Below are 211,854 nucleotides of genomic sequence, written 5' to 3'. Positions count from 1 at the left end.
CAAACTTTTGTGTTGCCCTTTCCGACTGCTTTAGTTCGGTGGAGTTTGTCCTGTTTAGGTGAAGCTCTAGGTGTCGCAGAGCAGGAGTGGGAGCGGCACGCAATACCCTTATATGGTGAACAAACCTGTCCACATTTTTAACTCAGCTGCAGCTGAGATGCACTTCAGTGGCCTTATAAGGTAAAAAGACGGATGAGGACACAGATATGTCAGAAGAATTAATCTCGCTACCTGTCGAGTGGAGGATGTTACGTCGTGGTGAAAGGTGAGACACAAACCTGGGATTGGTTTCAGTCCAGTTCTACACTAAGCGGGCCTAACACATATTTACTCATTTATACATATTTAATAGTTGAGAGGACCAATTTGGATGATATGAACCTTGAGTACATTTTCATTTGTCTGCTAAGTTGTTTTTTTTCATGTGTTTTTTTCCCCCAGTTGCTTTCTGCAAAACTGTTTGGTTGGTTCTGGTACTCCTAAAATTAGAGTTTAGACTAAGAGTAAGACCTTTTTTCTCTGTTTCAGAGGCCCAAAGTCACATAAATTGAGCATAATGATATGTACATGACATGCAGGTGCAAGGCAATTGGTAAACTGCCCTCAAAGAGTAAATAGACTAGAAAACACCAAAAGAAAGAAGAAATGAAAATGCATTTAAACAGGGTCTCTAGAATAATTCAACTAGAACTTCTTTGTCATGTCCAGAGGTGTAACTAGAAATTAGGGGCCGTGCTGACGGGAGGGGAACCTTGGCCCTCTGACACTCCCACACTATGCTTCTTCCTGTGGTGAAAAGTAAATAAGTACATTTATGTATTGTCTTTCGAGCACAATCTACAATGTACTTCACAGAGTCTTCTCTATTTCTGCTGCTTCACACTTCTACTATATTGCAATATAGACAAATATGCTTTTCATATATTTTTGTTACTTCAGTGTCTAGTTACTTGATGTTTAAATTAATGATGGGAAACATAATCAATAAATAAACTGAGATAAGCAGTCTAATTATAGGTTAAGATAAGTCTATTGATTCTTAGGGGAAATTCATAAGCTTCCCAGCCGAAATAAAGTAATTAAAAGCCTCGCCCTTACCACCTGACGACATTAAATTGATGCACACATTAATGCGCTATTGATTTAATCCAATAATATTCTATATATTATTCTCAAACGGGCCACTCTATCATAAGAAAAACTTTTACTTTTGGCATTAAAAATAATTCAGAGACTTTTATCTATTTTAAAATCTAACTGTTACCAAGTGAGTTTACTCCATACTTAAGCCTGATTAATCACAATCAAATTAATGTCTCTGTATTTGACTGAATACACAGACTTTAAATCTGGTGTTAGGTAAGACATTCCTGCACATTCAGGAGGAATGCGTACTATGGGCAGAGGAAGGGGACCAGAGCCTTACCCAGGACAAGCTTGCCAACTTCCAGTTTAGCTCAATGCCAACTTAAATGGAAATAAAAGGATTCAGTCTAGAAAAACTGATTGAATCATATTGTTATCGGATTGAGTGGATCAAATTCAGATTTTGTGAAATACAAGAGTGGAGCAATAAGTTCAGCGATGGCTCCTCAGCACCTGAGTTACACATGTTTTTGCTGGCAGTAGTCTGGGTGTGTCTGCGATTTTTTTTTTTTTTAACACTCATTAAAGTTTATGACAAATTATTGTGGGACAGAAAGAAGTAGCAGGGAGGCAACAACAGTGAAAAGGGGTGGTAGGGGAGTGACGATTGTGTTGTGGTGGGTGAGAAACTTGTGCATTTTCAGTGAGCTGAGGACGAATTGTGACGGAGAACTGAAGTGCCATCGCGCTGCAGTTCAGGCCCTTTACACTGAATGTTTGTCCTCAGATGCCTCACAAGTTTACAGCACAACTCTGTGTTGACAGTCTGACCCAGGGGGATGAATTCACAGCACACGGGCCCGTGGGTGTATACAAAAAAAACCCACACATGGTTGCACGCCTGACACAATGCGCCTTTTTTTTTTTCAATTTTGAACAGCGACGTTTAGCCCTGCAGATACGTGAAGGTCACTTAAAACACCTCTCCAGAGTCATTCCTTCATTGCAGTGAGCTTCCTGGAGCAATTTAAGGCTCTCCGTTCTTTAAAATATGATGTGCGCCCTTTGCTCATTTCCACAGAGAAATCACCATGACCAGTGCTCACAAAAACAAGTGCACCAGCAGAATGGGGAGAGAAAAGTTCTGCACCTACGATGGTTATGTTTCTGTACTTTGTCTTAAGTAAATCTTTGAAAACATGGCTTTTTACTTGTAACTAAATATGTTTTACATTGTAACCTTTTAAAATCTGTGAAAATCATTTCATCAAATAATTATAGGACAGAATCCAAAATTACAAGTAACATTCACTTGAGACAAGCCCTCTCCGATGCCTCACATTCCTTTTTCAAATCTGTCAGTGTAGGACAAGTTTGCACATGAAGGACCATACCAAAACTTTTCTTATGTGTTTTTATGTACTGCTCCTTTAGCGTTACATAAGACAAGTGTGAGAGGAAATGTGGTAGTGATTAGTAATTCATGCTTTAACTCATACTTTTCCTGGCTAAAAGCACCCTGAAGAGTTTGAAGTGATCTAGAGAGAAAAACATTCTTGTTTAAATGATGTTTAAACTTAGTCCAGGTCCTTTTTTCAGACCTGTCCCTTTGGATGAGAATTAAACCCTTCCACCTCAGAGACTATTTTTAAATAGTTACTCCACAATAGCATCACAGTGGCTTTACTTCCTCTGTGTGGATTCTTGGTTTGCACAGTCAGAGTTCCGCCCCACATCCGGAGAAACCAATGTTCCAAAAAGCTGTGTGTGCCTCTAATGTATGCACACGTCGCAGCTTACTTCCTGACAGGAATCTGTGCTGTTGCAAAGAAACACTCAAATATCCTTTATTTATATATATATCAAACCGTTAAAAGTCTGTTTAGCAAAAGTATCAGAGTTAGAAAGCTCTCCCAGTAACGTGCTCGAGGGTTGTTCTTTAGGTTTATCACCAAAACTCTGATTTGGCCTGCCTAGCAGACCAAACAGCAGTCAGCCATTACCTTTTAAAGCTGTAAAAGGGGAAATACAACCCAGAACCACATAGGCAGGAAATGGCTGCTGCATAGCTCTCTGTGAGCTGAAAACTTCATGCTGCTGCTGCAGGCACTTTGAGTTTGGCGACAACCCAGCTGGTGACATCAGTACAGCAAAAAAAAAACAAATCTATGAGAAGTCTGACATCTGCTGGGAAATTACAGGTACTGAACTGACTGTCTATGTTTGGGTCGTATTACGTGATGCCCAGAGTAAAATTTATTCATCAAAAGAAGACGATAAACATACACTCATAAGTCAAAGTATGATTTTTCTGAATTACGTCTTTTTCTGTGTTCATATCAGGACAGTTGAGAACTGTGTTTACACCTGTTGATATTATACCTCACAGATTCGGGTTGGTCTGTAAAAAGTAACTTTACACTTGAATGGACAAAAACCTTTTGTAGCTCAGACGGCAGTTCAGGTTTCAGGTGTCTTCTGTTATGGTATTTGGTGAGGTCACACCTTTTCTAAGTTGACTGCATTCTCTCCTACTACACAGAATAATAGTTTAAATTCATAGGCACTGTTTTTTCGAGGTTTACAAACCCTTGTTAATTCCTGCTTTTCAGTGTGAAAAGTAAATACAGGTATGAAAAGGGTCAGAGAAGGTGGGCATATGACATTTTTAAGCTTGAGAGGTAATGGTTGTAGATCGCTTTTCCTCCTGGTTTCAATTCAAAACCTTTAAAGCTAAGCTCAGCTAGTGAGCTGCGATGTCATATTTACAGGCTTGAGAGAGTTATCTACTTAACTCTCAACAAGTAAGCAAATAAGCATGTAACCCAAAATGTAAAAAAAAAAAGAAAAGAAAAGAAATGAAGTTAGTGCTTGAAAGAACAAAGAGTGCAAGGAGAAAGTATAAATACATAAAATGGATATTGTTTTATTTAAATGAAGACATTTTTATATGTGGAAGATTGTGGTTTTATTATGTTTGCAGATAATTAAACCATCAATAATTATTTTCCCTACAAATTATAATCCTTTGATTAAGTTAGACACAAGACACGATCTGCGGTTGACAAAATCAAACAAACAAAACGTTCAGATATGATGACTCGGCAACATCAGTCTGAATTCTGCAGCAGTCAGAGGTCCTTTACAGCATCGCCAGGCTCAGCCACTGTGGATGAAAACGCAGGCTAAAGTTACTCTGTGGTCTATCATCCATCCAGCCATCCACCCATCCATCCAGCCTTACCTCATTAAAACCCAGCTCTATTTGACCATTCCCATCCTTGTCCAGGGTCTTGAAGATGTCTGTTGTAAATTGAAACACACATTTGAACCTTACAAAATGTCTGCATGACGGTGGGATTAAAATGTAGGTCATGAGGACAAAAACTCACTGAAGAGTGACTCCAAGCGAATCAGGCTGCCCACAAAGTTGTCAAAGTCAATGGTGAGGCTTGGCTCACTGTAGCGGGCCACGATTATCTGATGCAGGGGGTTGTTGAGCAGGAAACCTGCCAAAATGTAACAAGAAGAACTGAGGAAAAAGAGCACACCACGTAGAAAAACACACAGGCCAAGAAATTCACACACCTGATTGCTTTAGCTAAATGTTTGTTTGCTCAAATCTCAGCGGTCTCCTCTCAGTGACAAGAGGGACAAGTGTATAATTCGTGAAATGAACTTCTCACCAGCAGCCTCAACAGCAGTCCGCATCTCAGAGGCACTCATGCAGCCACTTCGGTCAACGTCTCTTTCCTTGTACAGTTTCTACGGAGAGCCCAACAGGTTAACGTGCCATCACCAGTCCACCAATCAACTGTGTTTCATGTGCCATGTTCAGGCCAATAAAACAAATAAAGTACACACCAGGAACTTCTCAATCTTTGTCCACAGGATCTTAAATTCTACCAGTCCCAGCTTGCCACTTCCATCTTTCTTTTAAGAGAACGTCAAGGAAAATTGCATGCCAAACAGATGAAGCTGTATCCGTAAGAACTGTAACATACTAATAGAGAATATTGCTAGATAGTGAGGATTGAGAGGATTTCTTTAGCCTTAAAGAATAGTTTGACTTTTTGCCTTCCAAAATTAATACCACTATCATGTCGCTAAATATAAAGCTATATATATATCAAGCAAACAGTTAGCCTTGCTTAGTATGGATATTTAAGACAGCTCGCCTACCACTGTCCAAAAGTGAAAGACTTTGTCTCCCAGCCCTTCTGAAGCTCACTAACACATTACATTTTGTTTGTGGGGTCAATATGAAAACATAAAAAAAAAAGAAGGGTGAAAACAATTTGTTCAGGGTTTAAAAGGGTTCATAAGGTATTATATCAGATGCACTGAGTTTGTGGAGTGTCAACTGTGCTACCCCTTGTTTTTGTTACTTGTCTAACCAATGATTCTTTGTGTCTCTCTGTGCGTCTTTCTGTCTCTTTCTTTGTCCAGTCCCCGTCACCCTCTATTCTCATTTTGTCTCCATTTGTGTCCTTACCTGTGTCCACCCACCAGAGGTCCCCAGTCTGTTCCTCCTTCCTGCCACGCCCACCCCACCCCACCCCACCTCACCTCACCTGTTCCCTGTTTCCAATCTTCTCCAGCTGAAGCCTCTCCCTAGTCAGCCACACCACCTACTTCTACTCCTCCTTAGTCGCTGCTTCTTCGCTGGATGTGGAGTCTGAACACAGTCAGCATCATATCAAGCTTTGACCTGTCTTTTGTTTCTCGCATTTTGAACGCTGCATTTACCCCTCCTGTGTTTTCCTCAGAGACTGGATTTTGTTTGCACCCCCTCATATGCAAGGCAGATTTTTTTTTTTTGTCGCCTATATCCTCGAGTCTCTGTCGTGAATGTGTCCTGACGACTGCGAATTGGAACAGTCCTGTTCAGTCATTATTTTGTTCATATTAAATTAGTGAGCTTCAAGTGCTTTTCAGTGAGTTTTAAGCAGAGCCGAGTCAGCTGTTTCCTTCTTTTGAAACTTTAGGTTAAGCTGTAGCCAATATTTCAAGGACAGACATGAGAGCAACCTCTAACTTTCAACAAGAAATCAAATATACATAGCGTATGTCCCAGATGGGACACAATATTTCACTATTTGTCAGATAACCAGATGTTAAGATGGTTTGGTGGATGTTTCCCGACACGACTTCGCGCTCGGTAGAAGGATACATCCAGCAGATTGATCATGTTGCGGCAAGTTGTCAGACTAAATCCTCCGGTTTTGATGTCATCTCCTGAAAATAATAAAACGGGTAATTTACTGTGCCGGATTCACATACTGAACTTTCACTGAAAGAGAAGAAAGGAAAGAATTTCTCTTACGCTTCGCCACCACTCTGTTGAGGATTCGCTGAAGCTCAAAGGCAGAAATCTCCACATCCTAAGAAGCGTATGACACAGACACTTTGTAAGACCTAAGAACAATGATGGGAGACCATAACAAGTCATTAGCTTACTCACGTGTCCAGCAAGCTGTCCAAACAGTCTCTTGAATCTGTCCGAAATGTCCTCCTCATCAATATCGATCTAAAGGCGAAAAACATTACCATTTTGTAAAAAATAATAATATCGAGATCACAACAAGCACATCAAGGAATTTGATTTTACCTGCTCAACATGGCAGTCGATGGGATCATCAATTTCTCTGAAAAGCAGCGAGAAGTCATGTTCTTCAGTCATTTAAAATTCTATGGTGTAATAGTAAATGTGTCTTTATAAAATTGCATGTATTAATGATAGGAACATACTGGAAATCTGCTTGTTTCTCAGAGAACACCCTCACATAAAAGTCTCCGTTCTTGTTGGGCTCGAAGGTGGAGGGGATGATTAGATATTCTCCAGGAGGAAGACAGAAGTGGTTGCACACTTCTCGCAGGTTGATGAAGGTCTCGGATCGCGCAGCTGAACAGCTGTACTGGAAGAAGTTTTTCTTCAGGTGCACTTGCCTTTTGCCAGAGTACTGCAAAAGGACACACATGCAATATGGTCACATGAGGACGCCCTATACCTTCTCTCTGACATCTGAAGGTACTTATAGAGTTGTTGGACTTGAACATGTAACATCTGCTTTGATTACTCATTCAAAATGAATGCTCCCAGCAGCGTCTTTGTCTTACATACCTCCTCAGGCAGCTAAAAAAAAAAGACAAAAGCAAAGCAAATGTATGAATAGGATGAAAATGTTACATATCAAATGTCTTCTCTTTCAGTCTAGCTCCTTACCTCATAGATGGCAAAGCCGATGGTCTCCATGTCCTCCCCCATTTTCCTCATACGGCGCCTGTTCTTCTGCATTAAGCCCACAATGAAGGTGCAGCCCTCCTCACCATCATCGGGGTCATCATCCACCTCGTCCAGCTTTATAACAAACTGAGGATTCATCCAGAAGGTATCTTGGAAAGGACGCAAGGGTTAACATTATTATAGCAGCCAGGCCTAAATATCTGTTTACAACACAAAGAATAGGTGCTGCCTTCAAATTTGCAGGTAAAACTGGTCTTACTTGGATAGTTTCGGCAACCTCCAGCTGACACGCCCCTTCTCCAGGTGTCCTCAAACTCAGACTCGGCCCACTTCTTAAACTCGTCTCCTGTGAGAGCATCTGGGGTGAGGTTGCAGATCTCAAGGCGGGAATACTGGCGCAGGAAGTCTGAAAATGACATCCTGTTGGAAAAGAAGTGGAGGTAAAGGGAAAAACAATGACATCTTTACCTTTTCTAAACTCTCACTCGAGTCTGTAGAACTCCTTATTGTAATGGTGGTGAGTTTGCTCTTTATAACATGATTTTAAAAAGGCTATAGTTTGATAATTTTCCAGTTTTCCTGCTGCATTGTTGCAAGGTCTAGATAATGCACCAGGGTTCTTCAAAAATTATACAAACGCATTAATAGTATACTCAAAAGCAATAATTGGTGGGCATTCACAAGGCTTTATTTGATTAGACTACATTGCACATGTGCTGTTTTTTTTATGTGTTTGGTAAATAAAAGTGGTTTTAGTAAGATTTACCAGAACTCCCCATCCTCAGAGCGGTTGGTCAACCTCTTCCGGTCATCACCACTCACATATCTCCATTCAGAAGAACTAGAAAAATGAAACGTGGAGAGGATGACCTACAGGAGTACACTTAGCTCAGTCAGGAATGGTTATTAGAGCCACAGGGAAATGTCATTTGTGCCTCCACACGCTGCAACCACAAAAATTCACTTTAGGGTTAGGGTTAGCCAGAGTCTGTGTAATAACTTTTTAACAACAGGATTTACCAGCCTTTCAACAAGGTGTGTATGTCTTTGTGTGTGTGTGTGTTACATGCATGACAGAAACACATACGCCTATACTTAATAACCTTGTCCAGCCAGAGGACACAGTTGTTTCAGTGTGTTGTTTCCTATGAACAACACAAGAGGTATAATGGGAGGTAACTACGAAAACCGGTTTATAAGAAGCAGGTGGAAGCAGTTAAGATAGAAATGAATTTAAAACTATGTTGGTAATAAGATCATACTATTTAACAGTCAGAGGTCATTTTGTTATTACTGAGTCTTTACAGTCTGCAGACTGGTTTTTAAAAACCTCTTCTTTATAAATTTAGCCACAAGATGACTTGCCAAAAGAACAGGGTCTTCTGCACAGGTCCTTTTAGCTGAATGCTAATGTCCCGCTGCTCATGTGCTCATAAAGTCGATGTTAAAACCATAGAGCAAAACTTTTTATTATATAAATCCAACGTCCGTTACATTCAACCCCTTACCAAATGAGTTCACACAATACTGGATTAAACCCATCACCGCCAGATAAATCTCTCTATTTCACAGTAAACAACGTTTTTTATTCCGGTGTCTTTCCAGCCAACCTGCAGCTGGTGCTAGAGCAAAATTCAGGACATCACCAAAGTTGCTACGATACATCATCTGGGGACCGTGAATTGGAGCTCAGGGGAATCCATTCAACGGCCATTTCATTCTGGACCAAAGTGATGGACCAACCAATTGACAAACACAGGACTAGCTGCCAGTGATGACTAATTAAAGTTGAGGTTGGCTGCCCTTACAACTCACTTGTCACTCCAGGCTCCATTCCACTCCACCTGACCCCATGGATTTCTAATCCTGATCAGCTTCACCATGTCTCCTCTGTGCTCCACCTGACACAGAATAAGATCAGAAATTGACATCTGAATTACAGTGTACAACATGTTTATGTCCCTGGATGGCCTGTGTGGTATGTAGGCCTCGTATGTATAGTAGACATATACACCACATCCTTACCTGCTCCGCTCCAGTCAAAGAGTAAGCATGGCCCTTCACCAGCTTGCGATATGTGACTGCTTCTGAGTCGGCTGAACTGGTGATCTGGGATTTGGGGGGGGGGGGGAATTTTGTGAGATAAAGCTATCACATACCACAAGAACAACAACCATGCTACATTACAGAGAAACAAGAAGCTCAAACAAACATCAATGGAGCATCCCAGAAGGGAGCCTCTGCTCAAGGCCTTCCTGATGATTTTGAAGAGATGAGGGTCCGGCTTGTTAAGGTCATGCCTCTCAGCAATGCCTCCAGTGAAGTCCTCAAAACCCTCAGTGGTGCTGCCCCCAGAAAGAGCCTCGTAGCATCCATTTAGCCTGAAGGGAATTAATGAAGGATGAGACCAAAAAACAAGATACTTGTTCAAAGGTATCCAGATGTTTCAGCCATCCATACTTAGCGTAGGCTTTCTCCAGCAAGGCGCTCCAAAACTCTGAGCCCTCCGCTGAGTGAACAAACAGCAGCTTTCCATCTCTGGTGGGTAAACGGTCATCAACCACCACATCCACCCACTCACCAAACTGCCAGAACTGAGAACCAGAAAGATGAAACAAGTAAAGTCAAACCGGTTTGTGAAATTATAGCTCTAAATGAGCCAAAGACATAAACAGGCTTTAAGTGAGGCAGTGTGTCAGTGTTGTACCTCAAAGTGAAAGATGCCTGTATAGTTCTTCTCAAAGCTTTGGTCGTGGGGCACAACGCGAGTCAAAACCTGTTTGTTGAGAGTCAAGGAGGCGATCGCTGCCAGGAGCCAGCAGTCACCTGAGCACAAGTCACCAGTGTAAAATAAAGGGGACGCCTGTGTAAAATCTCATTTAACACCCAGAAAATTTCAGGTTGTCACACGTTAGTTTCATTTTGTCATGACACATCTCCAAAACATATAAGTTATGTAGTTTGTTTGCACATAAAACTTGTTGCTGCAAAAACATCTGAGTCTGAATTTGAATTCCTTCAGTGTACTTGCTGTAGATGGAGGAGGCTAAAGGAGTTGTTGTGAGATGTTTTGTGACAGCTAATGTCAGTACACAGGAATTAACTTGCAGTTATGAAGATAAGGTGTTATTTCAATGGAGTAAAGATACCAAAACACAAGCATAAGAGTTTTCAGAGGTTAAACACAAAGTGTAGAGCGACATCAGTGTGTGTGTGTGTGTGTGTATGTGTGTGCGTGTGTGTGCGTGTGTGTGAGCGTGTGCGTGTGAGCGCGTGTGCGCGTGTGTGCGTGTGTATGTGTGTGCGTGTGTGTGTGTGTGCGTGTGTGTGCGTGTGTGCGTGTGTGTGTGTGTGTGACTCACCAAGTGCTCCCTGACAAATATCGGTCCTGCTAGCATTTTCAACTATGAATTGTGGATTGGAGCACAATTCCTGAAAAAATAAAAGATAACATTTTAAAAGATTAGGACTTCAGTCAAATTGTAATCCATCTTCTCATGAGCACTTTTTAAAAAAAAAATTTGCCACAAAATATATTCTCACTTAGATGATTTTGCATTGCTGGATATAAAAAGTGTTCATATATACAGAATAAAATACTGCATAAAATGTTGCTGCAGTTCAAAATTTGTTTCTGTTTCTCTCAGAAGAGAAGATTTTGGTTGATGAAACCTGAAGAATTTGGTATGTGGATAAACTGCATTGCCAAACAGCAGCAGCAACTATAATTTAAAAGTGTGCAGCCTTCTGAGTTACTTGTAACATGGAAATGTACAACAAAATAAAACAAACAGTGCTTCCACAAACTTTACCTCAAAAGAATGCACATATGCACTCCTTTTTATCTGTGATTGCCAGTTTAAAAATAGCTTTAAATTTCAGAGTTGTACTTTTCCAGCATATAGACTAACTGCAACCAACTTGTACTTTCAGCTGCTGTTCCTGTCTCCCTGCTGCACTCACCGTAGGTCTCCTCCAGGTGATGCCACGGACTTTGTGGGAGTTTGGCCCCAGTTCATCAAAGCCTAAGGATGAGGGCAGAGCTTCAAAGTAGTCGTCCTCAAACAGCTGTCCTCTCTCCAGACAGCTTCTCCTCAGTGCCTCGAAGTCCTGGTTCAGGTATTTCACTGCGTGCGAGTTGGTTCCAATCCCTTTTGCTTTCTCTCGGTTGTGCTGAAGCCTAGCTGCAATGCCTGACATTTTGGTAAATCGTAAGATACTCTCTCTGTCTACGTGTGTCTCCCACTATGGATGTGGGGTTAAACAGTGTCTGTGTTTTCTGTGCAGCTCAGCTATCGCCACACCCTTATTAATTGTTCATGGTTGACAGCTTGTTCCGGCTTTACCTGTTTCATCCAGCTCAGCACCACAGACACTGGAACTGCATTAATAATTTCTTACCAACAACCATAAACAAAAAATAAGGCACAGACTACCTCACTGATATATCCCACTGACTGTTTAAACCATTTGATTTTTGAGATCTGTGCAAGATTTTTCAAAGACAAAAGTCTAGAGGCCATAGTTTCTTAATTTCTTTATTTTTTTCTTTCATTTGACAGAAGTTGCAAAAGCTAAAGAGCAAAAACACCAACTAAGAAGATGAATACGCTAAATTTTCCCTGCAGCACAAAATGTGTATGTCCAAAAAATAGGAAACATATATATTATTACATATACAATATATTTTTTCCATTTATATGTTCAGACATCTTTAAGCATTTGGAATATTTGCTTGTGTTGTCGTCAGAGCTAATGGATCGCCAGGCACAGCCACTGTAAGAGGAAACAAAGTTATAGAACTAGCTGTCGAAATTAGGAGGGGCAGACAAACCAGCAGTTTTTATTTTCTCACGCACCTGCTGCAAGTCCAGCTCAATCTTCCCTGAGCCACTTCTCTCCAGGGCCTTAAACATTTCTGGTTGAGAAAGGAAAGACACTGGAAATGTAAACATGCCACAGCTCTTTAAAAAGAGAGATACGATATATATTAGAGTGATTTTGTTGCATTTGCTGACACTTACTGAAGAGCATTTCCAGTTTGATGAGACAGCCTACAAAACTGTCAAAGTCAATGGCACACTGAGCATCAGCGTAGCGAATGACAATGGCCTGCAGCACAGGACTGTTGATATGGAAACCTGTGGGCAAAAAAATAACCGTCTCTTGTCGACATTTCTTGTTAGCTTGTGTGGGTTAGTTTTATGGTTGAGGGTTGTTACTGATCCTGGGAGAGTATAGTTTTTAAAAAAGGGTGTCAGATAGAATTATTTTACATTGCCTCGCCCATGCACGTTTTGTTCTCGTGGCAAAAGATACATGCATGCAGGGCGGGAGTCCTCTAACTGGCTTATCTACTCTGTCAGTGACATCCCTCTCATGTCACACACACACACTGGCACACATACACACCATCAACTGTGCCAATATGCCGTTACTTGGTCCTGTGGGTTTCACTAATCAGACATAAATCCAAAGAAATGAGCAGCATATAAGTAAAGTAAAAGTACTATGTTAACTTTCTAATTGCCTATTTCTTATATGTCTCTCAAAGCTTAATACAAAGTTACTACAACTGTAGCGGCAAAATCAGTTCAAATATCACTAATCTAAATAGTTAATATATTTATTCTTATATCATGCCAAACGTATTCCATTTGAAGCAGTCCTGTTTAATAAAGTCAGAACATTTTGCTAATGGACAAAAGCAGGAGAGGTTTGTTTTACAGTGAAACACATCAGAAGGTTTTAAACATGTAAAAGATGAACCTGCCACAGTTCAAAACCGTTTCTTTCCGTGTTAAAGAATTTAATGTGGATATTTGGTTGATTTAAGTGTATAAGACTGCTCACGTGCTCATATTTGTTACCTGCTTTGGTGGCGGCACCTCTCATTTCATGGGAGCTCATAGTGCCAGAGTTGTCTGTGTCATGAGTCATGAAGATCTCCTATATGACCCACACAAGCACGTGCTGCGTTAACATTGACAGCCAGGTATTCCAGTAGGACCAACATTTATTTGAAACCACATAAAAAACATCTTACGCGATATTTCTGGATTTTGCTCCACAGCAAGTGAAATTCCATCAATCCCAGCTTGGCACTTTCATCTTTCTGTTGAATGTTAAGGTTTATAAAAGAGCTCACCAGGTGAATTATGACATCAGCAGATTTGAGGCACTAGTGACCGCTGTAGTAAAAAGCTGTGTTTTACATTTGTTTATATTTAAAAGAGGATACGTCTAGCAGACTGATTATGAGGCGACCTGTCTCAATGCTGAATCCATCCGTCTTGATGTCAGACTCTGCAAGAAAATGACAATTCATGGCCAACTCTTATGTCAATGAAAACAAAGATGCTATGCGTAAATAATCAAACTTTTTTTTGTACTTACGGTGAGAAACAACGTTGTTCAAAATTCGAACCAGTTCAAAGACCGATACCTCACTGTCCTGTTTGAAAAGTGTTTGTTATTACCTGAACTTTTTAGTTCTGAATTCAGTTCAGATGTAATCAAATGGGTTTTTACTGACTGTTTTCATATTCCTTAACCTACATTTCCAGCGATCTGCTTGAAGAGCTGCTTGAAATGAGGATCCACATCACTCTCAGATACCTTCTCCTGTAAGAGAAAGACGCATAGAAGTCAAAATGTAATCAAATAAAAACACTGGCATTTGAAATATCGGAGAATGTTGAATTCAACATATAATATGGAAGTGTCTCAGGACTAAGGTGGAAAGAAAAAAAAAGGCTGTTTCGCAATAATGCCTGCACACAAATAAGCTCATTATTCTGGTGACTTTCTTACCTCCTCTATCTGAGCATCAATGTCCTCCTTCAGTTGACTAAAAACATAGAAATGCACAGAATGAGCACACTCTGTAGTCTTGCATGAGAATAACATGTGTAGTAAATTACATTCTGTATATATTCCATATATATTCCAAATAAGGAGCTGTCTCTAGAGCGTTGTCCACTAGATGGCTGTATGAACTAAAGCTGTGTGTGCCATTTATTAAAGTGTTGCAGATACCTGGTTGCAGCCTGTTTCTCTGAGAACACCCTGAGAACGAAGCTGCCGTTTTTGTGAGGCTGAAAGGTTGAGGGAACTATGGCATATTCTCCTGGAGGAAGCTTGAAGCGGTCACACACCTCACGTGTGTTAATGAAAGTGTTGCTCATGGCCACAGGACTCTGACGCAGCAGCACATCAGGACCGAGGTGAATGTTGCTGCGCCCTTTGTACTGAAGGTTAAAAGGAGAGAAGAGTTTTGTTACTGGAGTGTCGGCCAAAAGTAATGTGATATGTATTTCAAATTTCAGTTTTAAGTAACAAAAATGGCAAAAACAGGACTTACCTCATCTGGGACCTATAAAAAGAAAACAAATTTGGTTTTAGTAATTATTTATATTAATTATTGTTCTTCTTTTTTTTTTTTTAAGACAGTTTTTTTCATATGAAACACCAAATGATTCTGAGACACCTTATAAATGGCGAAGCCAATGGTCTCAAGGTTGCGTTGAAGTCTCATCTGACGTCGACCATCCTTTTGCATCAGCCCCACCAGGAAGGTGCATCCATCCTCTCCATCCAGAGGATCATCATCCACATCCTCCAGACGCACCACAAACTGAGGGTTGGATGAGAACGTAGCTGGAACATGCAATAAGTGTAATCTTTTATTTTAGGTACCGCAACGGGACTCCTTGCTCAGACCTACAGGACTGTTGTAGTCTTTTTCTTACCGGAGTGATTGCGGCAGCCGCCCGCAGTGGAGCCGACCCTCCACATCCCTTCAAACTGGTAGTTGTTCCAGTGGCCCACGTCATCGGTCATGAGCGTGTCTGGGGTCAAGTTGCAGATCTCCAGCTTGGAGAACTGCTTGATGAAGTCTGTATAGGACATCCTGAGGAGAAGAACAAATTTCTCACTAAGGAAAATATTCAGTTAATTTTTTTCAGCACGTCTTTGTCTTATCAGTTGCGGTGATGTAGGAGCTTAGAAGGAACAATTTACATCATAACTTCAACGAAATATGTAGCATTTTATAACTAAAAGGACCCTTAGAGATGGAGAGCTCCACCCAGGCCAATGGTCTACAGTAGTCCGAAGGCCTATGATATGCAAATCTATAACCAAAACCATTTCAATATGTCTGGATATATTTACATTTGTGGAGATGTAATCGTTCCAGCTGTTCCGTATAAAACCTTGCAATTTTAGTAAGCCAGAGGATTACTGTTTCCTGTAAATGTGGACTAATATGAAGTCATCATATTTCTCAAATATTTTGTCACTATTGAGCTTTCCTGCCATCTACTGGTTTTTAACATGTATGGCACTTAGTAGGCCAAATGTCCTATCGCACAAGGATAATGAAAGATAATTCATGGATCCAACCCATTATTCGGATCTGCTCCAATATTTAACGTGTTCTTCCTTGGCCCATGCTACACTGTTCCCCTTGTTTCATAAAAATAAGGCCAGTAGTATTTCTGTAATCCTTCTGAAGGACAGACAGACAAACCCCACCAAAAAGATAATCCCCTTGGCAGAGACCAATATAAAAGTACAGTACATATAAAATATACAGTAAATGAAAAGTAATAAACTGTAGATTTACCAGAACTCTCCATCTTCAGCCACATGGTTCAGCTTTGATTTCTCATCTTCACTGACGTAGTTCCATTCACTGGATCTGTTTTGGACAAACAGTCAGGTTTTTTGAAAAGTCCTGAATATTATTACCTGACAGGGGATGATGGCTTATGGAGACAGAATATGAAATTTACCCATCGCTCCAAGACCCCGTCCACTCCACCTGACCCCATGGGTTCCTGATACGGACCAGCTGAACTAGCATGCCATGGAAATTAACCTAGAAGAGAAAGCAAGAGTTTGCAATATAATGTAATTTGCATGCATTATGTTAAAAAAAAAAAAAAAAAAAACATTAATACGTGTTGACAGTTTAGATGAATCTTTCACCTCTCCTGCACCAGTAACTGAGTATGCGTGTCCTTTCACAAGTTTTAGAGCTGTAACTGCCTCTGACTCATAGGAACTCGTGATCTGAAAGCACCAAGAATTAACATTTCAATCAGATCCCGTCATTATATTATAATAGATGAGTTTGTTTGCAAATTTAGAAGAAAATCAGTATAAAAATAAGACTTGCATCAATAGAGCAACCCAGCAGTGAACCCAGGCCGAGGGCTCTCTGAATGATTTGAAAGAGCTTCGGTGGAGCCTTGTTCAAGGTGTATATTTCTGCGATTCCTCCAGTGAAGTCCTCAAAACCCTCAATCGTGTTTCCTCCGGAAAGGGCCTCATAGCAGCCAGTCACCCTGCCAGACACAGAGGGATGTAAATATATACACTATTGCACATTTGCATTTCTTTTTAATGAAGAAAAAGACGTGAGAGGAAAAATCCATACTTAGCATAGGCCTTCTCCAGCAAGGCGCTCCAAAACTCTGAGCCCTCCGCTGAGTGGACAAACAGCAGCTTTCCATCTCTGGTGGGTAAACGGTCATCAACCACCACATCCACCCACTCACCAAACTGCCAGAACTGAGTAGAAAACACCATCATCAGTAAACACAGCATTTAATACTCCATGAACTGCAATAATTCAGCTGTCCTTCAATGTGATTCACCAGCTGCGGTGAAATTAGCTGCAGCTTGCTGGATTTGTCTTTTTTGTATGAAACTAATAGTGATGGAGGGTCTGGTGAAAGCTGCTAATACTTGCCATTTCACATGGAAAGCACTGATCAGGTTTGTAGGAGAACAAGTATGTTTTAGCTGTGTTGAATGAAGTGACTGAAATGGACTAGAACATACAAATAAAACTTGTCTGGAAATTGTTGAATGAGGTTTAACAGTTACAGATATAAAGTTGATATTTTGACTGATTGTGCTGCTACAGGGATCATTTTATAGGCTCCCAAATATGCACTTGAGTATTTTGGAGTACCAGCATGCAATCACAGAAAGAAAAAATGCTCAGTAAGTCAGTGTTGGTGGTCTGATGAGAAAGGCCTTGGCCTGACCTGAAAGTGAAATATCCCGGCATAACGTTCGGTGAAACTCTGTCCATGGGGCACCACACGAGACAGGATCCGCTGGTCTAGAGTCAGAGAGGCTATGGCAGCCATAAGCCAGCAGTCACCTGCACAGTGAGGGCAGCCACATGACTACATGACTAAGATTGGGTAAGTATGTGGTTTTCACCACATTGCAACAGCGATGTACCAACAAATCTTTTCCTTTTTAGTTTCCTGCTAAGAATTGAATTATCCCCATCATTCATACATCCTCTTAACCCACACTTACCCAGAGCTCCTTGACAAATGTCCGTCCTTGTGGCTCCATCATCGACAAACTTTGGGTTGGAACACAGCTCCTATAAGGAATGCAAAAAGTTGAACACAGTTTTGAGAATTTTTCATTGATCGTAGCTATAATTTGTTCCCTGGAAGAAATCCTGTGGGTGTTAAACAAACTTTATTCTGTTTCTTTTTGCTTCTGCTTCTTACCGTTGGCCTCATCCAAACAATGTCCCTGGTCTTGGGTGAGTATGGTCCCAGCTCATTGTAGCCCAATGATTTGCGCTCAGCTGGAAAGCAGTTGTCCTCAAACAGGCGTCTGCTCTCCAGACACTGCTGCTGCAGTTCCTCATAATCCTGCTTGGAGAACTTTACTGCCTGTTTGTTGGTTCCAATGCCTTGTTCCTTTTGCTGCTGGTGGGCCAGTCGATCTGCCGTGGATGTCATCCTCACTGCTAAGTTGTACAGTATGTAGAGTGCCTGGATGGTGGGACTGGATTTCTCTCTTTGTATGCTGGGTTAACTTGTGAAGCTGATCTTCCTACCGCAATGCAGGTGTGCCTTTGTCTCAGTCTCCTTTATAGCTGCTACTGGTGATGGGAAGACTGGGTCGGATGACAGACAGGGAGCGGCCTCCCTGGCCTCCATTGGGCAGGTGAGGCGAGCATAGCAACAACCCTATGCAAATCTGCAATGAGATGGCTGCGACCACAACTGAAATACAAACAGGTGTGCCCCTGTTTAAAGGCAAACACAACACGCCACTCTCATCGCCTTATTTAGATGTTATTTGTGAGCGTGGTGGAGGTGGGGAATGTTTTGCAATTAATGTCTCCCACTTCAAATGATTTGCTTGATTTAAGTTTGTAACTTTTACACAATCTAACGAACTATAAAAGTACCACAACATAAAAAAGATAGAGGTGTTTCTCTACATGTAGGATTACGTGTAGCACAAACAGCTGAGAGTTGTGAAAGGAACTCTTGAATGTATGTAATGAAGCAACAGTTGAATCCAGTGAGCGTGTATCTTATATCCGTATTCTGTTCTTACATCCTTTAGTCTGAATACAACAAAGTAAAGTCTTAATCAAACAGTTTTCAAAGTCAGTTTGATCAGGAGTTGCACTGTTGATACAAGGCCAACACCAGCTCTAACCTGCAATTTAGTGATGTGAGCTGCAGCTGTGAAAGCAGTGAGACATCATAACCATCATCCTAACCAGCAGAGAAATCCACTGGTCACAGCAGACTGTTACAACCTTTTCCTTATTTAAGAGCTGATTTTCATTTGAGGAATACGTTCCACACGCAGACAAAGGGCGTCCTCTTATACAACAGCCCTGAGGCTATCCACACTGCAACAGAAGCTCGCTGTCTTAACTATTGCTGGCGGTTCAAAGATGGGTGTGACTTAAACCACTGAATGCTGTGTGTACACAGTTTTGTTTGTGAACATGACATAATAAATGAGCAGAGAAAATAACAATAGACCTAGACTTTATATTGATTTCCACAGGGTGCATCTGCTCTGAGCTCATTGTATGGTAAGTTAACAGGTGCTGCTAGTAATTGTGAGCTAAGCAGTTTGCATGCCTGCCTAATAGCTAGTTAATTTGCAGATCACGGAGAGAAAAATATCCCTCTTTCTGCTGATTTTTTATTATTATTATTTATATTACTAAGTTATTAAGTTGTTGTCTACTGTGTTGAAAGTACGCAAATTAATATAAGCCATAAACAGTCCTCTGACTTATATTATTATAATGTATTCATTATGGCTGTAAAGTAATATCATTATTGGCAGAATTAATTATTACTAGAGTTTCATGGCATTACAAATTATAAAGTATACATGTAATGCTGTCTTTACCAAACAGCTAATAGCTAACAGGCTATAATATCTCTGGCATAAGAGGGTGTGGTTTGATCATTGACACTAACCAAACAACCCTCTAAATGTTGCTTAATCCTGTACTGATAATTTAACCCATTTCAGAATAGAGTGTAAGTGAAGCGACACAAAGGATAGTCACATAACTACAGTAGCTATGTTTGTTTATCATCAGCTTTCAGTCAAATAGATGCAGTGTTTGGTGACCTTTGGGAACATTTATGGCACATTATCTCTCTGGTGTTGCACAACTGAAGGGTTTATAAAGAGGATTGGCATAGATGAGTGTAGAATTTCACCTGCCTGATCATTATATGTGAGCGAATGATTCATGTTTATAGTGATGATATGTTGTATTTAACCATCAACAGTGTAGTTTCCACTTCAATCATTTGTAGAGTTTTCTAATGTGTGAACTGAAGACAGAGTAGTTTATATGGACTTTAACATTCAGTTGCTTCGGAGAGAAGATTTTTGTTTTAATGTTTATTAACTATGTTTTTATGTGACACAATAGCATCTTGTATGTTGTTAAATGAGCATATAAAATGCTTTTGTGGATATATATGTATATATATTGTAGCTATAGCGTGTATTATGATATCTGTTCATTTAACATGTTCATTGATTTAGCTATTTATTTATTGCCAACCCCAAATGTATTTGTTGAAGCTTATATTGGTTGCTTTAGCCCGGCAATTTGTAATCTTAAAATGAATGATAATATGTTAAGGACACGGCAACAAAATAATGTTGTACTTATTTGAACTGTCAACCTTACATTACCTCATCGTATCATCTTTGTTTACTGAGGTTTTGGTGTGATCAGGGTGTGATCAGGCTGTCTTTAGCGCCTCTAGCGGCGGTGTGTGGTGCTCCGTTTGAGCAGCGGCCCATCCTCCTGCAGGGGCGAGTCGTTCCTGCAGTGTGCGTGCGTGTGCGTGCGCTCGCGCAGTGAGAGGGTTAGATCTGCGCCTGTCCAAACCACTGCCCACTTTAGATTCAGTCACTTACCGGATTATCACTTTGGGATTTGTACAAAAGGAGCTCTAAATTGCCTTCAGAGTGCTGGTGAGTGAAGTTCTCTTGTTTATTTGTTGGGAATTATTGCGCGTGAGCTTAACGGTGCCGGATGGTTTTATTGTAGTGCAGCCGAGGCCACCGTGCTGTTTAACTCGAAATAATACATGTAGTAAATGTAACTCTAATAATAGTCAACACTTATGTCATATTTAGGCACAGAGATTAAATTCAGTTTTTACATCCAGAGAGTGTGATTGTGATTTATTCTTGTGAGAAATCTTTGAAGCAACGGACTACAGGCCGGTGCGCGTAAAGACAGGCCCACTTTGTACTTTAGAACAGGTGCAGCAAACAATCTGAGCTTCACTACATGCCTGCCAAACTGAGACTTCTGATAGTAGTAGGCCTATGAATTTACTGAGTAGTCAACATATGTGCAGCAGATCTCAGTATTTTCAGACTACTGGACCAGTAGTTTTGACAAGAGAGGCTGTTGGTGATATTAGGGTATTGTTGAGGTTGAAACCCTATGGATGACATCATCATCACTGTACTGCACGGATCAGCTTTTCTGTCCATTGGGGGAAGGTAGAGATGTCCTTTTGGTCAGTAGCACTACAGAGGTACATTCCTGCAGACTTTACAGGCATGTGGGGCCTCAGGGTTAGTGGGGGGAGGGGGGAGAACTGGCCCTATATAAACAATGTCCTTGTTTGCAGAATTGTTTCTATCCAAAGCATAGCCTATTTAGCACACCAACACATTCTCCAACCATTATTTTTTTTCTCATGTATCTCCTGCTCCCTCACCACTAGAGCCCCAGACAAGTTTCCCCCTCTTACTGTCAGTGCCTGCACTGTTTACCAAACTCAGCTCATTTAGGATTCCTTTTGAGTTGAGTAGAGCGGCATAATTGATCGTGCCATGTCCCCAGTTTTTTCCCCAGCACTGCTTCAGAAAGGGATATCCAAGTATCAACTTTAAATATAACAGATCTTTTTTGGACATATTGGGTTCTTTTAGCTCCTGGTTTCCTCACAGAGCTCTTATGTCCTCCCTGAAGACTTTGGCATAGAGAAACAAGTGCATTCAGAAAAAAAAAAAAAAAGAAAAGATCCCGACTGAGTCCTAATCAATGAAGTTCCTTCATTAACGCCCACTTTTCCTAACATGGCTGCTGAATAAGTTTCTGTAGCTGATGATCAACGTTTTAGTAAGACAAAAGCATCTCGTCTTTATGATGAATGACCTTTCACTCTCTCTTTTTGTCTCATTCTCCCTCTCAGCCTACAGACAAGGTATCATATTTATTTTGTTATTACCTGGTTTGTTGTGTTTAAGGTGGTTCTTGTCTCACATTCACCCATATTCACTTCTTTTCTTTACATACTTTCTGTATGTCAGTTATTTATCTGCTGAGCTGTGCTTTTATTTTCTAACTGAAGTTTCCACAGCAGCACATTTACTTTGCCCTTATATGCCACAATTCACTATTCGGTCTTGAAGATAAACTCAAAAAATTGTTACTTGGTTGTTAAAAGTGTTGGTATGAAAAGGCCTGCATTATTTCTATTTGCAGGATTTGACATTTAAATTATGAAATGTACAGGTTTTAAGGTTTCTGGGTCTCTTAACCTAAAAATATAATAGATGATTAAACAGTATCGAACTGTTTAAAAATCTATTAAACAGCCACGGGTCAGTTTGCCACGAAGCAAACTGACCTCAGTTTGCTTCGTGGCAAACTGAGGTCAGTTTGCTTCGTGGCTACAGCCTTGGCTTTGTGCTACTTGCAGGCTGGCAGCATAATGCAGAATCTGTGTCTTGAGTGGGAGCAATTAGTTTAAGGCTGATGCTCTCTTTTTTTGTTTCTTTTTTTTTTTCTTAACACACTCCCTCTCCCGATTGCTGTGCTGTAACTCTTGGACTAGAATGTGCGCCTGATTAGCCTACTGCTATTTATAGATGGCAGCATGCATACTCAGCTCCATATTTTTATCTTTCTACCAGGATGTATCCAGCTGGAGGGATATCTGCCAGCATACAAGCCAACAGGCTGCGGGCAGAAGGCATGGGCTCCAAGGACCAGGCTGTTCACTTCGCCAACCAGGACTACGAGGCACTGAAGCAGGAATGTGTGGAGTCGGGCTGCCTATTCGAAGACCACTATTTCCCTGCCGAGCCTCCATCCCTGGGCTTCAAGGAACTCGCGCCCCATTCCTCTAAAACTCAAGATGTGGAGTGGATTAGGCCCACGGTAAGAAACCTAACAAGAAAAAAAAAGTAATACTGTTTAATATTAGAACATAAAAATACAACAAAAAAAAACCCTCTACACACCTAATGCTAAAAATACATTGATTATTTTTCTGAATCCTTCTTGTGTATTTCACAAATGGCTTGTTGTTTTGACTGCTGCCTGTCATGATTGGAACTTATCATATAAACAAACGTATCGGTGACACTGTCTAATTGCATGTCTGCAAACTCAGACAGAATAGGACGAGTAGGGACAGGAACTTGTCAGACATCTGCAGCTGTTGGCATCGCATGGCATTTTCTGACCACTCCTTCACTGTGACATGTGGTTACAGTGCCTCATATAAACACAGTTGGCCCATACATGAAAGAAAAGCAATGCTTTGTAACGTGTGATGCCCCGCAGTAGAAATTAGTGTGATTTCTGAGGAGGTGGTTGATTTGATTTGATTGTCTTCACCCACTCATCCCCACAGGAACTGACAGATGACCCTCAGTTCATCGTGGGTGGTGCGACCAGAACAGACATCTGCCAGGGAGCGCTGGGTGAGTCCTTCATGTTGGATCTGCTCTGAAAAACAAAAGGAAGACACAGTTGGTTGGAGGTTCCTAAACACTTCCCCTCTCTTTGTTCCAGGTGACTGCTGGCTCCTTGCAGCCATCGGCTCCCTCACCCTGAACGAGAGGCTTCTTCATCGGGTCGTTCCGCACGGTCAGTCCTTCCAGGACGATTATGCTGGAATCTTCCACTTTCAGGTATTTTAAGATCGTCTTCTACTCTTTTACCTTCCATTCAATTTAGACAGATGGGGGTTCTTGATTATTGCTCTGTGTTGCAGTTCTGGCAGTTCGGCGAATGGGTAGATGTCGTCATTGATGACAGATTGCCTGTCAAAGACAGGGAGCTCATGTTTGTCCATTCAGCTGAGGGCAATGAATTCTGGAGTGCACTTCTGGAGAAAGCTTACGCCAAGTTGGTATTCAAATTGCCTGTGCAGTTGTTAACATTATTTAGTATTTAGCAGGAAGTCATAATCTGAAGCACTGCAATCAATCTGATGTTTGCTTCACATGTGCTGTCAGGCTAAGTGGCTCCTATGAGGCTCTGTCAGGAGGAAGCACCACTGAAGGGTTTGAGGACTTCACGGGTGGTGTGTCCGAGATGTATGAGCTCCGCAGCGCTCCCAGAGATCTGCACAGGATAATCGGCAAAGCCCTGGAGAGAGGCTCCCTGTTGGGCTGCTCTATCGATGTAAGTGCTGCACACACTGGCACACCACCAAGACATGCAGATCAATTGTGTAAGATTTTGAGAGGGCCAGTTACATTAAAAGCTGCCCTGTTTATTACTGTGTTATAAAATTCCTACCTACAGATCACCAGTGCCTTCGACATGGAGGCTGTTACATTCAAGAAGCTTGTGAAGGGCCACGCCTACTCCGTCACTGGGCTGAAGGAGGTCTGTGTCTAAGACCCAGTTGTTTTTAATCATTTATCATTACGCATGATATCTATGGTTTTAAAGTCCCTCTCTCTCCGGTTTTATGTAGGTTGATTTCCGCGGCAGCATGGTGCGCCTCATCCGAGTACGTAACCCCTGGGGCCAGGTGGAGTGGACTGGTGCCTGGAGTGACAAGTGAGTGTGAAAAGGCATAAATAGCCCGGTGTACTAAAAGCTTTCCATCCATAGTTTCTTTTAGTTGAAATCTTCCTTTATAATATTTCATCTTCAGCATTTATCCCTGTCTCTCTGTCTTGTCATTCATAGTTCCTCTGAGTGGGATGAGATTGACCCTCCTGAAAGAGAGGACTTGCATCTTCAGATGGAAGATGGGGAGTTTTGGTAAGATGGTCCACTATAAGAATTGAGGAAATTTACTTCTTTGCCTATAGTTGAATAAGATGATTGATATCACTCATGCGGTGTGTTAAATATTAAGCCAAAGCCGGGAGACTGTTTGCTTATCTTTGCACAAAGAAATGAGAAAACATGCTGCCCGACTCTGCTACCTGACACAGGTAGCAAAATTTCCCCCTGAGCACCTGTAAAGCTCACTTAAATACAAATTATATTTTGTCTGTTAAATCCATACAAATACAGGTAACACAGGACAGAAGCAGTGACTTCATTGAGTCTTGTTGCCACTGTAACACCATGACATATTGGTTTCACTGATTTTTTTTAAATTTTTTATTAAGCAACAAGATTAAATGTGTTGTTAGCTTTTTCTTCCTCATTTCACTCCTTGTGCTCAACTAAGCTAACTGTCTCCTGGCTCCAGCTGTCAAATACTGCCATTTGGTCAAAGCTGTTGTTTCAGAGATACACACAGAGTGCCCTGACTGTTCAGTTTGAAGAAAGAAGTCAGGTGATGTACCATAAAAAGTGAGACGGTCAGGGGATCGTGGGTGGATGGACAAATTAAGCATAGGACCTTCACCCAGGAAACTGGTGTTTGTGTCTGTTTAAAAGCAAAATTCAACATTGATTTATTTTAAAGTCCATCTCTTGGCAATGATTGAACCACTGAAAACTCATCTCTGGTCATCAAAATCACAGCTTTAGAACCCCCACCCCAAAAAAAACAACCCTGAATGACTTAAAGTGGGTTAGATATAACCCACACATTTACACATTTGGCTTCTTTCAGTAAACCTAAACCTAAAGCACCTTGTGCATATCTCAGAGACATCAGTGGACTTTGAGAAAATAGATGTCTGATGTATTTGACGCTTTGGCAATGACTACGAGTTAAACAGAAATGAGAGTTGTATCAAACGTCTCCTCTAACTTTTATCACGGAAATTAATGAGCGTAGTGTAAAACTAATCATTTAAATATGTTTCACTCACGCCTTCCAGGATGTCCTTCAGTGATTTCACGAGGCAGTTTTCCCGATTAGAGATCTGTAACTTGACTCCTGACGTTCTGAGCGATGACGATCTCAGCCACTGGAACACCATGAAGTTCTACGGCACGTGGAGGAGAGGCAGCACCGCTGGAGGCTGCAGGAACCATCCCAGTGAGTCCCAGCTGTTCGACACAAGAAAAATGCCTTTCGTGTTCAATATTAATTGTGAAGTCAAACTGTAAACGGGTCTTCTAATGTACCGCGAGACAATGAAAGAGGCTAACAGTATTGCACCATGTCTGCAGACACGTTTTGGATCAACCCTCAGTATAAGATCACGCTGCTGGAGGAGGACGACGACCCAGAGGACAACGAGGTGGCGTGCAGCTTTTTAGTCGCCCTCATGCAGAAGGACCGCCGCAGATATCGACGCCACGGTCAGGACATGCACACCATTGGCTTTGCTGTCTATGAGGTAAGAACAAAGTTGGAAGATATATTTACGGCCTCGCATGTCTACGTTACATTATTTTTTCAATATTGTGCGGGCTCATTTACTTAACTTTTTCTCTTTATCTTCTTTTGCAGATTCCAGAAGAGGTAGGCAGAGCATCACTTTCTACTGCTGTCCATTTAACCAAAGAAATTAGATTATAAACATGACCCATAGCACTGTGCTGAAGACTTTTCATGTTTTATCCCATTTACTTTATATGATATAGAGTTTACGAGACTGCTGATCATGTCAGAGCTTTTAAAAGCTTTTCTTCTCTCTTCCAGCCAGCCGGTGGTTTCCGTTTAACAAATTCATTGTATAAAAGTCTGCTTTACACTTATTATAATTGGTAGACTATGATAGTCACACACTACAACTAATCTTCTTTTTATAAAAGAAAAAAGCAAATATGTACTTTTTTTTTTTTCTTCCCTTCCATATGAAAGTTACTTTTCATTCAGATGCTTTGTAAAATGATTGATTGACATTTGTATAAAGTATGTGATTTACTTTAAATGGATATAAAAACATTCCAATACATCTAAACCTTGTTTATTGTTCCCTGCTGCCTTCAGTTCAGAGGCTGCCAGAATGTCCATTTGAAGAAGGACTTCTTCTTGAAGCATTCATCGTGCGCTCGCTCAGAGACCTTCATCAACCTGCGGGAGGTGAGCACACGGCTGCGGCTTCCTCCCGGAGAGTACCTCATCGTCCCCTCCACCTTTGAGCCCAGTAAAGAGGCCGACTTTGTCCTCAGAGTCTTCACTGAAAAGCAGTCAGAAACAGAGTATGTGCCTTTTCCATGTGATTTTAAATCACTAATTATAATGTATTAAAAAGGAGATCTCTTATTAATGTGTTTTTGTCTGTTGCAGAGAACTGGATGATGAAATCTCTGCTGATTTTGGCGATGACGTATGTATCAGTGACAATTGACTGTAGCACATTTTAATATTCAACATGAAATCTCGGTTTCTGATTTCACACACGTGCCTTTCATATTTTTGCTTTCCTACAGGAGGAAATAACTGAGGATGATATTGATGACTCTTTTAAGTCCATGTTTGCCCAACTAGCAGGAGAGGTAGGTTCTGAAAAGTAATAATTGTATGTTCAGACTGTCCAAATCCAATTTTTTGCTCATCTAATAAGAATCTGACCTCTTGATTGACTATCTGCGTTCTTTATTGCAAGGAGGGTTGTCCATATCATGAAATTTTAGTTGACGATAAATTGTCATACACACAGTTACAATTTAACAATTACTGTGTCTTATTACTATTATTATTTTTATAGCACTATTATACTATAAGCCTAATCACAGTTTAATAATATACATTCAACTTATAAAGAGGGTCCATTTATTATTTATCATTGGCTGTAGTAGCAAATAAATCCAATCATGTTTATGCTAATACCTGCTCATTGAAATGTGTTGGGTTGAATTTTAGAATTTAAGCACCTCGAGATAAACAGTTGATGGCGCTAATTCTCTACTCGTATGCCATTAAACCATCGCAGAGGAACATGGCGAGATGAGATGACATCATGATAAGAGTGGCAGTAAATCCTCAAAGGGTGGAAAATAACATGGAAATCATGATAAAAATATGACATCTGTTGGTTTCATCCAGTTTATAGACATTAATGAAAATGATGGTGTTGTTAATATCTAAAGCTTAAAATATCTCAGCACCCTTGTTGTAGAAGAAAATAGAGTCAATGAAGTTTTTCATACTTGAATAAAAACTTGGAAATGTTCTTGTCCTCTGTGTTTTCCAGGACATGGAGATTTCTGTTCATGAGCTGAGGACCATTCTAAACAGAGTCGTCTCCCGGCGTGAGTTTTCTGGTTATTTTTAGTACAATTCATAGCTGCTGGGAGGTTTTCATATTAGTAATACATCTCCCGTTACTGTATTAGATTCCACACCATCTCCATCCTGACCGGCCTTAACAGCTTCACTGTAACTGTGACTTTATGAGTCAAACTGTTTCAGATGAGTGTTTTTACTATTTCAGACAAAGATCTGAAGACTGACGGCTTCAGTTTGGAATCATGTAGGACCATGGTCAACCTGATGGATGTATCTTGTCTACTTATTGGTGATGAATGGGTCAAAAACCATGTAATTGATTGTTTAAAATCATGAATTTATCATAACAGTGATTGCGTGTAGTTTCATGCCTTGACACAATGTTTACCAGAAAGACGGCAGTGCCCGTTTAGGACTGGTTGAGTTTCAGATCCTCTGGAACAAGATCCGAAAGTGGCTGGTAAGAACGTGTGGAATAATAACAACGTCAAGTGAACGTTACACACACACACACACACACACACACACACACACACACACACACACCTACACTCCTGTATATACATTTCTGTCTTCATCTCTCAGGTCACTTTCAGACAATTTGACCTTGACAAGTCCGGGGCCATGAGCTCATACGAGATGCGGCTTGCTGTGGAGGAAGCAGGTAGAATGAGGAGTATTGTGTTGACGTCGTTATATAGTATTCAAACTCTCACGAATGAGAATTGCAGCCCTTTTTTTTTAAACTGTGTTTCTGTCGCTGTATAGGTTTTAAACTGAATAACCGACTGCACCAGATTCTGGTCGCCCGGTACGCAGAGAATGAGATGATTGACTTTGACAACTTCATCTGCTGCTTGGTCAAGCTTGAATCCATGTTTAGTGAGTAATATTGCTATACATGTTCTTACAAACGTACACTATATGTTTAAATTATATTAAGTGGGAATTACAACACAATTACTGAGCCGTATAAACTGAATTTAACAGGGTCTTTCCGGGAGTTTGACAAGGAGGGATCTGGAGAGGCTGAGATGAATATCACAGAGGTGAGTTCTGTTGTAAAAGTAAAAACTCTGTACATTTTTGTCGCTCTCTTCTGTTTGTCTAACTTTATTCCTCACATTGCCAGTGGCTTTACATGACAATGTGTGGTTGAAGAGGACCATCGTTATTGGAGGAGGGTACAGAGGACAGGTCTAGTGCCATGAACCTGGAGCTCTGAAAACCCCTCAGCCTCAGTCACTTGCTAATCCTTTGACACATCCCACCTCAGCGTAAAGAAAACTAGCAAAAATACCTGTGTGACAATAACCAAAGTCCAACAACGTCTCCTGGCTGCATTTTAGAAACTATGCAAATCGACAGTATGAAGAAGTCTCTGTGCCACATAAATCTGTCATCTGTGTTAAAAAAAAAAAAACCCGGCATGTGCATGACAAAACTCACTCCCTGTAACATGCATTGCAAGTTGATTTTATATTTCCATATTTTAGTTTTGCTGTCTGTATGAATGTTGGCTGATTCACTAACAATGAAATCTCACTAAAAGCTGTTGAAAGTGTTGAATCCATTACTGTAGTACATTTAAGTCTTATATTTTTTTTTAATCATTCTACACTCATGTTTCCTTTTTTAAAACCGATTTTGGAAATCAGGAAATATCACGTGTTGTTGGTAGTATCATATTTACACCTGTAGGTGGCAGTACAGACCCAATCTAATGTCAATGAAGACCTTTTTTGCATTTTATACTAAAGTTTAACTTGTATAATATCATATTGATATACTTCTATCTATCTATACTATCTATATAGTTGAAGTGAAGCAGCTGACCCTTGTTCATTTTTATTTTGCACTGGGATTTTAGTTGAAAGAAGCTGCTTGTGAAGTTGCCTCACATTAATAACAAATACAATCAGTTCACTCAAGTGACATCTACAGATATCACAATACTGAATGCCTTATACCTGCTACCATGATGTTAGAAGCAGCTATTAAAAAAGTGCCAGTCATGTGTTTTGTGCTGTGAATGTATATTGTGCCTTCATTAAATATTTCCCTCAAGGTTCCTGCTTTCTGTTTGTTTATAACAATATAAGGTCGACCCACATTTAGCTGCTCAAAATGCAGTAGAAAACCCCTAAGTGTTCAAGGTAAGGGTTGTATTTACTGTAAACATAAAGAGGCCTCCGTAAAATGCCAGACATGTTGACAAAGACTTGAATGTCCTGTTTGTATATTAATAAACAACAACAAATGATATAGAGTCAATAACTGGAACAAGGAAAGTTTATTGAAATTAACAAACAAGCATAAATGCTCATAACTCCCAGCATATGTGAAATATGCAGTGTGAACATCTTAAAAAGAACAGTTGAGTGATGCAGTTAAACAAATGAACTCGCAATTGCCAGCACCTTCGAGTAATCTCCCTCCATTTTACGTAGATGTGTGGGTAAAGGGACCTTAATCCTCGTTCCAGTGGGGTTACCATTGTCCTCAATCAGAACAACATTGTTTGAGTCAAAGCGTGGATTCATGCGTTCTCCGGGCATTTTCTGTCCAATGATTAGTGCTTTCTTTTTCTGTCCTTTGATGGCAAGTAAGACTCTGTCGCCAACTTTTCCCACGCCGTTCTTGGTGTAGACGTGGATCACTCTCGGTGGACGGTGATGCGGTGTATTTCCGAGAGAGCTGTTGTCCACGACACGGACCCTGGTCATTTTTTGAATGGCCGCTGCAACAGCAGATACACTACGAAGACAAAAAGTAAATTGGTTATCTTTAACTTACTGGAAACCTACAGGGACACTGATTATTACTGAATATCAAAGATCATGAAAATGATTACAGTTCTTCTCCAGAGACACCTCAGTCAGCCGGCAGGCAAATATTTCACTGTTTTTTTTTTTTAATAGGCAAAATTTTAAGAAAATTTCACAACTTGCACAAGTTGCTTAAGCTGAGTATATATATTTATTATATAATCTACTGAAAAAGGCTGCAGATGCATCATAAACAGTGAAAACAGAACTGATTCAGGGTTGACTCCATAGTGTCATTTACAACAAGGAGCCTGAAACCATATTATATGACTAAATCAACAAATTAAAATGATTTGACATTGGTGCCAAGAGAGACACCACACTACTCTTGTAGCTGTAAATGAGGCGATATGGCTTCAATACAATTTAAAATCTAACCTGTACCTATTTAAACAGCCCTGCCCTGAGATCAGAGCTGCTATTATTCAGGAAATCAATAATGGAGAACTGGGAACTTTACTGAGAAAGGTCAAATATATTCATGTGCATTGAACAATTCAGAAAAAAAATATCACAGATGTCTATTACATGTTTATTTGGTGATGCTTCCATATTTTATTGTATCGTGAGACTAGATATAGTCTTAGAGTTTGGATACTGTAATACAGCATTATTGTTGTCTTTCCCTGGTTTTAAAAGGCTGCGTTACAATAAAGTGACGTCATTTCCTGAAGGTACCAGGCTGTTCAGTCCTGTTATTTCCCTTTACTCATTGAGCAATTAGAACCCACGTGACTAATAATTTGCCATCAAAAATGTCATTGTGTAAATATTTTTGCTAAAGTCCCCATACAGACTATGAAAACGGTATTTTTCAAACTCACGTAGGTGTTATTTTTATTTTTACACAGAAAATACGTCAGACATTTATTTAAACATGAACCAAACGGAAGAAAACTTGTTTTTGTTTGTTTGTTTGTTTGTTTGTTTGTCTCGAAACTTTTGGCACTGAAAACTCTCACCTGAAGCTCCTCTGACGAAGGAGGGACGACGTGTCGGCGAGAAGCCCGCGGAGGGACGACGAAAGCCGGAGGAGAGCCATGACTGAAGCAGATCCTCCGCAGACAGAAACGATAGTTGGCGGCTGATCGTAGCGTTAAACCGACAACCACAGGGTGGGCGGACAAATCCAATATATACCAATATATTAGAAAGCGTTACGGTTTTAAAATATCAACCTTGCCGATGTTTCCCTTCTACCACGCTCTGTGACAATGTCAAAACGTTGTGGCGTCATCAGCAAAGCGACTGCGTGCCTTTGGGTAAGCGAGCTTGTAAAGCCCGGCTACGCGTTACCGCATGCGATAAACACATATTCCTAACTTTACTTTGATATGTGTATGTACGTATCTCGAGTTGGGTTCGTACACACCAGAAAATCCGAATAATCCACCGTAAAGTGGTCCAGCCTTAATTAGCTTGTTTTTGTTACTTTTTTTTTTTTGTCGTACGTCATTACAGGCGCGCCCGGGAGGAGGAGGAGGGAGGGGGAGGTGGGGGGGGAAGAGAAAGAGAACATAGAATTAGAAACATAGAACCTAGACACGTGACCGCTCCGCGTACGTACGGACGACGCCACATCCACACTCCTCTCTGTGTGGTCTGGTTCTGTCTACGTCACGCCGTCGGACTGGTCAGGTTTAGTTGTCCGACCGGCTGACGAGACACGAGCTCAGCGGCTCACAGTACGAACAGCTGGCTGGACAGTTGGGACCAGCTTCGCTCCGTCCGGTTCTCTTCGGTGTCGTCAGCCGACATCGGTCGGATTTAAAAAACAAAACAAAACAAAAAAAACCTCCGACAGCTGCTAGAAAAACCAAAAACCTCCACCTGTTATTCGCTACGGCGCGCGCGCGCGGAGAGGGGGGGGGGGCTAAGTTAGCTAACAGTTCACTGCTAGCTCACATTTAACAGTTTGTGACAGTTTCTGCCTCTGCTGCGTATCAATTCAAGGTAAGTTGGTTTTACTCTCTTTTTTATTTTTAAAAATCTTTTTTTTTTTTTTTTAACTCGGTTAGTATTTCACGACAAAAACACGTTACGTCAGTGGCAACACGCTCGTCGTCAGACACTTCGTTGGTAAACTTAATGGATGCTGTCAACAATAAACATCCCGTTTACTCACGACCAGCTCACCTGTAATGTCAGCCGGCTTAATAGTACCATGAATAATATATTACACAAGTTATTGGTCGCACTCTCCTGTTCGTGATCGTGTAGATCAAACAGGATATTTCTCAAGTCATCCCGACAACTGTTTGAGCCTCTTTATTGCAGATTTACTGAGATTGCTTGTGCAAAAGACGTCAAGGACACGAGAAGAGATGTGGGACAATGCAGCTATAGTTTTAAGTCTGCCTGATGGGCTGTGGTTTTTTTTTTTAGATGCCTTAAGATAACCAGAGGAAGATCACCAATCCCTGACATCCCCCTGTTATCTACCGGGTGTGTGACCATTGTTGTGTTGTGTTGGGGGGGAGGTTCATTTCAGTAACAGGTTAAGCTGTCGTGGATTTACTGACGTGTGTTCATCACGGGCTGATGACCAGATAGATAATGCCCTCTAAGTGTTTGCTTGTGCGCAGCCTATAAAGGGATAAACACAGTCTCTATGTTTTGTTTAGGAGCCACACAGTGGAACAATTACATTGCCTTTACTAACTATTTTTTATTTTTTCCATATGAATCATGTTCTCACATTTTACTGTGCTGAAAGCCAGTGGACCATTTTTTATTCTTTTTCTTTTCTTTTTTTTGTCATTTGTTGCTTCTAAAAATGAGAAACGACAACGATAGAAGCACATCTCAGTCCGAATGTAAAGTGATCCCTTGATATTGCATGCAGCTGCCCGGTCTTGCATTAATAATGACGGGGAAAGAACCTAACACTAAACCCAGCATTCACGAGACTACCACCCCACAACCATATCTGGTGTTACTACGCATCGCGACAACAATTCATCAATTAGTATGTTATTACTGGACTACCGTAATGCACTTTTTTTTTTACTGGCTTATCAAAGAAAACAACAGAGAAACTTCAGCTCATCCAAAACTGTGCAGCTCGAGTATTAACCAGAACCAAGAGGAGAGATCACATCAGTCCAGTTCTGGCTGCTCTGCACCGGCTGCCTGTGAGACACGGGACTGACTTGAAGGTCCTCCTCCTCACATACAAAGCTCTTAATGGGCTCGGACCGAGTTGCATCTCTAACTCTGGTTACTTATGAGCCTTCAAGAACACTGGGATGATCTGCTGCTGGTTTATTGGAGGTTAATAGCAACAGCCGAAAGAAAATTGGGGATTCAGCTTTTGTCAGCTACGCTGCAAAGCTGCGGAACAAACTACCTGTTAGATATCAGCTCAGTTAATACTTTCAAAAGAAAGCTCAAAACACATCTCTTTACATCAGCCTTTAATTAGCTACTCTTGAAGCTACCTTACACCTGCCATGCACTTGAACTACTGCGCCTTGAAATGCATATTGCTCAATTTTATATTTTCCTATTGGGAAAGGGAGGCTGTGGCTCAGACGGTAGAGTGGGTTGAACACTAATCAGAAGGTTGGTGGTTCGATCCCCAGCTTCTCCTGTCCACATGCTCAAGTGTCCTTGAGCAAGACACTGGACCCTAAGTTTCTCCCGACGGTGAACCATCAGTGTGTGAATGTGCTCCTGATGGCAGCACCTTGCATGGTGATCTGTCTCATTAGTGTGTGAATGGGAAAACCATGTTAAAGCGCTTTGAGACCAAAAGGTGATAAAACTATACAAGTACAGACCATTTACTTGTATTCCTTTTTATCTGTTTATGTATTTTATCAGTTTTATCTAATTTCTTTCTCTGAGCTTTCTCTGAGCTACATTTCTTGTGTGAAAGGTGCTCTACAAATATAGTTTATTATTATTATTATTATTATTATAATTATTATTATTATTATTATTATTATTATTATTATTATAAACTTTACTCAGGTTAGGCTTCCCTTTGTAATCAAAAGATACACACACACACAGAAAACTAAATTAGAGTAGTTTGATTACTTTTACAGAGATAATATAGTTCATTGGACTCATCAACAGTAAGACTCTACAGTACGTTGTACTGTGCAGTAGTCTTTATCGCGTCCTGTCAACATGAAGGGGTTCTCCATCTAATGCTATTGTCACGGTATTGTATGCACAGATGTCTTTCACCAGGGGAGGAGATTTTATTTGAACTTCAACACTTAACACTTTCCTCTCAACCTTTTTATATATATATATATGTATATATATATATATATATATATATATATATATATATATATATATACTGTGCGGTCTTAGTTTTACACAATTCTCTGACGTGATTATGAAACCATACTCTGACCTCATCAAAATCGGAGCTAATCAAAGCTCAGGCGCTGAGCAGCTGCGAATGATTTACAGGCCAATACCTACGAGGCTAATATGTGCACGTCTGCATTGTCACCCGTCAGCATTGTTGGAGGAGTCGTGCCAAGTTTGATATGGTTTTGAAACAGAATGCATACGCTTTGAAATATATAGCAGGTTTTTTTTACTTCACAAGTTGAACACGGATCTTATAGTGGATTCAAAACAGTCTTTAAATACAGTATTAATACTTTGAACAGTTGTATGTGGGAATGTGTTGTCTGTAGGCCAGGTGCTTTTGGCACCTTTCTTATCAGGCGTGTAATAATTCTTTGTTCCTTGTATTCGCGTTGCTGATGAGCGTATCACCGACCCTTCAAAGGGTGATGATCAAAAACGTGATCAGGGTGACGCACACTTTTAACTATTTATCTCCTAGTTGTTTTTGTTTTTGGTGACACATTCGAACACTAAGTGGCTGGTGAAGTGGGACTTTTTTTTCCTTTGCTTTATGTTTCCTGCATTGGTCGTTTTCTACTACACTTACCTGACCAACAATCATAAAGTAATGCATGAACGAGTTGAAGAAACCAGTTTGGTTTTAGTGGGAATGCAGGTGAGTGTTCCTGGACAGCTGCTAACCGAGTTCCTTATCCACCGTTTTTAAATGTTGAACGAAACCTGTTCAAGTACTTAACTCACGATGACTAAAGGAGTAATGACTCGCACAGACGGAAAACAATGTGGCTGTAAATGAAGAAGGGCATGAATGTATGTGATAACGATAAATACAAGCTTTGCATCAGTACTATTAGCACCTAGTGAGCATGCAGCTGCATTCAAGCCACTGTATTGTATGACTTTATGTATTTATAATTTGTCCTGGTAGATGTTTTGCTCAGATATAGTTTATCTGAATATATTATCCCTGACAATTAGCCCAACAACATTGTTTTGCTTGCAGCAAACAGCAGACTCTCTCTGTAGTGGTTCAAATGGACAAAGCATAGGATTTTCTTTCCTACTACCTTCATCCCCTTCATGTTTATTTGTATTTTGAGAAAGTGTGCTAGACTATTGGTACCATGGCAACTAGCATCAGGTGGAAAGGTGGCACAGTATTTATGTGCCACTGAGTCATGCTGTAACCACACAATGACACAGCTGTTAACATTTTTCAAGACAGTCAAATGATGATGAATTAAAATCAACATTAGTATTTGTCTGCAACGTTTGCTTCTACTCTGATGTCATACAAAAATGTATGCCTTTGGAGAATAATTATAGAATTTAAATTGATAGAAGATTTTTTTTTTTTTAAGATGCATAAAGCACTTGCCGTTTTCATCACAAACATTTGATTAATATGTCATGTCATGCTGCCTTAGTTTTATATTTATGTTGTACTTATTCAGAATTTAAGAAATATTACATTTCTAGCCAGCAGATGCTCATTAGAAATCTCAACAGAAAAATAAACAGCAGCAACTTGGGGTTCAATGTGAGGATATATTTTGTCCTAAGTACAGTTTGTTGATGTCATTCGCTATTTAAATTGAGAACTTTTGCCCAAACTGTACCTTGATTGCTGTCACGAGTTTTGGTCCAACATCACATATTCCATCATGTTCCTGTTTTCTTTCAATCATGTGCATGTGGACATGTTGTTAGGTGTACTTCCCTTTGTGTGCCAAATCCCAGAGCATGATTTTCAAACTCTTTAAGCCTTATAGTAACAGTCAACAACTGTTAATCAACTGACCGAGCATCGGGTAGTTGCTGCCTACAAAGCAGGGGAAAGCTACAAAATGATGTCAAAGCCCTTTCAGCCCGTAATTCCCATTGTATGAAACTCCTTACATAAATGATGGCTCAGGGAAACTGTGGATGTCAGGACAAGATAAGGATGACAACAAAAAAAACATTCACATAACACTGCAGCACATCTGCCTCCTATATCTGTAGCTGACATCAGGGCTGTAGACAGAATAAGTACAACTTGAGCCCTTTTTTTCCCTCCATGTTTGAAGACAAAAGGGAGCATCAAGTGATAGAAAAGACGTTGAGCATGTGGATGGAAATATTCTGCTCTGGTGTTGTGTGGCACGGACAGAGGGAAGAATGGATTCCACTAAATGTTTATGTATATAAAGGGCGACGTGACAGCCACCTGAAACTAAAGCCAAAGTATCTTGACAGCTGCCTGCTGGATGGGCACAGTATAAATAATAAACCGCGCCCCCTTTCACGTCAGCGGATGGAACATTGGCCAAACAAATCTCAAAGTACATCTCAAATATAAATATTTTATTACTATTTTAGTACTTCTTATCACATTGATTTTTCTGTTACATTTTAAGTAGTTATATGATGCTATAAAAAGGGGGTGTGATTGACAGCTGCTCTGAGTCAAGTAGTCATGGAGGCATAGGTTTATGGGCGGGACTTCAATACTACTCTTTCAATTCCCCTCGATCACTAGTGTGGAGGCTCTGCTTCCCAATGACATAACTAGCGCAAAATGGCAGCATATCAGAGATATTTTGGCTTCACTTTTGTACAGTGGGAGGAAGTGGAGACGCGTCGTCCTTCATCATATACCGTCCATGCCGTAAACATGGATGTAAATAAAACATGATTTTAAATACTCTTTAAAAATCTGCTTTGCAAATGTGCTACGATGAAGGAAATGCACTCAAAATTGTGACTCTTCAGTGATGCCTATAACGCATTTTAGTGAGAAGTACTGAACGAAAACATAACTTTATTCGCTGGCCAGAAAACCCCACAAAACACTTTCAAACACAGACGTGGCCAAGAAAACAAATTCACAGCAACGTTTAAGACACAACTCGTGAATACGATGTCAAGAACAATTTCATGCAGTTCTGGAAGAAAAACCACCTTAAAAAACTTGGGAGTGTTCACGTTTTGTGTCATAGAGCTGTCGGCTCTACGATAAGTCAATACAGGCCTCGAAAAGATGGTACACTTTTATTGCATTACAACTGCATTGTCAAATAATCTTTATTTTTAAAGCCGTGTACAAACGTATTTGTCGTCATATGCCCGTTGACTTTTATGTTTGAATTTCTAACGTTAGATGTTTGAATTTAACATCCGACTCAACTCATGGCCGGTCATGTCCAGTCTTACAGACTGTTTTAATTGTATTCAAACAAATTCAAATTATACAACAACAAAATAATAAAGTTCCCTTTATTGACTCGGCCGCAGTATTTGGCTGTGTAACAAGCTTGTGGTAAATTGTGTGATGCTATATACCTCAAATACTGTCTGCCTAACCAAATATTTTGCTTGAACATTAAATTCTGTGATTCCTGAATCCTAAAATTCATAAAAAGATGCTCCATTCAATTTAAAAATTGACTGCATCACTCGACGCACAGTACTAGTTTTGGCATTTCCAGGACACTGATGCAAACCATGCATCAAAAATGTGAGCTTACTGTACCCCGAGTAACATCTTAGGTCTTAGGTGTTTTTGAGGTCCTTTCAAGATGGTGTTGGCGTTGAATGTTAAACAGTCTCGACTGTTGCAACGGGTTGGAGATGTGCAGCCGTCTTGTTGAAGGCACAGGGGGGTATGTTGTGTCCTCCTTGGGTTGAGACCGGCCCATTTGAACCCTGTGGTCTCTATCGGCTTATTGTTCAGCTCTGGCTGCGTCCCTCTCCAGTGATGTCACAGCATTCCAGGGAGCGGATAAATGAGTTAGTGTTAGGGCAGATGAGCAGCATTGTGGATGCTGCTGATAATAGTGGGTAGAAGGGCACAAATGTAGCAGTGCAACTGTGAAAACGCACTCGCCGGCTCTCACTACAACACCTACGTGCCTTCTCCAAGGCCTTCGGACCGTCTGTGTGAAATATTCAACCTCGTAAATGTTATAAATGTGGATCAGCAAAGGGGCATTTGTTTGGGATGGAGGAGGTACTTTTGTTTCAAGATCGCGAACATGTAAAATTGGATCCTTTCTGTCTGTAGTTTAGTCAGTAATGACGCTCTTGTGTTTTGGACCTGCAGGGATACTGTATAAGATGTTGGGTCTTTCCAAAGCTTATGTTGATGCGTCATCAGATGACTTCAGGTATTGTTTGGATGACTAATGTTTTATCTAGACAATCCTTTTGCACTGCCCCTCATATTTGCTACCAAGTTTATGTAGTCATTTACGTGTAGTCTCTTACCAAGAGCATTCCTGTCAGGACGTGTTAGTGTTGTGAAGTCTGGAATAAGTTTTGGAGATAACAGTATGCATCACATTTTATTTTTGCGCCAGCTCGGGGGAAAAGTTGTTTTTCTGGGATTATTTTACAACCAGTCTGAATCCTAAAGGTTGGAGTGAAATGCTGAGATCATGAGGGGTCTTGTTCTTTTGTTTGGATCAGGAAGTTAAGAGGATCCATTTTTCATATGACTTCTCACATTTTATCTCTGTTGTCCGTCATAAGCCTTTAAGCAGCTTGTTTTGTAAACTCCTTGTTCTTCTGAAATGTATCAAAGAGTGTAAAGTAACAGAATATAAAGTTAGCCCGCGGGAGGCTTAGACCAGCAGGCCACATCTGTTAAAGAGCGACTAAATGCCCTTGGTGGGCCTGTATATATGTATATATCTGGGCCGAGCACCTGTGATTGGTTAGTACTGCGTGGGAAGGTTAAGGTTATGGTTAGGCACCAGTTGGTTGAAAGTAAAACAACCAAACACAGCAGCGTAGAGTTTGGAGTGAATAGAGGCCCAGCAAGGGCATTTAGTTTCTCCCACATCTGTAAAGCCTGACTTCTAAAGTCAGCTGTTCCTAAACCTGCATTAAGACTCAGTGAATCAAGAATTTACTTTTAAGTTGGCTGCAAACAAGTCTCCAGTGTGCTTTCTGTCCTGTTGTGTCTACTGAAATAAGAAGTTTGTACAGATCATCTGTACTTTAACCCCCAAATGTTCAGAGTATAAATTTTCCGCAACCTCTGCTGTTTTCCGAAAATTTAGTACAAAGTTGACTTTGTGTCATTGACAGACTTGTAATGACCATAAACAAGGAACAGAAAGTGTACAGTTTTAAAAAAGCTTGTTTCAATTGTCAAGCATGTGGTCAGAAGTAGCAGACGGACATGTGACTAATGATAAGACAGAAATGAGAGCCTCGGTATAAAGGAAGCGACAATTCATTCTGCATTGGGTTTTATGAAACAACCTCTCGAGGTCGTCTTCTTTTCCATATCTGTGAACGTACCGAGTACATGGACACGTAGGTGCTCTTCACAGGTGGTCTGCGATGCACAAAGACACCCAGTGGGACCAGTATAGCTAGAATGCACTGGTACTAATCCAGTTAACGTAGTGTTGTAAAAAATGTGTGTCTTCTTCACAGGTTGTCAACATGCTGCAGTGAGTGATGCACCGAGTGTTGATATTTATGATGGCCGTCTGGTGGGCGCAAGGATGCTCCGATTCAGACAGCTGCCCGACGCCGGTGCCCAACTCCACCTCCAGGGACTACTGTTACTCGGCCCGAATTCGCACCACAGTGCTCCAGGGTTTGCCTTTCGGTGGCGTGCCAACCGTCCTGGCCCTGGACTTCATGTGCTTCTTGGTGAGTCCTTCCGTCAGTCTTATGACCACGTTTTACATTTGCTAATCAGGAAGTGCAAGCCCTTCAGCGTTGTGTTGTCTGTGCAACTCTGAGGTCAAATACTTCCAGGAAGGTGTTTTTTTAAATGATGAATAACTTGAAGCAGTTATGCAACTTTTGCTCAGTTGGTCTTTATAATGTCAATAAGGGCCTTGGAGGTCTTGACAAACTGTGTTTATTTTGTACCTTTTAGGGGCTGCTGGTCGTGTTCTCCTTCTTGAGAAAAGTGGCGTGGGACTACGGGCGTCTCGCTCTGGTGACTGACGCCGACAGGTAATTAGAACACGCTGCCCTTCCAGACGGGACCAATCCGCCGACACGGCTTTCTGACTAAATCACAGCAAGCAATAATACTACAACCAACGTGCACTGAATGATGATAGTGGTGAATGGTTAATGTTTGATCGATACCCTTCACCAGAGTTAACTGTTTGACACGAATCCCGAGGGGTCCGAACCTAAATTACCTTCCAATACTATTATATTAATGTTTTACACAGCGTTATCATAAATGTCACTCCGTTTTTGGTAGTTTGTGTTAACTTCAACTTTACTCCCTCTGGTATAGTTTGCAATCTGTTGTGAAATGAAAAAGAATTCATCTTGCAAAAAAAAAACCGATTTGACATCTTGATTATCGTTCTTCGTATGACTTTAGGCCTCGTTAAATACAGTTACAGAAGATATAAGCATGCAATCTTTTCCAGGGTTTAGACAGTATTCTTATAGAGGCAGTTTAGGCAACAAGTCAGAAACCTGCTGGATGTAATTGTTGAAATCATTTCCATTCATCTGGATGAAACTAACAGAAAGGTCAGATTTTCTGTTGAAACACGTTCAACAGTGCTTTGGTTGATAACATAACTTGTTTGTTTACAAAAGAGCACCATGGGCTACATGCTCATTTGAAGTTGAAGAGGTATATTCACTTTAGTCCTAAATAAATCAGATAAAGGTTAGTTATGCTTCTAAACTGTCATTTATTTATGAATAATTAACTTGATACTTATTGTGTAACATTTACACTGCCATGTTATGCTCCACATATATCAACACGGATACTGGCAGTTGTATGTACCTCAATGTGCTACGTTATGATAACAAATACAAATATATAAATAAGACAAATGTGACTTTAAATGATAAACAGTCACAGACGAGAGTCGGTACGGAGTCAGTAAAAGCAGACGGATGAACTGCTGCTGAGGTTTGAACTCGCGTTGTCACAACAGGCTTGTTTGTTAGCGTGGCTGCTCGTGCTAGCAGCTTGGGACTTTGCCAGACTTTGACTTTCTGAATATACGAAGAGATGGTAACGCTACCTTTCAAAATGGTGGAAAAGGTATGTTATATGTTCCATTCGTGGCCACCAGTTCAGAAACCTCCAACACACTGATGCTGTTTGACCTTTCTTTGACACAATATTCTCCTCTTGTGGGGACGTCAGAGTCAACCCAAATAGATTATTTGTCTATTTCCAACTTGTGTGTATTTTTTTTTCTTCCTTTTTTTTTAGTAGCCTAATAGGGTGATTGTCGCTGACATAAATGCTGATTGAAAATGATTGACCTGTTTATCGCCCAGCCGTATTGCTAACCTGCGTTACTGACGGGGAATTTAGCATTCTTTTTTTTTTTTCTTTTCCTGACAGAAGCAGGCATCAGAAGGATGGTACTCCAGACAGGAAGTCAGCGTTAGCAGTTTTCTTTTTAACGGCAACAATGCAGTCTGACATTGTCATGCTTTGCCACTTAATATGTGGTTCGTTCACGTTGAAATAGTGAGGCCGGTTCGCTGCCTGAGATAGAGGAAGAATAAACAAATAAAAGGAATTGTGACAATTTAAGTACGTCCTTCAAACCATTTTTACACCTCTTTAAAGCCACTAAATGAATGTAAGCCTTATGGACTGTAGTTTCCTACTACTATACGATATGCTGCCAGATGTATTGGGATGATTTGAGACCGATTGAATAATGAGAATAGTCGTGAAAGCAGCCAAAGAGACGCCTCTCAACAAGCACTGTTCCTTTTAAACTGCTTCGCCAGGAGGTGAAAAAAAAAGACTCTGACTGTGAACCCTGGAAACTACATGAGACAGTGCTCCATTACTTACATCCTCCTGCTGTGTTTGTGGGATGTTGCAGCTCCAGTATTTTTGCAGCTGCATGTGAGAAGAGAACTGGGTTGCAGCATGGTGGGTGGATGGGAGGGGGTGGCAGCATGGGACACTTTTGTAACAGACAGGATATGGAGTTTGTTGTGTCATGACACTGTGCTGACTTGAGATCACCGTCTTAGGAATTCTTTTAACTTTTGAAAGGTGGATGTAACTGTACAATGAAACTTAGATGATCAAAAATGGGTTTAACATTTACTGTTTCTATTTTTACAGCCACATCAGCCATGAAACTCAGCTAAAGTAAATCAAGTGATTACGCTCCTGCAGACTATAAATGTATTTATTTGGCTGGATAATATATATATACCAGGATGAACAGAGCCCTTCATTGGTATGCTTGTGGTGTAATATGCTTCCCCAGATTTTCTCTGAACCGGCAGCCTTTTTGGCCAACAGGGCCATTTCCTTTTAACTAAGCTCAATGGCTTTGTTTTGCTTCTTTCTTTTTTTTTTTTTTTTTTTTTTTTCCCTTCTCATCAGAAGAATGGATCAACGGTACAGTCGTCTGGATGATCGGGAATAGTATGTTATCTCTCCATATCATCGACTCACCGCCTTTTTTCTTCTCTCCTGTCCGTTTCCTGTAGTTAACCTAACTCATAACTCTTGTCCTCTCTGCCAAGGCCGCCGTGGGTTTCAGCCTGTTTTTCCCTCTCGACGGTTTAGTGTTTGGTTTTTTTTCCTCTTCCAGGCATTTCCCAGTGCCAGGCTCCTCCTAATTCTTCTCCTTCTCCTTGTCATTCTTGTACTTCTGCTGTTGGGTGTCCCTGTCCTCTCTCACCGACCTAATCAGATCTGTGTGTGCTAATCTGTGTATTGACCTCTTTATGAAGCCTGGACTTCTCCTGTGTGAGCGAGTCGCATGAGCCACACAGGCAGGATGTGTACAGTGAGAGGTAATTCTTCCCTGATCTGTGGTTGTTCGTAGACAGACACCTAACATGGTGCACCTCCAGTATATCCTGTCAACTAGAGCCGAGATGAGTCATTACTTTTGGTTGCAGGAATGTGGGAGAGCCAGCCCGACAATTACAACCTCAGGCTCTCTCCTCATTCCATTAGAGATCTCTTAGAGCCCTGGATAACGTCATCCTTTCATGTAGTATTGAACCAATGTGGAAATCCAGCAGAGTCCGGGTCCTCTTCATATTTCCCAGTTATGTATACATTTTCCCCGCCAGGGGAGTGAAATCAAATTTGAATGCAGTAAATAGTACAGTCTGTTCTGTCCAAGAGAAGCTGAGGCTCTGCTGGACAAAGCTCCTGATCATCACTGTGTTTCTGTTGTCTCCTCTGTGAATGCTCCTTTTCTGTAGCTTCGCTTTCTATTGTGTTATTGCAACTTTTCCTCGGACAGTGACGGTGTACTCAACATGTTTAAAGTAGGCTCTTAACTCCTAACGCTGTTTGAAATGTGGCTGCAGAGATTGTTCCTGTGGTTTACTGGTTTACCAGCCTAAATCCTGTGTGTACGGTCCACACAGTGTAAACAGCAGTGAATCTCTTCAGCTCATTTCAGGGCAGGTGTTTGTGTGTTTCGTGTTGTTACCTTTTCCATACTGAAGGTAAACCCACTGTCCTGAGACATAGAGAACTAACATCCTCTCATTGTGTGGTGATGTTGGCGAGTTATATAACATCATGCAAATGCTCCGTGTTGTGTTTGTTCTGCTCGCAGTGTGGCCTCTGCCATGACATCAGAGACACCTGATCGCTACGAGCGCCTCACCTCAGTTTCCAGCTCTGTGGACATTGAATCGAGAGACACAGTAAGTAGGAACATTTTTGCTGTAGGATGAAATATTAGGACATTTTGTATTTGCATGTAAAGACTAGTTACCACACCTTCAGTCCTGTGCTCTCTTCTTTTATAGGGATTCTGCTCCTGGCTAACTGCGATCTTCCGCATCAAGTGAGTCAGCCTCCTCTGTGGTGTAACGCTAGCTGAGTTCACATCAACCCTAATATTCTGGTTGAAACTTGTTTCACAAAAATAATACGAACATCAGGATCAGAGCCTATCAGAGGCAGAATGTGGGTGTGAAAAAAAATTAGGTGAATGCAACATGCAAACATGTAAAACGTGTAACGTTTGATCACCACCTCACATAGCTGTTCCGACCAATGCGATGCTGCACGTCAAGAGCAGATGTTATTAGATCCCATCCCATGTAAACGGTTGACTTGCAATCTTCAGTCAGAATAAAAAAAAGCATGCATGTGACTGCAACTCCTGATCAAACTGGACATGTCATTTTTCTCTGTTGTGAATGAGTCTCCAGTGTTTGACTTAGTTGCTGTGTTTTTTCTGAAGGGATGAGGAGATAAGGGATAAGTGTGGTGAGGATGCAGTGCATTACTTGTCCTTTCAACGCCACATCATTGGCCTGCTGGTAGTGGTGGGAGTTCTCTCCGTCGGCATCATCCTTCCCGTTAACTTCTCCGGAAACCTACTCGGTGAGCTGATTGGAATTTACCATGAGATGATCCTATTAAATGTATTTGTCAGCCAGTGTTTGATCTGGTGATGCTCCCTGTTCAGTATTATGTTTACAGGTTTATTTTTTATTTTTGTCCTTCCATTATCTGTCTTTTTTAAAAATTATTATTATTTCTTTGACTAAACTTGCCCTCCTGTGAACTGTACATAAACCTTTGAAATATTCTTGTGCATGTAGACCCCCAAAAACTTTAATTTTTTTTTTACAGGACTCTATAAACTTTATAAACCACAGTGCCATGCTTTTCTTCTCTAAAATAATAGCATACAGTGTTAATATGTTGTCAGACTTGTCGTCTGATAGTACATATACAGAAATTCCAATCCAGGTTTTTTTACTTCCACGTTGCTGCAGACTAACGCTGTGAGCTACCAGTCACAAACCATGTTACTTCTTTCATGTTAAGGATATGTATTGCCTACATTGTTTTGACTCATTTCTATTTTTACGCTGTGTGAGCTGCAAGTTAGCAGGACTACTGAGCAATGATCGAGTCAGAGAAGTTTTGAGGATGTCCTGAGCAATGAATTAGATACCATTAACTAGCATTGCGCTTATATTTAGTTTTGTTAAAATGATTAGTGGAGAAACAGCCGTTGCCTTCATGACAGTAATAATATAATATAATATAATATAATATAATATAAATTACCTGTCTGCAAAATGTTTTCTTCCTCTCTTTGTGACATTGATTTGCTCTCAGCTTTATGGAAGCATACTGTGCATTTTGTGTTGTTAATTGGAAAGTACTCTTTTACTGTTCTACCAATTTAAACCATGGTCCATGTTCCCAGCTGTATTTGGTGCATTGTAAGTTCGTGGCAGCCTTTCAAACAAGTGATTGTCTTGCTTCTTTCTTTTTTTTTTTTTATACAGAAAACAATGCTTATAGTTTTGGGAGAACCACTATAGCAAATCTGGATGCGGCGTGAGTAATTCTTCTACTCTCCCTTTATGTATCCTAAACTGTACTTTAAAGACTTTGAATACTTCAGTCCTCACTTTCTAATGCTACAACGGAGTCCTTCTTGCCCTTTATTTCTCCAGTAATACACTACTGTGGCTGCACACTACCTTTGCATTTCTCTACCTGTTACTGACGGTTTACAGCATGAGACGGCACACGTCCAAGATGCACTACAAGGAGGATGACCTGGTGGGTAGTATGGTTCAGAAAATGGCTGTTTAACACATTTTCCACTCGTTTAAGTCTGTTTGTTGTTGTAATTATTTTTGTCTTTTCATTTCCATGTAGGTGAAACGCACTTTATTTGTTAATGGAATCTCCAAATACGCAGAGGAGACTGAGATAAAGCAACACTTTGAGTAGGTGTCCCTCTGGGTCTTTTTCACTGATGTCCCAGCTCTCGCAATGATTGTAATCTGTCTGCTTGTATAAGTGGTCCCCTGCTCTGTCGAGGTAGCAGTAAACTGTGCAGTAACTGTATTACGGCGTGCCTGTTCCTGTTAAAACAGCTGTCTTGTCCTGGTACTTATGGCTGGGATCAGACAATGGCAGGCCTATATGTGTAATTGTCCATAATAGAAGCCAGATGAGCAGAATTAAGAAAGTCATGTGTGTAGATGGTTTAAGATTTAAGGAGTGGAGGTCTGGCTCAACTCCAACTTGGCCAAAGAGTATGAACCAAAATCTTATATTTGCCCCTGCACTGCTAAATGGTCTCCACACTGGAGTACAATCCACAGAAAATAGTAATGATAAATGACAAAAGGATTTTGTCTTTCAATTGTTATTGCAGTCTGTGCCTGTAAGAATGATATTGTCAGGAGTAATTTGTGTCTTCTTTTTTTTTTTTTTACCTTCTCCGGTCATTTACTGTCTCCCTCTCTGCACTTCTCTCACAGGCACGCATATGAAAACTGTGTTGTGCTGGAAGCTCGTATCTGTTACAATGTGGCAAGGCTGATGCATCTCGACTCTGAAAGGTAACAACCATGAGAGGGTTTGTGTTTGCCCTTTTTGTAGCATTTCTCCATGAGCTGTTTTTTTTTTTTTTTACCGTGAAATAGTCCTTTTTTTACCCGTCTGACACAGCTGATGTTTTGTATGCAGGAAGAAGACTGAGCGCAGCAAGAAATTCTTTGTTGACCTGGCAACCAAGGAGCATATCACCACCATGATCAACCCAAAGCCTTGTGGACACCTTTGCTGTTGTGTCATTAAAGGCTGCGAACAGGTCAGTGACAGGTCGTAACTTTATCTGTAAACAATGTGCTGCTCATGCGTGTTTACAAGCTGACACTTGAAGCATTATGAGGCAAAGATAGAAAAGCAAAGCAGGAAAAACATTCATTTCAAACAAGGTAATGTGCCGTACTGCTTGAATAGCTGCCAAACGGACATAGTTTACATAAGGAGTAAATTACATTGATACGTAACATCCTCGTGCTGGTTGTGCTTATTGTTACTGTTATGGCCGTGACTCCATTCATGTTTTATGAGTCATAGCGGAATCTTGTGACATGGTAAGTAGTTGAATGAGGAAAACATATTAGTGTAAATATGATGGAAATTTTAGCATTCTTTTTGATAAAACCAATTTGACCATAACCTTCCTATTAGTTAAACAGGCCACCACAGTTTCATGTGTTGTATGCTTATAGTGTTGTACATTTTTGCCTTAACTTGATTCGATTTTATTTGGTTTATTAATGGAGTACCATTGTTCAAATATTTGAAAGAAAGACCAGAGCCGATCTTAAAGACGGGCGTCGGGGCAGATGAAGGCATTTTTTCACTGATCAGTATCGGCTATACTGAGCTACAGTATTCCTGATTTCCAATTTTTTTGCATGTCTGTCACACTTAAAAGTTTCAGATCATCAAACAAATTTAAATATTAGTCAAAGATAACACAAGTAAACACAAAATGCAGTTTTTAAATGAAGGTTTTTATTATTAAGAGAGAAAAAAAATCCAAACCCACCTGGCCCTGTGTGAAAAAGTGTTTTCCCCCTCCTATTAAAACATAACTTAACTGTGGTTTATCACCCGAGTTCAATTTCTCTAGCCACACCCAGGCCTGATTACTGCCATACCTGTTCTCAATCAAGAAATCACTTAAATAGGACCTGCCTGACAAAGTGAAGTCGACCAAAAGATCCTCAAAAGCTAGACATCATGCCGAGATCCAAAGAAATTCAGGAACAAATGAGAAAGAAAGTAATTGAAATCCATCAGTCTGGAAAAGGTCATAAAGCCATTTCTAAAGCTTTGAGACTCCAGAGAACCACAGTGAGAGCCATTATCCACAAATGGAGAAAACATGGAACAGTGGTGAACCTTCCCAGGAGTGGCCAGCCGACCAAAATTACCCCAAGAGAGCAGCGACGACTCATCCGAGAGGTCACAAAAGACCCCACAACAACATCCAAAGAACTGCAGGCCTCACTTGCCTCAGTTAAGGTCAGTGTTCATGACTCCACCATAAGAAAGAGACTCGGCAAAAATGGCTGCATGGCAGAGTTCCAAGACCAAAACCACCGCTGAGCAAAAAGAACATTAAGGCTCGTCTCATTTTTGCCAGAAAACATCTTGATGATCCCCAAGACTTTTGGGAAAATACTCTGTGGACTGACGAGACAAAAGTTGAACTTTTCAGAAGGTGTGTGTCCCGTTACATCTGGCGTAAAATTAACACCGCATTTCAGAAAAAGAACATCATACCAACAGTAAAATATGGTGGTGGTAGTGTGATGGTCTGGAGCTGTTTTGCTGCTTCAGGACCTGGAAGACTTGCTGTGATAAATGGAACCATGAATTCTACTGTCTACCAAAACATCCTGAAGGAGAATGTCCGGCCGTCTGTTCGTGACCTCAAGATGAAGCCAACTTGGGTTCTGCAGCAGGACAATGATCCAAAACACACCAGCAAGTCCACCTCTGAATGGCTGAAGAAAAACCAAATGAAGACTTTGGAGTGGCCTAGTCAAAGTCCTGACCTGAATCCTATTGAGATGCTGTGGCATGACCTTAAAAAGGCGGTTGGTGCTGGAAAACCCTCCAATGTGGCTGAATTACAACAACTCTGTAAAGATGAGTGGGACAAAATTCCTCCACAGCTGTAAAAGACTCATTGCAAGTTATCGCAAACGCTTGATTGCAGTTGTTGCTGCTAAGGGTGGCCCAACCGGTTATTAGGTTTAGGGGGCAAACACTTTTTCACACAGGGCCATGTGGGTTTGGATTGTTTTTTCTCCCTTAATAATAAAAACCTTCATTTAAAAACTGCATTTTGTGTTTACTTGTTGTCTTTGACTAATATTTAAATTTGTTTGATGATCTGAAACATTTAAGTGTGACAGACATGCAAAAAAATAAGAAATCAGGAAGGGGGCAAACACTTTTTCACACCACTGTATATTTAGCCCAATACTTTTGTTTTGCCTCAACTGTCTCATGGGTGTCATAAACGGAGAGTGCAAATTGTGACGGGGTGCAGAAGTGAACTCTGGCATGTGACACGTGTAAACACAATGTGTGCAGCATGGAAATAATTCAAAACCAAAAGTAAAAGCGGTACAACAGCCACTTGTAATGTCTGCAGCGGGAGCATTTTGTGAGACGACAGTAACAGAGCTGCGTTCAATACTTCTAATTTGATACAGCGCCAACAAAATAAACCCTCAGTGAAATACAGTGAGTTCACTCAGGTAACTGGGACAAAGTCTAATTGGGATTTTTATTGGTTGCGATTATGAGTGTTACATTTAAGTTATTACAGCAATTTGAAGTGGAGTTATGATTATAGTATTCATCTTGAGTATGTTACTACTACAGAGCTGCTCTAAGTGAAATTGATAAGAGCTGTTAGTAAATAATTTTTTTAGTTTGGCTGTTCTTGTGGAACAGCTTGAATGCAGGCTTTTCTTTATGCTTTACAGATCAGTTGCCAAGTACATACATTAGATTCATTTGAATAATTTTAATGAACTTGACGTGTGCAAGGGAAAATGCAAGTATCGGATCAGGACTAGATATTAAATGACTCGTATCAGAATCGGGTTGAAAAAAACTTGATAAGGATATCCCTACTTTCTACTTTACAGTTGGTATTTGGGTTTCACATCGTCTAACTTTTGATTACGCTTTGTTTTTAAAGATTGTAAGTTGTCTTTACAAGTACACATAATTGTAAAGCTGATAACTAAATGAAGTCAGTGCTTGACCGTTATTAATTAATCACAGAAAAAATAAAAGTTATAAAATAAAACCATCAGAAACGTCCTAGACTGTTTTATTATGTCCTTCATAGGAAGAAGCAGTGAGCTACTACACCAAACTGGAGTCCCAATTAAAAGATGACTACAGGAAGGAGAAAGAGAAGGTCAACAGGAAACCTTTGGGGATGGCTTTTGTCACCTTCCAGAACGAGTCCATAACTGCCATGTATGTACATTCACACACGGTACAATAAGTGAGCCTGTGCCTGTGAGATTTGGTGTTTTTGAACTGATTGTACTGCTCTTTCTCCAATGTAATATCTGCTCCCTGTTTGAATGGCTGTCCAGAATTTTAAAGGACTTTAATGCCTGCAAGTGTCAGGGCTGCCACTGTCGCCGCGAGCTCAAGAACTCCCAGTTCAGCTCCAAGCTGTGCACACACAACTGGACGGTCAGCTACGCCCCCGATCCACAAAACGTCTACTGGTAAGAACACATTCAAGTCACATATTGAAAACACTGGTTACATTTTGGCAGAATAAAAGTACTACGAACACAGAATTGCTCATTTGTAAAGTTGTTTTTAACGTCCATTTTGAAAAGACTCTCTCGCTCCAGATGCTGAAGTGGATTTTGAGCTGCAGTATCAGTTTACTGGCCAGCTGTGTCCAGAACTGCGGGTCATCGCACTGTGTCGGTCTAACCGCTGCATAACCTTTATCCCACAGGGAGCATCTGTCAGTGGGAGGATTCTCCTGGTGGCTCCGCTGCTTGATCATCAACTGTATCCTCTTCCTCCTCCTCTTCTTCCTCACCACCCCGGCCATCATCATATCCACCATGGACAAGTTTAATGTTACCAAACCAGTGGAGTACTTAAACGTGAGTCTGTTGTCATCAGTCTAATAGTATTTAGCAGTAAAAGTACAAATTGTAAGCACACCCAGTTCAAGCATCTTTATTATTCACCGTACTGAAACGGTTGGGAACATGGAAAGTTTTACACAAACATGCTCTTGTCTCTGATCTGTCCTCCAGAATCCAATCATCACCCAGTTCTTCCCCACCCTCCTTCTGTGGTCTTTCTCCGCCTTACTTCCTACCATTGTTTACTACTCTGCCTTCTTCGAAGCCCACTGGACCCGGTATGATTTACATTTTCTGCAGGTTCAGTCTATAGCCATGTTGTCTTCATTCCCATTTGAAGTTTCACAGATTTGAACTGTTGCAAAAGTTTTACAGTGTGTGTAAATATTTTGTTTTGTCCCACAGGTCAGGAGAGAACAGGACCACAATGCATAAATGCTACACTTTTTTGATTTTTATGGTCCTGTTGCTGCCCTCCCTAGGACTCAGCAGGTATTGCACGGTTTTTATTTCTGCCCGTCAATACAATCCATTCATTCATTTTTGTCAGCCTAAATATGTAAACTGATTTCTTTCTTTCCTTGCGTTTGTGCAGTTTGGATGTTTTCTTCCGGTGGGTTTTTGACAAAAGGTTCTTGGCAGATGCTAAAGTCAGATTTGAGTAAGTATCATCCTTTTATGGAAGTTTCGCTGTGACCCTGTGTCACTCCGAACAGAGCAGATCGGGGTGAAATCAGGGTTTTCCCTACCACTAGGTGCAGCCGCCAAGCTTTTTAGGGCAGAACCAAAGCTGAGTCATCTTGGAGAACATCCAATTAACTAAGGCACTTTTCCCAGATTGAATGGTTGTATTTGTTCCCCAGTGGACTTTACTAGTAAGTTTAGTCTTTAGGCTTTGTAGTTGCTGTTTTGTTTATGATCTGCTATAGATTTTCAAAATTTTTGGAAAACTTTAGACAAATATGGTGGTAATAATAATGGTCAAAAATTATGTGACGATGCATATTTATAACATAACAACACCCAAAAAAACCCAACAAATACCTAGTACCCAAGTCTTCCACCATCTTCAGGAAAACACTGGAAATATTTAGGTTTCAAATACACAATGTAAACAGTAAGCAACAAATTGTTGGTACTATAAATGCATTTTGAAAAATGGTTATTTAATACTTCTTTCAATCACGTAGCAAAACCCCAAACAAGGTCTCGCATGTTTAATTAGAATTAAAATGGCTTTTTCGCCTGGCAAAGTCCAGTGTGAGTCTGACTTCAGTCTTTAGTGATACCGGCCTGTTTCTTGGTAGGTGTGTGTTCCTCCCTGACAACGGAGCCTTCTTTGTGAACTACGTGATTGCGTCTGCATTCATTGGTAACGCCATGGACCTGCTGAGGATCCCCGGCTTACTGATGTACATGATCCGCCTCTGCCTGGCTCGCTCTGCAGCTGAGCGCAGGAACGTGAAAAGGGTTAGTGTGTGTGTGTGTGTGTGTGTGTGTGTGTGTGTGTGTGTGTGTGTGTGTGTGTGTGTGTGTGTGTGTGTGCTTGGGTCCAAATTAAATATATTGCTTGGTATGATTGATCCTATACTTGAACATCTTTTCCATAACATAGTGGGAAATGAATTGTTTCGGTGGCCACAGGAGAGCAGATACCGCACATTATGTGCTCATGCATGCATTACTGCTCTGATCTTAGGCTGGAAAAATCTGTTCATTTGGAGGAGTACTGAAATAAGATCATGAACAGATTTATAAATTGAAGGACAATTTGTTTAATACTACAATAATCATTCAAGTTGTTTATTAAATCTTAATATCAAGTAATTGCTGCCACATCTCATATTTGAGATTTGAATCGTTTATGTGGTTCGTCGTGGTAACTGTCCCTGCTACCGTGTAGTCACGACTCTCACACCTGCATGTGTCCTGGCAAAGTCAAATAATGGAAACTACTTAATGTGACCAGCATTTGTCCACCTATTAACATCTAACAACATCTCTTTGGGCTCTGGTAACTTGTTTTCAGTGTTAGACATTATTTATCAAATTTTATTGGTAAACGAATAATCCAAAAAATAATCTACTTTATATCAACGATTAAAACTTTTGCATTTTGTCTCCGTAGCACCAAGCCTATGAGTTCCAGTTTGGGGCAGCTTATGCCTGGATGATGTGCGTCTTCACTGTGGTTATGACCTACAGCATCACCTGTCCAATCATCGTCCCTTTTGGTGAGTCCCCCCCCCCCCCCCCCCCCCCCCCAGTGGGTGGCTGCTGTTTCACATTCAGATAGTGTGCTTGATTAAATTAGCACAGGAGATACATGTAGACAGCAGGCAGCAAACAGTGGTCCTGTTTGTGGTTCAGAGGCTTATCAGCAAGCCTAATTGGATTACTTCCACTGATTGTCTGTTCCCTGTGCAGGGCTGATGTACATGCTACTGAAACACCTCGCAGACAGGTACAACATGTACTACGCCTACCTGCCGTCCAAACTGGACAAGAAGATCCACTCTGGAGCCGTCAACCAAGTGGTGGCGGCTCCGATTCTCTGTCTCTTCTGGCTTCTGTTCTTCTCCACTGTTCGCTCTGGTAAGAAGAGGACTCCATCTGCTGGCCACTACTGTCATTACATATGCCCAAATGGATTTATAGTGTATCAACCACTTTGTTTCTAAAACATGACCAAGTCCAAGTGCCTGATAAACAAGTATTCCTCCACTTTCTCTCCCGCAGGGTTCTCAGCTGCAACATCCATGTTTACATTTGTGGTTTTGATCATCACAATCATCATTTGCCTCTCTCACGTCTGCTTCGGACATTTTAAATATCTCAGTGCTCACAACTACAAGGTTACAAGACCGTCATTTTTTTTCTCTATATTACTGATTTTTATTTACAAATTCTTCGTATCAGTATTTCAGACCAGCACTGTGTTCAGCTGCTTATGTCGAATACGTGTTTTCTGTTCCAGATCGACTCCCAGGAGGTGGACGGATTGGAGAACGGACGTCGTAGAGTGAGCACCTCTGCTGCCAACAAGGCAACGGTATGTATTCAGTCATTTTTAATATCAACAAATGCCTCATGGTCAAACAGAGTTGTTTTTTTTACATTCATGGACCCTTTGCTGAGGAGAAACTGGGTCACGCACTTCTAGTTTTTTACAAAATGACTTGTTTTATCCAAACCTGAAACCTGAGTTTTGTTAGTGTGTAAAGAGCAAAGTCCATCAGACTTTGTTTACAGGTTGAATATGGAAGATTAGGAAGGCCTTCCCCACAGCAGCCTGTAAAACTGACATCACAACTTCTTGACTAAGAAACTTCTAAATAGTTTAAATACATATCAAGACTGAAACGGAAATATATAATTAATACACATACAAGTGTTTTAACGATGATGCACAACACAACTTGGCTCTATAATAAAACAGTTAAACTTCGGACGAAACCTGGGAAGGAAAAATGTGCCTTCAAGAACACGAAACAAATTCTACTGAGAGCAAAATCAAGAAAGTATTAATCAGGCTAGAGGACGCTGAGGAAAGAGATAGAGGTGGTTTTATTTTTACCTTGAGATGGTACAACATCAGAAAATCTATTACATATTTTAAACGGTCATAGATTTATGCAAATAATTTAGCATATTGCAGCAATATCACGTTATGTATATTACATATAATACAATTGCATGATTTAGTTTGTCGTGGTAAAAAATGTGTACGCCTAGTTTGTCAACAGTGACAATAGAAGTGATAACCTTGGTCTTCTGTTTACTGCTAAAGTTAAAGTAAAATGAATGTGCTCATATTACTTATCTAAAAAAAACCTGTTATAAAGCAAACTGTTGTTTGCTGTTCATGGAAGGCTGCTGCTGTCTTTTGGCTTCACAAAGACATCAGTATGCTACGTGTTTCTTACGATCCTCGGGTTTAAGTGTTTTTGTTGTTACAGTTCAAATGTTAAAATCCAGAGTTCAAATATTGACTGAACTCTCATCTGTAGTTGCTCATCAATGTCTCCTTTGTACAAAAAGGTCTTTGGCATTCTTGTCGTGTAACAACAGGTTTCAGCAGAAAGTAAACTATCCAACGCGCAGGACACGTTAGAAACCTTTTGTTGGAAGAAAACCCTCTTCTGAAACATGCAGTGGGTATTCAACTTGAACTTCTTTTTTTATTTCATGTTCTCTCCCACAGCAAATGTACATTGCTCAGGTACTCCAAGACCCAAATTCAGAGGAGGGGGGTTCAGGCAGCGGCGAGGACGACGGCCAGGGGTCCTCGCAGGACGAGGAAATAATCAATGTTGAAAACGGCCTGAATGAGGACTTCCAGTCTGGTGAGGACAGCCTCATTGAAAATGAGGTGCGGCACTGATACTACCTGGAACAGGAAAAAAACAAAAAACTAAGTTTAACTTGAGGAGTGCACTGAATATGTGAATTAAACGAGGAACTGAACCAACAGTTCTCCAAAGCATCGCAACCTCCGTCGAGGGACTTTACACTAACACAAGCACACTGTCTACTAAGGACTAAACGGATTGTCAGACTCTTGCATTTCCTTCATTGGATCTCACCAAACTACATCTTCTGTGTACCTGCAGAGGGAATCTACTCTGACATTTAATGACAGCAGTATCCCTCCACCCCGACTAAGTTGCGGCACACCCCAAATAACTGCAAATGGACGAATGAAAGAAGACACTAATGCACAAATGAACAATTATTTTTGCCTTGTCTTGTAAGGGGTGAGACTCTGTCTGTATTTCTTTAACATTGTTGCACTTGAATCAGAGGACCTGAAAGCTCGAGCTTCACTAAGGTACTGCAGTACGGCATGCGAGTTCAAAGGGTTGAGGAATTTTCCCATAATCCTTTGCCAGTATCTCTAAAGTCTGCACTAGATGCTTCCCCTAAATACGCAGCTTATGAGAGACGAGAGGAGTTTCCATGCCGACAGATAGCCCGGTCTGTGCAGATGTGACGGTCTCAAATGGTTCCTCCGATTCCATAAAAGCCTTTACAAGAAAACAAAAACGGAACAAAATTTGCTACTAACACTCCGGGAAGCTTTGACACTGTACAGCTGCAAACCTCTGGATTTGTAAAATAGCCTCTTTTTTTTTTTTTTTTTGGACGTGGTATTTATTTGTAGGCATGTAATTTTAAATGCTATCCAGCTTAATGAACCCTGAAACTGTGGAAGAACATGATTCATATCATGGCACTACACTGATTATGATTAGCGTTCAGTCTCTGAGCCTTTGTTGGGACTGCTGCTACTGCTGCTGCCCCCTGTAGGGATAAATGAGGACTGCAGGCCACAAGCCTGAAGATCCTTTTGTGTTGCTCAGAAAGGCCTTCCTTGGTTTTCCTGCGTCACTTTCAGATGACACTCATACTGACTAGTTATGTTTCTGTCGTTCTCATGTAAATCTTTTTATTAATATGTTTACGTCTCTGTGTAGAGAATTTAAATTAGATTTCAGTTTAGTTTTTTTTTTTTTTTTAATGATGTAATTGATATTTTATCACTCAGCCCTCTATAAGGCCCTCTTCAATGTTGACATTTATGTAGACACTTCCTCACGTAGGTAGCATGATGTAAAGTCCAGAGGTCATTGAGCATTGTTTCAGTTTCCCATTTGCCAGTACACAAAATCGACTTGTGGATTGTTTAACCCGGATTAAGCATTTTTGGTGACGACAAATAAAATCATGTCTGCTCAAGAGAGTAGAGCAGTTACAGTGGATGAGGTCCAGATCTAGTAGTTCTGATGTAACTACGTTTAACCCCCGAGGCTGTACATTCCGTGTCAAGTACTAAAACCTCAGAAGTTGAGCATGAAACACGCAGATTGAATGTTGAAGGTATACCTGATATGCCTCAGCCGTGCGAAGCAGCGTCTTTTCGACTTGCACCACTGGAGGATACCGTGTCAGTGTGACGTTTTGCCTCGCCTAGGCGTGAAAGTTACACGCACGTCTGACCAGGGTTGAAGAAGGGGGTAGTGTGATGGAAATCCTGTGTCTAAGATCAGTTGACAAAGTACAGAAGCTTTAAGGTCAGAGTAGGGAGGCAAACACGGGACTTTTCCCCCAACAGACCACGGTTACAGTCCATGAGAAAGCAATGTGGATTCTTTAAAGAAATCTTTTCCAAACTCTAATCAAGTATTCGTACCTGAACCCAATCATGGGATTTTTGGTAGCTAAACCGGACATGCGTTACTTTTCACGTAGAGTACTGACACGGTATCCTGCAGTGGACTGATGGGTGTATTACACGCTTTGGTGTAATACTTCATTGAAAATACACACTTCAACAAAAGAATGACCAAGTAACAGATTATAATGAGGAATGTAGTGCCCACACAGAGGACCTCACTCAGGATTTATCTAGTTTCTTGTTTCTTTAACTCTATTTCTTCCTTTGTCAAGAAGACCACACTATGAGCTTGCCCCATTAAACAAAGATTATTTTTGGTACAGCGGGGCAAAGTCCTACTACTGTCTGTCACTGGACCAGTTATATTCATTGGATCACATTATGTGGTATGTACAGTATGATACAAAATGTATTATCCAGCTGCTTCGAGAACCGTTGTGGGAAATGTGCACTAATCTTGCTTTCACTTGTATGATTGACAGAGAAGGGCACGCCCCCCCGTTGGTGTGATGACGACAATGGTGAACTGTTTCCATATACTTCGTCCATCGGTATATCAGCTCCACATGTTTGTATGCCGTCGCGGTACTAACAAGAGAATTGTTTGACACCATTGAGTCTGGGAGCTCTTCTAGTCATGATAAGATATGATTTTATTTTTTATACCTCTTAATTTTTATACCTCTTGAGATATCTTGGAATCTCTGAATGTGTCCCGTCGAACAGACACACACACACACACACACACACACACACACACACACACACACACACACACACACACACACGTGCACGCACACACACACACACACACACACACACACACACTGTCCAGCCCTGAGGGAGATGAGTTTAAATCTCAGCTTGTCTAACAGCTCCTGTTTTTAAAGCGCTGAATGTAGATTAATTCCATGACTTTTGATGAGACAAAAGTGGCCTCAGTAAATAGTGTGATCGCTGTATTTAAACAGCTTCAAAAGGTTCACTTGCTAATTGAACATTATTTTATACTGTCACAAAATGTACTGGTGTCCAGTCCGTTGTCCCGATGTTATGGCTTTTCATTTGAGTAAAGATCTGTCAGTCTGACGGTTGCAATAATTTCTATTAGTCTTTTGCTAATTCCAAGTCTCTGTGATGATTTGTTTTATTTTAGATTATTTTCATAAGATCTGTATAGACGAGCAGACTCACCACAAAAACAATCCAATTATTTCCAAACAGCCCCGCTATAATAGAAGTTCTCAGCTTGTTGCTATCATGTACTCAGAACGGGCAGTAAAATGTCTCAAACCTCTACGCAACTACAATGTGTTTCTTTGTGTGCTTTTCCTTCTTTATAGGTTTAGATTTTTCTAGATAGGAAGAGTAACAATAGCAGCATTTGACTGTCTCATTTCATGACTGTTTCCAAAGGGCCGTCTGTACAACAGCGATATGCTGTTATGGATATATATATATATATATATATATCCGTGCTTCCCCCGAGCTCTTTCAACAATAAACCTGTCTTTAATCCAGTTTGTTGACAGCAAGAGTTTCTGTTTAACAATCTCCTTGAATGGGCATTCAGAGCAACGATTATGTTTTAAAGAAGAATTTACACACAAGTTCCACTCGCATGAAAAATTAAATTTAGAAACAGTAAAATGCACCGATGTTCATTTCAATGCACTCAGAGGTTTTACTAATACAGCCGTTTTTGGTCTAGTGCGACCAAATGTGGTTTCTACAGTGGCAATCTTTATTAGCTGTTTCTGCATCACCGAGTCAGTATGCTGACTTTATAACTCCTCGCCTCTCGTGCTTTAGTGACACAGTTGTTTTATCATTTACAAATGCAATGTAATTATGGCATAGCAACAACAAGAACTTGTAGAATAACATGGCCTGTCAGATGTCAAACTGTGACTCCCCAGAAAGGCTTCGGGCAGCTCTTCCATTTTGAGCTCTAAAAAGGCGTGCAGTCTGGTCTGAGTTGACTTTTTTTTTTGTGTGTGCCACTTTTCTATTGTGAACTCACTTAAAACCTGCTCCGACATATGAATTTCAATGAATGGATGAATTAGGCACAAAACTCATGACGCCTCATTAAAACCGTTTTGTGGTTGTCACAACCGCATTTTTTTTTTAAATTTATTTTTCAATTTTCGGAGGACCGGGAGGGGGGAGGAGCAGCGGGGCGGGGCGGGGGGGGGGGGGGTCGAGGGTCGGGGTGCAGTTCTCGGTGTCCGACACTGGGTGCTGCTTGGGAGCAGCAAGAAGTAGGCTGCTGCTGCGGAGCAGAAGAGGAGGGCGACGGAGGTGCGACGTGGAAAGGCAGAGTGGGACTCGTGTCTGTCTTCTTTGATACACAAATGAAATCCAGCGACACCACGAGAGCAGACTGCCATCTCTCCGGGGGACCGAACAACGAGATGTAGCACATCGGCAAACTGAGGAACCACTTGGTGTTGGGAAGGAGGTCGTCGCCATGGACGGGGGGTTGACTATTACTTTTATATCGGTGGCGATGTTTGTGGGTTCCTTTTTACTTGGATTCATCCCACTGCTGTTCAGACTCTCTGAGGTAAGGATTTTTTTTTAATTATTCCCCCCCTCCGTCATTTCAAACTCCCTCATGAAGGAAAGTTTGGCGGCTGATTTACTAAAGTCTTCATTATCATTCAGCCAGGACACCGCAATGACTGAATCATTTCAATCTGCAGCGTTAATCTTTATTTGGGCCTTTAATGCAGTGATGGACACCTGTAGATCATGTTTTTATCAATGAGCCTATACTGCCGTATTGCTTGCTTATTTTGTTTGGAATTTTACCTGTGTGTGTGTGTGTGTGTGTGTGTGTGTGTGTGTCCCTAGAAAAGCCTGCAGTTTGTCTCCATCCTGGGAGCTGGTCTGCTATGTGGGACAGCTCTTGCCATCACCATCCCAGAAGGTGTGGGCTTACTGGAAGAAACCAGACTGGAAGGTGAGCAGCAAGGTAATCATGATCTCACTGTCCTAGTTTGGACCGTTGACCCCCTCTCCTCGGTTGCCTTGACAACTGATGAGGCATAATCTACGCAGTCCTCACCCTCCGATTATCCAGGAGTGTTTGATCGTAACCCCTTGAGCTGATTGATGACGCACGTGGGGATGAAAGCGGGCTTCACAGTCCAAATGTAAGCCGCTCTCTGCCTTGTTGTCTTTTGTGTGGGTTTGATCAAAAGCTCTTCCTATGTCCTTCATCTTCCTCTCCAGCATCCTCCTCCTCTTCCTCTCATGTGCCATCCGGCCTGAACGCCAGCGCCGAAAACGCAACTTCCACAGAGGGAGGCCTTCCACCTCGGTTCTTTATTGGGGTGTCTTTAACATTCGGGTTCATCTTCATGTTTGTCGTGGATCAGATCGGAAGTTATCTTTCCATGCGTGGCAAGTTGGCAGAACTCTCCGCACTCGCTTCATTTTACAGCGTTAACTCCACATTAATCTTTTTATTCATCACTTTAACACGAGCACTTTCTAATTTCAGACCAAACAAGCCGTTTGCCGAACAGCGTCCACCTGACAGCCACACTGGGGCTGGTTATTCACGCTGCAGGTGCGTCATACGGAACAACATTGACAGTGCATGTTCCATTGGCTTGTGTTTGTTTGAGGTACACACAAGACGTTTGAAGGAAGTCCTGGACGAAAGCATTGAAAATCCCCAACAAAACCCTGCAGTTGTTCACGGCCTCATGTGACTCAGCATGTGATTGTTTCACCGATGTTTGAAATGGCTTCATTTCTGTGAGCCTGTAACTTGGCCTGGAGGCTTTCACTTCAAAGTTCAACTGAAGTTTGGCACAAAAAAAAAAATCACATGTGAAACTGAACTCAGTTCAATGTCATGTTGAAGACTGGTTGCCAAGTCATTTAACTGAAGTACAAACACATGTTGAGTAAGTAGATTGTTGTGACCATTAATAAGAGTCTTGTTTGCGTACAGCTGATGGATTTGCTCTGGGTGCTGCTGTGGCCACGGGTCAGGTGACCGTGCAAGTCGTAGTATTTTTTGCTGTGATTCTACACAAGGTGAGAAAACATTTCCGTCTCACACACACAGCTGTGCTGATCAAACACAAGTAGAGAGGACCAGATCCCAACACACGAAATGTAGGGCAAAGGAGAGGTGGTCTTAAATTTTGATGAATCTATCCAATTTAGAAAATGAACACAATAGCTGAAGCAGGTTACAGTTAGGCCTTGAGCATGTGAAGTATATTTTACAATATATTTGAATGCAACTTTCTCCCGCTGAGTAAATAGCGCTTTAAAGGTTGAAGTTTCACAGTTCTCATGGTCTTATGCGGTGCTCTCTTACCACCACAGTCTGCTGACCTGTATGATCAGGAGTGCTGAACAGTGGTAAACGGTCATTATTTCAGCTACCGTTTTCTTTATCTCTTACATGACATAAAGAGGGACACCTGGTCACCCCACAAACAAGATGTAACGGAGCTGATAAGGACACCTGCCCATCTTTCTTGTCTTCCAGGCGCCTGCGGCGTTTGGTCTGGTCTCCTTCCTGATGCATGCGGGCCTGGAGAAGAAGTACGTCCAGGGACATTTACTGGCCTTCTCAGCTGCAGCACCGATAGTCGCGATCACCACTTACTTCATATTACATGCAGTAAGAAAGCACGCGCCATCCATCCGGTGTCTGAAAGAAGAAGCGTGAGTGGTTATACAGTGCCAGCCGGTGCTCCTGTTTTTTGTTTGACCGGATGTGTGCTTTTGTTTGCAGTCTGGCAGCTCCTCTCGGAAGCAGATCAATGCGACCGGCGTGGGAATGCTCTTCTCGGCTGGGACTTTCCTGTACGTGGCCACGGTGCACGTTCTCCCCGAGATCAGCAGCAGGACAGGCCGACCGGCCTCCGACCTCCAGCAGCACACGGCAACCGAGACCCAGCAGCAGCAGCAGCAGCAGCAACGACACCTGGGACTCCTGGAGAGCCTCACGCTCATCCTCGGTGTGGGGCTTCCAATGGTGCTGGCTCTTGGGTTGCATGACTAAGAAGGGACCACCGTGGGCCGTGATTAAGTTTAGTGGCACCGGGTCTAAAAGAAAACGCCTGAGCACCTGTTACCGCACCGTGTAAACAACCCGCGTGGCACGATTAGAAAACAAAATGTCCCTCTGAAGAGAGGTCTGATTTCAGTGAAACTTGCCTTTCAGTCCAGCTATTGTTTGTGTATCAACAGAGCTTTCCAGCAGGTGTAAAGAATCAGATAACTAATATGTTGTCCCCGGCGGCCTGAGTTTCCAAAAGCACAAAAAGGCCGTGATCTGTTGTCAAGGCTTTCTGAGGACGCCGCGTTTTTTTAGAGGTGAAATCAAATAACTGGATAGATTTACAGGAACAACTAAATAATTTGATACTATTTCTTACCGGGACGATAAGGAAATTGAGGTCGTACAGCTTGAGTCATTTTGTTTGTTTAGTTCAAGAACAGGGTTTTCAGTTTATTCATGTGCAATAGCGTAAATGATCAAGGAACAGGAAGTGAAGTTATATATGTGCTGCTAGTTCTATCATTTGTTTTGGCGTTTTGAAGGCGTGTTTTATTTGTACATCTGACAAAGTGTCATCGGTTTTTAGTGGAACATCTTCAAGAACACACTGCAAAACAGGAGCAGTACATACCTGGAGTCGGACTTCAAATCACAGATATTTCACTGAGTTTGTGCCGGTGATACTTGAGGAACTTTCAATGACTCCTGCTGTTTCTTTTTCGGTCTCTTTTTTTTTTAGTGTCTGCAGAACATAAAATGTGACGTTCATTGGAATAAAAACACGTCTTCTTGTGTGATTATGGCCTGTTCAGTAGCTCGGTGTCCTGCTCTATTTATTTTAGAGCACAGCGGTAAGCTATCTGATGCTAATTCATTTTTAATGGTCGAAGTGTCACGTAGCGCCTTCCTTTCATCAACTCCCCCGGAGAGCTGGTCACTGTGGGGCCAAGGAGATGAATGCCCGTGTTAAATACAGATCCAGAAAACGTCAAAAAAAATGAAGACATTTTTCATTTTAAATTGTGATTTATTCATTAAGATGTAATAAAAACCTTAAAATACTGTAAAGTTATAATAATATAATTCAGCAAATTTACAAAACACAGTCCATATAACATCAATTAGAATATGCAACACATGATGAACACGGCACTAATGACGAGGTGGAACGTTTCTTTGTGGTCCGGAACTGAGACAAACTCGTACATGAGCAGCAAATCTGTGGTGTTTACAAGTGTCATGAAAAATACTTCTCTGTGAATTTTAAAATGTTGCTTATTTTGACCTACTTAAAAAACAAAAAGCGCCAAGTGGGACGTGCTACGTGCCGTGTTGAGACACAGACACCTGCCAGACTAGCAGAAACAACACAAAGGTCAGCTGAACAGGAAACATCATCCAGAGCCCTGCAGTCTGGTTCATCTTCAACCACTCTAAATTACCCCCCCCCCTCCACCCTCCTCCACCTCCTCCTCCTCCACCTCTTCAGCCTTCAAGGCCTGATGACAACAGACCACAGCTTAACCCTTCACTCTCTGAGCTGCAGCCCCCTGATTTCCAGTCTTCCTCATAACCAGTTGAATGGGGTGTAATGCTAAATTACATGTGTTGAAACAGGAAAAAAAATAACGTGTTTGTATATGAAAGCTTTGGTTACACCCATATCCAGTCTACAGCAATGGTTCCCCGTAAGATGATTGACAGGACAGTAGTTAAGAGGCAAAAATCCATCTGACTTATGAAATGAAAAATATAGGGCGCAATCTCCTGGGATCTGAGGCCTTACGTCAAATAAAACTTTGACTGTGTGAGTCATCACACTCCTACGATCACAGTTTACAGCTTGTACATCCCCGTTAAGATCGAGAGCCCGGTGAAAACAGCACTGACGTCATGGTCCGCGGCACATCGCAGGGCCCCCGGGTAGCTTCGGGTCTCAACATTTATTCAGATGCCCAACCTTCAGCAACACACCATTTTAATACTTTTGAATACTGCCTACATTTTTTTTAGAAAGTGTGAAAAAAAAAAATTTGTTTTTTGTTTTTACTACACTGTGGATTCACTGATTTTATTGCAGGTCCCACTGGAAGCGGCTCTGGATGAGTCGTCCAGTCAATAATGCCTGAATTGTACTCGGCCCTCTGCTGATGTGCAGCTCATCCTTTCTTTCATAGTTTCATGTGGCTTATGGAGGCGGTCAGCTGAGCCTCCAGAGCCATCTGATCAAAGGTTCTCCTGTGTGTCTGCTGCCTCACTCGCTCCCTCATGTGAAAGGAGGCCCTGGCCAGCCTCTGCGCCTCCTCCTGGATCTGCTCTCGCTGTCTTCGCAGCCTCTCCCTCCTCCACTCCTTCATGCAGACGTAGCTCTCTTTGGCCGCCCTCGTTGCCTCCTCCTCTCGCCGCAGCTTCTCTCGGAGCCTCTGGTGGCGGAGCTGCCTGTGTGCGTTGTGCCGATGTGTCTGCAGAGCTCTGGTCCTGTGCTGTGCCGAGGCGCGCAGCACGGCTCTCTCCACGCGGTGCCGGCTCAGTTGGACCAGGACCTGCTTGTTTGAGATCTGCTGGACGCTTCGCAGCTTGGCCCTCAGCTGCACTCTCTGAATCTGCTCCTCCTCCCGGGCAGCCTGCTCCTGCAGCTCCCTCAGCCGGGCCTCCGCAGCCTGGGCCCGTTTCTCGCAGGAGCGCTGCATCTTCTTCTCGAGAGTGCTCCTCATCTGTGCCTCCTCTTCCTCCGTCTGCTGCTCCGCCTGCGTTTTGAGCAGGATGTGTCGGAGCAGCTCTATCTGGTTTCCCTCCTGCAGCCTCCTCCGCTCTTTCTTCTCCCGCAACACTTTGCTCCTGCTGGCCTTCTCCTCCTTCCGCTCTGCTGCCTGCCTCGCCCTCTCCCGCTCCCTTTTCTCCACCTCCTCTTTCTCTCTCAGCAGCTTCTCATGGCACTGCCTGCGCACCTCCGCCTCTCTCTGTGCTTGCTCTGTCTTTTCTCTGCGGTGCGCCTCCCCCTGCTCTTTGAGCCTCCTCCAGCGGTCCTCTTGCAGCAGCAGCTCGTGCTCGCGCTGTTCTGCTTCCTCCTTCTCCTTCCCCTCCCTCAGCCTCTTGCGGGCCTCCAGCTCCTTGCGCCAGAGTTTCATACTCTGCTTCAGCTTCCTCCTCCTCCTTTTCTCCGCCTCAGCCTGCTCTGTCTCCTTCTGCCTGCGGGCCTCCTGCCGCTCCTGCTCCTCCTGCTGACAGACCCTCACGCGAGCCCGCTCCTCCTGATGCTTCACCAGCATCAGAGCTGCTATCTTGCGGTCTCTCTCCGACACCGTGACACACATCTCCCTTTTGATGTCCTTGGTGAGCCCCCGCACTTTCATCTCGGTAGCCGAGGAGTACCTGCGGTCTCCCAGGTTGAAGCTGCAGACTGTGTTCCTGTCTGGGTCTCTTTTACCAGAGACAGAGCAGGAGGACCTGCTGACACATTTCCCTTGAAAGCAGAGCTCTGCATAAGGAACAGGCCCCGCGGTGTGCGTGTCCGATGAGCGATCCTTCAGCCTGGCGGCGGGCAGCACCTCCGAGCCGCCCGACGACACTTTATTATTGCCCGGCCGCTTGTCCTCCGCAGCCCGGATAATCCTCTCCCGCTCCCTGCGGCACATTTGTAAAAGCTTCATTCTCTCCTTCCTGTAGGTTTCATGCACGACTCCCATCACCTCAAAGGGCGAGTCGTGCCGCTCGGCAATCAACTCGTTCAGCGATTTAATCAGAAGTTGAACCGGTCCGACACCGAGTCGAGCGCGGGCCTCCGGTGGGCACCGACTCCTCTCCGCTCCCGCTGACTCAAAGTCCTTCAGGTCCAAACAGCGTGTGGGAGAGCCGGACTTCAACTCCCCCATCGTGAAAACAGCGGCTCAAACGACTTTGGATGCGACGTCCAAATGTTTACAGGTGCTCCTGACTCACGCTTTCTCGCAGCAGCCTCCTCCCGGCACCGGGAGGTCAGAGGCGGATTACCTCCGTCTCTCCTCACGGTGTCTACCTCAGCTGTGACAAATGACACACAAGGACGGAGAGGCTTGACGTGTTTTCTCGAAGCATTTAAAGACACATTCATGAATAGAAATGCGGGAAAAAAAACCAAAACATATTTGTTTCATACTGGTTGAGCTCATTTCAGCTTCATATCCAAATATGAGCAGCAAACAGCCTGTAGTTCACTTCGGCCTACTAGAAGCACAGCAGCTACGTGTATTACAGTACATATGACAGGCTAAGTATTATAATATAGTTCATCTAGAAAAACAAAAATCAAGTCAGGAAAGACCCTCTGAAGCTCAGTGAGGTAAGGTTCACGTTTTAAGCCCGTAGATTCACTTTAATGCAATTATTGAACCCTTTAAGAGCCTCTCGAACCAGCGGAAGCCCGACCTTATAATTTACAGTAAAACACGATTTAACTTCTTTCAATAAAAAAAAATAAAAAAAGAAAAAGGACTTACCGGAGGGCTACTTTAAACTTTTGGAGACGGAACCTTGAAAACGAGCCCTTTTTGACAGGTGCTCGTGTTGTCGTACAGACGGGAGTGACGGAGGAAGACGCTTCCGGTTACTATGGCAACAGCACAGCGGATTTATAATAAAAGAGCGTCCGTCTCGGGTCGGGTGCTTCCAGACGTTCGTTAGTGCGCCACCTAGCGGCGAGGCGGCCTGCTCACGTAACGTGAAGTTAGATCCATATTCGACGCATGTTTACGAAACAGAGGTTTTGTAAACATGTAAACTGGCAGAACGAAAAACACAACAATAACAACAACAACAACAACAAACGGATAGGTTTGGGAACATGTTTGCTTATCTAACAGAAAATGTACGATCTCCGTTACGATTACAAATCATCTTTTATGTCAGATAGGCTGTATGTTTACGTTTAATAAAGTGGCTTTTGTGAGTATAACACAGGAATAATGTGCCCGTTACCTTAGGTTGTAAGTAATTGACCTACATTCATTGAATGAACTGCTGTAAATTTAATTTGGATGATGCGAAGCAGCCTTCATGTATGGACACCTTCAAAAGGAAATATTATATTAGTGTAAACTTCAAAAGGAAATGCACAATGTATTATTGCGTTTTCATGAGACTTTCTCAATTGCACGGAAAATGATATTGCAAAATTGCACCTTTTAAATGATCATTTGAATATAAGCCTCTGTCGGTTTCCATACACAACAAGCAACATTGTTAAAATGTCAACAAATACAATTCACATTTTAACTATTTATTAATCCGCCTATACGACTAACCACGTATTTATTTATCTCTTTATTTATATAGCTTTTGTGCTTTTATTGCAATAATGCCTTTAAACTGTATTTATATTATTAATATTATTGTTATTACCGCAGAATCACAACAAAACGAGAAGCGCCAGTTTCACTGCCTGTGCCAATACAAGTCTAACTTCGTCAGTCAAAGTTCGTACCATGGTCCCGGCTCGTCCTGTGTTTGTTTGTCTCGCAGGTACGTTGAAGAATTTGAAGGAAAAATATAAACATTTTATTTAAAAAAACAACAACCGGAGCACGTTGTGATGTTTTTTATGTATTTATTTTAAGCCGATCTTTGCAGGATAATCTAATTAATGTCCTCCCGTTCAGATAAGTTGCTGATGAACGTGGAGCTAACGTAAACAGCTAAAACCAGAGACTGAAGCTGGATGGTGAACTAGTTGTGAAGTGTTATCTGATTTGAGTAATATTATATATATATATTTATTTTTTTTACGCATATGCGTTTTACACTATCTACTTGTGGATGTTTTACTTCACGTCGCGGCTGTGCTCCGTTGAACGGGGGAGGCTAACGTTAGCGGTAGCAAGCAACAGTTTTCCGCTTTATATCTTCGTGTTTTTATAATTTATTTGGCTTAAAAAAAAAAATAAAAAGAAAGAAGTAAAACCGGCTGGTTTGAGTGAGACCGTCTCTGAGTCCTTTCCTCGGTGTGTTTTATGTTGACCCGTGTTGTTTTCACTCCCCCTCCCTCTCGAAACGAACAGCACCTCCACTGAGCGCCTGAAGATGAAGAGAGCCAGGAGCGGAGGTGACGAGGAAGCTCCGCGGCAAAACGGCGCTGCGGGCCGGCGGAGAGGAGACCAGAGTGACGGGGACGACGCCGACTGGGACGGAGGCCCGGCGGGCCAGCAGGACGGCAACAACGACCCGAGCCTCAGGAGGGAAATCCGGAGCAAGTACAGAGACCTCATCAGCTCGGTGCAACGTGAGTAGTTGCTGACAGGAAGGCTGAAGTGACAGCTCAAGTTGTTGTTGTTGTTGTTGTTGTTGTTGTTGTTTATTTCCCCAACAAATTTGTGATATGCATCCTTCTTATTTGTTTTGTTTTTTTCCCTCCAGAGAACAGGGACGATATACTGAACCCCTCCAACAACAAACTCACAGAGGTTTTAGAAGAGGCAAACAAACTTTTTAAAGATGGTAGGTTGTTTTGAATTTGGTGAATGGGCCTTTACAGAGACTGCAGGGTTGTGTAATCAATAAACCGCAAGCGTCAACACAAAAAAAAAAAAAAAGTGTTATTCCAAAAGTCTTGAGACATTCAAATTGGATTAATCTGTGATTCTAATTTGCCCATTGAAATTGGTTATTTAATGTCTTTAGTGTCCAGATTAACAACCCGTACCTGAATCACACGTCATCACCCTCGCTCATCCCCGCAGATTGATCAGTTTAACTTTTCTCTGTTCTTCGCCAGTTCGGCAGGCAAGAGAAGCAGCTCTGGATGCCCAGCTCCTTGTTGTGGCCACAGACCTGGGAAAGGAAAAAGCCAGCCAAATGTTCTCTGAGGGGACGGCTTTTGACCCCACCGTTTTCGCTGAGCATCTTGTGAGTATGTTTACTGCACATACACATTATGTCTATACACTGGAGCGCCTACTGGTTTGAGAATGTTGAGAAATGACAGTGAGAGTAAAACTGAGCTGAACGTGGTGGATTCACTTTCCTTTGGTGGCCCATAACTCAACTCCAAATGAATGTAAATTGTTCGATATGCACCTATGTGGTTATACATCAGCTGTGACGGCTTTGTAAGAGTCGTTTCCGCTTCATTTAAGTAAACAACAGCACGCGTAACTTCTTTGTAAAGGTTTAATATAAATGTAATGGAGCCTCGCGCGAAGGAAATCAGAATGCTTTTGTTTCCACCACAAGTACCGAGGCATCATACGCTCATGTGGAGATGTCTATGCTCCTCCAACAGCTCTCCTTCATGGGTCTCAACCGACTGGAAGACGAGGAGGATGAGCAGCAGAACGGAGGAGCCGTCGACGGCTACCTGCCTCATGACGCCTGGGACAGGATGGCCCGCGGAGTAGAGTGCTGTTTCAGGACAGCACCGTCTTTCCACTACATGTGAGTGCCTTCCATGCCGGTTTATTGACCTGCCAGTTCACAAAACATTCATGTGAAAAAGCATTCTGCATTTAAAAATCGCAGAGAGGGTTCACGTCAAGCCTCCACTTGAAGCTGTTATTTTGTAGTCTTGTGTTGAAAATGTTCTTGGAGTGACACAGATTTATTATTATTATTAATTCTAGACTCATTACTATCCTTCAGCAGTGTTGTGTTTGTCTTGAGTTTTTATTTCCCCGGTTCTCTGCATCAGGATGGGGTCATTCCACGCAGAGCCGCCTCCTCCAAAGCAAAGGATAGAGCGGCAAAGGAAGGCACCCAGCAAGGAAGGCAAAAGGATAATGCCCACTCAGGTAGCTAAACTCGCACATCTCTGGCTCCAGTTATCTACCCGCATGTGAGACCAACTTACAAATACTTACAAGTATGAGCATTAGTAATTCAAACTCTTAAGATGCTCGAATATAAATGCAGAAGCCTCCCATAGGCCCACACAAGGGACGACTTCAGTTCATTAGCTTTCAAAACATAAATTGTCAGACTGTGTTTTAAACTAAAAAATTGACATGTTATGAATGAAACCTACAGATTGTTTAATAGAGAGTAAAAAAAAAAAAAAAAAAAAAGGTCACATATTTTCTTAAAATGCTGTTGTTTGCTCATTATATAACTGAAGACTACAGTGCCTTGCAAAAGTATTGACCCCCCCTTGGCGTATTTCTTTTTTTGTTGCCTTACAACCTGGAATTAAAATTGATTTTTTTTTTTTTTTTTTTTTTTTTTTTGGGGGGGGGGGGGTTGTATCATTTGATTTACACAACATGCCTACCACTTTGAAGATGCAAAATATGTTTTATTGTGAAACAAACAAGAAATAAGACAAAAAAAACAGAAAACTTGAGCGTGCATAACTATTCACCCTTTGGGTCAATACTTTGTAGAGCCCCCTTTTGCAGCAATTACAGCTGCAAGTCTCTTGGGGTATATATCTATAGGCTTGGCACATCTAGCCACTGGGATTTTTGCCCATTCTTCAAGGCAAAACTGCTCCAGCTCCTTCAAGTTGGATGGGTTCCGCTGGTGTGCAGCAATCTTTAAGTCATACCACAGATTCTCAATTGGATTGAGGTCTGGGCTTTGACTAGGCCATTCCAAGACATTTAAATGTTTCCCCTTAAATCACTCGAGTGTTGCTTTAGCAGTATGCTTAGGGTCATTGTCCTGCTGGAAGGTGAACCTCCGTCCCAGTCTCAAATCTCTGGTAGACTGAAACAGGTTTCCCTCAAGAATTTCCCTGTATTTAGCGCCATCCATCATTCCTTCAATTCTGACCAGTTTCCCAGTCCCTGCCGATGAAAAACATCCCCACAGCATGATGCTGCCACCACCATGCTTCACTGTGGGGATGGTGTTCTCGGGGTGATGAGAGGTGTTGGGTTTGCGCCAGACATAGCGTTTTCCTTGATGGCCAAAAAGCTCAATTTTAGTCTCATCTGACCAGAGTACCTTCTTCCATATGTTTGGGGAGTCTCCCACATGCCTTTTGGCGAACACCAAACGTGTTTGCTTATTTTTTTCTTTAAGCAATGGCTTTTTTTCTGGCCACTCTTCCGTAAAGCCCAGCTCTGTGGAGTGTACGGCTTAAAGTGGTCCTATGGACAGAAACTCCAATCTCCGCTGTGGAGCTTTGCAGCTCCTTCAGGGTTATCTTTGGTCTCTTTGTTGCCTCTCTGATTAATGCCCTCCTTGCCTGGTCCGTGAGTTTTGGTGGGCGGCCCTCTCTTGCCAGGTTTGTTGTGGTGCCATATTCTTTCCATTTTTTTAAATAATGGCTTTAATGGTGCTCCGTGGGATGTTCAAAGTTTTGGATATTTTTTTATAACCCAACCCTGATCTGTACTTCTCCACAACTTTGTCCCTGACCTGTTTGGAGAGCTCCTTGGTCTTCATGGTGCTGCTTGCTTGGTGGTGCCCCTTGCTTGGTGGTGTTGTAGACTCTGGGGCCTTTCACAACAGGTGTATATATATACTGAGATCATGTGACACTTAGATTGCACACAGGTGGACTTTATTTAACTAATTACGTGACTTCTGAAGGTAATTGGTTGCATCAGATCTTATTTAGAGGCTTAATAGCAAAGGGGGTGAATACATATGCACGCACCACTTTTCCGTTATTTATTTTTTAGAATTTTTTTGAAACAAGTTATTTTTTTCATTTCACTTCACCAATTTGGACTATTTTGTGTATGTCCATTACATGAAATCCAAATAAAGATCAATTTTAATTCCAAGTTGTAAGGCAACAAAATAGGAAAACCACCAAGGGGGGTCAATACTTTTGCAAGGCACTGTATGTTCCACAGAGTCCCACACACTTGCGTCATCATGTTAATGTTGTCTTTCAGCTGAAAAAAATGGAAGAGTCCCATCAAGAGGCGACAGAGAAAGAGGTGGAGAGGATCCTGGGATACCTGGAGCGTTACCACCAAGATGATCGTGAGTTTAAAATCCACCGCCCGGATGTTACATCATTGTGTAAATCCTTCGTCGCTCACGTGTGTCTGTTTCTGTCACAGCAACGTCTCCGATTTTGTATTACGAGTTCGTCATAGACCCCAGCTCATTTTCTCGGACAGTGGAGAACATTTTCCACACATCTTTTCTAATCAGGGTGAGGCGTGCGCTGATGTTTTTATTTTTTTTATTTTCACTGATTTTGTGCCCTCTAGTGACTTTAAAGCAGGTGTGACAACAGTGTTTGTGTTTCAGGATGGTTTGGCGCGGATGTATCTGGATGATACCAAATTGCCTTGTATAGGTGAGAAGATGTAACATTTTGTGGCGTTATTCTGATTGGACAATAACAATGGAAATGTCTTTAGATAAATTATTTGACCGGTGTTGTGTGTTTTTTTGCACCTCAGCGCTTGTAGAAGATGAGAGAGTGGAAGCAGAAGATTCAAGCAGCCGCAAACAGTGCATCGTCTCCATCAGCCCAAAGATATGGAAGGTTAGTGGCCTGAATGCAGATAACTTAATCCAGTGACAATACAAGATCTCGTTTGGTCACAACTTGTATGACATAACTACGTTCTAACTGTTTCTTCTTTCCCAGGTGCTCATAGATGCCTTTGACATCACACACCCAATGATTCACCCTCCAAACACAGACAACGAGTGATGGATCCCGACACTTTTTGCAAGGCAAAAGCGATTATTGTTTTTAGATGTGTTACTGATCTTAAAATTCAACAAAAGCCAATTATACTGGTAGGTAAATATATGACCACCCCTTTCCACATTTTGTTTTTAATTTTTTTTTACTGTTTTTTAAAGTTTGAATAATAAAAGTAAAAAAAAAAGAAAAGGAAAAAAAAAGATTTTTGTTTGTAGCAGTTGTTGAAAATTATTAATATGCCCTTTTATTCTGTTAAAAGCCTCAGCATAATATGCGCCGTGATTGGAATAGTAGTTCATATATTAGTTGATCAAACGTGGATTAGCGGGTCAACCCAATGACGGAAAAAAGTAAATGCGTGTGTGCACATGAAGTCCATGAAGACTTGACCCCTCTGCAGTTGGAGAGAGTTGGATTTTTATGCCTAATTATAAACAAACGGGTTAGAAAGACTACACTGCAAATACAGATGCTTTTTTTTCTTCTCTAAAACCTCTTATGTGATTGTTGCAGTAGGTTTGGGATCATTGTTGGAGAATTCCTTCCAAGCTTCTTCAGTCTCGCAGTCATTCTTTCACTCAGTGTTTGGGGTATAAATTTGCATTGATAGTGCCATCTATAAATGTTATCTCCCCCACACCTTTTGCACTCATGTGCACTAATAACAGACTCCCACCTCCCTGTTTAATGAACGGCAATATGCGGCCACTGTTATGGTCTTTGCCTGGTTTACAGTAAATATACTGCACCCAATGTGAACCAAACAAATGTAATTTGATTTCCTCTGATGAAAGAATGCTGCTGATATTCTCCAGGCTTATTTTCTGTTCTTTGGCCAAATGTTTAATGCTGCTGTTTTGTGCTACTTAGTTAGCAAAGGTCTTCTTCTTGGACACCGTCCATGGAATTTTCCACGCTTTATGAGCCGTCACTGAAACACCAGTTTTCTCTGATAAGCCTTGTGCATAGTTAGAGGCAAAATGTGCTCTGACACACACTCTCTTTTTTTCATATTTGTGCATATTAATGTGATGTTAATTTGACCTATTCAGGTCTTTTAAAATGATTGAAATAGGTTGAGTTTGGTTGTGGTCAGGGGAGCGAAACAATCACTTTGGTTGACCCACCGACATGCAGCTGGTGACAACGGGATCCACTGCAGTACGGATTTGAAAATGAATGATCATAAAATAGCTTCGGCCTCGTCGGGATGTGTGTTTTATTCTGCTCAATTTTGCTTCTGTACCTTTAATTGAGCTACTGTATATGTTGCTTTTCCACCCAACATATTCACTCCACCTTTGGGCTTCCTGTTTGTGTAAGGTGCAGTGGTAATGTGCAGAAAATTTACTAACAGTTTCATCAGTGTTTTTTGCTTTTGATTGATGACAAATAGTGAGAGAATTTGAGTAAAAAAAAAAAAAAGATGCCATTTTTTCATACAGTCTTCTGCTACTAGCCACTCATCCATGTCCCAGTTCTCACTGTACAAATATGTCATGAATTTTGTTTTACCATAGTTTGTCCTCTTGCTCCATTTTGGCTGAGTGAATTTCACTATGATTAGATTCATTCGGTTGAACACTGGTATCATCGTGTGCTCTCATCATGATGATGTTTCACCATCTCTTGGGTCTTTTAAAGGGACAGGCGCACTTGATACTGCCTCCCATCTCTTCCTCTCTCCCTCTCTGAGCATTTTTTCCCTCCAAAGCAGTGCATCAGTCTGCTCTCCCGTGCAGTGATGTGAAGCTAAGCTGCATATAAGGCAAGAAACAGTGTCTCTCTTTTTCACACTAGGTTTCATTAGGTTGGATTCGACAAGTAATGCAGATTTTTATGTAACAATGGCTTGAGAATTTATGTCACAGGCGCACCACAGGCAATAGTGCAGGGCGTTTATCAGTCACTGAGGCTGAGGCACACGCTCATTCTGTAGCTCCTGCCGAGATCTGCCTGCTCAGGCAATGCTGACTGATAACGATGCAGTTCTGCAGAAAGGTGCTCTGCAAGCCGTGTAGTGCCAGAGTCACTTCACCAGAGGAGGACATGGAATACAAGATGGGGAGCTGCATTGGAATCGCACACAAGCAGGTAAACAGAGGAGAGGAGGCATGCTGAGGAAAAAAAAGGCTGTCTGCAGTGGAGCATCAGTGCTTGTACGACTGAGCAGACTGAGTGTGCGAGGAGGGAAGGAATACATTTTCCCGGTCAGGGACTGATTGTTTACTCAGGCAAAGTCAGGCAGAGAAGGTGTATCCTCGTGTTGGAGGAGGGGCGATGTCAGCAGTGAGAAGGAGCTGTGGATGCAGAGAGCAGATGGGCGAGGAAGGGAGGAGCTGAGGGGATGCTGATTGTAGTGGAGGAAGATGGAAGGCAGATTAACAAATCTCAGAGAGAGAGAGGATTGTAGATATGTGCTTATTTAGTTGTATATTTGAGACAGGAGAAAGCAGCAAGGCAAGATATGAGGTAATAAGTATATTTGGAATATGCTGTGATCTGTTGTCAGATAATGAGCTGATCAAATCACTGTTATTTTTAGGGAGTCGGCTGTCCCCACAGACTGGGCACTGGGCTGAAAACGGCCTGTGATGATGGCAGACAACAAGGCACCCAAAATACATTTCAAACCTTTTGTCTTGGCTCCTGTTTGTTACTCCTGCCATCTGTGGGTTTGTGGCTGTGTAAATGTGTTGATGTTGTCCTTAAATATCAATCACTGCCAAATCTAGTTGGGACAGGTGGATTTACTGGAGCCCCTGAGGAATACATTTAAAGGTTTGAATATTGAGGAAAGCTACAGGTGGTATAGAGTCTATAACATCATCTGCAGCCTTTTACATGATCAGTCAGGGAGGGAGCAAAGAGGTCTGACACCTCGTCCTCCTGTCCATCTGTTGTGCTTGTTTGTTTACAGTCCACGCACCCACCACCTTTCATAAGCAGACATGGCTTCCCCAGCTCCAGTTCGGTCTCCTCCCCTCATCTCCCCTCCCCTCCCCTCGACCCTGTCCCCACTTCTGTCCCTGTCCTGCGACCAATGCAAAAATAGCAGCAGTCAAACCGGGGCTCCTCAGAAGACAGGACACAAACAGTGGCCTCGAGTCTGACAGTAAACACATGTATATGGTGAAGTCTTTGGCTTGCAGTGGTGAGTAGTATGTTGCTGGTGAGTTGCAGCTGTGTTACAGATTTTGAATTCTTTGTTTTGTTTATGGCAGTTTTTCAGATGAAGGAGAGTCAATATATGAAAATGGAGACGGGAAAGGATAAATTGTGGGGGTTGTTATAGCTTGTATTGAAAATAGTGTGCCTGTTTTGCTTTCTTTAACCTCCTCTTAATACTAAGTGTGAAGATGTCAATGTATTTTCTATAGTTACCTTGACCAGGTTGATGAACATGGTGTTAGTCCCACTGCACAATATGTTCACCTACTTTCTTTGGTATCTTACATTGCTGAATTATAATAAGAGAAAGACTACATTATACTATTATAAATTATATAATAAGTGTTTAGTTTGTTTCCCTGCTGGGCTTTTGTCTCGCTGGAGGGGTCAGATTGGGGGCAGGAAATGGTAAACTCATACTGTAGGTGTCTAAACAGAGACATGTGGTGCTCATCTAAACCCAAGAGCTTCAAGGATGGCTCATGTTAAGTGATGGACAGGCCATGATGAGGTGAGAAGAGACCTGGCAACGGTCTAATCATATGATTTCCTCCCCCAGTGCTGCCTGCGCTGCCAAAAAGCCCTGAAACACTGCCGCCAGTTAAAGTGCACACAAGTCCGTATGAAATTACACCCCATTCACACAAATAGCAAGCAGGAAGGGATGACAAATGAGCTACCACACTACAGAATAACAGTGAGAATTAAGATGTGAAGGGAAGATTTTAAATTGTGATAATCAAAGGAGACATGTGGGTCAAAAGCTGAACTAATGATTCACTTACACTCTTCCATTTGTTTGGAAATGGAGTGTGTGTGACAAATCGTGCAGGAGACTGGAATAAAGTCTAAAGCAGTGAATAGGGCAGATTTCTATTTATAAAGTTGTGCATATTCAGGTCACTGTTTTCTGACTAAACAAAGCTACCATACAGTCCCTGCAGTCATACGAGGAATGCACAAACAACCTTTCCGTGGCACGCATTTACGGCTCAGCTGCAATACGTAACAACACAGACATGTTGTTGTGATGATTCTCAGGGAATAAACAGTAACTTCATAGGCTTAGGAAAGTTTCTCTTTCTGCATTTGATGTAAAATCAGCCAATGGTTACACTTGAGTCCTTAACCTTAAATAATGAAATACTTTATAATGTCTACAATGGATTAGAAATGCTCCTGAATCATTTTAATAGTCTTGACCCAACGTTGTGTGACAGGCTGAATACTGCTGGGAACCAAGAGACACCGCAATCTGTTATTTACCACATGAGGATTATCTTACAGGACTGCCCAGCCTCAGTCGCTGTGTCAGTTTGCCTCAGCCACATCATGCACGAGCACACAGTAACATAAATGTGTAGATGCTCTTCTTCTAGGAGTCAGTGCCATTTGTTTGAAGTAATTTAGACATGAATTTAACTGATGTGCCCTTAAAGTAGTCTCTAGAATCTGTTTTTATCATTACATGATAGTCATTCTATCAGTGATGCTGTTGTTTTCCTGCTTTTAAGCTCATACCAGCAGAGCAAAAGCATGCACTTTGTTCCTGGTGGTAGATTTTGCATCAGAAATCCCTAATCTCTAAAATCACACACATACTTCCCATTCTCCCTGCCTCCATATGAGATCAACCTCATACCAAACACCTCTAATCCCGAGAAGCATGAGTCTGTGGCTACTGGGGGACCACAGCTACCTCTGTTCACTCTGTTGATCTCTGTTAATCGCCGGAGAAGCCGGACGCTGATGGTCTCTCTGTTGCTAGTGTCTTGCAGCCGGCTGAGAGGCTGTTGGTGAGGGCAGTGTGGCCCTGCTGAGCCATGGGGAACGAGAGCAGCACAACTGAGGCGTTGGTAAGGCCGATCTCGCTGACACTGGATGGCTTGGATTGCTACCTGCTGCTCCTGTGCTGCTATACAAACCTTCAACTCCTTTAAGCACAGGGGACTAACAAAACTAGCACTTGCTCGCATGATTACTAACTGTTGGCTCCATGAAAACACGTGGGATGTCCAGGGAGCTGTAGACTTTGCTTTACTGAGGCTTGTCTAATGAGCTTTGGTTAACATGCCTTCTTCTTTTTTGTGGTTAACTAGATAAATATTAGATATGCTTTCCAGGTATCTCAAAATGTACCATGCTTTGTGTTTACTGCCACACACCCTCAAGCTTGTGTTCTGGCAGTTTATGAAATCCATCACTGTGATGGTTGGAAGGCCGTTATGTGTGCCACCAGTCTGCATGAGGTATTACTGCACTGTTGCTAGTTGCTATCGTCTTCTTCTTCTTTAAAAAAAAAAAAAACCAAAAAACACCTTTAGAAAAACAGTGATTTCAACATGTGACTTGAGGACCTCAGCAGTGGAATGTCGGATTATCTTAATAGGATTATAATAAACGTTTGTCTCATGAGCAATAGACTCTTCAAACTGTGCACACTAGACTGCATTTCACTGTGATTGCAGAGCAGGGTTAACATTGTTATGTTTTCCTTCCCCCAAAAAACCCTTTACTGATTTGTTTTCAGTGTGCTGGTGCGTACCACTGCTTCTATATGCTGCATAGTGAAGTTTTTGCCTTAAAAATTTATTGTTGAACTATTTAATTCCCCCATTACAGCCAGAAGAGGGCGCTCCTGAAAATGTTGTTCTGTTTCCACATCAGGAAAATGAAAATGACTCCATACAGGTACAACATTTGAGTGTGTGTCAAAGTCTTATGTAAGCCCGTGTGCACTGGCTGGTGTAAAGTAACCAACAATGCCTGTTCACTGAAACTTTCATTAGTATAAGTTCTAACTTTTAAAGTGGCATACATTCATGTCAGTTTCATTGGCAGCACTTTTGTTTGTCAATACAGGTGTGCTGCTGTGATATCATAGTTAAATGTGCATGACACTGGAAATTGCAACCTCCTGAAGCTTGTGATTCCTTCTGACTGCAACACTCTTCACTTCCCTTGCTTGGTTTTCTGACCTGGTTGTTGAATTTGTGTGATGTCTGTTGGTGTTTAAGGAAGAAATAACATAAGAATGGTCCCGGTGAAAATCAGCCACAAAAAACAATCAAACCTGATTAATATATTCAGTGAAATGAAGCAGACTACTGACATGTATACATGGTGAAGCTATTTAGAAATGGTGAAGGGTAATGGTGGAAGAACTCGATCCTTTACTTTAGTAAAAGTGCAATCTAGAAATACACAAGTTAAAGTCCTGCATAAAAAATCCTACTCAAGTAGAAGTACATAAACATTAGCAGCAAAATGTAGTTCATGTATTAGAGTAAAAGGACTTGTTTGGTCCCTCAAATCATATATTATCATGGGCTGTGTGACATATTTAGATGATCAATAGTGAAGCATCAGTGGGTAAGCAGCATGTTTCTGTTGTAGCTTCTGCTGGTGGCGCAAGATTGAACTACTTTATATCCAGTTTTATATCCAGGGAAAGCAGATAAATCTGAGGAGTCCTTAGATGCTTAATGGGAAGAGGAGAGAAGAAAAAAAAACAACCACAAATCTGTTTTTAGTTTTTGGGCTTGGTATCATCTTTGATTTTTGCTGAGATATTGGATTTGAACTTTTATGAAATGAAACCATGTGAGAAGTTTAGAGGGAAAATAAACTTTCTGGTTTTTTTTTAGACATCAAAGACAAAAATCTGTAACAATGTATCGTTACAATGTATTTTAAAAGCTTATTGTATTATCCGTTATGTTACATCCTCATCTGACAAGTAACTAAAGCTGTCAGATAAACGTAATGGAGTTGAAAGTACAATATTTCTCCACCACTGCACTTAAACCAGACGTAAATACATCTTGTATTGCTACGGGTATGCTGTGAAGCTGCTTTTAAAATGGTGCGGGAGAACTGTCATGTTGTGATGATGTCACACACCCCAGCATCACTGAGGGGGTCAAAGCTAAACGAGGAAGGAGCTTTTATAATGCAGGAGCATGTTGTTGTCTGTAACAAAAGCCTCTTTGGAGTGTAACCCGATCGTGTCTCAGTGGGGGGTGGGGGGGGGTGTCACTGCAGGCCCGACCCTTGGCCTAATTCCCAACATTCACCTGCAGAGGCACTGTCAGTCCAGCCAAGAAGGCGCAGCAGCAAGAGCAGGAGCAGGAGGAGGAGGAGGAGGAGCAGCAGAGGTGGACAGGGGAGGACGGAAGAAAGAAAGGAGGGAACAAGCAATAGCCGAGGAGGAGGGGATAGTAAAGCGAGCTGAGTGGAAAGAGTTTACAGTCAAAGGAGAGGAGAATGCTCGGCACTTCTGTGGCCAGCCCAGTCAAGTCAGTCAGCTCCAGCTGCTAGCTCGCAGCGGTGTGTTTGTTCGTGCATGGTAGTGTAGTGTTTCCACGCGCGCACGCGCACACGCACACACACACACACACACACGCACACACGCTGCAAGAAAAGAAGAGGTTCATGGAAATTTAACAGGGGGGCGGCAGCCACTGAAGAGAGGTCTGTGGAGAGCAGCAGGAGCAGGAGGAGGAGGAGGAAGTCAGCTGAGTCAGTGCAGGAGAGCAGAGAGGGAGCAGTCAGCAGCATGTGTTGCAGCATGTTTGTGTCGTCGCCGGCCCCCTTCAAAACACACAGCCCTGCAGAGGCTGCCTGTGCACCGAGCACGGTACAAGGGTAGCAGAGGAGCTGCAGTCACCTTCAGCACGGAGGAGCACGCTGCTGGGTGAGGAAGTGCATCACAGGAGATGGGATGGGACGGAACTTGTGGTAATCAACGGAGATGTGTGTTTGGACAGAGTGTTGAACCTGTTTCTTATTTCTGTGTAAAGGGCCTGCTTTTTTTTAGCACTGCCCTCCCTCTTGTTTACACCAGTCATGCGAAAAGCGTTTAAAAGTCGTGTTAGCACGTGGGCCTCTGACACATTGAATTAACTGTAAGTGTTGGCTTGTTGGACAGGCAGCAGTCTCCGGGCAACCTCTGGCTTGGCTTTCTGTTTTGTTGCTGTGGGTTAATTAATAACAGGCATGTGCTTTCTGTGTGATGTTCAAACTAACTGAAACAAGGGATTTTTTTTAATTTTTTTTCCCACCTCACTGAGGCTCCACATGGTCGCGCAACAACGTCACTAATGGCCCTTTTAAAGGGACAAGAAGGTGGGGGATGATTGGCTGTGAACTTGGTCGTTTCTGAGAGGTGTTGTTTGCTGTGTGCATCATCCATTCACGGTTTCTGGTCTAGATGTCAAGGTGAGAGATCTGAGGCAGGAAACAGGAAACCCCAAGACACGTCAGCATGTAGTCTCATGATGTGTTCATCTCTGCGTGTAAGACTGTTCAGGTGTGGGTGGAAGAGTTGTTTTTAAAATCAGATTAAGTAGCATTAGTACAGAAATAAGAGCAGTGAGGAGGTGACTGGCGTCCATTGACACTCGTACTTGAAGCAGTGCTTTTTGTTTTTTTCACGCTGTTCTTTAATGTTTTATGTTCTCTTATGTTTTTTTCTGCAACTAAATGCAACCTGGGTTCATTTGAAAAAAAAATAAAATCTAAATTTGGACATTTAAAAATAACCTACTGCTCAAAACCATCACAACAACTTTAAAGGCCTCCTCAATATGTTTGCTCTTTTTAGTTTTGTGTTCATGTGAGCAATATAAGTAAGTGGAGAGCTCCTCCATCTGTGCTGAACGTGTCACACAAAGGAGGCTCTTCGTAGTGGTGAGGCAGTGACTCCGAGCCTCACACACACACACACACACACACACACACACACACACACACACACACACAAACCACAAACCTTTACTTGTTAAAAAAAAAATTGGCTTGACATTGTTTTCTGCATTAATGTAAAAATATTCCAAACATCATCCTTATTTCTGCTAGTCGTATGCTTGTGTGCAGGCTTGCTGTCTACTACTGGTTAATGAATAATGAATGAAGTGCTTCAGTTGTGAATCTCAGAACCCTTAAAGGACACCGCAGCCTCTTTGTATCACGTTTTAAATCCACTCAAAGCCGAGTTCACTAAAAACATGACCTCTCTGTAAGAAGCAGCTCATGCACCTGTACTCCAGACACACGAGTGTTTAAAGATCTGCACATTTCTGTGTCTGTCCAAATGCGCCTTTATTTGCCTGCACCTGGACACCTCAGTTTATTGTATGTCTTCGAAAGGTGAAATAAATGTAAGCTTTCCACCTCCGTCAACTGAGCGGGCCATGCGGGAAAAATTCCATCACAAACGGGCTGACAGTTGTGTGCCGTGAAGGAAATGTTTCTGCAACATGATGCCCCCACCAAGTGTTGTGTGGCTGTGGTCGGACTCTGTCTGTCCGTCTAACAGCCTGACAGACATAAAAACATATTCAATTTTAGAATAAAAGAATACATTATTTACAGGTTGGCTGAGATTGAGTGACATCTTAATCATTTACCCAGAACAAAGCAAAGAATTAATGAGCTATAAAAATGCCATCTGAACTATTTTCTCTTGGCAGTAGTTGAACCACATGTCTGTTTGTCACCATCCTGCACAACTGGTTTGTCTTTAATGGTTATTCTTACTAGTTGCAGGTAAAACATTTTGACACCCTGGGAAAAAAAATAGTTTGACTTCCGTAAGAGGTGTGTTTTAAGATTATAATAATCACACACTTTGTTTCATTAACAGATGCTCAAGAGCAGAGTTTAAACAGAGCTGCATAGATGAGTGAGCCTGACATAATGCTGAATAATATTTTAATAGTAATAGTCAGTGTAAGAAAAGCATGTTGAAAAGCAAAGATAAGTGACTGAGTAGAAGGTCAGTATGACCTTTGCTGTACAAATAACAGTTTACTTAATAGTTTTATTAACACATGGGTGGAGTTATTTGTTGGTGTGATGCTCGGCTTTGCGCATTAATCGGTGGGTGTTCCTCCTGTGTTTCCTGTCACATGCTCGCACTTGTTTTAAGTACACACTCTGCAGTGTGTAGCACACAGCAGACACTCCAGCCAGTAGCTCACTTTGATCATGCCTCACTGTCCCACAGACCGGAGCCCACGCTGAGAGACTGACCCAGAGGGACGACAGAGCGCTGCTGTCTGACAGCCAGCAGAGCGTGTTGTCCCAACCGGTGCTCCCAGACGTCCCCGTCGTCACCGGAGTGGAGGAGAGCAGAGGTGCAGCCTCAGACCAGGAGGACAAGGAGGAGCTCGAGTTTCCTCACGACCTGCTGCCCAATTTGGATTTCAGCAGCGAGTTCAGCATCTGGGAGTCGACGCTGGGGTAAGTTAAGGGACTACACACTGACCACTGACACACACACACACACACACACACACACACACACACACACACACACACACACACACACACACAGCTGTGTTTCCACCTCCGAGGACTTTTACACCGACTTACATTAATTTCCTGCAGATGTAACCCAAACCATAATCACAATTTGCCTAACCTGAACACTTACCCTGATCTTAAACCAAGTCTTCACCCTAAAACTTAATAGTTTTCATAGTTGGAACTGTTTTTTGTCCCCAAACAGCACATTGTGTAACAGATTTATGTCTTCTCACATTCTGCTCTTGTATTACCACAGACATTTTCAGAGTTTGCCAATTTACTGAATGCCAATGAGTTGCAGTCAACCTATTATTTGAGCAATTTGTTTTTGGATTTATGATGCCTAATCAGAAGATGATGATCAGATAGACGGAAGGGTGGGACTATCTGGCTTTCTATAGCAAACACGGGGAATGATCCAGTCTGTGACCTCAGGTTAGAGATCATTTGGTCTATAAAGCAGCAAAATAGATGCAGCAGAATTGTCGGTTGCCACGTTGTTACAACACAGAAACAACATATGGCTTTATCGCAGTTTGTTGTAATCCGCCACTGAACATCACCGAAAGATGAGTTCCGAAGAAATATAGAGGAAGTGTATCATGTAAATTACTACAGTTGTTTGAATTCCCTGTCTATTGCCTGATAAAAGTAAGAGCGTACATTCTTTATCTCTTTGTTGGGACATTTCAAATCGGCCTCGCAAATTACAACACACATTTCTTTGTTAGCATTGTGTAGCACTAGTCATTCTAAAGGTCCTGAAGAGATATTTTCTCTATAACCTTCCTGTTACAAGTGATGGAGGTCTTACATGAACAGATACATCACAGGTCCGAAGTGGGCAGAACTGAACAAATTGATGTCACATATATCACTGGACGAATGAAAGTTCAACAACATTTAGGAACAAAAATCTAAATGTGATGACAGTGGGGAGGTTGTTTGCTCATGTTGTCAGCACTGTCAATCAAACAGCAGCCACAGAGTCCTGTAAAAGCTGACTTTTGCTCCTGATAAATACTAAGCAGACTTCTCGATACCTTGATTCATCTGCAGTTGTTTCAGTCCGCAAACAATCCATCTACTTTCTACTTTTGTACATTTTTGTTGAGGACCATGGCGGGACTGGAGCCTCTCCCAGCATGCACTGGGTGAGAGGAAAAGAAAGACAGTGATGTGCAGACGGTCTGACACACTTTAGTATTCTTCACAGGAAGCAGCCTGTCATACTTAATGCTTATATTACCAAGGTAAAAGGAAAGATTACTGTGATTCACTGGAAGATGTAGGCCCATGGTCATTAACACATCATATTATTATTATTATTATTGTATTTTGCTGTGTATTGCTGTATAATGATGTATTGGATGCTTTGCTTCATTCGTTCATAAACAAACACATTTATATTAGTTATTCGATTTCAGTCAAGGTGAAAGTTAATCCGATATTAATTTGCTGCGTGTGTGTGTGTGTGTGTGTGTGTGTGTGTGTGTGTGTGTGTGTGTGTGTGTGTGTGTGTGTGTACATGTATCTGTGTGTGGATCTATGTTAGCAGAACTCAGACTAGTTCAGGTGAGAGGAAATGTGAGCAGGTGAACCCCCTGCTGGCGGGCCTGCAGCATCACACGGAAGTCAGTGGGCCGCTGTTGGTTCTAGATACAAGGTACCACATACTGGAGGACTGCATGGCGTCTGCGGTGGGGGGTGTGATCAGTCATTGGTGGGATGATATAGAGTAAAATCAGGGAGCATGGAGTGGAACGAGAAGACGACAGGATGATCTAATGCTTGTAACTTCTCACTGGAGTGTGATGGATGTCACTGCTGTGGTGTTGCCTGTCGAAGCTGACTTTGCTTGACGTGTGGTAATTAGATTTTTCTTGCTTGGGTGAATTATTTGCAGACTGACTTTATGTTCCGTTCCAGTCTCCCTGCCGTTCTGCTTTTGTCGGAGTGCTGAAGTTAATTGCACTAATTTGTCTGAGGCTTTAGTGTGTTCTGACAAATTGAGTCACTGCAGTAGTTTAATTACTATTGCTTGATATGAATGTGTAAAACTTAGAATTTACTACGATTGCCGTGCAGAAAATACACGTAAAGTATTTAAATTGCAGAAAGGACGAAATTGAAAAGATTACATTCCTACTTTTTAAGTCACTGCAGAGTACCAGGACCTCGCAGTCTTAAAGCACATCATTGTGAGAAACACCTGGTCTTTTCCACTTCGGGTAGAGGCAGGCAGCAGCTTGTTGCACAATAAAACTTACCAGCTGTATGGGTGTGTCTTCTGCTGTTGCACCCTTCAGGAGGGAGTGCCAAGCGAACTGGTTCGATTGGCGGGTTGTTGAAGGAAGTAAAATGTTGTGTTATAAAGCAAACATGTGAGACTGTATTTGCCAATGATGCTTCATAATGTCGCATCTCGCTTTATTTATGTCTATGTCGACATATATGGTGATGTCATAGTGGTTGTTGTATGTACAAGAAAAATAGATCGACGTGTAGGGCGGATTTTAATTCACCAGCTGATGACATGAGAAGGAGTGCAGATTATTTTATGACTAAATAATGATGGTGGATCTATACACTTAGACAGTCTAAAATGGCTCCACAGCATATTCCTGTAATGCAAAGTAATGGCTTGGCAGTGACTCAGCAATTACAAATGTACTTTAGGGAGTGATTTGCAGGGAAGTCTCTCTTAAATTTTTTTTTTTGTAAGGCAGTATTGGTGTGAGCATCAGTTTATAGTTCTGACATAATTCAGAGCCATTCCTTAATTCTTAAGGGATTAATATTAGACAAGAGTTACTCATATAACATGGTCTGTGCATTTACATTTTCAGTTTAACAATCACTATCATTGTTATAAAAAACATTTTTATGATGAATCCAAATAGTATTTATCTAAAACAGCATTTAGGATGATGGAATACACATTATCTTTCAGCATATGAGGGGCACTCAAAAAAATTCAGACCCCTCCTATTGCGGGATAATGCAGCACAGCACCTTGACAGGCACAGAGCAGGGGGAAGCTAGAACCTTCGTGAGTATGTTTTGTCACTTAAGTTACACAAGTTTTTCTGACCACTGGTCGACGTCATGTTTGTGATTCAACCATGGACCTAAAACTTGAGCAGAGGGAACACATCAAATTTTTAGGGAACAGAATGAAGGTGCAAGGAGCCAAATCTGGTGTGCAGACATGGAGGAGAGTGACAATTGTGTTGTTGAGGGCGACAAACTTGCACGTCAATGCATGTTGTTGAAAAGTTCAGGTCTTTTGCACCAATTGTTTTCCCTCAGATGCGTCAGAACATCACAGTAGAAGTTGGTGTTGACAGTCTGACCCTGGAGTAAAGTCAAAACATCACAGTTCCAATTTATCAATAACATCAAATTATTTTAGTGAAATTACTATTTATTGTGGTGCTTTTGGTACAATTTGAAAATCAGGCAGTAAAATCCAAATATATATTATTTGAAGGCTTGTTGCAGTGGGGCTTGTACAAAATGTGAAAATGCTGCATAGTGCAGTGCCTGAATAAACAATGTGTTTTGGTGTGTATGAACAGCATGCATGTTCATTAACGCACATGCTTAGGAACGGCTGATAATATTTCTTGTAAGGGAATGCATGTCTCAGAATAGGCATCCTCAGTGCAGTTGTGTGTTGTGTGTGTGTGTGTGTGTGTGTGTGTGTGTGTGCACGTGCACACATCATAGTGTGAAGTGCCTGAGCATGAGCGTCTACTCTGTCGATCACAGCGCTCTGTGACATCGTGGAATGATGCAGCTGTCTGCCTGCCTCGTCCTAACTCTGTCACCCTGCCTTCGCCTCAGGCCTCATGGCTGTGACCCAGTTATCACAGATGCCCAGACTTCACCTCGGTCCGCTGCCGCACCTCACCCGGGCACCCGACCCCTGACCTCTTCCCCATCCTCGGACCTAGACCGGGAACTGCAAGAGGCCTTCCAGGAATGTGAAGAACAAATGGCGTCACTGGGCATACTCACTCCTACAGAGCCCCGCAGCACCACGCCTGAGACGGTTCATGACGTAGGGAAGACAACTGGAGAAGTGATGGTTAATGAGTCCAGTGAGTCATCAGCACTGGCTCCAATCGTAGTCCAGCCAGGATGTAGCAACGGGGGCCATGGAAACAAGAGTACACATGGAAACAGTGAGGCAGCAAACAGTCAGAAGGATACAGTTGTGTTTAGTTTTAGGAATTACATACTGGGCATTGAGAGTAACGCTGCGGCAGCAGAGACGGACAGTAAAATAAAACCAACGGAGAGCTGTTCAGAGATTAAGCCAGATAAAGAAACAGAAATACTCGAACAGAAGGAAACACCCCCGCATATACAAATAGAAATGGCTTCCTTTAAAGAGCCACCAAAACATGCTGTGTTCAGTGAGCAGAGAGACGATATGAGAGAGGAACACGTTGACACTAATGCAGCTACTGAGGGGAAAAGCTCTCTAGATTGTAATCAATTGATTAGGAAAGAAGGCACAAAGGCAATAACAGAGACTGTGAACATAAAGAAAGAAAAGCTAAGTGATGAGATGAGTATTAACATCTGTGTAGCTGAAACAAATGATTCAGCTAAAGAAACATCACAGTATAGCTCTCTTTTAAAGGATAAAGATACATCATCAGAATCACAGTTAGAAGCACAGACAGGAACAGACAAACACACTGAGGTGACTCAGTCCAAAACAGACAAACGGACGACTGACCGAGACACTGGACAGAACAAAGAGGCAAAGAAAAGGAAACAAAGGAAAAAGAAAAAGATGGAGAGGAACTCAGAGACTGAGCAGAAAGAAAAGACAGCAGTGCAGTTTGATAGTGAAGGGCAGGCTGTGTCACTCATAAACGCAGGAGATCACACAGATTCACCAGCGGATGTAGAATCAGACATTCAGACAGGCATTTGTGGGGAGCGGCTTGATAATAGGTTCGATTACAAGCAGCAGCTGAGTCCCGAGGAAGACCCCATCTCCAGGCAGGATCATCTTACTGCCTCGGCCTGCTCACTCATGTCCAACCAGGCTCCTTCACAGAGGCCTCATCAGTCAGATAACCACAACCAAGTGGATACCCCAATGAATCAGAGCATCAATGAGAGCCCACAGTGGGAGCAACGTCTAACCGGAGGTGAAACCACCAACCAAAATACACCCACGACACGTGTCCAAACTACGGTTATCAACCCAGCTGCTTCCACTGATAAGAGATCAGATGCCCAAACACAGGAGGCTATAGTTACCACAGAGGCAGTGATACTCACACAGGAGAATCAGAGCCCACTCTCCGGCAGCCCAACTTGTGTGGGAGAGAGTTGCGTGGAGAGTGCCCTTGAACAGGCTTTAGTGGTGGTTGCTGCGTTGCCACTGACAACACCCACATTGCCAGAAGTGATAGAAAGCACAGGAGAGGGAGAAAGCGTGAGGCGTGATTCACTGGAGAGAGTAGATAGTGTAGCTATTGCAGAGAGTGAGAAGGAAGAAAAAGGACTGGGAGGAAGAGAAAAGTGCCTGAGCTCTGCAGATGGAGAGAGAGACGAACTGCCGGACAGCCCTCCTCAGCTCCCGTTAATCTGTTCCCTGGGAAAATGCTCGCTTGCATTCTCAGCCAAAGAGGGACAGGCTGCATCTGAGGAAAGCTGCAGCGGCAGAATGCCACAAAACTCAGCTGAGACTGAAATCAAGGGACCGAGAGAGACGAGCGTTCGCAGCTCGGAGGCAGAAATCTCACCGGCCGAGGAGAGAGACGCAGAAAAGGAGCCACTCCGGTTAGAAGCCTGTATCAATGCTTCCTACCGGCTACTCACTGATCCTGATTGTCAGGATCACAGTGCTGCGGGATCAGAGAGCGCAGGAGGGAGAGGAGGGAGAGGAGGAGGAGGGGGAGGAGGAGGAGGAGGAGGAGAGAAGGTGGGAGAGAAAGCAGTGCTGGCGAGAGAGCACAGTTCATTCAGCCAGCCACAAGGCTCTGCTAGTGGGGTGTCATCAGGCGAGACTGAGACGTGTACGCCCACCGATGTTGCAGAGTCACAGCTGAAGTCACAGAGCTGGAGGGAGCCGATTGCTACCATCACCGAGAGCATCTGCGCTGAACAGGACCGTCTATTTCACCCCTTTCAGGAGCAGCGTAGGACAGCAATCTCACGTCTCCCCGCTCGCACCGAAGAGAGCTCCGGGAAGACAAATGGAGGGAAACAGAATTTGATTTCAGATAGAGCGCCGTCTTCGGGACACGCTTATGAGGAGTCACCCATCACAGAGACAAACTACAGCCAAGTCTTCCCGTCTTCCCTCTCACCTCAGCCTTTGACTACTTCTCAGGAAGTCACAGTCACGAGACGAGCCAGCAACGATCAACAGGTCCAACCGGGTAGCACAACAGAAGCCAGGACCGCTGAAAGTGCAGCCGAACCCCAAGTCGAAGCCCATAAACAGAGCAACAGTGTTAACCCCGCTATGTCTGGAGTGGGTGTGTCTGCATGTGACAGCAGGAGAGGTAACAACAGAGTTCACTTTGCGGACAGTGTAAAGCAAATAGGCAGCTCCTCCGTGGATTTCAGGAGCATGTCAGTGCTGGACTGCGCCTCTTTGCCTCCGCTGACTGTTCATGAGAGTCTGCGGCATCCTGTCGTCGAGGCCAGCTACAACTTCCCAGACTTTCTCAGCTTGAAGAAGCCAGAAGTCCCCCAAAATCCAGTGGCTACCGAGGAAGAAGCAGCAATACGGAGCTCGGCTGACTTTCCGAAGCCACAGGAGGATGTCCATTTGGGTAAAGGAGATACAGAGGCTAAAGGTACAGAGGACCACGCTGCCGTAGATCACTCAGGTAACGATGACCTGGACACAAACACTGTAGATTCACAGTCAGTTACTGAGGCCAGCAAAAAAACGCTTCCATGTCCTACTGAGAGGACCCACACTGGTAATGAAGAATGTTTTCTCTCTGAGGCCGATCATCCAGCAGTTATACAAGTGATGGAGCAAGAAGAGGCGGAAACAGAGAAAGGTGCTGTGTATCAATGTTTGTCAAAAGAGGAGGGGATTGACGGGTTACATGCTGAGACTAAAGGATCGGTTAAGGTTGACCAGCCTCAGGAGTCACCTTTAAAAAGTGATGTCACTGTCACGCTTGAAGAAAAAGAAGACAACCAACCTCCTCTCTCCTCAAGTTTTGTGCTTCCAGCTGACGATATTACCTGCAAGCCTTTAAGTGATGTCACCACCGAGTTCCCCGTCGGGCAGCTTTGTTCTGATCTTGACCCCAATTCAGAATCTGAAGCGGTGGCCTCAACCTGCTCAACCTTTCTTCAGACAAAACCTAGTGACCCTAGTTATCAGCCTCCCACCCAATTAAGTGAAACACCTCCTATTGGACTAGCTGACACAGATCTCATGAAGGCTAGCGAGGCGCCGAAGTCCACAACGGACTCAGCAGTGACTTCAGAAGTGACGGCCTCTGACAAATCAAGTCCTGTTATCGGTCAGTGTGCCAGTAATTCTACTTTAGTGCTGCGGCCTCCTGGCCCAATGATGAACCACCTAGAGTTAATTAGTGACTGTGATATTTCTCTTCCTGAGCAGACAGATAACTGCAGTGCTGATGGTGACAGCGTCAATGTCTCCGGAGAAGTGGACGGCAATACGAGCAGGGAAATGAAACAAATTTGTTTAGCCCAGGATGTGCAGTGCAGTGATGTCAATGTTAAAGCAGATGAGATTTGTCCACAACTGGAGGATAGAAACGATGTTATGGAGTCTGTAACTGATTTTGTTAATCTGCCTCCTCCAACTGAGCGTCCTGGTGCAACTGGTGCAACTGGTGCACCGGCAAAGGATGAATCTGATAATGTAATTTCTCTCTCTTCCGCTGAGTCAGACTCTATTGGCATTAAACCTGTTATTTGTGAAGCATCTATTAGGGATGACCTCATAAATGTCAGCTGCCCACTCAGCTCTGACCGGCCCGCCGATGAGGCTCATGAGACAGTTAAACAAGACAATATGAAAGAAAAACAGCAAATGGGAGATCAGACCTCTGAGGTGTTGGATGAGGAAAAGAAACAAGCTGAAGAGACAACAATAGCTAATCAGAAGGAAGCAGGAGACAGTGGCAAGTTGCAGACAGGAAAGACTGGCACAACACCACAACAGAGTAATGGACCAGATAAAGAGGCTATAGAGGAAATTGGAGGCCTTCAGCCACCACATAAACATAAAGGACAAAAGACTGAATCACCAATAAGGGATATAAAGAAGGAAGGAGGAAGGAAGATGGGTTCTGCATCTGAAAGCCAAACAGAAACTTCTCCCTCATCTCTCAACAAACCTTCAGGGTCATCTGAGGACACACTACATGCTGAAGTGGAGTCTGGTAGTGAACCTCAGACTGTTTACAACCAAAGTTTGCTGACAGCAACGCTGGAATGTAGCTCTGACACTGACACTGCACCAGATTTGAAGTCAGCTCTGGGCCAATCACAGCTCACACCAGATCCAAACTGTTTTGCTCAGCAACAGGAGCAACAGCAGCAGCGTCCAGGATCCAGACATCCCACGGAGGAATTGTTAGGTGGCCGTCCAGAGGAGGAAGCGAAAACAGACGGTCAGCTCGCACCAGTGGTTCCAGGACAGAAAGTGGCCCCAGAGGAGGGAGACACCTCGGTGGGGAGTTTATGTCAGTCAGGAAGCAAGGAGGAGTTGATGGGTGATGACAGCAGTGGTAATGAGGGAGTGACAGGTCCAGGGAAATGTGAGGGAGCACAATCATTACTCGAGGTTGATAGGGCCGATTTGCCGTCTCACCTTGAAGGCAGTTTGCAAGAGAGTAAAAGCACTGCTGTAGGAAATGCCTCAGCTGACATAGTGATAGTAACAACGTGCTCTCATGTAGGTGAGACTAGCCCTGAGTTAGGAATAGGTGGGTCAGATACAGATTTAATGCCAGACTCTGAGATTGTGAGTGATCTGGAGCATGAAGGTCAGGAAAGTAATCTATCAGCTGCCAATCAAGACCAACAGAGAAAACCCCAGACGTCCGAGAACACTGATCTATCTGTTGAGTCTCAGCACTATGAGACTTCACCTTTCCAAATTTCTGTTTCATCAAAGGTCAGCACAGATAGTCATGACACTCGTATAGATGTTATTCCAAGTACAAACCGGGCTGAAGAAATTCATAAAGAGACATTCAGTGCCCTGCCTGATTCTGCCAGGCAACCAGAAACTGTGTGGAAGGATGTCAGTGCTGCCATGGCTGTGAAAAGCAACAGTAGTGACAAAGGGGAGTGTGAAATTCAGGATACAGTGAGCAAGCCTTTTGAGCTACAAAGCTCCAATAAAACGTCAGCCACACAAAGCAGTGCGGTGGTACAAACACCCATAAAAGACCCCAACGTTGAGGAGATCACAAAAGAAGATGGGGCAGCTTTGGATGAGGAGAAAGTTAACAGCCAGGGGAAGGAGCAACGGGAGATAAAAGACAATGAAGCAACGCAAAAGCAGGAGGTCTTAACTTTAACTGAAAACAGTGAATCAGTGAAAGTTTCAGGCCAGTTTCCAAGTGAGGCTTCACACGGCAGCGCAGACACTGCTGTTTGTTACTCTGAGGGGAACTTTGGCTTCTCTCGGGCAGCAGAAAATGACAAAGATATAACCGATAAAATGACTGCTGATATTATCAAAGGCGCACCTGTTGTTTCGACAAAGTGCCCGGAAGATTTAGCATCAACCTCCCTTGTAGCTCAGTCAGAGAAACCAGATGATCAGGTGTCAAAGCCCGGCGATGATAACGTGGTAAACCCCGTTGTCGCTGCCTCCTCTCAGTGTGAAGGAAAACGTGACAAAGCTCCTGCCACCTCCTCTCCTGTTGAACAAGTGTTTGTGAACCCAGAGGCTGCTGATGTGTCAGAGAGTCCTGCTGCTGGACTAACAGCCCAGGAACCAGAGACAAGTTGGATAAAAGCACTTAAAGAAGCTGCATCCCATTCTCAGAGTGAACAAGTGAACACAGTGGATGCCTCAAGGTAAACGCAACAGCATGTGTGTGTTTGAAATGATCTTATCAGGTTTGAGGAGCACACACACGAGACCTTGGAGTGATAAAGATATGTTTAAGGTCATAGGAGGTCATCATAATGTAGCAGGAGCATGTTAGCGTACTGTTACATATCATCTGCTCAAGTACATCATAAAGAGAAAAGATATAAAGAAATAAAGGAAAGAATTATATCCGTGTTTAGATTCCTGTGATTTTATTCCTCCTAATCATTCCAGTCACACCATGTCCCGGGCCTGTTTAGAGTGACATTACGTAGAGCAGTGTGACGATGAATATGAATGAGGAGGTAAACACAGAGCTGCACTTTGTATTGACTCGAGCCGGGGGTCAGATGACTGTGTCTGTTCAAGTCTAATAGAAGTAATGCAGCCCTTTATATTCAAAGGATGACATCAGCTGTGACATCGTGCCTGTTCTCCAGGGCAAGAATAAGCCTTTTCTCACACAAAACACAACTGCTCCACACAATAACAACACGCATATTTGTGATTTGACAGTCATTCCTTTTGAGCATGTGCTGTAAACTAACCCAACAAATCCCCCAACCCCGTCTTGTATTGTTTTTTCCAGACCTCTCCCGTCTCTGGAGTCTCCTCAGCTAGAGTTTCTTACACCGCCTGAGGAGATAGTTGCTCCTCTGAGACACGAGGAGATCCCACCACCGGAGCAAGCAGCTGAGAAGACAGCAGAGATCCCATCTCTGAATGTTGTGAAGAAGCCAGTAGACCTTCCTGAGCCTTTAATAAAGACGTCAGATCTCCTAGAACCAAGACAGCAGGCAGCAGAGCTTTACAGAACAACACAGAGCACAAAAGTAGAGTTCCCACAAGAAACAGGAAAAGTCGAGCTCTCAGAACCAACCAAGAAAGAAGAGGCGCCTCCAGATGAGTTTCCAGAACTGAAAGAGACTCCAGTGACTTCTACAGAAGTAGCAGAGGAGCAGGTTGAGGTCTCAGAACCACCAAAAGAGACAGAAGAGATCCCAGAACCAACGGAAAATGAGGTAGAACCCATTGAGCCAACAAAGGATGAAGAACCAGAACCAGAACCAGAAAAGTTGACAGCAGAGTCTCTAGAACCAGAGAAGGAGCTGAAAGAGGAGGTGGTAGAAAAACCAGAAGAGATCCCACCGGTGGACACGTTTGAAGTCCCAGCTGAGAACGCTGCAGTGACAGAAACAGTCCAGGATCCTCCTGCAGAGCTGCACGACAGCGGGTGAGTGTCATTGACATTATCTGTTACAGTTTTCTGACAAACTTTAAATCTGAAACTTTTTAAAATGTTGTTTTCCTAAGCAGGATGCTTTTCTTCTATTGATTGTCGCTTCCTTTGTTGTTTAATATACATGACAGATCCAGTGAAAGCATAGTTCAGCAGTCGACTTTCAGAGCTCATTCAGGGCCTGGATTAAAGAAAACATGTCTAATCCCTAACTGACTGAAATCTCAGGATTTTGTTGCAATTAACTGATTCTCCAACAGGGAACCACATATCAGAATGATTTCTGTATCCCCTTTTAGACTTTTTCTAAAAGTTATCGTAACATTTCCTTCCCAGTACTGTATCAGAGACCTTTTATTGCAGCTAACTGATGTGTAAAAGGGGGAATCTCAGGGGGACATGTGCTTTACAGCTCAGCAGCTCCCACTCTGCCCTGCCTGTCACACATTTTAAAATGGATTTCCAGGCACTCGCAGAGTCTCTCGCTTGGCTTTGTTTGGCTTTCAGACACTTGGAGGGCGTCTGGTCGGTTGTTTCTGTCTGCAACGGTTTAACGGTGTCTCATTGGAAGAATGAGCCGAAGTGTCACAGATGTGCACCGGTTGATGTAATGGCAGTGCACCCTTTATGTTGTTAAAACTTCTGACTCATTTAAATACACCCAGTAAACCAGCGTGTTGTCCAGTTGATCTCCACGTGAGAATTTGGTATTTATTTTAACTGCTCTAGCTTGACTAACTTCTCATGTATTTCATTCATTTACTTCAAAGTTTCATATGTCTCTACTGTTTTTTTTTTTTTTATACATCTAAGGATGCACAGTGTTTTTTCAGTCGATTTACTGTGCAATAATCTCGTTAAGTATATTTTAATGAATTTAAATGATTGCAGATGATCCGTCTTCTCTGCTGTCTCCCAATATGTGCCACTCTCTCCTGCCGCATGCCGAGGAGCCATCCTAAATGCCAGAGTAGCACTTGCTGCCCGTCAGTCTCAACACTTGTCCCATCACTGCTGTTGGGAGACATTAAGCTTTGTTCAGAGCAGGAAAGAGGAAGGTTTCATCAAAAGATAAAGTTACGCTAGCATGCGTGTGGCAGAGACAGAAATGTGACTGTGCGGTCAATGATATGTGTGTGTACATGTGGGATTTTTTTCCCCCTCTCTCCGCCCCCAGAGGCCGTCCTAGCTGTCAGTCCTGCTCAGTCTGTGCGGCTTTGTGAACTGAAGCCTGTAGTGGGAGGAATTTGGGCAGGCACTCAGCCCTACTGAAGTCATTTGCACCGACCAGACAGAGTGGAACAAAAGCCAGGGTTCAGAGAAACACTTGAGCATGTGCTGTGGTGTGAGTGTGTATGACAGAGTCGGTGAGAGTCACGGACAGATCAGAGAGCGACCGGGACGTGCAGCCACGGGCTCCGTTGTTGTGGAGTATTGTAGGCGCTCAGCAGAACTCTTTTCCATCGCTGACTGCAGTTACCTCTGAAGTTGTGTGATGGATTCATCCCTGGCTAAAGTCTGGGTGAGTTGACAGAAAGTAGCTGCCCCATTTCTCTCCCTGCGTGTCTTCTTACAGTAAGTGCTTGCGTTTAAGTCCTTCCAGGTGGATGCAGCAGATGGTCTGTAGGTAACTGGTGCTAATTACGCTCTGCCTCCACTGACCTCCCCAGATGGGTGGAGGGGCGGGAGGGACAAACAGAAAGACGCAGAGACAAGAGTGATTTTGTGGAAAGTTGAGAAATGAACGGTCTACCTCCTTCCTGTTTATAAGAAATGTTACAGGTTAGAGCATGTCGCGCTCCCCTCCCCTACAGCTTACAGCCGGCGAGAAATCTTCTCGGTAAAGCTGACGATTAACTACTGTCTGTGAAGTCTCCAAAAATCCTGTTAGGCTTTAAAATTAGCTTGTGAGTTCATGTAGAAATATAAACTGACTGACTGTTTCGCTGTATTACATATGGCACAAATGTGCCATGAAAAATTACTTTCAAAAAATGTCGCAGCTAGTTTTAATATATAAAAAAAACAAGCCATTTTCCCTATGAAACATTATGGGAATGGCTGTGACTGTTTAGCTTTGGTATGTAGGATATTTCTCATCCATGTGTTTGGAGTAAGAGGGAAGTAGGATGTGCTGTGGCCCACATTGTACTGTAAATAGACTGGTTGCCATGGTGATTGTAGGTTCATCTGCCTTTGCCGGCACCAGGGAAGGGGATAAACTCATGTCTGTCATTTACTCAGATACACCAGACTGCCTTTAAATGATGACTTAATCTTTGTAATGGCAGAACAGAATTGTTTAATTTCTAAAGTATGCGTTTGCAATATATACAATGTGTACAATGTGTTCTTGAGTGTGTGTGTGTGTGTGTGTGTGTGTGTGTGTGTGTGTGTGAAGACAGTATGAGCTAGCTGTTGGCTGCAGGACTGAAATTGTCCTTCCGTCATTACAGCATTTAAAAAAAAACAACAACAACCTTGTACCTTCAGCTGGTTTTATTCACAGCTCTCGGTTTAGCATTAAACAGGCTGTCTTTCGAGTCCAGCTGTTTCCAGTAGATTACATTCTGTCACTGTTCTTGAATGTGTTTGTGTTTGTGTGTGTGTGTGTGTGTGGCTTGAATACAGTACAGTAGGTTAGAGAATCCAGCTAATTATCTGGACTCTGATATAAAATTACTGCTACGTATCTCTTGTTTAGTCTGAATTAGCTTTAAACTGCCAACAAGGCCTCTTTCAGTAAAGACTGCTGAATTACTAACAATAAACAGTGTGCTGGACGGCTTCCAGGTTGTAATGCCAACAGTAAAACTAAACTGATGTAAAGCTGTGTGCTGTAAAAGAGCACATGTGCTCTACATGATCCTGTTATGGTAAAAGAGCCTCTGTTACTTCATGCACATCATATCTAGAAGCAGTACCAAGTTGGAAAACTCCAGCTGTTAACTTGAGTGGGTCAGCTGACGTGATCGCTACATTAAAAATATCTGACACGTCCCCAGTGCCCAGCGTAAACTTATTTTCTGCCAGTTGTCTTTTCTCCCTTTGCTTGATTAATTTTTCTACCTGCACCAGAACTGTTTTTGTACTTCTGAGAAGTCAGCAGCGAGTCTTGTGAGAGTTTGCTCAAACTATGTTATGACTTGCTTGTTTCTATTTCCAGGCTGCATGTGCTGAGTTGGCCACAGATGCTGACACATGTATAGCTTTGGCCCGCTCGTGTAAGTTTCTGATTTCTGTGAATCTGCAAAGAGAGGAATTGAAGCAAATAAGAAGTCATACATGACATTTGGGGGTTTTCTTTTCCTTCTTAGGTGCAAGTATGTTGACTCAACTTGACAATTCTGTACTCTTAAAATGGAACAAATGAAGTATTAAGATGTAAAGTGTGACTTGCTACACCCTTAAGAAAAGCACACACCCTCATTAAATGTTATTAAATTACAACTTTACTGGAGAGCGATGGAGAATAACAGCTCTGTTGTAGTGTGAAGTGAGCTGGAAGAGGGAAGCTCAGCAGACTTCACTCTTCTGTGAATGTGCTTCGGCATTGTGAATCTCTATTTTGCACAAGGGGCTACTGGGATATTTTTAGAGATAAACAGGAGGCATGCCCCAAGTGGGGGAACAGCTGCATGGGCGTCCGTGGCGTTGCCTGTCAGATTAGAGGGCCTACCACTCCTGATAAGACTGGCCTGGATCGGGGCCAAATCCACTCCACCAGGTGACTAATAATGACAGAGCCAGACTCCCTTAAAATGGACTACTTCTCTGCAGAAGGCATGTAGAGCAAGCATGGACGGTCATGTAAGGGGATGTAAGGGGACTGATGAAAGGAGTGCCAGTTTCATGTAGTTTAAATGACTAAGCGTTCTTAGGATGGTTGGAGCGAGCCTTTTATGCTGACACTGCTAGGTTTAGATGATGTCATAGAGCACAATGTTTTCTCTGCTTTGAGGTAAGTTTACTTAATGGCTCATTTGTACAGCAGTATGGTGTAAAATGGAGTGTGTACTCCAAAATCGCCATACTCTTCCTTCTTGTTTTAGTCCGTCTGTTGATGTTTTGTGTTCCCTCCCATGCAGGCTCCCCCTCGCTGAGCAGGCAGAAAGAGGTCACCCTGCCCTTGCCTCTCCCCCACCTCCTACCTCTGAGCACCACTTCCTACCCGGTCTCCCTTCTCATCTACAAGACATCCCAGAGTTCCCCTCATGTTCTCCCACAGCCCCAGAGAGCCACACACTTGAAGCTCTACCAGCCCCACCTGTGTCCCCATGCCTTCCTCCTCCTCCTCCTCCTCCTCCAGCCACTGACTCCCCTACTGCACCTTCTACTTCCCATCGTGAGGACCCTGCTCCTGCACCCTGCCACGTCCCTTTAAGGTATGAACATGAGCACTGCCTTGGTGTCTCCATTCCCGTACCTGTGCATTATGTCATTATCATTTCACTTCATTAGTAGGCACTCACCATTTACTATGTCAAAAAAATGTGATGTGAACGTGTGCCTTCATTTAGACCACAAGGATTTATCCCGTACTAACACGGTAGTCCCTTTAGCCTGCTTCACAAAAAGTAGCTATGTCCTTATCCTTTCAGCCGTACAGTTCAGATCAAATGACAGCATTAAACTGACATCTGGCACACTGAATTACCTTATAAAGTTGACCCTGGTTCTCTGCCATGAGATAGTGCGCCATGAAATTCAATGTAAAATGGCAAAAGATTACACGTCGTCTTTTGTGCAGAGTAAACAAACAACATATAATGTGTGAATTATTGGGCTTTAGTGGTCCAGGTAGCTGGATTTTGGTACATTTAGGCAGAACTAAAGTCTTGTTTCCAGTCTTTGAGCTCAGTTCAGCTGCCACTGGCTCCTGGTTCATATTTACCATCACAGTGGCATCAATCCTCTCATCCAAGGCTATTAAGTTTATTTTCTTATATATAAAACTATTCCTTATGAGGAATTTTAAATTATAACTCATACTGACCATATCTAGATAAATCTTGTTTATATTTCCAGAGGTAAATTCAGAGAAAATCTTGTCTGCAATGTCAACAACCCGTCTTATTACCCCACTCATAAAATTACAGTATGGCATTGCAATGCACGCCTACCACATGAATTCAAAGGAAACAGGATTTGCTAATGTGAGTTTAGTGGTCATGGAAACTCAAAGGCATACTGTATAATTGTGGCTTCTTAATGATGAATGTAGCAAAAGCACAAATGTATGGATATTTTAAACACACTGCACTTTTTCACTGTTAGCCCAGTGTGCTTCATCATAACAGCTGGATGTATCATGGCTGATTTGTTGGCATCACTCAAAGCTGCCGTTTGAACCCACAACTCAATGATTTTTATCTGAGCTGTCACGCTGATTGCATTTAAATGACAGTCATTATTTCACTATCAGCTCAGTCTCCCCACTGATTAGACTAGACATTCTCTTGCAGTCAGTCTTGGCTTTGCAATATATTTCATAGATTTTATCTTCCTAACTGGAGGGAATGACTCAGCCACTTTCCCAGTGCAGTGTCATTTGCAACCAGCAGAGGGTGTTTTTGCCCTTTGCAGAGTGCAGCCCTCACGCTGTACTCTCAGCCCTTGTCTGCACTCTGCTGTCTGGATGCTGCAGTCACCTGATGCACACATGAATGAACTCAGGAACACACATCAGCTCTCATTTAGCTCGCTGTGCATCTGTGTCAAACTGAAAATGTGATAAAAAATATTTTCTGAGTGGTCCTACACATTTACTCCTCACTATTATTAACAGTTTTACTATTTAGCTCCATAAAGATGTGGCTTGCTCAGAGAAGATAAGAATTTTGAAAAAAAAAAAAAACAGGCAGGCATAGTGTTGTTATATTATTCATGATATCTGAAAAGCCTGTTCGGGTCAGACACTGGCGAGGAGTGGAGTACCAACACAGCAACATGCACTGAATACTCTGTTTGGGTGTCACAGATTGTCCTCTTTGTCCACAGACATACAACAACTATACCAACATGCAGTAAATGTAGATACAGTATATAGTACCACACTAATCCAGTACATTAGTTTGTATATGAAGGTCATGTGCAATACAAAGAACACTGAAATATAGAATTTTTAATGGTAAATAAATGGTGACGTGTTAATCGGCGCAGCAAATAAGCAGTTCCCTCAGAGCTGCTAGACATATGTTGTCATGCTCAAAAGCACCTCAGCTGGACAACCACATGAGAAAACGGTTTTAACTCGTATCAATTGAAAATTGGCCTCTTTCACAATAAATTATTGAAAAATATTAGTGACTGAAAAAACAAAAAAACATGTTTTTTGAAATGAATGATTCATTGAGCTGTATGAGTAATAATGTAATCCTCGTTTGATAAAAACAGGGCAGCCTGCCTTTTCTTAACTAAATAATTATTCCAAATAATGAATCTGTCAGTGACTCCTACACATTTTGAAGACAGTCCCTGAAAGCTTAAATAAGACAAATGCTTTGGCTCCTTTGTTTTTCTGGATTCCCCTGAAAACCCCCAAACCAATCAGCTCCTCCCAGGCTGTTACAATAATTTACAATTATTCCAATATAATAGCCCTGTCTTTCCTCTGTTTGAGATTGTATAGAAAGCCAAATATAAAGCACTTTATCTTCCAGTTGTACAATATGTGTGTGTTCTCATTATTATCTTGTGCGACCACACGTACTATATGTCTCTGATTGAGAAAATGGATGGATTGATCTTTAAGGCTTCATTTCACTGGATTACTCCCCTGCTATTGTCTCGACGATACACAGAGAGGGAAAGTCATTGAATCTCAATATTTGCTTTAAGAAGATATACTGTCCATGCAGGCTCAGCAGACTGATCCACCTGACTGACTGTTTATGAGAGCGATGCAGCTTTTTCTTGGCGTATCACAGGAGCAGATATGTAATCGGTGTTATCATCTAAAGTCAGGATTCTCTGAAACACATCTGCCTGAACTGTTCGTCACTTGCAGATCTCAATGTATTTGAGCCAGTTTAGACGCCAACAAAGATCTGCCCTCTAAATTTGGAGTCAGTGCCCCACTTTGACATAACTGTGTCACCAGTGAAGTTTCACTTAAACAATTCAACAGTCTTTTTTATGTTTTCTGGAAAGTATAGTTTCTATATATATACATTTTGACTTACAGAAAAGGGAAACCTATTTTTAATTGAGCCTCTGGACATACACTGTGTTGTAGTAACTACAGTAGTAGTGGTATGTTTTATTGTCTTTTCATAAATCAAAGTTTTGGTTCTGATCCTTGGGTATTTTGTTATCAGTCAGCTCCTATAATTTGCTGTACAAGGGGGTCCCCTGTTTTGTGATCACTTATGAAGTTAAAGTACTCTTGTTTCTTTATGGTGCAAATTTTTTGTTTCTATTGTGTACTTTGAGACTGTGACAGTCTTTGAGACAGTAAACCTGATTAAGGTACAATCATAACTTTTCATAAAAAAAAAATAAAAAAAAAAAAAAAAGACTCACAGATTGTTATTATGCTTTTGGTATAAGTTGCCAAGATTCCCAGATAGGATTTTGAAAATAGATCTGACTGAACTTTGTTATAGATTTTTTTTTAACACCACTAAAAGAGGCACAAAGCGCTCATTTTTTGTGCCACCGTGTTCTTTAGTAAATACAGCAGCCCATGCCCACGAAAACACAAATTGTTCTGCACCTTCATGGTCTGTTAGAAGCATACTGTATATTATTATTACCTTTAAACCCTCATGCAGGCTACATGTTTGAGAATCGTAACGACCCTGATTCTTCTCCAGTGCTGTTATAAATCTTTCAGAAAAACTGCCACAACCATGTCTTCTAGTGCCTGAGTCTGTTGAATTTTTTATTTCCTCCTTTTCTTCAGTCTGCAGCTGAAGTGCAAGGCCAGTTCTCTCGAAGCCGCAAAGCTTATATCACTCATTCAGTGGAGTAGGAACTCGTTCTTCACTCATATTGTACATGCGTTGCTGCCCTAGATACATGTTTGAGCTTTTATGGGGGTGGGGGTCTGTATGCCAGTAGCAATCAATATTTGGTCTTTAGCAGGGGTCTGTGTTGGGAGTTGTGAGTGGGCAGAGATTTTACTTGTCCCCTTGGGTCGGGATCATCGACCCACAAGCCCATCAGAGACTACAATTGCATCAATATTCTGAATATCAGTTAATGGACTTCATGCTTACATGCAAACACTCCTCTTTTCAGATGTGGTGTTAGGTTTGTACACGAAAACCGGGGTTTGTGTTCTCTCTGCTGCAGACGAACTGGGGATTGCCTGTTTCATTCAGTCTTGTCCTCATTGGCACAGATAAGACACCTGAAACCTCAACTCAGCAACTTTGTGCGAATACAAGTCCCGTAGGCACAAGTCATTGTAGTGAACCCTCAATTCCTCACTTTCCCATGAGTCTACAATAGATTCATCCGTCTCATATTTCCTGTGCTTCTCTTTCCCACTGCTCCTTGACAATCAATGGGAAATTTGTCGACCCTGTACCTGCTCTTATTTCCATCCCGCAGGACACATTCTTCTTGCATTTGTCGCACACAGATGAATCTAGAAATTAGAAGACGCTGCCTGACTCGTCCGGTCTTTGATGCAGTCTAAGCTTTGATGAGAGTGTCAGTAAATTAGATCAGCACCATGGCCTGGCTGCTGCCCTGGGATTCAAACAAATTTAGATGGTCATATGTCAGGAAGCATATGTCTTCATCTCGCAGGCTTTACAGTTTCCCCATTTCCTCACATATTTTTAGCATTTAGAATTTGAGAAAAATACCATGACATATTTTTATGGTTTGATTTAGTTTTTTTGTGTTTAATAATGCCTGTTTTGTAATCGCGTTCTGACACAGAGATGCTTGTGGACTGGCTTTAGAAGGAATATAATAGGGTCAGAGTTGAATAACACACATACTAGTTTCTCAGAGCCTATTGTTTACCTCAGGCATCTCTCTGGTTGGCTAAGCTGAGTGTTGGAAGCTTCCATTGTGTGAAAAGGAGGTGCAAAAAAAAATTACATTTTCCCTATGCAAAAAGAGAGAGGCGGGGGATCCTGGCAGGAGGAAGGCGAAATCGCAAGGTACAGAGGGAAGAAGAAGAGGAGGACTGATTAGAGTGAGGGAGAAACCGGCTGTTAATCAGAGTGGTCGTGGGGGTCTGCTATTGTTTGGATCTCCTGCATGGTCGCAGTGGCAGCCGGAAAAAAAAGCTGCTTGTCTTTTTAAAGGCACAGAGGGCTGGTGTAGGGGGAGAGAGTGGAGGAAAGAGGGGGGAGGAGGCAGTGAGAGCAGCAACACAGCTCAGCGATATCGGCAGACCAAACAGAGGAGAGGCACCTTCGACACACATGCAAGACTGCAAAGAAGAGGGATTATTATTTTACCCTTTTTGTTTTGGATTACCCTCCTTTACATTCCGCTGCTGGAGATTTGATTCCTCCCCGTGTTGCATCATTTCATCACCTGATAAGATGCAGGAATATTTCCCAGTCTGTTCAGGAGCAAGGGGATGCTCTGCATGAAGTGAGGAGCCTTTAAATCATCCAGTGTTTTGCTCCTGATGCGAGCAGAACTCGTTCATCCTCTGCACTGCAGCACAGTGAGCTCAGCCGGCGTTCACATCCTCCGACACAGACTCCCTGCCGACTCTACAAGGACCACAGTCAGAGAAGAGAGGGGAGCTTTGGAGGGTAGCAGGTGGATGTGGAGGGTGGCTGGAGAGCAGGACCAGGCAGGGGGGGCAGGGGTGGCAGAGCTAGCTGAGGATGGGAGCCAACGAGTCCATGGAGCAAGGACAGAGTCCCTGTCCCTCTCAAGAACACATGTGAGTTTGACTTAACCTGCATCGCTGCTCAGTGTTGTGTCTGAAAAGGTGTGATCAGGCAATTTAAAAATTGGAACAAAACCGAGGGACCTGTAATTTATTTAAAAGCTGGAGGGCTGTCATGTGATGCTTTTTATTTATTCATGGATTTTTATTGGTCCTCCATGCTACCTAATATTTAGTTTGGGTGCTGGGTGATTCAATATGCAGGTTACAGTCACCTGTGAGTAATACAAGACTCACAGGTCGGTGAATGTGAATCATTGTTTTGATTCCTTCCTCTGTTATTGTTTCTGAGTCATTTTAGCTTTTCTTTATTCTGTATTTTCATGCATACTGCCATAAAACCACCCCTGACTATACCTCTCCAACGCAGCCGACTGAGCATGTCAACATTGTTGTTGTTTTCTTTTGTGATGTGTAAATAAGAATGAGATAATCGGCGCACGTGCGCGGACACATGTGCGTCAGTGCGCTTGGACGACAGAACAGTATGTTTTGATGAAATGTAATAGTGCTCCAGGAGATCTTGTGGGACCCAGAGTACAGTACAGCGCAGGTGCCGTCGGGAGGCTGGTGGGGTGATGTTTTGTTCGGTGGGAAGGAGGGCACAACTGCCGCGCTGGGAGTAGGAGCTGGTGACCGTGTTGAAATAGAACACGCTGTGTGGGGGCGGAGGATAAGTCAAGAATATCATAGAGAAAGCATTAGAGAGGGACAGAGATGGAGCAAGAGTGCTCCACTTTTCCTTGTTTTATTTATATCTCAGACCCACTACTGTGAAATGGACTGTGTGGATGTGCTGCCTGTAATTTAGAAATGAATGATTTATAGCATATTACAGTTATTTTTCAGCTGAAAGCAGTGCTCAGGGCTCAAACTTCACACCTCAGGGGACTGAATACTTCTATAACAACATCCTCAGCACAGTGTGGGCTTCTACTGCAGGACAGAGGAGTTAGCAGCTGTTCTCCTACAGGTGTGCAGAACACATGAACCATTAATAATAAAGCTTTTTACGCTTGTGTAACACTTTCAAAAGCACTCGCACTATATAAAGCATTCACACATTGAGGCACTGTAGGGCTCTGCTCAGGGAGTGTTAAGTCTTAGAAAATGGACCAAATAGTGTTTACACTTATTAAAAAAAAAAATCTTTTTTCAGTCAGATTTTATTTTGAAAAATAAAATGAGATGCCAAGTTGTGTTGTTGTCAGCATTCAAAGGGGGGTTGGCGTATTCTCTCCTTCTTTCCGTGTCTTTCCTGCATTAATCTAAATGAACCAAGCGTCTGATCTCATCATCAAACTAAAGAGCCATTTGGAGCCCTCCACTTACTGATGCTGTTGGCCGCACTCTGGCCTGTTGTTGTTTAACGTGCCATCTGCTTGCAGTCAGTGTCTCAGATTAGACGAGATGAGGTATTACTCTTGGAGATTATTTTAGTCTGACACTCTTTAGTCTTCATGAGTGCCTTTGTTGTGAGACTGAGTGGAATCCGTGGACTAAAGGGATACCAGGCTCCAGGGGAGAGGTCTGTGACTGATCGACGTTGACGTCAGTCTGGATAGAGATGAGAGGCAGAAACTGCCAATCGCTTTTCCTTCAGGTTGTGTTTACATGACCTGCAGAGGGCGCAGAGTAATTCTCCGCAAAACTTAATTTCCTGAGATTGAAGAATCATTTGCTGTAGCTGCTTTGTGCTCTTGTTCCTTTATGAAGCCTCTACAAGCTGCTCCCTGCTGACAACATCACATCTGTGCAGAAACTGAACAGGCTCTTGTAAGATGAAAATAGGTTGTTGTGGGTTACAGTGGCAATGATGTAATGCTTTTCATCCAGATGCTCATTCATCAAGGGTACAACAGCACAGGGGCTCCCTCTGTTGGCCTCTTTACTTATTACTTATAGGATAGACCACACATAGTATACCATATATATATTGTTGTTGTACAATTTTATTTCCTCTTTCTGTTTATACAGAAATTATAACGAATTAACTTTATTTTTGCCTGATCAAATCTAATTGAGCTGATGCAGTTTCTTCATTCATGATTTTGTCTTGGACATTTGCTGATGCAAAACATGTGACAGATTTACAGTTTATTGAACCGCCACTTAATACTGACGAAAGCTTCCCGCCAACTGAGCTGCTGTTCTGTCCAACAGACAGGCAGCAGATTCTTTGATGCCCAAAATGCCAAACAGCAAATCAACCTGATACACAAAGATCTAAAACAGCTGAGAGGAAAGAAAGTGCTGGATGAGGAGAGAGCAACAAAGGGATGTAGAGAAAGAAATATTAATATCTCGCAGGAAGAATTAAAGGTAAAAGAATGAGTGGAGCGGATGGAGATAGATGACGGTCGGTGTCCAGACAGAGAGGGTTTAGAGCGCTGTGACAGCAGAGAGATGATGGAGGGAGCTAATCCATGGAGGCTAATCACACAGCTGCTCAGAGACCTGCAGCCTCCCTCCATCCATCCCTCCCGTCTGCTTCTTTTTCCGTCACCTTTCATGTAATCACACTTGCCTAATTCTATCAGTCTTAAAAGTGTGACGTAAAATTCGCCATTTTTGCAAAGAAGGTCTTAAAATGTCTTCTTTGAAAGACAATGAGATGTTTTTGTTTTACATGTCGATGCTTTCTCCCGGTAGCTGATGACGGCTCTCCCTCCAGCGCTGTGAAAGCTGTTTAGACAGACGAGGTTTGGATTTGGCTGGAAGCAGCGACACGTCTGGCTGTGTGGATTGCAGTTTTTCCCTGCCTCGCGCTGCAGAGTTCCTGTCTCCAGGCAGTCATCTCAGCCAGTGAGAGGCTGCTATTAACGGCTGCACTCTTTGTTTCTATTCGCCTCCAAACCCTGACTGCTCACCCACACGCCGCTCTGCCTCTTTCTGTTTTGTCTGATACGGGGAAAATATAAAGATGTTGCTGAAAATGTGACTGCATTTAAATAGAGGGCATTCCTCGATGATGTTTTACTAATTTGGTTCATATCCACATTTAATTCCACCATCCACCGATATTGAGCATTGTGGGAAAACTGCAGCAACAAAAATTATATTGTTTTTTTTCATGTAAACCAATTCGTGGGCTGTGAGCAGAATGATGCTGATGCAGCAGCTGTTTGCCTCAAATCTGCAAAGTGCCTTTACTTCTCTATTCTATAATACACTGTTTGTGTGTGTCGGACTGTGTGCATCCAGACACTCGTTGTTGTTTTGTTTTTTTCTTCTAGCGGAGTGGAACATATGGTGAGAAAGACCCCCAGTTACCATAGCAACACAGTGTTTGCAGTAGCATGAAAAATGTACATTAACAGAGCACTGAAATGAGTCCTCCTGCCTTATTTTGCTATTTGTTTTATTTCCACACAAAGCAGCAGCTTTTAGTTTAGATTTTGTTTTATCATTCAGAGGTATCTAAATATTTCCTCATAGGTTAATTTGCAGAGTACTTTTATTTCCATATATCTAAATTGGTGTAATATGGGTCCTGCTCTTGGAGCTGTCTGTGTCGCTGCCTGTCTGACCATCTGACAATATGATCCTGGTCCTCAGTGACTGATCCAGATGGATTTCTAGGCAGACCAGTCTGATCCTGCTGGGACACACCGGGTCCTCACAAAGATTACAGCTCTGGCTTCCATGTCCATGTGCTGTCTCATCTGGCATCACAGCACCTTAGCAGACCTAATATATATTTCAAAATAAGTATTAAACAGGGAGCAAGTGTAGCCTGATGAATTGTTTAGATTTGTCTATGGAGCACATTGCAGTGCAAGGAAAATATATCAGTTCTGCTGTATTGCAGGTTTAAAAAAAACAACAACAAAAAAAACAACCTCCATCTCTACTGTGATGTTACCCCAGAGACAGTTGTCATATTGTCCATGACAGCAAGACATTTACTGCTAGCCCTCTCTATAAACACCTGTTTAATTTGTTCCATACTGGCCATATTAATGGCTAAAGGATCTTTCAGCCCTGCTTGGTCTTTCATGGTAAAGGCTTTTATCTCATCCAAGCATGACAAAGGACCCCGACGAGATGCTGAATAGCTTCAGCCAAGCCTTGAGGTCCACCCCCGATGGCTTAGCTGGATCAATCAGGTTAAAAGAGCAAATTTGAGGTGTGTCTTCAGGTTAAGAGAAAAAAAGGTTCAGTTTTGTCATAATTTAGACAGATGGACACGATGAAAGGAAAAACCTAACGGGGTATTAGATATGTGAGAGATGCATTAATGAGAATGAGCGTCATCAGAAGGGGCCGATGGGTAGTGGGCCCTTTCGATGTGGATACAGCAACGTGGCTGAGGAGTGGGAGAGAGAGGGGTGGAGGGAGGGAGGAAAGTAGAGCGAGGAAGGCTGAGAGAGAGAGAGAGAGTGAGAGAATATACAGGATTGCAGGAGGTGGGCTTCTGCAGACGGTCTCATTTAGACTGGGAGGCATCATTTCCTACCTGGGGGGGGAGTGGAGACACTGATATGGCTACAGATTACAGAGAAGCAACGTGAATGGACCATAGATTGGAAACAAAGCGATCTGGGTATTAAACTGTAGATAAAAAAGAGAGAAGGCAGAGGAAAGATTGGATTCATCATCTCTGTGAGAGGCTGTGCGCGCCTACCTGTGTGTGAGGCAGTAGCATCGTGTTGCAGAGAGGTCTAGCCCACCGGCAGCCATGGCAGTGAGTGCGTGGCAGGCTCTGTCTCCACTGCAGTGGGCTCGCTGGGGCTGGGACACACTGCTGGGAGGGGCCGGAGACGGGAGCAGCCCAGACTCGGATCCAGCTCTGGGGCTCCTCCGGCGTCTCTCCTGGGGCTCGCGCCATGATGGCATGATCAGGGCTGTTGGGCAGCCAGTCAGACAGAGGTGAGACAGGATGGGAGGATGGGACCGCATACCGTCAGATAATGCATCGATCAACAGAGCACTGAGCTCGACAGGCGGGGTGTGTTGCGAGCTCTGATACCAAATACTGTTTGTAAGATGACGGGGAAGCCCAATCAATATTGCTTTTGCCTTTAGAGATAACATATATTGACTTTATTTGCATCCTGTTGTCATGCAGATATCAGTCATATGTCCGTTTTTTTCTTAGCGTGCCCCTCAGTCGCCAGTGTCTAAATTATCGGCGATATCTTCAGATCTTGAGGTTGTCTGGTGTGTATTATGAGTGTAAATGTGTGTTGTGATGGTTTAATGTTGTGTCTCAGCTGGGTCGTTATCTGTCACCTCACTGCAGATTCAGCAGTTTCATCTGTAGCCATTTAAGACCTCTAGAAATGAAAACAGAAACAGCCTGGAGCTTTTGTTTTCTTTACCAATACACATTACATGAAATAGCAATTGCAGCCTTTCCTACTTATGTACTGCACTTACATAGCAATACAATGCCTTCAATGAATTTGTATTAAAACATATTTACATTTATATTGCCACAAAGAATTATATCAGAGCTCCTTGCTGGAAAAATAGCTCACTTACTGTTAATTAATATTAATGATCCTGATAGGGTCGGCGTCATTAGAGTTCAAGTGATATCACTCTGATTCTTCTTCTTATCTTTTGCTATAGGAGCTCAGACTCTGATGGAGCTTTTGAGACCCCTGAATCTACAACTCCAGTGAAGACTGTTTCTCCCACTGAGCCCCACAGAGAGCTACTAACATCTGATGACAAAGGTACAGTCGAAGAATTATTCCATGACATGTGTTTAGCTCTGACACAGATTCCACCTCTGTTGTAAAAAGTACTGTTCTTGGAAGTATTGTTACACCATCTTGTGGATTAAAGTTGTATTTCACTTCAGGCTGAGGTTTTTTGGGATATCAAGGAAAGACAGACCAGTCGCTTCAGTCTCTCTCTAATGTGTTTTTTTTTCAGGACTTTTAGTCTTTTAGGCTCTTATTGAAATATTTATAGCACATTCATCTGTAGAATTAGATATGTAAAATATCAGCTGCAGCATCACCCACAGACCAGCCGAAATATATGAGAATATGTATCTTTTTGCTTCGATTTTGCCTTTTTGTTGAATTAAATCTTTGTGTTACGTCCAGTTCCTCTCCATCTCCCTCTCTTGCAGTTGCAGACAGTTCAGTCAGGGATTCTGCCTCTGACCTGACTATAGCTGACCGACCCTGCCGGTCTCCATCCATTGTTTTCGATGAGAACAAGCCCATTGCTGCCAGTGGTGCATATCAAATCGACTTTTCAGCCCCGGAGCCAACGAACCACACTCTGACCCGTTCCCTCAGCCTCCAGGGAGGAGAGCTTGATTGTCCCGGTCTGTTGGAAGAATCGGCACCGGGGGGTTTCCGTCCGCACTCCGAATCCTTCAGCGTTGGCACCGAGAGTGCTCCGGGGACACTCCGCAGACCCAAAAAAGTCCGTACTGGGTCTGTTAAGAAGAAGCCTCTCCTCAGACAGAACTCCAACCCAGAGAGCCCAAGGCCATCTTCATCCAGCAGCACCCCAGAAATCAAGAAGCGGGCAAAGCCTCTGACAGGCAGTCCTCTCCAGGCTCCGGAGGAACCAGAGGGAGGCTCTGCAACCCCGAGCCCTGGAGGAACTCTCCGAAGAACCAGGAAGACCCGTGTAGAGACCCCTCCTCCTCTCCCGGAGGAGACCAATCAGACCAGCCAAGAGGAAAGCCTTGTCGTCGCTGCCTTACCCTTGTGCCAGGAGGAGATCCCTATCCCTGGTAGTCTACCGGGAAAGGACGAGTCCCCCATCCCTCCTAGTGGCTCCTACAAATGGGATCCCGACAATTTTGACAACATCGACCCTTTCAAGACTGGAGGTAGTAAAATTGCCAATTCCCCTGTTTTGGGTCGTAAAGATCCTGTGTGTGCCCCCATATCCACCCCTCCAGAGACTCCCCCCGTCCCTGCTGCAGAGCCACATCCCCCCAGTCCCCCGGCTCCTCCTAAAGAGCCAATCACCAACCCCGAAGAGCAACCCATTCTACCCAACCGTCAGCCAGTAAGACTGGAGTTTGACTACTCTGAGGAGAGCAGTGAGGCGGCACATCAGGCCTCTCCTCCACCTAAGAAAGTGGGCAAGAAGACGAGCACCAAGATGCCTCTGAGGAAATCAAAGCTGGGGCTGAAAAAGGCGCCTGCAGCACACACAGAGCCGCTGGACAACAACCCCCCACAAACTCACAACGGCAATGAAGAGGAAATTCCTGTTCCTAAAGCGTCTTACAACTTTGAACTTGACAAGTGGGATGATCCCAATTTCAATCCATTTAATTCGAAGAAAGGTATCGGCAACTCCCCCAAACTATCCAGGCCGTCTTATAGCTATGACCCCAATAACTTTGATGACTCCATGGACCCTTTCCAGTCCTCCAACAAGATGGCAAATTCCCCTCCCAAGGCATCTGCCTCCTTTGAACTGTCATCCAGTGACTATGATAATGAAAATGACAACATTGGGGAACTCGAGGACCAAAACCAGAACAAACCTGCCAAGAAGAAGAAAACGCCTATCAAATCGTAAGTTCACATACTATTAGAGGATCATACGTTCACGGAAAGATCCACACTCCCTCACAGAACATGTGTGGGAATGTGTCTATCTGTGAGGACCCTTACAGGAAACGGTCAGGAATTTCACATGTGCAAATGATTGTGTACATGTGAAACGTGGTTTTAGAACATTTTCATCATGCAGTGTGAAGCCCATGTAGATCCCCGTGAAAACTTTTTCCACATATTTTCCCCATGTTATCATATGTTGCAACATGTGATCACGTGGAAAACATGTGAAAGTCATGTGTTTTTTTTCTGTAAAGGGATTTTAGGTTAGTCTGTGTTTGTATGTGGTTCACTAGTCTGTTTTGCCAGTGTCTTCTGTGTGTCTCTGTCACCTGTGTGTGTGTGTGTGTGTGTGTGTGTGTGTGTGTATTCTCATATGTCACAGGAAGTCCAGGGGTCTGTCCTCTCTATGTTGTCTGTTGTAAGTACAGGGACAAAAACATCCACCATTTTGGTTCCTTTTTGAAGCAGCATGTTGCCCTACTGTCCCTCTTCCTATTAACAGAAACATCACAATCACTTTACCCACTATTAAATAAACCCATTTAAACTCTTTGAATCCTGACAAGTCTAACTGGAGGATAAATGCTTTTAGTTTTGTTTTAAATGGTGTATTGTGTTTGGTACAATTGTATTTAGAGGCCATAGGTGTGATTGTACCAAACAGAATGTACATCATACCAAAGTTAATGTAGCCATCTTGGGATAGCATCTCAGTAATTGCTGAAATAAGCAGAATGTATTTTGAAATTGTGCAATGTTCCATCACGGTTGTGTGTAGTCAGCAACGAGTTTTAACCTCACCAACAGGTGTCAGTGGATTAGTGTACAGTGAGGTGACTTGAGATGATTTGTCATGGGAGAGTTTACGCACAGAAATGTAATACCGTGTTTGTTGTGTTTCTGTCTTTGGCAGTCACACTTTAAAATATTTTAAACAGGTTGTCATAGTTTTCTGTCAGCACTTTAGTAAAGCCAAAGCCTGACAAAAAAAAAAAAATCCTATTAGAAGGTAAATGTTCCATCATGTTTTCCCACTGAAGCAGAATAAATATCTGCGATCCAGCGCAACAAAGGAGGTGCTTGTGCTCCCTCTTCTGTTCATTGTTTGCCATTGTTGGAAAGACAACTACAACTATATGATAATGGTAATTTTATTTTCGAGATAATCTGTTTTGTTTTAGTCATTGCCTATTTATATCAGTTTGGATGAATCCAGGTATACTTTAAAACCATGAAACGCTGAAAATGTGTAACGGCTGCAACAATTACAGCAATTTCACAGACGTCAAAGTCCTAACAACTCAACTACATTATCAAAAGCAGGAGTTTTTCCAATATTTGTAAAAAAGGAAAGTATTCATTACATAATATTCATTTGCCATTACTCGTCACTTGTGCAGTTACTAACTACAGATTTAACCATTGTCACAAACGTTTTATTAATCCGTTCATTTCAGTCACACACAGTAACTAGGACTGTTGCACATATGGCAATGATGCTCTATGCATATTTTGTTATCATTTTATGCCATTTAACCAGATGTAATTATAACTTTTATGACTCCACGCATTTTAAACAGACAGATAGACAAATCGACATTTTGTGTTTGACTGAATGTTGTAGCTAATAAAGAATTGTGTACTGAGTGACTCTGGATCTTAATGATTGATCTTTTCTTTCCTCAGTAATACTTTCAGAGTGAAGAGGTCACCAAAGAAATCACCAGTGTCTGACCCATCCCAGGTGTGTATCTAACGCTCACTTTTCTCAATCAGTTTTATCTACCCGTATTTCTTCTTCCTGACTCTGACTCTCTGCCACCTTTTTGTGTGTGTGTGTGTGTGTGTGTTTCAGGATCCTACGCCTGCAGATGAAGCTCCCTCCCTTCACCCACAGGACGACCACGCCACAGACGAGGAGAAGCTGGCCTCCTCCACTGGTCACAAGTGGGCCGCGCTGCACGACATGGACGCAGACTCCGACCAACAAGACTTCCCTCAGCCATGCGACCTTACGTCATTTGTTAATGAGAACAGTCTTCCTCAGGAGACTCCAGGTGAGGCACTGCTGGCGGACTCTTTGTACCTGCAGCCACCTGTGTCCAAATTACAGCCAGGAGACATCAAAGCATACCGCAGGCGGGTGGGGTTTGAGGGACATGCACAGCTTTTGTTTGGATAAACCCTTGTGTGCAGCAATATGCCACTTTACTGTTTAGTCATTCAGCAATGTTATTGATTCTTCTTGTGACAGTGAAATAAGCTTGCTGGCCCAGTTCTCTACTGACCTCTGACCTTCAGAAGAGCCACCTCTTCCCAGAGGCAGTCTGGCTCAACCCATCTGGGTCAGAGATGAAACAGAGAACAGACTCAGCCGCCGATCCCATCACACCACAGCCCAACACCAGCGGATAATTCTCTGCATTTCATTTCCTGTAATCTAATACTTTGTTTTGTCTTTTTGTCTCGGTGCAAGACTATGAAATTGAGTACATGGAGAAGATTGGCTCCTCTTCCCCAGTGAGTATTTGATGTTTTTTCACAGATTTAGTTTGAGTTTGTTTCATGCCTGCTGTTTTATATACTGTACAAATACTTTTACTACATCTATGGGTCATAGCATACTGTGTATTTTATGTGATATGAACTTTTTGCCAACAAAAACAAAATTTCTGATTCAGACTATTTTAATTTCCTTTTTCTTGTTTGTTTTGTAGCCCCTGTCTGTGAAGAAGCCATCCCTGTACTTGAAGTTGGACTCAGTATCTGACAGCTTAACCAAAAATACATGTGCACATGGATCTGAGCCCAGCTCCCCCTGCACAGGGTAAAACATATTTTATGTGATTGTGAAGTTATACGCTGCAATATCCCGCCCCGTTCTTATTTTCCATTGTTCTGAATGTAAACCACACTTATTTAGATTGCAGAAGTTTTTTCATTAACAGTCTCATTCATCATGTCTCCCCTCCACCCGTCCTGCCCGCTGTTCCTCACTCTGTGCAGGAGCTTCGAGGAGATGGAGGCCCAGATAACAGCCGGTATGAAGACGCCGGTGCTGAGCTCCCGGCCTGGTCCCGAGGGCTCTGCTGGGGACAAAGGCAGGAAAAGAGAGAGCGAGGCACTCAGCCGAACACAGAGCATGGAGAGGGATGAGCAGGTGAGCTGCAGATGTTTAAACTTAACGTGTAGTTATTACATATGTTGTCAAAATGAATTTAATTTCTGTGTCTGCTCATCTTTATGTGAGGAGATCTGTCATTTTTTTGCTTTTGGTACATTTACACCATGTTATTGTTCAGTCACAAGGAGGAGACAGAGTGTCACGCTGCATGTGCTTATCACAGGCAGTGACTCAGCCCTCTGACACGAACACCATCAGTCATAGTGAGTCTCATTAAAGCTTTGTCGCTGATAACAAATAGCCAGTGCGCCACACTAGGTTCCCAGCTTGAAGTCAGTGAGTCAGTTCCAAATGCTGCCTCTCAAGACTCTCAGCGCTTGCTTTGCCATGCTGTCCTCATCCGCCCTCCTCCTCCCCGCCCCTCTGCCTACTCCTCCTGGTGCCCTTGTAGCCCCCTAGCCCGGGCACCGTGGAGGCCCCTGCTCCAGCCCTGGCTATGCCCCTGTTAGACAGGCTGTCTGAGTGTGATGACCCCCTGCAGTACCTGGAGCCCGACCTGGCTGAGACCAACCCCACTGCATTCGCCCAAAAGCTACAGGTGTGTTGACAGACCACACATGACCCTACTTGATGAACCTCATGGTCTTGGCTCTGGTGGCCCGTTGAAATGTCTCTGTGTGTTTTTGTGCGATCATTATTCCCATTGTGTCATCGTATTACATCCTGCATTTTTCATTTTCCCATTTTTTTGTCCTCCTCTTCCTTTTAGTTGCAGTTTTTAGCTCGCTGCGTGAAATAGATTAATGCTGTGTGCTGAAATGTAGAGAGCAGCAAAGTGTACTCTACTCAAGTTTCTATATGTTTTCCCTTTGATCTCTCACCCTTGGGCCGCATCCCTCCTCCCTCACCCCTGAAATTCGTCTCCCCCCCCCCATGTATGCGGCCTAGGAGGAGCTGGTGCTTGCTGCCCTGAGGATAGAGGCTCTGCAGGTAGCCAAAAACATCTCTCAGTGCCCCTCCCTCTCCACTGTAACCCCCCAGGTACTGCGCTGAGTCAGCCTGCACCTGCTGTATGCCAGTGTGTGTGTGTGTGTGTGTGTGTGTGTGTGTGTGTGTGTGTGTGTGTTTGTGTGTGTGTGTGTGGGTGAGTGTGTCAGTTTGGAAGAGAAAAGAAGCATCTTGAGTGAGTGAAGCACATGTTCGGGACTGTCGTGTGTGTGCATGAGTGTGTCTCAGCCTGCCTGCCCCTCCCCTTGAAACACACCATTTTGAGTGTGACTGTGAACCCATGGCCTTATCAACATGGTGGCTCTACCACTACATCCACAGTCCTGCCACCTCCTGCGTTCCCCACATGTGAAGTCTCTAACATGACTTCCAGCTCCCACCCCAACTAGCGTCCTCCAGGGTGACGTCTCAAGAACAGAGTGGTTGTTAATGCATGCTGGGCAACATGCATGTTGCCTGTTCATAAGAGGCTCACATCAGCATGAATGTGACTGGGAATATCTCATACTAGACGTGATATCAGCAGCTGAGGAGTTACTGCGTGTGAACGTAACGCGATAATCGCCTCCAAAACCCCAGTCGCATTCTTGCTTTGTGATTTGGTCCTTTTTCACGACTAACAGCACTAACAAACAGCTACATCAGGTAGGTGTCAGTGTTCAGTTTGGGTTGAATTAAAGATAGGAGCTGGGAATTAGCTGGTTTAAGGGGCAGGAGATCAAAAGTGGAAGTGGAGAACTGTTCGTACGCAGGGCAGGCGCTTCCTGGTCCTCCTTCCCTCCATGTCTCATGTTGTTGTCCCGCACGTTTTACAGTCTCGACTCAAGAAACCCAGCACTCGGCGGTGGAATATCAACGGTTCACCTTTACTCAAAGTAAGAGTGATATGAAACCCCTGTCCTCGTCCCAATCCACCTCTAGTGCAGTCCAAGTATTTGGTCATAAACTCATTCACTGGTTCAGTACCGCAGCACACTGGATGTTAATTAAGTGTGAGCTTAAGGTACTAACTTCGAGCTTATAAGGTGATTTAAGGTTTCACATTTACATGGGTGACGAATGTAGAATCAGCCCTTTAATACATGATACCACTACTGTCAAAATGATGGGGCTACTGTTCCTGCACTGTTTACCCAGTTTGGATGTAATTCCCTCCAATTAAAGATGAAATTCAGCTCCCACTGCTGGACTACAGAGCCACAACCAGTGTCCAAATACTTACTGTAATTCTAGCTTCAGTAGAGCCCAGAAGTCTTGAGATTCAGAGCGTCTGATATCTCTTTTAAGTTTCCCACTCATTTGCTCTACTTTGTCCCTGTGAGGAACTTTGTGCAAGTTGTGTTAGCTGCAGTTACATCTAGTATTTCCCTTGCAGCTTTTATACGTCTAATACTGGGTTATTTCTGTGTTTGACTTAGTGTTCGTGTTGTTGCTTAGACTTGTGTCTGTAGTTTTCCCCCTTTTTTTGTTCACATTAAATCTGTTCTGCAACTGGTGTTTTCTTGGAAGCAAACAAAAGTTATATTCACATTCAGGGCAACTCACCATGTGGGCTTTCTTAAGGTTGAACAAACCGTCCTTTCTTCTTAAAAAGTTTGAATCCTGCATCTTCTCTCGGTCTACACTTGGGTGAGACAAACATAATGGGGTCCACAGTAAGCCTGCTTCTTAGCTCTACAAAAGGTAAAACACTCCACAGGTTCCCTTTTACTACTTTATCTTCAAGTGTCTGATTATTGCCTGTAGTCCCCTTATAAGCAACCTTAAAATGTTTGTAAATTACTTGACATCTGATCCCAGATGCTTTTTGCACAAAGGATTCTCTCTGTAAAACAGCTTTGATGAGTCACAGCATAGCAGGACAGGTTTGGATTTCTCTTCAAGTTTCTGGTAGAACCTCTGAATTGGGAAGTTGGGCCCAATCAGTACCTGCATAAAAGCAGAAGCGGTCCACGGTTACCTAAAACCTGACCATCCTTTACATTCAGGCAGAAAAATAGAATCGGTGCTCTCCAGCCGGACCAAACACTTAACTCTCTTTTCCACATCTTATATTTGTACATCTCCGTCTCTTTGTCCCCTGTGAGCCCCAAACTATTTAATCAAATCCTCCTGTAATCCAGCTCTCCCAAGGATCATTAGATTCCTTTCAGAGCAGTGTTGTAGACCCCAGGATTTTTATATGTTTTAGTGGTTTGTCTTTTACCATCGTCCTCTGTCTGATGGCCACATGAACACATACAGAAGTGCTTTGGTTTGTAGTGTTTCTCAGTATATCTCAACACTACATTCAAACTCCTTCTAATGATGAATCCTCTGAAATTTCTGATTCAGTTCACATCATAGTCTTTGTAATTGTACAGGACTGGGTAAATGTTTCGACAGGTGACAGTAAACACTGATTTTAGCCACAACAGGTAAGGCCATGTTGTAACATGCTTTAACATGAGACTAACATATATTTCCCTTGCTGCCCAATCCGCTCCCCTGTCCTCCCTCCCCTGTATATGATCAGCTGCTGCCCTCCTTCCCCTCCGTCTTGCCTGGACCCAATCACATTCAAGCTACTGCAATTAGCAGGTGGTCATGAGTGCTCAGCTGGAGCCAGCATCAGCCAGTCACACGGCTAATACTGTGGCAATGAAGACTGTTTCATCCAATCATGTGGCAGGCCGACCAAGTCTTCAGGAGCATCCCTAGCTTTCCTCATTTACATGTTTATTTTGCTGTGTGGTACATTTTGATATAGTTCGATGCTGCCTTGCGGTTTGGTTCAGAAATCCTGTTGAGAATGTGCGTGTGAGCTCGAGGGCGACGGTGTCCCTTCTGTGGCTCAGTCTAACTTGTAACTGGTTATGTTTCCATTCCTTTCCCTCCTCTCCTTCGGTTCCCGGAAGCAGCACAGAGATGTGTCGTCTTCAGTAGAGAGCGCCGTGTCCAAGAACTCCCTCTACGCCTGGACCACCACGACCAGCACCAGCTACATCGAAGGGGAGAGTCCCCACCTGCCCAGAGAGCTGGACCACTCACTGGGAATCGCACGAGACGAGGTGCCACAAAAATATTTATTTTTATTCTATAAGTTCTAAATATTGTAGTTACTTCAAATTAACATTTCACACTTTGACAACTTGTTCACCCTCCTCAGATTGTGTCAAAGGAGAAAGAAGTGCTGGAGTGGCAGAGGAAGTATGAGAACAGTCGACAGGAAGTGGTGGAGATGAGGTAAGAAGGGCCGCCTCGGCTTGTTATCACGTTCATGGACGCACCTCAATACGACTGCATGGATTTAACACCCACATGTGTTTCTGTCAAATGTCAGTGTGCCGTGAGGCCTGTCAGGCTCCACCCATTGTCACCGTTTAACCCATCAATTGGTTTATCTCATTTAAACTGTCAAAGAAAGCCACAGTTAACTGCTGAGTGGAGAACCACTTAAAGAGGTCCATCTGAGTGTCAGTATCGGCACGAGTGTCAGTGGAGGAGATAGAGCAACTGTTAATATGTATATGTAGATTTTACAGTTATAAAGTTAGATATCAATGAGAAAATATGTTATGGTCTTTCAGCTGCAGTCATTTGGATTATATTCAATAACTAACTGCTCAACAGCTGCTCAAAACTGACATTAACTCCACTCATGATCAATATATGTTCATCAAATGGATCCTAATTGGGCTTCAGAGAAATAGAGCTATGCAGTGCTGAAACCTTCTTCTCTGTCAGCAGGTGGTCGTGTGAGTCCAGCTGGCCTCTGCTCAGTTAGTGTGGATAAAACAGAGCTTACTTCATTTGGCTGATTGGGCTCTGGAGAAGGAGGGGCTGAGAGGCTAAGGGGGAGGCGTTGCTAATCAATCCTCTTACCTCCAGCAACCTGCTTTTACCAAAGCAAATCTTTCTACTGCTCTCTTTTGCTTGGAGTGTGGAGTAACTTCTAACAACAAGAATAGATGTAGGAAAAAAACAAAATGAACCATAGTTTAAATCGCAACTCATCATCAAAATAAGTGGACAACCCTTTCTGTTTGTTTGTCATTTATTTAAATCTTTAAAAAAAAGCTCAAATATTTCTCTCAACTTGGACTTGCTGTTATTAGATGTTGTCAGCGTTGAGTTTGACCAAATACACAAATGTAAGAGATCCACAATTGTCTGACAAATAACCCCCCAATTCCAGCTAAATGTTTTTATCCGACCATCTTAATAACAAACAAACAGACAGGCAGACAGTGACCTTTATTTTCCCTCGCAGAGACAAATCATATCTATGAATTGCATGAAATGAGATTGTTTTATCAGCATGTACAGTTTGTGACTGATATAACCCCATCCATACCCTGAAGATTTACTATTTCTCATCCACAGGAGGATTGTTGCTGAGTATGAGAGGACGATTGCCCAGATGATTGGTGAGCTCAATGTTAAATACAGTTTTAAAGATGCTAACAAGAGGAAAGCGTTGGATCAGAGCACATTCATTTTTATTTGAAACCAACGACCTTAACGCTGCCATTATGTTCTGCACTTGTTTATTTATAAACTCAGTCAAATCTACTGAATCCATTGCCACTGATTTTGGATAGTAGATCTTTTTTTTTTGTTCTCTGCAACAAACTAGCTTTGCTGTGTGCTTGCTTACATAAGTGATTGATATGAACTGACTCCTGAAGTCATTGGAGGGGGAAGTACTCACCTTTGCCCACTCATGTCCAGCTCCTCTGGACTCATTAAATCTCACAGCAGGCTCTGCATTATCCCTGCTCTCACCTACATCCTTATTTGCCACCTGTGGACCTTCTTGAAGATTTAATTTTTTGCTGCAGTCCAATTTTCATTTCTTACACGCATTTAAGCACCGTCACAAAAACGGAACAATCAGTCTCTGCTCATGTCTAACGCTTGGCTCTCTCACGTGTCTTGCCCTCCCAGCTTGACTTAACACAGTCCCTTTTTTTTTTCTGTTCTGCTCCCATCTTTGCCCCTTACTGTTTGATAACACTGACAGGCATGCCAGGTGAGTAACGCAGACTCGTCCTTCACATGTTGGTGTCTGCTCGCGTCTCTCCATCTGTCCGTCAGAGAGGGGAGCAGATGTGCTCACTTTCTTCATCTCATCCAGTGGTGTTTGTTTGTGTTGCATTTCACCCTGTATGCTGAGATTCTTTTTATTTGTTAATGGGTAAAAAAAACAAAAAACGACAGAATCTTTTGGAATTTCTTTTCAGTCATTTTTCCCTTTTTTGAATCCTCCAGTTGCTTGTGTTAAGTATAATATTACACTGTAAACCTGCACGTGACCATCTGCGCTTTGCACATGACTGAAGATGGTTCAAAAAGTAATTCATGCAGCTTCAGTAAGTTAAGCAGGTCTCTTATCTGAGCTTGTGTCAGGACAAGGACGGGGGAGAGTTGGATTGAAAAACTGTGGGGTCTCGAAGCCACTTAAAGTTACCAGTTCTGTGTCTGTGGTAAACCGGTCTCATGTCGATTTTCCCATTGTTCAGTGTTTTTGTTTGCATGCCACACTGGTTTAACAGAAATCCTAATATAGAGTAGTATACGACATTGTCAAATCCTACTAACCCACAAGTCCATTCTTATATATTGTCGAAAATGTCCAACAAGTCTTTGCGTGTATGTATTAATGTTGTTTTTTTAAGCAGTCCATGTGCCCACTACAGCAGGCTCTTCCTCAGACAGACTCATGATCTACAGTTTATCTGTGTGTGTCCACCAGAGGATGACCAGAAAGAGAAATCTCTGTCCCACCACACCATCCAGCAGCTGATCATGGAGAAGGACCAGGCGTTGGCCGACCTCAACTCTGTGGAGAAGTCTCTGGCTGACCTTTTCCGTCGCTACGAGAAGATGAAAGATGTGCTGGACGGCTTCCGCAAGGTAACGAGGTTTTTTTTTTCCCAGCGTGATTGGCCGTGTACGTCATCTCAGAATTTGCTCGACACCCTTCAGGCGAGTAATTAAATCATCTCTCGCTCCATTCAGAATGAAGACGTATTGAAGAAATGCGCTCAGGAGTATCTGTCGAGGGTCCGCAAGGAGGAACAGCGATATTCAGCCCTGAAGATTCATGCTGAGGAGAAACTAGACAAGTGAGTCTATACATTACTCTCATTATGTCATGTTCACTGCGTAATGACTGTTTGAACACCACAACACACTAAGGGCCTGATTTACTAAACGTTTGTGTGTGTAAAATCACGTGCAAACTCCACATCATCCACCAAATAATGTCCCATCAGATTTAGCAACGACGTGCAGTGAGGACTGCGTCTTTCAAATGTGCAATTTAACACACGCTGTCCATTTTGTGTGTTTGTCTGCATGCATATGTAATATTGGGTGTTTCTACTTGAAGGTGCAAAATACTGGGAGGGAACATGCAAATAGAACAATTTAGCACCCGCAATGATATTTACTAAACCTGAAAGTAGAAATAGGAGAAGTGATTGTTGTGTATTTTAGTACGACTGAAGGAGCGTATTAATCAGATGCGCAAATCTAGAGAGACGGCTGCTCTTATTGTGGTGAGAAAGAGACGCAGGGAACTAAAGAATACGTAGAGATCGTGGTTTTACACCCGTGGAAAAATTTTTGAGATGACAGAGGGAAAAGTGATTCAGACATATCGTTTGTCAGCAATGACATTTCTGAGTTACTGAATGAACTGAATGATGATTGACAGCCAGCAACAAGGAGGAGCCATGAAATACCAGCAATTATAAAAACTTCTTACGACTCAGCATTTTCCTGCCTCTGCTTCATTCCAGCATATCGCTGCTTGTATATCCCACCCAGTCCTGTTATTCAGGTGAGCTGTCAGAGGTCCTGAATGTGTCCCGCAGAATTCACAGGTAGCTTCATGAACACGAGCACTCGCGAGGAACTGAATGAAAAGTCACCTGCTCATCACAGAAAGATCTGGACCTGCTGATCTGTGTTTGTTAGAAGATCTCATAAAACAGGAGGGACGGTGGATTTGCCGACGTTTTATTTTGAAGCCTTTTTGTTTTTCCCACAGTATTGACTTTCCTGCTGATAATCTCCTATATAGAGTTTTGTTCTTGTTATATTTAAATTTATAATTTCAATGGGATCAGATTTCCTTTTCCTTTTGCGGTCTCTGTTTTCTATTGCTGGAATCACTTTAACACAAGCAAACCCCTCATTTAAATACAGAGATTTGCACCTGATTTCAATGACGCAATTACTCTTCTCAATTACTCTTCTAAATTACTCGCAAAACGGGTGGCAAAAAAATGTGCAAACTTTTGGAAGGAACACGCAATTTAGTACACTTTATTTGAGATCTTAATAAATCAGGCCCTAACTACACAATAACCCATTGCCGAGCTAAAATATGCTTGGATACAGGCCAATGTTATTATGTGCCTCGATAGATTAGTTATATTCCATCTACTTGAAATTTCTAAAGATGAATTCTGTACTAGCGCTGCCAAAGCGCTTTCATAAAACTTAAGGCTCATGGGGATTATGCGGAGGTGACTTTGATTCTCTTTCTGCCACTTGTGTGTCTTCTAGGGCCAATTCAGAGATCGCTCAGGTGCGAATCAAGGCCATGCAGGAGCAGGCTGCCTACCAGGCCAGTCTGAGGAAGGAGCAGATGAAGGTGGACTCTCTGGAGCGCACTCTGGAGCAAAAGGTCTGCAGTGGGATGTAAAAAAAGGTATAAAGTCAGGAAAAAATATACATATCCAAGTATATAAGTTATTTTTCCTTTTTTTTTAACAGAACAAGGAGATCGAGGAGTTGACAAAGATCTGTGACGAGCTGATTGCCAAGATGGGGAGGAGTTAGCGGCCACACCACGACCAGGCCAAATCTCACAGGACAGTAGAGTAGTAAATGAAAGTGGATCACTCTTCTAAGAACTGATGGACATCGAAGGCCATGGTGGTCTTGAGGTTTTATTTCCTACTGACGTTGTGTCTACAGGATCCACAGCAATGGCTTCCTCTTAATTACTCTGTACATTTTTGATGTGTCAGTGTACCGTGCTGTATCGGGGGTCTGGTTTCAAGTTTTAGAAAAACTATCATATCACTAATCAGTGTGTGTGCGTGTGCGTGTGCGTGCGTGCGTGCGTGCGTGCGTGTGTGTGTGTGTGTGTGTGTGTGTGTGCGTGCGTGTGCGAGAGAGAGAGTGCAAGGAAGTGCAAGCTTGTTTGTGGGTTAAATTATCTATTATGATATTGCCATGACAGCCCCGGAGGGAGAAGACTGTTTACCCACTCCTGTTTTTGTGTCCTCTTAATACAAGAGAAAGGTTTGAAAAAGAGTTTTGAATGCTTTGAATTGTTCATAAAAATGTTTATACAACACTTAAGAGAACCCAAACTATCACAATAGCTACTTGCATGTGAGACAGAGAAAGAAAAACTTGTATTGGTAATGTTTGTATATAATGTAGGAAATTCCAATTATGAAAAAGACTCGCCTCCATTTTTGATAGTTATTCTGTCACCCTCGGCCCGCTCCCCTCATACCTTGTAGATATTTGTCATACTTGTCATAGCTTTTTTCGATGAAATTGTGAACTTTATTTTTTGGATTTTATTTTGATATAAAGCAAACTAATCGTGACTGTATTCAGTTGTGACTGGGAGTAATTTAATTTTGGATGGATATGTCCTAGTCCTGCAATGGTTGTTTGTCACACTGAGGAATAACTTCTCAGCACAGCTACTGTACAGCATCTGCTTACAAAGTGCAATAAAAGACGGCAATACAGCACGTTTGGTTCACTCTGGTACTTTCCCTCCACGTGGTCCTCCATGTGAGCTATTTCTGTCTTTCTTTCTCTCCTTTGCATTTGTGTTGTTGGGAGTTTTATAAAAAAAAAAAAAAGAAAAAAAGTTTAGACCTGGCATGAATAATGAATCAGGATTAGGATGTGACAATAATCTGCTTCCGGTCAGTCAATGTCTGAGGGAACAAGATACACAGATGATCTTGGTGGTGTGTAAATGATGTTTTTTTTTAGACTTTTTTTTTTATATCTATATTTTCTCCCTTCCCCCTTCTTAAGATGAGTTATTCCCCGTCAGGTGTGTGTGCACCACGGGATGGTGATTCTGCAGTAGTTATGTCTTATGTGGAAAAATGCTAATTAATTTCGTAAAATATACATATTCATCCATCTTTCTGGTTAGGAACAAAGTAAACGTGTAAAAAAACAAATTAATGTGAGGTTGATTCTCTGGATATTTATTGCCTTTCGGTGATTTTTTTTTTTTTTTTTTTAATACAATGTGATTTATCAATACACAGTTTAGCTATATTTCTGAGCCGCGGTCAGGGTCATAGACTTTAACTAGCACAGGCCAAACTCAGATAAAGCATCAGTGGCTCAGGCAAACGAACACTCTTTAACTAAACAACCCTTCTGCCCCTGAATTATCTCTGCTACCAGGGGATGCAGAAGGAGGGCTGGCAGGTTTACAAGGAGAATGCTTCTTGGTCATTTTTCGAACCCCATCTCTCAAATCCCTCACTCTTTGTAGCCACAATAAATGTTGCAATCGAGACGGCTTGTAAAGCAGTCTGAAAGGCAAGCTGTAATGTCGAAATAGGTCGATGAAAGTAAAAGATAAATGCTTTAAAATGAAGCTTCTGTCACTGAAAGTAGTTGCAGTACAAAAACAAACTTCCTGAACAAGTCTAATTATCAACAAAATTCAAATTGTCTTACTTGAAACAAATGTTTTTGTCTGGCGGTGTAGTTGAGTTGATGTGACAAACCTGTGGGAGTACATCCGACAAAAAGAGGCGAGGATATAGCGTTAAATGAGTTTTCTGGCAAAGGCAGAAATATTGTGCGCTGATATATTTAGAACAGCAGTGTCATTGAGACAGATGGCAGCCTACGAGAAATGATTTACTGCAGTTCTTGGAACTGAAGTGTACCAACTCTTCTTTCTAACGCCAGATACTTAGTTCATCTTTACAAATGTCTAACTGAAGTTGTAGCAACTTTCATATCAGGTCGATCCCTGTTGGCAACAATACGAGCTGAGGCTATGCCAATCTCAGAGAAGCTATTTAACCTGTCACTGAAGACACCTCCAGTCACAGCTCTATTCTTAGTGATCAGTCCTGGGGCAGCAGGGTGATGTCAGGGCTGGGCCAGGTAGGGACGTGAAAGGGCGGAGCCAGACTCAGGCTGGGTGTGGCCAGAGTAAAGTGTTAAGGTGTCATGTTCAGGATGAATCCTGTAGTGCCTTCTGTCCATGCATGCTGAAGAGGCAACTATTGACAGTCAACGCAGAGCGGTGGGCCCCAGTGGAGGGGCGACTAATCTTCCCGGTCAGTGCAGGAGGGGACATTAACTCATTTGATAGCCCAGATTAAGCTCACGGGGCTTTAGGAGCAAACAACCTGCTTTTCATTGTGTGATCAGGACGAGCGAGGGACCACCAGCACCATGAGAACTGTCCAGTATTGTCTGCTGCTCCTTCTCTCCCTGGTCCTGCTTTCAACCAACAGTAAGAACATGGCCTTACCTTTCTGTGCCCTTCTCTTTTTTTCTTTATCTTTTTTTTTTTTTTTATGTTCCCACTAGATCACTGTCAACCCTGTCCACCTGTCATTTGGACTTGGCTACCTTTAGTCTCCCTTCAGTCACTCTTCTCTCTTGAATTTCTCAGAAAAGTTTACACTCCTCGATGTTCTGTCTCTTCCCAAGAGGCAGAGGCCTGTCGAGTGAATAACTGTCCGAACTGCCTCTTCTGACTTATATCAGGAGTAAATGTTGGTCATGACAACATTTTTCTATATCGGGGAAAAAGCGTGACATGTTTTATAACCCTAAAAGAGTACTTTACATTCTGATCTTATAATTACTTTATTTATGTCATATCTGCTAAATGCTGATTAGCGTCTCCGGTGACTCTGATGAGTTTTGCTTCCCTGCAGTCTGTCATCCTCCACTGTAACTAGCATGCAATCCCATCAGATAATCTTTTAATAGGCCTGTAGGGTAATACTCATAGGCTGTGTGTAGAGCGGCTGTGCCGTGAGGATAGGTTGGGGTCAACCCTAAACCAGCGGGGGAGCCTTTATATGCAATGTCAACACACAGAGGAGGAACATAAGCAGAAAACCAACAGACTAATCACACAATTTCAAACAAGTGTTGTTTTTGAAGTTTTATTGTCAAAGTTGTGATTTTATCAGTAAAAGAGCTCAAAGTCTGTCAGTAATTTATCGCTCTGTCTCATTGAGTTGCTGTTTTTTTTTTTTGTAAAATGCCACCTCTCTTTTCTACAACCATGTGAGAACGACACGTGTGTCTTTTTTTTAAGCCGCCTGCATAAAAAACTGAAGGGTGACAGACATCTTTGGTTGATTGATGGAGGTTATTCTGATGGCCGATACAAGACATGGGCCGTTACATAGGTTGCTTGAAGCTTTTTAGTGACTATGATCCTCTTAGGAAGCGGCATTAAAGGCTGTACAGAATTTAAGGAGCTGAATGGAGGCTTTTTAAAAGAAGCGTTTATTAAATGATATTTGAAAGGTCAGTTAGTTCTCAAATGGCTGCTCCTTCCTCGGGAGAGCCTTGGAAAGACACTCAAGTGTTTTATGTGCCGAAGTGGGCTCCTGAGGCATTAGCTGAAGTTTTTAAAGATGTGTTTTCAAATATGAAGGCCCTGGTGTGACTCTTCAGTTGATTTGGGATGATTTGTGTGAACAAGGTGATTAATTAGGGGTCTCTCTTTACTTAAGTGCCTGTGGAACAAGGTCACACATTGGAAATGTAGGAGGCCTGCATGTACATGCTTGTTTAACACACAGATACTGTGTAAATAAAGTTGAGGCCCTTGTAGACACCTGCTCTCTCGCTCATCTGTTCAAGCTCCACTCGTTTCCTCCGGGCGGTGCAGGTTCTGGGCCAGGCCCTTGTAGATACCAAACGATCTTAACTAACAGTAGCACTGAATTTATGATAAAGAGATTAAGTATGCCACGATGTAGACTTGACAATGCCAGAACAAGTGGCTCCCTTATGAATCCCTTGTTCCAATGTCTAACTATGGGACAAACAGCAGCAGTAACATTCGCAGTATTTGCATTCCTTGAGCAATGAGTAACCTCGACATGGATGCATCTACAATACATCTGATATCATTTATGAGATAATTGGTAGAAACCCTACATTACCATCAAAAACTGTCCCCATCAACTCATTCAACATCTGCACAGTGTCAGAATAGTTTCTCCCTTTAAATGTGCTCCTGTAGCAACCTGGTCTGGTTCGTTTCTGGATTGCCTCTCTCAATCATTTTTGCATTTTATGTGACATGTTGTGATTGAAACTAGGGCACCGATTGCTTTTTATTAAAAGCATTTCAGTAAAAATCCTAAAGTATCCTCTTCCATCTTTGATGCTTCTGAACTACATCCTTCAAAGATAAAACTGTTTCCCTGCAACACTCTTTTGACTCAACCTGCTATAATTTGACTTGTTTTGACTGTAACTCTTTTAGTCAGTGCATTTTCTTTTCTGTTTTATTCAGGTGAGGCTCTGCAATGTTATACCTGTATGGGCTCCAATAACGATGACTGCAACCGGCAGGGCTCCAAATCATGTCCCAGTTACTCTGACGCCTGTGCTGTGGTGGTGGGCCATGACAGTGAGTCCAACCGTGACAGTGTAGTGGTCTTTCTTTTTACGAGTTCACTTTCTTTTTTTTTTAAACTACTTATAATACATAAAACTCCGTTTGTATCTGTGTGTACGTGTGTGTTGAATGGAGAACAGGCTGCTGTCTGGAGACACAGCTAAGTCAGCAGGGGGTCTGAGGCTTTTAAGGGAACGAAGAGCTTTGCTGCTTCTGAATATCCTTAATTAGGACGCCATGTGTTCCTGGCCCGAGGACAGATTTACCAAATCATAGCCGATCATCTTGTAGTTTGCCCGTAGCTTTTATATTTCTATTTAATTGATTTCACTTCAGACGAAATTCATGAAAGCTGGCGGGTTTCTTAACAAACCTACAGCTTCTAAGATTTCTAAGGGGAGTCATTCACTCAAGTACTGTGTTTAAACCTGCAGCAACTGGTTTTCAGTGCCAAACATGTTGTGACAACAACCACAAAAAACAAGACTAAGTCAGCGAGGACAGTTATATCATCACCTTATTGTAGTTTGTCCATCACAGATAGCTGCTAAATCAGTGTAACTGACTTCTATTTCTGTCTGTTTGTTAGGTGGTGTGATGAAGTCATGCTCCTACAAGTCTTTCTGCAGCCAGGCCAACAGTCAGGGCTACAGAGCACCGGGTGTCAGAGTTCACTGCTGCTACAGCGACGACTGCAACGCAACGAGCTTCGCCTCCCGGCTGCCTGGACCCGACTATTTGCTGCTGTTTCTTCCGTTGTTGTTCCACTGCTTTTTCAAACACGGCTCAACTTAATCATGCCAACAGGTATCCATCTGCATCACAAATGCCAACTACTCTGCCAAATAACCATGCCTACTTTCACACGACATGCCAACTACCACTTCACTTCACTTTGGTTTACCTTATTTAACTGAACACAAATGTATACCTCAGGGAAATACTCAAAATAGAAGAGGCTGAGGTTCTAGGTGGGACTGTGTGGATTATATGCACCATGTTGGACTGAATCCATTAAGAAGTACTCAAGTAGATGTGTCTTTCAATGGATTTCACTAAGCCAATAAGTAGAAGATCCTGAGGGAAGTGCTGAAATAACAGGTGGAGATAATTTATAATTTTCTTGCCGTATTAAAGAGGAAGAGATGCAGTTTGAATTCATCATCTTCCCCATCCTGGTTCAATGCTTACCACACAATTTGTGAAACTACAGGATAAAGGGAAATAGATGATCTCTTTGAGTTCTTAATAATCACCTTTCAAGATATGCTCTGCTGCATCTTTCCCACCCAAGTGTCTCAGCACAGCCTGAGTTGCTGCAGATGTTGCTGTGGCTAAATGTGCCACAAAGCGTTCACTCAGCTCGTGTGTTGTTGCATCATTAGCTGCCAACCTGTCAATCACATAGCTTAGAGTTGTGTGAGATATTTTGGAAGGCAGCGAGAAAACGTTTCTCAAACACTGCAAATCCACATAGTCCTTTTACAGGAGAACGCTGATAAAGTTAATCCACAGTGTTTGAAGTCACTTAAAGATTTACTGAGTTTATAGACAGAATCCAAGCGCACCCCACTGGTAGATATGACTCATAGGTACAGTAAAAGCTACTCTAGGAGAAAATATCTGTGCAAAGAGACTGCAAGACATGTCCAATGGGTGAGTGTCCATTGTTTTTTCTGTCATTATTGCAGTTATTTATTTTTAATTGATGATGTAATTTATAGGGTGTCTTAATGCATTTTTAGATCATTCATTTAAATATGAGTGAGAAGTTCCATTATACTGTATTATAAGTCCTAGCATGTAGCCTTATCTAAATTACACACTCAAATCTTACAGTGTGCTTTCTTTTACTTGGTTCATGTACATTTCTCATAATTGATATTTTTTTTAATTAAAAATTTTAATTAATCTAAAAAAAAAAAATTAATAAAAAAAAAATTACTACCAACAAAGGATTACCATCCTTTCTGAACTGTATATACTGTATTGCATGACTATACAAAATATTCTACTACCGGACGACACAAAGGAGCTAAAGCTGAATGTACAGACTAGTTCATCGTTACTCTTTGTAAATACAACCAATATAAAAATCTTTTTGTGAATGAAAAGTCTGTGTGAAATTGATTCTTTCAGTCCTAACGATAAAAAAAACCATGAAAACTGTCAATGATGAGAGATTGTCTGAACTTCTTTAAACAGCACTGATCAAATGGATTAACCTCATTCTGATGCCAGAATATATTCCTCAAAAAATCCTTGAAAATTCTTATTAAAGTTTAAGATGAAATAATTTGACCTGTATGCTTTTTGCTTTGTTATCAAGCTAAGTTGCTGAGTATAAGGCCGAATAAACAAACATCAATTGAACTAATTCCTTTGTTTATTGAGTTAAGCTTTTTAAAAAGGTGTTTTTATGCTGTAGCTAAATAGAAAGCTGAACAATAATATAATTCGCCACTTTTTATGTAGCTGTATAATCAGTGTTGATGGTAAATGGAGTCAAATGGAGAAATAAATACCATAACAACTCCTCCAGGAAGCTGCAGAAAAAGCTCTTCCTGCACCTTCGTCGTCATTTGGCGTGAACAGTGACGTTGTTGACGGCGAAACATTAACGACTGGCTAATTAGCGGTGGACGTCGGTCAGGTGACGTTCTCTAAATGTCGCGCCAAATCCAAACCAAACCGTCGCTTCCGCTACCGACGTTTATAATAGCAAAAACACCATTCAAAAATAGGAGTGAGAAGGATTTTATGGACAACAATATAGTTATACAGTGTGTTGGCTAACTCAGATATTTATTTGAGCTGAATAAATGCTGAGGAGAGAGGCCGATGCTGCAACTACATCACCTGTGCGGGAAGATCTTGGCGGTGGAGAAAAAGCCAGAAACTGAGCTGCTCAGAGCAAACAGGGCTGCTGGTGCCTTTGCTAAAGTTTCACTTGTGTGCCAACAGAGGCTGAATCATCCTTTTTAAGTGAGCATGGAGAGTTTTTGTTGGGTGTATGGCAGTCAGGAGAGTCGCGTGCGTCATACTATGCGTGAAAGTTTTTACTCCTATCATAGACCGAGGTGTGCTTGGAACTAAGCTCTCCCTTATTGCACCTGTGATTTTCCCAGCTGCAACAAGTTGAAACGTCTGCTGTGAAAAAGGTCTATTGAAGAATTTGGGGGCGAGACGTTAGAAGCTCGTGCAAAGCAGTCTGGTACATGTAGGCGGTGTCGGCAAGGATTCACTGGGAAAACTGAAAAACCAAACTGTCTCACTCGATTCAGAATTTTGTATGGGGTTTAATGCATTTACCCACCAGTGCTGAGGGACAGCATTTAAAAAGTGGTGTATGTTGTTCCTTTTAATGCGACAAACATTAGGAGGATACTGACAGTATTGTGCGATGTGGTTTCTCTGCACCTTCTCTGTCCTGGGAATGAGGCAGAGTATCAAGAGAGGACATATGATTTCCAACCTTACACAGCTAAAATATTGAACATGGACGACTCCAGTAAAACTCAGGCCACCTTTGAAGCCATGTACTTTGTCTGAATTCTTCCACAGAGTATGTTTATATGCATATTAACACAATATAAAGTCTGCCGAGGCCTAGCCACACTATTCATGTGCAGCAGTTGTTTTTGACTGGTTCTCTTTTTTTGAATTCACACCGCCTCTTGTCTGCCAATCAAATCAATGTGTTAAATCATTTAGGATCCATGTGTCCAAAATCTGAACAATACCCAGCCCTGTTGATAGTCCTGACTCCTGTCATCACTCAGCATGGAGTCGACCTGAATGTAGACCTGGTTTGAGATTATGGGACCTTTTTTTTTTATTATTATTTTTTTTTTTATTATTTTTTTTATTTATTTTACTGCAGTCAGCTGTGATCTACATACTTGTAGTTTCAGTCTTGAAGAAGTTTTAATAAAAGTTTGACAGTTATCAGTGTTGAGTTCTGTTGAGAGGTTTACTTGGTGTAGTTTACCATCTAAAAATAAAAAATGTTTAGGACCTTTCCGCTTTATTTCCCAATTTAAAACATGTATTTAAAAAGTAATGAAAAAGTATTCAAATGCAATAATGGTACATTACTTTATTGAAATGATTAAATTAGTTACATGACTCATTACCTTTTAAACAGGCTAACTAGTGATCTGTAACCTATTACATTTCAAAAGTAACCTACACCACATTGCTCATGCATTAATGTGCGAGTGTATACATACACAGTAACACTTCCCCCCAAACATGTCTGCTCTTGTAGTTCTCACTGCCTCCACTGTGGGGCAGTCCAGCCACACTTGTGAGTGACTTAAGCAGATGCTGTGAAACTCACAAGACTGTTGCTGTTCATATTGACCAACCACGCCTCATGAGTACTGCTGAGATTGACTTGAGTCAATAGTGATAGTAATTGCACAGTTTTATCGCCGTCTGCTGGGGTTTGTACTTTATTTACAAGCGTGAATCCGCTCTCCCTCTGCTTCTCGCCAGGAAAGACTCTCTCTTTCTGTTTTGTCTCTGCCTCTCGTGATGTCCTGCTGCTCTCTCCTTTGACAGGCAGGTGTGAGAGTGTGAACAGATTGCCCTGGAGGGGGACAGACTCTGACCCCAAACCGTGAGTCTCCAGTCCTGTTCAGCCGCAGCATGCTCTGGATACTCACGTCCACATACAGCAAAAAGAGCGGCCCCATGTCAGCCCTCATCAGCTTTATTTCAAAGGCTTCTTTCACTTTAATTAGGATAGGAGGTAAACTTGAAGGGCTGACGGAGGGTCGACGGGTTAAGGTGTAGCTGGGGGTGTCTAAAGTTTGTCTTTTGGGGCTCATAGTTCAATTCTGAGTGTTCAACAGTGTTACAGTCAGCATTCACTGTCAAGTGCTTGTGCACTGCGTAGTTTCCTGACTGTGCCTGAAATGTCACCCGCACTTTTCACCAAAAGACATATTGTAGGACAAGGTTTCTAATTTGATGGGAGATTTGAAAGTGCAATCATGGCCAAAGCCTCTGCTGAATTGATGCGGCTCTGGACAAGAACACCAGTCCCGAGTCCCCATACCATCCAAGTTAAAACTGAAGGTCATTGCCATGGCAACTTTTCTGTTTAAATTGGAGTATGTTTAATCCCAATCCTCTGGCACCTGAAGACATTATCACTGCAAATCCCACCGTCAGTCATCAAAAGGATGAGCCGGTTGCCCTTTAAGGGAGTCTGTGCGAAAGTAACAAGGCTCTAGGAAAGTCGTGTCTGTGTTGGTTTCCAAAGCAAACCAGACAGGTGTCACTCCTTGAGAATGCCACTGAATGTCCCACATACTGACATATCTGTGATTATTTTTTTTTGTGTTTTGCTGTTATCAGACAGGATTTATCAATATGGAGTATGTTTTGATTTGGCCATGCGCTGGAAAGATTGACGTCTTTCAGAGAAACTCATGTGCTGTCACAAACATTCATTTTTGCTATGAGCTATGTCTGTTATGGCCTTTATTGCTTTTTTTTTTTTTTTTTATAATATTTATTTGCCTGGTTTATTGATTGCCTGACCTGTTTGTAATGAAAGCTGGCTGCAGCAGAACTGATTAGATTAGTCAATACAAATGGTAAAAAAAAAAATTATATTAGAGAGGCAATTGTGTTTTTCAGTAATGAGCACTTATTTCTTGTGCTCAAATAGCTTCTGCATAAATTGGGTTGATGACATCAGGCAGATGGTGTGGAATGAGGCTCCTCCCAAACAATGAAATGAACTTGTGAACCATTGGTGCCGTCCAGCTCCTGCCCACAGAAGCGAAACCTGTTCATGTAGGACAGTTCCACCTCTGGAGAAAACGCAGTTTTCAGTTGTGCCATAACGGGTCAGACTGTCTTGGAAACAATGAGTTTTGGATACAGTCCAACTTCATGAGTTGTGTGTCCAGGCAGTCTACCTGCTTTCAGTCAAGTGACAGACAATATCACTGACATGGGAGACATGACGACCAGCGGTTGCAAAAACAAACAAACACATCGGAGCTAAAAGAACGCACACTGCTCAACATCAAATGGTTTGTGCTATTGTGGGGAGGGAACAAAAGCACTCGGGGGGAATGAGAGCGTGTGAGACGATGGTTGTGTTTACAAGTTCCCGGGTTCTGGCTGGTCAGCCTGGGTTCACCCAACGGTCACCGGTTCCGAGGTCTCCGGGTCTCGGGTCTTTTTTTTTTTTTTTTTAAAAAGACCCGTGAAGCAGAATTAAAGTGATCTACCTCCGGACTCCGGACAGGGGACCAAAAGGGCTTTTGGTCTTTGAAACAGGGAAAGATACAGAGATTGAAAGGGGGGGAGAGAGTGGGGCGGCTGAAGAGGCAGCCGGGTGAAAGAGGGGAAGAAGAATTCTGTGTAATGAGTGTGTTCCTCTGCCTGAGCTACTTTGAAATGTGACTAAATGGCCCACCTTCCGTGAGGCTGGTCTTTGGCTGCAGGGCAGCGAAGAGCCCACCGGGAGAAGCGGACAGGAAACAATGCAACATGTTTGGATATTTCGTCTGGTAAAGCTTTTCAAGAAATTGTACAACAAAGCAATTAGCATGAAAGTGCTTGTGCTTGTGATGAAAGAAAAGTAAGCCTTCCTATTAAAATGAATCCATGCTACCTCAATTTGTTCCAGTGAAACCGCTTCTCTGTTTTCACCTGAAAGTTCCTGCAGTAATTAACTCGCACGCTGAACCATTTACTTTTGTTGTGTGTAACATCGTGATAAGATGCGTATAATTGTTTGCACATTTAATACTTCCTTTTAAAGGAGTATTTTTTTAATTAAAACAAAGCAGTTTGTGATGAAAACACATTTCATGAGCAATCTAAGCAACACATTTCAAATGTCATACTGATCCGTGGATAAATTTTCCAAGTAAACATGTTCAGAGCCAATATACAGCATTTAGCATCTCTACCATATGTTCTGTGTAGTTTTCACCTCCTTCCCGTCTCCTCTCTTGTGAAGACTGCTTGCACCATTTCTGTTTTAGCTATGGCTGCTGTCTATTTTTGTTATCCCCCACAGGATGAACAAAGGAGCAGGATTTTATAGAGAAAAGGTTCTTCTGATGAGCTTTTTGTAGAATTGCCACACTTCTGCTAAATGTGTCTAACAGGAGGAACAAAATCTGCATCTTTCTGCAGAGGTTCTTAGGGTTTTTTTTTGGTGGGAAAATGGATAGTAAAAGTAAGTCATCATGAACAATTTGAAAAATACAAAGAAGATCAATTATATTATAGAGGACTGTGACGAAGGATTGTAACTGTGCTGAATGAGTGTAGCGGGAAAGGGTAACAAAAGACATGAGAGGAAAGCAGACCTTGGGGCCAAAACCAAATCACATCAGTAACCACTGCGCCCCGGGGTGAGGGCAGGCTCAGTCAGCCGTACCATGCAACCGGGATAATTAGTTTTGGAAAGGAATATCAACTGATATAATTGAGCATTCTCCACTAATGAAGATCCTCTGTGTTGTCACTATTGAGGCGCTAATTGATGGGAGAAGCATGGGCGGGGTGCGTGCAGCGAGCGGGGCTGAAGAGCGGTGCATGTTATGATGGTGGAAGTGTTGCCCACACTGGCAAGCAAAACTTTTTCAGGTTCGCTGATCTCTATTAGACGGGTTTTATTTAGTAGTCCGTGACTCGCTGTCTGTTTTCATTCACACAAAGGCCTGTTAGTGTGCGTATGACGGGCTAATTCACCATTATTTGCTGTGTTCCCTCTTAAGGCTTGCCAGGAGATGAAAGAGAACTTGCCGCAGCGTTTAGACAGATAAGAGTGGTAGAGAAGAGGGCGGTTTCTAAAGAAGAAGAAGAAAAAAAAAAATCACAGGAGTCCACCGGATGGGGGTGGTGGGAGTTTAGGGGTTGCACAGGTCGTGTTTGGAGTTTCGATCGAGGGAAGCAGAGGGTCGAGGATTTGTGGAGGGAGGGCTGTGAGGAGGGGTCATGGTGAAATCAGTTGAGGGAATAATAGGAAAGCAAATTGGTTTTGACAAGTTTGGGGAGGTGGAAGTAATGCGGTCCTTTTAAAGGGGAGATGAGGGAATATCCAGCAAAGCTATGAGATAATCAGGGGTACCATTCAGAAGTGGGGTGAGGGGACGGAACCGAGCCAGAACACGGGGCCTGCTGATGACCCTGGAGGGCTCATGGAGCAGGGACGGCCCTCGTGCGGCCTACAGGGGGCGACAGGTTGAAAGCAGAGTAGAACTTTTATGGAAAAATTATGGTAGCGTTGAAACTTTCACTGTTTTTTTTTGTTTCAATTGAAAGGTTTAGATAACCTTTCACATAATCTCCAGCTACAACAATCTTCAAAGCTTTTCAGGAAATACATTTTGTGTTGATTAAGTACATTTTCCATCATGAATATATCAAATAAAGAAAAGTTTGCTTTTATAAAGATGTTTAAGACGTTCTTGAAAACTATGAGACCAACGGGTGGGCAGGCAGGCAGACAGACCGAGCCTGAAAAGATGTGCACGGTTACAAACAAACAGATATGAAGAGAGACAGACACAAAGGCAGGCAGCAGGGCAGACGGACAATACCCATCCACCATCCACCATCCGCTATCCGCTGTCGCACATCTCTGAAATCAGGCTTCGTCCCCAACAGCAGGCTGCCTGCCAGATCAGCTCCACTGGCAGCCAACTAGACAGACTGCTCACAGCAGCCAGCATGGAGACGGACTGATGCAGAGCAACCAGCTAAGGTGTTTGAACACAAACAGAGGATTAACAGAGTTCTGGGCATTGAGGTGACAGTAAATAAAACACCAAACAAGCCCACTCCACAGGACAGCAGGTCCAAACAGACACATCATTTCACACTCATTTCAAATTAATGTTCGATGTTAATGGAGTCATGGTTTGTCTTTATTCTGTCATATTTGCTGGAGCTAGTTGAAAATGGAAAGCAGGAAGGAATGCGTCCAGTTATATATTTTACTTTCACCAGCTAGACAGCAGAGGCAAAGGATGATCTTTTGTTGAGCTGAAATTGAATTTCTGATGGTGTCAACACAGAAGTAAACGGTTGAGATAAAGTCAAATATTCTCGCTGTGCCTGCTGACACCTGCGTGGCTTGATCTCCCTCTTCAGATAATATCACGTACTGTATATAGTACGGCAAGAGAGAAAGAGACACACGGGTCTGACACAAGAATGCTGCTGCAACCCCTCCACCCCTAAGAGTCTGACTTGGAATGCAATTTGCTGTCGATGTCAGCCTTGACAAGTCTTGGACGCAAATAACATCCACACACATCTGTATGTATGCGCACACACCTCCTCAGATCTCTACCGAATATTTGGCAAAAGTGTCCTAATCGTAATCAGTTTTGTGCAGTGTACGGCGTCTGGACAGTTCTTACACTATATGACCCGTGCATGCAGTGTGTGAAGCAAGTAAGAACAAAAGTGAAGATATACCTAAAATCATTTACGCCACGTAAATATCTCAGTCTGCTAAAAACTGTGAAATATGTTTCTATATGATCAGTACCAAGATGTTTATATTTCTTTAAAAAGTAGGTGTGATTTTGCCAACAGTCAATTCTGAGAATTCAATTGTCTAAAAGAGGAGTTTCCAAGGCTTTACATTGAGAACAGGATACACGAAGGAGCCTTGAAACGTTTGCTCCTTGCTGCACCAGCCCACTTCTCCATGTTTTCCATGTGACTCCATATCGCTTCACATTAGTTCAGTCCACCACAAAGTAGCTGCAAGAATCAGCACGCGGTCAGGGAAAAAACAAGGGTAGAAAGAGAAAATATTTAAGGCCTTGCTCCCTCTGTCAGCTTTCACCTCCTTTCCCTCCTTGTTCTTGTTTTCACAACCCTTAATCCTGGCGGCTCCGACGCGGAGCGGTCACAGGTTTTGACAGCAGACTGTAATGACCTAAGCTGTTCTCTGTGGGGGGGCGAGGAGGGGAGTTTGGGGTAAGTAGTTGGGAGGGGTGTGGCAGTGATGGAGGAATGTTGAATGAGAGGTTTCTTGGGGTTTATTTTTAGGTGTGGTGCAGTTTCACAGCTTGACCACCAGAGGCTGAGTAGATGTAAAACTTGGGCTCTTCTGTTACAGCAAACAAAGGCCAACTTACACATTACAGACCATCAGAATCCACAGGGGTCAGGTTTTTGACCACTGATGAGTAGAAGTCCAATATCTGATTACCTTTCAGCTCTGGTTTGATCTATGTGTGGAAATTAAAAATAATTTTGCTGATTTGAATCACTTTGTTCAGTTCAAACAATCATAATAACGGATTACGTGGTTCTTTAATTTTTTTCCTCAACTTCATTACCTTTCAAATAACTTCTGTACGTAAAACAGGTTAAATGGTTCAGGGATCATTGTCTTTTGTTCAGTTGTACACTGAGAACATTTGTTGTTTTTTGTAGCTACAATTTTCCCATGTTCCCAAAAAACACCTTACATGTAAGCTACATGTTACAATTTATAAATGTCTATAAGTGCCTTGTGCTGTCAATAGACGCTGGCTGCTTGCTGGATATTGCCGGCCGTTAGTGTTGATGTATAGTATCGAAATTCGATTACGAATGATGCCACTTTTTTTATACTTGGTAGTACTGGAAAAATTCGATGAGTGCCATCTGAAGAGTGTCCACCCGTAGAGACAATGATAATTAAGTTTGTTCACAAAATTGCAGATAAACTTCTCTGTGCTGTTTCATATTGAGCAGGAGCAGCACAATCAACCGGCCTGAGCTTAATGTGTAAAAAAAAAAAAAAAAAAAAAAAAAAAAAAATTGGTGGTGGGTGAGAATATAATGTAAATGAGGGGGGAAAGTGGAGGCCTGAAGGTTAGAGAAGCTAGCATGTAAGCTGCTGCTTCAATTCCCTGACTGCCATGATAAGCACTGCTGTGATTCTGTGCTACAGCGTCTTGACGTGAAGCTGTGTGACTGTGATGAGGGCTTTCCTGTTAAAGAGAGAGAGTACCTCGAAGTGACATTACGCTGAATAAATTAAGGTTAATGAACATGAACTTTATGTAGAATAGAGAAATGGACCAAATGTAAGAACATTTACTTGTATCATCATCATATCGGATAAAACGTTGCTGGTGTGATGCTCTCTCAATGGTTTTGAAAAATGATGATATTATGGCCTTAATTAATATTTTAATTTGTAGTATTCCAGCAGAATTTCTTTTCTATCACTTATATCGTGTGTACGGCCAGGAGGAAAGCATGTTGAAAAATGTATATCTACAGAGAGTAGTGCCACAACCATTTCAGCCATACTTTAGTCCATGTTGGTTTAACCTTTACAGTTTAAATTACTCACCAAGAAAATGAGTCTCCCCCACAAGGTGCAGCTATATTTTTTGCTCCATGTGACACTGATGTAGTGATACTGTGATGCTCAAATTGGAGGTTGTAGTAAAGTGGCTAAGATGCATCAGTACAAAGTGCCTGTCAGATGAGTTGAGCTGCATGCTATGAAAAAAAAATCTCTCATGTCGTTGAGGCCTAATTTAGAAATATACTTTACAAATGGAGCTTTTAATTTTGAGGATTGGGTGTATTTTTAAAGCTTCTCAGTCAGTATTTTCAAATTAACAATGGGCCAAATGAATATACTGTACATGCAAAAAAAAAAAAAATCATCTGTCTCTTCATTTCCACCCTGGTGCAACTTAACAACTGTTTTGTTTCACTCATCGCCCCGTTTTTAACCACAGTAGGCAGCTGTTTTCTGCTAAATAGTTCTAATATAGCCACTGCACACCACATGTGAAACACAAAACAGCAAACAGACCCAGTAACTAATTGATGAGCACAGGGGAGCCAAAGGACCACATATACTGTATCTCTCAGGAGTTGGTGGAAACCAAAAGATAAATAAAGGGAGCACATATTAGACTGAAATGTGTCATGGTCACTGGAAATTTGTTAACGCAATTACCCATATCAACTTCAATAGGTACTAATATGTCAGTGTTGTGTTTACAGCTTCCCCCAAGAGGCCAAAAAGTAAATTGATGCAGTTTAATGGTGAATTCACTTTCAAAGATTAGGCCACTACAGACGCAGACAAAGTTTATTGCGATCGAATAAGGGAGTGAGATGGATGTTGTAGGATCCATGTGTTCAAGAGGGAAAAAGTTAAGAAAGCCATGTTGGTAGAAGGGAAGATAAAAGGATGCTGGGATGTATGTGCCAGGCTCTCGGATAAGAAAACTGACGAGTATGTCATACAGCTGGGACATGGAGGAAACAAGCATTAGTGATAATGCAACCTAGCCAGTGAGTGCGGTGAAAGCCTTGTGTGGCTCTGCTGCATTCTGCAGATGTGGCTTTGGGTAACGAACCTGGAGGCACAGGCGGACTGGAGTGTCTGGCTGATTGAGAGGTGAAAATAGATAGTTGAAAAGTTATTTTTGTCTCGGGGGGGAATGTAATACTTTTGTCTCCGAGAGCATGTTGTAGCCGAAGATTTGGGTACTGAGAGGCTGCATGTGTGGTGTCTGGTTACTGGCAACTGTGGCCTCTTTTTTTTGGCTTGGAGTAATGTTTCCTTGAAACTGCTGGATGGAGGAAAATGGACGATACTTTGCTGCGGTATGTGGATTATGTGGTGCAAAATGGGTGACTGAGTGGCTGACCGCAGGAGTCGGGAAGCGACTATGGATGGAGGAGACTGAAACCACAGATAGGTGGTCAAACAGTCAAACTGTTAGCTAACTGACTCACAGCCTATGATAGATTTTTATTTCTGAACACAATAAAAGTGAATTCAAAAGGTATTCTGACCCTGTGGTTTTTGTTTGAGTGTTCATATACATTTTTACTAATAAAATTTCCATTTTTCCCATCCATATAATCTCAATAAAACCATAATGACAAATTCAAAAACTCTTTAATGCACATAAGTACTCAGACCTTTAATGCAGTACTTGCTAGAAATCGTTTTGCAGCAAATTTCTGAATCCACTGTAGGCGTCGGCAATTGAACGATAGCGAGACATGGACTCTTTCTTGATCTCAAGGATACGCCCTTGTAGAATGTGTGCTGTCAAATCAGATAGGCAAGACTCCTCCCTAGCATTCAAGGAATATATGATATAACAGTCTGGTCTAGGCAGAGCACTTACGTGCACATGTGCTTGTTGCTTTAACAATACAATACAGAGGATACCCTCGATGCATCCTTGAAAAAACATCCTCGGTCGGATTCGAAGCAATTGGAACAGTCCTTTGGTGGGATTTGATGATGTAGCATCCTAGAAATGTGGCCTATGATAACTTAAATATTTTGATTTCAGTTTTGATTCCAGTACGGGACCTTAAATGTAGTATTGTTCATGTATGACAAGAATATTTGAGTACAGTATTACAGAACTTCAACCGAAAAGCAGATTTGCTGATTTTTATTTATACATTTTTTTGCTAAACATTTGTGCTGCTGACAGTTTATGTTTATGCATTGAGTTTGGCTGCCCACTGTACACAATTTTCATTCTCCTGTAAAGGTTGAGACAAGCTGTAACCCACAGCTGATGGTCAAACACACTGGTCAAGCTAAAATAAATGAGTGTGAAATTTGGCAAACTGGGGAGCTGCAATATTTGCAATCTTGTGAGAGTTTGCATAATTTTGTGAACCAGCCCATCAACAAATCTAGACAAGTGAGCCAATAAATGGTGACGTTTAATGCATATTTCATTGTAGTGCTAAAAGTCCGAAATAAAAATAAAAAAAGCCTCATCCCAGGTACCAAGTGCTGAACACGTATTCCAGTATTGAAATTCAGTGTTGTTCACCTTCAAAAGATTTGTTCTTCACTGCTGTTAGTGTAATTGCTTTCTGCCCCCAGCCACTGAAATAAAATGTCCAAGGTAATAAGGCTTGCTTTTCTTCCCGAGTATTCTAGTCTGACAGAACTGAGATTCAGCCCCAGACACATGCATTTTTTGCATTATTTCATCCAATAGGTAAAAATATGAGAGTCATTATCAGGTGTGAATTGCTCTTTTTTGTTTATTATTCTCATTCCACTTTCTGTTCTGCAGTTCTATCTTTATTTCTTCTTGTGTTTTACAAACCTCATCTCATTAGTTTTCATCCCTCTACAAGACAACTAGCTTTCTCACCTCCATATTATTAAGCGCCGACGCCTAAGCGAACTATAGCACCCAGTAGGCCTGATGTTCAGATTATAAAGACCTATTCCCTCGAGGTTGAGATGGCTCAACTTCCAATATGAGATAGAAAATCGCAGACTTAACCCCTTCCCTTCTTGTATAACAATCAAGTAGATAAACAAATGTTTAATTAAGAAATGCTCCTCCATGGGGGTTGGGGGTTGGTGACTGAATGGTGGAGGGGGATATTAGGGCACTTTGAGAATGAGAGGCAATACTTGAGCTCCACCTATGGAATAAAGCACAATAAAGGGATATTTATTAAATATCTGAGAGCCCACAGGCTATTGGACATCACAGACAACATAGGCCCTTGATAATGGAAAAAAACTCAATTAAAGAGAGAAAACCATTACAGCTTGGTCATTAAAAAATATAAATTAATCAATTCAATTATTTTGGGTTTTATCACCTCTCTCAAATAGCACAATGCATCTTATAGGTGAGGCATCAAGATTAATTGCTGTGGAAATTAATTTGGAGAGTAATTCTCATCATAAACAAAATTACATTTTGCTTTATCAGTATGAGTCAGAGCAGCAGTGTTTGTTGTGCGGACGTCCTCTCTCCACGGCTACTACTCTGTGGGCAGAATGACTCTCAGACAGAATTCAATTGCTTCATGAGCTCGCTATTAATTTGCAGGTTTTGAAATGCCTGGATGAAAAATTAATCTCACTCAGTCGTGTATGTTTAATGAAAATTGGAGAAAAGCAAACAAACTTAGGAAAAATTATTTCTTATGTTTACAAGAAGTAAAAACACAAGAATGGAGGAAACAAATCACACCACAGACAAGTTATAAATGCTTGATATCCAGCAGCTGGTTTAAGAAGTAAACCACGGTAGTGCAAATGAGTTAGAAATGTTGCTTTCTACAGGGACTCTACACACAATGAGAAAACCTCCAGACATCAGCTTCTGTAACTGATCACAGCAAAGTTTTTTTTTTTTAAATTCATGAACATTATTGACAAAAAGTAAAAAGTCTTTATTATTCTTGAACGCATCCTCACTTTTAGTGCCTAAAGAAAAGAAGCTATCAAAATGATTCAACACCTTAACCTACAAGACATCCCAGCAATGAGTTCAATTAAATAAAAGCATATCAACTTAGGTCTTGGTTTAACCACCAAACAATGTTTTAAAAAGTCTGTCCTATTGATTGTTGAGAACATACTGTTGAACTTAATAAAGTCCTAAAGATAAAATAATGATAATATTAATGAAATGTTTACCAAAGAGGCCCACAGGCTAAATTATTCAACCCCAAAGTCAATATTTGAACATCCTCTGACCTTTATGACCTCCAGAAAACACTTCTGTTGGTTTCTTACAAGTTTCTGACATCTCTCTTTTGGATTGTCCTCATGTACAAAAGCTTCCATCTCATATATATATAAATATATATATATATATATATATATATATATATATATATATATATATATATATATATATATATATATATATATTTATATATATAATAATCCCTGAACTAAGCTGGTTCAGCAACAGCATAATGCACCGCCACAACAGGACTGACCCATCTCCATGCTTGACTGTTGTGATGGTGTTCCTCTTGTCATATAGGCTTTTCCCTTCTTAATGCCATGCATACTGCTGATCCATGGATTCAAACAGTTCAGTTTAATCTCATCACTCTATTTAAAAAAGACTCCCAGAACTCTACACGCCTGTCCACATTCTTCTTCCACATTCAGTTTGATGTGGATTTTAGTCGAGAGTGGAGTGCAGCAAAGTTTCCTGGTACGAAGGCCTTGTTTGTTTGGTGTCCTCCTTACAGAATGGCAGGATGCACCGATACTTTTGTTCATGCCCTGATCAGGTCCTCCTACAAGTCTTTGGCAGTAATTTATCCCTGTTTCTCATCTTTTGTTTTCAAATGTGTGATTACAATGGAGAAATAGTCCTGCTCTGCCATGAGTTTGAAATTTGTTGGGATGTTACCAAGAGTGTCTCATGCCTCCTTGTAACCACTGCCTTTTTTGTGTGATGAAATAATTTGTTCTTAGTTTTTGCTATGTTTGCTACTCAGCTTGAACAACATTGGTGGGATTTATGTCTGTCACAGTTTAAAAAAAATCACTGTCACAATGGAGTTTGTTTTGCAGAAAATCTTGCATCTTTTTTAAATTATTCAAAGAGCAATATTGGATAGCAGTTTAATTAATTATTATCAAGTGGCAAAGTTCACCCATTGCTTTATGAGCTCCCCTTTTAGTACCTCCATTCTGGTGTTTTTGCTCTTGCCATCTTGTTATTTTGAGCCAGAAGTGACTTTATTTGAACGAGCTGGGGAGAAGCATGGGGTTCATACAGGACATCTGACTGCATATCAGGCATGTTAATCAAACCAGACATGTCCCCAAACATATCTCTCTTCTTTCTCCCAATCTCTTATTGAGTATGGAATTATTTTCAGAAGAATCACCAGAACACTGATCAGAAGGAGTGAATTTAGCTAATGTAGCTCTAAGCTGTAGAAAAAAATATTAAGTTTGTGTTTCATTGGAGAAGTAGACATGTTTTAGGAGTCCATTGTAGCCAGATTTTGTTTTTGGAGCCAGCCCCTGGTGGCCCTCAGTGGTATGGCACTTTAAAACGTTCCCAAATTGGCTTCTATTTTTCAGAGCTGGAGACTATGTCCTTTTTTATATACAGTCTAGGATTATAATTTAGCTTTATTGCAAAAACATGTCACATTTTTATTATCAGTTTGATTGTTAGTCAACTCATACATAAAAAGGTCATCCATAAAAGTCAGAGATCAGAAAACAATAAATGTGTAAACCCTTTTCATAGAACTGTGTATATATAACATCATTTAGATTAAAAAAAAAAACTTCTTTCTCCATAAAACTACATGCCGTTTTATTTATTTAATTTTTAGTCACCTCCATAAGGGTTAGCATGGCAACCATCTTATCAAAACTTAATGGTAGACTTCACCAACCTCTCTGTCATTATGCAGTGTTCTCCATAAGTGGAGACTTTCTGCTCTATTGTGTGCCCTGATTACCGTGCCTACGCAATTGGAAAGGTGTAGTCTATTGTCTACACCTATAAATTGCAACAGAAAAAAAAAAAAAAATCACTTTTCTAAGTGCTGTGTTTTTCTCTGGTAATACAGTCTTCTCACCTGAGATGAGGACATGTATGTCAGAAGTCTAATCTGTTATAGATGTATCTATGTATCCAAGGTGAGAAAAAAGTCCTCTTGCATGATCACACATCAGGCGTTCCAATCTGGTAGCGATGAGAAAACATACCCTGAGTGAACCCAGAGGTAACAACACAAGACAAGACAAGTGAAATGGTGTAGTCATGCTTGCAAATGCGCTCACACCTTATATGTCACCTGTCTTTCTCTTTTGTTTTCCTGCCCGCCATATCTCTGACACACACACACACGCATGCGCACACACACACACACACGCATGCGCACACACACACACACACACACACGCACACACGCACGCACGCACGCACGCACGCACGCACGCACACACACACACACACACACACACACACACACACGTGCGCACGCCACAATGCATTCAGTCACTTAAATGAGTATTGTGTGGTCAGATCCCGTTGCGGTGTGTCACGCAGTTTATGGGCCTGCTAGCTTTTAAGTGGCCTTTTAAGATGTTCAGCTGAGCCATTAGTAGCACTTCACCATAAAACTACATCATTTAGGGAGCCGATTCTCTGAGTTGTGTCTGTGCCCTTAAAGACTGAGCTTGCCCAGAAGGACTAGAAGTAGGTCTGTCCTTTTGTGAGTTTGTGCCGGTGCATGCCCCCTCTTTTCTGCATTTGCTTAGTCAGAAAATATGTAACAGAAACAACAAGATCAATTTTATTTATTTATTTATTTGAGAGTAGAGGAAGTGAACAAATGGCCTGGCCGGCCTTTGCCTGAGGTAACTATGGACCTCAATATGTAGCTAGCCCATCTCCCGACCCTAAGTCCCCGCATCATCTCCACCAGTGGGCCCTGGGGTCCGACTGACCCACCTCCGTGCTCCGTCCCTCCATCTCTTTCCACAGCCACGCTACGCATATCGCACTGCCGCCCGAGGCCACAGCTGACTTTCTCTGCAGTTTGCCATGATGTAGCACACAGTGTAGACAAGCCCTCTCCTCCGTCCCCTCAGAGAGGGGAGTGTGCTAAGGTTGACCGATTTAACAGCTGCTGGGTAATACACAGAAAGTCATTTGTTAAAATCTAATTGATCGCTCCATTTCCACCTCTACACTCGGTGGATGTTCTATCCACTGTGAGCGTGGCTGAACAACAGATGTCGTCTGTCCTAGGGAGGGCAGCAATAAAGAGCACAGAAGTGGTAGTAAAGCAGGTTGAGATGAGAAACTGTATGCCGTATCCAGTATGAGCTTATCTTTATGAATGCAGTGATATAGCTCATGTTAAACGACTCGCTACAAAAGAACCTACTTGATGTAAATTTTCAGTTTATCCCACATTGTTTCTTTTACTAAAAACTTTTATCTGTAATCTACAGTCTTTCTTTTACATTTAAGGGACATTTGCTTCATGGATTGAGGAAGTGCCCTTGCTAACCTATACTAGAGAGACCTTTTCACCCCGTTTAATTTTCCCCTCCTTGCCAGGACCAGGCCCTTTTTATCTGGAGACATTACCTTGATATGCAGCCAGCAGCTGCGTTCTCTCTCTTCACAACACGCGTTTGTACCAACAGCTACATCTGCCCCTGGCCCTTTGGACTCTTGGGGAGCTGGTGGGATTCAGAACCGACTAACCCGAGCCTGGCTGAACATGTGACAATGAAACCAGGGCCATGCCTGTGGTCCATGCACCTCAGAGCCACTTAAAACGCAATCATTTCTCATCAAAGCAATCAGCTACCAGCCCCAGGCACAATTCTCACCTGCTGAGCAGTGAGATGGCGAGCGCTATCCACACACATTCGCAACCTTTTCCTCCGCCCTGTCATACCTCGCTCCAGCGTGTCATTGACCTCAGTCAACATATATAACCACACACCTACATATTATCATCAGCAGTGGCTTGCACACGGTGAGTGCCTGCCAGCCGTACACACTCAGACGGAGGCTCTGGCTCCCTGTACATTAGTGGCAGAGAGCAAGCAGCTAATTATAAAACCACTCTGGGTGCCTGGTTGTTCCTTGGCATTGCTGCTGCGCTGCTTCATGCAGAGTGGGGAAAATGAGCCTGTCAGCCCAGTCCCAAGTTACTGTGATGAGTGCAAATGAGGTAAGGCCCTGGAATCCTCACGGGGAGCTCCACAAGGGAAGGTGGCGCTGGAGGGTGTGCAAATATGCATAGACACATGCATGCACACGCAGAGCACAGACTGATGGCTCTGATTTGGGAGCTCTCAGGCAAAGTTGGTCAATATGTGACAAACAAGAGGGACTTTCAGATCCTCATGCCAGCCAGAACAGTGTGACCGACCAGCAAGTCGGTGGCACACTGGGGCTCAGATCAGGCACGCAAATACCCAAAGAACCTCAAGTAGCTTGAGGCTGTAGGAAAATATTGTCCCCTCTTTTTGTACAACGTGTCATATTAACCTTCCTGCTGAAAATGAAAATTGAATAAATGTCTGACGGACCTGATCAAAACCAAATGCTGCACTTTGTCTGACTTCCTGTGTGAATAGTGCTGCGTAACGATGGTCAGGTCGACAAACCCAACCATTGGTTTGTAAGCTGCCATTTTGAAGCATCAAGTCTGGCATTTTGATCTGTGCCATCTTGGTTTTTTTTCAACCTAGAAATTACCATATTTGGGGGAACTGGGGAGGAGCAAGTGGTGGATCTGACTCGGGGACACCATGCCTGTACATGTCATGTCAATAATTCCATGAGAGAAGTTGACACTTTTTAAATGGGAGTCTATTGGAGCCAGTTTTTTTGCAGCCAGCCCCTAGCAGCCCTCAATGGTACTGCACTTATGGGCACTTCTGCATTGGTTTCACTTTTCCAACCTGGAGAACGTCCATTTTAGAAACAGTCTTTGAGTTTTTTATGATTGAAACAGACAGATAGTAGTGAGGAAACAAACGGATGTTAGAAGACAGCATCACGCCACTGTTGACGAGTTCCTGACACCCCAGCCCTCCCAGATATCCCATCAGTGTCTGAGTTAATTTCACACTGACTGCCTGAAAACCTGCCATGATCACAGCCCCACATCTGCATCGTCCAGCCGGCTTTGATTCCACACTGCTTTCTTTTATCCGCTGAATAATTTCCTTCTCCCTTTCTTCATCTACATTTCTCTACTCCCTCCCACTAGTGAGGTATTATTAGCGGCCATACAGCATTTTTGATTTCATTTTGGGTGATTGACAGCCAAGGTGATGCCTTCCTTTAATTTACATATTACACCATTTACTCCCCATACCTGCCACTAATGGTGGTGATTCACAGACTGCTGTTCCTGAATTAGTATGCTCCAGCCCTGGGAGTCAGGGCTGCTAATCAGGGGCTGTGGTGAGAGGAGAAGGATGGCTTCAAAATTCATCCTCCACAGTCAACAGGAGGTGCACATGAAAGTGTGGCATCCTGCCGTTTTTCTTCGAGCTGAGGAAGTTTGCAGAACGACAGTGACAGCACCCCGCTTACCGCTGAGACACCCACTAGAGCATCTCCAATTAAAAGCCTCCTATGATTTCTTCTATTAATAATAAATGCTTGAGCTCGGCGGAGCCGTGATTGGTACGTGTCTGTGAGGCTAAGTACAAGTACACAATTGTTTGAGCAGCATACTGTGGTTCCAAGTGTGCTTGTTTTTTTTGTGTTTTTTTTTAGCAGGATAGTGTCAGTGTGCGCCTTTTCATGTACATTCACTGGGGTGTTTAGTTTCCTGTGGTCTCCACCTCCTGTCTCTGGTGGTGGTTACCTCATAATCATAACTGAAAAGCCATAACGCGCCTCTCTGGAAACTGAAGATGCCACATTGAATTTCAACAGGAAATCCGAAGAGGTGCCTCGCTCTTCACTGCTGAGGTAGATGCCGGGAAGCCAGGGGCAGTTTTCCAGGAAAAATGTGTTGCTGCAAACACCGTCTGTCCCCGTGATTTTTGCACAAACATTGATCAGCTTCCAGAACACCTGGAGTGCTGCAGCTCTTTATGAAAGGCATTACTACCGTTTTGTTACCATGATTATAGATTATGGGCTTTCATAACCACCTAAGACTTAGATAGAAACAACATCATACAGTATTTTGAAGTGCGCCAATAGCTGCAGCACACCACTCCTCATCATAATAGCAATAATTGAAAAGACACTGACATCTAAGTGGAGGGCAAGCCCTTTTTTTTTCAGGGTAATTTGCAAAAATGAAGCAAGCCAATGTAGCGGATAAAAACTCGCCCGTAAATAAGTCTGGAAAATGTTTTCACAGAGGACAATGAGGCTGTCTGGCGAGGGCATGACTTCAAAATGACACATGCACCTGGTTGCACTGTTTCTCATTTAACAAACACGGTCCATCTCAGTGGTGTATCATAGCTGCTCAGGCTGAAGCTAATGCATCCTGATTGCTGGTTTATTTACATCTCCTATCACACCAGCACAGTCCTTTGTATTAAAACGTCTTTAAATGCCTTTCAGTCACTATTGCGACAGCGTTCCCTCCACCTCTCCATTCTGCAGATTCAACTGATTTTGCTAATGCCTCCAGGACTTGATCAATATGCATGACTTAAGGTGTCGGTTATCAACGCGCGAGTGGTTTTTCAGGAAACGTTATCCTTCCCCGGGTTTTGATTTGTACCTGAATAATGTCGTCCTGTGGATCGGTGGTGAGTGCATGTGGCGGGTAATCAACAGACCTTCACTGTTGCTGTCATGCTGACGAAGAAATTCGTCCCACAGCACAGGGCAAGATGCACTTTCATGACCATAGCACACTATAGGGCATGAGGACAATTGTGACAATCACACATGATGAATGGAGAGGGTGTGACCTTGGAGGAGGTATTTCTCTCTTGGTCCTTGTCGCCTCCTCTCATTTGATGACCCCTCCTTTTTTCTGTCTTTCTAAAATGTCACTTTTCACTGTAGAAATGAGAAAAACGTTGTGTTGCTGCCATTACTCTGCTTTTTCACACCCTGCAATTTACATTTCTTTTGATTTAAATTAAATTAAATGTTACTCACACACTGAAAGCTTGCGATGCACTGCAGTTAAAAGAAATGTGACTTCCCAGACCTCAATTAACAGGCAGATATTTAAAGTGAAGGTGCATATAAATAGAGAAGTGAATAAGTTGCAGATCAGGCGAGTGTTACTTCTGTTTAATACTGGATCACGCTTATATAGACAGACAGATTTAATCCAGAGTGTCACTGTTGGTCTGTGTTAACAGGAAAACCCTCTTAGCAATGTGATGCCCCAGTCAGCTGGGATCTTTGTTGGTGTTGGGTCAGACCGGGCTGGTCAAACTGCCATATGTGGACGTTAGGGCATTGTGGGTTTGAGGAGTGGATTGCACAAACAGGTTACTGAAGTGACTGCAGAAAAGCACCACGAGGGAAACCTATTAAGATGTTCTCTTGTACGTGATCAAAATTCTTTTAAACGCATTTCCATGATTATGCTTAACTTAACAGGACATACATTTCTGATTAAGGCAGCATTATTAATTAATGTCACTCCTCACAGCTCCTTCTCACTGATGACAAATGTCCTGCTGCAGCTGTCAGCGACTTACTAATCACACCCTGCTTGAAACATTAGCTGGGCAACTGAGCTTGAAGTCTCCGTGGTTCTGTCGTGGCAGGTATGGTGATGAAAACGCACACACCAGTTCTTATTCCCAGGGTGCCAAATACCACAATATTGTCAAAGCTGATGGCTTTATCGATATACGCACTTGGTGTCCTTTGGCACCGGGGTCACTCTGGTCGAAGAAGATGGTCATGGGAGTATCAAGAGTGACAACATCCATGTGGGTAGGAGGTCGGGGACAGTTGGATGGACCAAGTCAACGTAAAGGGTACTTAAGAAGCGTCGTAAAATGACTTGCACGTAACGTAGCATATGTGAAATAACTTATTTTAACATAAACCTTGGTCTTTCTCTAAACATAACTACGAGGTTTTTGGTACCGAAACCTATTGCACTGTGTGTGTATCTCTGAAACGCCACCGGCATATGACAAAACGGCAGCATTTGACGCCCTGGGATGAGAACTGGTTGCACACATATCTAGCACATGGTTTAACCAAGATTGTCTGACGTCCAGTGACCATGTTTAGATGTTTGTTTACTTTTGTGCTTAAATTTGCCTATCAAGGTTTCTCGGCTTGGTTTTTAATACATGCATACTGATTGGTCGGCCCTGCAGAGCGGCTGAGAACAGGGTTTCCAAACTGTAAACAGCGCAGATTGAAGCTGTGAGCAATAGATGGGCGGAGCCACGCTTTTACGTCGTAGCACGTTGTAGTGTATAGTGATGGACTGGTCCACACCTGTATTCTTAGTTTGAACAGGTAATCAGCACTGATTAGTTGACGAACTAGACTTATACCATCAGGTTTAGATGACTGTGCATGACAAAGCAACCTCAAGTTTTCAACAACCATACAGTAAGAAAAAAAATCTATTACAGCAGAGGGAGATAAGTTTTCGGAGCTGACAGTTTCAATAGACCAGTAACGGGATATGATCAGGTCACGGCTCTCACAGCTGTTCCTACAATGAAACACTTTTCTTTTCACCTACAGTGGTCGTGTTGAATGCATCAGGTTCACACATCCTTGTCAGTGGATTATTGAATTAAATTGGGGAAGACGAGAGGGTACTCCGAAGAACTAAATTAAAACACTCATCATAAACTATCTCATGGAGTGTATTGAATTTTAAAAAAAATGGTAATGAGGATAGTATGTGTGCTAGACTATGACTCTAATACTTTCCTAAAACTTTTGAGTTTGTATGACTCTTATTGGTAATAAAAGAGATTTAGCAATTAAAAATGACAGAGCTTTATCTTTTTTCCCCCCAAAGCATAAAGACAGAAAAACACTCCTTACAGAAGAGTTACAGAGGTCAGTGGCAGTGTTTTCAGTATTAGACCACACAAATATATCACCACATTCATAGGTTGTATTTGGTTGTCTGAGCCTTCACAATGCTTTGCCACAAGCCACAACAGATTAATTAAATCCATTTAATTTCTTAATTGGCTTCATTTTTCTCTCTGCCCTGATACAGCACAATGTAAATGTGACAAATTAAAGCGTTCACATTAATCTGATGCTGTTCTGCACCTCACACTAAAATGTTTTGGACAACTATGTTTTTCATTAATATTGTGTTGATTTGTCACCTTTACATACAAGCTGTAGGATAGACTCAACACATGATATAAAATAATGACAAAACCTCTTTCACACATTGGCAAATACGTACACACATAGACATACTGATTACAATACATTTTGGAAATTTGGGAATTAAAAGTCATGGCATGCTATTACATTCATTGTATATACACTAATAATATTATTATATAAATATTAACTATTTATCAATTATTACAAAAATGCACAGCAAACTAAATTTGCTTGCTCCATCAATTAAAACACCTGAAAAGATGGTTAAAGGATGTTGGCTTTCTTTTCTCAATTACAGCTTTGATTCATGTTTTCAAGTTTGAAGTGTTTTTGCCAAGCATAATGATAATTGTAGTTGGGATGTTCAAACGGAGTATGCCTTTCAGCTATGATTTTGTCATTACTTGTGAAAACTGTGGTGAAGACTTCCTTCTCTCTAACAAAGATTCGTCACCCACAAGCAATTGCAAGAGAAAAAAAATACAGCAACAGCAAATTAAGCAAAATCAGAAATAATTGCCACTGAGTGGTATGGAGACCGTCAGCTCTAAACGGGATATGCATGTTGTACTTGTTAGTGTGCGTTTAGGTGTTCAAAGACAAAAACAGCCTGAGTTGTTTTCATTATAGCTGATGTTACTTACTTTGAAAACGTATACTGGTAAGATTTAAAGGCACTGCTGCAGATTGTGATCATTAAGTGAAACACTACAGAGGAACTGAAGGAGACGTTAATCATTTCAGTGGCTGTAGGACAAACCTTTATACGTGCAGAAGTCAGTGTTGAGAGAGATCACTGTGAATTTGACACGACAGCATGTCGTATAATAGAAGTGTCTGCTCTTCTGGCCCTTGTTAGATGAAGAATGGTTCCCTCCACACTGAGCCCTTTGCCATCTTTTTGTCTGCGGGAGAGTAGTATGATGTGACCTTTAATGGCTGGCAGGCCAGAGGAGAGTGCAGGACTTATAAGAAATGGCAGATCTGCAGCTGACCTTTTTAAAAAACAAAAAAACAAAACTCATATCGCATTAAGACCCTTTGATCACTTGGATTATCCACTGCTGTCTGGGACCTCACCAGATCATTTTGACCAGCCAGTCCCTGTCAAGGTGCTAAGAAGAAAATTATACACATCATAAACGAGGCCCAAACTTTTGACAAAAACAAAACGTGTAGTATATTTTTGTATATGCATGTTCCTGAGACTACAAAAAACACCTCCTTTTACAATTTGACAATACATAATCACCAGGACAAACAATATCAGACACATTAGCAATATACGTATCGTTAAATAAACAGTTGTCTGGATTTATGGTATTTAGTCTATTTCGGGATGTGTTTTGTGCGTTCATATAAGTCAGTTGAAATTGTCACAGTCGACAGATGATCCAGTCTGATCACAGTGTACAAAAACAGCTGTATGAGCCTTGTCAGATCGGCTCAGAAGATAATACACTATTATGCAAAAGTAAAGTTAAAGATCACTCTCAATGACGTTTATGTCAACCGCTCAGCTATCCTGTAACTGAATCAATTAACTTGAAATGTGCCCAGTCTCTTTTCCTTAGCATATATGCAATAACTTTGTCATTTAGCTCCATTTGGCATACAGAAATTCATGTCAGATTTCATTTAAAGACTTACACAAAAAATATATATAAGAATCTTAGCACTGTGGAAGGAGGAATGCCTTTAAAAAGTAATATTACTCTTACTGGATTGTGTCTATTTACTATACGCTATTTAGTAAGTGTGTGTGTGATCGAATCATGGACTTTTTACTGCACCACCTGATTTCCCTCTTCAAATAGGGAAGTCACTGCGCCAACGCCAAGGGGGTGTATCTCTGATACGCTGGAGTGAACTACAACACTACAGTTTTGGCCTGGAAAAGCAAAACAATGAACTGAAAGAAACTAAAACGGTGCTCAAAGCAGAGAGGAATTACAGTCTGACGATAGTTCACTGTGGATTTGTCACTTTGAGTGACTGATTTTAAGTTACACATCAACTTGATCCATTGTTATTAAAAAAGGTATATTATATTATATTATATTATATTATATTATATTATATTATATTATATCATATTATATTATATTATATTATATTATATTATATTATATTATATTATATTATATTATAGCCACTTTAATTAAATGCATTATAATATGGCTAAAACAGACAGAAGTTATTTGCAGTTAATTTGCAATTCAGTTCAATTTGCTATAAATACATTGTCATATTCTGTCTTTTGATCTCCACAACCTTTTTCAGCAACTGATCTTTAATCCTTAAAATATACTCACATACTGCACACATAATCTCCAAATCTTTTTTTTATGTCATAGATTTTGTATCATTATGTTTTATCCTTTTTTATTTGACTGTATCTTTAAAGACACTACAACATCAGTCATGAGCATAATGTTTTTATGACACTGCAGCATAGGAAAATGCATACATACATACTGATACATTAAACATGGGTGTTATTGAGCTGCCAGACACAACTGTGTTTTCAGAGGTGCTATGATGTTAGTTTGACGCTAATTATGATAATCCCTGCAGATGTTAGCAGTTGCTCTTGAACCAGGTGCTCCATCTTCCATCTCATCTCAGCTTGTTATTGCTGCCAAAGCTATCACAATCAACACAGACCCGATTCAAACTCAGTCAGGTGTTCATAACTATAGCCTTAAGGGACACAAGATAGCTGGGGGAGACCCCTTTGATACAGCCCCCTCACTCTCCACTCCACCCATCTTTAATATCCAAATCACCGCTGTCCCATATGGACGAGGTAATTGACTTGCTGACTTAAAGGCAACCTGACCACCTCCATTCTCCGCATGTGTCTCGGAGATAAAACATAAAAGATTGTTGTGTTAATCTGTTCATAGACCTCTTCCATTGCACTGTAGAAATCCAGTGACCCGTCAATAATTCTAGATCACCGTAATGTGAAAATCTTTCCTTCTGCCATAATTACCACGTTACAAAGGGCTGTCCTGAGTTACACAGGAATAATGGTTTTGTGCAAGAAGAATAAGAGCTAGCCACCAGTCTGTGTGTCGATGTATGTGTTTCTGTGGTTACAGACATAAAGTATATGTACTGAGATGGATACAGTGATGAGATGAGTTTGAAATAAATGTTAAAGACGTTTGGATTGTTTCAGTGTTTTAAAAAAAGGAGCATGTTAGAGGGTTATTCATGGTTTATTGGATTCAATTAAAATGACTGAAATGTTCATTGAAAGAAAAGTAAAAATAAATTCATAGACACATTGAGCTAAAAATATGTTTAGTGTATACTCATTCTCAATGCAATTATGATATTGAAATGCAGAAACCAAGCAAACATCTCGACATCTTTAAAAATCTGATCAACAGCACATGTCAAAGCCAATAAGGGTTGTTTTTGAAAATACTAATTCTTAAAAAAAACTTGTCAGAGTCCAGTTAATGGCTTTCAGCCAGGTCATTGTTCATGATAGACAGATAGACGTGAAGATGGACAGATGATGGGCTGATTCACAGTTGTCCTTTTCATTATGAGAGTATAATAGCGTTTGTCAGTCATGATGTGCAGCAAGGCTTATTTCGTAAACACACAAAGTTAAGAAAACCTACGTCTTAATAATAACTATGCCTTTTAACTGGAAGAGAATGTCATCTGCCACTCACGTCTGTCTAATTTTAATAAAAATGTATTCTTCTCCAGCTGAATGGCTGCGATTAGAAAGTCGTTGCCTGTCGCTCACGTTCCTCCAAATGATTTATGGGCTCCCTGTTTAATTGCAGGTTTGGGAAATGCCCAGCGCTTGTGGCAATTGGCATATTCTGACCTGGACAGAAATTACAGCCATTCAAACGCAATGAATTTCAATCACTTTCCTTGTCTGCTCTCTAGATTGGCGCTGGGTCAAACTGTCATTAGACTCACCCAAATATTTCACAAAATGTAGGTGGCGACATCCTTCATGTGAACTCAATTAATCAATCATCTAATACAAGTTGAACTAGAACAGGGGCAAAGATACAAACGTGTACATGATCTTCTGCAGAGAAAAAAAAAACATAAATTAATTTGATATGCTGCATGTGTGGGAACTGTATGCTTTTATGTGCCTAAATGCCAGGAGGAAACTCTGCTCTGACTGTTAATGGCAGTGCTTAGATCAAACCCCTATAGGGTGCTGTATTTCTTTTCTTTTTCATTCTCTCACTCACCTCCTGCCTTGTGTTATTAAAAACACAACAGGCATGTGTTTCAGTTTCTTGAAGCTGGACTCGACATGGTGCAGTAAAGCTTTTGTAATGACAGCCTCTTTGTATAATAAATGCTAAGGCATGATGAATGATATCAAGCAGTGTCACCTTGGGTGTGTGGTGTCTCATTTTAAAGTTTAAAATTTAGGAAATTGATTATGTAGGTTTTAGGAAAATCTATAATATACTTCACACTTTTCTATATTTTTCCTTTGTCTAGTCAATTGGTAGTTTAATAATGTAACACCACATCTACACACCTACTTAAACAGAAAACAAATTCAGTTGTCTCAAGCAATCAAAATGAGCTTTTTGATAGACTCCCAATTATAAACCAACACTGAACAATCACAAAAGGAGAGAGGTGCTGTAAAAGAAATGGATTACAGCAGCAGCACTGATAGTATTAAATGATAACAGTGCCATGCAGCCACAAAACATGCTGTGCTTTGATTACTAAGTGTAGTTACTCACTGCTTTACCCATACTGTGCTAGCTTTATCACTCTTACACATGCAGTACAAACAGCTAAATCCTGCGTTGGAGTCTGAGAAAAAGATCCTGTTCACTTCGAAACTCCAGTTTGGAAAATCACTGTGTTTAACTGACCTGAAAGAAAACAGAAACAGAGTCTCAGGTTCCAGATACAAATAATATTATTTAATTGGAAATGGGATGCTGCACTGTCTGAATTTCCATGGCAACAAAGTGAAATGTCTAGTATCTTTGGGTAAGTTGTGTTGTATACTGTATTATTGCATATGCTGGAAAAAAGCTTGCATTCACAGCTTTAAATTTGTGTCCACAGCCAGCGGGGTGTCAAGCCCGAAGAGGAAAAGTACAGTCTAGCACAGTCTGACTTGTTGTTTATGCTGACCCCCAACCTGTAAGATTCGGCCAAACATGATAGAATAAAGCTGCCTCTAAGCTCTTAATATATGTCCCCCCTGCTCACAGATCTATCTGGAAAGAATGACCCTCAGTGCACAGTGGGCAGTAAAGCCAGGAGGAAACTGTGCTCCCACTGTTAATGGCAGTGCTTAGATCAAACCCCTATGGAGTGCTGTATTTTTTTTCTTTCTCATTCTCTCACTTACCTCCCGTCTTCCTTTCTGTCCCTTTCTCCAACCTCTCACCTGATCCTTTGTCTGTCTGCAGCACAATACAAAAATGTGTTACAGCTGAAAATGTCCAGTTGACACATGCTGTCCTTTTTGCTGTTTGAAGTCCCTTACAATTACACCAGGTCTGTCTCCAGACAAATCGAATGGGCCAGCGTGTCTCTTTGGCTGTGTGCAGTGCTGACCGATCGATGGGCATCACAGTTAATACCCTTTCTTGTTTTTGTTGAGTTGTGGAATGTTTTTTGCTGATGGACGGGCCCATCGGCTGCTTTCCTCTCCGTCAGATCAAGGCGCTGCTCTGCCGGGGGACGGCTTGTCGATCCCGAGCTGTTCAAAGTGATCAGAGTCACTGTCCACAAAATCAATCGGCTTCTCCTGTTCCCCCTCCTTCCTTACTGCCTCCTTACGAGACGGGACAAAGTTTTCCTGTACATCTGAGTGTAAAAGACATTGGTTTGATCAATAAATAAAATAATCAATGGGCTCAGGGGGAGATGCAAGTAGCAACCCGAGGGTCAGGTTCTGTGTCTGGAAAGGCCTCAGGATTGCAGGTCATTAGAGACAACTGGAGTTTTTTCAGAAGTAATTTAAGTCTGCTGGAAAAACATTTTGAAGTTGTCAGATTATTTAATGTCTTAAAAAATAAAACAAAGCAACAACAGTAAGTCTGTATGTGTTACTCATACTTCAAGTTGTCTAAAGTGCACATTAGGACTATCCAAGAAAAATATTGTAACCAATAGCGATTTATGCATACATTAAAAAAAATCTGACAGATTATGTTTCCTGGATTTTAATCCTTTGCTTGTGTTGATGCTGACAGTATCTGAGGCTTGCGTTATCTTGGAACAACCATCTAACACAAAAGCGCACACCTGCAGTTATCTGTGTCGGTAGGTAGGTAGGTAGGTAGGTAGTTACTTTATTAATCCCCAAGGGGAAATTTTTTTCGCTACAGCAGCATACAGGAAGCAATAATATAATAATATAATAATAAAAAGCAATAAAATAGCAGTAAAAAATATTAAATATAGAATGCACAGTATATACAGTATATACAGTACAGTATATATCTATATATATTATATGCAAACAACCAAGAAACACAGACAACAGTGTTATTGTTATGTGATGGATTTTGCCAGAGGTGAGTTATTGTACAGTCTAATTGCGGTCGGCAGGAATGATCTCCTGTATCAGGAATAATTTCCTGTATCAGGAATGATCTCCTGTATCAGGAACGATCTCCTGCATCTGTCCTTGTGACAGCGGAGCTGGAGGAATCTTTTGGAGAAAGTGCTCCGCTGTCCCTGCAGCAAGTGGTGGAGTGGGTGGTCAGGATTATCCAATATGGTTTGTTCAGCGTCCTCCTCTCCACCACCTTTTCCAGGCTGTCCAGTTTGTAGCCAATGATGGAGCCGGCCTTCTTAACCAGTTTGTTAAGTCTGTTGGTGTCGCCGGCTCCAATGCTGCTCCCCCAGCAGACCACAGCGAAGTACAAAGCACTGGCCACAATAGGCTGGTAGAACATCTCCAACATCTTGCTGCACACATTGAAGGATCGAAGTTTCCTCAAGAAAAAGAGTCGACTCATCCCCTTCTTGTAGACAGCGTTGATGTGATGTGTGCCAGAGAGGCTCACAGCCTGGGAGAAATGTAATGGCCTCTACGGAAGTGACTTCAAATAGGCCGATGTGGCGCGACATTTCCTCTTCCAAGTGGCCTGGTGGTGGGATATCTACTGCCAAACAATGGCCCTCGCTATGGAGGCAAGAGTGTGTTCAAACACTGCAGGCCAATTGTGCTGCACTCAGGCTTCTTTTGTTCAAATGCCTGGAACACCTGCAGAGTTGATTGTGTTGAATAGCCGTTTGGTATATAACCTGTTGCAAAGAGTATTTTATTTATTTTTCTAATTGACCTCAAATGGTCTGTAAAGTGCAACAGCAAAACATCAGTGTACAGCTAGCAGGCAGCAGACGAGGTGCATTGTGTTAAGTATATTGTGACGGCCCTCTTTCTCTTTGCCTCGCCCTCTGGCTGTGTGTCTCTCTCTCGCTCGACCTTTCTATCTCTCCTCGTTAAGTCAACTCTCCCCATGTGTGTTTTGTAGGAGTGGCAGTCTTAAGAGGTCCTTGCACCTGAGGAGGGAGTGGCCCAAGAGTATAAAAGGGCTGCCTTCGTGTGATTGCACTCTTTTCCTCTGCTGAGAAGCATGGATGCTGACCACATGGCTTGCATTTAGATGAATTTGCATTTGTTATTTCACTTTACACTTACATTCACTCTTCACTCCACACATGCTTACATTGTTGATAGCTTACATCCACACATTTCGTTCCGAGTTGCTTAGTTTAATTTAATAAAGTTGTTGGTCAGCCTTGAGCTGGGTTGTGACAATATACACTGCTAAACAAAAAGAGCAACACCTTGTGTAGCATTTCTTGTAAAATCTCAAGCCCCGTATTTGCAAATTAGTAAAGAACAGATTAAAGTGAATTAAGACATTGGAGGTAAGAAAGCATTGTATATTTGTTTTATTGGAAACCATAGGTCTAATTGAAATTAGCCTCGGGCAACTGTAGCGACCACTGTCTTTGTGTTTTTAACACCAAGGAAGAAGTAGGTGACCTTTCCTCCGTAGGTACCTCTAATAAAGCACGAGTAAAGAGTCCCATTAGGAACTGAAAGCTTCCTAATCAATAGGTCCGCACATTTAGGTCTTTGGAGAAGCACTTAGTTGTCATCACGGGGGGACAGTGACAGCTTGGCAGAGAAAAGAAAAGCTATTTTAACTCCCAGGAAAAAACTGTATTGTTTTACAGAGAAACTTCTAACAGACTTAAAGTATCTTTGAGCATTGAGGTGTAGACTGTTAAAAGCTGGAAACTGGGGCAAACTCTAATCAAAAAAAGGTCCTACAAACCTATGTTACCAAGAATGAAAGTCTAAAGCAACCACTAGAGGCTGCAGTGTTTTTATAGATCTTGGAAACATTTGGACAGTTAAAAAAAAAAAAAAATCAGATTCAATAGGTTGTTGAAGGGATCATAAGTGCTGTCAGTAATTTTTATAGCAATTTTCCCAGACGTTATTTCCAGTAGAAACTTGGGCCACATGATGATGCCAGAAAAAATGGTCCAGAAACATCAAGATTTAACATCTTGGTTTTCTGAATAGTCGCAGTAAAGTCCTCTTCAGGCCACTAGTGGGATAAAAAATATGTTACAAAAATACACAGAACAATTGTAAAGCAATTACCATGGATTCTGGCTGCTGAATGGGCATCATTGAAGTTATCAATATCTAGGCCATTTCCATATGCCATAAAATAGACGTTCTTTAGAATTTCTCAGTTCACTTATTGCGATGGTCCCTCTGTCTACGGGCTGCCTTGCTCTCAGTCTCTGGCTACTCTCCATCTGGCTGTGCTGGTGCTCTGCCTGCTACGGAGCAGCGAGGGTGATGAAACAGAGTTAAATGAAGTGCAGGTGGCAGCTGATTATCAAATTGCAGCAGGTGGTAGAAAAGCTTTAAACTGTAATTTCATCTCTTCAAAGCTTTTCAGTGTTTGGATGTATTCACATTAGTATCAGTTTGTGCCCTTCATGTTCCATGTGTCGTTTGGTGATATTTTCTATAACTTGAGAAAGTTCTATCACATTTATTTTTTCCCTCAAAAAGATGATAAAACTCTGACGCACATTATTATGTGCGAGTGGCTCTCTATAGCTGACAAAAATGAGCAAGGAAAGGTTTACTACCGGAGAAATATCTTTGTTTTTGTGTTCAAGACATTGTTCAGACAGCTAAATGTGTCTTTGAGCATTCTGGAAATGTCTTCAGAATAGGGATAAGTCTTGCCAAAGGACCTTATGGGTTTTTGAAAAATCACAAAGTGCTGAAAATTGGATGCTTAACTCTGTGACTCCAGTGTAAGATATTATCTGAGAGGTAAAAACTGTTTAGTCTATATTGTGTACAATGCTTGTGATGAACTGGTGACCTGTCCAGGCTGTATGTACCCTGCCTTTGACTGGTGTCAGCTGGGACCCTCAACAGCAGCTGTTTCTCAATAGGTCAGTCCCATTTTGAGAGGGTCGGGGATCTGTGCATGAAAAAAAAAAAAGTTCAGGGAAAGAATGTCAAAATCATATTTACAATTCGACAGAATTTCTGATGCTGTGCTTTTATTTTGAAGGGCATACGTTTTCCATGACGCAGCGCCCATGGTGTCCGTTTTCTATTCGCTGCCAGCATTTTCATGACAGCAACAACTTAAACTAGTGTTGTCAAATCAGTAGTTACCTCTCGGTTGAGATTTTTTAAACAGTACTTATGTATGTGATTTCTTTGTTTTTTTTATTTTTAATAGTTTTGCAAAAATTTCAAAAAAACTGTTTTCACATTATCATTCTGGGGTATTGTGTGTAGAATTTTGAGGGAAAAAAATGCATTTAATCCATTTTGGAATAAGGCTGTAACATAACAAAATGTGGAAAAAGTGAAGCGCTGTCAATACTTTCCGGATGCACTGTATGCCTGTCATTCAATATGAATCTATCTTTTCATTTCATTGGATCTTTAACCATATAGTTACACTTTTGTTGTTTATTCCTTGTTTATACCAGTTTTCTATGATATACACTTAAAATAAATGCTGAAAATGTAAAAAAAAAAAAAGATTGGGTCACTACTTTAATGACTGAGGCTGGACCAGTTGAGAATGAATTCTCTACAGGATCGAGTGTGTATAGATAATGGATGGACGTTTACATTGCTGTTGGTACATGTGGTATTTTGGCTGACACCCTGCTGCGACAAATTACATCTGCTCTCACCTTTGACACGAGAGTCTTTCAGCTAATGGTCTCGACAAGGAAACTGATACATCTGGTGATGTATGTGTTAATTATTTATCAGTACACATGTAACGCAGTGACAGGAAGCTGCATGTGGAGTACGTGCAACACTTATCAGCTTGTTTTGCACTATATATTGCAGATTACATAAAGAGAATTGCTGTGAGGCAAAGGGCTGGATTTAAAGTCTTATAAGTCTGAGAGGGTTGACAACAACAGAAGACCTCTGCATCCTTATTAGAGTGAAGTAAGGATCACTAATGCATCAGATTAAAGAAACCAATGGAGCCAGCAAATGCTCAGCGATTAAGGGCACACACTGAACTTCACTGAGCAAAAAAACATAACAAACCATCATACCTCTGCAAACAAACAGTGCAACAACATCCTCCACATCAGTCTTTCCCACAGGATTTTCTCTGGTAATTCTTTCATCTCTTTATTGGACTTTTACATCTGAGCAGCTTCATTCTTAGTGTAAAAAGGCAATCCATCTATGGTGTTTTGGATGCGAAAAGCAATATGGCTCATGCTCGCACAGCTTACCTTGCCACTACCTTTTCCACAATAAAACATTACTCATGCTAAAAGCAGCTTAGAGAAATTAAATCGCCATGTGTCCTGACAGCTCAATAGATTCGCGTCTCCACTTGGTTACACAAGAAGACACGATTAATCCTCCGGTGTTTGGGGCGCAGCGCAGAACTCTAAATCACAGTAATTACTATCATCTATGCCAATTTACACCACATGATAATAGAAATTTCAAAAACAAAACTAAACAAGTCAGGTAATTATACAACAGTCCCATCGTGCTCACTGGTCTTGTTGTGTTTTTATTTATAAGTGGTCTGGCCAGTGTTGGAGCCATGCTGCAGGCCCTGCCACTGTCTGTGATATGTTTAGGTTTATGGGTTTGTTTTTGTGTGTGTTTGTGTGTGTGGTGGTGGTGGTGGTGGGGGGTAAGTCACCCTCCCTTGATGCGTTCTCAGTGTCAGAGCTGTAGTCATTCTGGCTACAGGCATCCTGTCGCTGCGGTGGATTTACTGGCAACACGCCCCCCTCCTCCTTCCTCCGCTGCCAGCTCTTTAATTACCCTGGCCTATTGATCCTCCCTGGGACACGGCACTCTGGAGCTGAAGCCGGGCCGGCACCAGTTAATGACTGATTATTCCTCCGTGGGCCCTTGGGAGCAGGCAGACGGCATGGGGACAGAAGGAGCCCGAGAGCACCGGGCCCGCTCTGCTCCGCTCCGCAGCAGCATTCACACTTTTCACCGGCTCACCTAATTGCAGAAAGTGGCTCAAAATAGCACTTTGTACTTCTTGCTCTGCCAGCTCGAGGATTTTGCCAAGAGGACAGTGAGTTTAAGAAAGTTTAGACAATCATAACAATTTATTTGGTATTTTGAAAACTCATCATAACTGCACCAGGGTTGGAGACACATCTAAAAATACAAAAAAAACATAAACTCTTTAATGCATTTTAATTGATCTGCCTGTGCTGTTACACAACTCTTGTTGTATCATATATGGTTAATAGGATCCATCATATTTAGGGGCATCAAACTTATGCTAGAAAAGAAGATAAAATGGTACTAATCACTCAGCACATTTACTTTTTTACTTTTTAGCCTTTTCCTTTGCCCGATGGCATAGAAACACACTATATTTCTGTAGCTGTACGTAAACAAGTGAGATAGCATCTAATGATGACAGAAAAGAAGGAGAGGTGGTGAGACAGCGAGGTGTAAATGTATAGAGTCTTAAGAGGCCATGATGTTGATTAATTTTTTTCCCTCCTATAACCTCTCATGCTGTATTTACACCCAGGCACTGTTGTTATTTCTCGTCTCTCACCTCGACGTGCAGACTGAAAGGAGAGAGAGGATTAATCATTGGCGGCAACTTTAATGCTCAGCGCTGTTAAAGCCATTCACTTTAAGTTTCGCTAACTTTCCCATGTTCTGCTCTTGACTGATCGTATTAGCTTGATGTCTTCAGGAATGGGAATGAGTCGTAAAATGAAAGGATTGGAGAGTTCGCAGTCCTTTTTAATGAGAGCTGATAATGAGTAGTCGATGGGGCTCCATGTCACTTTGAAACCATGTCCTCAGAGGATGCAGTTATTGGATGAAGGTCTACCTTTGTAGAAAAACCAGTGACTGACGTGTAACTGACGAAATTAACAATTATTTCCTTCCTTTTTTGCTTCTCTCCCTCCGTCATCCCTCTCTTTTCTCCATCTGAGGCTAACTGCTATTTCTACTTAGCAACTTGGTCTTTATTCCCTGTGAGAGATCACCTGAGGGGAATAAGGTAGTGTTCATGAGGGGTGATCTTTACCCATCGCTCCTCTGGGATGACACATGAGTCAGAAAGATCAAGGGATGAGTGCTGAATATTTCAGAGGAGAAGACAGAGAAAGTGACACACACACATAAATGGGGAGGGTGGGATGAGACTGAGCTGACCCAATCCCATTCTCTGAAACTGAAGCCACTATTATAATATCCCCGCCTAGTATTCCTCAATGATCCTGGAGCTTACATTGAAAAAATATGATTTTTGGATGTGATTTTGAAATTTTTCTTAACGCCTTAGAGTCAACCTGAAATCAGTCATTTTTACCAAGAAATCTCATTAACCTTGGTGTTTGTTTTCAAACACACTTGTACTTATTTAGTCAAAAGTTTAATTACCAAAGAAAAAAAAGCTTAAAATGTGTATCTTTGTGCAGGGCTTGTTCTCTGTATCTGTGCTCTCCGAAGGTTGAGAACATTTGGCATAAAATGGCATTTTTAATACTGTTAGTTTGCCTGGCGTAATATCAAGTCGTTCATATGGTGTTGCCGAAGCTGGCAACATGAAGTTTGCAACAAGCTTTGACAAACTTTACAGTGACAGCTGTACAGGGAGAAGTGGCTCCTCTTTCCCCAGATTTTTGGCATATTAGCTGATAAAACTGTTGTTGGGCCCCTATGGGCCTCCACTTTGCATGTTAGTTTTATATTTTCCCTCAAACTACCACAAACCAATTAGTACTTTAGAGCTGAAATGAGTAGTCCGTTAATTTGTCAATCAACACAAATAATTTAACATAAATTAGAATTTTGTGGTATAAGTCTTTCTCTGTTAATTTCCTCATAAATATACCTACATTTGATGGCAAAGCAAGTCAAAACATGTATCGTTGTAGCCTGGAGGACTGAAGTGCAAAGTTGGATTTACATTCAGCATGACGAGATTCCTGCTGGGGTGTAGATTTTGAAATACAATTGGACATTGGATTTCACTCGTTGACACTGCAACACTACACATGTGTCCTGTCTTAAGTTACATACCTATACATTAACTGTGTTTGTAAACCCAGTTACTTTGTGAAGCAGAGTGATGGTGGGCTCCACATATAGGCCACCTTTAGAACTGGAGTTACTTCTAAATAACGTAATTTTGCCTCGTTTCATCGTTGAATAGAAGACTCACGCCATGCAATCTTTGTTTGTTTTCATTTGTACAGAGCAGTGATCAATGTATATAAAGTTTGTAATATCATTACTTTTCTCAATGTGTGCCTCCTGAAAAAGGTAACACTTGTGAGAGGTTTTCTTCAACTTTTTTGGTGTTGTCTTCAATCAGAACAATCTTCAATGGCATCAATGACATGTAGGAGAAAAACAAAAGCAGCCCATGCTGACCAATCACAGTTCTTCTATTTGCCATCACCTAAACTTGTTGTTTCATTGTTAAGGAGACAGGTGCATCCTTCGCAATCCGTGGTTGTAGAAGTACAGATGTATCTTAAACGTGCTGGGTAGATTTTTGTCTCTCCTTTATGCCTGTGAGAGTAATCAAAAAACTATGTAAATTATTATAGATAAATTATTTTGAGCAGCATAACCCCTCCAAGCAAACAACAATCAAATGGGTTGCTTTGCTATCAGAATTTGATCTATTCATTTCAATGGATATTTGAAAATTTTAGAGGAGGTAAATCTCTGTTTACAGTGAAATACAGATTTATCTGGTGGTGACTGGTTTAAACAGCACTGTGGAGGCGTGAATTCGTTTGGTAAGGCCTTAAGTGTTGGATGCTCATTTATATAGTAGAAGGCCAACAAATGGTTTATGATCGTCTTGTCCTCTTAAAAAAAAAAAAAAAAAAAAAAAAAAAAAAAAAGTTGACATTTGTCTTAAACAACCTTGTTGCAAATCCATCATAAGACCAAAAGAGCTACACAGTCAGATGTTTATATTTACATTTGGGCAATCTTGTCTCCAATCCACCTGCATGTCTTTGGAGGTTGAGAGGAAACCGGGGCACTGAAACCAGCAAGAAAGCATCACTGTATTGATCATGGGTCCTTCTTGCTGAGAGGCAACAGTACTGACATCAGAGACATCAGTTAAAAGCCGTAGCGATGGTCTCCTGGGGTTTAGATACCCTAAAGATGTCAAAGTTTACCAACGTCAGCCGCTACAAGGTGACAGTGAGCCAGATCACTGAAACGGTGCTCAGCATGGGTGCACTGCAAAAGAGGAAATTCAAGAAAGTCATAACATCTTATTTTAACGGAGCTATTTCTTACTTTTTCTCACCAAAGATAAATAATCTTGTTAAGCACTAAAGGCAATAGGTCATTTGAGTGTTTTATTATAACTTGTCTTGATTTTTTTTTTAAGGTTGTAAATTTGTTTTCAGTTAGCACCGACAATTCTGTGCTTATATTAAGCTACGTCAGCTAAATGATGCCCTTTGTTAACAGAAACCTTTGCATTGTTTTGAAGGGTCGATTTGTATTTTGACCAAGTCTGCCTTTCTGTATGGATTCAAGATATATGGATACATACAAAGGCAAGACTGTACCTTTGGGGGATTTCTGCTTTTATTTGGGTTTATTTTTTTCAGCTCATTTCATGCTTGGAAATAATGCAAATCATGTATGAATGTCAGTGTTAACATTTGAATGTTCATTTGACTAGAAAGGTGCTGACTGTGTTCGATGCTGCCCTTGTTTTGTTGTACCTCTGCTTGTGTGTGACTAAGAAGCAAAAGTAAAGCAGGCATAGCAGCCTGGTGGCACAAGAACATTTTGCAAACACATGCATATGATTAATGTTCCCACACATATCATCCATCCCTGCCTCTATGCAATATCACCAAAAAACGAAGGCCTCACAAGATGGAGCATTCTGTAGAGGAAATACATCTTGGAGTCACACACTGAGGGATTATTATTAGAGTAAAGAATTAACAAGCTTTAACAATTACTTAAACAACGATTCACATTTTTTTCATTTAGTTATAATGAACTAGGCAATAAAGTGCATGTTCTTTTCACCAGCGAGCACAGTTTGTTACCTGTGCACTGCGTAGGAATGTGAATTATGTGATAAGCAAACAGTGGTTTGCTGTGCTGTTAATTGTTGATTAGAAGATATATACTGCTGTGTTAATACAGTTTGTTTTCACCCATGTCTATGAATTTGTAATTATTGTACGCTATTCCTAATTATCATTAGTCACAAACAACAACAGAGATTAAACAATTGCCTGTCTAATCTTGCTTTTCTATTCCTGCTTCCAAAACCTCTCTTTTACACTCATCTGCTCTCTTTTCTTTGCTTCCTCATTGTATAAAATATTCATCAAAACTATTCATCCACTGTCAGTTCAAGCAACTAATTTAGATGTTTGTTCTTACAAATCCCTTAATATGGTAACTGCTTTATCTAGCTGCGAGAGCAAAGTGAATAAAAGAGTCGCTGAATTAAAAAGCTGCAAATCTATAACATGTTAGGCCAAAAAGACTAATGAAATAATTCACAAAGGCAATGTAATAAAGATGATGTTAAAAGACAGGTAATTATAAAAGATGAAAAGGTCCAGGGTGTAAGATGCAGATGTAGTTATGGATATTCTGTTTTGTTTCTGTGCAACGTCATCGCAGAGAAATTCGCGCAACTAGTGACCACAAAGCAAAGCAGCACTCTTCAAGGCATATCTAGCAGAGCCAAGCTCCAAAACAGAGATTACGAAGGAGTTGTCGTGCTGTAAACTGCACCAGCCGCAACAAAGATGGATGGGAAATGATAAAAAGAGAGAAGGAAGAATGTAAACTAAATCGGGTGGCTTGACAGACTGAGTGTTAGTATGTACTTGATGTCTTGGATTATCAACAGCTTTCTCGGGACATTTCTTCTTCATATCTTCAGAGAGCCCCTGGATACATTTCTACCTGAGCTGTGTTGTACACTTGTTTATGTCAGTATATTATCTCACCAGCCAACAAGCTTATAGGCGTTAGTTCATTTTTGACATGATTGTACACAAATGTAAACAGAATTATGAATATTATATTTAATTTCTGCCAATAGATCTCTTTAAATCCTACACCCTGAACCTTTAAAGTAAATGGAACCAAACATGTTTTTATATGCAAAAAAGGAACATGACAGCTTTATCCAAGTGTCACCTATTGTACCGCAAGTTATTTAAATTACACTGAAATCTTCCCTGGTTAGACTCAGGTGGGCCAAACAAACTCAGACAAAGTGTCATGCTGTTTCATTTATAGACCCGTATGCTTATGACACGTATATGAACAAAGCAAATAACACTTCCTTTTATGAGTGTGGATGAGACATACAGAAATTGGGTGAAATTGTCACATTTAAAATTCAATGTAAAAATAAATCCAGAAGTAGAATTAATTTATCATTGTCATTAGAATAATTAAAACGTGACATTTGAAGAATGAGAAACACAGACTTAATTTACAAAATAACAGATGGTTTGAGTAGGACAATTATTTAAAATGATGAGCATCACTGTATTATAAAATGTAAATTAAACTCAAAAGTAGTTTAACTGTCCAAATTTTATTTTGATCCCTCACAAAATCACCATACATTATCACGTTAGTATGGCGATTTTGTTTTTACAGTTTACCTCTGTGCCGTCCTGGCCTTCCTAAGTGATTCTCAATGACCAGTGGGAGAAGCAATAGACAGTCAGCACAGATGGATGGGCTTTTAACAGTGCAGTGTGTCTGCAGTCTGCAGAGTGATGTACAGCTGACAGTGTGTGGAGACGACCTCACTGAGGCTAACTGGACAGGCGTGAGACACAATGTCTCCGCCTCTTCTAGTGTAGAGTAAAGTAAAAATGCAGCGCTGCTTAATTACTTTGCTGCAGTTGATTTGCCTGAAATTGTGTTTTCATTTGTATCACTTTTCACTTTGTTATATTTCTTTGGTCATTTTTCAAAGTAAAGAAACTTTGTTCATTTTTTCTAATTTAAGAAAAGGCACGCTTTTCATTTACACTTTAAAACAGAGCATGAATTATAGTTCACTTTGTGCTGCTTGTGCACATTCAGTCCCTGGACGGTATGACAAACTCTGCACCTGTGCTGCTGTCATCAAAATGGCGACTTAAGGTCCAATGGATTCAAACTTTGCTTTACTGACCCTGTCGGAGCCACACAGTAGTTGTCCATCATAAACTCATAGACGGTGGTGGAATAGTACAGATCCTTTACTTCAGTTAGAGTACCAATAGAAGGAATCTAAAAATACACCCTCACCAGTTAAAGGTCTGAATTGAAAATTCTTAGTAAAAGTACATAAATATTAGCAGCAAAATGTAGTTAAAGTTTTAAAGTGAAAGTAGTGATTTGGTCCTCTCGCTGGTGCATTATTATTATGCATGATATACTAAAGCATCAGTGTGTAAGCAGAAGGTTATTTTTGTAGCTGCTGCAGCTGGAGCCAGTTTGAATTATTTTATATCCAGTTTTATAAACAGGAACATCAAATACATTTCAGGGGTCGTCTGGGAGGTGGAAAAACGAAAATGTAATTTTCAGTCTTTGGACTTTTTTTTTCTAATCTTAGATTTTTGGTGAGATGTTGGATCATTTTAACTTTTATAATAAAGGTTTACTTTGCAGGACCATATTAAACAGAGTTCATAGATTATTAGAAATGCAAGGACACATAGACTGGACATAATAATGGCAATACCTAATGAATAATTAATGATAATTTCAAAGAGTATGCGTGAGCTACCACTAGTCTTTTAAATGCAACTTAGTAATAAACGGTACGATCGATAACGAATGAGTTACTAATAGACGGAATAATCTGTTAATGAAAGGAGAGATTTAAAATGGCTTAATTCAAAAAAATTCAAAAAATGCCAATATTATGAAAAGATGATCAAAACGCACCTTTAAATTCACCACAAAAGTAGACAGAAAGTAGATGCAGACTCAGATACGACCACATTATTAGGTAAACACAGCTATCCCACAGAAGCTGGTATTTTTGGTAAGGTTGCTGTCAAAAGCACCCTGAATGCAAGGCCAAGAAATACATATATGTATATAACCTACTGTAAACCTTGAGCAGCAGTGAGAGGCAATATCATCTAATGACTCATCTTTCACCCTCTTTGGATTGAAAGCAGTTTTTCTTCTACCTCAGAATCTAGAGAGTCTGTTGTTGAGTGTTAAACATTGCAGCCGAGCTGTAATAGTTGGGCTAGCCATCAACTGGGCATTATTAGGTCTGATGATTGCTCTGCGTGATTGCATAACAGTCAAGGAATATGAAGCTATTTAACTCAACCAAGTGCACCCTGCTATGTAAATGCTGCTCCCTTGTGAGGTCTCCATATCTTGAGATGATGGCACTGTGATGCACGCTGCTAAACAGATTAAAAAGTGGTTTCCTAAACACCAGGAAAAAGTCACACATCTTTTCATTCGAAAGATCTGAGCATCACTGAAACTTTTGGAGTTTTGAAGAGCAGTTTGTTACGTACACTTTCACCTATTTCACTCATCAAAGATTATATCCTGTCGTTCTTGAAGAATGGTTTAATATTGCGCTATAGACGCAGTGTGACAGAATTTCAAAGCTGTTATGAAAGTTAGCTTTCCTCTTTAAAAGGTGCTTTTCTTTTAGGCATTGTTTTGTTTTTTCCTTTTTTCTTTCCTATACGTCAGTGGCATGATGTAGGTGTACGTTTGTTATTGAGTGACAGCAGCTTATTCCTCAAACACCCATCTTCATGTGCTCCTACCGTGTACATAAGTCTGCCCCCAGAGTCTAAATATGAGGAGGTACCTGTCTGCTGTAGGTGCATGATTTATGATGGTGAAGTCTCATTTTTGCTCTCTATGCAGAACAGGTGCATTTTGTTTGTAGCTCTGTACTTCCCTGGACTTGTCACTTGGCAGTTCTATTCTTTCCCCTTATTTTCCATTAAGCTGCCACTCTACCCATAGAAAGGTGCAAGCCACTGAGGCGATTCCTATTTCTGTCCCTGTCTCTCTGAAAGAAGGCTTGATTACCATAAGCAAGAACTGCTGGTTTAATCTTCAGCCTGTTAGAGATTCTGTAAACTGAACAGTTCTTTATTTCATTTCACTGACATTACTCATTCAAACCGGTATTGAGGAATCATTATAGATCGTTGATAGATAGTTACTTATAGATAGTGGCTCAGAGTTTCAGCGGTGTGGTAGAATTTACATCTTCTTGCTCTGCCATTAGTTAGTACTTGGATTTTTGTTTTCTCACTCCTGCATTTATCAACTTTTTTTCCCCAGTATTTTTACGTTTTTTGCTAATCTGACTGACCGAATGGCCTTCTTTGTGCAAACAAATTATTTTTTATATTTTCTCTTAGGTCAATCCACTTTTGTAGAAACCCTTAACTAACGCGTTTCAAAGTAATAAATATGAGCTGTATAAAGTCAACTACCCTTAAGGTCACATACGTAGCTGCCCCTATCAGAGTGACTACTGGTGTAGTTCATCACATTGACGATGCTCCACTAAGGTTGACAATCAGAACCTCATTTCAGCTCTGAACTGAAAACTGTTTCCATTTAGAGTGGTATACTTGTGTTTTATCAATTAACCACCAAATGTATTTATTTTAGTTCAAAAATATTGAGCGGTGCTGAATGTATTTTTCTATGGATCAAATGCCAGTTAATGTAACATTTTATGAAGTAGTTTTATGAACCCTGCAGTTTGCTCATACTTTGGGTGCCACTGAATGTTTATCTCTCACTACACAGACAATACTTGTCTGAGGCAAATTTTGTATTTGTGATAATTGTTTCTAAAGTGTAAATACCATCCCAGCACTGCCATCCAGACACCTGAGCCTGATCTGAAAAATGTGTAATTTTTTTGAGGTCTCTGCTGTTTCACATTGCATTGGGTGTGGGCCTCCAGCATGGCATTGCTGCCTCTGAGCAGGAACATATCATGTTCAGACAATGTGCTGCTGACAGGCAGTTCAAGGTTTAGCTGCAGCCTTGCTGTGCCAGGTCTCCCCTGGGGTATTTCATCAATGCCTCCCATAGCGACACCCAGCGACACATAGCCAATCCCGTACTCCAGTGAATCCACGCACTCTCTGATTGGCTGCAAGGAGGCTGAGGTGAGCTCGCCAAGGTTTAAGATAGAGCAGCGTGGGCGCGGTATGGGGGTTTGTATTGGGGGGGGGGGGTGATGATGCTGGGAGTGGGCATAATTAGACGGTTGGGAGCCATGGTGATAATGTCCACGCTCGGAGCAAGGGAGCTCAGGGAAAGCACTTTAATTGAGATATAAAAGACTTGGTTCCAAGGGTACTTCACGGGAAAAGAGATTGCCAGCTACAAACGCTTGCTCAGTGTAAACAGTAAACAATGACGCACGACCCTTTGGTCTAAACACTGTTTACAAGACACTGTGTAATTAAGTCCTAATTGATGCTAACAACAAATTCTAACTTACTTAATGGTTTAAGAGGTGGAGGAAACAAACAACACAATATTCATCAGAGATTGTTTATATGAATACATATACCATCCTTCCTAATCAAAATGATATTTGCCAATTGTGTGGAACCACACTCTCAAAATCCTGCTCTGGAGTTGACTGAGAAAGTCACAGATATGTGAATGAGCATGAACCAATGAAAGGGAATATCACTCCGTTCTCTGCCGTAGGGGTTGAGGTCCCAGATGGCCTGGGACAGCACTACAGTGGGCTGGGTGTGGCACAAAGACCGATGCATGGGCCTCCCATCCTTCTTATTTCTGACACACAGCTGCAGTTGATGACAATGAGCCGTGACATGTTGAAGACAAAAGCAACATTAGGCAGGTACATCTGCAAGTTCAGTTCCTCTGTAATTTAAAATGTATTCAAATCAAATGATTTTTGCAAATAGTAATGATAAATATTTGCTTGTTTAGTTGCAAACTTTTGCATTTGTCTTTAGGCTGAGTGAGAAGAATCATTATTATGTACCTATTTAGCATTTTCAACCAGTTTGTTTTTGTTTTTCAGCATTTGCATACAAATATTGTCTTGTCCTGCTTGTGCACAATTTTTGGTAATCAAAGCTTAATATTACTTAATTCCTGCAATGAGTGTGTGTGTGTGTGTGTGTGGTCTAATGTATTCCAGCTCACTTCATTTAAATATCAAAACACAGCAGACAAATACAGCTGAACATAGTGTTAGCTGACATAAATATACGTAGTTACACATGTTGCTTATAGTTACAAACATAGAGGGTAGGTACATCGCTAATATTAAAAGATTAAATCTCAAAAGGTTTTGTTTTTCTTTCAGCACTTGTATTTCTGTGTTCACACTCCTGGTAGACATGCCCTTTTATACATGCATTAACAAATGCAATCACAAGCTCTCTCTTTCTCACTGCCTGTCTCCCGCTTTCACACACACATGCACACACGCTTACCCTCACTTTTGTCAGAGTCACTTTGGTTCAGGACTTTGTTATTCCATTGATTGAACAAGGCCATCAATAGCTTTCAAATACAGCCACCTGTCTGAAGAGGAGCTATGGAGCATGAACAGTGGCACCTCAAAAGATTTCCTGCTAATACTCTCCTTCCCTGGGCACCTAAGGCGCTCAGCTATTATTTCCAGCCTTTTGCCTTCGGCGATTTCTCTCTGTTCTGAGGTGAAAGGGCTTTGTTGCCACACGAACGCAGAGCCACCGAGACACCTTGCAAAGTAAAGGTAGAAATGTTACCATGGTACCCAGCTCAAGGTCATCTGGACAACAATATAATATTAGCCCTCCTGGGACTGAACCTCCTCTGACACCTCCGCTTCCGAGTCCAATTTTGCCACCAGAGCTTCTTCACAACCTCCCCCCCCCCCCCCCCCGCCCACACACACACACACACACACACACACACACACACACACACGGGGTTCGGGGTTGACTGGATTTTTTTTCAGTGTCCTCCATGGGGATCCAGCTGAGCAGAAGAGCTGGCACCTGCAGGGGTAAGAGATGGGGGGGGCTGAGGTAGGCTGAGTAGTCTGACGCTTGAAGGAGAGTTGAGCAACTTGGCAGTGGTGGCTGCACAGGTCTCCCCAGGTTTGGTCTGATGGCCCCACATGGCCCAACCTACTGCTGGTGGTCAGATGGCCCGCTCTACTATGAGGCGACAAGGCCAGGGGCGCGCTTTCACATTCACTTCAGCCTGTCTTTGTCAAAGACTCTCAATGACTTTCCAAAAATAGGCCAGTGGGAATTTAACAGAGGGAGGGCAGAGTGTGCAATAGAGGGGAAAAAAGGGTGAAATAAAAGCCAGTCTTAAGTGCAGAGGTGCAAGGGAGTAACATATGTTGTTTTAATGCTCTCATTAAAGACCCTCTTTCTCTTCCCAATGTCCTAAGAAAGGTCCTTAAATTTACAACGGGCTTAAAAATGACAGAGAGGCCTGCTTTTGTGTGTGTGGCAAAAGGGAGCATTTACCTCCACTTTTAACAGCAGCATCGGTTACCGACGACGCGGCCAAGGATGCAGAATGAAACAAAAGCAGATAAGCAGCAGGGGATTCTTAAGCCAGTCACATGAAACAAAATAGCCAATGCCATGTCTCAAACTGCGCTTTTTAACTGCATTTGAGACATCTGATGTTTTGTAATACATTTGCCTGGCAGGCACTGTTTATCTCAATGTGGCAGACCAGTGTTCAAGATGGAGACATTATCCGTGCGACGACCAACGCCTGGCTGCCCCCTTCCCTGCTTCAAGACCCCCTGTCCCCAATCGGTCCCACATCCCCGCAGTACAAGGCTGATAATTGTTAGAATTCCCAGCAGTCAGTGGTGGTGGTTTAATCTGGTGTGGGTGTAATCCTTGTGCCCTATCTGGTACCAAAAGGCCCTCACGATACTTGCAGCACCCCAGAGCTTTTACAAAGAACCGCAGGAGGGAAAAGGATTTCAAGCAAGACCAGAGTGTGGATCCACTTTGTAACACGTGTTTCTGAGTGAGCGAATAAATTACTGAGGGGAAAATTTGGTGATAAGTAACTTAAAACAGAAAATGAGGCAGTAGTGATATGTGGAGTTGCTGAAAATGAGGATGCATGTTTTGCCTAAGGATATGGGAGATGGGATACGACCTGTGCTAACTCCATATTCCACAGAGCTCAGAGCCGAGGCCCCCCAGGCTCTGCCCTGAGGGCTGGATAAATGTTGGCTTTTGTGGGCTCAGTGGATTGAATTATTTCGGATATCAGCAGATAATGAATGACTTGTTAGAATGGCTGCACTTTTTCCTAATCTTTGCCAAATATTCTGTGCTTTCTGTGTGTCTGCTGCAACAAAGACCCCCCCCCGGTGTGTGGATAAATTGACTGCTGGCATAGAAATCGCACATGCTTCACTTGGATCCACATGCATACACAATCACCTCCATCAGCATGTCTGTTTCCTTCTGCAGTCAAATTCTGTTAGCGTTAACAAGCATGAGGGAACACATCTCCACTCCCCTTAATCTCGTTCTACAACAGCACTACTCTATTTAAATGGCTGGGTTTCCACTAGCCGTGGTTTTCTATCTTTTACAACCTGTTTTTCTCGTTGACCTTCAAATCTCCTGTGGAGACCCTGCACCCTGACAGTGTGGACGGGCTTTAGTTGGACTCTTTCCTGGATCCTGCTTTTCTAATGAGGGATATCAGCACTTTGGCATAGCTTACTGGCAGCATGCTTATAAATGGATGGGGATGGGGTGCAGCTCGTCAGAACTGTCCCACTGTCTTGGTCCAAGAAAATGGTGCCCAAAAGGATTGGATTGCATTATCAAATTTTAAAATATGCCCATTATTTCCTCAGTTATATTTAATCCAAAAGCACCATTGGGATTCTGGTTATTTGTAGATAATAGGGACCTCATTGTTTGCAGAGAGGTATTTTTTCCAATGTCACGGTATGCTGTAGGTATCATTTTCTGTTCCTTTTTCTCCCCCTGTGTTAGGTACAGCATATCCACAAATAGCCTCTCTTGGTTTTGGACATCATCACATCTAAAATAGAGGTGCCTTTGAATGGACTTCTGGTGTCACTGTTCATAGTGAATCTTGTGAAACAATACAGTAACACTCCTTCACAGAAAAAAATACACAATGATAATACACCCATGGGAGATATTTTCAGGGGTGCTATAGACTCATTATCTTGTCAGGTATCATAAAAAAGACAGCAAAGGCCGACATCAGGGGGCCTCTGTGAATGTGTGTCCGTACTCCCCTGGCGCTTCCTTCGCCAGCCTCAGCAGCAAGCCTCCCTCACAGCGCATAACGAGAGGGCTGCAGCCGCACACCTTGCTGAGCAGTATTGATTGTCTTCCTGGCACCTTCTGCTGAGAGGTCTCATTCTGTCTGTCACACTCCCCCACAGGCGAGGCGCGTACACACAAACACACACATATATGCAGAGGCGCACGCAGTCAAACACGCACAAAACTTAGACAACAGATGCCACCCTAGAGTGCCCTGCTGTTTGACATCTTGCTCACCGGGTGCTCAATTAAAGTGTGAAAGTGTGGCGTTAATGCCTTAAACCATTAATAACCATAAGATTCTGTCAGTGAAGAATCCACTCTGCGAACCCTCACTCTGTGTCCTCCGTGACTTTGTGACTTTCTAGCAGGCCTCTGGTGCCCGATCTTTGTCAACACTGAGCCGGGAGGCCGTAAAACACGTGGCTTTACTGGTCTCTGCCACTCAGAGCGAGAGCAAAATATCCCCTAGTTAAATAGCAAAGAATGGCGATGAAAGTTTACCACCCATTCTCTCTCACCCTCATTTCATTGGTCATGGGTTTGTGCATATGCGTAGGGAGTGCTCTCAACTGATGACAACTGAATCACTGGGAATATTTTTTATTTTTTTTATTAAATCTTCATTTCACCATTGAGCTTTCTTATAGCTTTCAGTCGGCAACAGTGTAATCTCTCAAATTAGGCTTTTACTGCCTTTGTGGGCTCATAATTCCAAAGTATGCCAAGCTGAAAAAAAAACCCAAACACACACTGCTCCCTCTGTCTGATGTATTGTTATTGTGGATGTGATTTGCATTTCTCTAATGTACACGAACTAAATCATGACAACGAAAGAAATTAACACCTTTCTGAACCACTATATAAAGGTACAACATAAACATGTGCATGCAGATCTGAACATGTGTGGGGAAAAAGTGTTAATTGACTAACCTGCAAGGCAATTATTGTCGGTTGACCTCATAACCAAAATGTGTTTCTGATTATCATGCTTCAGAAGGTCTGTTGTCAAGGAAGCTATGTTTTAAACTGTTTAGACAGCACCTTCCACAGTCCACAGGGGACTGTTCTCAATCAGGCGAAAATGTAATCTAAGCTGCAAACTAATGAAAAATGAAAATGAACTTTTTTTTTTTCTAATGCTTTTTTAGTATTTGAATTTGATTACCGAATTCTAATTACATAAAGCTCAGTGAATGAAAAGATGATTTGCATTTAACCAAATCATCTGCCTACTGGACCACGGAAATGTTCAGGACTCAAAGATATCACATCCAGATTTTTATGCAGAACATTTCCCCAACTGTGAACTGATTATTGAATATTTCACAAGTCTGTGTAAATGTCTAAACAACGGGGTGATAAAAGTGAATGAGATACGGTTCAATCAAGAAATAAAACTGATTTATCTTTGTTTCCTGAGGTAATTTGCTCCCATTGTAAAAGGGTTTCTGAGGCGGTGGTTCCACAGCATGGGTAGAATTGTCAGCGGCCAGACAGGCAGGGGCTGAGCTTTGTGAGATGAAGATAGCTCAGGCAGGGTAGAGGGGGTGAGGGTACACTGTGTTTGTCCAGGAGATTACTATCCACACACACACACACACACACACACACACACACCCCAGGGACAAACACAGCAGTGACAGCATTCTAATAATGTTTCACTTTTATCAGGAAGCACAAATGTGCACTTTGTGTCCATTTGCTTTGCGAAGCACAAATCATACCACAAATGAAGACAAACATCAAGTGGTGCAGCAAATTAGAAATTTTCTTTTTTTTTTCTTCTCGTATCTAAATCCTTTGAATTCTCCAGGTCCCCAAAGTAATTAGAGTCTCAGGCGAGTGGGGCTCACAGGGGCGACCACAGTCCCTCTGCTCAAATAGAGGGAATGCCCTATGCCTGGCCATAAGAAAATGATGTCGCAGCCCTTCTCCATCAATTACCCCCTCACAACTCGAATTTACATTAGGTGCTGCTCACTGCGGCAAAAATTCACACTCCTGCAATTGCCTTCAGGCGGTTTACCAACCCCACACAACACATCGTTGTATATTTTCAGATCAACATGAGTTTGCAGATATTTCCTCTCGGTGATATTGGATTGTCTTGTGTGTACATCCACTGGTAATAAGACAAACACATCTGTATGGTCAGTGTGACAGTAACCAAAACCAGGATGCCCACAGGGTGTGTGTTATCAGCTGGGCAGTAGGCGGGTGTTTAACAGGGCCCCCGATAGCCTGTCCTCACCTGGCCTCAGGCACGGTATCAAACTCCTTGTCAAAAAAAGATTAAGTCAACACAGGCAGTCTGCCTTGGGTTAATAGCTCTAAAAGTAAGGGCCAGGACTTCTATTATGGACCAGTGCCTTATCAAACTCTGACCAGTCACCTGTCAATCACCTGACTTACCTGCTATCCATCTGACTGAGTCTTCAATTAAGAATGACACGTATGTACAAAGGAGCACTATATCTGTGAAGTGCAGCTGTGCAGTCATTTTCAGTGTTTTTTTTTTTAATCATACAGATGCAGTGGTGCAGGGCAAAGCTGACAGATGTTTATAAGGGAGAGATGTTAGGCCATACAAAATGAAAAACAAAAGATGAGATAAAAGTAAAACTAAATACTTTGTCCCTTTCTTTTAGCACTATTTTAATTTTCTCTGGAGCCTCTGTTCTCCTTTCAGCCATCAGCCACTTCACCTCTCTCTTCAGCTTCTTGTTTCTCTGATCATCCTCTTATTAATTCATTGTTACTTGCTTTTGCTCCCTTACACCCTCATGCGCCTTATTATCCCCAGCTGCTTTTCTTTCCATGAGAAAAAGCTCAATGTACACTCGAGTGGACCATGAGCATATTTGCTTTTTTCTGCACCTTTCATCCATCCTCCAATCTCTAAACCCAGTCCTCACTCCTTTTCCTCTTTGTTCTTGTTTTCAATTCTTTCCTGGCCCCATCCCTCTTCCTATTTTTTCTGCCAATGGACTGATTTCTTTTTATCCAGGAGCGCAGCAGATTAACAGATATTGTATCATGGCCAAGACAGGCAAAGCCCCTCTCTGTCCCTGACATCTAATTAATGGTAATCCTTTAATCTGCTGCTTGTAGTGCAGACCCCTTGGTCGCTGTCCCATTTGCAGCAGCAGGAGTGAGTCTGAAGAACGGAAGAAGATAGAGTGGGGAGAGCGCAGGTTTGCTCACTCAGCAGGTCGAACTGGGCTGCTTTGGACAAAGACACGAGGCACAATAAGAGATAATGTCTTTTTCATTTCCAGGGATTACACATATTTCATTTGTACTGTATAACTCGGTACCTGGCTGTATCATATACCGTGCTAAGTGTATGCAAATTTTGGTAATGGTAATTTAACATGTGCTTGCGCATACACTCGCATACAAACATGCACACACAAAAACATGCTGAGCTTAATCTGTAACGTTGGCTGTGCAGAGATGACATCTGTATTTATGGCATCAGCTTTGTGCTGTAGACACAGATGTAATTAACAACAGAGAGGGAAGCAAATCCTGTCATCTTAATTAACTTAATTAATAGGTATAAATATTCACCTTCAGACTGCCTTCATTTGTTGAGCAATAAAACTGGGTATTAAAACCTCATCTTGGTTCTGTCATAAACAATATGCCGCCTTTCTCTCTGACGGTGACACCACAGATGGTGTTTGTCATCTAACGAATTTGTAGCGTAGCCTAAATGCGGCAGCACTCTCTTGGACGTCCAAAAAAAGAAGCCGGAGCTCCTAACAGCCAAGTTCATGTGACAAACTTATGTAGGACCAGACTGCAAGGACTAATCAGCAACAGAAAAGTCCTTTACCAAAACAAATATGTCACACTGGTACCAACTGCATTGTAGTCTTCATTTGCAGAGGAGACAGGACACACACAGGTTTCAGTTTTTAGTGTTGCCTCATTATCAGCCAGGTTTCGATTAATCAATGGACACCAAAATGTAACAATCTGTAGGAAAACAGTTTCTTGTATTTATGCCAAATTTGGACAGTGTCACAAAAGTCATGGAGCACATCCAGGGGTAAACAGACAGGACAAATACACACATGTCCACAGACTTAAAGACCGGTCTGTAAGTGTGTACGCACAAACACACACCCTGTTCATGCACAACAGGCATGTCCCCCCTCCCACCACCACCACCACCACCACACACACACACACACACACACACACACACACACACACACACACACACACACACACACACACACACACACACGCACGCACACACACGCGCACGCGCGCACACAGAGCAACAGAGAGGGTTCAGATACCCACAGACACTGGCTGTGATTAATGCATCAGGCTCGGGGCCCTGCTGTAGTAGGTGTCTGTGTCTTAATCACTCTCTCAGCGTGTTTCATTAGCCCCTGATGGTCTCTAGATGAATGGAGTGGCCCTGAGTGTCCCAGCAGCTCTGGCGGTGCTGTCACCCAACAGGCCCAGAATCTGAGGTGCTAATCGATTCCACCCCCCCACCCCCACCCCTCCTCTAACCCCCCCTCCTCCACCACCACCCCTATCCCCCATCCCCAGCAGAGAGCCCCCGCCACAGATTGACAGGTGTGTCTGTCAGGTTGTTAAAGATATGATGATCATGAGCACAATCTGCTCCTGAATTCATTAACCTACATTTGAAGGATAATTCAGGCACCGGTCGTTGGCCATATGTGCCTTGATTGCTGGATTCTTTCCCACTGTTGGGATTTTCCTGCCAAGCGATGGGCAGTTTAATAACACATGCAGATGGCCTCTGGTGTTTCTTCATTCTTACTATTAGTCTCTTATCCTCGTCTCCTCTGGGAATGCTAAACTCATGTTGCACTCTCAAGATGCTGCACTTCATCTGTAATATACTGTAAATCCCTACAAATATGGCTCCAGTTATTCTAATGAAGCTGCACTTCCAATTATACAGCATGCTTTAGATTCTTCCACAAATCCTGCCCATTCTGTTGTTATGTAATGGGAGTAAATCCGAATTGCTAATCTGCTTGATGTGCCTAACGTGTAAAGATAATCGTTTTATGGGGTGAAACACGCATATTTTGTCACATCTCATTCCACCTGAGAAGGCTGCGTCCTTGTATAAAATCTCCTTTCTTTCTCTGCTTGATTGTAAACATGGCACCTGAGGACATTGGAGGCTGCGTCAGCTAAAACACACATGGACCTGAGGGCAACACTCTTGCTGCAGAGATCCGCTGGATCTCTAGGACAGTGGTATTTTCAAATCTGGAAAAAGACATGTTGATCTCTTGCATTCAAATGTGCCTACATTATTGGAATAAATGCAGCGTCAGGGTATGTTAAGGGCTATTACCTCCTGTTCTAAATGCTGTTTCAGAGATTGTTGCTGAGGCAGGCATTGCAGTGTTGGAGCTTGGTGTTGGCACACGGGCTACAGAGTTTGCCAACTCTTTCTCTCTTAACACTCTCTCAGTGCATCATGGGGATGGCAGCAGCCAGAGCAGGGAGGAAAGGCAGGAGTGGGAGGGAGGGGGAGGGGGGGGGGGCTACAAGAGGCTGCCTGGACCCTGATGTGTCCAACATGTTTCAAATTAACCCCACGCTGCACCCAGCTCTGCCTTCACTCTCTCCAGTCAGAGCAGAGGATGGCTGTGCATGCCACCATCCTTCATTACTCTCTGATGGAATAAAATTATGACAAATAGTAAACGTACAGCTGTAGTATAATACAGTTGTTTAGGGTAAGATGAGTCCTTTTTTAATCAAGTTGACCTATAGCCAAAATAAAACTAATGCATGCAACATACTATAAGTTGAGGATATGTGCCATCACTTGAATCCTTAGCAGTCACTGCTGACTCACTAAGTAATGTGTTAACCAGATTGAAGTATAATTCTAAATATATAGTATGGATAAATTCAATATTTTTCTGATATTATTGGTGTTCCCGTTATAAATATTGTCACTAATGTGTCTGTAGTTGTGAAACCTAAAGAGAGTTTGCCAAGTCTCTAGGATTTTGAAATAGACATGGAAGGCTGACATACAATACAATTTTTAACCTTTTGGGTTAATCTCCAGAGATTATTGTTTTTCACTTTCAGTTTAGACTCTTTAATGTATTTTTGGCCTAATGGTAAACTTGTTAACTGGTAAAAAAAAGAAAAAAGAAACACCAACATGTCACATAATGTTTTGAATATCCGCATAACAGTAAACCTTGCAGCCAAACACGAATGTGTCACATAGTATGAAAAAACTGTTAAAAATGGTCAAATAAGAATGGTGCCTCATCCACAAAGAGCTAAATAAAAACAAGGGCTACAAGCACATCACTCACAAAATTGTAGGCAAGAACCTGAGTTGAGCAAAAATTTGGTCTACTTGGCTACAGCAGCAATCAGTCATCGAAAATTTTAGAAATCATTCGTATGAAGTGACGTTTTCAGAATAATCTTTTATCATGCACCTTAAATGCAAAGGTTGGTTTTTCATTGGTAATGGTATCTTGGATTTTTCTGAGGAATCTTGCTCCCACTTCATCACCCTCCACTGTTTCAATAAAACCAAGTGTAATGGTCGTTCTTGTACTTGTTCAAGAAGTTGACCACTACAAAGTCACCAACTGAGAGGGCTTCAGTCTCTGACTCACCTCTGTAATCTTCAGAGCTCTCAGAGTCTGAAGTGTTGTTCAGATAGGCTGGAACATCACTCTCCTCATAGCTGCTGTAAACAATGACTTTCCTTTTGGCTGGCTAGGACTTTTCTTGTTTGCATTTTTTGTACTGCTCTGCCTGCTTCCCTTCTTCATGACCTTGCATTTTTTGTTAGTATTGTGGTTTTTACAAACTTGTGTTTCTTTTGCACTTTGGGATGTTGACTTCTAAGCAGTGGAATGATGTTAGCCTTGACTAACCATTAGCATTTCTAGGTGAAGCACATCCAAAGTGCTTGATTATGGCAGTGTAGCTGGAGCTGGTGTATTTGCTTCAACAGCAGAACTTCTGTATTCAGCCTACATCTCTACATCAGAGAAAGTATCTATTTTAAGAGGAAGTTATGTGACTCTAAATCCGGAGATGACATTCCAAGGTGTCGTGGCTAATAAGAAGGCCTCATTTACACTTTCTGGTATCTCCGACGTGCTGATTGTTTTTCCAGGATTGGATTGGATCCATTGAAGCTGCATGATGAGTGAGGTGAGATATTAAGCATGCGGATACCATAACTCCCGTTTATTTCCACTTTCCTCAAAGAAACACGAGCTTCGTGATTGTCTAGAATGAACAACACGGGATGGTCAAAAGAACAATTGGTGTGCCGAACCATGTGCTCAAGGAAATCGACAAAGGTTTCTTCATTGATCCATCCAGATCTAGTCCTGACACCAGTCAATCCTGCAGGTGCTTCAACAATGTAGATCTCTCGGTATGTCATTCTTGGGAAAATCAGCATTGGTGATTTTTGACTCCCTGCAGAACTGAACACAAACACTGCAGTCCCGAGCTCTCCTCATTCAGCAGACGCAGCAGGAACCAATCTTCTTTTGCTCTGTGACTGTTTGCTTTGGTACTTGCACCATCGTCACATCTGATTCGTCAAGATTCTCAATTAATCAACAAAATATTGAAACATGAGAAAACACTCAAAATCATTTAATTGTTTATTAATTAATTGTCTCCAATTCATTCAACTCTAGTTTCTAATATTTATTCTACACAACTGGGTAGCTGAATCAAATTGTTTTACTGATATAATACTCAAGCTTGAATCTTTCAATGGGCCAATAATGTGATTTTTTTTCTTTTACTTGTATCCTTCACATTGGCAAGATTGCCAAAACCCCCTCCACTGTGGTCCTGCCTATGACCGTCCCAAAACATGTTTCCTCAGGCAAACAGCAGGCAAGTTGGCGTTGTGTCTTAAAGCATTCAAACCAATTTTGACCCACAGTAAGAGTTAAGAATCACTAACTTTAACTTTGTGGACAAGTTGCACTGTCGTCCCTTTTTTCCTTTTTAAATGCCGGTTCATGGCACCTCTTTGTAGTGAGGCCGTAGAACCGGTTAGAGAATTTGTATTTGGTGTTCAAGCTCCTTTTCACTGTCTTCCCTAAATATCCTCTTTGCCTCAGAGATTCCTTTGTATCCAGCTGTTCGTGCCTTCCCATCCGTTACCTTTTGTATCAATCTGCCAAGTGGTGACCTATCAATCTTTCTTTCTTTTGGCACTTTTCTGATGGATTTTCTTCCTATGACTTCAACGACCGCACTCTTTGACTCCTGAAGAGTTGTTGAGCCCATATCTGTTTTTCTTCTGTAATTACATGGCATGACAGCTAAAATATGAAATATGATGTCAGTTACTCATTGTTAGGATTTAGCACTGATTTACTCTCCAAATATTTGACTTAACTTCATGCAAACAAGCGGGGAGATGAACCACCAGTTGAATGTACTTCCCAGGCTCATGCTCAATTTGTTTCATAGCCACCATTTAGGGAAAAGAGCTTAGCCTCGCAACCCAGAGCTGCACTTTTTTAATTCACTGACATGTTTTTACACAATGCTAGTTCATCAAAGTATTTGATAGAACTGAGATAAATTTACTTTTAAGGTGAGCAGGATTATGCCTCCAATGCCCCAAAAAAAAAAAATTGGTAAAAGAAATATATGCTCATGACTTCATTCACATTCTTCCTTCCACATTAAAATTAAAGTGGAGAATGTAAACTGGATTTAGAGTGACATTATAAAACTTGTGATGGTACAGGTGGTAGGTCAACTTAACCACTGGCTCGTTTCATCCCACTCTCCCCTACGTATCTCAATGTTAAGCCCCCCTGGAAAGTAGTTTCATTCTTGGCATGAAGGATAGAATAGATAGATTAGTTCAGACTGTAAATATTGGTTGTGTGTCATGGATGCGTATTTAGTATGTTAGATTTTCATGCCGGATACTGCCTGTATATTGAAAACAAGTTACAACCAGAGTCAACTTCTTTGTATGTGTAAACATACCTGACCAATAAAGCTGATTGTGATTCTGAAAAGTTTGTCTGTCTAACCATAACTGTAATCTTCCCCGAACATTTACCAAGTATTTTAGTTGCCCTGCCTGGACCAGACCCTACCTGTAAAGCTGCATGTCTGTTGTCGGTGTTTGGATATTCTGAATGGATCAGATGAATGCTTTTATGTGAAAGGTATCAGTTGTACTGATGAGCTTACAGACAGAACAACACACAACATTACACAATTCTGCATTTCCCCTCAGCTCAACAGAGCTTTAAAGCATATTTCAGCGTGTTGTTTTTGGTCTCTGGCTTGTAACTTCGCTGTTTTGGTTCACTTTCATTGCTCTCATCAGGGTTGTTTCCAGCCTCAGTGGACAGTAAGGCTGCCTCCAAATAGTCAAATAAGCCTTAGTTGAAGAGAAAAGTCTTAGACGACCAAGTTTTCATTAGTTGTGTAGGTGCAGGTAGAAAAGAAAAAAAAAAAAAATCTCAAACTTCGCGCAGAGATGTTATAAATAATGTGCAGAAACATTTTGGCCGAGCCTTCCCTTTTAACTTAACTGTAATTTATCATAAAGTGTCCGATTGAGCCCAAGTGTTATCCAAGTGTTGTGCACTCTATTAGCTGCCCCAGAAAAGGAAATAAAGTCCCAGTTCATGCAAATATTACGATGGTGTCTGTTTGCCTCTCCTGATCACTGCAGAGTTGATCCGGATTGGAAAGGCTGGTCATCAAACACACACACCTGAGGCCACAGGTCCTCTTATGAACTGCCTGTCAATAATCTGTTTGCAGCCCAGACACAGATGTAATCAGGCCAAGATAAAAAAAAAAAAAAAATGCTGTGTTGAAATAAATGAACAAAATGTTCAATCTCCTTGCTGGTTGTTCCGACGCATTCAGCATCATTACTGCTCTTGCCGTTAGCATAGTCATTTCCAGGCAGCTCACTTCGTGCATGTACTTGTAAAAGCTATATTTTACCACTCAGTCCTGTGCCAGTGGTCACTCGCTTTATGTTTCAATGTTTAAAACCTCTCTGAAATGTATTAAAAATCTCTAGTAATTTTTTATTTAAAAACTGTGTCCACATTTTAGTATTTAGGAATACTGTTTCGCTGTTTGAAAAGTTTTCTTTCAGCGTGTTAAATTTACATAAAATCTGTTTCCATGTTTTAAAAATTACACAGTATAAACATGTATGTAATAATTTGTTTGTTGATATGTTACTTGAAAATGTTTCACTGCACTCCTAATTTTCATTGTTTGCTCCTAAAGGAAGGGAAAACAAGAATACACGTTCACATGCATTCTATATAGAAATCTGAATTATTGCTGCATTCAAGTTCATAATTCTTTCACATCACTAATTATTGAACAGTTGGAAACAAACGGAAGATAAAAGGTTTTTTGTTTGTGTGAATGAAAATATAGTATCGAGACGTACTTCAATTTTGAAAAGCTTTCTTGACTGTTTTTGGCTCCTTTATATTGTAAAAAAATGTTTGCAACTGACCCAATAATTATGTCAGAAGGCTACTGAAAGTCTTTGATTTCCATGTCATTAAAATATAAGAGGATACATTAATGAAAGAACAAAAAGCCAAGACCGGAAGAGCGAGAACGATATACCTTAGAGCACAGCTAAACAGATGGAGGAAAGGCTGATTAAACAGGGTCTTGTAAAACTTGCTACCTCATCACTACCATGTGTCTCCTCCATCCTGTTGCTTCCTCCCATGCATTTCATGTTCTCTCGTGATCTCTCGGCCCCATCACACCCCTTCTCTGCTCATTTACTTTCTCTTCCTCTCCTCCCTTCACAGTCTGCGCGCTCTCCGCTTCCTGGAGTCTCACCAATCCCTTGTGTTGTTTCACACCAGGCTGTGTAGAAAATACTAAAAATATATGTGTTTGGTCCTGGTGATCCCAAAAGGCAACTTTATAGAGAACAAAGGAGATAGCAGGGCAGCTCAAATAACTCATGAACAGCGAGAGAATGCTGCTCTCGGGGCTCTGTTGCCTCACTGAAGAACATGATTACTGGATTATTGATTTACAGCACAAAATGGATGGAACATAAGTAGGGTTAAGCTCATTAATCCCTCTCCTGCCTCTTTTATGAAAATGGACTTGTTATCAGTGATTATTCTAATGGATTGTTATGATTGAACACTTACTGTACTGTACACCGGCAATGGGAGCAAAAGCACAGAGCACAGGAACAGCAGAGGTGAGGTTAGGAGATATGTAGGCAGGATGAAAGAGGCAGCTGCGGAAAATGAATGCACCAAAATAAAAGCTCAAAACACAGACGGGTGGAATTGCTGACATTCTGGTGACATTTGGTGCGTCAGTGGCATTTCGCAAGACATACGAGCAGGTAGTTCAGTTCACATCGTTGCTAGCACGACATGGAACCACACACCACTTAAGATTTTCAATCTGCTGCAAAGAAGGGCCTGTCTGAACATTTTTTTTTTACTTAATGTGCAGCGTTTTATAACAAAATTATCTTTGTTATCCATGGTTGTGAAAATGACTTATTTTCTTATAAAGCTTAATAAGTAGGTCAATTTACAGTTATCAAAGCTGTATGACGTCCCAACCTCAATCACTGTCTTCCTCATTCTCCCTTCCTCTCTTTCTCTCCCTCCCTCCTCCTCCATGTACATCCATCAGGGAGTGCTCCAATGGAGCACGGCAGGTCCGACGATTGTCCTCATAAATTGTGTGTGTGTCGGGGTGCAGAGGGGCTAAGTGAGCAGTAAATAACAAAGGGTCCTGCCGCCATCCGTTCACCATCGCCACGTTTCCGGCCATGCAAGATTACCCAGGATGCCCCTGGAGGGGTGTCTTCTTCCTCTGTGTGATGAATGGACAAGAGGAGGGAGGAACACGCCTTCACCACCCAGCGTCTGACAGAGAAAAGGTGAGGTCCAGGAACCCTGCTGATTTAAATGGATGAGTGTCTTTATTTCGCTGTGAAAAAAAAGAAGAAAGAAGCTGTTTGTCTCCCTCTTTCTGTAATAACAGATCGCTCGGCAGATATCTTTAACTGCCTCCATTCTTCACTGTCAGTCCCTTTTCTCTCTATCCCACTCACTTTCTCTTGCTCTCTTGTGCCCTTTTTCGATTTTTCCTCTCCTGCCTCTGTCTCTGTGTCTCTATTGACCGTGCATTCATAACCGCCTCGGGTCACTTATTTCTACTCCATGTCCCTTTTCTGCATCCTTACACTGTTTTCCATGGCTGGTCCCTCCACTGATGTTCCTCTGAACTTCTGCTGCTGCAATGGTCCAAGAAGCTATCAAAAACACCATCAAACCTGAGACTGCCACTTGTGGTTTTCTTATTCACCATCACACGTTCTATAGATGAAACTCCTCTTCTTTACCTTTGATTGATATAATTGTTTCTTTCTACGCTTTTATTCTCGCACATCTGTAACCACAAGCACAATTTTTCTGGCACCTGAATCTTGACTGTTCGCCTCACCTTGATTTTTCTTTGGTGCCGGATGTACCTTTCACCTTGATACTCACTGTCACTACATCCATCTACCTTGGACAACCTCTCCTCTCCTCTCCCGCTCCCCTTCATCTCACATTTGCCAGATTTACAGCTGGCGATCTAACTTATCGACATATGCTTTCGTTTTTTTTTTTTTTTTGTATTTCCTTTTTCCCCGGCTGAAATAGATTGTGGCAGATTTATTGTAGATTGTATGATTTTTGTGCAGCTGCTCTATTTAGTTGAAAGATATTCAGCTGGCATGGGAAAAATAAGTTAATGTTAGGTTTTGAGATTGTAGGGTTTGATGAGAGAGATGCTCTCTCAGCTCGAGGAGCCTTCTCGCCAAACGTTGACAACCATAAGAAAGAAGATGAATGTCTCAAAATGGGATGTTCAGCCTGTTTTCAGAGATATTCTTAACGTGTCTTATGTAAGAGCCGAGTTACAGGTAGCCATCGTTAAATGTTGTCTACCCTCTCGCTGTTTTTGTACGGGGGAGAACATCATGTCAGACTGCGAGCCGGAAACGTTAAACTGTCAAATTTTGGCACCGAGTTTGACATGTTCGAAAAAGAAAGAGTGTCAGTTTCCAGGGCGTGTGGCCAACTGGATGATAATTATTTGCCTCTTTCCCACACCCAGTGACACCAAAAAAAAAAAAAAATCGAAATAATGAGAGATATTTCTTCCCTCTGTGCCATAGGAAGGGGATAACATGTCTCTAGATTCCTATATAAGCGCTACATATTGCATATGGATCAATAAAGTATTTAATAGTTTGACGTGTAACCTTTTTAAGAATATCGATTTGTGCGGTGTTCTGCATGAGGGCTCAATTTGGAGTGTATTGACTGTGGTGTTGTTGTGATATGGTGAGAGAGGGCTTCGGGCTCCGGGCAGACGCTCACAACGCCACAGTTATTGACCCTCCTGACCTTCTCTCTACAAAGACAATATGCATGCCTATATGCTCCCAGTATATTGTATCAACACTGCAGGGATATAAAAAGAACCAGTCGGTCTGCTCTTATAAGGACCAAGAATACTGAAAATGTTTTTCTTGAATAGCAAGAGCCATGTATTGAACCTCAATGCTTTTTAAATACTGATACCATGTTCCTGTAGCTCCAAGTATCTAAAACTGCCAAGTACCATTGCATCAAATGTCTTTTCTATTGTTTACATATTTTTTTGACCATGTACAGCCTGGCTTATGTTAATTATGGCCTCATTTACTTAATTGTATGCTTTAATTTATTAAATGAAGTACTTGTTGGCTTTGCAGGTACAAATCAATAACCCAAATGAAAACCAGAGGGCCCCTCCAACAACAAAAATGGAAACAGGTCATAACCCCAAATGACTTTCAGAGTAGTCAACCTATCACTAACAAATCCTTTAAGGAGTAAAATTACAGACAAAGTAAATATAAAAGTAAATTTAAGTTTTGTTCTGAAGTTGTTGAATGCTTGTTTAAACAGGAGTAAAACAAATTATTTCTAGTTTGAGGTTTCCAAGCCAAACTTAGAATTCCCCTCAATTTTAACTTAACCTACGAACACCCCTTAAATTCATTATATTAACATATCAACATGACCTACAGGATTGTTTCCGAGATCAGCGCCCCTGTTTACATTTAAGCACTAAAGTTCACTTGATCAGGGTCAGAGAAAGATAATGGTTTGGGTTCAAATGATGATTCCAACTGTGTGGTGCGTCAAAGTGACTTCCCTAAAGTTACGCAACCTTCATTGTCATGGCAACAGTTATAGCATTTTGATTAAATGTTAAGATTCGTTAATGGAAATGGGAAACAAACTGCAATCTCTTGCAGTCCACTATTGTATCGAACCAGCCGTCCAACCTTCCTCCTCCTAACAATATCTACATCATCTGAACTACACCATGTCCGCAGGACACCCGATTGTCTTTATTTATGTGACCACGAGGAGGTACTCAACTTAAAACATAATTGTGGGTCATAAAAGCTTAAACGGAAGACATATGGGGTCATTTTTTTGGAGCGCGATAGTCTCTAACATGCATTTTGTTTGTAGCACATAAATATTGAACTGTTCCTTTGAAAGTGGATGCATTTTTGACATTCGGCTTATGCTGTTGAGTAAAATAAATGTTTTTGTGGGAGAACATGTTTACACAGCAAAAGTATTATTTTGGTATCAGGCTTTTCAGGTAATTAGGCTTATTGAGAATTTAGGGTCTCTTCCCAGCCCCAGTCCCCAATATTCTCCTTTAGTTTAAAAGCCTATTGAATTGATTTATTGATATTAGATGTAAAAGCAAGTCCAATGTCTGGTGACATCCTATCTTGTGCTTGTTCCAGGACTACACTGAAGTTACATTACACTATTGTGCAAATTAAGTGAAATATGCAGACCAGAGAAGACATTTTTATGTCTGCACTTTCATTTCATTGTAAGAAATGTAAAATTTCAGATGTTTTGCACGTTATTTTAGATTCATTTCCCTGTAATTCAGCCTGGCAGCTCTGACATCTTTAGGGACCCTGGCTTCTTCACTACAATTTAAAATAAAGTTCTGTAGTGCTTGGCCGTACAACATAAGGTTGTAATAATGTTCCCACCACGACGTCTACGCGGTTGAAGAGGCAAATATCAACTTTTATTTCAGCAGCATACCCTGTTTAAACCGTTACAGCCGTGAAACCACATAACAGTTACTTTTAAGAGATGACCAGCTGGACGAGGTGGTGGGATGGATGAGCAATATCATATCTCTTTAACTCCCTTTTCCCCTCTCCTCCCACCTCTCTCTCTGTCTGTCAGCCTTCATGTTCTCCCTCCACCCTCCCACTGCTGACTTGGGCATCAGTGCAGAGGTAAGCAGCCTCCCTCAGCTAGAGGTGACCCTCTGGACCCTATTAACATCACACACACTCTGAGTGGCCAAAACACACTCCCTAAATGAACTCTCTGCTCTCCCTCAGCCACCATCATTGCCAGAGCCCACCGCTGGGTGAATTAGATTGCAGGCTTTTTAATATGGCTCTTAATGGTTTATAAATTGCACGTAATGATTCCTCCTTTCCTCTCTCTCTTGCAGAGGTTTTTATGGCCCCTCGACTTTCCAAGGGAGTGGGTGAGATTTAATATATGTTGGAGGAGGCAGAATGAGGAGGTGAAACTAGACCTGCACGGTTCTCTGCCTGCCCTTAACTCTTCCCCTGGCTACGGAGCGGGAGTCTTGGAAATAATGCTGGACACTGATACTATCTGGCTGAGAGTTGACAATAACGCATGATGAAATGGTCACCAGAGATGTGCAAATAATCAGTAGTTGTGTTTGGTGGAAGGCAGAGAGCATGATGAAAGGTGAGATTTGTGGGAGAGGCCATAGCTTAGGGAAATACATCCCAACCAGGTGCAGGGCCAAAACATACAAAAGGAAGGATTGGACTCAGAATATCACCCAAGTGTAAATGTTCATGTATTTTTACACTTTGCCGGTGCAGTCTAGACATCGCAAATTACGGCTGAACAGTCATCCAATGGTACAAAGTCATCTTTCTTTGTGTTCCTTCTGCTCAGCGAAGTAGTTGTACCCAGCAAACCTGAACTCCCTCTTGTACTGAGACGGGACACAGGATGTTCTCCTGCTGCACTCTTTCCCTCCAACATTTTCTTTGTGCTTCAGTGTATTTCTATTACAGCATTGGAAAGGTCTCTGTGCACTGGTGGTGTTGCTGTAACTCCATAAGAATGATGGCGTATGCACCTGAAATTCATGTGCTACCAAGAGATAAACAAAACAAATCAGCAGTGCAAAATCCAGCGATCACAGGACGCTGCATGAATAGATTGTGATACATTTTAAATAAATAAAATAATTATCCTGTTTATTAAATTAGAAGGCCTCTTCTAATTGTTAAAGTCATCCCAACGCCTCTTTCCTTTCCTAGCCAACATGTGCTTCCCCAACTGTCTAGAGACTGGTAATTAGAGCAGAGTGGGAGGTTTTCAATTCCTAATGCAGCACAATATGAACAGCGGCCAGCACAAATCCGGTGCCTTACTTGATGATTCGTTGGCACTAAGTGAAATTCCAATTAACTGACCCAAATGTCTGCAGGGAGTGTTTGTCTGAGAGTGTGGTGAGAATGCAGTTATTTTCCATCTTGTGCCTGCATGTCATCTGTGTAGTGAGCATCAGCTACGGCGGCGTGTTGTCGTGGGGTCCACCTTTTGTAAAGATGATTTTGGAGAGGTTTACCTTTCACTTCTCCACTCTGGCCCTGCGGATGTTTCAAATACGATTAATTATTTGTTTCCAATGCTCCACTGAACAGCAGAACTGAGGGAGCACTAGAGAGAAATCATTTACATTGTGTGCAGTGAAGCCCTTTAGGTAGCACCGCTCAGCTAGACTCCCTGTTACACAGCTAATATCATAGTGAGGAGCAATGTTTGCAACAATGATTTCTACCCAAACAAGAGTCTCTCAAGAAGCAAGGCACCATGGGTAGTGTTGAAAAAAATACCTGCTACCAAACCCCTCTATCCAACTGAGAGCAGGTGGAGAAGCAAAGCTCTGTAACTGCCCCACACTGTGCTTTAAAGAATAGTTCAAACAATTTAGTTTGTCAAAGAGGGACTCGTGCCCTACTTTCCCCAGCTTTCTGTGAATCTTTAGCTATTCCCTGTGCTGCTTCCAGACCTTTGCTGAGATTAGAACAGCTCCAGGGACAGAAATTTGTCTATATAAATAAATACCTCAGTGTTTAAATACCCTGTTGGATGACTGATTCGGCAAAAAAAAAAAACATAAATTGGATATTAGCCTTGTATTTACACCACTGCTGCCACGGCACGGCGGAGAGAAGGAGGGGAGAGAAAACAGAGACAGATAAAGCAATGGCAAAAGGGGATGTGGTTTCCTAAGGCCAAACAGAGTTGGGAAAGGTTAAGGAAAATAAGAAATAAGCAAACACACACACACACAGAAAGGCACAAAGAGATAAGGAGTGCTGAAAGAAAATGCTGATCCATGGTCCCTGTCTGGGAAGGCAAAAACAGAACATTGATTCTGCAAGATCCACAAATGAAAAATCCATGGAGGTAAGGAGCTCTTTGGTCCTGCGGCAGAGACGGGGGCACCGGCGGTCAGGCTCTCGCTGGGTGGGCAGTGGGCAGTGCTGGATCAACTGGACAAGGGCCAAAAACAACCTAACCAGCAGGAAGCTCCCTGAGAAGATAGAGGATAACATTTAGTTTCGGGATTACAAAAGGAAATAAGGTTTGTCTTTTCATTGGAATAAAATCAATGAAAAGAGTGATCACATGATGGGAAAAATATAAAATAATATACTATTATAATAAAGAAAATAGGATATACTGTATAACAAAAGCCACAGTCAAAGTTTAAGGCTGTTATTTTCTGTTCAGGTTGCCTGCTTTCTTGATCCCATTAATCTTTGACTCTTCATATGACCATTAAAATTGAAGAAAACCTGATCACTCCCCCTACCTGTAAAGAGGAGATAAAGAGGTCCTGCATCTCTATCTGTTGTTCCATTCGAACTCCCTCTGTTAAACCAGGGGTTGGGAATCGGACTGAGGGGGGAGGTCCTTTTTTTTTTTTTCTCATTACCACCCTCTGTCAGTACATGTACACACCACAGATGCACTAATCTGTACCCCTGATATGCTAATCTCCCGAACCACCACCCCCAACTCCTTTTTAGATGGCAGCCACACCTAGATGCACAGAGAGGGGAAACGGAGAGGAAGTCATTAAAGCATGGCCTGCAGGAGCCTGCCTGGGCCTGGACTGGATGAGATGGGACGGCAGCGGCGCTTCGGGTGTGTCGGGTGGGGGAAGAGAAAAGGGGTCCCCAGAGAGAGAGAGGCAGATCGGATGAGGCACTGCCTCCGCTCTGGTTCCCCCCATGGGGTAGTCCCGGTCCCCAGCAGACAGGATAGCAATCAGACATGCAGGGTGTGAAGCAGAAAAAAAATATTGTTGTGTGCAATTGTGGTGGAAGTATTTGTGTGTGTGTGTGTGTGTGTGTGTGTGTGTGTGTGTGTGTGTGTGTGTGTGTGTGTGTGTGTGCGTTTCGGGGAGATTAAAGGTGACAATTGTCACTTTGCTTAGACCTGCTCACCTGCCACAATCTGTCAGTAACCAAAGCTGTTCAATGAAGCGTCCTGCACCTGTCATCTGTGAGTGCGTGTCACGGCGCGTGCATGTGCGCATACTTTGTGTGTCTCTCTCTTGATGTCATTTCACCTGCATTTATATTGATAGATATATATTCTCAAAAGAGGCAGTGGTAGTGATTGCCGTTCCTCTGCAGCTTTCAGAAGCTCTGTCCTCAATTGAATGTACTGATTGTACACATTACCGCACCAAAAATCATGTGCATGCATGGATTCAAATATCATTCCAGTTTATTTAGTGTTTTGTGGCGTTTGAAAACAGATTTACAGATTTTTACAGAAAAACATTTCCTGGTTGTTAATTAATGTGTGAGTACATGTGATTATATTTATGTAAACTGCAGATTAGCACAATTCTAAACATATAAAAATTTATATTTTCTGTGTTACTGTGAGAGATCAAAAGCAGAGGAGAAAGGGAAACAGACAGACAGACAACATTTCTGTGCCCGAGGCACCTTAACCAATCATATATGTCTCCTATCAAAAGCTATGAGCTGTTTAACAGTTTGAATATAACCTCTTCATTTGTCACAGCCAATAATCACGTTGTAACACGGCTTTTATGGCAATGTGCAAAGCTATAATGTGAAATCATAGTGATTACTGTGTGTGCATGTGTGCGCGCACGCTTGGGTGGGTGCATTTCTGAGAGACAAGGATCTCTGCACATCCCTTATTAAAGCTGGATGTTACGAATACTCTGTTTTTTGACACATGTTATAGGCTGTATCTCCTCTTTAAAGGCCCTTTGTGTTTGGGGTGCTCTTTTTTTTTCTGTGGAACAACGTTTCTGTTTCTGACAAGCTTAATCTAAGAGAGGATCCTGGGAGGTTCAAAATTGCAGTCATGAAGACAAAAGCGGAAAACATTTTCAGATGAAAGCTACGCAATACATTCTAATGAGCTAACAGGAGATGAGCGTTGCATTTATATGCCCACTGTATTCACAGCCGTACCTCATAACTGCATTTGTTGTAAATAAATATGAGCAATCAGCTAAGAACTGCAATAAAGGCCCCATAAAGAGCAGCAAATAGTGAGGTGGGAAGAAATTGCATTTCCACACAGGCATGCAGACAGACATGGAGGGAAGAAGGCAGATAAAAAATACAAAAGAGAAGATCTTTTTCTTTGACCTCCATATCTAAAGACTGGTGGAAGGTCAGGAAAACTAAAAAGGCCATGGTATTTCGATCATTCAGCAGAACCCCACTAACAAAGAGCTACCAACAGGAAGCACTAGTGGTCCTGGAAAGAATGAAAAAGCGAGTCAGAGAGATGTTAAAAAGAAGTGTTGTATCCTTGGCTCCGTCAGCCCTACGGCGTGGGGTCACCTCAGAGACTGGAGACTGAATTACCCAGCAGCCCCGGCCGCTCGCAGGATCAGGCGGACAAGGGGAGAGGACGAGAGGAGTTAATGAAGGGAAGAGACAGTTCAGGTCCCCCGAGGGCCTCCAGGCACCTGCCTGGCAAGCTCCCACTGTCCACTCTGCTCTGATTGGCTAATTATCAGCATGGACTTAGCCCACAGTCAAATCACTGATTGATTGGAGTGTTTTCAGTCTTTGGTCTCTCGCTGTTTCTACTTCCTACTTCACCCTCTCTCTGTGGAACGTCTCGGTCACTGGCGTCCCGCTGCGGGGACTCATTCAGCACGGAGGCAGCAGGAGACCGGTCTTCCTGCATGGTCTTGACACACGGCCTCCACTGTGGTGATTTCGTCTCTCAGCGGACATGTAATTAATTTGTAAAGAAATTATTTGACTCGACAGATAATTACTAATTACAGCCCAATAAGTGACAGAACATTTTTCAAATGGGAGCAAGGGAAGCGAGGCCATGGTTTCACTCATATTGGGTCAACATAATTCCAGTAATAGATGTTATTTGCCATTACCACGGAGGCTGCGGAGGTGTGATTAAATAAGTGTTGCTATGTTTGCTTATATTCATTCATCAGCGATTAAGTAGCTCCCGGTCCAGCAGGAATCTTGTGTCTGGTTCATTAGACTTTACATTAAAAGCCAAAGGGAATTAATGCTGTGCAGCTTCGGCTCTTAGCATTAGTCAGGACTGTTATTGTGACTTTTGTTTCTCAAAAAAAAAAATCCTTTTTCTTTTTCAGTTTATTCTACTTTTCCCTCTATAGCTAGTATTGGTTCCATTTGAATTTAAAGTATTCATCCTACACGATAAAGGTGATATCATAGCAGTCGAGGAAAAACATAAAATAAGAGTTTAAATTTGGTGTTGCTGGATATTGGAGCAGTATTTGAATGTGAGCGTGCGTATGAAGCACTTCCCTCTTGTTTCCTTCTCTGCCTCCGGTTCAAACTGTGTGGATTAGACATCATGTTACTCCACTGATGGAACAAGAGATGAAGAAGCAGCTAAAACAGGCACATGTTGCTTGTAAAAGCATGGGGGTAGGTACATCTCTGTTTCTTTTCCATGCATCAGATCAGTCAGAAGCCATTCTCTCTGCTATTGGAGGAAACACAAAGCACTAGGGCTGGATGTTTCTCAGAGGGATGAAAACACTTTGCCAGCACACAACTCCAGCTGAGAGCTTTATAGGCAAGTTCGAATCCTGAATCCTGAACAACATTGGCAAAAAAGAGGAACAAAGAGAAGTCTCCTAAGAGAGCAGACTTGGCTCCATGGTTACAGTCCGACCAACTGTTTTGGATGTCTCCATCTATTTTGCTGCAGTGCATCCTGGGACAAGACATCTATAGCAGTCCCGGGAAGCCCCAGGGGAGGCTGGAGGATTAGCACTGTCCTATCTCTTTAGAGCTGGGAATTAATTAAGTAATTATGAAAGCCAACCGAGGGGGGATGAATTATGCATGAGCTCTGATTGGGACGTTTGTGATTGTGTAATCTAATTTCAACCAGCCATCGTTCCTGTCAGCCAGGTACAACTCACACCAGCGGGTCACACACATGCGGGCATTCCATACAACTAGAACGCTTTCAGGGTCCACAAAACATAACCAAAGATCACCCTCACTGCTGGCACAATGGATATTTTGAGTATCTCATTATGTTAATTAAAATGAGGTAATCAGTGTGGATTAATCACCATAGTAATGAGGATTGAACTGCAGATTATGTCTTCTTACCTAATCCATATAATTGTATTTGTAGAAGCATGAGATTAATATGCTGACATCCAATTAATGATAAAATGATTGATTAAGCGCATTTCACTTCTGAATTCTTTTGGAGTGTGGAAAGTGGATTTTTGTTTCTGTCTCTAACATCATCTCTCGTCAGTGTCTGTGGATTCCTCTGGGGTTTTCGGTTGTACTGCCGTTTCTCTCCTGGTCTCTCTTTCCCTTTATTGATGAACTTCAAGGCCTGTTTGCAGCAAGGAGCGCTCCCTGTTCTCCCTGTTGAAAAATACTTCCTGTGGAAGACTCAAACGGAGTCGATAGCAAACGGGAGATCTGTGGCCACGAGATACACCACAAGAAAGACATACATTCTTAATATACATCTGCAGCACAACTGTGCAACATAGGTCTAAAGTGTAACCACAATGTAAACACACACAAGGCACAACAAGGCTCCTATATCCTCTCAGTCACCTGAAAGTCTATCGAACCAGGTGCATCCTCCTTCCTTTCATTTATTTAACTTTTTTTCATGTATTGATTTGTACATCGGAGTATTTGGAAAGCTGCAACGCATGGTGCTGGAATATCATATCATATTCTAGGTTTGACCATTTGTGTCCTTTTGCATCCATCCAGTTACTTTCCCAGTTTTTATTAGCATCATGTTGAGCTTAATCTTTAATGTTATCTTTAACATGCATTGATTAAAAGAAGGGAAGATTAAATTAAATGAACACCTTTAAGAAAAGATAACTGGCGGTGAGAGCTCGGGTTGAAAGCCTGAGCTTTTTATGTTTCACTATATGCTCTACTTCACTGGAGCGGTGCAGTGGGAACCTCCAGTATTTAAACTGGTCCCCAGTGTTTGAACTCTGCTCAGAACGCAGAACATAAAGCAGAGAGATGAGAGGATAGATTCAGAGAGGGGAGCAGAGATGAAAGGCTGCGGTGTGCCCTCCAAAGGGAGTGTGAGAGCCTGGGAGCACGCTCACTCACCGTGTTAGTTAGTTGTATGATTGTTCCTTTGTCTCTTTTAGTCACAGAAGAAGCCTTTAAAGCTTTAAAGCCTGAACACGAGGACTGCTGGTCTGATGTCTCGAGCTCACATCTTTGCTGCTCCTCAAATCATTGGATTACTTTCTATAGGCAAGTTGCACTACAAGGCCCGACTAACACCAACACCTTGTGATTCTTCAAATAGCAATCATGTAGACGTTGAGAGGAGCAGGTGTGTCAGCATCAAATGTTCACCTTTTCAACCCTTGTCTGTTCCCTATAAGCAGGTGCGATACTTGCTCATTAATTCCATTTCTGGTTATGACCTACCTCAGAGTGGTGGTAACCTATTTGTCTGTCTGTCGTCTGAACTTTTGCTTCAGGGATTACTAAATTCAAGCTTCAATTTTCTGTCATTTTTGTGAGATAGTATAACATTACCCTTTTGTACTTTGGGATTCTGATGTGGCATAAGAAGTAGGTCATATTTCATGCTTTTATTTTGCTAAAAATAAAATTCTGTGCTGTATTTTACCTTTTGTTTAAAGACCAACTTTGTTGCTTCTTTGTTATTGACACCAATTAACAACCAAAACAAAGTGATATTTCAGTCAAATTACTGGTGAAATGGCCTCAAGAGACTGAAAAGCTTCCACCCGTGTCCTTTGACTGTTTACAACACACAACTTACCGCCACCGCGATTTGACCTTCTTATGCAGCATAAGCTCCACATCCTGTTTTGAGGCTGCTGTGGATTCATCCTCAACTGACTGCTTTGCATGGATTTGACTGGTAACCGCGGAAGGATTTGCATCCCTTTAAAAAGAGAAATCACCTCAACTTCTAGAGCGTAAAGGTCAGAGGAGAAGACTTGGAAACAAGATAAACTCTCTGGTAGCTCAAAACCTGCCAATACATTGATTATTCTGTTTTACAGATGTCCAGCGCCATTTACCGCTGTGCTCAGAATGCTCGATACTTATGTGGAACTTCTATATTAGCTGGAGAATCCATATAAAATTTCATTAAATAACAAACCTGACATGTATTATCATTGCAGAGTGCAGTCATATTCATCAGAGTCATTTCCTGCTGAAAAAGTGCTGTTATTTCCCCTCTGCCTGTTTTCATCGCTTTCACTCCCCAACTCTGCCTCTCCCCGTCTCCCCGCCCCTGCCAGTGTTTCCTCCCACCCCCAGAAATGAGGGGATATTGGTGTGATGGGAGAGCATGTGCAGGCAAACAATGCGTGCCCACACCTGAGGCTAATAAGATGACTGCTGGATGGCTGTACTGCGAGGTCAGCTCCTGTGTTATCCATCCTCTGTCTGCAGAAATCCAACCTATTATTATCAACTTGATTGGCCGTCTAGTCAGACACCTAATAACAGGGGCCGCTCTGCTTGCATGAGGAATGTGGAAAAATTGTCACTCGGCTGCTCCTCTGACTTTTCTGTTGTTATTCCTGGAAAGGTAAATTATAAAATTAAATCCTTTTGACTTGCTGGTACTGTGCTGTAAGCCATGATGCCACCCTGCTGTGCTGTCATCTATAATGGGATGCTGCTGAGTCTTGTCCAGGCTCGACACATTGATTTTGTGGTGGATCGACTGTTTCATCATGTATTTGGTAGAGAAACATTAACAAGTCGCTGCTGTGAAACTTAAGCGGAGGTGATCTTTCCTGTTTTTGTCTCTACATCTTGCAGTTTGATTTCAAAAGTGTGTTTTGTAATAACTGCTGAAAACCACTCAAAAGTGTCAGGCAAAACTCAATCATTTCAAAATAACAGATGGCTTAATGAATCTGAATATTATTGAAACTAGAGCGGACTGATCGGCAGTCCTCACTCACTCACTGCTACATTGAAATTGCTAAATTAACCCTCGGAGCCCTACAGACAAACTGTACTTTCAAATCCACATCTCTTTTTTATTCATTGCAGCGAGGCAGAGTGAATATCAAAGGAAACTATGACTTGACTTTTCCAATAATGTTAGTTGCTTGTCTATATATCAAAGTGTATATATTTAATCATAGCTACAATCTGCATACAGAGCTGCGTCCATCTCCTCACCCATTCAGCCTGATTTATAGTTACGTAGGCTCTACACACAGCCTGAACTAACCTGTGCAAGAGGCCGATGTTTTGTGAGCTGGTGTTTCTCTCTCACTGTAATGACACTGTTAAAAAGCTCGTTGAGGGGGGGTTTCTATACCACTGTGTTGAATATTTTCAAGTACTTTGAACAATGGCGAAACTGAAACTGAGCAGATCATGTCAGAGTTGGAGCAAATAAATGTTGAACAACAGTGTGTACGACCACTGAACCGAGGCAGAAGGAGGGGTGAATTTTCTGTGCTTGTCCAGCCACTGTGAAATTAAGGACTGTGATGCTAACAAGTGGACCGATCAACAATGCGTCACCACAAAGTGTTGTTACATTTTGTAAGCTTACCTCTTGTTTGAATTACTCATGAACACGTCTTTGCATAGGCATTAAAAACATATCACAAAATAGAGCAGAACCCGAGCTTTGCATTGATGCTATTCAGATATTTGTACCAAAGTAATCATGCTATGAAGACAGATCAAACGTCAGCAAAGTAATATCTTTAGTCATCTTCTCCTATATTCACACTCTGGCTTCTTGGTTGCATGAGTCACAAAATGTCTGTCACTTCACAATGTATCACATTTGAAAACAAGAGGGGCACTTTAAGAGCACAGACCTCTGCCAAGGCCAACAGTCCACTCTTATAATTGGGGCAATGTTACAATTGTGCTGTTTCTGCAAGATAATGTTCCACAATTAAGAAAAGATATGTCTACTGCCAGAAGCTTATGGTGAGATACATTTGAAAACATAACCATTTCACGAGACACAATAATCACTATAATCTGCAAATATCAAACAATGGAAGATGTGGATAGCCGAGACTGTTCTAAAATAAACAAAAGCCCCAAAAAAGATCACCATATAAGGCTTGTTCTTATAACTGCCAAGAGCGTAAAAGTAAAGTGAAATTACCATGAAAGTTGCCTAGCACTTATTAAGTTATGTCACCAGTGTGATATATTAGATTGGAACCATATTTTCTGCAAATCCCCCCCCCCCTTCCAAATATTAAGCCGTTCTTATGTAGCATGGTAAGTGTATTCTGCCTTGTCTCAGTAACAATAATCCCTTTGTACATTGATGTTACTCACAAATAAAACATATAAAACCAACATGGTTATGGTTTGCTTCCACCACCCATTCCTGGTGGCAGGCAGAAGTGCAGTGGTGGCAACTCTTGAGTATTATTTCCATCCATAGCTGTCAGTGTTTCCCACCAGATCAAGGCTGTGATTAATAAAATGCGCCTCCTGGTCCCCTCCAGCCTATTCTCACCTTCTCCCTTCACACTGCTTTTACAGCACATGCTAGTCTCCCAATGTTTGCGCCTCTTTCAACACATCTCCTTATTCTCATTCTCTCCTTCTGGATAATGTGGTTGCTCCTTTTCAACCTTCCTACCTGCACGAGTAGAGAATTTCTTTCTCATTCTCCCCTTTCTCTCTTTACTGCTCTCTATCTCTGCCTCTCCGGAGCCCTGGTAAATGATGCATGGTAGACTCACAGCCGCTGAGCAATCATTAGTGAGGTGGCGCAGGTGAACAGGAGCGATGGATGATGAAGAGAGAGAGGGATAGAGGGAGTAACAGAGGACAGCAAAAGTCATGTTTCCACCCCGAGGCGTTTCCCTATATCGTCACAAAACTGGAAGTTGTTTGTGTAAAACACTAGTCCGTGGCATTTCTTATGCCAGTGGTCATTAATCTACACACATAAACACACACACTGACACACCAACACACAGGGACACAGAAATGAAGCCATAATGTTGCACTCAGAGATGAAACCCTGACTTACAGTGTCCTAAAGCCCTCTGCTGCCGTAAAAAACACAAGTCTGGACTGGACTAGCATCGAATGTGCTGAGCAGCAAATATTATGAAGTGTACATAATGCTTCCCTCATGAAATATCGTTACTCAACAATGCCCTGACGCCCCTCATCATAAACAAAATTTGGGTTTATAGTTCATATCAGGCCTAATAAACTGAGGCATTACCTGACAAAGGCCCGCAGTGGGTAAGAAACTCCTACATATCGAGCGTACTGGAGGCAGGAGGAGTTTTTCTTCTTCCCCTCCGATCAATCAACACAAGCTATTTTGTTTGATATGACAGCGATATTGTGGTTCGTAATAGCTGATGATTTGGTTGTCGGCTTGATAGCTGCCAGCGTCTCTACTTTCAACAGATGTTAAGTTTAATTAGTGTTACTGCAGCTCCGAGTCTCACCACCTCGCAGCAACACATTCACAGCATTTGCACGCATCTTTCCGTTTCTCTGTTTCTAGCAGCTCATACAGTATATTGTTTACAGTATGTTGAAACACATCTCTCCCTTATGTGTGTCTCAGTACACCTTTAATTCAGCAGATACTTTGTAATGTCAAGTGTAATTGATTGTGTTCTATTCAGGTGGGTTCATTTCAGGCTCCTGGTCTGTAGTGGTTCAGAGTATGAACAGTACCAGACTGACTGGTAAGACAACTGAGGCACTGGTAAAAAAACTTGTTTCACCTGCGCTTTTCCTGCTACACGTTCTTCTTCTGTCTGAATAAAGCTGTGACAGACATCTTGCTGTCACCGTGGGTTCTTTCAGCCCGAACACACAACAAACAGCCAAAGTACAGTTTGTCAACGTGCTTATTCAACACAAACAATATCTCCTGCCGGGCATTCGAGCAACATGCCACACGTCCTGTCCGCAGCCAGCCTGCTGCTCAGTGTCCCCAGGAGTCAGCGCCGTCTGGTGACCTGCTAGGTGCTTTTATGTGGAGAGAGAGAAAGAACTAGATTTACTGCAGCTGTGCTAATTAAACCTCTTCCAGTCACTGTTCCCTGAACCACTCCCCCAATCAGTCCCTCCTGCAGCTGAGCCAAACCATGCCCCACAACCACAAAACTGTCTATAAGACAGTTATGATGTGTAAAATAAACCATATACAATCATCAGCCCTGAAGCTGCTGAGGGTTATGCATCCCTCACTTTCCAGTGGAGGGTCCCTTAGCTGTGCACATTATAGTTACATGCCTTATCTTAACATAGTGGAGATATGAATCAGTTGTAATCTCCTCGGGGACTGGTCTCTCTTTCGCCACTCTCGGTCGAGTATTCAGCACAAACGATCTTGTTGCTCCTCGGTCTGCTGTTTACTAATGATGCCTGTGTACGGCTGAGGGGAGAGCTCCATCTGATCGTGACCATTAGAGAACAAGATGAGCATTAAGCATCCTATCTTTCCTGAATATCAACATACTGTTTTGACATGGAGGTAAATCCAACAGTGCAATCATATCGACTGTGGGATATTTGGGACTGATCAATTTCCCATTTAGAAATGTGTATTTTCTGGAGTTCTGTGAGGATGAAAGATCAGGTCTACATTTAAATCAGCTCTCCTAAATTTAGATAAACTTGGGTAAAAAGTTTTGAATTCATTAAGCAGTAACAGAACTGATCTTTTAAGTGTATGAAAACTATTTTCATTTGTTTGTCAAGGTGCTGTTTCCGTACAGTGTGGAGTTAGATGTATATTAAAAGCAGTTTGCAGAGAGATTCTCTAATTTTCCATATTGTTCTGTCACCTTTCATTTTATTAACTTTTTTTTTTTTCTCTCCCAGAAGCGAACGGCCAGCAGAGTTTCAGGGGTAACAATCAGTGTAATTGTCCTAAGTCTGACACATGCAATCTGCTAAAAGCCCCGGAGCCCAAAGGCCCAGGTGTACCCAGGGATTACAACGGTGGAGGACAGGTGAAATCGATGCACACTGACAGGAGCACATACACACACATTCGTTCTGCCTTATTCTCAAAAACACACAGTCAGAGGCATATACAGTATGCATGCATACACAAACACAGCAATAAACCTCAGCATAATCAATCTGCATATGTTCACATGTATTCGTGCCCAACTGAACATTGCTTGGTTTAGTTGTTTACAGTTTGAACCAAGACTCTAAAAATGTTATAGTCGTTGAGTATTTGTATCAATTAAAAGATATTTATCAACAGTGAACAGCACACTGTGGGCACTTCCAGTGAAAATGGGTTGTATTGAGGTCTGTGGATTATCCAGAGCAGTAGAAGAAAATTTATTTAGATCATTTGCAGAGGTTAAACTAGCAATACCAGTCTCTGAAAGAAAAAGTCCTGAATGGAATGTTTTACATAAGTAAGAGTAGAGAAAAATTAGTAGCAAAACATACTTAAAGTAAAATGTAGTTGTTATGTAGCAGAATGGGCATTTTTATTATTATATTATTAATTAAAACACTTTGCATGCTATTCTTTAACACCCACATAAGACGCTATCTAGTACAAAGCCTTAGCAACAAGGAGATAGTGTGCAGCATGTTGCTGGGGTTATTAAGTGAGGGCCTGATTTCTTTGGTGTTTTGTCGAGTTAGGACCACGACACCTCGGGAAGGCTCAACAGCAGTCCTGGCGTCCCAGAAATACTCCCCTCAATACTCACACCCACCACCCCTGCTCTCCCTGTTTTACATCTAATCTAGTATGACTTGTGCCTACATACTTTGGAAACATTATCTTTGCTTAAAGCCACAAGATTATGTATGTTATACACGATCACCAATACCATTCCTTCTTCACCTATATTGTTTATTTAATATTACTTTCACCAAAGAGGAATGTTTTTGGTGTGGTTTGGCAGCAAGATTATGGAACAATTAGGAGCCCGATTGTCATGAACATGGTAGAAGAATGTAGCACAAGGGTCTCCAACTTTTTTATTCTGAGAGCTCCTTGATCTACCAGGTAGATGGTGATCTACTGATGGGAGACCCCTGGTGTAGCATGAGCCAAGGAAGAACCCATTTAACTTTTGAACAGATCTATGATTTTTTTTTTTTTTATTTTTTTTTTTTTACTGTCATTACCTTTGAGAGATGGGGCATTTGGCCAACTATAATCCAGTAAATGGTAAAAAAAAAAAAAAAAAAAAAAAAAAAAAAAAAAAAAAAAATTCAGTCGTCACAAAACATAGGTCATTCTAGAAATATGATGACTCCATATCACAATCCACATCCACAGGTACCAGTAAGCCTCCGGGCTCCACATGTACTTGTTCAAACTTAATACAGCAGCAGTTATTATGGAGCACTCTGGGACAGTGGTTTCACAGGGGAGAACTGGAACTGTTACAATAGCTGAGATGTGAGACTTTAGCAAGGCACAAATATATTTTGACATTTTCTAATAGTTTTGGAAATTCAGTACATCCAGCCATATATAGTCATTACAGTTGCAGATTTGCATATCATGAAAGACTGGCCTTGGCAACTCTAAATGGCCTTCTGGTTTAATGTGTAAATGCTTGTGGTAATGCATTCATGAATTATAGTCCATATATTTTCAAAGGTTTTGCTTGGAAATATTATTAATATGTAAATGATTGAGCAATGTCAGCTGTCATATGAAACGAGTGATGTAATAGTGCAAAATTTTCCCATTAAAATTTTGGCAAGTAGGAAAATAAGTAAAGCACATGTTGCTCAAAATTGTACTAGTGCTTGGTACTGAGTAACTTTCAGCTGCTGATCTATAGAAACTAGGGAATTGTTTCTTGAAAAGACTGAGCACACATTCTGGAAATTCTGCAAGATGAATCCGTGATTCCCCATGCCAAACTCTAATGATGGATATTATTCATTTTTCCACAGATACTGTTTTCTTGGTCAGCAGAAAGCCTGCAGATTGGCTGCTTTATTTTCCCTTATTCACTACTACCAAAATCTATTAAACACGTTCTCTGGTCTGCAAGAAATAATTAGTCTACTGGATAGGTCAACTTAATCATTCCTGAAAATAATATTCAATTATCTCCACAGCAACTTCTAGAGCATGTCTCCTATTTTTAGACCCCCCCCCTCTGTTTTACAAAGATAGGCAGTTTGATCCTTTTTATGTCAAGCCTGCAACACAAAGCAACGGAGAGTCAGCGGTGCTAAACATTCCGCGATGGATAACCTATTATGCCTGAATAATAGCCCCAGCTTTCTTATTGTCTCTTCTCCTGTATGATGCACCACATATGAGCTCCATCCCACTCGATTATGGCTCTCATTTCCCCCAGCTTTCCTCTCCAGTCTTCCATTGGGTGCCCTTGACTTATATCTTCAGTTCGTCTTAGTAAAGGGTAGGACAAAATAATAACTTATGGCAAGTCAACTTTGTCATTATCTGGGTAATAATCAGGGATATGTGTTGGAGAAAAAGAAGAGAGGGCAAATGATCTAATTAGAGCTTGCATAATGCAAAAATCCTGCCTGACCTCATCAAGGTAGGAGACGTGTCAACATATTCAGTCGTCTAAAAACTGTCAAACGAGCTCCTCCCCACAGGAGAGCTACGAGTCCCTGCTAAGGGACGAGGTTTAAAAATGAAAGAGGATAATGTCACATAAGTATATACTTAATGTACTCATAATGCAGAGCACAGAGCTATTATCAGAGAGAACAGACCGGTGAAAGTGGTACAGAAGCACAATCAGAAACTACGGCATGCACCGACATGTAAACAGAAAATGCATTTGCAGCTCCCACGAGCGAAATCCATCTCAAAACACAACTTGCAAACTCCATTTCACGCATAACCTCTCTTGCTCTCACTGTTTCTGTCGGGGTCTCCCTCTCCATCCCCGTCTCTGCCCCCCCACTCCCTCCCCACCCCCACCCCACCTCTCTCCCTCTCACTCTCTTACCAGTCACAATAAAGACTTGGAGGAAAAATAAATAACTCGTAGTGTATTCGTTGCTCCAGGAGACGGCATAACTGTCATCTGAGGAGGGAGGCAATGGGAGTCATCACTTGTCCAGACGGATTATGACCTTTGAAGTTGGATTTGAGCAAAGTACAGCAATGCTGTTCTGTTGCCAGCTACTGTCACATCTGAGAGAGCAGCCTTGCTTTGGGCTCAGCGGCATGCATGCATACACACCGGCTCTCTGTCTGCCTCGCCCCGCGCTCTGAACCCCGGGCTTCACTCTGATACTCTGATGTATCTTTTTTCATCTTGAGCATTTTACACTTTTAAGTGTGTCCAACATCAAGGTAAAAGTCATGCAGGAATAAACCTCGCTGACCATCAGTGTGAATCAGAACAGAAGGAATGAATGTTAACCGGGAGCCAGACAGCGATACTGCCTGTAGAGAGAGATGTGGGATAAAGTAATATTCTGTGACATTTTCAGGGAAATAAATAGCTGTTTTTACTCTTTTAATCACACAATCACACCAAAAAGCAACATGAAGTTTTCAGAAACAGCTTCAGTGGTCCTCGACATAGATTCTCTGGGGCTTCTCTGGAGGGATGAACATAATTCTTCCAAAAGATAGTCACTCATTTGGAGTTTTAATGAGAGAACTGTCGGACATATTGCTCTGAAATCTCTCAGATGTTCCACTGGGTTGAGTTTTGACATCTGTGAAGGCCACCACATACAGTTTACATCATTTTCAGTCATCAAACCATTCGGGGAGCCCTCATGATACACACTATCTGTTCTGGCTGATTCTCTGCTCATTTACTCTGGTTTTCCCTTTAATTTTGTAACCGATGTGTACATCACATGCCCAGTTGGTGACAGCGTTTGCATTGATATGTTGTTCTAAAATTCAATGTAGCTCAGGTATCTCACAGGAAAATCTTAGGTGCAGAGAAAGTGGTGTGTTTCCTGCCTACAGAAGCAGAAGTGTTTTTAAATAGAATTTTGTATGAGTAATGATCGTCTCCATGGCTGAACAGAACAGAGAAAGTGGGACCACCTGTAGAGAAACTTGAACTTCACCATTGTCAGGTCTTGTTTTAAATGACAGTTGATCTCTGGAAATGTGAAGCAATAAAGGACTTTGCCGATATTAAAAATGAAATACCTCCTTACCTACCGCCTTACTTTACCAGCTTCACCGCTAAAGTAATGATCACCTCTTCATCACCCCCCCCCCCCCGT

At 42.0% G+C, this 211,854-nt stretch overlaps 10 protein-coding genes across 14 annotated transcripts; 6 read left to right on the top strand and 4 right to left on the bottom strand.

Annotated features, from left to right (window-relative positions):
• Positions 1 to 4,034: 4,034 nt before the first annotated feature.
• LOC138195508 (calpain-2 catalytic subunit-like) lies at positions 4,035 to 11,573 on the bottom strand. Its single transcript, XM_069144988.1, has 21 exons — positions 11,297 to 11,573; positions 10,696 to 10,765; positions 10,041 to 10,159; positions 9,794 to 9,927; positions 9,546 to 9,714; positions 9,359 to 9,442; positions 9,149 to 9,234; positions 8,100 to 8,174; positions 7,593 to 7,753; positions 7,313 to 7,482; positions 7,211 to 7,222; positions 6,838 to 7,049; positions 6,698 to 6,734; positions 6,551 to 6,616; positions 6,413 to 6,470; positions 6,260 to 6,324; positions 4,951 to 5,019; positions 4,773 to 4,851; positions 4,479 to 4,595; positions 4,331 to 4,389; positions 4,035 to 4,252 (listed from the first exon to the last, which is right to left on the bottom strand). Exons 1-21 carry the CDS (start codon positions 11,531 to 11,533, stop codon positions 4,229 to 4,231), a joined length of 2,103 nt encoding a protein of 700 aa, XP_069001089.1. The 5' UTR covers positions 11,534 to 11,573; the 3' UTR covers positions 4,035 to 4,228.
• A 282-nt stretch (positions 11,574 to 11,855) lies between these two features.
• LOC138195509 (calpain-2 catalytic subunit-like) lies at positions 11,856 to 18,206 on the bottom strand. Its single transcript, XM_069144990.1, has 21 exons — positions 17,881 to 18,206; positions 17,678 to 17,747; positions 17,395 to 17,513; positions 16,779 to 16,912; positions 16,518 to 16,686; positions 16,328 to 16,411; positions 16,132 to 16,217; positions 15,963 to 16,037; positions 15,085 to 15,245; positions 14,823 to 14,992; positions 14,697 to 14,708; positions 14,372 to 14,583; positions 14,147 to 14,183; positions 13,892 to 13,957; positions 13,730 to 13,787; positions 13,575 to 13,639; positions 13,380 to 13,448; positions 13,204 to 13,282; positions 12,358 to 12,474; positions 12,193 to 12,251; positions 11,856 to 12,109 (listed from the first exon to the last, which is right to left on the bottom strand). The coding sequence occupies exons 1-21, from the start codon at positions 18,115 to 18,117 to the stop codon at positions 12,086 to 12,088; spliced, it is 2,103 nt and encodes a 700-aa protein (XP_069001091.1). The 5' UTR covers positions 18,118 to 18,206; the 3' UTR covers positions 11,856 to 12,085.
• Positions 18,207 to 20,518: 2,312 nt separating this feature from the next.
• Positions 20,519 to 30,078, top strand: capn1a (calpain 1, (mu/I) large subunit a). Its single transcript, XM_069144986.1, has 22 exons — positions 20,519 to 20,635; positions 22,598 to 22,844; positions 23,323 to 23,392; positions 23,484 to 23,602; positions 23,686 to 23,819; positions 23,930 to 24,098; positions 24,222 to 24,305; positions 24,397 to 24,482; positions 24,615 to 24,689; positions 25,709 to 25,869; positions 26,004 to 26,173; positions 26,287 to 26,298; positions 26,770 to 26,981; positions 27,070 to 27,109; positions 27,213 to 27,278; positions 27,977 to 28,034; positions 28,217 to 28,281; positions 28,403 to 28,471; positions 28,597 to 28,675; positions 28,780 to 28,893; positions 29,002 to 29,060; positions 29,144 to 30,078. Exons 2-22 carry the CDS (start codon positions 22,599 to 22,601, stop codon positions 29,168 to 29,170), a joined length of 2,115 nt encoding a protein of 704 aa, XP_069001087.1. The 5' UTR covers positions 20,519 to 20,635; position 22,598; the 3' UTR covers positions 29,171 to 30,078.
• Positions 30,079 to 30,287: 209 nt separating this feature from the next.
• mrpl14 (mitochondrial ribosomal protein L14) lies at positions 30,288 to 32,233 on the bottom strand. Its single transcript, XM_069144987.1, has 2 exons — positions 31,802 to 32,233; positions 30,288 to 30,768 (listed from the first exon to the last, which is right to left on the bottom strand). The coding sequence occupies exons 1-2, from the start codon at positions 31,879 to 31,881 to the stop codon at positions 30,402 to 30,404; spliced, it is 447 nt and encodes a 148-aa protein (XP_069001088.1). The 5' UTR covers positions 31,882 to 32,233; the 3' UTR covers positions 30,288 to 30,401.
• Positions 32,234 to 32,435: 202 nt separating this feature from the next.
• Positions 32,436 to 59,297, top strand: LOC138195501 (CSC1-like protein 2). Of its 3 annotated transcripts, none has more exons than XM_069144979.1 (25): positions 32,436 to 32,792; positions 40,605 to 40,826; positions 41,059 to 41,138; positions 43,531 to 43,569; positions 44,726 to 44,816; positions 44,922 to 44,959; positions 45,362 to 45,504; positions 46,425 to 46,476; positions 46,596 to 46,704; positions 46,804 to 46,874; positions 47,415 to 47,495; positions 47,623 to 47,746; positions 50,825 to 50,958; positions 51,081 to 51,218; positions 51,461 to 51,614; positions 51,771 to 51,877; positions 52,005 to 52,091; positions 52,195 to 52,260; positions 52,907 to 53,069; positions 53,728 to 53,833; positions 54,027 to 54,194; positions 54,339 to 54,454; positions 54,577 to 54,651; positions 55,804 to 55,945; positions 58,260 to 59,297. In XM_069144979.1, exons 2-25 carry the CDS (start codon positions 40,629 to 40,631, stop codon positions 58,367 to 58,369), a joined length of 2,592 nt encoding a protein of 863 aa, XP_069001080.1. In that variant the 5' UTR covers positions 32,436 to 32,792; positions 40,605 to 40,628; the 3' UTR covers positions 58,370 to 59,297. The 3 variants fall into 3 exon arrangements, with proteins under 3 accessions (XP_069001080.1, XP_069001079.1, XP_069001081.1); XM_069144978.1 differs by having other exon boundaries at positions 43,528 to 43,569; XM_069144980.1 differs by lacking the exon at positions 43,531 to 43,569 and having other exon boundaries at positions 32,437 to 32,792.
• Positions 59,298 to 60,060: 763 nt separating this feature from the next.
• On the top strand, positions 60,061 to 63,612 carry LOC138195504 (zinc transporter ZIP9). Of its 3 annotated transcripts, none has more exons than XM_069144984.1 (7): positions 60,061 to 60,346; positions 60,637 to 60,745; positions 61,018 to 61,188; positions 61,289 to 61,357; positions 61,748 to 61,833; positions 62,297 to 62,431; positions 62,546 to 63,612. In XM_069144984.1, exons 1-7 carry the CDS (start codon positions 60,251 to 60,253, stop codon positions 62,813 to 62,815), a joined length of 936 nt encoding a protein of 311 aa, XP_069001085.1. In that variant the 5' UTR covers positions 60,061 to 60,250; the 3' UTR covers positions 62,816 to 63,612. The 3 variants fall into 3 exon arrangements, with proteins under 3 accessions (XP_069001085.1, XP_069001084.1, XP_069001086.1); XM_069144983.1 differs by having other exon boundaries at positions 60,637 to 60,757; XM_069144985.1 differs by lacking the exon at positions 61,748 to 61,833 and having other exon boundaries at positions 60,637 to 60,757.
• Positions 63,613 to 64,293: 681 nt separating this feature from the next.
• LOC138195502 (coiled-coil domain-containing protein 177-like) lies at positions 64,294 to 66,687 on the bottom strand. The gene has a single exon (XM_069144981.1). It carries the CDS (start codon positions 66,685 to 66,687, stop codon positions 64,987 to 64,989), a length of 1,701 nt encoding a protein of 566 aa, XP_069001082.1. The 3' UTR covers positions 64,294 to 64,986.
• nsmce4a (NSE4 homolog A, SMC5-SMC6 complex component) lies at positions 66,670 to 73,555 on the top strand. The gene is made up of 12 exons (XM_069144982.1): positions 66,670 to 66,739; positions 68,197 to 68,311; positions 68,848 to 69,068; positions 69,203 to 69,283; positions 69,561 to 69,691; positions 70,068 to 70,219; positions 70,473 to 70,572; positions 72,628 to 72,718; positions 72,799 to 72,893; positions 72,992 to 73,040; positions 73,147 to 73,232; positions 73,338 to 73,555. Exons 1-12 carry the CDS (start codon positions 66,730 to 66,732, stop codon positions 73,401 to 73,403), a joined length of 1,197 nt encoding a protein of 398 aa, XP_069001083.1. The 5' UTR covers positions 66,670 to 66,729; the 3' UTR covers positions 73,404 to 73,555.
• Positions 73,556 to 75,175: 1,620 nt separating this feature from the next.
• Positions 75,176 to 125,527, top strand: tacc2 (transforming, acidic coiled-coil containing protein 2). The gene is made up of 22 exons (XM_069144976.1): positions 75,176 to 75,494; positions 83,581 to 83,816; positions 85,438 to 85,548; positions 87,732 to 93,947; positions 94,553 to 95,197; positions 99,292 to 99,588; positions 110,652 to 110,758; positions 111,163 to 112,579; positions 114,311 to 114,368; positions 114,480 to 114,681; positions 115,101 to 115,144; positions 115,342 to 115,451; positions 115,631 to 115,784; positions 116,200 to 116,346; positions 116,697 to 116,789; positions 119,657 to 119,806; positions 119,905 to 119,981; positions 121,122 to 121,165; positions 122,494 to 122,654; positions 122,760 to 122,866; positions 124,317 to 124,437; positions 124,527 to 125,527. The coding sequence occupies exons 1-22, from the start codon at positions 75,384 to 75,386 to the stop codon at positions 124,590 to 124,592; spliced, it is 10,674 nt and encodes a 3,557-aa protein (XP_069001077.1). The 5' UTR covers positions 75,176 to 75,383; the 3' UTR covers positions 124,593 to 125,527.
• A 1,690-nt stretch (positions 125,528 to 127,217) lies between these two features.
• On the top strand, positions 127,218 to 130,212 carry ly6pge (lymphocyte antigen 6 family member pge). Its single transcript, XM_069144118.1, has 3 exons — positions 127,218 to 127,278; positions 129,313 to 129,429; positions 130,007 to 130,212. The coding sequence occupies exons 1-3, from the start codon at positions 127,218 to 127,220 to the stop codon at positions 130,210 to 130,212; spliced, it is 384 nt and encodes a 127-aa protein (XP_069000219.1).
• The last annotated feature ends 81,642 nt before the right edge of the window (positions 130,213 to 211,854 follow it).

The sequence above is a fragment of the Embiotoca jacksoni genome, unplaced genomic scaffold (genome assembly GCF_022577435.1).
Source record: "Embiotoca jacksoni isolate LCO1_2020_lvr unplaced genomic scaffold, fEmbJac1.0.p SCAF_12, whole genome shotgun sequence".
NCBI classification, from domain to species: domain Eukaryota; kingdom Metazoa; phylum Chordata; class Actinopteri; family Embiotocidae; genus Embiotoca; species Embiotoca jacksoni.
Note: the sequence above shows the minus strand (reverse complement) of the source record. Positions and strands in the feature narration are given on the sequence as shown.

Coding starts and splice junctions, on each gene's coding strand:
- LOC138195508 (XM_069144988.1), bottom strand. CDS start 11,533: ATGTCAGGCATTGCAGCTAGGCTTCAGCACAACCGAGAGAAAGCAAAA. Junction 10,160..10,695: donor TATTTGTCAGGGAGCACTTG/GTGAGTCACACA, acceptor ACTTGTGCTCAG/GTGACTGCTGGCTCCTGGCA. Junction 9,715..9,793: donor CTGGAGAAAGCCTACGCTAA/GTATGGATGGCT, acceptor AATTCCCTTCAG/GCTAAATGGATGCTACGAGG.
- LOC138195509 (XM_069144990.1), bottom strand. CDS start 18,117: ATGACATCCACGGCAGATCGACTGGCCCACCAGCAGCAAAAGGAACAA. Junction 17,748..17,880: donor TTGTTTGGATGAGGCCAACG/GTAAGAAGCAGA, acceptor CATTCCTTATAG/GAGCTGTGTTCCAACCCAAA. Junction 14,184..14,371: donor GAGAAACAGGCTGCAACCAG/GTATCTGCAACA, acceptor CTATGTTTTTAG/TCAACTGAAGGAGGACATTG.
- capn1a (XM_069144986.1), top strand. CDS start 22,599: ATGTATCCAGCTGGAGGGATATCTGCCAGCATACAAGCCAACAGGCTG. Junction 26,982..27,069: donor GAAAAGCAGTCAGAAACAGA/GTATGTGCCTTT, acceptor TGTCTGTTGCAG/AGAACTGGATGATGAAATCT. Junction 28,472..28,596: donor ACAAGATCCGAAAGTGGCTG/GTAAGAACGTGT, acceptor TTCATCTCTCAG/GTCACTTTCAGACAATTTGA.
- mrpl14 (XM_069144987.1), bottom strand. CDS start 31,881: ATGGCTCTCCTCCGGCTTTCGTCGTCCCTCCGCGGGCTTCTCGCCGAC. Junction 30,769..31,801: donor CTTCGTCAGAGGAGCTTCAG/GTGAGAGTTTTC, acceptor TTGTCTTCGTAG/TGTATCTGCTGTTGCAGCGG.
- LOC138195501 (XM_069144978.1), top strand. CDS start 40,629: ATGCACCGAGTGTTGATATTTATGATGGCCGTCTGGTGGGCGCAAGGA. Junction 51,615..51,770: donor AACCAGTGGAGTACTTAAAC/GTGAGTCTGTTG, acceptor TCTGTCCTCCAG/AATCCAATCATCACCCAGTT. Junction 52,092..52,194: donor CCCTCCCTAGGACTCAGCAG/GTATTGCACGGT, acceptor GCGTTTGTGCAG/TTTGGATGTTTTCTTCCGGT.
- LOC138195504 (XM_069144983.1), top strand. CDS start 60,251: ATGGACGGGGGGTTGACTATTACTTTTATATCGGTGGCGATGTTTGTG. Junction 61,358..61,747: donor GCTGGTTATTCACGCTGCAG/GTGCGTCATACG, acceptor GTTTGCGTACAG/CTGATGGATTTGCTCTGGGT. Junction 62,432..62,545: donor CTTACTTCATATTACATGCA/GTAAGAAAGCAC, acceptor TTTTGTTTGCAG/TCTGGCAGCTCCTCTCGGAA.
- LOC138195502 (XM_069144981.1), bottom strand. CDS start 66,687: ATGGGGGAGTTGAAGTCCGGCTCTCCCACACGCTGTTTGGACCTGAAG.
- nsmce4a (XM_069144982.1), top strand. Junction 69,692..70,067: donor CCGTTTTCGCTGAGCATCTT/GTGAGTATGTTT, acceptor CTCCTCCAACAG/CTCTCCTTCATGGGTCTCAA. Junction 73,233..73,337: donor TCAGCCCAAAGATATGGAAG/GTTAGTGGCCTG, acceptor CTTCTTTCCCAG/GTGCTCATAGATGCCTTTGA.
- tacc2 (XM_069144976.1), top strand. CDS start 75,384: ATGCAGTTCTGCAGAAAGGTGCTCTGCAAGCCGTGTAGTGCCAGAGTC. Junction 115,145..115,341: donor AGATTGGCTCCTCTTCCCCA/GTGAGTATTTGA, acceptor TTTGTTTTGTAG/CCCCTGTCTGTGAAGAAGCC. Junction 119,807..119,904: donor TGGGAATCGCACGAGACGAG/GTGCCACAAAAA, acceptor CACCCTCCTCAG/ATTGTGTCAAAGGAGAAAGA.
- ly6pge (XM_069144118.1), top strand. CDS start 127,218: ATGAGAACTGTCCAGTATTGTCTGCTGCTCCTTCTCTCCCTGGTCCTG. Junction 127,279..129,312: donor GGTCCTGCTTTCAACCAACA/GTAAGAACATGG, acceptor TGTTTTATTCAG/GTGAGGCTCTGCAATGTTAT. Junction 129,430..130,006: donor TGTGGTGGTGGGCCATGACA/GTGAGTCCAACC, acceptor TCTGTTTGTTAG/GTGGTGTGATGAAGTCATGC.